The 288,358-nt window shown below is 46.3% G+C and overlaps 1 protein-coding gene across 2 annotated transcripts; it reads right to left on the minus strand.

The window, feature by feature from the left end:
- Positions 1 to 81,607: 81,607 nt before the first annotated feature.
- On the minus strand, positions 81,608 to 208,078 carry RHOBTB1 (Rho related BTB domain containing 1). Of its 2 annotated transcripts, XM_075612966.1 has the most exons (11): positions 207,970 to 208,078; positions 172,216 to 172,324; positions 111,756 to 111,957; positions 110,453 to 110,556; positions 100,000 to 100,185; positions 98,370 to 99,331; positions 96,166 to 96,284; positions 95,531 to 95,681; positions 91,956 to 92,044; positions 87,665 to 87,770; positions 81,608 to 84,748 (listed from the first exon to the last, which is right to left on the minus strand). In XM_075612966.1, exons 3-11 carry the CDS (start codon positions 111,945 to 111,947, stop codon positions 84,579 to 84,581), a joined length of 2,079 nt encoding a protein of 692 aa, XP_075469081.1. In that variant the 5' UTR covers positions 111,948 to 111,957; positions 172,216 to 172,324; positions 207,970 to 208,078; the 3' UTR covers positions 81,608 to 84,578. The 2 variants fall into 2 exon arrangements, with proteins under 2 accessions (XP_075469081.1, XP_075469080.1); XM_075612965.1 differs by lacking the exons at positions 172,216 to 172,324; positions 207,970 to 208,078 and adding an exon at positions 131,330 to 131,947.
- Positions 208,079 to 288,358: the final 80,280 nt, after the last annotated feature.

Below are 288,358 nucleotides of genomic sequence, written 5' to 3' on the forward strand. Positions count from 1 at the left end.
GGTGGAGTGAAAGGCAGGGGGCGGGGGGGGGGTGAAAGGCAGGGGGCTGGGGGGGGGGTGAAAGGCAGGGGGCGGGGGGGGAAAGGCAGGGGGTGAAAGGTGGAGGGATGAAAGACAGGGGGCAGGGGGGTGAAAGGCTGGGGGCAGGGGGTGAAAGGCTGGGGGCGGGGGGGTGAAAGGCAGGGGGGGGTGAAAGGCAGGGGGCGGGGGGGTCAAAGGCAGGGGGTGAAAGGCAGGGGGCGGGTGGTGAAAGGCAGGGGGTGAGGGGGGGTGAAAGGCAGGAGGCGGAGGGTCAAATGGCAAAAGGCAGGGGCCCTAGAACAAAAGTTCCCACGCCAATTGGACGTGAACTTGACCGAGACCTGATCAAAGCTCTTTTAAGACATTGTTTCCGCTTTTGCGGATCTGCGGTCTGGCTGGCTGCCAGCTCGTCTCCTGGAGGTTAGGAATCCCCATTGAAATGCATTACTCCATTCACTTTCAATGGGGAACCGCCGCTCCTCTCGGGCGCCACCTGCAGGTCTTGTGGCTGGTGCATACACTGTAAAGGCACGAACACCAATAATTGTACCCATATACATTTCTATCAAATAGAACACAGTTTGCCCTGAGGCAGGGGAATAAAAATACAGGAATTCCCTCTAACTGTGGGAATAGGATAACCAAGGGACGTACCTTTTGGTTGTGAAGCAGGGGAATATATGTATTATAAGTACATTTCTGGTTAAACCCTCACTTCCCAGACGGTGGAAGGGGGTGCCTAATGGGGTGACCCCTTTAATACTCGCTTGGCACCCCTCCCCCGTCACACTACAGTACTTTCAATTCCCTTGAATGTGCTATTAGCTGTCCTTCCGGCACAGTAGGGGTTTTATGGAACAGCACTGCTTAATAAATATGATCTCTTTGACCTCATCAGTGTTGCAATAAGTATGGTTTGCTCCGTCATTTCCTGCTGCTAATTCAAACTGTGCTGGGAAACACAATGATCCTTAGATATATTAACCAAATCAACGGGTGTTCCAAAGCATTTAAAAGTAGTTTATATACTGTACAGTAGTTAGTTATAATATGGCTATTAATAAGTGCTTTTTGTAAAGTGACATGTATGCATTTGATTTTAAAATGCTGCACTTTCAAAATGCACGTAACTATAATTAAATTGCAAATGATTATTATTATTTAGTACAGGGATTGTAGACATGGGGTAAATTTACCACAGGTGGCATATAAAGACCCATAATATGGTATTCCACACTGTCAGGAATCGGCGTTCTCCTCGCTTCTCACACAAAGCACTCCCTCTCCGCAAGGAGTCCCTGGACACTATAAACAATCCTGCTTTACCGGTCTCCACGGCTCCTCGCCCCTGCCGCCGTCGCGGGATCAGAGACGGCTCTCTTGCTTCTATCTTCACATCTACACAAGGAGACCTTAGTTCTCGATGTCATTCACGCTCCTGGGATACCCATCACCCTTGGTCTTCCGTGGCTACAGCTTAACAATCCTCTCATTGACTGGACTTCCTCCGCTCCCATTTCCTGGAGGCCGAGGTCAGGCGAGACTCCTCCACTGCTAGCCAATACCTCTGCTCCCGAGGTTATTCTACCTTCCGTTTACCATCAGTTCCGGGACGTTTTCAATAAGGTACAATCAGACCTCTTGCCGCCACACAGGACTTACACTGGCGACACACTTTATTCGAGCTCGGCTAGTCCCACGAATTCGGGTATACCCGGGTGTATTGAGGTTTGTGACTGTTTTCTGCCCGAGTGCATTGAGTTATTTTCCGGCAGGGATTGAAGCATTTTATTCCCGTTGGCTGCAATACTGCACACTACATTTATATATACTGCATTACAATTCATGAATTTATGCCATCTGGTAGACACGCGAAGCATTGCAGCCTATTAAATCCTAATCATTATCATTTAACAGATCAGCCGCCCATCAGCCAGGCATGAACCCAGGCTGGGAAGGCAAATGCAACGGGGCTTGTCAGAGGTGAGGAGCGGCGCATTCCAGGTATCTGCCAGGTACATACCGGGTATTTGCTCGAATAAAGTGTGTCGGTGCAGTACGATTGTCCAATCGATTTAGTTCCTGGCTACTCCCTACCCAAGACCAAGACCTACCCCTTGTCGTTACCAGAATCTCACGCTATGGATGAATATATCCAGGAGAATCTCAAGAAAGGCTTTATTCATCACTCCAATTCCCCAGCAGGGGCTGGGTTTTTCTTCGTCAAGAAAAAGGACGGTTCGTTGAGGCCTTGCATCGACTACAGGGGTTTAAACCACATCACTATTAAAAATCGTTACCCCCTTCCCCTTATTACCGAACTGTTCGATAAATTACAGGGGGCCAAGATTTTTTCCAAGTTGGATCTACGTGGTGCCTACAATCTGGTGTGCATCAGGAAGGGGGATGAATGGAAGACGGCCTTCAAGACGCGTAGTGGACACTACGAATATCTGGTAATGCCTTTCGGCTTATGTAATGCTCCCGCTGCCTTCCAGGATTTCATCAACGACGTCTTTCGTAAGGTACTCAATATTTTTATTATTGTATACTTGGATGATAGAGAACACACAAATAATCAGAGATTATAGCAGCCCCCTGTAGTTGCACTCAAGGAAGGTGACATTGAGTGATGTCACTAGAAATATAAGGCAATGTATAGCCTAGTCCTGGTATAGGACACTCTAAAGGGTCACACTATGCAATGGAAAATAACAAAATTTTAATAATCTATAATAAAAACCGACGAAACACCATAAAATTGCAAAAGATTGCAAACATAAAATCCCCAAGTGTGTTGGGTAACAGAACTGAATGAACAGTATATGTATAAAGTAGCTGTCTTATAATAAACGCTATAGTTTAGGCTGCATACTGGATGCTGCAGGTGAGTGTGTACGCAGTATGTAATGGACTGCTGAATTGCACCTTGGGTGGCCTCTGTGGGTAAGCACTAGTGCGTAATAGTAAGCTGATTTGATCATAAACACAGTTTTTACAATCACATAAGTATAGTCCCTCTATGTGCTAAATGGCTGCACACAGAGTCAGCTATACTAGAGTCACAATGAACATATAGTGAAAGCAGAGCCCACGGTTCAAAACATAGGAGCCTGGGTTAGTGTAGTCCCTGCTATAGAGTGCAATAAACCCACAGACGGTAGATAGCCGGCGGTGTATGAATGTCCCCATATACCCGAAGGAGTCTAGGTAGAAACACTAAATATAAGTGTGTACCCGCCCGTAATTGATCTAAATAGTGTTTAGCTCGCTAAAGGAGACTAACGATATGTCCCTGTGCGATCCTGGTGCAGCAGGGGTCACAGTATAGCACCATACAACCTGTGTCTCAAGAATTCTCCTGCAGCCTGCTGCCTAGAAGCTCCGTGTGGCGTGGGGAGCTGCCGTTACTCCAAACAACACATCGCGCATGCGTCAGCGTGATGACGTCATGCCGTAGCCCCGACGTACGTTTCGCGCGTCAGCACGCGCTTTCTCAAGGGGGAGGAGTAGGTAGGTCATACTTGGATGATATCCTGATTTTTTCCAGGACCATATACGCCACACCTCCTACGTCCTTTCCCGTCTCCGTGAACACCATTTGTACGCCAAACTGGAGAAGTGCACCTTTCATACGACTTCTACTCCGTTCCTGGGGTATATCATTTCAGATGAGGGGTTTATGATGGACTCCGGTAAACTTCAAGCGGTCACTGAATGGCCAAGACCCAATTCTCTCAAAGCCATACAACGTTTTTTAGGCTTCGCTAATTATTATCGTAAGTTTATACAGAGTTTTTCCACCATTGTGGCACCCCTTACTGCGCTCACCAAAAAAGGAGCTGATCCTTCTGCTTGGTCATCCGAGGCCATCTCCGCCTTCGAGACACTCAAGGAAGCCTTTATATCCGCACCTATTCTCCGTCATCCCGACATTGAACTTCCCTTTGTACTGGAGGTCGACGCTTCTGATTGCGGCGCTGGTGCCGTTCTGTCTCAGAGACCCACGTCCCAAGATAAGTTACATCCCTGTGCATATTTTTCCAAAAAATTCTCGTCTGCCGAGAGGAACTATGACGTGGGTAACAGGGAACTTCTGGCCGTGAAGATGGCTCTTCAAGAGTGGAGACACCTGCTGGAGGGGTCGAAAGAACCGTTTACTATTCTCACGGACCACAAGAACCTTCTTTAAATAGAGAATGCTCGACGCCTTGGTCCACGACAGGCTCGTTGGGCTCTTTTTTTTTCTCGATTCGATTTTCACCTGTCCTATATCCCCGGGACCAAGAACGTAAAGGCAGACGCTCTCTCTCGAATACATTCTTCTGAGGAGAGGCCAGAGGAATCGTTGGAGACTATCCTTCCACATGAGAGGATTCTCGCCACGTCTACTTTCAAGAATCTTGACAAGATTTTGCACTCCCAGAGACGCATTCCCAAGGACTTAGTCGTTCCCGACAACAAACTCTTTGTACCATCCAAATTTGTTCCAGAAGTCCTGTCTTGGGGTCACTCCTCTAAATCTGCAGGTCATCCAGGTTTTAAGAAGACTACTGTTCTCATTCGTCGGACTTTCTGGTGGCCAAGAATGTCTCGAGATATTCTGGAATTTACCCACGCATGCCCCACATGCGCTCAAAGCAAGACTCGCCGTCAAAAGCCTCAGGGTTTTCTGTTACCCCTTCCAGTTCCCGACCGCCCCTGGTCCCACATTTCTATGGATTTCATCGTGGAGTTGACCAGGTCCAGAGGAATGAACACTATCTTGGTGGTCGTGGACAGGTTCTCGAAGATGTCCCATTTCATTCCACTTAAAGGATTACCCACCTCCCCCGCCCTTGCTGATATCTTTACGGAGCAGATTTTCCGGATTCATGGGATTCCTTCGTCCATTGTTTACGACAGAGGTTCTCAGTTCGTATCCAAATTTTGGAGAGCTTTCACGAAGAGATTGGGCATCTCTTCTTCCTTCTCTTCCGCCTATCATCCTCAGTCCAATGGACAAACGGAGAAAATCAATCAATCCCTGGAGAAGTACCTCAGATGTTTTATATCCGATTTCCAGGATGATTGGGCTCAACTCCTCTCTTGGGCAGAGTATGCCGTCAATTCTGCAAAAAACGAGTCCACCCGGGAGTCTCCCTTCTTTATAAATTATGGGTTCCACCCTCCCTGTCTTCCCATCCCCAACATTTCTTCTGGAGTACCAGCCGTAGATGAACGCATTTCTTCCCTCCAAACCGCATGGTCCAGGATTCAGTCTTCCCTTCTCAACTCCTCCCGCAGATCGAAACGACAGGCCGATCCTTGTCGTCGTTCGGCGCCCAGTTACAAACCAGGGGATTTGGTATGGCTCTCCTCTAGGAATATCCACCTCAAGGTACCATCTCCTAAACTGGCACCTAAGTTCCTGGGTCCCTTCCCTATTTGTGAACAAATCAATCCTGTGGCATTCCGGCTCCAACTACCACCCAGTATGAAGATTCCCAATGTCTTCCATGTGGTCACTCTTAAAACCATTTATCGCCAGTCACTTCTTTCCGGATCAGACTCGTAAACCGGATCCCATTACTGTACAAAATAACGAGGAATACGAAGTTCACTCCCTTTTGGATTCTCGCCTATCCAGGGGTCAGCTTCAGTTCTTGGTGCAGTGGAAGGGCTTTGGCCCTGAAGAGAGATCCTGGGTACCTTCAAAGGACATTCATGCCCCGGCTCTTCTCAAGTCCTTCAGGAAAAAGTTTCCAGAGAAACCGTTCTTGGACCGTCCTGAGGCCGTTCCTGAAGAGGGGGGTACTGTCAGGAATCGGCGTTCTCCTCGCTTCTCACACAAAGCACTCCCTCTCCGCAAGGAGTCCCTGGACACTATAAACAATCCTGCTTTACCGGTCTCCACGGCTCCTCGCCCCTGCCGCCGTCGCGGGATCACTCCCCTCGGCGATTCCTCTGCTCAGCGCCGGTCGCGCCCACGCCTTCCTACACGCACGCCAGCCCCAGACGTTATGTGCATGCATTCTCAGTTTACAGAGCAAACGCCTAACAGAGCACTTTTAACCACTGCTGCTGCAGTGAGGCGTCGTCCCCAAGCATCACACAGTTCAAGGCAAATCAATGATTACACTCAGCTGGGCTGTAACACCTCTCTCCTATCAGGGAGGACTCCTTGCAGTCCTCCAGGCCTGCCCCCTTTTCCCATTGGCCTGCCCAGCTTTATTATGCCTGTGCTTCCAATCACTCGTCGCTCGACATAGTTCTGTATGGAAGCATTTGACTATTCTCTCAGTGACTCCTCAGGTATTGACGCGGATTGGACGACTACCCCCTCTGGCTCTCGACTTTGGCTCTACTTGGACTTCGTGACTTCTGGCATCCCTGATCTTGGCAACGGCAATAACTACTCCTTCTCTACTACCGGTACCGGCAAGTATTGTCTTCACTACTATACCTGGCCTGGCAACAATAACACCACACTCCGGACACGCTCCCTTTGCTGCGGGTGCGTGTATCCCTACGTCCCACCTCAGCACAGAGGACGGGTCTGGTCTGCGGGCAGCACCGGCGTAACACACACTCATGTCGCTTCTAAGCCGTATGTTATTCTGGGAGAGGACAAATTAAAGAGAAAATAAGCACACAATTCACTGTTAAGTACAACAATTAACTTTATCTGAAGATAAATACTGTATGTATAAGTATGATATAATTACAAGTACAGATACTTTGATATTTCTATATATGATAGCACAAGAAGTTTGGTTATATTGTTATAGTGCTACAGAACAAAGTAAGGCTGTTAACTGCTGAATTATAATCTATTTAGTTAGCTGAGTATGGCAGAAAATATATAGCACAACATAACAGTACTGTACATGATGAAGGCATAATCATTTCCTGCCTTAAACATCTTACACTTTAAATTTATACTCGGCCCAGTGCCTTTTTGTTTATTTTGTTATACCATTTTCAGTACTTGCCTCATTATAAAATAATTTTGTAGAATCAACAAATATTGATGTCAAATTATTTCTCACAACCAAAAAAAATGGCTACTCGCAACATTTTTAAAGCCTGTTATATGACTTTGAAATAACTCATACATTCTTTATTCATTCATTTATTTTGGAATGAATGTCTTATAACCCTATAATAAATGATGTATGAGTGTTTTGCATTAAAATACACACTGAAGTATAAAAAGGTCCTTGAAAATAAAATATAATTACTGAGTGTCTTTGCGTTATTGCAATGTAGATTGACAATTGAGAGTGCATTATTAATGTATTTGTATTACAAGAACATATGAAATCAGGTGATGGTCTGCTACTATTTATGAGCAAGTCATGACCCTATCAATGCCCAAAGGGGTCAGCAGCACATTGCAGAGATATGGATAATTTAGATTTATGTAGATGGATTAAATCAACCATCCATGGAAGTGCCAACTCATGAAAGCATTTGAGCATGAAGAGTAAGTAATCTTGACTTGACATTGTTTAAATCAATGAAGCTTGAGCATTCCACTTTCAAGTACCTTACAGTAGCTGGCTCGATTGTTTAAGTCAATTGTAGGCATGGTGATGTGCTGGAAAGAAGTTGGAACTATATTATTTATATAAATGAGAATAATTAAACTAGTCTTAAGTGTTTAAGGAGCGATAAAGGCTAAAAAGGTAAACAAAAAAATAACGTGGGGGCAAGAACCCTTATTTAGTGTGACCACAAAGTGAACAAACAGAAAAATATGGCAATGCGGGAGGATTCCACTAACCGAGACGGCTTCGACTACCCATCTTCTCGGCAGTATCAAAGTTGCATCCTATCTGATGTGTCTGTATTTTTTGTACAGAATGTGAGTACATTACGGTTTCTTGTTTTTATGTTGATAAATTTTATACTGGTCTGCACTGCTGGTTCTCCTTTGTCTTTCTCTGAGACATGCAAGACAAGACTGGATCCCAGATCTGCCAACATTATCCATACACACTGCTGTTTTATATCTGCCAGTCTGTAAGTAGGCTCTCTATATGAGCCAAGGCTCTGAAGCTTTGTTTGCCACTTTGCATATACAGAAGTGCACTATATTATTTCTCTCTTTATTTGGGGTGGAATCCTGACGACCATGCTCCCTCCTAATCCTGGAAGTGCTGTAAAGAGATTGTGTACAATTTCTCCTTGGAGGTTGAGATTTCGTTTTTCACTTCACTTCACTTTCTATATTTATAGATTTTATCACTGGTTCACTATTATATTAATATATTAATTTATTCTTCACCCTATTGTGTTTAAGCGCCTGTTTAGATCACATTGGTGTTATTTGTATATAAGATTGTGTCATCCACCTACATGTGCATTGAAGCTCCCTTACAAGCTGTAGGTAGATCATTGATGAAGACTGAAATGAGTAGGGGCCCGAGAACAGAACCTTGCAGAACACTGCAAGTGATATCCAAGGGATTGGAGTTAGCGCCTGAGATAGACACGTTGGGATCTACCCCACAGGTAGGAGTGAAAACTGTTTAAAGCATGCTCCCCTATTCCAGGGCACTGGAACTTGTTTAACAATATAACATGATCAGCAGTATCAAAAGCCATTGCAAAGTCTAGGACTATTGCACCAGTAAGTTGTCCCAGTTCCATTCCACATTGGAACGACTTGCAAACTTTTAGCAGGGTAGTTACTGTGGAGTGTTTGGGGTGAAAGCCAGATTGGAATTGGCTAGGGAAATTGGTCTTGGTATAGTAATCGCTTAATTGGGAGTGAACACATTTTTCCATGACTTTGGATAGTATTGGGAGAAAAGAGATTTCCCTGTAGTTTGAGACAGTGTTTTTGTCCACACTTTTGAAGATTGGGACAATTCTGGCAGTTTTTCAGGTCTTGGGGATATGGCCTGCAGACAGATACAGTTGATTAAGGAGGTAAGCGGTTTGGCAATGGCTGGGGCACCAAGTCGTAGGAACTTAGATTGCAGTAGCTCAGGTCCACATTGGCTGCTTAGTTTTAATTTGAGGAGCGCTTGAGTAATCTCCTCTTTAGATACTAGGACAAATTGAATATTGTTGGCAGTGTTGGGAGAGGGTGGGGCTATAGGAGTTCTCCTAGATTGAGCTTCATATTTTTAGTTTGGTTTGTGTTTTGCTAATAGCACACCCCACAAAGTATTCATTGAATGCGTTTGCACTGTCAGTGGGATTTGTCAGAGTAGTGTCATCCTTTTTTGATATTAGATGGTGTTTGGTGGCTAGAATGCTGGAATATATTGTTGATGACCTTGCAGAAGTTTGCTGGATTGCTGAATTCTGATGAAGATTTTCAGAGTAGTATTGGGCTTTTGTCTGGCATGTTTGCCTTATTTCTACAGGTATCTGTAGTTATTAAGATCCTTGGTAGTGCCAGTTACTTTGTAGCTTTTCCACTAGACATCCCTAAAATGGTAAAGAGCAAAAAGGTCAGATGTAATCCATGGATGGTGGGCCCCCCGTATTCTTATTCTGCGTAATGCTACATGGATATTACTGCATTTTAAGAACTCTGGAAATAGTCAAGTGCAGATTCGTGGTTAGGCATCAAGTCGATTTTGTACCAAGGGCAGTTGCTAAGATCAGCCAGAAAATGTTCTAGGTTAAAGTTCCAATATGTTCTAGTGAGTAGAACCTTAGGGCAGTCTGATTTTTCTTACAATGTACACATTTGCATGGTCACTGAAAATGTCAGGTAGGATACCAGAGGATTAGATTTTGTAGGGATAGAATCCAGTATAGCAAGGAATGGCTGTGAGATTTTTGGTTCGTCCTGTGGGTTGGGAAATGAGTTGGGTCATGCAATAGATATGCATTCAAATGCATAACACCTGAAAATAAATTTTACAATCTTTCATCAGCATTAAGCAAGTGTTCTGGGGGGTATATGGTCATTCTTTCCAGTTCCCCATAAGTCCTACATCAAGTTCAGGTAGGTGGGTAGGCCTTGTAAACAACTGGATGCTTGACTCAGGGGCTCCTAGGATGGGGGTGCTGGCTGGCTCCTAGGATGGGGGTGCTGGTTAGGGCATCTTTGAGGGTAAAAAAGCAGTCTTGCACTCCGAAGACCAGGTCACAGTGCAGGCGAGCCTTTTCCACGTCAGGCTGATCAGGGACATAAATGTTGTACTATATTGGGGCATGAACTTGTGGTAATACCCATTTGTCCCCAGAAAAGCAAGCACCTGCTTGTGAGTGTGGGGAGCCAGCCACTGGAGGTTGACTTCTTCTTTGGATGGCTCCGGCTTGAGCTGTACTCCGCCCACCTGGTATGCAAAATACTAATCCTCGTTCATGCTGAGGTAACACTTGGTGGTCTTCAAGGTCAATCCTGCCTCGCTGATCTGGTCTAGCACCATGCAAATTACACATCCTACTAAACACCACCAGATCATCTAAGCATGCCTGGGCATTCCCCTGCATACCTTCCAGCAAACCATTTACCGGGCATTGGAAAGTAGCCAGAGCATTGTTTGTCCCATATGGCATTGTGGAGAACTCGTATAAGTCACTAGGGGTGATGAACGTAGAGCTCTCCCTAGCCTTGGGGGCCAGCAGGATCCACAAATAACACCAGCATTGATCCATGGTGGAGATGTTTTTTCCGCCTGCGAGCTCATCCAAACGGGGCATGTGGAAGGCATTGGAATCCGTTTGGGTATTGATCTGCCGGTACTGTACACAGAACTGAGTGGTTCCATCACTCTTAGGCAACATGACTACTGACGATGCCCAGGCACTCTGGAAATGGGAGATTACCCAGAGGGTCAGCATCTATAAGGGATCTGACTGAACATCCAGGAAGTGACATCATCTGGTCCGAAGCTACCACGGCCATCCTGCTTCCACAGCCATCCTGCTTCCAGGCCCTTAATCCCCTTACAGGAAATCAGCCTCTCTTTGGCTCTCATTGCCAGCCTCTGGCCTTAAATACTGTTGGGATGTACCAGGCACAAATCCCAGAAAAACGCTGCACCACAAAAACGCAAAAGGGAGATAGTAAAAAACAATTTAATGTGCCAAAAAGAGAAGGTTACACTGACATTTTTCGCCAACAAATTGCTTTATCTTTATTTGATAAAGCCATTTGTTGGCGAAACATGTCAGTTTAACCTTCTCTATTTTGGCACATTAAATTGTTTTTCACTATCTCCCTTTTGCGTTTTTGTGGTGCAGCGTTTTTCAGGGCTTTGTGCCTGGTAGATCCCGATAGTATTTACCTTCAACGTTTTTTTGCACACAGAAGATGCAGTTACAAGACCCTTTGCCCTGCAGGTGAAGAAACTCCTGTGAATGTGTCTTTGACTAGGGAGTGACCATTATTGTTCATTTAAACTGTGAGTATCATTTCAATTGTTGCTGGACTTACATGCTGGATTTATATGCTGTACTCAAGAGGTGATTCCTATGGGTTTGAATACATTTATGGTCAGATGACCGCAGTTCAATGCTAAATCCTCTATAACTGCATTTCAAACTCACATGGTCAAGACTTGCGTAAGGGTGTTACTCTGCTTCTTGCATGTTACATTACCTTATTGGATTATGGAAAGTGTTCCGGAATTACACTTGTGGATTTCTTTCTTCATAGTGATTCCCATATATTTGAGCCCTGGTTGTTTTCCCCTTTCTAGGGTAATTTATTTTCTGGCCTTAAATACTGCTGCGGCAGACTTTATTCTAACAAATCACTGGTTTGTCCCTGGCTTGTTCCTGGAATGCGACGCTGTTCACCTGGCGCATGCCGCGTTCACCTTGCGTTCCCAGCCACGGGTCATGCCCGGCTGATGCGTTTATTGATAATGGTTCGGATTTTAATAGGCTGCAATGCTTCGCGTGTCCGCCAGATGGCAGAAATTCATGAATTGTAATGCGCCAAATCAGTAATGTGTCGGCTTGCAGGTGTTTCGTTTAAAAAAGATACTGTACCACAGTGTGCCATTGTAACTTGGCCTTGGCCTCGAGACTGAAGGAAGAGTTGCAAAAATGTATCAATTTAGGCTTTTCATATTAAAGAAAGACAAAGACCAGTTTCAGTTACAGTATTCTCCAGAGACCCGCCGCCCGCCATGAGTGTTCAAGTGCAGCCCACTTTCCAAAAACCCGACAGAAGTTACGCGTATTTGATATGGGCCGCAATTAATGCAACAGATGATAAGATGGCAACAGTTGCTCAAATTTAGCAGTATTTTATCGAAAACTATGACTTTTACAAATTTTCGCCAGCTCCTCATACGTGGAAGCGTGCAGTAAGGAAAAGGTTATGTAGCGACCCCTGTTTTCATCGGATTGAGCCACAATTTGTTGGAGGTTATTGGTGTATATCACCGGCATTTTCCTGTATCTATGATCATGAAGGCGGCAAAAGGCGAAGGGTCATGTTAAAACCAACTAAGAAACGACAGTCGCTGCCAATCAATGCACATGCACCAGCACCAGCACCGGCTTCCAATGACGGTCCCACCGTCAGTGACAACCCTGAGCCTGAGTCGGATTTTGCGTGCAGTTTTGATGAAGCTTGCATGTACCTAAGCGATTTCCAGCCTCACCAGCTGACTACAGGTGGACTAGTCCCACTGCAAACTATCGACGTGGATGATGAAGAAAGCTGGACTGGCAGTGGACCGGCACCGGCGCCAGCTGAATGGGAAATTCTATGGTGAGTACTGTATTGTTGCCGTAGTATTTTGGTGGGGCTGGCTGGGTACTTCTTTAGGGGGCTGACCATTACTGTACATTAAAACTTTTCTTTTTGTTTTTCCTCAGAAAAGAAAATGGCTAATGGGGGGATTTCGATGGATAATATTGTACTGTATGCTGATGTTTTACGGCCATACAGTATACTGTGTAATAAACCCGAAAAAATAAAATTATGCATTTATTCTACATGTTCAGTATAGTTTCATTATGTGTCTTCTACAGTATACTGTACAGTGGTATATAGTGCCTAACATCTGGGGGCAAAATGAATTTTATTTCTAGGTGTCCTAGAACAGAAGTTCCCACGCCAATTGTCCGTGAACTTGACCGAGGCCCTAAGTAGTTCCCACGCCAATTGCGCGAATATAATGTAAAATAATCCGTTCTGTGGGTCTGAGCAAGTTGAAATTCGCCTGATCCTCATGCGGAAGGACCCTTGCCATAGTGGCAAAATATCAGCCTTCCACGACCCTCGGAACCGGAGATACCAAAAGACAGTTTAAAAGCACATTATCAAAGTGGCTTTTTTTTCTGCCATGCAAGTCAATGGCAGAAACCTAAACTTTACCATTACCCTGACTCCGTTATGTTGCCACGAGAGGGTTGCAATTTGCCATGCAATCCTGCCGCAACAAGGACTACATGGTGACCGAATCTGAGCCCTCTAGGTTGAACAGAACCGGAGTTGTGGGTTCCAGGTTTCTGCTCATTCTGACTTAGCCGTTTCAAAGCTTTCTCCGCCATTACACTCAATGATAGGACCCTCCTCGCCGGTGTGACCCTTTCTCGCCGCCATTACTGCTCGGACCCTATTGGGGTCAAGTGAGGGGGTTCCTAACATCTATAGGCAAAATTTTATCTCTAGGTGCCCTAGAACAGAAGATCCCACGCCAATTGACCTAGTTCCCACGCCAATTGCGCGCTCATTGCTCTTTTTTTACAATGTTACCGATCTTGCGGCTTTGCGGTCAGGCAGTAAAAAAACAGTGCAGTAAGCATCGACATGTGTTACACTGTCAAAGGAGCAAATGGAAACAATGTGAGACAAATGAACATGTTATTTTATTGGTGGAGTCAGTACAAAAACATTTATTTACAAACACTGTACAATGTTGAAACATTTAAAGTGCACAGCAATTCAAACCATCAACAGGTGTATGGTTTACTGCTACAGTTCAGGGCAACCTTGAAAACCGTGCCTGTTTGCGGCCCTCAGGTACTGGAGTCGTGCATGTCCTGTGTAAAAAAAACTCACAATAATATATACTGCAGCCTTTATTAAATTCTTGTGGCAGATTGAAATCGGAGAAACATTTACAAAACATTTGTATAACGTGGAGATACATGAAAAATGGATGTTTATACTGTATGAATATTAATTTAAAATATATAAACAGTATATATATACAGTATATAGAAAATCTACTGTTTGTTTTTGGTGCACGGGGCACAAGGAGTTAAAGTGACTTCTTTTTATGTACCGTCTTTGGGGGTTGTATTTGGGGGTTTATTCATCAAATTATTATGATGAACTGCCTTTTGAAATTACAGTGCTGTTAACTATTTCAGCCACACACCTCCAGAGTCATTCATTTTCTGCAGTTGCAGTACTTTTGTCATTGTGTTTGTAATCCCTTCCTAGCCAAGCGTCAATCGGCTGAGTCACCCTATCCTACCAACCCCCTCTCTCCACTGGGTCGTTAATCTTCTGCATATTGCCATTGTGTTCTTAATCCGCCCATAGCCGAGCTACAAAGACTCAGTACGCCTGCGTCTAATCACACCATCCCCCTCCCCCAACCCTTAGAGGCCTGTTTTGTTAACGGTAACGCTTTGGAAAATCCCCTCTCGAATTTGAAATGTTAATCTGATGTGCACAGCACTGTGAGAATTGAGAATAAAGTGATATTTCATCACAGAGAAATAAATACAAAGATAAAAATAATCATGAATAATACATACAGTACTGCAGCCTTTATTAAATTCTTCTGGCAGATTGAAATCGGAGAAACATTTACAAAACATTCTTAATCATTGGTGCACTGTAGGGGTGGCTGTCAATGATTATGATTCGCAGGAAAGTGAATAAATATTTATTTTATTTTATCAGGAACCAAAAAATACAAATATAAAAATAATCAGGAATAATACATAATGCAGTCTTTATTAAGTTCTTTTGGCAGCTTGAAATTGGATAACCATTTGGAAAACATTTGTAAAACATGGGGAAACATGAGTAATGCACATTTATAAGAATATTATTTAATACTACAGTATATACAGTACTGTAATGTACTGTATAATATATATACTATATACTGTATAGTAATATTATTTTTTCCGTCTTTCTCTTTTCCTCATTCTGTCTGCAGTACAGTAGTTCATTGAGAGAGGAGAGGTTTTGTGTACATCATTACTGCTGTTTATATACTGTACATTTGACTGTACAAGCAGATTTGACTGTACACAACACCCCCACCTCCCCCTAGGCCACCCTTTTTCCTGAAACGACAAGAAAACCAGAAATTAGTGCAGTTACTGTACTGTACTGTATGTGCGTACTGTACTGTATTATGGCATTGTGTGATGTGTAGAACTACTGTAGGTGGCTGGTGCAGCTTTCTCTGGAAAGAAAAAAATGGAGCAGTTAGTAGGCAGTTACTGTAGTACTGTCAAACTAGTCTACTCTATACTGGAACTACTGTATACTCTGACGTGTTAAATTCTATGTACTGTACTGTAACCTGATGGCTGGTGCTGCTCTCTCTGTAAAGAAAAAAATAACTACTGTACTCTATACTCTTACTATCTGGAAAGAAAAAATCTGTGCCATACTTACCTGTATCATACTGTACTTAGAATACTACAGCACAGTACTACTTTCCTGATCCTTGCCCAATACGCGCGATGACAATGGGCAACACAGTGGCAATATGGTCTATATATTTATTGCAGCGTTCCACGGTGAGTACATCGTTCCAAAAACTCATTATGCCTTTCAACAACTCGTCCTTTTTGGAGGGTTTCGCCACTTTCCGGATATGGTCCTTCAGCTGATGCCAGACCATTTCGATCGGATTGAAGTCTGGCGATCTGTCATTGGAAAGAAAGGACAATTGGTTTAAGAGCTAAAAACAGTGGGGAACAAAAATGGGACACGGTCTACTGCACTTACTCCGCTGGCGTCTTCACCCAGTTGATGCCGCGCTCAAGGATATGCGCCGTTGACGCGGTGTGCTTGGGATCGTTGTCCTGGTAGAAGCAGTGACCATTGGGGAACTCGCGTGTGATGTATTGCACTATCTCGGGCACAATGTTGTCTTGGAAGAAAGCTTTATTCATGATTCCTATAGCAAGAAAATAAAAGTGCTCAAAAAACTGCACAATAGTACAGTACAGTGCATACGGTAAGGCAACACTTTAACACTAGTCAAGTACAGTGCATTAGGCGAGATTATATTTGATAAATTTTACCTTCAAAGATGACAATGCATCCCGGTCCACGCCTAGAGATGGCACCCCACACATGCAGCTTCACAGGGTGTTTTGGCCGCGGCTTCAAAGATATGCGGCCTTTTTTGTGGAACGCAAATCTTGCAAATCTCTCCAGTGACACAGTAGACTCATCAGTGAAGATGCAATCCTGGAAAGTTTCCCTGCTGTCGATCTATGCCTGGGCCTGGAGCACTCTTTTGATTTTGTTTGCGTCCCGTATCATAAGGTACGCTCTGTAATGACAAGGAATAAAAAGTTTTAGCGGCACAGTGCAGTACAGTTTGCTAAACAACACTTTTACCTCCTGTACTGTCCAGTACTAACCTCACACGTCCATATTTCCATCCAATGCTGCGTCTCATCTTCTTTATGCTGCTCTCGGATCCAGTCAGGTTGTGCTTTTCCTTCAGAGTGTTTTTAACCCTTAATGCACTCCTCTCATCATTCTCCTCACTTATTTTGTCCACCAGAAGAGTTGTCTCCCTACAATGTAAAGAAAATATATTGTTTTATTAATATGTTGTAATATACAGTAAATAGAAATATACAAAAAATGTATACTGCTGTACTATAAATATAAATAGAGAAAATATATTTACTGTTGTACTATAAATATAAGTATACAAAATAAATATACTGTTGTAATATAAATATAAATATACATCCTACAGTATATATACCGTTGTAAGATAAATAGAAATATACAAAAAATGTATACTGCTGTACTATAAATATAAATAGACAAAATATATATACTGTTGTACTATAAATATAAATATACAAAATAAATATACTGTTGTAATATAAATATAAATATACATCCTATATATACCATTGTAAGATAAATAGAAATATACAAAAAATGTATACTGCTGTACTATAAATATAAATAGACAAGATATACTGTATATACAGTTGTACTATAAATATAAATATACAAAATAAATATACTGTTGTAATATAAATATAAATATACATCCTATACAGTATATACCGTTGTAAGATAAATAGAAATATACAAAAAATGTATACTGCTGTACTTTACATATAAATAGACAAACTACTGTATGTTGTAATATAAATCAACAGAAATAACAACAGTATTACAGTAGATACAGAACTGTACTGTAGATGTACTGTACTGTATGAACAGTACAGTATATACAGTTTTCTATATTTTTTTTGTTAAGTTTTATAAATATACTTACGCATTAGTTACCCTTGGTGCCCTTTTACGGTCTCTGTTTTTTCTGTGTGCATGATAGCTCACGGTGGTTGCTGGCACAACGAGGCCAGAAGCAGCTCACCAGCGCTGGATATCTGCAATTCGGTGTCCGCTCGTGTACATCTCCTTCATTCGCATGCTGAGATCCTTTGAAATCTTTTTAACAGGCATTGCTGCGAGTAGAAAGAAATACAAACACAAGAATGTATATTCGATGTTTAGTCGATGTGTATTCTATGTGCAGTCAATACACAAAATGGATGGTGTATTTATACGGTAATGACTCACATTAGAGTATGCCCACTTTCAACACCTGTACCTGGTCGCCATGCATAAAAGGTCACACACTTTGCATAGCCCACCACTTGATGATCTTTATCTGAACTTGCCCTTGTCCAGATACTGCATTGTGCCACCTGCTTCCATGGAGCAACCCCGTTTCTATGGATGCAAGAACCCACTCACCTCTGCTTTGCCTGTCAAGCTGAAAAAGCGTAAGGCGGTTGCCGTTTCCACGCCAAGGGCAAAGCGACAGGCTAAGGCCAATAAAGAAAACCTTCTGCTGACCCCAAAGGTTAAGGGTTTTCTTAGACGTAAGCCTCATTATGTCAAGAAGATATACAGTGATGTACTCTCGACACAAAACGATTGGCAGCCAACCCATCGAATCCGCAGACCACTTCCTCCCATATGCTTCGACGACTATGCTGTAGCTGTCACGGAAATCTTCAGCCCGTCTTCTCCACCCCCATCTTCTCCGGTTCCATCTGACGACGCTGCCGCCTCTGAAATCCACGGGTCACTGTCTCCTTTGCGCTTAGACGACTCTGCTTCTCGCCCGGAAATCCAAAGGTCACTTTCTCCATCCCTCTTCGACGACGCTGCCGCTTCGCCTCTACCGGGTATCCACAGGTCACCTCCTCCACTCTCCATCGATGCTGCTTCTGTCCATGGAACCCCCATCTCATCCTCCGTTGCACCCATCCCCCCAGATGTCCAGGCGCCATGCACAAGAAGCAGCTCGTTAGACCGGATGCTGAATGGGATAAGTGTGGATCTCCCTGGGAATTCTATTGTGCTAGCAAAGATAGATCTGCTTCTGGAGACAATGCTAAATGTGGAGCAACGGATGCTACAAATGGAACAACGGATGGATCGACGGATGGAGAAGATAGAGGCTGACATAGCGGGCATACATTATTTGCTCGGTGCTAATACCCCTGTTTCCCCGACGCCGGAGCAGGGGGGTGACATGGATGTGATGAATGAGACCCTTCCATCACCAAGCGCACCCCCTCCACCAGAAGATGTAGTGTACATGTATGCCGTTGAGGAGGACATGACAACCCCGTCAAGACCACGCCAGGAGACAACACGGCGACCACGACTGGAGGAGCTTCCTCCCAGACAACCTACCATCGCCCGTCGCCTCAAGCACACCCGTTCCCAAAAGACCTACACCCGCTCGCATTGAAACGGTGCCCGACATCACCCTGTGCGATCTGCCACCGAAGCTCCAGGAGAAGTATAGGGTGAAGAGTGCTGGTGTACCCCACAAGTATGCCTTGATCATTTTTAAGCACCATGTTCCCTACTCGTTGTACTGCGAGTGGGCCTTCAAAGTGAACTACAATGGGAATCGCGTAAAAAAGGCGCTTCCTGTCAATTTAAGGAAAAACATTGTGGAAGAAATGCGGCGTTTTTATGCAGTTACAGATCGTGTAATGAAAGGCGTTAGAGACTGCATTAATGGCGTTATGCGCCATGCAAGGAATCGGCCATGGCTGGACAATGTGGAGGACTTTCAGTGAGACCATACTGTTGTGCTGAACTGTATTGTACTGTACATGTTTTGACCTTCAGTACCTGCTGTACTTAAACAAAGGAGATGTTGTTGTGTGTTTTTTTACACAGGACATGCACAACTCCAGTCCCTGAGAGCCGCAAACAGGCACGGTTTTCAAGGTTGCCCTGAAAACATGCCCTGTTTGCTGCCCTCTAGGACTGAACTGGTCAGGTCTGACTGACAGTGTTGCGCACCATCCCACTGTACTGTACTGTATACAGTACTGTGTTTCTTTAATAAAGGAGTTGTTACTGTACTTAAAATGCTTCAACATTGTATTTGTAAATAAATGTTTTTGAACTGACTGCACCAATAAAAGAACATGTTGATTTGTCTTACTGTACTGTACATTGTTTCCATTTGCTCCTTTGATAGTACTGTATAACAAAATACAGAGTAACAAATGTCGAGGCTTGCTGCACTGTTTTTTTACTGCCTGATCGCGCAATTGGCGTGGGAACTAGGGCAATTGGCGTGGGAACTAGGGCAATTGGCATGGGAACTTCTGTTCTAGGGCACCTAGAGATAAAATTCATTTTGCCCCTAGATGTTAGGAACACCCTCACTTGACCCCAACAGGGTCCGAGCAGTAATGGAGGCGAGAAAGGGTCACGCCGGCGAGGAGGGTCCTACCATTGAGCGTAATGGCGGAGAAAGCTTTGAAACGGCTAAGTCAGAATGAGCAGAAACCTGGAACCCACAACTCCGGTTCTGTTCAACCTAGAGGGCTCAGATTCGGTCACCATGTAGTCCTTGTTGCGGCAAGATTGCATGGCAAATTGCGACCCTCTCGTGGCAACAGAACGGAGTCAGGGTAATGGTAAAGTTTAGGTTTCTGCCATTGACTTGCATGGCAGAAAAAAAAGCCACTTTGATAATGTGCTTTTAAACTGTCTTTTGGTATCTCCGGTTCCGGGGGTCGTGGAAGGCTGATATTTTGCCACTATGGCAAGGGTCCTTCCGCATGAGGACCAGGCGAATTACAACCCGCTCAGACCCACAGAACGGATTATTTTACATTATATTTATATATTTATATATTTTTATTTAAAAGATATTAAAGAATGTACTGTATTGTATTTAAAACATGTGACTGTAAACCATGTTTACTGACAAATATTTTCACACCCTGATGAAATATCAGTTTATTCTCAATTCTCACAGTGCTGTGCACATCAGATTAACATTTCAAATTCGAGAGGGGATTTTCCAAAGTGTTACCGTTAACAAAACAGGCCTCTAAGGGTTGGGGGAGGGGGATGGCGTGATTAGACGCAGGCGTACTGAGTCTTTGTAGCTCGGCTATGGGCGGATTAAGAACACAATGGCAATATGCAGAAGATTAACGACCCAGTGGAGAGAGGGGGTTGGTAGGATAGGGTGACTCAGCCGATTGACGCTTGGCTAGGGAGGGATTACAAACACAATGACAAAAGTACTGCAACTGCAGAAAATGAATGACTCTGGAGGTGTGTGGCTGAAATAGTTAACAGCACTGTAATTTCAAAAGGCAGTTCATCATAATAATTTGATGAATAAACCCCCTAATACCACCCCCAAAGACAGTACATAAAAAGCAAGTCACTTTAACTCCCTGTGCCCCATGCACCAAAAACAAACAGTAGATTTTCTATATACTGTATATATACTGTTTATAAATTTTAAATTAATATTCATACAGTATAAACGTCCATTTTTCATGTATCTCCATGTTTTACAAATGTTTTGTAAATGTTTCTCCGATTTCAATCTGCCACAAGAATTTAATAAAGGCTGCAGTATATATTATTGTGAGTTTTTTTTACACAGGACATGTACGACTCCAGTCCCTGAGGGCCGCAAACAGGCACGGTTTTCAAGGTTGCCCTGTACTGTAGCAGTAAACCATACACCTGTTGATGGTTTGAATTGCTGTGCACTTTAAACGTTTCAACATTGTACAGGCATACCCCGGTTTAAGGACACTCACTTTAAGTACACTCGCGAGTAAGTACATATCGCTCAATAGGCAAATGGCAGCTCGCGCATGCGCCTGTCAGCACGTCCTGAACAGCAATACCGGCTCAGTACCTGTACCGAAGTTGTGCGCAAGCGGGGAGACTATAGAGCCTGTTACAAATATGTTATTTACATCAGTTATGCACGTATATGACGATTGCAGTACAGTACATGCATCGATAAGTGGAAAAAAGGCAGTGCTTCACTTTAAGTACATTTTCGCTTTACATACATGCTCCGGTTCCATTGCGTATGTTAATGCGGGGTATGCCTGTACAGTGATTGTAAATAAATGTTTTTGTACTGACTCCACCAATAAAATAACATGTTCATTTGTCTCACATTGTTTCCATTTGCTCCTTTGACAGTGTAACACATGTCGATGCTTACTGCACTGTTTTTTTACTGCCTGACCGCAAAGCCGCAAGATCGGCAACATTGTAAAAAAAGAGCAATGAGCGCGCAATTGGCGTGGGAACTAGGACAATTGGCGTGGGAACTTCTGTTCTAGGGCACCTAGAGATAAAATTCATTTTGCCTATAGATGTTAGAAACCCCCTCACTTGACCCCAACAGGGTCCGAGCAGTAATGTCGGCGAGAAAGGGTCACGCCGGCGAGGAGGGTCCTATCATTGAGCGTAATGGCGGAGAAAGCTTTGAAACGGCTAAGTCAGAATGAGCAGAAACCTGGAACCCACAACTCCGGTTCTGTTCAACCTAGAGGGCTCAGGTTCGGTCACCATGTACCGTTAACAAAACAGGCCTCTAAGGGTTGGGGGAGGGGGATGGTGTGATTAGACGCAGGCGTACTGAGTCTTTGTAGCTCGGCTATGGGCGGATTAAGAACACAATGGCAATATGCAGAAGATTAACGACCCAGTGGAGAGAGGGGGTTGGTAGGATAGGGTGACTCAGCCGATTGACGCTTGGCTAGGGAGGGATTACAAACACAATGACAAAAGTACTGCAACTGCAGAAAATGAATGACTCTGGAGGTGTGTGGCTGAAATAGTTAACAGCACTGTAATTTCAAAAGGCAGTTTATCATAATAATTTGATGAATAAACCCCCAAATACAACCCCCAAAGACGGTACATAAAAAGAAGTCACTTTAACTCCTTGTGCCCCGTGCACCAAAAACAAACAGTAGATTTTCTATATACTGTATATATATACTGTTTATATATTTTAAATTAATATTCATACAGTATAAACATCCATTTTTCATGTATCTCCACGTTATACAAATGTTTTGTAAATGTTTCTCCGATTTCAATCTGCCACAAGAATTTAATAAAGGCTGCAGTATATATTATTGTGAGGTTTTTTTACACAGGACATGCACGACTCCAGTACCTGAGGGCCGCAAACAGGCACGGTTTTCAAGGTTGCCCTGAACTGTAGCAGTAAACCATACACCTGTTGATGGTTTGAATTGCTGTGCACTTTAAATGTTTCAACATTGTACAGTGTTTGTAAATAAATGTTTTTGTACTGACTCCACCAATAAAATAACATGTTCATTTGTCTCACATTGTTTCCATTTGCTCCTTTGACAGTGTAACACATGTCGATGCTTACTGCACTGTTTTTTTACTGCCTGACCGCAAAGCCGCAAGATCGGCAACATTGTAAAAAAAGAGCAATGAGCGCGCAATTGGCGTGGGAACTAGGACAATTGGCGTGGGAACTTCTGTTCTAGGGCACCTAGAGATAAAATTCATTTTGCCTATAGATGTTAGAAACCCCCTCACTTGACCCCAACAGGGTCCGAGCAGTAATGTCGGCGAGAAAGGGTCACGCCGGCGAGGAGGGTCCTATCATTGAGCGTAATGGCGGAGAAAGCTTTGAAACGGCTAAGTCAGAATGAGCAGAAACCTGGAACCCACAACTCCGGTTCTGTTCAACCTAGAGGGCTCAGATTCGGTCACCATGTAGTCCTAGTTGCGGCAGGATTGCATGGCAAATTGCGACCCTCTCGTGGCAACAGAACGGAGTCAGGGTAATGGTAAAGTTTAGGTTTCTGCCATTGACTTGCATGACAGAAAAAAAAGCCACTTTGATAATGTGCTTTTAAACTGTCTTTTGGTATCTCCGGTTCCGGGGGTCGTTGAAGGCTGATATTTTGCCACTATGGCAAGGGTCCTTCCGCATGAGGACCAGGCGAATTTCAACCCGCTCAGACCCACAGAACTGAATATTTTACATTATATTCGCGCAATTGGCGTGGGAACTACTTAGGGCCTCGGTCAAGTTCACGGACAATTGGCATGGGAACTTCTGTTCTAGGGCACCTAGAAATAAAATCCATTTTGCCCCCAGATGTTAGGAACCCCCTCACTTCACCCCAACAGGGTCCGAGCATGTACAGTACTGTACTTTAAAATAAATTAAATATGCAATTTTACTATTACTGCGTGCGCACGCACAGACTGTGTACTGAGCGTAGGCTGAACCGCGAAGGTATTAGACTTCAAAGGCAACAGCTCGCAAACGCCCCCATGAATTTTTACGCGGCATTGCAGTATTGCAGACAGCGGGAATAAAATGCTTAAATCACAGGCGCGAAAATAACGCAATACACTCTGGGCGAAAACGATACAAAACCGCACATAACTGGGATAATCTGAAATTCGCGGAGCTAGCCGAGTTAGAATAAAGTGTGTCGCCACTGTTGTTGGCAGTTGCTACTAGCCTCTGCTCGTGCAAAGTACTGGATACCTTGTCCTGTCTGAGCTCTTCCTTGCCTTTGTTTTGCCTGCTGCCTGTCTTGACCTTGGAACTGAATCTGACCACCCCTTGCCTGCCTCTACCTAGGAACCGGACCTGACAACTATTTGCCTGCCGCTTGCCTCGACCTCGGAACCGGAACCAACTACCCTTGCTTGCCACGTGCTTCGACCCCGGAACGTACTTGATTACCTCTGCATCCCAGGTCTCTGATCCCAGGCCAAGGTTGTTGTATTACTCCCTACATCTGCCCTGCGGGTCTGTATCCTGTTTTGCAGTCAGCAACATTACACGTTGCACGAGCCATGCAATGGACCCCGCTGAGGTCGCGAACACCGTTACCTGTCAGGGCCAGCTTCTGGGCACCCATGCCACCCATCTAGCTATGCTGGATCAGAAACTTGATTCAAACTCTGCTACACTGCAGACACCTCAGTACCCCCAGCGTGACCCCATCTATACCCGCGCCTTTAGCTAGTGACGCTGCACCAGTATCATTGGTCCTAAGGGAGCCCCGAATCCCTACTCCAGTCTGCTATGGAGGGCTCCCCTCAGCTTGCAGAGGATTCCTGAACCAGTGCCAGGTGTAGTTCGACACACAATCGTCATCCTTCTCCACCCACCGCTCTCGAGTGGCATATATCTTTTCGCTCTCCATGGATGAAGCATTAGCTTGGATGTCACCTATTTATGAAAAGGGTTCCCCCTTGTTGGACGATTACGTCGCTTTAATGCAAACCTTACCGACAATATTTGATACCCATGGCCGTGCAGCTTCTGCTGAATTTGCACTACTACAGTTAAAACAAGGCTCTCGCACTATGGGACAATATGCTCTCGAGTTTAGGACCCTGGAAGCGGAGACCATTTGGAACGAGCTGGTGTTGAAGTCTGCTTTCCTTCAGGGCAATGAAAAGAGGCTGAAGGATGAATTGATAAGAGGGACCTACCTGCAGATCTGGACGGACTGATCACCCTTTGCATGTCCCTGGACCTTCGGATGTGGGAGAGACATCAGGATCAAGATCATTCACACAGATTCCGGACTCTTCCACTGACCCCACCTATTCAGGCTCCTTCCAATGAAACGCCAAGAGAACCAACGGAACCCATGCAATTGGGCAATTTGCGTTTGACAGAACGGGAGAAGCAGCATCGGCGAACCTTGGGGTTGTACCTCTACTGCAGCGAGAAGGGTCACATGGTACAAACCTGTCCTAAGATGTCGGGAAACGCCCATGCCCAGAGCAAGTATGGGAGTCTTCTCTGGGTATTTGTACCTTCTCCTCATCTCCTTGTTGTTTGATGGTCCCCATCTGCCTATCCAGGCAAGACCATTCTGTTATAACCAAGGCTTTCGTGGACTCTGGGGCCGCTGGTATATTTGTGGATAAGGCCTTTGCTCAATGGATCAAGATCCCTCTCCAGAGGAAGGACATACCCATAGGTATCTCTTCCATTGATGGTAGACCGTTCAGGGGTCGTATCACAAAAGACGGTCCAAAATCAAGGCTACAGTTGATGTTTTGCACCACAAACTCATCCAGCTGGACGTCATCAATTCCCCAGCCATTGATGTGGTTCTAGTAATTGCCTGGCTACATACCCACAATCCCCAGATCGACTGGATTTCGGGTCAGATAATAACTTGGGGATCTGCCTGCCATGGCAAAGGTCTTTCACCCTGTCATCCTGTGTGTACTCTGCAACTGGCAAGGGAGGATTTACCCTGTCTACCGGCCTGTTACTCTGACCTAAAGCGGGTCTTTGACAAGGGGCAGGCTGAAGAATTTCCTGTGCATTGACCACTTGTGGGATCGATCTCCCTCCTTGAATAACTCCTCCTCGGGGACGTACATATCCTCTTTCCAAACCGGAGACCAAGGCGATGAGGACCTACATTGATGAGAACCTGAAGCGAGGATTCATTTGCAAATCCTGTTTTCCTGTTTGTGTAGGCTTTTTCTTTGTGGCAAAGAAGGATGAATCATTGAGACCTTGTATTGATTATCAGGGTTTGAATAAAATTATCGTCAAGAACCGGTATCCTCTTCCTCTGATCACCAAACTCTTTGATCGTCTATGTGGGGCAACAGTTTTTACCAAGACCAATGCAATAGGGGCTTATAACCTTATAAGGATAAGGCAGGGTGATGAGTGAAAAACCGCTTTCAACACACGCGATGGCCACTACGAGTGCAATGCACCCATAGTGTTCCAGTCCTTCGTGAACGAGATTTTCAGAGACATGTTATCTTCGGTTATCTTACAGTATACGTTGATAATATCCTCATCTATTCTAAAACCCTGGAACAACATCATCAGCAGGTGAGGGTGGTCCTTAAATGCCTCCTGGAGAACAATCTCTTTGCTAAATTCGCGAAGTTCGAATTCGATCATCTCTGCCCAGGGCCTAGAAATGGATCCTGCCAAGGATGCTGCTGTTCTGGATTGGCCAGTACCTAAGGGATTAACAGCCATTCAGAGATTCTTGGGTTTCACAAATTATTACAGGCGATTCATTCTGGATTTTTCCAAAATCGTTGCACCCATCACAGCCATGACAAAAAAAACAGGCAGATCACGAGGCTCAGGCTGCTTTTCTGAAGCTCAAGAAACTTTTTTCCTCTGCACCCATCCTGAAACACCCGGATCCTCATCATCCTTTTATCGTCGAAGTGGATGCCTCTGACGTTGGAGCAGATGCAGTCCTGTCACAGAGAAGTGAGTTTCAGGGTCGGTTACATACAGAGGCGGCACATTTTATTTGAGTGCGGCTAGCTCCGCAAGCCTGGGGATGCCCCAGCATGCTAGCCGCACTCCCTCGGCGGCGGTCACGCGTCATCGGGTGCCTGCGCCCCCTGCACGCGCGTCCAGGGCTCCCCGAGGGAGCCCTGGTGTCCCGCGATGTGGGGGACGGCGGCAGGGGGTTCCGGGGGACCCGGCGGACCCGGCGAGCGGAGGGAGAAAGCCCCGATCGGAGGGCGCTCCTCCACGGCTTCGGCGCGCGCCAGGCACATCCCGGCGTGCGCCTGGTTACTGCTGCGGCCGAGACCGGGCAAATGCTCAAATAAACTCGGTCGCAGCAGTACGTGTTCCTTTTTCTCTAAAAAGTTTTCTCCTGCAGAACACAACTACGATGTGGGCAATCATAAACATCTAGCCGTTAAAATAGCTCTGGAGGAATGAAGACACCTTCTTGAGGGAAAAATGTACAAGTGCGCTCTATAATATAACCTAATTTTGAAAGTGACACAATTAGCCACCCATGAAGTTAGACACCTCTGTGATATAAAAAATAACAACAACCTCTATTAGGTGATCGGAGTCTGCAGCTGCTGATATTGGAGTGGCTCGGCACCCCTATAAGATAGTGATAGAGAAGAAAAAACAGCGCAAAAAACGCATATAATGAAGAAAATTCAATACAAATATTTATAGTAATAATTAGTTACCTAACTACAGCTGATCCATCTTGAAGTGCCAGCCGCATACCATCAGAGGGTGTCACCAGTGAGACTGTTCCTGCTGTCCTCGGCGTGCGGTGTCTGGTAACACATGTCTTAGTACATGAAGTGCCTGTTTTTATTCGATCTGATGTACGCAGATATATTACCTAATTACTATAAATATTTGTATTGAATTTACTTCACTATATGCGTTTTTTGCACTGTTTTTTCTTCTCTATCACCTTCTTGAGGGAACCGCGTTGTCAGTCACAATTCTTATGGACCATAAAAACTTGGAATACCTTGAGGGGGCACGCAGGTTAAACACTCGCCAGGCTAGATGGGCACTCTTTTTTAGTCGCTTTAATTACATGATCTCTTACCGCCTGGGTTCTAAGATGCCCTATCACACCAGTTCTCCATGGATGGAACCGATTAGATGGATAAGGGACCCATCATTCCCTCATCTAAGATTGTGTCCGCTATTACGATTCTTCATCGTATTAAAAAAGCCCAGACCAAGGCCCCTGCTGGAATAACCCCATCCAAACTTTTTGTTACCCTCTCCATCGGCAAGAAGTTCTTCGATAGGGACACAAATCCAAACTCGCAGGCCACACAGGGGTTCGGAAAACATGTGAGCTCCTTGAGAGGACCTTTTGGTGGCCAGAATTAAAAACAGAGGTACAGGACTTTGTCTCGGCCTGCAGTGTATGTGCCCGAACTAAGGCTCCTCGAACACTTCCTTGTGGGCTTCTGCAGCCACTGTCTATACCCTCAAGCCCTTGGACACACTTATCTATGGACTTTATCATAGAACTTCCCCCCTCTCAGAGCATGATGACAATTCTTGTTATTGTTGACAGTTTCACGAAACAGGCTCATTTTCTACCCATAAAAAAGCTTCACTCTTCTTCTGAACTGGCAGACATCATTACCAAGGAGGTATTTCGTCTACATGGACTGCCTTTACAGATTGTCTCAGACCAGGGATCCCAGTTCATCTCGAAAATTTGGAAGGCATTTTGGAGGCGATTGGGGATTGACCTTCACTTTTCATCTGCCTATCACCCACAATCCAATGGGCAAACCAAGCGCACCAATCAATCCTTGGAGCAATACCACATATGCTATATTAATGAACACCAGAATGATTGGGCAGAACTCCTACCACTGGCTGAATTTGTCCGCAACAGTCTATCCCACAACTCTCTGGGCTGTTCTCCATTTTTTGCAGCATGGGGTTACCATCCTTGTACCCTTCCCCTTCATTCTCCAGCAACAGGTGTGCCAGCGGCCGATAACTGGGAACAGAATCTGCAAGACCTTTGGAAAGGGATTCAAGCAACCCTTCAATCAGCTACTGAGAGACAAAACAAGTCCGCGAATAAAAATCGGAGGCCATCACACCTATATTCCATCGAGGATAAAGTATGACTCTCAACGCGGAACATCCGCTTACACCAACCTTCAGATAAACTTGGACCACGATTCATTGCTCCCTACTGCATCATTCAGAAGATCAATGAGTACACAGAAGGGGATGTGTATGCCTATGAACCGAACTGGTGTGTAACACAGAGTTTAGGAACGGTTAAGGAGAAGCCATTACCCCCGGGGGCAACACCAAAGATATTGTTTGGGGATTGTACCCACACAAGGCCGTATGAGTATATTAAACTACACCCTCCCATTCCCAGTTACTACACCTAGTAGTGCATTGACTGTGGTACTCGTACCCTTGTGCACTTTTGGGTGTGAGGTAAGTCTGGTTCTATCACCAACCAGTTTTTCATATCATTTGACTGCATTATTTCATCTTTCATCCCTGATGTGCAACCATCTCTACGAGATTGGGAGAGACTTCGAAGAAACTTGATAAGAAGACCGCACAAGAAGTGGAAGAATAACTACGCCATCCCCAGGGAGGAGAAAAGACAAGAAACCTCTGAGGAAATCGCACTCATACAGGGCCGTGTGACTATCTGTCATTGAATTTATCAGCTTCATTATCCCTTGTACACGTAGAATACACTGAAAAGAGTGCATTGACTGAGGTAATATACCCTTGTGCGCCCTCGAAGTGTCAGGTAAGTCTGGCTAATTTTTGACCAGTCTGCCTTTTTGTGTTCATGTTCATTTTCACTTTTTGATCTGCGCTCCCCTTGTGTTTTTGTCTTTACATTTATTTTCTGGGGACGAGGAAAGGTTCCCCATTAAAGGGTCTTGAGCTGCGGAAAATGGACTCTGGAGCACTTATCAATTCTAAGTCTCAAGAGTGGGGTTGTGACAGAGTGAAGTCAACTCCTATCAGTTACGCCTGGGAGACATATGTCTGAGTGCTTCATCCAGCACTCATAAGGGTTAACTCAGGTGGAAGTTAGGAAATCAGAACTCTTTAGCTGACATCTGAGAGCCAGCAAGGTAGATAAGGATCATGTGACTGGCAGTAGCTGCCAGAGAGAGAGAGAGAGAAGCACACTGCTGCGTGAGCCCTTAGCCAGAGGGATTTCACCAAAGACTACTTCAACTAAAGTAAGGATTATTCATTTGTTTACTGACTGCTTAAAGTACCCTTATGGTTTGGTTCTGGTTTAGCCAGCCAGCCTGCTAGATAGGTCTGCTGTGTTATTAGTCAGTTTTTCTCCCAAAGTGGAGCAGGATTTATTTTGTTAAAGGGACAGTGTACCCGCATGTTATGTTACTGTGGAGAAATAAAGCCACTGAACGTTTTTATTTATCCTGAAACTATACGTGTGGACTGTTCCCTGACCTCGGCTACAGGCCGTCCTGCCACAGGTGGTGTCAGAAGTGGGATGTCGGACGGCCCCTGTATCTGAAGGGCCACACAAAAAAAAAAAAAATGGAGAATTTTTTTTCTCAGTTCCTTGAGCAACAGCTCCAGCTAGCAGAGAAGCAAGCAGAGCGACAAGCCCAGCAAGATGAGCGACAAGCCCAGCAAGCTGAGCGACAAGCCCAGCAAGATGAGCAACAGGCCCGGCGAGAGGAAAAGCTACTCCAAATGCTGGTCGAAGGCCCAACCCCAGGCAGACCAGGGATTCCAAATAACCCACCGATGATGCTGCCTAAAATTAAGCCAAACGAATACCCAGAGGCATTTCTCCTCACTTTTGAAAGGGTAGCCACGGCCCACGGCTGGACAGTTGATCGCTGGGTAACGACTCTGGCTCCACTCCTCATAGGGGAATCTCAGGCAGCCTACCAGGCTCTTCCAGCGGACGAGGCCATGGACTATCAGAAACTAAAGGCTGCTATTCTGGATCGCCTAGGCCTCACGCCAGAGACCTACCGACAGCGGTTCCGGACAGTCAAATATACAAACCGAGACAGACCCCGGGTCGTAGCCCACCGCTTAGTAGACTTATGTGCCAGGTGGATACAACCGGAAAAACATGACAAGGCAGAGATCCTTGAACAGTTTGTGCTCGAGCAGTTCATACAGATACTGCCCCCCTCCTCCCGCTCCTGGGTAAAAAGACACGCTGCATTTTCCCTGGATTCAGCGGTCCGCTTGGTGGAAAACTTCCTGGGCGACGACACCCAACAGGATAGCTGGGAACGGCCGGTGCAAACACCAGTTGCTTCCGGTGATACTAGAGGCAGGAGAGCAGACAATCGAGGGGTCTACAACCCACCAGCTCGGGAGATCCAGTCAACCCGATCGGAAGACCCTTTCCCATCTCGGAGGGTTCCTGGTACAAACTCCCGCAGAGACGCCCATCCTGGGTCCGAGGCCACTGGATCACTCAAGGGAGGCCGCCACCCACAGTATTCCCCGAGAACCTGGACTCCTGTCACCCACCCGGTGGAGAGGATAACCCCACCAACCAGAAGGGAGGACCCCATCCAACAGCGGAGAGGTCCAAACACCGAGCCCCGTCGAGAGCTTCCGCGGACGACCGAGTTTGCGGACTCAGGAGATGAGGAAATGGACTGTTCATATGGCAGAACCACTGCCACAGCTTGTCTCCGAGGGGACCACAGTCCGTGGTTAGTCCCAGCATCTCTGGAGGGGACAAAAGTAAACGCCATGCTGGACTCGGGCTCTGGAAAAACCCTGATCCTAGAGGGCCTAATTCGAAGCAATAGACTATCTTATGACTCTCCTTGGAATATCGAGTGTATCCATGGGGATACAAAGAGATACCCGACGGCGAACGTTACACTGCGTATCCAGGATCAAGAGGCTAGCCTACTAGTGGGTGTTGCTCCCTGGCTACCTGCTCCTGTTCTACTTGGCCGAGACTGGCCTTACCTCGAAACATTGTTGGCCCCTACTCCTACGGAGCCTACTTCTCTGGTACCGGAGAAGCCCGGAGACTTGTTCCCTTTTTCCCCAGAGATTTCCCCCCGTAGACACCATGTCCCAAAGACACGTAAACAGAGACGTGCGGAAAAAGAGGACTGGTTAAGAAAGGCTGGGACTTTTGGTAACATTAGTCAGCCCAAAGGACTGCAGGTCATGGCCGGGGATGACCAGGGTGAGGAACAGATAGCTACAGGAGTGTTGCCAGACCTGGATCTTCCTGACTTCCGTCAGAGGCATAGGGAGGACCCAGCTCTGGCTAGACAATATGAGAAGGTGGTACAGGTCAACAACAAGATAATAGATGAACAAGGTGTAAAAGTGTTTCCACATTTTGAACTGTTGAATGACATACTATATCGTGTGAATAAGGTTACACAAACAGGGGAGGTCATTCGACAGATGCTAGTCCCTAAAGGGTTGATTAAAACAGTGTTTACCCTAGCCCATACTCTCCCATGGGGTGGTCATTTGGGCAGAGATAAGACCATGGACCGCATCTCGTCCCGGTTTTACTGGCCAGGCATACATGGTGACATCATGAAACTATGTGAGACATGTCCTGAATGCCAGATAACTAGCCAAAAAGGACAGAAGCCGGCTCCTTTGGTTCCTCTGCCCTTGGTAGCAGTCCCATTCGAGAAAATTGGGGTAGATCTGGTCGGACCTTTAGAACCCTAGGCGAAGGGACATACATTTATACTCGTTGTTGTTGATTATGCCCCCAGGTATCCTGAGGCCTTCCCTCTGAGATCAGCCACTGCTAAACAGGTTGCTCACAGGCTGTTAGAACTGTTTTCTAGGGTAGGACTTCCCCAAGTAATGTTAACTGACCAGGGAACAAATTTCATGGCAAAGTTAATGCAGGATGTCCTGAAGTTATTGGAGGTAAAATCCGTCTGGACCTCGGTCTACCATCCTCAGACTGATGGATTGGTAGAGAGGTTTAACCGTACTTTAAAAACTATGCTTAGGAAGTTTGTGGACACTGAAAAGCGAGCTTGGGATGAACTTCTCCCTTTCCTGTTGTTTGCGGTACGAGAAGTTCCCCAATCATCCACAGGCTTCTCCCCGTTTGAGCTCCTATATGGACGCCAACCTCGGGGTATTCTCGACCTACTGAAGGAATCCTGGGACGAGGAGCCCTCCCCCTCCAAGAATACCCTTCAGTATGTCATAGACCTTAGAAACCGCCTAGACATGATAGGTCGGTTTGCGAAGGAAAACCTCAAATCTGCTCAAGAACGTCAAGAGAGGCAGTACAACCAAAATGCTCGCTTGAGGGTCTTCCAACCTGGGGAACAAGTGATGCTACTACTACCGACATCAGAGAGTAAACTCCTTGCGAAGTGGCAGGGTCCTTTCCAAGTTCTCCGCCGCACCGGGGAGGTGAACTATGAGATCTCTCAACCAGGGTCCAGGAAGGGTAAACAAATCTACCACGTGAACCTCCTGAAACCCTGGAAAACGATGAGATTGCTGTTCATTCACCCTCGGGAAGGAGAGACGGATTTGGGTCCAAAGCTTCCAAAGGGTAGTACGTACACTGACCATCAGGTTCCCATGGGAGAGCAGTTAACAACGCAACAAAGGTCAGACCTACTTGATGTATGTGACCAGTTCCCAGATGTTTTTTCTGAGCTGCCAGGGCAGACTGATTTAGTGTCCCATAGGATTGAGACAGAACCTGGCGTAAAAGTACGGTCCCGTCCCTATAGATTGCCAGAGGGCCGAAAAGACCTGGTAGAGAGGGAGATAATAGACATGTTGGAAATGGGCGTGATCGAGGAGTCCCACAGCGAATGGTGTAGCCCTATCGTGTTGGTCCCTAAACCAGATGGGAAGGTGAGGTTTTGTGTAGATCTGCGAAAGGTAAATGCTGTATCCAGATTTGATGCATATCCAATGCCTAGGGTGGATGAATTGCTTGATTTGTTTGGTAAAGCAGAGTATATCTCCACCCTAGATCTCACGAAAGGATATTGGCAGATACCTCTAGCGGAAGAATCCAAATGCAAAACTGCCTTCGCCACCCCTCTCTGTTTATACCAATTCGTCACTATGCCATTTGGGTTACATGGGGCTCCAGCCACGTTCCAAAGGTTAATGGACAAGGTACTACGACCCCATAGGGCATATGCCGCGGCCTACTTGGATGACATTGTCATCTATAGCAGACACTGGCAGTCTCATATAAAAAGGTTAAGGGCAGTCCTAACGTCCTTAAGAAAAGCAGGGCTCACTGCAAATCCAAAAAAATGTGCCCTGGGTAAATCCACTACAAAGTACTTGGGCTATGCCGTTGGGGGAGGAATAGTAAGGCCACTAGCTAGCAAGGTGGCCGCCATAAAGGAAGTCCCCACCCCACAGACAAAGACACAGGTCCGCTCCCTTTTGGGGTTAGCAGGGTATTACCGGCGGTTTATCCCCAATTTTTCAGAAATATCTGCACCCCTAACAGATCTGACAAAAAAGAGTGCCCCGACCCAAGTTAAATGGTCTTGGGAGTGCCAAGACGCCTTTGACATGCTAAAAAAGTGCCTGTCAGAGGGCCCCGCTCTTCGGAGCCCAGATTTTAAAGAGCCCTTCATCATCCAGACGGATGCCTCAGAGGTAGGACTGGGAGTAGTGCTGTCTCAGCAATTTGATGGTGTTGAACACCCCATACTGTTCATCAGCCGGAAGCTGTTCCCAAGGGAAGTGAGGTATTCCGTCATTGAGAAGGAGTGCCTCACTATAAAATGGGCAATTGAGGCCTTGAGACATTATGTCGCCGGAGTACACTTCACCCTGGTCACTGACCATGCGCCCTTGAAGTGGTTAAACACCATGAAGGACACAAATCCAAGGTTGACCAGGTGGTATATTGCCCTCCAACCCTTCTCTTTTGATATTCAGCATAGACCTGGAAAGGACCATGGAAATGCTGATTTTTTGTCAAGGGAAGGAGTGGAGGGTCGGGCTTCAGCCGTGTGGGACACTAGCCACACACAAACAGGGGAGGTATGTGACAGAGTGAAGTCAACTCCTATCAGTTACGCCTGGGAGACATATGTCTGAGTGCTTCATCCAGCACTCATAAGGGTTAACTCAGGTGGAAGTTAGGAAATCAGAACTCTTTAGCTGACACCTGAGAGCCAGCAAGGTAGATAAGGATCATGTGACTGGCAGTAGCTGCCAGAGAGAGAGAGAGAGAGAGAAGCACACTGCTGCGTGAGCCCTTAGCCAGAGGGATTTCACCAAAGACTACTTTAACTAAAGTAAGGATTATTCATTTGTTTACTGACTGCTTAAAGTACCCTTATGGTTTGGTTCTGGTTTAGCCAGCCAGCCTGCTGTGTTATTAGTCAGTTTTTCTCCCAAAGTGGAGCAGGATTTATTTTGTTAAAGGGACAGTGTACCCGCTTGTTATGTTACTGTGGAGAAATGACCTCGGCTACAGGCCGTCCTGCCACAGGTGTCCTCTTATACGATAATATAAATCCTGTATTTTACATTCATATTTGTGCTTGGGTTCTATTTTTGAAACCCTGAGAGAGAGAGAGCGCCCTAGAATTTTCTTTAATGGAAGATCAATGAGGTCACTTTTCAGCTGGAACTTCCCTCCCCATTAAAAATTCTCACCACGGTCCACGTGTCCCTCCTGAAACCTGTGGTGAAGGATCGCTTTTCTGAGGATCTTCCCGCTCCTAGTCCGGTAAATTTTGAGGGTCAAATTGAATACGAAGTGCGGCAGATACTGTAGGGCCGATGAGTATTCTAAAACAAATCTGGGGCAATCACCAACAAGACCCGGGTACATGCTGGGTACATGCTGGGTGCATGCTGGGTACATGCTGCAACATTTCTGCAGACAGACTAATGGCCCATCGGATTAACAGCGGGGGTCTCTGGCAGTCCCATTCAAACTGAATGGGACTGCCAGGGACCCCTGCTGTGTTAATCCGATGGGTCATTGGTCTCTACAGAAATGTCACTGAAATGTTGCAGCATGTACCCAGCATGTACCTGGATCTTGTTGGTGATCGCCCCAGATTTTCCAAGGCAAGTTTAAGGCAAGTTTTAGAATACTCATCGGTGCACCTGTACTTGACTCCCGTAACTCCAGAGGATTGATTCAATATCTGGTTGATTGGAAGGGGTATGGTCCTGAGGAAAGGAGCTGGGTGAAATCTCAGGATCTTCATGCTCCAGCTCTAGTAAAGGCGTTCCATTGTCGTCAGCCACAAAAACCAGGGCCCGGTTGCCCTGGAGTTTGACGCTGGGGGGGATACTATAAGGGATCTGTCGGAACATTAAGGATGATTGCTTGTAACGCTTGCGCTGCCCACGAGAAAGACAGGACCCTGGTACTGAGGTGAGGAAGTAGTAAATCATGCACCCACAGCAGTGGAAGCGTGCCTGGCAGGCGGATTGTCAAACATAGCCAGGCCTGGGTTGGAGAGAGTGGGTTAGTTGATACTTGCCAAGGTCTTGGAATGGAGAGTTCAGAATAGTCAAGTCCGTGTCTGGGGTTGGAGAGGTCAGAATCGTGGCGGTCCGTATAGCCGTGGTCTGGGTTGGAGATGTCTGCAGAGTTGAGGGTAAGCCGGGGTCAATATCCAGAGGGGTTCCAAAGTCAAACCGGGTTGGTACACAAAGAGTTAATATATAAAAAAAAAGAAGGAAATTTGGCGCCTAATATTACTAAGTGAACATAGTTTTTCTATGTGAACTAAGTGTCCATAAAATAAATTAAAGGAACTCAAAACATAAATAGTCCAATGGCAAAATGTAGCAAACCTCCAATGGGTCTCTTGAAAGTGGTCTCACAGCACATGGAAATTAAAAATAAAGAATATCATAGTGCAACGCCATGCAACAAGAAAAACACATAAATACACGAATAATAACCAAAATAATAGAAAATAGATATAAAATAAATATGAATAAATATTAATACTAAAAAATAACCAATGAATAATAAACCACAATTAATACCAATATATAAACAAACACACGTGGCTATTGAATAGCTAGAAAGACTAATACATTTAATATAAATAAAATAAATAAAACAGGCAAATGCCTTCACAAAGGGAAAGATAGTTTTTCAATGTTCACTTAGTAATATTAGGCGCCGAAATTCCTTTTTTTATGTCATTGATTGTATTGTATTGTATGCCTTTATTTATATAGTGCCATTAATGTACATAGCGCTTCACAGTAGTAATACATTTGGCAATCAAATAAATAACAGATAATATAAATAACAGATCATGGGAATAAGTGCTTTAGACATAAAAGTAACATTAAGGAAGAGGAGTCCCTGCCCTGAGGAGCTTACAGTCTAATTGGTAGGTAGGGAGAACGTACAGAGACAGTAGGAGGGAGTTCTGGTAACTGCGTCTGCAGGGGGCCAAGCTTTATGTATCGTGTTCAGAATATTCACAGTGCTATTCATATGCTTCTTTAAGCAAGTGTGTCTGAAGGTGGGTCTTAAAGGTGGATAGAGAGGGTGCTAGTCGGGTACTGAGGGGAAGGGCATTGCAGAGGTGTTGGGCAGTCAGTGAAAAAGGTTTAAGGCAGGAGAGGGCTTTAGATACAAAGGGGGTAGAAAGAAGACATCCTTGAGAAGAACGCAGAGTCTGGATGGTGCATAACGAGAAATTAGGGATGAGATGTAAGGAGGGGCAGAAGAATGTAAAGCTTTAAAAGTGAGGAGAAGAATGGAGTGTGAGATGCGGGATTTGATCGGAAGCCAGGAGAAGGATTTCATGAGGGGAGATGCTGAGACAGATCTAGGAAAGAGTAGAGTGATTCTGGCAGCAGCATTTAGGATCGATTGTAGGGGAGACAGGTGAGAGGCAGGAAGGCCGGACAGCAGGAGGTTACAGTAATCAAGACGGGAGAGAATGAGGGCCCGAGTCAGCGTTTTAGCAGTCGAGCAACAGAGGAAAGGGCGTATCTTTGTTATATTGCGGAAGAAAACGACAACTTTTAGAAATGTTTTGAATGTGAGGGGCGAATGTGAGAGAGGAGTCGAGTGTGACCCCTAGGCAGCGTGCTTGGGCTACTGGGTAAATGATCGTAGCTCCAACAGTAATGTGGAAGGAGGTAGTAGGGCCAGGTTTGGGAGGAAGTATGAGGAGCTCTGTTTTAGCCATGTTGAGTTGAAGGCGGCGGAGGGCCATCCAGGATGATATAGCAGAGAGACATTCAGAAACTTTGGTTTGTACAGCAGGTGTAAGGTCGGGTGTTGAAAAGTATATTTGTGTGTCGTCAGCATAGAGGTGATATTTAAACCCAAAAGGTGTCATTAGGTCACCTTGAGAGAGTGTGTACAGAGAAAAGAGAAGAGGTCCCAGGACAGAGCCCTGGGGTACCCCCACAGAGAGATCAATAGAGGAGGAGGAGGTGTTAGCAGAAGAGACACTGAAAGTACGATGGGAGAGGTAGGATGAGAACCAGGATAGAGCTTTGTTCCGAATACCAAGAGTATGGAGAATATGAAGGAGAAGAGGGTGGTCCACGGTGTCAGCAGGAAAAGAAGTGAAGATGTGTTGCACTGCCTCAATTTCCAGCTCCCAATAAGTCCGGAAAAAATACAAAGTGAACACTCAGCTGAATAACAGGTCAGGTTTATTGCAAGGTGGTGCAGCAAAGGGACAGCAAAGCCACACGAACGCACCTACGCGTTTCGTGCACGGGGCACTTTATCAAGACCTTGATAAAGTGCCCCGTGCACGAAACGCGTAGGTGCGTTCGTGTGGCTTTGCTGTCCCTTTGCTGCACCACCTTGCAATAAACCTGACCTGTTATTCAGCTGAGTGTTCACTTTGTATTTTTTCCGGACTTATTGGGAGCTGGAAATTGAGGCACTGCAACACATCTTCACTTCTTTTCCTGCTGGCTATCTACCTGGATGAACTGCACGCCCTGGATATCTGGAGGTCCTGCAAGCACTAAGGTAATAGGGCCATAGCGCCCCCACATATATGTATATGTTTACCAGTGCCTCTGTTTATTATATATTGGTTACTAGGGGGGGCTATTATGGTGTTTCATTTGTGTTGGTCACGTGGGCCCCACTAGACACCTAGCCCGCACCTGACAAATTGCCATATTATTCATGGACTTTCCACTGCTATCCAGTATCATTTATATATATCATTGAGGAATTTCGACCAATTTGGATGCATCACCTTTTTCCTGTTTCTTGGTCCACGGTGTCAAATGCTGCAGAGAGGTCGAGTAATATGAGCAGAGTGGAATGACCTCTGTCTTTGGCAGCATGGAGGTCGTCAGTTATTTTAGTGAGGGCTGTTTCCATGGAGTGAGCAGTTCGGAAGCCAGATTGTAAAGGGTCTAGGAGAGAATAGGTGTTGAGAAAATGGAGCAAGCGAGAGAATACAAGACGTTGAAGGAGTTTAGAGGCAAAAGGCAGGAGGGAGACAGGTCGATAGTTAGAAAGACAGGTAGGGTCAAGCTTGCTGTTTTTGAGCAATGGTATGACTGTTGCATGTTTGAAGGAGGATGGAAAGTTTCCAGAGCAGAGGGAGGAGTTAAAAATGTGTGTGAGCGTAGGGATTATAGTAGGAGCAAGAGGTTTTAGGAGATGGGAGGGAATGGGGTCAAGAGGGCAAGTGGTAAAGGGAGAAGAGGCGATCAACAGCGACACATCCTCCTCTGAGAAAGTGGAAAAGAGTCAAGGAAGGCAGGAGGAGAGTTAGGAAGAGGTGTAGGATTGGAGGAAGAAACAGAGGGGATGTTCTGCCGTATGGATTCCACCTTTTCCTTAAAATAGTCAGCAAAGTCCTGAGCGGAGATGGAGGAAGGAGAGGCAGCTGAGGGTGGTTTGAGTAGAGTATCAAAGACAGAGAACAGTCGGCGTGGGTTAGACTTGTGCATGTTGATTAGAGTAGAAAAGTAGGCTTGTTTAGCTTGCGAGAGGGCAGAGTTGAAACAGGATAGCATAAATTTGTAGTGAAGGAAGTCTGCGAGAGTGTGAGACTTCCTCCAGAGGCGTTCAGAGGAACGAGTGGAAGAACGCAGCATGCGCGTGTGGGAATTTAGCCAGGGTCTAGGGTTAGAAGGGACAGAGTTGTAGTTCCTGACCAGGTTTGTCAGGGTCTGTAGCAGAGCTGAGAGAGGAGAGGGAGAAGCGTAAAGTGGACTCAAAGTCAGGTAAGTGAATAGAGCGCAGGTTTCTGCAGAACCGGGGGGTAGATGGAGGTGGAGAAGGAGAGAAGCGAGATAGAGAATGAGATGAGATGATGGTCAGAGAGAGGAAAAGGGGAAATGGAGAAATCGGAGAGAGAGAAGTTTTTAGTGAAAACCAGGTCTAAGTAGTGGCCATCCTTGTGGGTGCTGGCTGCAGTCCACTGTTGAAGGCCAAAAGAAGAGGTTAGAGAAAGAAAGCGGGAAGCCCAAGTGAGAGGGGGTCATCAATGTGGCAATTGAAGTCCCCAAGGAGAAGAACAGGGGAGTCTGAGATTAGATTTGTATCTTTTTTTCAGGCTGCCTATCTTTCACAATTGAAAGTATTCCTTTTGTACGCACTTAATAATATTTCAGCATTAACTCTGTTAAGCACATTTTTCTTTTTTGCACACAAAGAGTTAAACTGCAAAAGAACATAGGACAAGGAGCAAGGCACAACAGACGCAGGAGCTCAAGGCTACAACAAGTTATGCTCAGCAAGGTAGGAAAGGAACTGCAGGGAATTAGTAGCACACAGGAACCAGGAGCAAGGGATGCGTCCTCCACGGAGGCAAGGATTGGCTGCTGGAGACAAGTGGGCTAACAAAGTACTTGCCATGCAGCTGGGGAGCGGTGCAAGTTGTCACATGTGCGCACCGCGCGTGAGAGAAGCACGGCGCATCCGAGGGGGCAGAGCTAAGCTCTGTGGCACTCTAGAAGAGCTGCGCGTGCGCGCGCACTCTGTAAACAGATCGGGGTTGCGCACACGCGCTGGTGCCAGAGAGATGACAGGTAAGGAGGGAGCACGTCGCAAAGGACGTGTTCCCCAATTCCTTACACTGCTGACAGGAAGTGACATCACCTTCTCCGAAGCTACCACAGCCATCTTGCATCCGGGCAATCCCTGCCCTCACAGGAAGCAAGCCTCACTTTGGACCTCATTGCTAGCAGCTGCCTCTGGCCTTCAAGTAGCAGGCAGTTGCTATCCAACGGGTTGCTCGGGTTGCGCGCGCACATACTGACACACTGGCTATTGGCTGTGTAATAGGACGCACTTGTGTGGTCCAGCAGCCTATCCTGTGCCATTCTCCTGATTCCTGGTTGCCTCCCATTGGTGGCAGCTCCTATAAATATGTTCTCAGTGCTCCCAGTCATTGCTGAGCATAACCTCTGTTTGTGTGACGCTGCACTCACTGCCTTGTTCCTGTTTGACTGAACCCTGCTGCCTGACCCTGCCTGGATACTACCCTGTGATACTCTCCTGTACTGACCCTGGCTTTGAATGACTACTCTACGCTCTCCTGCACTGACTCTGGCTTGGCTCCACGACTACTCTACACTCTCCAACCCTGACTCTGGCTACATGCCCCAACGATCCGCTGCTCTATACTCCAAGACCCGGCAAGTACCTCACTAACGCTGTCTTCTGTTATCCTGATCCGGCCTGCACGACTATCCAACATTCTAGACATGCCCTCGCGGTTGTTGCTGGCGTTATATACAATTCCCTACCTCAGCCCCGTGATCGCGCTTCGTTTGTGGTGAGCTACGCGTTACATCCCCCTAGGGAAGAGCACATTGATAGGCCCCAATCTCAGGCTCCCAGACATGTGACCTGCCTTCCTCAGAGGAAAGGAACAACCTCCAAATTTAAGTACAGCCAGAAGGCGGGCATCCCATTGTCCCAGCTACAACAGGATGTACCACCCCTTGCTGTCACTCAATTGCAGTACCCAAGGTGAAGGGGAAAACCCCATATCAACTACTGGTAAGCCTGTATATACCAGAGTTTTCTGCCAGACCATTCGGTAGAATAGTAGCCAGGGGGTACTCTGCTACATATGTTTAGTCAATTATATGTTTTCAATATAATGTATATTTCATCAGTGTGACTAAAATATCAGCAATTATAGACATTATGTCAATATTACAATAATTATATAAGGAGGTATACCTCAGCGAGGTGTTGTTTTTAATTTTTATATTAGTTCATGTTTTAATTTTATTATACTATTGGTCGGGTTTGCTGTTTACCAGGTCTCGTGGGGTGATCCCTTGATCATCGAGACCGAAATACAGTACATCCAGAGCCAAGTTGTTTTTAATACTGTTTATGTATTTCCTCAGCACTCCTGTCCTGACAGGCACATCCTCCACCTGTGATTTCAAACCCACGATGGTATATGCGCCTCTGGTGTGGAGTCATTTGAATTTCTCAGTGCCAATTTGTTGCAGGTCAGGGGCGCTCTGGTATATTTAAGTGCACTGTGTGTGTTAGTTCACTCTTTGATAAAGCACCGGTGGTCAGCTCGAAACACGTAAGAGGTCTTCCCCTCACTGGATTTTATGAGCCAATAAAGTTTTTCTTCCGTGCTTACGGCTATACGGCAGTCCAGGTCTGTTCCTTTTTTCATGGCAGCTGCACCACCAACTACAACATCTCTTCACTGAATCCTTCTCAGTAGGAGGACACCAACGGTCCCTCGTGGTCGGCCAACGGAGTGTTTACATAGCTACAGCATTCATTTGCATATTATTACCTGATCTTTACAACAGATTGAGATGACACTGGGTTTGTTTATTTCATATACAGTAGAGGCAACTCTTATTCTAACAAAAACCAGTGGCAATTCCCCAAAAGACCCAGGTACACCCAGGTACATTCTGAATACATGCCTTAAACTTTCCTTAAACTAGCCCCAGCATTTCTGCATTGATTAATGGCCTATCAGATTAACAGCGGGGGTCCCTGGCAGTCCCATTCAAACTGAATTGGACTGCCAGGGATCCCTGCTGTGTTAATCCTATGGGTCGTTAGTCAATGCAGAAATGCCTTAAACGTGCCTCAAACTAGCCCAGATCATACCCAGCACATACCCAGAATGTAACCTGGCTAGTTTACAGCAAATGTTAGAATAAACGTTGCCTCTACTGTATGTGCAGGCTCACAACACATGCTTTATATAAGGCTAGTGTGTCTTCAGAGTTTAGATAACCCTCCCAAGTCATCCTACATAGTGGTTCTTTCTTCCTATCAGTCAAAGGTACTGACTCCGTGGGACATCAATTCTAGTTACACAGACACATTTTGGGATATTACTTATTTCATTTTCTTTATGAACAAGTGTTTTCATTGATGAACTTTATATTATCACTTCTAGACCAATTTCTTAGAAGCATCACTGTGGTTTTTTTCTTAAATTTCTGGTCTATATAAAATGAAGTCAGATCTGAGTTATTTATGCTCATCCTTACTTCTAGCTAATACAGCTAGCAGATTCTGATTTAACGTCCCTCGGTTGCAGCAAGGACAAAGAAGGAGGACATTTATAAACGTCCTGACTCCTAAGGACCATGCAGGTGACAGTTAAGGATGTTCATTACCGTCATAAGAGATATCTACGGCTGGGTTTATAGTGGAGAGTGGCTGTGATCTCCAGCGCTGATGCTTGCTGATGCTCACCTCTCGCTTTACCAAGCGGCTGCTTTTCATGTTCTTGCCCATCAGACAGAGCGTGTGCTCTGGTAGGCGAGGCTTGTGGGGCAGAGCACCTGTTGGACTGCCAGGGATCCCTGCTGTGTTAATCCTATGGGTCGTTAGTCAATGCAGAAATGCCATATATATATGGACCCCGAATTAAAAAAACAAAATAATGTAAAAAAAAAAAATGTATACACTGCACACACACAGTACACTGCACACACTCACTACACATACTCACAGCACTCACTCACTGCATACACTGCACACACTCACTACACACACTCAGAGCACACACAGCACCAGCACACAGCACTCTCACAGCACACACTTACTGCATATACTGCACACACTTACTGCATACACTGCACACACTCACTGCATACTGCACACACTCACTACACACACTCAGCACTCTCACAGCACACACTCACTGCATGCACTGCATACACACAGCACACTGCACACACTCACTACATACACTCACAGCACTCTCACAGCACACACTCACTGCATGCACTGCACACACACACAGCACTCTCACAGCACACACTCACTTCATACACTGCACACACACAGCACACTGCACACACTCACAGCACACACAGCACCAGCACACAGCACTCACTGCATACACTGCACACACACACTCATAGCACACACAGCACCAGCACACAGCACTCTCACAGCACACACTCACTGTATACACTGCACACACACACTCACAGCAGACACAGCACCAGCACACAGCACTCTCACAGCACACACACACACAGCACAGCACACAGGGAACAATGGCCGCTCTCGGGTGTAAGATAGTTTCTGTGCTGCGCTCTGATTGGAGGCTGTGCGGTCACGTGACCACACCTCCTCTCCAGCAAGCACAGAAACACAGATTTGCCTGTAGCTGGAAGCTGAGCGAGGTTCAGCAAGCATGAGCAAGCAAGCGTAAGCTTTCACTCAGAATGGCACCATAACATATAATGGGTCTCTGAATATATGCTCAGCGCGCCTCAGCAAGCACTACGCCACTATAAACTCAGCCTTAGGGTTAAGCCGGAAGTTTGTTAATGAGTGTCAGGGTCTCCTAGACATCCTGTCTAGCCATAGTTCTTTCCTTGTCCACCGGGTGTGCTGCTGCTTCTATCTGCTCTGGGGTTCCTCTTTTTGTCTGTCTTTTTGTTGCTCCTCTCTCTGTCTCATAGTTCTGCTTCCTGTTAGTACCTTGCCTTTGTTTTGAGTCAGACTCCATGCCTATGCCCGTGCCGCAGCTTCTGTCCTGTACCTGTTCTGTTCCATTCCATGTTGGAGTTCTGTTCCATTAAAGGCCCTTGCTGGTAATCTGGCTTGTCCCTGTTTGTTCACAGATCCCTGGTCTCAGTCCATGCTCCCTTGCCCAGTTCCTGCTCCTGTCTCCGACCCCTGCTTGCCCACGACGATCCGACTTGCTGCTTACCACCGACCTCAGCCCGTTACCCCAACACTCTTGCCTGCTCCCGCTGTTCTGGCTACCGATGTCCTACTCGCCACAGGAGTCTCCCTTTCCTGCCTGTTGCAGCACACCACATCCGCTTGGTTAAAGATCAGTACTTTTGTTTATGTTTTGGGAATTCCAGTTGCGATGTTGAAGGTTTTTTTTTTGGTGCTGCAAAGTTTTCTGCAAGATTTATTGTGTTTATAAAGAAAAACGTTTGTGCTGAGACTAGAACTGTTGCTGTAGAGACCAGTGCACCTTTCTTTGAGGTTTTTTCTTTTGTTGCAGTGCCTGGGTTAACCCATGCAGTACCTGTTGCCACCATTTTAGACTCTGTCTTTCATTCCCTGGACAACGCTTGTCTCTCTCTGCATTTTTGGGTGGGCCACTGCAGATTTACAGACTTGTTTTTTACTTTTTGCTTGGGTTTACCACTGTTGGTTTAGAGGTTCCCATTTCAAAAGACAAAAGTGCTCCCATTATTTTGTTGCTGCATGCTGTGATTTTCCTGCAATCTGTAGTTCTTCCTATGATTGGTTTCAAGGTTTCAGGTTTCCCTGTAGTTTGTTTCTCTGCAACCTATGATATCCATACGCCTGATGTCTAAAGATTCAGATTTAACTGCAGGTTTTCTCTGTCTATGATCTCCCTAGGCTTAATTCTAACGTTTCAGATATAACTACAGGTTTCTCTGTCTATGTTTTTCCTTGCATTTATGATATCCTCTGTTGCTCGACTGCTAAAACCCTGACTCAGGCCCTCATTCTCTCCCGACTGGATTACTGTAACCTCCTGCTGTCCGGCCTTCCTGCCTCTCACCTGTCTCCCCTACAATCGATCCTAAATGCTGCTGCCAGAATCACTCTACTCTTTCCTAGATCTGTCTAGCATCTCCCCTCATGAAATCCCTCTCCTGGCTTTCAATCAAATCCCGCATCTCACACTCCACTCTCCTCCTCACTTTTAAAGCTTTACACTCTTCTGCCCCTCCTTACATCTCAGCCCTAATTTCTCGTTATGCACCATCCAGACTCTTGCGTTCTTCTCAAGGATGTCTTCTTTCTGCCCCCTTTGTATCTAAAGCCCTCTCCCGCCTTAAACCTTTTTCACTGACTGCCCCACACCTCTGGAATGCCCTTCCCTTCAGTACCCGACTAGCACCCTCTCTATCCACCTTTAAGACCCACCTTAAGACACACTTGCTTAAAGAAGCATATGAATAGCACTGTGGATATTCTGAACACATGATACATAAAGCTTGGCCCCCTGCAGACGCACTTACCAGAACTCCCTCCTACTGTCTCTGTACGTTCTCCCTACCTACCAATTAGACTGTAAGCTCCTCAGGGCAGGGACTCCTCTTCCTTAATGTTACTTTTATGTCTGAAGCACTTATTCCCATGATCTGTTATTTATATTATCTGTTATTTATTTGATTACCACATGTACTACTACTGTGAAGCGCTATGTACATTAATGGCGCTATATAAATAAAGACATACAATACAATACAATACTGATGCTAAGGTCTCAAAAGGTCAGCTCTCCTATCTTGTCTCTCTGTGTCTAATATTTCTGTTGTTCATTCTAATGCTTCTGCTTTAAAGACACATTTTCTCTTTACTGGTTTCTTGGGAAGTTTGGTTTCCCTATGTCTGAAAGCTGCAGTTCAGTCTTTTTTTTTTTTTTTAATTAATTTTTTTACTTCAATAGTTTCATGTGTGCAATCTCTAATTACCTAACGAACTGTATAGCTGCAGGTCAATTGGTTCTCCATGTATTGATAGGCAAAATTTGGTGACATAATTAGAGCTGGCATATGTTTTTCTTCCGCTTCTGTCTCTCAGTGGAAGCTCATGAATATTCATGAGTACTCCTGCACTGACATGTGCTAGAGGGAGGGCAGGGTTGACAAAGGGGTGTGCCAGGGCTTGTGACAGGACATGAAGGGGCAGTGCCTTAGCAAATGGCTGTTAAAATAGAATACAAGAAAATTGGTCTTTCAAAGTTGTTTTTTTTAAAACAGAAAATGCTAAAAGTATTTTTTCTTACTACAGAACTGATTTATAAAAAAACCACACATGCAGGATATTGACTGAACTGCAGCTTGAAGCTATGGCTCCCACTTTGAAAACAGTCTTGAGCAATAAATGTGAACACAGTACCACTGATACTTCAGAACTCCTCAAAGCAAGGAAAAAGAAGAAAAGAAAGGAAAAGAAAGTTGCAGAAGGCATTAAGGATGAACCTTTAACCTCAGAGCTGCATTTGATGAAATGCAGCTTAAGGCAACTCACAGACTTATCCCAAGAATAGTTGAAGAAAATAAAGATGTATTTAATCAAGGAAAAGATGCCCTAACTCAGACACTTCAATCTGCATGGAAAGAGATTGATCTTCTCCATGGATGTTAAGATAAAGAGCAAGAAGCCAAAGCTGCACTACAAAACTGTCTATCCTCAGCAATTGCAAAGTGTGTTCTCCTGTAGAAAGAAAAAGATCAGTTGGAGAGGGACAGGGTGATCCTTTCAAGTAAACTGGAGAAGGCATACGCCGATTCTGCCCATGACCAGAGTTTAATTGATCAAGTTTACACAGCGCTGGAAACCTCTCAGAAGGAAGTTCACAGGCTTAATACAGAGCTTAAAGTCTCCCAGGAGGAGATTTGCTACTTTAAAACATAGGTGGAAATCGCTCGGGAGGAGCGTTGCTATTTAAGGACAGAGATACGTTCTGTGTGAGACACCTCAGAAGAGTTAAATAGTAGGTTTGAAACTATAAATCAAATGAGAAAGAACTTCTTTGTCCAAGCCAGTGAAGGACATAAAAGACTCCATGAATTAGAAGAGGCGAAGAGACTATTGATTGAAGAAAAGTCAAGGATGCAATTAACTGGAAAAAGCAGAGGGTGACTTGGAAAAAGAAAAATATCAGTTGGAGAATGACAGAGTGATCTTGTCAAGTAAGCTGGAGAAGGCCTACGCTGATAATGCCCAATACCAGCGTTTCATGGCTCAAGTTGGTGCAGCGCTGGAAGCATCTCAGAAAGAGGTTCACAGGCTTACTACAGAGCTGGAAGCCTCTAAGGAGAAGAGTTGCCACTTCAACACAGAACTATGTTCATTGAGAGAGATCTTCAAAGGGTTAAATAGCAGTTTTGAAACTGTAACCCAAGAGTGCAAGAATCTCTATGTCCAAGTCAGTGAAGGAGATAAACTCCATGAATTAGGAGAGGAGAAGAAACAGTTGGCCAAGAAAAGTTAGACGTGCAGACAGCACTGCAGGATGCAGAGAGAGTGCTGCAAGAAGAACGTGTCTCCCTGGAGCAGCGCACACAAGCAGACAATATGCTACAGAGTCAGCTAGAAGAACTGCATACACATCTGCAGGACACAAAGGAGAAATGGGTGAATGCTGAGGAAAAGCAGCGAGTTCTGCAGGAAGAAAGTTTCCAGACTGCCTACAAAGTAAAAATTCTGCAAGAGTATTTGATTACCCAGTGTCCCCAAAGAACAGCATGAGGAGCTGAAGGCCACACTGAGCATAACCAGAGCCTCGCTGGAGGAGCTTAGAGCCCAGGTAACCCTGTATGAGAGGACGCACAAGGTGGTCCAGAAACTGAAGTAAGAGTTAGAGGAGCAGAGACACTGCTCCATCCCTAACAGCCAGTACACCCAAGAGAAAGAGACCTGGAAAAGGCAAGCTGCTGAGACCCTAGCAAAGGAATTTGCAGAGCTCCAAGACGTGATGAGGGATGCATGGAAGCAAGCTCAAAATTATCACAGTGAAGAGATGAAAGCCCTGAGAGGAGAATTGCACTTAACCAGGGGCCTCTCGCTGAGGAGTGGAAATTGCAGCAATGCCTAAAGATGGAAGAGCTAAAGCTGACAGCTGAATACACATCCCATCAACTCACAGCACTGCATTCGCAGATCGCTGAGTTCAAGACACAGCTTACCAAAAAGGAGGAGAGGGAGGAGGTGTCCGTCCATCAAGTGGCCGGCCTGACACTGCGCTATGAGGTCAAAATGGCTGATGCCTGCAAAGTGTTGGATCACACAGCCCATGAGAAAGCCCGGCTGCAGCTGGAGGTGGACAAGGTCTGGGAGGAGTACCGGCAGCTGCAGGTCAGAAATAAAGAAAAAGAAACACATTTAAGCTTTTCTCTGAGTCAGCAGCTGGGAGATATGGAGTTGCGACTCAACTCCAAAGAAGCTGAACTGACAACTGCATTGAGTGGGAAAAGAAGTGCAGAAGGACAGCTCCAGGAGATGAAAACTCAGATGGCTGGTCTTGAATTCTCATTGGGTGATACCACGAAATGGCAGTCCCAAAGGGAGACCACGGAGAGTGAACTTAGTGTCCCCATTGACTCTTATGGAGACAAACAAACAATGGGGGAGCATGGGATTAGAAAGACATATACAATAATAATGGTGATGAATATTGACAGTAGTTCCAAAGGTGGGGGGCGGGTTGTAAATATAATAATACTTACACGGCCATGTGTAAGAAACCACAATTAGTGATCACCTCCTTGAGGGCGAGCTGTGCCTCTCCCAGCTAGATATAGCTGTATGTAGGGTTAGGGGAAATGATATATAATCTATAAGGCTATACTCACACGGCCCTGTGTGAGCTGGTGTAGAAATTGGTTACTTTGGGGTTAAATTTAACCCGTCCACATCTATTCGTCACGTAATGGGGGTTTTCTCCAGTATCCAGGGCAGCACGAAAATCAGTGCTAACTCCCAGGCATCAGCCAGGCTCTCCCCCCAGGTGTTATGATGTGTGGGGGGGGGGAGGGGTTGGGTGATGAGAAAAACGAGTGAGGCACGGTTCCAGTTAAATATTCACAAGAAATCGCATTTATTAATTAAAACAGCAAAGGGACTCACATACATATAGAATGGACCCCTGGCCTCCTCACGCAGTCCAGGATCGAGTTTGAGCAGCTTTGTGCGCCCTTCCCGCGTCCAGGATGCAGGAAGAAAAACTATCCTGCTGGGCTGCAAACACTGCTCCACGGTCTGACTGCGGAAGCCTCCTTAGGTCAAAATCTTCTGGTGGTTTAGAGCAACGCGTTTCGTCGACACATCGACTTCCTCAAGCTCAAATATGGAGAGTCTGATGCACTCGTACCTGAGGCCCATGTTCCTGATGTCTCTGCCTCTGCATTTGGGTTGGACGCACCCGTTTGGAGGTTCCTTGCGGCACCCGATGTGCTGGTTGCTGGTCCCTGTGCCGTCACGGTAAGGGCAGGTGTTGTGCCCATCGACGGACCACCAGAGGTGGGTCACCCAGAGTTCGCCTTTCATAGGGGCCTCCGGGAGGAACCTCGAGGATCGTCTCGAGAATGCTCTAAAGAGGGGGGAGAAATGTCAGGGTCTCCTAGACATCCTGCCTAGCCATAGTTCTTTCCTTGTCCACCGGGTTTGTTGCTGCTTCTGTCTGCTCTGAGGTTCCTCTGTTTGTCTTCTTGTTGCTCCTCTCTCTGTCTTATAGTTCTGCTTCCTGTTAGTACCTTGCTTTTGTTTTGAGTCAGACTCCATGCCTATGGCGTGCCGCAGCTTGTGTCCTGTACCTGTACCTGTTCTGTTCCGTGTTGGAGTTTTGTTCCATTAAATGCCCTTGCTGGTAATCTGGCTTGTCCCTGTTTGTTCCCTGATCCCTGGTCTCAGTCCCTGCTCCCCTGCCCAGTTCCTGCTCCTGTCTTCCTGTTGCCGACCCCTGCTTGCCCACGATGATCCTGCTTGCCACCTGCCACCGACCCCTGCTTGCCCACAACAATCCGACTTGCTGCTTACCACCGACCTCAGCTCTTTACCCCAACAATCTTGCCTGCTCCCGCTGTTCCGGCTACCGAGGTCCTACCCGCAACAGGAGTTTATTTATTTATAAAATATTTTACCAGGAAGTAATACATTGAGAGTTACCTCTCGTTTTCAAGTATGTCCTGGGCACAGAGTAAAACAAATAATACATGGTTACAAGTACAGTTACATAAATGAATAGGGTATACATTATATACAAGACATTGCGTGCACAGTTAAAGAAAATATATATTATGAGCGTATGAAACAGTTACAGACCAGGTTAAAATGTGAGACAGCCTTAGATTTGAAAGAAATTAAACTGGTGGTGGATGTGAGAGTCTCTGGTAGGTTGTTCCAGTTTTGGGGTGCACGGTAGGAGAAGGAGGAACGTCCGGATACTTTGTTGAGCCTTGGGACCATGAACAGTCTTTTGGAGTCTGATCTCAGGTGATAAGTGCTGCAAGTGGTAGGGGTGAGGAGCTTGTTCAGGTAGCTGGGTAGCTTGCCCTTGAAGAATTTAAAGGCAAGACAGGAAAGGTGAACTTTGCGCCTAGACTCTAGTGTTGACCAATCTAGTTCTTTGAGCATTTCGCAGTGATGTGTGTTGTAGTTGCATTGGAGAACAAAACGACAAATTGAATTGTAGAGGGTGTCAAGTTTGCTAAGGTGGGTTTGAGGAGCCGAGCCATATACTATGTCTCCATAGTCAATAATTGGCATTAGCATCTGCTGTGCGATACGCTTTCTGACCAGGAGACTTAGGGAGGATTTGTTCCTGTAAAGTACCCCTAGTTTGGCGTAGGTCTTGGTTGTCAGGGTATCAATGTGCATCCCGAATGTTAAGTGGGAGTCAAACCATAAGCCCAGGTATTTAAAACTAGTCACAGGGGTTAGGGTGGTGTTAGCGTTGGTTCTAATCAGGAGCTCAGTCACTGGAAGCTTTACAAATTTAGTCTTGGTCCCAAATACCACTGTTACCGTCTTGTCAGTGTTTAAAAACAGTTTGTTTTGAGAAATCCAGTTTTCGAGTCTCAAAAAGTCAGACTGAAGTATGTGTTGAAGGTCAGAGAGGCTATGGCTGTGTGCTTATAGGATTGTGTCATCTGCATACATGTGTATTGAGGCTTCCTTACAAGCTGTGGGAAGATCATTAATGAACACTGAGAAGAGTAGGGGCCCCAGAACAGAGCCTTGCGGGACACCACAGGTGATATCCAGGGGGTTGGAGTTAGAGCCTGAGATGGACACATGTTGGGATCTTCCTGATAGGTAGAACTGAAACCAGTTTAAAGCATGCTTCCCTATTCCAGAGCTCTGGAGTTTGTTAAGCAGGATAGCATGATCAACTGTGTCAAAAGCCTTTGCAAAATCTAGGAATACTGCACCAGTGAGTTGTCCCCGTTCCATTCCACACTGGATTTCATTGCAAACTTTTAGCAGGGTAGTTACGGTGGAGTGTTTGGGACGAAAGCCAGATTGGAATTGGCTAGGGAAATTTGTTTTGGTATAGAAATCGCTTAGTTGGGAGTGGACACATTTTTCCATGACTTTGGATAGAATTGGGAGAAGTGAGATTGGCCTGTAGTTTGAGACAGTGTTTTTGTCCCCACTTTTGAAGATTGGGACAACTCTGGCAGTTTTCCAGGTCTTAGGGATATGGCCTGCAGACAGGATAGAGTTGACTATGGAAGCAATTGGTTTGCAATGGCTGGGGCACCAAGTCGTAGGAACCTAGATTGTAGTAAGTCAGGTCCACATTGGCTGCTTAGTTTTAGTTTGAGGAGCGCTTGTATAATCTCCTCTTCAGATACTGGGCCAAATTGAAAATTGTGGGCAGTGTTGGGAGGGGGTGGGACTATGTGTGTACTCCCAGGATGAGATTCAGATTTGTGGTTTGGGCTGCGTTTCGCTAATAAGTTAGTGGCACACCCCACAAAGTAATCATTGAATGCATGTGCAATGTCAGTGGGGTTTGTCAGAGTAATATCCCCCTTAGTGATATTACTTGGTTGTTGATGGTTAGGAGGCTGGAATATATTGTTGATAACCTTCCAGAAGTTAGCTGGGTTTGATGTATTCTGGTGGAGATTGTCAGAGTAATATTGTGCTTTTGCATACCTTGTTTGCCTTGTGCACACGTTCCGCAGGCATCTGTAGTGATTGAGATCCTTGGTAGTGCCAGTTACTTTGTAGCTTTTGCAATGAGCAATTTTGCAATGAGCTTTAATGCCTAGAAATACTGAACATTGTCTTACAAGGTCAAAGAATTATGGAGAATAGTTTCAATTACATAAAGTTTAATATCTAGAGTCAAAAGTAATTTAGCATCAAGCAACCTGTAAAAAGGAATAATAATACACAACAATGGTTTAAGGTTAGTTTGTTAGATGCTCTCTTCATGGCATTTATAGCTATGAATAACATTCATTTTGTCAGGTGGTTTGACAAAAGTCTCATGTGTCAGGCATGAAGACATTTAAAATGGAAAAAGTGTCAATATTTACAGTTGGGCTGAAAATACACAAGTGACAAATTGTTGGGTAAAAGCAGCATCGTTATTGGCTAGAGCCTTTAATAAATGCCAGATTTAATGCAAGATGCTTCCTAGGAGTATAGAAATTGTATGGCATGTTTTCTCTTTTATTTTCTCCCCTAGAAGGGTGTTCAATACAATTGTAACAGTGAAAGGTATAAAATATATTTTGGGGCATGAAATTGGGTACTTGTCACTAAGGATAATCATTGCATCTCAGCCACCCACCCCAGTGTGCATCTGCATTGCCCCAAAGGCGCATAGCCGAAGGACAGCCAAAGGGTGTGAGCTGTTTGCTGCCGTTCGCTGATGTCTGGTGATGTAAAAGTGGTGTTATAGCTGCTCTATTTCAATCTAAAACTCACAAGCCTTTCATCCCCTGTACCCATTTTTCCAACTCTATCTGTCCGTGATTTGACTGTATAACCCCTGTTCTTTAATGCAACCATGTATTTTTTATAACTCTGTGCCCAGGACACACATGGAAACGAGAGGTAACTCTCAATGTATTACATAGTTACATAGTAGATAAGGTTGAAAAAAGACGTACGTCCATCAAGTTCAACCTACAGTGGCGGCCCGCTTTAGTCTAACACGGCCGCCACCACGGGTAATTTAAAACCCTGTTCAGACGCGGGCTTGTTTTATTTTTTTCGGCGCCGCAGGCGCTTCTATTGTTCAGCGCCATTAGCGCTGATTGGAGAAACGGCTGCGTGCGGCCGTGAGATGCGGCTGGCGCGCAGCCAATCTCGTCGGAGAAAAAAAAAGGTGAGAAAAAATGCGGTTAAGCTTTAGATTAAGCTTGGCCGCAGCAGTATGCTAAATTTAGACAACAGATACTTTATCCTTTATCTATACTTACTTATTGATCCAGAGGAAGGCAAACAAAAAACCCCAGAGTCATATCATCCAATGATATCTCATAAGAGGAAAAATAAATTCCTTCCTGATTCCAAGAATTGGCAATCGGATTAATCCCTGGATCAACATCCTTCCCATGTATACTAATTTGGTATATCCCTGTATACCTTTCCTTTCTAAAAAGATGTCCAACCTTTTTTTTTAACAAATCTATTGTATCTGCCATTACAGTCTCCATGGGTAATGAATCCCACATTGAAACTGAACTTACTGTAAAGAACCCTTTTCTTTGTTGCTGGTGAAATCTCCTTTCCTCCAACCTTAAGGGATGCCCCCGAGTCCTTTGTACTGCCCGTGGGATGAATTGTTCTTTTGAAAGCTCCCTGTATTGTCCCCGGATATATTTATATATAGTTATCATGTCCCCTCTTAGACGCCTCTTTTCTTTTTTTTTGTAACTTAAATTTTATTAGTTTATAATTTTATAATATTATACAATACAATACATTACAAAATACATTATGTCATGGTGATTCTCAGTGTATCTGGAAGTATAACGTTACTAATATCAATGGAATAGAACTTTAATCTGTGGTCAGACTAGTGGGCCTAAAGGGGTATCGAGACACTGCTCGCTTTCCGGGGTCCATATTATGGTGTCAAACCCCCCTTCTAATCGGGGGGGACCAGGTGAAAAAGCTCAGTCACCGATTCATTAACCGCCCGGCCGACTAGTCGGCTGACACACGGCTCATCCAGACGACGTATACATAAACAGGTAGACAACTACATGGGTAGACAAACAAACGTGAAGACCGACAAACAATCAACCATACGGACGGACAAACCGGTAGACAAACATTGATCCAAGAGGAAGGGGGTTGGGATGGATGCTAGTGATCGTGAGTGTGTCTCAGAGTTGTTACGCTGCCTCTCTAGGTATGTTACCTGTTTGAAATATAATCATCCTATGCCGAGCATGGGTGTAGCACACCTCTCCCAAGGAGAACGGACTTGGAAACTATCATAGCCAGATTGATGCCCTTTCTAACCCCGGGATGTCTGTCTGTGCCAACCAAGGCGTCCAGCGTCCATCTGCCATTTACCTGCCCACGTTTCCAGTCTCTCCAAGTCCTTCTGAAGAGAAATTACATGCTGCTCTGATTCTATTACCTTACGCAATTTAGTATCTAAAACCAGAGACAGAACATAAAACACAGACAGAGCTCAGTTTTAGCACATCCAGTGAAACTCATACACGGTACAGTGCCTAAATATATATGTATAAAAATCTATTAAATAAAATGGTCTTTTAGTTTAACATTTTTGGCCAAAATTGTTGTAAGCCCCTGAGCCAACTGCACGGCAGACCACAATTCAGGGGTCCCTAACGCTAATATAAATTTTTAATAACCTGTGTAATAACAGGAAGAATGATTTATAGTAAATCTGTCAATATTAGTTGCAAAGTTCTAAGTCTGATTGAAGCTTTTATTAACCTGTACATTACCAGGAAAAGCACTCTGTATTAGAGTTGTCACAACCATACTGCAAGCACGCAAATTCCCCTGAGTGGAAGATGCTATGGAGTGAGACTTAGAACTTTGCAACTAATATTGACAGATTTACTATAAATCATTCTTCCTGTTATTACACAGGTTATTAAGAATTTATATTAGCGTTAGGGACCCCTGAATTGTGGTCTGCCGTGCAGTTAGCTCAGGGGCTTACAACAATTTTGGCCAAAAATGTTAAACTAAAAGACCATTTTACTTAATAGATTTTTATACATATATATTTAGGCACTATACCGTGTATGAGTTTCACTGGATGTGCTAAAACTGAGCTCTGTCTGTGTTTTATGTTCTGTTTCTGGTTTTAAATATATATTGCCATGCTCAGTAGCACTCCTCTGTGACACTCATATGCTTATATATATGTTGTGGTTATTTGGGGGGTTCAATAGGAGCTTGTTAGGTGTCCAGTATGTTTTACAATTTAGTATCATCAGCAAATATGGAGACTTTGCTCTCAATCCCAACCTCAAGGTCATTAATAAACAAGTTAAAAAGCAGGGGTCCCAGTACCGATCCCTGAGGTACTCCACTCACGACTTTAGCCCAACCTGAAAAGGTTCCATTTATGACAACCCTCTGTTGTCTGTCCATTAACCAGTTTTCAATCCAGTTGCATATATTATTACTGAGTCCAATTTTCTTCATTTTGTACACCAACCTCTTGTGTCAAACCGTATCAAAAGCCTTTGCAAAATCTAAGTAAACCACATCAACTGCATTACCTTGGTCTAAATTACCAATTGGTCAGAAATGGAACTTTTTCAGGTTGGGCTAAAGTCGGGAGTGGAGTACCTCATGGATCGGTACTGGGACCCCTGCTTTTTAACTTGTTTATTAATGACCTTGAGGTTGGCATCAAGAGCAAAGTCTCCATCTTTGCTGATGATACAAAATTGTGTAAGGTAATAGAATCAGAGCAGGATATAATATCTCTTCAGAAGGACTTGGAGAGACTGGAAACGTGGGCAGGTAAATGGCAGATGAGGTTTAATACAGATAAATGTAAGGTTATGTATTTGGGATGCAAGAATAAAAAGGCGAATTACAAATTAAATGGGGATAAATTGGGGGAATCCTTGATGGAGAAGGATTTAGGAGTGCTTGTAGACAGCAGGTAGGTAAGAGGAGGGGAGAAACAAGGACATTGGAGCACAGCAAAAAGACAGGCTGGCGGCAGTGACTGCGTGCAAAAGCTTTATTCCGGCAACATTGCCATTAAAAACAGGACAGGTTCTCTGACGCGTTTCGTCTAAGAGACTTTTTCAAAGAGTGCTATACTGCAGCCAGGGGTGTTCCCTAAATACCCACAGACACCCACGTGATCAATTAGAAATCCCCGCCCCTGGCCGGTAATTTACAGGCCACTGGATAATTATGTAAATTAGAAGGGTGCTGCCCATCAAGTCCAATGGAGGGGAGTTTTAACCATATGGTTCCTGAATACATTTTGGGAAACTAATACTGTAAGGGTAGCAGGTCTATCCTCTGGCTGCCATAGCAAACTGATATGTGGAGAGCATAACATGACATTTAATCTTATTTAAAATATATACATATTAATATACATTAATAGGTAATGCATCATCTGACAATATTAAGCATATTTAGAATGACCATTTAGCTTGCAAGAGATTATCCTAGAGAGCTAGATGTACTTAATTTACCTACTATGCATAAAAATAATAATACAAGACAAAAAACATGTTTAGGACATGTCACAAATCTAAACATTAAAAAATAAAATAAGAACAGCCACACAGAGAGAATAAATAAATTGTCACATCATCCTATTCTAGCCTCTATGTGCCTCGGACTCCCTTAATATGTAACTACATGTAACAATATGACCTGGTAAGCCATCACACTGTGGGACTGCCTCCCGCTATTATGGGTCACTACAGGAATCATTGATCAGAATGAAACACTGCAGAGCATATAAATGTATAGCCATACTCTTTGAAATATATCCATACTCTTTGTAATTAGATACATACCCAGCAGGCACATTCAGAAGAGTGCCGGATACAATAACACTATCTGTGTACTCCCCGACATTTCAGTGTATATGCACGGGGTCCACGGGGCAAAAACCAAGGGGCGCAAGGGGCGACACGGCAAGTTTTCACCGAAGTAAACGCAGACCACTTTAAAACAAGTCTGTCTATAGTTCCAAAACTACAGTGTGCCTGCGCGACCAGCAAAAACACACAGAGCAATATCTCTATATGTATAGTGGGCATTGACCCCATCATTGCCGTAACACCATACATATAATCAGAGCGAGGTAACAACACACTATCAGGGTATATCTATATCCCCACCAAAGCAATACTCACCCAGCTAGCCACACAGAACAGCTAGGGACCCTCCGTCTACTGTGGCTATGTGCATGGCTGATCCTGGCGGTGCATCTACTCGCGGGACCACACACTGCTAGTGGCAACACTAAAGTCCAGAGACATAAAAGAATTAAGCTTAAGGCATAGGGTGTAATACACTCCAGCACCACCAGATGTCACATTTGAGTGGCTAACATCCACTACAGGATATACATTGATTTACCTTGATATACCTTTGAGATATGCTTAACATCTAAGGCACCACAGTGAATTAACATTAGCTATACCTGCTGAAGGGCCCAGAATAATTCCTCTGGCCCTATTTCTGTGACATAACTAGTGTCTTTTAATATAGTAAATACTAGTTTTTATTATTTGCTATTTTTATTGCACAATCACAAATTTGATTAAAACATTTATTATTTTGCTAAACACATTTTTTTCCCCTGACCACATTTATTCCATAACGGTCTGCGGTGCGCCTATAAAGGGATTCTATTCTGTGTACCTCTCTAGATACACTCATTGTCTGACAATACAAGGAGCTTTCAAAAAACTATTCATCCCACGGGCAGTACAAAGGACTCGGGGCCATCCCTTAAGGCTGGAGGAAAGGAGATTTCACCAGCAACAAAGGAAAGGGTTCTTTACAGTAAGGGCAGTTAAAATGTGGAATTCATTACCCATGGAGACTGTGATGGCAGATACAATAGATTTGTTCAAAAAAAGGTTGGACATCATTTTAGATAGGAAAGGTATACAGAGATATACCAAATAAGTATACATGGGAAATATGTTGATCCAGGGATTAATCCGATTGCCAATTCTTGGAGTCAGGAAGGAATTTATTTTTCCCCTTATGAGACATCATTGGATGATATGACTCTGGGGTTTTTTGTTTGCCTTCCTCTGGATCAATAAGTAAGTATACAGAGGCGGCACACTTTATTCTAACTGGGCTAGTGCCGCAAGCCGGGAGGTTTCCCGGCTTGCTCGTTTTTTTCCCTCGGCGTGCCGCGCGTCATCGATGCGCGGTCACGCTTCATCTGGAGCATGCGCGCATGGTGCGCGTGCCCAGGGCTCCCCGAGGGAGCCCTGGGTTCCTCTAATGTGGGGGATGGCGGTGGGGGGCTCCGGGGGACCCGGTGGACCTTGAGAGGGGAGGGGGGTGCCTCGATCGGAGGACCGATCTTCCGAGGCTCCGGCGCGCGCACGGGAAACCTCGGCGCGCACCCGGTATCTGTCGCGGCCGCGACCGGGCAAATGTTAGAATAAACTCGGCCGCGACAGTAGATAGAGGATAAAGTCTCTTTTGTCTAAATTTAGCATAGGTTGAACTTGATGGACGTACGTCTTTTTTCAACCTCATCTACTAGGTAACTACTAGGTAACTACTATGTAACTACTATGTAAATTCCTACTTACCTCCTCAAAGAAACAAATAAGGTTAGTTTGGCATGATCTATCTGTCATAAATCCATGCTGACTTTTACTAATAATTTTGTTTTCCATTAGGTATTCCTGAATATTATCCCGTATTAAACCTTCAAGTAGTTTCCCCACTATTGAAGTCAGGCTTACAGGTCTGTAATTCCCCGGTTGTGATCTATCTCCCTTTTTAAATATAGGCACCACATCTGCTTTACGCCAATCTTGTGGTACTGAGCCTGTGGAAATGGAGTCCTTGAATATTAAATATAATGGGTTTGCTATTACTGAGCTTAACTCCTTGAGAACTCTTGGATGTATGCCATCGGGGCCAGGCGCCTTATTTACTTTAATTTTTTCAAGTCACTTATGAACTTCTTCCTCATTTGACCAATTGGTCATTAATATGGAGGTTGTGGCTTCCTCCTGTGGCGCTACTATTGAACTTGATTCTTCCCTGGTAAACACAGAGGCAAAGAATTTTTTTAATACCTCTGTTTTTTCCTTATCTCCAATAATCTGCCTACCCATCTCACACTGAAAGGGTCCTATATTTACTTTTCTCATTTTTTTGTTATTAAGGTACTTAAAGAACTTTTTAGGGTTGACCTTACTTTCTATTGCAATCCATTTTATCATTATCCATTGTTGCTAATTTGATTGCCCTTTTGCAATTTTTGTTACATTCCTTATAATTCTGATACGATGTCTCCGTCCCTTCTGACTTAAAGAATCTAAACGCCTTAATCTTCTTCTCCATTTCCTCACCTACCTGTTTATTTAGCCACATTGGTTTTGACTTATTTCTTTTATACTTATTACCCAAGGTTATACACTGATAAGTGTGCTTTTCTAACAATGTTTTAAAGACTGCCCATTTATCTTCTACATTTTTCCCTGCAAAAACATCATCCCATTGTATTACTTGTAGATTAGACCTCAGTTTATTAAAATCTGCTTTTCTAAAGTTTAAGGTCTTTGTTGAACCCAAGTAATCTGTTTTTTTGATAATTTATTTCAAATGAGACCATGTTATGATCACTGTTACCCAAATGTTCCAGGACTTGAATATTTGTTATTACTTCTACATTGTTTGATATGACCAAATCCAGAACTGCCCCTCTCCTGGTTGGTTTCTCAATAATTTGGGTCATATAATTGTCTTTAAGCACCACCAAAAACCTGTTTCCTTTTGTTGTAACGCTAACTAAATTATTACTAAATAATTACTTCCTGGTTAAACATTTTTATAAATAAATAAATAATCAAAAGTTCATATTGTTCTGTATTTTACAAGATAAAAGAGGTCCCATTTTAGAATGAATACTGGGTTGTGTTTAGTTGTATGCCTAATGAATTCCGAGGGAAGTGTTATTTAAAACTCTATTTTCATGATTAGAATATTAGAGCTGAAAATGCCTATAACTTATGCACACACTGAGAGGGAACACAAACCAATAGTCACACATGGATTAAGGTTCTGCACATTATTTTCTGAAGTAGATATACTAGATTGATAAATGCAGCATGACGTTTTGTTTTATTTCTATCGCTTTTTGATTTTCTAAAGATGAACCAACAGCCCTATTAGAGACACAGACTGTACACACATGGCTGCGGTTTCCTATTGGCCTACCACGGGACCCACAAGATTTTGCAACCATATTGAATTCCCGAAAGGGGAAGAGAACTCCAGAAACGAAACCGTTAATAGCTTGGTAACCGTCCCCCTATATCTCTTAAAAACATTCTGTATATAATTAGCAAATAGACATTGACAGCTGTATTCCTGTTTTATACTAATGCAAAGATAGTTTAAGATTTAACTGTAAAGAACTCACATTTAGCAGAATAAATATTGTATTTAATGAAGAACTGGAGAAGGTAAGGGTGAAGATTGCATTAACTCGCTCCAATGGGCTTTATATTTCTTCACAGAATTCATAGCACTAATTTGTTGCAGAATACTCATATTTGATCCTACGAGTTATAATCTTCATTCTAAAATTCATTGAACTGCTCAGCTAAGCTACAATTATTTCTCAAAAAAGAGGAATTCTTGGCTGAAACTGCTTTATTAGATAACCATAGATTTCTTGACCTTCATTTTGCAATGGAGTGCTATCAAAGCAGAAATACGTAACAAAAGAGGTCCCCAAATCGGGGCCTATGTGCTAACTTCATATTTTTTCTTTTTATTACCATGGATTACCACAATGGCAATAAAAGGGCAACCGAAAAAAACCAACCACCACCAAATAAAATACATGACATTTAAATTAAAAAATACATTTGCCAAAAAATGCATTAATTGTCAACGTATCTATCTATTCTCTGAAAGGGGCATTGATAAACACATTTCCAGTCAATGGGCATCCTAAAAAAATACACAATTAAATAAAATACAACCAATGTGTTTCTTACCTTTGCCGGGATGAACATTCATCCTACTCATCCGACAGCGGCACCAACTCTTGCCACACAATGCAATGATTCTCAGCAGCTTGATGCAAAGAAGTCCACGCATTTTTAGCAAATGTTTGTTTTTATTAAAATGTCATGTAATTTATTTGATGGTTTTTATTAGGTTGACAATTTATTGCCATTGTGGTAATCCATCCCCATATTGTGGGCATGGTTTACCACAGTGACAATCAATGGGTTTATTGGATTTAAAAAAAAAAATATTGTATTGTTATGCATTTTTTTTTTTAGGTTACCCATTCCTTGCCACTGTGCCTATTTGTGCTCCATTGTGGGCATAGGTTACCACAGTGACAATCAATGGGTTTATTGGCTGCTATGTCATGTATTGTACTGTAATGTCAATGTGATTTTATTGAGTATTTATTTTATTTTGAAAACAAATGGGCAAATGTGCTATTAGCCATATTTGCCTACTAGTGCTTTTGTCCATTTGTATGTGTGGTGATGGGGGTAGTTGCCCAAGGGAGGGTGGTTAGGCCTCACAGGTGGGTAGCAGTGGGGGGTTAACCCCTTAATTACCATAGCGGATACTAACCGCTGATGTGATTAAGGGGTTAGTGGCCAGTAGTTACTTTTTAAAATTTTAATCTTTCTGCCCACAGAGGATGAAGAGGCCGAAGATGAGGATGGCCTTCATCCTGGCAGGGGTAAGAAAAACTTTAATTTGCTAAAAGGTTAGCTGGGTACTGTTTTATTTTGAATGGGCAAATGCGCTATTATCCAGATGTGTTTTGGGGTGGGGTTATTGGGGGAGGGGGGTTAGTAGGGTGCCCATTCCTTGCCATTGGCATTATCTTTGCTCCCATTGAGGGCATAAGTAATCACACTGGCAATCAATGAGTATATTGGATAGTATTGATTGTTGTATTGCATTTTAATGTTTATTAGGGGTAGAGGGGGTGGGTGAAGGTGGTATTTGGCCAGTGGTGGGTGCTTAGGCATACCAGAAGGGTAGCGAGAGGGGTTAACCCCTTCATTGCTGTCACCGGAGACAGGGCAATTTACACCTTTTTAACCGGGATCATTCACTGAGCAAAACAAGGTAATGAAATAAATTCTTCACATAAATTCGCTTACACACTATGATACACAAAATACAGATGAAAAAACATACTTACTGGGGGTCTGGGATAAAAAAACTAGACTTTCCTAGGGGCAAGGAACTCTATATAAGAGTTTTACACTTGCCGGGACTTAGCCCGAAATCTCCTGGTTCCCAAATCGGTGTGAAGTTCCACACGCCACCGCTCCCTTCTCTTCTGAGAAATTGGATGTTTCTTGACCGCGAGCTACCACCGATCCTCTGGAACCAAAATCGGCATCAAATCCCAGCCACGACCACTACATTCGATTTTGAGAACTTGGTCCCAAAAGTCGGACTTAGAATCTGGCAGGCAGGCTTTCCTGGCTTGAAATTGAAGCCAGTTGCTCTGCTATTCCCGCATGAGCAACTTTGAAAAGCCCGCTCACACTCTTACTACCAGGAATCTCAATTCTCATTGGCTCAGACATTCTTCATAGAATTCTGAGTTTCATTCATGAAACTCAGCAGCCAATCATTACGTGGGAACTTTCTCAGCAGCCAATCAGAGCCAAGCTCGAATGAAAAGCCGGTTCAGGGGTGTCACGGGAGACCAGGTTTATTAACACCTTTTTATACCGAGATCATTGATTGAGCAAAACAAGGAGGTAAAATAAATTGTAATTTATTTCACGAAAAGACATACACACAATGTAACACAATTCACAAGGTTAACACACTTACTGGGAATGGGGCTAACGAATAAATCTGTTTCTGGAATGAAATTCACCAAAATGACCTTTTTAGGAGCACTTTCCAGTGACCGGTAGTTACTCACAAAAGTCCTGGAACTGTTTTCGGCATGCAAGGCCAGACGCGACCGCTAAGTTCAAAATCTTTAAAGCCGGCTAGCGTCTATTCAGTCCAGAGCATCTTTGAATTTGCCGCTGTTGGTTTGGCGCTTGGAATCTGCACTCCTGATTGGCTGCAAGCCCTCTTAAGGCTTTCAGGCTCTCATTCATCAACCTCTACAGCCTATCAGATTGTGGGAACTCTCCTGCCAGCCAATCACTGATTTGCCGGTATTGTAAAGCCGGGAGGGCACCTTATCTCAGTCTGTAAAGGGCATGCACCAATCTGGCTGCTCTGCCTCTTTGCATACTGCGCCCACCCACTGCCCAGGCTCCACAGAGTCGGGGATCTGGCAAATGGTGGCCAGATAGCCTTGTGTTAGCCCAGGATGTGGGTACTCAGGCAGAACTGCAGTACCCCTCCTGTTCTAACACCTTGGCATCCTTAAGGCTTTCAAGTACGGACTCTGCAGAGACACAGAGGCACCAAGCTTGGCAGCCATCTGGTCCCTTGGAATCCAGGACTTGGAAATCCCACAGTTCATGTACAGGTTATCAATATATATACCTATTAAAAATATAACCATTTAATAAAATATATTGTGTCCTGTCTTCTGTGCTAAAAGATGTAAGTTCCTATTCTGGTGTCAGGGATGGAGTGAAAGTATAATTCACCTACCCCCACTAGCCTCATTCTTGGCACACATTAGAAAAATTACTGTTAAAACTTTTACACATTATAAACATGCTTAGCTTGGCTATATCCGAGAATCTCACTCAATTCCCGGACACAATTTTTGGGGTATCCCATAACTCTGGAACCCCGATACATAGACACATTCTGTAAAGACTTTCGCCAACAAACCGACCCTGAAACTTACAGCCTAGAAATCTCCCGATCCCAGCACCCCAGTAAAGGCAAAAGACAAATAAATCTTTAATGTTGCAAAAGTGGCCCACAGTCTCAGCAATGCATTTTCGACATCTGGGTCCCAGAGCTGACACTCTAGGACCCCCACACACGGGTCAGGAGTAACCAGGTGGGCTTGACCTTTATTCATGAGCCCGATTAACCCCTTCACCATCACACCTCCCCACTCAAGTTCCAGGCTGTGTTTCGATCGCCTTGTCCGGCGGTTTAACTTGCCTGTCACGTCTTGAGGTTGTTGGTTTGCTGGGACTGTCCTGGCGTGAAAGTCCATCTGCATTTCCATGCTCACTGCCTTTTTTGTGCTGATGGTAAAGTCAAATTCTTGCATGGCATGACACCAACGAAGGAGCTTGCCATTTTCCCCAGACACTCGTTGCAACTAACTCAAGGGGTTGTGATCAGTAATCACAGTAAATGTCCGGCCATACAAATAGGGCTGCAGTTTCCTCAGAGCCCACACAATGGCCAAACTTTCTTTTTCAATTGTGGCATAAGCCACTTCCCTGGGCAGTAACGTTTTGCTCAGGTACACCACAGGATGCTCTCTCCCCTCCTCGACTGAGTACAGCACCGATACTGTAATCGGAGGCATTGGTCTGCACCAAAAATCTTTTTGCATAGTCAGGGGCTACTAGGATGGGTGCGCTGGCTAGTGCTGTCTTGAGTGCCTTAAACGCTGTTTCACAGACAGGAGACCCGACTACCAGAACTGGAAGTCGCTTCTGTGTCAGATCTATCAAGGGTTTAGCCACTGCGCTGTACTGTGGGACAAACTTCCTATAGTAACCTGCGGTGCCTAAAAAAGCCATTACCTGCTTCTTGGTTTTGGGGACTGGCCACTGCACTATAGCCTCAACCTTAGCTGGTTCAGGCTTCAGGTGCCCTCCGCCCACCCTGTGCCCTGGGTACAAAACCTCTGTCATACCTACTAAACACTTGGTGGGTTTCAGTGTGAGCCCTGCTTCCCTAATCCTGCTCAGCACCACTGCTACATGAACTAGGTGACTGTCCCACATCCTGCTAAACACTGGGATGTCGTCCATCTATGCAATTGCGAAACCCTGCATCCCTTCCAGTATTGACCAGGCATAGCCAGGACATTCTTTATCCCAAATTACATCACTAGAAATTTATAGAGGCCACTTGGTGTAATGAATGCTGACGTCTCCCTAGCCTCCTAGGTCAGCGAAATCTGCCAATACCGCTTGCTCAAATCAATGTTGGTCAGATACTTTGCCCCCGCGAGCTCATCTAACAGCTCGTCCATGCAGAGCATTGGATAAGCGTCTGACACCGTTCCCGCATTGAGCAGCCGATAGTCCACACAGAACCAGGTGGTCCCGTCCTTCTCAGGTACGAGGACTACCGGACAAGCCCAAGGGCTCTGGGATGGTACAACTAACCCTAGGGCCAGCATCTCCTCTACCTCCCTCTCTATACTGCCCTTCACTTCTGCTGATACCCGATAGGCATGCTTATGCAGAGGTCTCAGCTCACCGGTGAGCAATGGGTGATCAGTGATGTGTGTTCTGGCTTGTCCGTGAACAGAACCCTATACTGATCTAGCATAGCCCTCAACTGTACCTGCTGCCGCTCACTGAGCTCAGACCCTATCTCTACCTGCTCTACTGTGTCCCCTTCCTAGTCTCCTCTAGGAGATCAGGCAGAGCATTGCTCACCGGGTCCACCATCGTTGGGCTACAGATAGCCAGCACTGATGCCACACTCTTTCAGCATATTGATGTTCTTCCTGTCTCACCTTCTAACTACACAACATAGTTGTACTCATGTGCCAATACTCCCTCAGTACCACTAAATGTCGCCTACTGGTCCAGACCCTATCTAGACTCATTGCCGCCTGCTCTCTATATAAGAGTCCGCGGTGTCATGAGAATCGTTCTGACCCATTGCACGAGTTAGGCTCGGATGCCCGGAGCCTTATGCACTCCAAGCTCGGACCAGACCTCACAGCATCCCTAAACTGTGTCCCTAATTCTGGCCACCCATCCTTAGTCTCTAAATCAGGGGACAGGGAAACATGTAAAGGATTAGGTAAGTCAGCACACTGTCGTGACTCAGCCTGGCTTACCTGCCTGGTCTCCTCAGAGACCCCTGGAACTGTTGGTCTCAATTGCTGGGGGACGGCGAACCTGTCAGGTGCAACTCCTGATGACTAACTCCTGGTAATCGCCACAACAGGAGCCAGCTCTGAAGTAAAAACGCATGTTACATGCCCCAAGTCATTGCTAAAGAGGACCTCAGCATCTAACCCGGTCAATACCCCTACCACCCTCATGCCACGTCCGGCACAACAATCAAGAAAGACCCAGGCAACCTGGATGGACAGCGGTCCTCCATCTGACATGGTCACTTTCATCATGGTGCCCGGGAACAAATCCTCTGGCTGGGCCATATCAGGCCGGACCAAGGGTAGCAGTGGTCTGAGGTGTTTCTGGTGCAACCTGATGTCCCTCTGTCTCCGCTGCTGGTTCCTGGATGACAAGTGCAGATCTCTCTGTGGAGGCTCCCCACGGGGCTTTTCTGACAGTTGTACTTGGCTCCTCTGTGTGTGCCAGTCACACACGGGCGACCGGCCTCACAGATGGAGTGTTGTCACTGATGGGGTCCACTGGACTTTGCACGGTCTGGACAGTCTCGTCTGATGTGACCCACTGTCAGGGTCTCCTAGACATCCTGCTCCTAGCCATAGTTCCTTTCCTTGTCCACCGGGTGTGCTGCTGCTTTCTGTCTGCTCTGGGGTTTGTCTGTCTGTCTCCTCTTGTTGCTCCTGTTCTCTGTGCTTACCGTTCCTGCTTCCTGTTTGGGCCTTTGCTTTGTGCCAGACTCCATGCCTATGCTTCTGCCGCAGCTTGTTCCTGTATCTGTTCCTGTACCAGTCCTGTTCTGTATTGGAGTCCTGTTCATATTAAAGGCCCTTGCTATTTAACTAGATTTCCCCAGTCTGTTTCCTGCTTGCAAGTAACAGACCTGTTCCTGCTTCCCTGCTCAGATCCTGCTCACCTGTCCTGCTCCTGCCTTCCAGTTGCCGAACCTCTACGGGTTGCCCACGACGATCTTGCTTGCTGCCTGCCACCGACACCTGCTTGCCCGCGACGATCCTGCCTGCCACCGACCTCAGCCCGTGACCCTAATAATCTTTGCCTGCTCCCGCTGTTTCGGCCACCAAGGTCCTACCTGCTCATGGAGTCTCCCTTGTGACACCCACTTTGTAACACAGATAACACCTCCTCTCATGCTTGAACTCTGAAGCGTTGGGTGCGCTGCCCTCTGCTGCAGGCTTGTTTGTCCACTGAGGGGTGGTTTTGGCTCCTCTGGCCGTAGTAGCCGTTTCTTTGGTAGCCCTCTTTTTGTGCATCAAAGCTCGACTGGTCACAAATTCATCAGCCATTTTAGCAGCTTCCACATGGGTTCTAGGTTTACGGTCAAAAACCAATGCCCTCACGTCCCAGGGACACTGCTGTAAAAGTTGCTCTTGAAACATCAAGTCCAATAGCGTGTGGAACTTGGTGACACCACAACCCGCCACCCACTGGGTCACATGCAATGCCATGGGGGCCCCGTACCGGACATAAGACTCCCGGTGATACCTTTCGCCCGTCCGGAACATTCCCCGGTATGCTTCTGGGAATAGGGAATACTGTGTTAGCAACATAGCCTTTACATGGCTATAATCATTGTCATCCTCGAGAGGAATAGCCTGCAGAGTCTTTGGCCACACCGGACAATAAGGGGTTTAATCGCAAAACCCTGTCCCGTTGCGGCACTCGGTACCGTCGACATTGAGTGTATGTATTCCCAGTCATGTGTTCCCAGACATAATTGACCCCATTAGCAATCTGTAGTCAGATTGCTGACATCTGTCTGTCACACTGCCTGTCAGTCATTCCAACGTACCAGCCCCTTTGTGGGAGGTGTTTTTACTATAAAAATGATGCTCTGATTAAGTTCCACCATCCACTGAGGAAGTGACGTTCCGTCACGAAACGCGTAGGGAGGAGGAGCTTAGTACTGTGTGGGCCTGTTCAGCCACCGTTGCCGCCCGACGCTGGAGGTGAGACGCCGGTCGCTGACGTCATCATCGGCGAGCCGTGGGAGTTCTCGTGCGCGCCAGCCGGTCGGTTTCACTGCATGTTGCGGACGGCATCCGTGAGTTGTTCAGCTACCACGTACACATTGGTATAAAAAGAAAAACTGGGGCGCTCCCTACCTTATATGGCGTATAAAAATATACCGCCTGTGGGCTAGTGTAAAACCAAGGAAGTGAGTGTATACTAGCCCTTGTCGTAGTTCTGCGGCTGGACCAAGAAGAAGATGAAACCCGGGATCTTCTTATAACGGCAATAGATGTGATGTAGCGGTCAGCGCAAGGTGTTGAACTCAGAAAATAAAAGATAGTAAAATACACAAAATTAATGCATATAATAAATAGACATTGTTGGTCTTGGTGGTTAATAAGATTGGGGAAGGGAGGGGGGGGAGGGGGAGGGAAAGTAATGGAGGGGAGGGAGTGGAAAGCAGATGGTGGTGTAACAATAATAAAATAGTAGAAACAATAATCATATGTTTCAATAACTCACACGGCCTTATGTGAGCCCCTTCCCTCAGTGAATGATGTTGTCAATCTAACAGGGATCAGTCTCGTCTTTCTTTCAATATCTCCCAATGGAGGTAAAGTGTGGATAGCTCCTCTCCCAGGTGCCCATATATCAAGAAATGGGCAGAGCCTGGATTAGTAACAGTTAAAGGTTTATTATAACAAATAAAGATAAAAACTTTGCAGCACTCACACAAAATGGAAAAACAGCCCAGTGTCAGCCGTGGGTCTATCCGGTAGACTCTTTCCTTCCAGTTGAACTCCCTGACGAAGCATTACTTGCGAAACGCGTAGTTCCCTGCCGGAGCTTATTGTGTGAAAGACCCAGGCAGCCGCCGGACTTCCGGAAAGATCCTCCCACACCGGTCCTGCTGTCGGACGCGCTAGCGGGAGTTCAACTGGAAAGAAAGGGTCTACCGGACAGACTCACGGCTGACACTGGGCTGTTTTTTCCGTTTTGTGTGAGTGCTGCAAAGTTTTTATCTTTATTTTTTATAATAAACCTTTAACTGTTACTAATCCAGGCTCTGCCCATTTCTTGATATATGGGCACCTGGGAGAGGAGCTATCCACACTTTGCCTCCATTGGGAGATATTGAAAGAAAGACGAGACTGATCCCTGTTAGATTAACAACATCATTCACTGAGGGAAGGGGCTCACACAAGGCCGTGTGTTTTTCTTCTTATATATCCCACATTGCTGGAGCATTTATATGCAGTGTCCCATTTCCTTAAATTCGTCTCTGAGGGAAGGTCTCACATAAGGCCGTGTGAGTCATTGAAACATATGATTATTGTTTCTACTATTTTATTATTGTTACACCACCATCTGCTTTCCACTCCATCCCCTCCATTACCCTTCCCCTCCCCCTCCCCCCCTTTCCCCAATCTTATCAACCACCAAGACAAACAATGTCTATTTATTATAGGCATTCATTTTGTGTATTTTACTATCTTTTATTTTCTGAGTTCAACACCTTGCGCTGACCGCTACATCACATCTACCATGTACACATTGTAAGTGTGGGTAGTTTTGCTGTTTTTTAAATTAAAGGTGTAGTTTCGTATTTCACTAGGCTGTGTCCTTTTCCCTTTATCACTGGGTGTCGCTGTCATTGGTGTAACCTGTGAATTTTGAGGATCATCTGAAGGGAAATCATCCGGTCAGACCACGTGGGGTCCGTGGAAGATCGAGGTGAAGACACGGCACAAGAACAGATTCTCTCCCCTGTCTGAGCAAGATTCATTTCTTGTGAGTAGGGTCTATTATGTTCTTGTTATATGTCCCTGTTTTAGGTACTGCGCAATTGGTGTGTCCTCTGTTTATTTTTCAGGATTACCCTTGGAGATACCTCACAGGGACCCATTCATCTGTCCAGGACTTCTTTTGGTTATTCCAACAGTCCACTCCAGATTTCGCCCTATACCCAAGGACTATCTTTTGGACTACGATATCGTGTCCACTGTGGAGCTGTTTTAATACAGTGTTTTTTCAGTCAATGGATTCATGTTATAGATTATATATGCCATCTGGCTACTGTTAAAGTGTTTTTCTAGACAGTGAGGGAAGTGTATCTGCTCTCCACTTAGCAATATTGTGGGTTCACATCGTGCCTCCTGATGCACTCGTGCTGTTAACACACTATGGGGGTCATGCACTAAGCAGTGATAAGTGGGTTTTCTGGGTGCTATGCACAAAGCAGTGATAAGTGGGTTTTGTGGGTGCTATGCACAAAGCAGTGATAAGTGCTTTAAAGTGAGATAAATGCCTTTATAGCGTGATACTGCCTGTTGTGAGATTCACAAAGCAGTGATAACAGTGCAGTATCGTGCTATAATGGCATTTTTTCCCACTTAAAAGCACTTATCACTGCTTTGTGAATCTCACAGCAGGCAATATCACGCTATAACGGCTTTTTATCTCACTTAAAAGCACTTATCACTGCTTAGCGCATAACCCCCTATACGTGCACTTATGTTGTGCAAGGGGTGCTAAAGGCGTCCTGTTCTGCTGTGATCCCAGAGCTATTTGTGGCTGCATTAAATTGATATATGTACATTTACTACTCATGTCAGTACAGTTTGGACAGTACACATTATACTAAGTACTATTTGGTGGTGAATCAATAATCCAATGACGCTATTCACACCAACTTATCTCAACTGTCAACACTGTCAATATACTATCTGCGCTATATACTGATCCTGTGGGTTTTTACCCTGGCTGATTGCACCATTCAGTCCCCATTACCCTACCACTATTATTTAGTAGGAGTATTTATTCATATATGAGAGGAGACTCTGGTGCATCTGTTATTTGATTTAATTTCTTTTAAACACCGTTATATACACACTCGGTAACATATGTTTTAAGTAATAAAATAAAGGTTATATCTTAATTAGTGGTGTGAATTTTCGTCGGGGTACAATCACTTTGTACTCTTTATTTCTATGTATCAATTAGACACAATCAGTGTAAACATTTCTCAGACAAGAACCTTTGCTCCCAGACGTACATAGAACCTTTATCTTGGAAAACATTAGATTTATACTATTTCATAATTATTTTAAGTTCTTGGATGTTTTCTTACTTCAAACATGTGGGACAATGATCGGAACAAGGTTTTGCCCCCAGATGTGGGAATTTATTCATGGTTAGCTGGGAGGACAACTTTGTGCGGAAAAACAACCATTTGCCGAACAAATCTGTATTTGAAAATGCTTTATAGATGACGTATTGATCGTCTGTCAGGGAGATCAATCAAATTTTGATGAGTTTATAAAACCCCTAAATTGTAAGAATTTGAATATAAAATTGATAAGTAAATGTGACAACAGGATGGAATTTTTAGATCTATTTTTTTCAAACTGATTCAGACAGTAACATTATTACTAAAACATTTTTGAATGAGGAGGATTGCAATAGTTATCGATTGCCCTCAAGTAACCTTCAAAGAATGGAAGAGAAATATCCGACACTGCCAGTTTCAAAGGATAAAAAAAAGAATTGTAGTAACCAGACAGATTTTGAGTGAATAGTCACTTTTAAAAGAACGTTTCTTAGAGAGGCTATGAAGCAGAAGCCCTTGTTAAAGACATCATGAAAGCCAGGAATTTGAATAGAGAGGATCTTATTAATGCATTAAGTGATTTTAATATACCCTTTGTTACAAAGTTTCATGGAGCTGCAGGAACTATAAAGGGTGTAGTGGAAAAACACTTGCAGATTTTATTATGTGATCCTACTTTGAATCAGTCTACCAACTAGACCGGAAATTGTATACAGGAAAGCAAACTCCGTAAAAAATAAACTAGCACCGAGTGAGATCAGAAGTGATCCGGTTATGGGGGAAAAAAAAAAAAAGAACAGAAAAACGGCTGGAAACAAAACCAAAGAGTTTTCACTGTTCAACTAATATATTTGGAAATAATAATTATAATATAAAAAACCATTTCCTCAAGTTCGATAAGTTTCTCTATCCCACAAAAAGTACGTTGGAAGAATTAAGAATGCTGAAACAACAGGAACATGTGAGAAATATGAAAAAAGAGGTTCATGTTGCAGTGTTGAGACACTTTAAGACACACCATAATCAAAATCTGAGTGGAATGACATTTTGACATATTGAGCACATTACATGGTAGAGTGGATGATAGGGTTAAAAAGTTATCCAAGAGGGAAACCAATTGGATTTGTAAACTAAACACTACTGTATGCATCCAATGGGTCTCAATAAGGGTATTGACATGGTACCATTTATACAAGATTGAAGAGGACCAGTCTGTGAAACCCTTCTTCCCTACTAAGGATATAAATATCCCCTACAAAAATTTTAATGTTTATCAGAAGTTCTTTAGTAAAAAAAACTACAGGTGGAGAATTTTGAAAATGGAATAATGAGGACAAGGTTTAGAAGCGTATAGCTCTATCGGTGTGTGTGTGTGTGTGTGTGTGTGTGTAACGCTCCTGACGAAGCTGTATGCGACAGCGAAACGCGTAGAGCCAACTCATCGAGCTGCAGCTGCTTTTAAGAGAAGACTCCAGACGTTTGAATTCTCCCGCAGATTCTCTCCCAGCGCGTCACAGTCCAGTTCCACCAGATGCGGCTAGACGCGAGAGGGAAGTGACGTCAGACGCCACCGCCGGCGGCACGACTGGCTATAGAGGAGGATCGGGAGAAAACATCACAGCGAGCTCAAGCAATTGATCGCAAAAGATACCTTTATGTGTACAATCTGTTTGTACAAATTGTGAGTACATGTCTTAACCTCTTACCATACATAAACCCAGTTTTTTGCAACCTGCACCATCGGGCTGTTACTGCTTTCTGTTCACATATACCGCACTGGGATTTGAGTATTATCATCTCTGGAACAGTCTACCTGCGTGAGAACCGAATGGGGCTAACGTATACCTAAAAGAAACACCAATTATTTCTTTACCACCTGACTGAGTCAGACAACAGCGAATTATCTTTATTGTTGCTGTAAGTAGGTTCTCCCTTGGAGCCAAGATTCACATCAAGTCAATATTTAATCACAATACTGCACAATTATTGTTTTGTATGTTTTTTCATTCACATGATGTGTCCCTGATTGGATCGCTCCCTTTCCACAACAAACCAAGACTGTGTGTGTGTGTGTGTCCTTTTTTCTTTTTTTTTTACATTTGTAATTGGCAAATCTGTTCCTTTTGTTGGATGTGTCTCCTGAAAAATATGTATTTTGTTTCCTTTAGGAATAAAGCACAGGTACGCTTTTGAGGTCGTGGGTGTTAACTTTGCTCCAACGTGAATTGAAGGTGGTAAGTATATGTTAAATAAAAAATCCCAAACAGCTGAAAGAGTGTGGTGCTCACGGGGGGGGGGGGGGGGGGGATGTAATGTAATAACTAAGAGAAGAATCCCCTGATGCGGCACTTAAACACCCTGTAATAATTACAATTTAAACTTTTATTGATATTAATTTAAAATATAAGTGTTAGTGATTAAGGACAAAAAACAAACAAACCATGATGAAGCCTAAGTGGTGAAACGTACGTCGGGTCACCATCAGCCACTGAGCTGCATACTTGAGTGAACACTTTTGAGGCTTCTTTCCTTGAAGTGTAACTCTGAGAACTACCTAAGCAAGCACCCTTGCTTTGCGTAGTGGTGGGGGGTTACTATACCTATCCACTACACTGGGTTACTAGGTTCCATTATAGGAACTGGTCACTAGGTCACCAATGACCATAGATTATATTATAAAGGGACAGCCATTAATCAATAGATGTGCATATAGGAATTTGCATTTTAGGTAACAGGCCTTTGCATCACAATACACAAGTGGCTTATGACTATTATATTAAGCCAGAATACCAGGAGAAGTGCATATTACTCTATTTAAGGGGAAACATTATTCACCTAAACAACCAAGTTTAGTTATTTCCGCGCTCTCGCATTTACTCTCCGAAATTGATTTATTTGTGTTGTTCATTTGTTTTTTGTCCTTAATCCCTAACACTTATATTTTAAATTAATATCAATAGAAGTTTACATTTTAATTATTACAGGGTATTTAAGTGCTGCATCAGGGGATTCTTCTCTATCTTAGTTATTACATTTCCTTTAGGAATACCCAGATGGATACTGGGAATGATTCTATATATACAGATGCAGCATTATGGTCGTTCGCGCTGCCCTCATGAAATCCTCTATGGGCACGTTTTTAATTCCTGTGCGCGCGCGGAGTGCAAGTAAGGAGAATAATAGCCAGTCATGATTAACACAGCGGGGGTCCCTGCTTCTGAATGGGACTCCCGCTGTAATCCTACCGGGCGGCACCTGTCTGTAAGAGACGCGCAGTGAGTGATACAGAATCAGTTCCTCTCTCTGCGCACCTCTAACAGGCGACCGCACGGCTTTAATTTAATTTTAATAACACAGTATTGAAACAGGGGGTCTCTGGATCTGAACCGCATTAATTTCAGCCTCAGGGACCCCCTGCTTCCCGAGTTACAGGCCCTGGTGTGTCATTTTTTTTTAATGGGTAAAAGCGCTATTAGCTATATTTGGTTGATAGCACTGTTACCCATTCCTGTTGTTTTTATAGGGGATGGGTGAAGGTGGTAGTTACCCCAGGTTGATATTTAGGCCCTGCGGAAGGGTAGCGCGAGGGGTTTACCCCTTAATTACCTTAGCGGTTGTAACCGCTAAGGTAAAGAAGGGGTTAACTTCTACTGCCACCCTCCCGCAGGGCCTAAACACCAACCCTGGGGCAACTAAAAGCTTCACCCACCCCCTGTACCAACAACAAAGCAGTGCCTGCTATTTAACCTTTTCATTACATTTGCAGTTAAGTTAATGAAACTGTCAGCAATTTTTTTTTTTACTGCACAGGATTGATTCTGGAGGCCGGCGGAGACCCGTGCAGACTCCCGGACAACCCTGGGGGACCGTGGACACACCCAGATCTCCAGGAAAACAATAGGAATTGTGCTTGTCTCTGAAATGGGCTCTATAGAGTCAGCAGTGGTTATACCAGGCACTGCAGAGGAGACAGGGAAAGGCAAGCATGTCTGGTGATAATGGTGATTCAGATGATATTGGTCTAAGGCTGCGGCCCTAAAATCTTACTTTCTAGCGCACTCAACTACCCGAAATGCCCCCCCCCCCGCGCACACGTAAATGCAAGGACACCCGGCACTCATGCTTGCAGCGCTCTCCAAGCATGAGCACGCTCAGTGCCAGCGGGGACTCAGCCTAAAAAGGGATGATGATGAATAGTGATGATGGTGGTGCTAGCCAGCGCTGCAGCAGTTTGCAAGGCAACATTATGTCAGTGCTACTACTACTAGCAGTACAAGCAGCCAGATTAACCCGAATGCAAAAACAGCAACCCACAGTTCAGGAAGTGTTTGAAAAGGTGAACAAATTCCACTGCACGCATGACAGAGCTCTGAGGCTGAATGATAATTTAGCCAAAATGCTTGCTATAGACTTGTTGCCTTATATATTTATATAATCTCGGAGGGTTTAAAAGCTTATGCAATGTGCAGAGCCACATTGGACTATCCCAAACAGATCATGTTTCTGTAACAAGGTGCTTCCTGATCTGAACAGCAAAATGGTTCCATCGGTGGTTGAGGCTCTTGCACACTCGGAGGGCAGTAGATAGAGGTGGTGATCATTACGGACCATTAGTTGTGTTGTACTCAATGTAGTAATAATGTTAAGCAGTAAAAGGGGGTGAAAAAAGACAGTCGGCGTCTGCAGCAGCAAGATGTTCCGGAAACATGCTACTACTTTGTGTATGCAGAGTTTTCAAGAAAAGGTGCATACAGTTCTATTATATTAGAAAGATTACCGAATGTGATAGAGTGGTACTGTTGCTAACGGCCAGGGCCTTTGATGTTGGGTTTGTTGCAGTGAATAACGGTTCCAACTTGGTTGGTGGCTTGTTGTGTGTTGATCCATCACCACCAGTGCCGCCACCGCCACCATCATCAATCATGATTATTTCATTGCGAAAATGTGCAAATATGCCATCATATTAGTTATATTTTATTTTGACCTTTTGGTGTGGGCCCGAACAAGCCAGCACCTAATTAACAACCGGTGACGGAAGCCAATTGTGTGAGAGACTTATAGTTAAGCTTTACTGCTGCAGAATTAGCTACGACAATGGACTGATGCTACACTCACTGACTTTACACTGTCACCTCCAGACAGTGGCGTGTTGTGCGTCCATACGGACACCATTCCATTCATCATTTCATTACCAAAGATTGAAAATGGCATTCACCTTGTGAGGGCCCAAACACACCAGACTCAGCAGTACACAACCTGCTTTGACAACCTTTAATCAGTGTACAACTAGATCAACTATACAATCATCTATGTCGGGAATGAGATTAGTTGCCCTAGCACGACTAATTGACAAGTTTGCAACTAGGGCAGCCCAGTAGCCCTTACCCCAACATCTAGGTTGGCAAATTTGGCAGTGCATGACTTGTTGAATGTATTTAGTGTATATACTATAAGCAATAATAACTACTAGTTACTGTTCCATCTCTCAGTAACACTTAGCTTGGAGGGACAAGATCCACAGAACTCTAAGAGGTGATTGCAGAGCTTGAGAGATGCCTAGTGTCCCGTGACCATAAGCATAGGGACTTCCTCGCCAACCTGTGCCTGGCATTAGCTAAGCGGGCTAGTTATAAGACCAGGAAGCAGTGTTTGGAAGAGGGAGTCCCAATAAACATTGTAGTATTGTTCTGCTCTCGTATCCAGGCAAGGTATTCCCACTCCAGGTCCACTGGGAGTTTTAGAGTTTGCCACTCGGGGGGGGGGGGGGGGGGGTAAGGGTGACAAGCGGGGTGTTCTGCTACTCAGTAACCCCTCATTTCAAGTATTTAACTTTTACCTTTACCTCTCTGATTTCGTGCACTTCATATTAAAGTTACAATGCACTTATTGGTTTCTTATATTCTTTATCTGGTTTTCTCTTTTTCCTATTTGGTCTTCAACAACAGGCTAGAACTGGGCCCCGTCTGGCAACCCCGACACTGGCATGACCTGCTTGCACACCTGTTGAAACAACAGGTGGGCTTCAACATTGTTGATGCTTCCAGTCTCCAATTGCTACACAGACCGATCCATGCTATAAGGTATACCGTCACGGGTGCCGACTCGAGTAGGAAGGATTCGGTTAACTGGCAGAAGACAATACGTCACACTTTCATGGACTTTGAAAACAGTGTAAAGGTTTATTAAAACCTGATTGATGTTTCAGTTCCACTTGTGGACCTTAATGAATACGGCCGACAGAAACGCACTCTCCAACATATAGGCAATAGCCTCCAAATCTTCAGTACAATCTGCTTCCACTATACCATTTTTATGATTTATTTATTTTTAACAAGAGATGTCTTGTTTTCTCTTTTGGCAGAAGAATATATTGTGTTTTTCAGTACATAGATATTTTTTTTTCAAGTCCAAAACAATCACTACCATTTTATGGATGGGCTACAAACAGGTTTATTTTAAGACAGCAGACTACAATAGTTTATTGCGATCAGATAGTTTTCAACCAACATAGCAAAATGGGATTACCATATAGTCAATTAAATATAGCTGTATTAGCTACAGGAGGGAGAATTAGAGCTCCAAAGGATGCTGTGCCAGTGGTGCTACCGAGCAGCTGGTTTAGCTCACACTTCTAGCGCTGCTGCCTAGAATAGCAGAGGTTGTGGGTTCTGATACCAGTACACCCTGTCCTCACAAGGTGCTTAAGGCTTATTGTCAATATAATCCTTATGGAAATCCTTTTATGAAGTTTGGGGTGTCATTTAAATATACAGTGCTTTTTCCATTAGCATATCTAAGGGGTGCTCCTTTGTAAGCACAGGTGTCTTCATGTTATTTGGAGGAAGGTTTCAGTGGATACGGTATACAGTGGCGAGAAACCGTTTGTGAACCGCAATGATAATTAATGAAATTCCATGATAACCTTCATGAATCAAAACCAGTCTTTTTTTTGTTAAATATCCAATAGGGTTTATATTAACCAATTCCTTGTCTTTTGAAACAACATGATGTATGAAATAGACAAACCATGAGTAATTAAGAGTCAAGGTATTATATGTGAAAAAGTGAACCCCTGTTTTTCTAAGCTAAAGTAAAGGGGATAATTAGAATCAGGTGTTTAAATAATTAGGTAGATCTTCAGGTGAAAGTTTGAAAGGCCTCACCCTATATAAAGATCAGAAACTCTGTGCATTTGGTCTTCACCATACAGGTGTGTGGAAAGTTGTCATGCCACAATCAAAAGAAATCTCTGAGGACTTCAAAAGCAGTTATTGATAGTCATCGTTCTTGAAAGGGTTAAAAAAAAATAAAAAACTTAAGTATTTGGGTCTCCACCAATCCACTGTCAGACGAATGGAGAATGTTCAAGACCATAGTCACTCTACCCAGGAGCAGCCATTCTACCACAATCTCTCCAAGTACAAACCAGCAAATCCACCAGGAAGTCAAAGAACCCCAGAGTAACAGCCATTTATCTTCAGGCCCTCTCGCCTTGGCTAATGTGAGTGTTCATGACTCAACAATCAAAAAAAAGACTGAACAAGAATGGTGTTCATGGAAGGATAGCCAGGAAACTGCTCTCTTAAAACAAAAAAAACCCATTGCTGCTGTCTGAAGTTCCCCCAAAGAGAACATAGATGATCCACAAGACTTCAGGAACAATGTTATCTGGATAGACGAGTCAAAATTAGAACTTTTTGGTCTCAGTGAGAAACGTTATGTTTGGTTTTCACCAAACACTGCATTCAAACAGAACCTTATATCAACCGTCAAGCATGGTGATGTGTGATGGTTTGGGGCTGCTTTGCTGGACCACTTGCAATCATTGACACAGCCATACATTTAAGAATTTATTAGAAGATTCTAGAGGAGAATGTCAGATAGCTGAAGCAAAAGTGGGCCATGCAGTAAGACAATGATCCTAAACATACAAGCAGATCTACAAAAGAATGGCTGCAAAAGAAATTCCACATTTTAGAATGGCCCAATCAAAGTCCGGTCCTAAACCCCATTGAAATGTTGTGGCAGAAGTGAGCTGTGAAGCGCTATGTACATTAATTGCGCTATAGACAAAGACATATCTACATATACATATACATGCAAGGAAGCCCTCAAATGTCACGGAGTTGAAGCAGTTCAGTAAAGAGGAATGGGCCAAATTCCTCAAAACTTGTGAGAGACTGACCAGCAGTAACAGGAAACTCTTAGTTGAAGGCATTGCTGCTCAAAGGGGTGCCGCCAGGTATTGAATCTAAAAGGTCACACACTTTTTCACACAGGGATATTGAATGTTTAATCATTTGTGGATAAATAAATGTTTTTGTGTAATTTGTCTGATCAGGTTATCATTATCTATTATTAGGACTTTGATAAAGATATAAAAACATTTTAGGTTTGAAATGTGAAAATAGGATTTTCACAGAAGTGGTGAACAAACTTTTTCTCACCATTGTACCAGTGCTTGGGCATCTAGTAAATCATTAAAATGCCATAAACTGAAATGGAGGAGACTCTACTTGTTTGGATTAAAGTGACTGTACCAGTCACAATCAATCTACTCTTTCCCAAATCAGTCTCAGCGTCTCCCCTGCTGAATTCCCTCTCCTGGCTTCCTATCAAATCCCGCATCTCACACTCAATTCTCCTCCTCACTTTTAAAGCTTTACACTCTTCTGCTCCTCCTTACATCTCAGCCCTAATTACTCGCTATGCACCATCCTGACTCTTGCGTTCTGCTCAAGGATGTCTTCTCCCTACCCCCTTTAACCTCTCACTGACTGTCCCACACCTCTGGAATTCTCTTTCCCTCAATACCCGACTAGCACCCTCTATCCACACCTGCTTAACGAAGCATACTAGTAGCTCTGTGGCTAATACTATAGACCTGATACATAAAGCTTGGCCACTTGCAGATGCACTTACCAGAATGCCCTCCTACTGTCTCTGTACGTTCTTCCTACCTACCAATTAGATTGTAAGCTCTTCGGAGCAGGGACTCCTCTTCCTAAAAATTAACATTTGTCTGAAGCACTTATTCCCATGTTCTGTTATTTGTATTTGTTATTTATTTGATTGTCACGTGTATTACTACTGTGAAACGCTATTTACATTAATGGCGCTATATAAATAAAGACATACATACATCAGTCCGATCTCGCCTCTCTAAAAGATGAGCAAGTGCCCTTGACGTAATTGGTACATCATTACGGCCCTGTAAAAGTTTAACAGATGGATACAATTCTGTACATTTGATAGACAAGTAAAATATTTGCTTTTCATTGTACATTTAAACATACTTCACGAGACTCATACATAGCCCCCCAATGTTATACAAATATCTTCGCAATACGTTCTAACCATATCCGTCTATATTTTTTTTCTAATTTAGAGGTATGTACCCTGCTTTTGTGGATCTGAGTTCTCCTGATGCGTGCATTAATAAATATAATTGCTCTTTCTTGACATGCTATTTTTGTGTTTTGTTTGCTTGTTTTTGGGGGCCAAGATTATACCCAAAGATTTAAAATTACTCTAATCTACATTTTTATCCAATTTAGTCATAAACCCCTTACTACATTAGTGCCATAGGAAAATACACAAGGAAAAGATCAAGAAAGGGAAACAATACCACTTTATATTTAAACAAGTTTATTGACATTTTCTTTCATTTTTTGCAAAATAAAAAACATAAAATAACCACAAAGATAAAGGCCATAGACTGTTTTAACCAAATGAACCAGCCACTTGGTAAAGTAAATTGATAAGATTACAACTGGATATTATTGCATATACCCCAGGTGCATTTGTGTGTGTAGTATTTTGGCAAGTTTGCAATCATAGCTTTGGTTGTGTAAAACCGACGATTGTTGCTTACTCCAAAGGGTCACAGTGGACATTATCTTATGAATCGAACTGGTCAGTCTTGCATTTTAACATGTCATGCAATACCTTAAAAGTTATTTTTCATACCTACTTTAAGCTATTTCCCCAGTATCGATTGCCTTTATATCTACCTTTTTAATCCATTATGTAGCGTGCCAATAGGTTGTTGATTATCGTTGCTGGTATTGTTAACAGGAATATGCTGTTGCAGTAGCACCCGTAGCCACAATGCTTAGAAGTGTTAATGGAATTGCCAATAATGAACCCTGTTGAGAACCTGATTAACAGTAAAAGTTATATGGCTTTCAGTAGAAGTCCATCCGGACCTACAACACTGGGGTTTAAATAAACTAGTACGCATAACACCTTTTTAATAGACTGCCTACAGACTCACCGCGTTCACAAGTACAGTACCAAACATGGTCTTTTTATTAGGCGGTGTCCGAGACATTTCGTTATTTAAAAACCAAAGCTCTAAATAACCACTTCCTGTAAAATGTACATGTCATCCCCATTTTGCAACAGTTACAAAACTCTGTGATCTCTCAATGTTCCACCAAGTTCTAAGAAAACGGAATTGATAAAAGATGAAGCATGACCGATTGACCCTGAAAGGTTTTAGGTCTTCCTCCTAAACAAATTTATATGGTACTGATAATCAACACAAACTTCACACACAACCAAATTTAACAGGTGAAGGCAGTAGAGGATATTTCAGAGAAATACCAATACACAGGAAGCAGCTGCACTAAATAACAACGGGGAGGGTTTATATGCACACCCTGCAATTTTGTTTTTAAATGAAATGCATTATCCAAGGAGCTACAGTGTAATGTGGTGTTTAATTTCACCTGAAACAAAATGTGACAAAACCAGTGTTTTAAACATTGCCAGCTTGGAATATGAGAATGTTGAAAAAGTTGACGTTACCTTATAGAGACTAGAGGTGGAAGACTACTGCTTTATCATGAGATAGAATAACATGAGAATACACATTAGGTAATAAAAGGTACTAACACAAACAATTGGTTTTTCTTATAGTCGGGTCCAAAGACAGTTTGCCCTGAATATCCCTGTGAATAAAGCCCTTCTAATGTGTATATGTGTACTTATAGAATCTACTGTAGGCGTTTACATAAATTATTATTATTTTTATATTCAAAACAACACTGTATAAAAATAATTTCCATTGAAGTCGGAAACACGTCACTGCTGGGTTGTTATAGTACATAGTAAAAGGGATGTTTAGCTAAACGGAAATTATCCTAGTTTAATACAAAATCTGCCATTCCAGGGGGCTTTTTTTTTTTTTTTTAAACCTTTTTTATGGAGAGCCAACGATTTTGTATTTCCCATAACAGATATTTCTACAACCATCATAGTTTTAATTGCCAACACATGATCCTGTGTTGGATGAGATAGTTTGGCCTAGATGCACTAATCTCAGCTGTATCAGGTAACATTTACAGGACGGTACCTAAAACAGGAACAGACGTTATGTTTCCTGGGTAAATGCTATATTCACAAAGCTAATGATAAGCAAAAACAACTTCCTTACATCTCATTAGAATAGGATTCACGGTAACGTGGAGTAAAGTTGCATTATCCTCCAATAGTGTGACGTTATGCAGGTCTTTGCGTTACTCTTGCCCAGGCCATGAAAGGGGGCTTTAGCTGGCATGAAGGGAGATCGGAGAGGGACTTAATGCCAGTCAATGCAATGTTATTTAAAATGTGTCTAACTGTGGCGGTACACCCAGACAGACACTGAAACGTACCTATTTCAGGGTCTGAATGGTATCAACGACAAGTTTAGCTATAACTTAAATAATGCAAAATTTAGTATGTGCATTAACCTTAACAGAGTTTAGTTAATAAGGGATGATATGACAACGCCGGATTTGAATTTCATTATCACTAATGTATGTTATAGTTAAGAGCATAGCATTAACAGGAGAAAACATGCCTTAATGTTACATTATTGTCAGCCGTGGATACGGAGCTTAGTGCATCAAAGCCTTCAAAGTGGCCAGCAAGCTGAACATGGAAGAGGTGGCTGCTCAGTATATACACGGTCAGAAGCAGATTTCAATGTTTTGCATTGTTTTTACTTCTGGATCAAAGTAGTTTGCAATCAAACAGTAGAAAACACCTGAATTTGAAGAATTTCAGATTTCTCAAAAAATGTTTTTTTAAGGTAGTAAAAATACACACACAAAGTAGTTGAGCATGATTGTCTAGCTTTCCACTATTAAGGTTAGCTTGACATGATATTTTTGGACATCAAAGTTCCCATCACACTATGGTTCCTACTCAAAGTACATTTTAAACAGAAATGATGGTCTTTGTGCTCTATGAGCATGAGCACTGATTCATGTAATTTTTTATTCTTACTAAAGAAGGTTTTGTCATTTATCTTAGAGGTGAGACTTTGAAGTAGATATCCCTGTAATTAGTGTTATGTATATTGTCTTATACATTTTGTAGCAACAAGTGATCACGAAAACCTTAACTTATGTCTACTTCCCAATGCATTTAAGGTATGCCACAAGCCTTAGAGACTTGCTTGAAGTGAAATTGTGCTTTGATCATAAAAACGATAAATGCACACATGTGGATTCAAATCAGTGCTTGAAACCTAACTACTGCACAGCTTATTTTAACATTAAGACACAATATTAATTTACATGTGTTTTTCAAGTCTTCATTTACATAATTGCTCAGGCAAAGGCCGTTGATGAGCTCCAGAAGCACCACTTGCGTTTTGAACGATGTTTATTAAATACGCCGTCTTCTTTTTCTCTTTCCTTTTTCACCCGTTGATAATGGTCTTCTTCTTTTAAGTACCATACCGGCGGCCAACGATGTCTTTCAAAATATTCCTGATTTTCTGATGAAATAGATCAAATAACATATTAGAGTTAGTTACCAATCACAGGTTGTGATATTAGTAGTGTATAATTGTATCTCTGCTGGAGGGGTTTTGAATGCCAGCATGTGGCAGAGAAGAACAGTATATGATGCACAAAAGCAAGTCATGATTTTAAAGGGACAGGTACTGTAACGTATAAAGCTCAACCCCGTTATAGCGCAGTCCTCGGGGGCCACCCGATCCGACCGCACTATAACCGGGGTCACGCTAATTTAAAAAAAAAATGGCTGCCGTGCGCCCGATGGGGAGGAAGGAGGAGGAAGGGGGGGGGGGGTGGAAAGTTGTGGCCGGCAGCCCTACAAATCCCCCAGCATTCCTACACGTTCCCTCGCACTTCCTCTAGCAGCCTCACTTCCCCCAGCAGCTCCATACCAATCCCCCCCTGCCAGCTCCGATTCCCCCCCCCCCGCAAGCCCTGCTCCGATGCCCCAGCAGCTGACACCAAAGGTAGGGAGGAAGGGGTGGGGGCTGTGAGCGAGCACTCAGTGTGTTGTGAGTGTGTGCAGTGTGTTGCGAGTGTGTGCAGTGTGCTGTGAGTGTGCGTGAAGTGTGCTGTGAGTGTGTGAAGTGTGCGTGCAAAAAAAAAAAAAAAAGGGTTTTTAAAAAATAAAATATTCTGGGTCCACACTCAAACCGCGTTATAATCGGATCCGCATTATAGCGGATCGCACTATAACGGGGTTGAGCTGTACTTGGCTATTAATAGCACAGTGATAAATAATAACTAGGTCACAGAGTCAAGTATTCGTAATTCCACAATAGCCGAAGTCAAACTTCCTTATTTGTTTGGTTTAAGGTTTAATAAAAGCAAACAAATGTAACCAGAACTTTGAGCTTCCGGTAATCATGCCCACTTATAAGCTCCAAACATATTATATCCAACTGAAGACCTCTGCAGTCACAGAATGCCTAGTAAATACTCTTGTCTGCTCTGCATTGCAGTTCAGTTCTGTAGGTAATGACATAGTACAGGGTACGTCTGATAGAGGGGTAGAGGACGGAGGTATCCAAATTAGGACAAGCAAAAGGTCAATGGCTCCTCCACCTTAGAATAAAGATGATGAAAATAATTGTGAGGGTTCTGTTAACACTGTACAAAAGGGGGAAACAAAACCCCCCCAAAAAAGTGTGTAAATATCAAAAGAACATAGTGGTAGGTCCTCAGAGGTCGGTTAATTCTGCATGCACCTCCCTGATGAAGGGGGCCCTGAGCTGGCTCTGAAACGTTGGATACATTTGGATATGGATTAAATACCCTTCTCCCCCCCCCCCCCCTATCTCCCTGCAGTGCTGCGTCTCCTTCCCTTCCCATTTGGTCTTGGTGAAGTATCTTTTTTATACTATTTCTGCACTTGCCAATTGTGAGCCAATTGTTTTGTATGCATGGCATGCTTGCTCGTGTGTGTGTGTGTATTTAATATACATACGAATGTCTGAAACATCATGAACTATAGTATGTTTTTTAGTGATAAAAGTGGTGTATGTGATCTAGTATGGTATATACTGTAATCAGGACTGTATGTGTATACAATAGTAATCAACTTTAAATAATGGATAATTAAAATAAATGAAGGAAGGACATTATTAATGGGGAAATAAAAAATAAATTATAAAGTTATCCATACTATAACAATAATTGCATTAGCTTTAGATAACTCACGTGAGTAATGCGTCTTTTACACGTGTAAATTAACACGAGTTAAAGTTCTATTACTTGCTCTTCACAGCACCCTGCAGCATCTCCCAATGTTGCATATGATCAAATACTAATACGATGCAAGTAAAGCAGAGCTGCTCCTTTATACAAGTAAAGCAGAGCTGCTCCTTTATACAAGTAACGCAGAGCTGTCCATTTGTATTGCTTCATCTTCATCGGGTACTGGCAACTTTGAGACCAACAGGATTGTGATGGGGAAAGGTATATACACCATACTTCTCTTTGAAGATATATGCGGACTGTCATTGTAGATCTTGTGATCAGAACGCCTCTAAACTTCCCATGCTGCCTGCTGCGGACTTGAAGGAAATCTGTTGTAGCCGTGGTACTCGCAGAACAAAGATTGGAAGTGTAAACGCCTCTGGTCTCCGCACCAATCTCAATTCAGGTCAGCCTAGGGACTCCATGGCTGTCACATAAGGGACGCTGCTTACCGATATCACACAACCAACTCACCTTGAGGAAGCCAAGTGTAACATCAGCGAAATGCGCATTCGTGAGTGACGTCTCCTAGGCAGCATGTGAGGTTTAGAGGCGGGCGGTCATCTTCATCAAATAGAGCTACAATTGTGATCTGCATATACCACCGGTTGGTCTTATAGCCGCCAGTAGCCAGTGATAATCAAGCAATACAAACAAAGAGCGCTACTTCACAATAGTAATAAATGCTATAGTGCTTTAGAGATTTTTTCAATTTTCTCTACTACATATCCAAAGTATTTCTTATGAACTCCGGCTGTGCTAGGGAACATGTGGAGAAAGGGAGCTCAGCTATCATGATAAATTGCTTTTTTATATTAATTAATTTCAATATTATGACTTGTAATACATTTAATAAAATACTTTTCATTATATTTTTGTAATATTTACTTTTTCAGGGTTACAGTTTTATAAATAGGTATAGATATATTCTATGAGGGGTCTAGCTAGGTGCTTATAAATTTTAAATAAATGTTGGAGCAGGACATTTCTCCTATTGACATTGATGAGCAACTATAGTTATAAGAAAAGAAACATACTTAAACCATGGTTTAGATTTGATGTCAGGGTACAATAGAGCATTAATGATCTCTGATTTGAAAGTGCAGGGTAGGCTTCTTATATTGCCTCAAGTGGAAAAAAGTAGTATTTAAATGATTAATAAAAATCAGACATACCTGCAGATTTAGCCTTTATGTCCTTACGAAACTTGGAACAAACACTGTTGTAATTAGTGCAGATGTGGTGCAAGCACCAAGCTGCCAACTGATGAGCATTGTGGAACTGCAACAAAATATTTACCACAATCAATCACAGTATGTATACACACACACACACACACACACACACACACACACACACACACACACACACACACACAATTACTTTATACCCAAATTATTGTGTAAAGTCACAGGTGTAGTTAGTGAAGGATCGACATAAAGATTCAGTTACATCAACCCTGTGATTATTAGGTTACATAAATGTGATCTATAAAGGAGAGTAAAACCGCTCATCCGTATATGTATGTATATAAAGAAAAAAACAACAGGTGCTCAGAGGGAAAAATGACATATATAACAGAATAGATCCCAAGAGGATCAAAAAGGCTCCCTCATATACAGAGCACTCAATGTTGGAGTGTAGTAATAAGACTCACAGTGGTCTATCAGATAAATACTGTTGATAGGGCAAAGTAAGCCTATCGTGACCGGAAAAAGCTAGGAAAAATAATAAAGTTTTAATCAAATAATTTCAAATATTCAAGTTAAAAACACATATAAAACATTCAAACATTAAAATAACCCCATTATGAAGTGGTAAGGTAAGCAATATATCAATTATTATCTAGATAGTACATAAGGTTAATTGCTATCCACAAACGTCTAATTTCAAAATATAGATATTCCAAGACACGCAGGTAAGTATCCCTTTAAGCCTTTAAGATAAAGAATCTCAATGGATGTAATTTAAGGCAAGGGGGTATCAGAGATATAATTTGTAAATCTTTGTTACCAAATAGTAAGTCCAGCTCAGATAATAATATATTATAGCTTGTGATATCAGTATTCCCACCGTGGAAAAACCATTTAGAACAGAGTATGTAAAGGGCTCCGCTCTAAAGGAGAGATACAGTGTGTATTATTCTCTATAATCTCAGTATATCACTAGTATAACATGATGTATGCTGCATAGCCATCCAGTATCACTCCTCCCCTTGAAGAAGCGTGTTAGCCCATGCGAAACGATCGTCGGGACGTGATGACGTCATAGGCGACGTCATCAGAAGTGGCAGCGTCTGTGTGTAGAGACAGCAGAGAGATTCCAGCCAGGCTTGTATTCATGACGGAAACCTCTTGAGTTTGATATTGCGTTTGGTATTCCTTGCCCGCTGCGGTTGTGCGCTGCTCTTTTGGATGGCCCTTTTTTTTCCACGGTGGGAATACTGATATCACAAGCTATAATATATTATCTGAGCTGGACTTACTATTTGGTAACAAAGATTTACAAATTATATCTCTGATACCCCCATGCCTTAAATTACATCCATTGAGATTCTTTATCTTAAAGGCTTAAAGGGATACTTACCTGCGTGTCTTGGAATATCTATATTTTGAAATTAGACGTTTGTGGATAGCAATTAACCTTATGTACTATCTAGATAATAATTGATATATTGCTTACCTTACCACTTCATAATGGGGTTATTTTAATGTTTGAATGTTTTATATGTGTTTTTAATTTGAATATATGTGTTTTTAACTTGAATATTTTAAATTATTTGATTAAAACTTTATTATTTTTCCTAGCTTTTTCCGGTCACGATAGGCTTACTTTGCCCTATCAACAGTATTTATCTGATAGACCACTGTGAGTCTTACAACTACACTCCAACATTGAGTGCTCTGTATATGAGGGAGCCCTTTTGATCCTCTTGGGATCTATTCTGTTATATATGTTACATAAATGTGAACCTGATCCTCATATACTATGTTGACGATGAACAAAGCAGGTTTACAGCAAACACTTTGAGCATTCTAAAAGCTTGTTTTCTAGATGTTCTAACGTCCATTTAACTTTTGGTACACATTTTCACAGGGCAGGTAGAAAATGTGGTCTGCGTTACAGGCCAGATACCAATATAACTGGAAATTTAGTCCACTAACAATAGCAGACATACATATTGAATGACATCAGCATATAATATTTAACATTTATTTTTCCCCAAAACGGATCAACACCAGTGGATAATTTAGAGGTTATCACCAGTAAAGGTAATTTAAAAAGTATTATTTTACGCAACGAGCTCCAAGAAGCCTAGTTTCAGAAAGCATATAAAAATAAGTGGGTATTATAAGTAACACTTTTTTTTCTATGTCCTACACATTGAGATCCATAATGCATATCAACTCATATTGTCTCCAAAACACAACTATTCGATTGCAAGCCTCTTAGCCACGTAACCCCCCTTGTAACAGATGACTACTTTGATGTGTGTTTCCCTTATTATTGTTTTTTGCCTGCATGCTAGTGTAGCCTGGAGCTCCCGTGGCTCCTGGAGACCCCCCTCCCCTTGAGCAGCTCGGTCGCGGGTGCCGACAGACCCGACGGCTGCTTCCAAGGGTGGGGGCTGGAGCAGGGAGCAGCGCGGCTTCTCCTGCCTGCGGCCGGTTGCCGGGGACGCGATCGGGCGGTTGCTAAGGCCGCGATCGCGTCTCTAAGGTCCCGGCGGCCGGACAAGCAGGGCGCCGTCATTGAGAACACTGTTGCGCATGCGCAGGGACGCGTAGGCGCAGGGAAAGCCCCCGAGACAGGGATAGCTCGCGCGAGAGCAGGGAGAGCTGAGGGAAGATCGAGGCAGCCCGGGAAAGCTTGCGCAAGCGCAGTGAAGGTAGGGAAAAGCCCGCGAACCCCTAGCCTACCAGGGAAGGCTCTGAGCTGGGACTACATATCCCAAGAGCCTTTGCGAGCCCCATGTGACACCAGGGAGCCAATAGGGCTTAGGAGACCCCGGGGAAAAGAGATAGATTTGGCGGGCTTGCAGCACGTTAGATCAGTCAGGAAGAGTCAGAGACCGGAGCAGCCCAGGGAAAGAGGTAGGGTACAGGAGTCAGGGACTCCCTGTACTAGGCCAGTATCCCCAGGGCCCGAGATAGCTCAGCTCCCCAGTAAGGTGAGTGTTGCCAGGGGCAGCCCTCAGGTTAGGGACCCTGCCACTTACATTAGTGGGAGCTGGGAAAGTAAGGTTACAGAGAGTTGGAGTCCGGGAGCTGTAGGGAAGGAAGGGTGCGGGGAGCGAGTGCAGCTCCTGCCCCATATAGGTACCTACACCCCAGGTAGGCCCCAACTCCCCACTAGCTTAGTGGGTAAGTGCTTAGGGAGGCCCAAGATAGGGACGCTGCCCTTAGCATAGAGTGCTGCCTTGTCAGAGTCACGGCTGTTAGTGCTGTGAGGTGTGACAGGCAGGCACCTTGTTGCGCAGCACGTTGGCTGCAGCCTCCAGTGAGTTACAGCTTGCTGCTGTAGGCGCTGGGACTAGTCAGAAAGTAGTGAGGCTGAAGGGACTTGGGTAGTTAGGGGAGTGGGACAGGCCATAACCCCTGCAGGCCCATAGGAGTTCCCCAAGCCACTACAGGTTGCTGTACTACAGGGACAGGCCCTAGGTTAGGGTTCCTGTCACGTTAGTACCAAGTGTTAGTTAGGGACTCAGCGGACGCTGCGGTCCCGGTGAAGCGGTTCGGACCCACGTTGGGGTCCGCAGAGACTATTCCAGAGTGAAACCGCCCTGGCGGTCCGCGTACAAAGGAGTTCGGTTGGAGGATCAGACGGATTCATCACACGTCTGACCCTTTGCGAAGCCAGTTGCTGATCCGAGTACCGGAGTGCTCGGCAGGTACCATACAGTCATAAGTGCACCAACGGGCCCTTAGTTTAATAGTGACTGCGCAGTCACCCATTGACTCTGTCTGCAAGAGTGCGGGACATTGGGTGGGGTTCTTTGGACACTGGGTGGGATTACCTGGTGTTGGGGAAGCGTCCTGCTGGACGTCGCAGTTAGTGTCTCCTCGTGAGAGGGACACCGGTTATGTGATACCTGTCATGATGTGTTATATTCTGTTCTAACCTAAGTAAATAGTATTAGTTATTATATATCTGTGTATGAGTATTGATTGTAGTGATTGTCCTGCGAGGAACCACTCCCCCTCTGGTGGGAGCCATCGCAGGTGGAGGCGCTGAATTGAGTAAGTGGTTACCCCTAGTATATTGCCCCAGGTTCCCCGTGGCGGAAGCTCAGCCCTCCTGCGAGCCAACAGGTAATGCACCACACCTATGGTAACACTGTATGTTCCTTGCACCCACATCAGATCTGCGATTGGGGGGGGGGGGGGAATACCCGTTACACTTATACTGCAAGGTTATTTGTAAGAAGTTAATGCAAGATACAACAATTAAGTAAATATTACCAACCTGAGCTAGTTCCAAGTAAGTCAGCACTTCTTGGTCAATGTCAACACCATTCGTGGAAGCCTTGGTCAGTTCCTGCACAGCATGCTGTTCTGCAGAACAATGACAATTCCACACTTAATGACACACCTTTTAAATATACAAAAATAGAATGAACTAGCACTCAACATGTCTAATATAATTCAGCTAGAGGTGCTATGATCCTGCATCTATACAAAAAACAAACTGGATCAGCGCTCAGTTAAATCAAGGAAAATAAAGGACTTATGTTTTGCTTTTGGTCTCAACAAGTTTCTTGTTTAATCTATTAAAAAAGCAGCAATACACAAAAAAAAAAAAGGAGCACACGCTGGAAAAGAAAAAAGTTAGACAGACTTATATGTGCACAGTAGAGAAACGTTTCCAGGCCTCCTGGTCCCTTGGGGAGTGCCGATTCAGTTTATTTTTTTTGTATACCTTTTAAATATTGCACATAATGTCAATGTAGGAAACAACGGATTGCCAGCTCCTCTTTCACAGAGGGAGTTTCCTTCTACATTGCAAGTACCTCCCTTAGCGAGAACTATAGGAAAAGCTACCGTTAAAAGTTCCCATATTTTCTGTTAAAACATAGTTCCATACGGTATATAGTTCCATATATAGTCCCATATATAGTCCCACACACACACACCTTTTTGTATGTTATGTTGCTGAATATGTGGGGCTTCTCCTTTACACACATACAAGTTCAAACCCTGTTCTCAATTAAATTACCCTCATCTGTGTGAGAGGGGGAACTTTGCAGCAAACAGTATTGAGATGCACTTACGAGATTAAAACATATAACATAATTATGTTGATTTAAGAGTTTAAAGTTTACATTTTCTCCCAAGATCTTTATATATTGCTAAAAAAAAAAAAATACTTCATCATATACCCTTTAATATTTGTATTGTGCTTTTTGCTGCTAGGTATTTGGAAAATTGTTAATAAAACATGTTCAATTCTGAAAACTAAACAAATGCTAAAGTGTTATACGGTATGACCAAGTGCCTTAACTGTACAGGCAGTGCTCGGTTATCCACCGGAACCCGTTCTGGAAGTAGCGTTGGATAGTGAAACCGTTGTAGAGTGAGTCTCGTGTTAATCAGTGGCGGTGAGCGTTGGATAACGCATTCCGGCGTCGGATAACGCCACATAGGGTTGCATTGTGAAGCGTTGGATATGCCATTCGTTGTAAAGTGAAACGTTGGATAGTGAGGGCTGCCTGTATTGCAATTCTACTACATCTGGGCGACCGCACTTTTCAAAATCCGTATACAGTTAAGGCCCAATGAGCACTGACTTCATCATACTCCGATTAGGAGCCCAAGAAGCAACATTCATATATTCTTACTATAACGCTGAACCAAAGTGGAAATGGCTCTTTAATGTGTAAGCAAGATAACATGTAAGGAAGATGTAGTAATATTGAGTTTGTGAGGATACGAGAAGGAAATATAATGTTCATTATAATAAACCATCACAAACCAAAACAAGTACACTATTAAAGCAACAGACCCCACTGCTTTTCTTTTGGGGGGTACGGGGTGTTATTTATTTTTTAAACCTACATAAACCAGGGTGCTCTTGAAGACTATTCATTTTCCCCTGGTCTCCAGGGATCCCCGAGCTCTCAACTTCTTAAAATCAACCGGGCAGAAATATTTGCTATTTGACTCGATATGGCTTCTGGGATCAGTCCAGCTCTGGCGGCCAATAGGAAGCTGCAATGTAATCAGCAGAGGCCCCGCGGCCATATTTACATGTATGTATCTCACACCAGAACAAAAAACTGCAAGTAACGTGGGAACCGGACAAGTCCCTGAAAGTTAGGGGGGGGGGGGGGAATCCCAAATCTGATTTGGGAATCCCCCCTGGTTCAGGTAGATTAAAAATAAAAGGAAACTGTCTTTTAAAACAAATAAAGCCTCAATAAACTACATACTCCCTAATAATTATGTGTGCATATTAATTATATGCAGTTACTTTAGTCTTTCCTTCATGTGGAACTGCGCTATAAACAGTAAAGTACTTTACCGTTCAAAGTCACCACCAGTACATATCATATAAGTATCATCATTTTCATATATTTCAAGAACCTGTGCATGTAATACCTAGACTAGTATTTCTGTAGCTTTAGGATTTTACATATTACCATACTGTAAATGTATGTTCCAAAATTAAAACAAATTAATAAGCACATTCATTTTTTTAAAAACATATTACCTTGTTTTAGAGCTTTGTAAATGCAGATTGTAAACCCTAAACCATAAAGCACACAGCCTAATTCCAGAGTATTTAAAATACATATTTTATTTGGAGCCAATTAGGAAATCAGATCTAAATACCTAAAATGTTGCAGGAATTTAAGATAAGCCATTTTAATATTAACAACAAAATCCAATAGTTTTCATATATAAGTGTCCCTGAAAATATTACCAATTTTTCAGTGGCATCATAAATAGTTAGAGGATTTGACATTAATATAGCTCTGTATATTTGTAGTTGCTATGGCATTATTTATTTAGCTTCCATTTATTCCTCCAGAATGTAACCTTTATGATATGGTTACCTGCCTTTAGTAGAGTCTGCTGGCTGGATTTCCGGACATTTTAAGTTACTAACCCTGGCAGCCGTAAATCACACAGCACTCCAAGCTATTGCAGTATCATTTCAGAACGAAAGATGAAGCCGTGCACACCAATAAGGGAAGCAAAAAAAAAATGTGTGCAAAATAATCATTTTAGTGACTGGGCACAGTCATAACATCCATAAGTTATAGGACTGTGCCCAGTCATAACATCCATAAGTTATAGGATTGTGCCCAGTCATTAAAATGATTCTTTGGCACTAACTTTTTTCTTTTGTACCATATGCAGTCACCCCGACCAGGTCCTTTGCCTGTTGCACCCAATTCCTTTGTATCTTTATTGTTTGTCCCCATATATTTGCATATGCCCTGATTTCTTTGTGTTTAAGTATAATTTCAGAAGCCTTAAAGGCATTTTGAAGGGCCAAAGAGAGAAACAAACACCATGCGCTGAACTGCTGCAGTTTCACACATTGTATGATGCTGCTGCACATTCTATCAGTCCAGTGTTGTATGTCCGTGTGTGTGCCCGTGTCCCTGTGTGTGTGTGCCCATGTCCCTGTGTATGCCCGTGTCCCTGTGTGTGTATGCCCGTGTCCCTGTGTGTGTGTGTGCCCGTGTCCCTGTGTGTGTGTGTGCCCGTGTCCCTGTGTGTGTGTGTGCCCGTGTCCCTGTGTGTGTGTGCCCGTGTCAGTTTGTCACAGATACACACTGACAATAATGGGTGGGGAGGGGTAGCGGTAACATGTGAGCCCCCCCCCCACCCCCTTCTAACAAAATGCTGGCTTCTGAGTATTTTATATTTTTGGACCCCCATGCTTAGGCTAGCCAATGATCGGAGTTAGTTATGTTCCCTTATACTACTCTGCCACGTCGAAAGTTGTGGAGTACTGCAGGCTCCACTGCTGGTTTAACTTAAGGCCAAGTACATCTGTCAGGTATGTTTCAAGAAGGGGTTTGTTCTTACCAGTAAGGGCAACCAGATGTGGAAGGCAAATTCTGTTTGCCAATGCTATCACCTCAAGAGGGTCCATCTCCACAGTGCAAGATAATTGCCTAGTGTACAGATAATCCAATACCGCCTGCATTGAAGACTTGCTCACATGGGAAAGGACAATCTGCAATGTTTTCAGGAAAATACATTACTTGCATTGAATAAGAGAGTAACTTACAGTAAAATCAAGAACATTTGGAGCCGGCGTTCTGACACATATGATCCATATATACAATTGATGTGAACCACTACTTTCTACTAAACACAGTAAAAAAAAACAAATGACCATAACTAGTGTAGTGGGGTTCATTTGTTTGTGTTTGAGGTAGTTAATGGACACAAGTGATTGTCAGTGGCCATCAGCATTGCTAACATTTGGTAGATATTTAAAAATGTTCGGTATGTCTTAAATAGAAGAAGCTTTTGTCAGCTCAAATACCCAATCATACTTAATATTCATTTATATTAAGAGAAGCTAATTTGTATGTATGGTGTTTAAAACAACCAATGCATTTGTGACTAATATATACAGTATCTATATAGCAACAGTATGTAACCAACATACAGAGGCCTATCATATAAAACAGCCCAACTATGTTAAACTATACCTCGCTATTTGCACTTTCAACAAACGATCCTCCAAACATTGCAGACATCCATTCACAGCTACAGATTAGAAGTGGTTTATGGGCGTTTAAGCTTCCATCATCCAATTTAAAAGTCACATCTGGTATGGAAAAAAAAAAAATAAATTACATAAATGTGATCGAGAAATACACACTATTATAACTCTCAAAGTTTTCTATAATTCATAGCCTTGTCTTCTACCTGGGATCTAAAAAAAAAAAAACGACATACATTTTCTCATATCTAATAATTATACACTTGAATAACATTTTTTTTTATAAAAATCAGCAGTGGATTTTTTGCATGCATAAATTAAAGAGGATTTAGGTACAGGGATGAATATATTTGCTAAACAGCACATTTTTACTATGTACTGTAATTTTAGTTATAGGTATGAATTTTACATGGAGTATTTGTGAAGATTTTCTTAGAACTTTACAGTCGTATATAAAAATCAGTGTCAACATGTGTTAATCATATGCCTTAAGGATCAGCAGGATATACTGGAATGGCACAAAAACAAGAGCACTCAGCCATAAAAATATGAGCTGGTTGTCTCTTCTTTGCAGTAGCTGAATCATTCTAATTTTAGATGAAAGATCTGCAATGTGTTGTATGGATTACCATCTGTTGCACTTCAAGGAGCAATCCATGCCATTTTTTGTATTGCAGGATTGAAGCAGGGGGTCCAAGAGCTGAACCCCATTAATTTCATCTCCGGGGACCCCCTGCTTTCAGAGATACTTACCTCCATCAGGGGTGCTGGTATCTCTCTGCAGCTTGTAGCGCTTGCAGCCCGCGTGGTGCAGGAACTTTGCAAATCTGTCATAATGTGAACTCTGGAGCAGCTACCGGGACCTACTACGGAGGCAAGTATCTCCAGAAGCAGGGGTCCCCAGAGCGGAGATTAATGGGGTTCAGCTCCGGAGACCCCGTGCTTCAACCGTATATTAAAAAAGGCATGGATTGCTTCTTTAGAGCGGCAATCCTACAGCAACTTTAAGCTAAACACATTACATGAAATATTTGCCAATTAAATGTAATACATACAGAACACCTACAAGCTCAAATTGAACCCCCAAAATACCCACAACATATATATAAGCATATAAGTTTCACAGAGGAGTGCTACTGAGCATGGCAATATGTATTTAAAACCAGAGACATAACATAAAACACAGACAAAGCTCAGTGCACATCCAGAAAAACTTATATACGGTACAGTGCCTAAATATACATGTATAAATAACTAATAAATAAAATGGTCTTTTAGTTTAACATTTTGGCCAAATTGTTGTAAGCCCTTGAGCCAAACTGCACGGCAGACCACGTTTCAAGGGTCCCTACACTAATATAAATTCTTAATAACCTGTGCATTGCCAGGAAGAATGATTTATAATAAATCTGTCAATATAAGTTGCAAAAGTTCTAAGTCTGATTGAAGCTTTTATTAACCTGTACATTACCAGGAAAAGCACTCTGTAATAGATTTATATTAGTGTAGGGACCCTTGAAACGTGGTCTGCCGTGAAGTTTGGCTCAAGGGCTTACAAAAATTTGGCCAAAATGTTAAACTAAAAGACCATTTTATTTATTAGTTATTTATACATGTATATTTAGGCACTGTACCGTATATACGTTTTTCTGGATGTGCACTGAGCTTTGTCTGTGTTTTATGTTATGTCTCTGGTTTCAATTAAATGTAATACAATATTATTTCCAAAAATGTAGCATTTTATTAATAACTAAACAATGTAAGCTTTAGAGAAACAATTTTAGAGCAATCTCCTCTCCTAGATTTCCCCCCCCCCCCCCATCTCATCCTCACTGGCACTTCCGCACAAGTGATGACGGGGACATCACACTGGAATGAAATCATTTTCTCTGATTTAAAGGCTACGGTCAATGCAAGAATGTGGAGATGTGGGCTCTCAGAAAGTTAAAGGAAAATAAGATACTCTGAGAAAAGGGATTGCAGCTTCAAGACAGTGTACAGGGATGCTCACAATGCAAGCGTCAGAGCCGTATCTGAGGTAGCTGTAAAGATAAGTTACAGGATTTGCTATTCAAAATGTTATATTATACAGTCTTTAAATAAAATAAATGTTTAAGAGATGGTAAAGTTAAATGAAATTCTAATTTAAAAAAAAAAGGTCTTTTATTTTTAGTGTGTCAATTTACTCACCAGAAAAGGTTACTTTGGAAAGGCATTCTTTAATCCGGTTAGCTTTCCGGACATGGAATGCTTTAGTAATCTCCTGATTCATAAAGGCTTCTTTATTTGTTATATTTTCCACCATCATCCGTAAATCAAAAACTTCCAGGATTTCTGCAATCTGCGCCACGCGCATCAAACCTTTCTCATTTTCATCTAGCTGCCCCGTGTAAAGAAACCGTAAAACAGTTTTAAAAGGCCCATACTGTATAGAGGAATCCATTTGGACTACAGTCATTGGACAAGTCCTGCTTGAGACAGGGTTGACCTTCAGTTTCTGATGCATGCTATGAAAGCCTTTACTCCACAAGGACAGAGCTAGAGAGCCCCTCTCATCCAAGTCAGTTGTTAGTAGGGTATCGTCACTCCTTGACGCCCGAAGACAGGCATTGGACGGTTTCAAGGTAGCTACATCTGTGTCCTCATCTGTATCAAGGCTCAAGGTCCTCATTAGCAAGTCTTTGTTGAGCTTTTCCTTCTTGGAATACCTTTTAACTAGATATTGAGACTCTTCATGTTCCATTAAAAAAAGGTCGTAAAACTTTGAAGAGGAGGTAGCAAGGTAGATCTTGTGAGCAAATATCTGCTTATGGTCCTGAAGGACAAACATGACATCTGCACACAAAGGATTGTCCAGCAAATCGCCAGCATCATTCATGCTGGCTGCAGGCGTTTCGGGTATTTTAATGACTGGCGGAGGTGCTTTCGGAGGGAGGAATGGAGCTTGTAGAAAGGGTTTCTGAACTTTCTTCAGATGAGATTTCCAGAACTGGAGGTGCCTCCTGGAAATCAGAGCGGCTCTGATTGCGTTATCAAATACGTCCTTGATGCCAAACTGATCAAAAACACTTGTTTCATAATATGGAATCCCAAGCTCCTTTGCAACTTCCCTTCCCTTTTCTGGTGGTAGAATGTCCCCTCTTTTTATCGGCCTAAAATGAAAATATATAAATTTTAATTAAATAATAATTTTCAAAAGAAGAAGAATAAAGTGAACAAGACAGTACAAAGCTACAACTTCATTCCCTAAAAATACTTCTCTAAAAATAACTACGATCAATATATCCCCTTTAGCAACATCTAGAGGAAAAACTAAACAACATTTGCATTTTTTTAAAATAAACCTACGAATACATGCATACCCCGCATTAACGTACGCAATGGGACCGGAGCATGTATGTAAAGCGAAAATGTACTTAAAGGGAAGTACTATCTTTTCTCCCACTTATCGATGCTTGTACTGTACTGCAATCATCATATACGTGCATAATTGATGTAAATAACGCATGTGTAACAGGCTCTATAATCTCCCCGCTTGCGCACAGCTTCGGTACACAGCCATCCATGCTACAAATGCAGGGTTTAATATAAGGTATATTAAAATCAGCGTTATATCTATGGCACCATTATGAAGATTATATATAGAAGAAAGCTTTAATTTTTGAGAAAGGTCAATGTAATAAATGTTATTTTTATGCTCTGTGGTATGCTGAATTGATGGAGATATTGAACCACACATGATGTATTATTTTCCTTCAGTATATTGCCGGCTCTTCTAGAATGGAAGGAATTAGATCAGTGCTGCTATAGTACAATTTACCTGGCTAACGGTCGCCGTGCCCGATTGACAGCTTCCAGATCAGCGTAACGCAGGTCCAGCTGGCAGCCAACCAGTATTACAGGAGTCCGGGGGCAGAAATGCTTGATTTCTTGAGCCCACATTGTTTTCACATGGTTTAAGGAGTTGGGATTAGCAATCGAAAAACACAGCACTACAACGTCAGACCTGGAAAAATAAAAATGAGACCATGTTGTATTTCAGATTTACAGGTCAAACATCACACAGAATTGTGAAGACCCGTGAAGCCAGATTCTGGGGAAATCCAAACAATAGGTCAATTATTTTATCCCATAGAGCTGGAGTGGTCTTCAAATGTGAGTTGTGATATCAACTAAACAGAACGCTATAGTTCCTGCTATATCACATAAGGTGGCTGCGGCCAGGTAGGGAGCGGTCGTGCTGGTGCTCGTGCGTTGACGGGCAATTCGTTGCCGGCTAGGTGTGCAGTCACCTGGGGGCGAGGCCACGGCGTCATGGAGCTGGTTCGCCCTCATTGGGCGAACTGCTCACGTGACGCGCTTGCAAGCGGCAAATTCAAAATTTACTTGCTCTAAGCGCCGAGAGGGCGCAGGCGCATGCTCACGCTGGCCACACACATTGCCCGCCCGCTCAGCGCCACCCTGGCCGAGGCCTACACACTACACTTTCAGAGACAGAATACTCAAATTGGTCAGACCATTGTCATGGATTCAATTCATGCGTCTTTCCTCTCACCTCAAACACAAATCTTAGCATATTCTATTCCTACAAAATTAGAGACAAAGAACAGAACATGTAGCTATGCAAGGCCGATATAAATTTAAAATGATGCATCTTTTTACAGATTCCCTGAGTGATGACGTCCAGATTGCCCCAAAGCACAAGATTGCATTAAATAGGAATATGAATAAACTGGCACATACAAATAGTTGTAATACAGTATGAACATTTCTGTCATTACAATTGTGTTGTGTACTGGATATAAACGCAGACATCCTGCTAATGCTGTATTTGCTGTTCATTTTGTAACAGTAAAAACAAGAACTTGTGCCTTAACATATTTATCCTTCATATATTTGCTCTTTTCCTAGGTTTCTTAAGAATGGCAGGGACATCACGCTAGATGCAGAGTTTCTAAAAATAAAAATATGCTAAATGCAACAGCACTGCAGGTTTCTGCTCATTATGATCAAGAAAAGGATTGTCATGCCAAATATAAACTGCAGTATATTTACAGCTTACAGACATGTCACTTATGGGCGACTCTTGAACTGTTGAAGGTGAATTACTCGTCTCCCGTCTTAAAATTGACTTACTGCAGCAGAAAACAATATTAAGTAGGACTGCATTCTTCCAACTAATGAAGAGGTTTATTTGCTAAAGTGTGATGGCCATTATTGACGGTTACCAGTCATTCACATTAATGGATGTTCGCAATCGATAATGCCTATAACACGGTGAACAAACTCCAAAAGGCTTCTTAAAAAGCTCCCCGTCTGAAACCGGATAAAATGTGCATTTAAAGTTGAGTTTAATTGTTAACATTAATAATACAGTGTTAGAATATATATTAATGCACCATCTGCCTTCAGAGCTTGTAATATTTATTTTCAATCTGCCTACCAGTTATGCAAGGCCAATTTACAGTTCCACCTCCCACTGGCTTTTTTTCACCTGTCGAAATTAAAATGTTAAGTATTCCCTTAGTTTGTTTTCTGGAAGATAATTTAATAAAGCACTATGGCTGGATATTAGTAGGAAATGGGAAGTTAACTTGCCTGCAAGTGATTGTTATTGGCCTGCCATCGGCTGGCTGCTACATCACACCCTGTGCTTTATTGCTAAAAATGTGTCTTGTCTGGGGTCCACTCATCTATATCTATAAGTTTCAAATAATGTTTGTGTGTGTATGTCTTCCCCCTGTGTCATTGGCCACGGCGCACCCCCCGCCACCTCCCCTCCCCCCACATTGCAAGGACCATCTCACTTGCAGTTGGAACCTAAGGAGAACAACTTGGCGAACCCACACTCCCCACCCGCCGCTCCTCAGCGCCATCCTCACCTCTCCCCCACCACCAACCCCCCTCCCTCCGGTCACTCCACTCCCACCCGCCGCTCCTCAGCGCCGTCCTCACCTCTCCCCCACCACCAACCCCCCTCCCTCCAGTCACTCCACTCCCACCCGCCGCTCCTCAGCGCCGTCCTCACCTCTCCCCCACCACCAACCCCCCTCCCTCCGGTCACTCCCACCCGCCGCTCCTCAGCGCCGTCCTCACCTCTCCCCCACCACCAACCACCCTCCCTCTGGTCACGCCACTACCGTGCAGGCCTCACCTCTCCCCCACCACCAACCCCCTGCCCTCCGGTCACTCCCACCCGCCGAGGAGCGGCGCTGTCCTCACCTCTCCCCCACCAACCCCCCTCCATCTGGTCACTTCACTCCCACCCGCCGAGGAGCGGCGCCGTCCTCGCCTCTCCCCCACCAACCCCCCTCCCTCCGGTCACTTCACTCCCACCTGTCGCTCCTCGGGGAAGAATACAGGGGAGGGGGCTTTGTGTGTGTGTGGGGGGAGGGGGGACACAGTGTGACGGGGGGCGGACAGTGTGTGTGTGGGGGGGACAGTGTGTGTGTGTGTGTGTGTGGGGGGGGGGGGGACAGTGTGTGTGTGTGGGGTGGGAAGGACGATAGTGTGTGTGTGTGTGGGGGGGGCAGTGTGTGTGTGTGTGTAGAACACTGTAGGGGGGGGGAACGGAGCTGCGCAGGGGGGGGGAACACAAACAGAGAGGGGGGAGTGGAGAAACAGACAGGGGGAGTGGGAAATTGTACTCCCGGGCAACGCCGGGTCTCTCAGCTAGTTTGTAATACACGGCAATACTTTTTACAGGCTGATTACAATCTTTCTTAAAGATCTGACCAGATATACGGTATCTATAAAAAGGTAGCAGCTGTGTGTGTGTGGCAACTGTACCCAGATTCCTAGCCACAGTAATGGACCATTATGCTTCAAATGAGTTCAATCCTTCAAGTCTAAAACCATATGTAGATGGGAAAACTCCTGTACCAGTCCATGGAAGGGAAGTAGCATTGAAGCCATTCAGTTGATAAATGCATAATAAAATAAAGGTAATCAGGAGGCCGCTGCACATGTGCGCCGGAGGCCGCTGCGGAATCCAGCGCCGCCTTCCTTCTCTCCGGTGACTGGTGCGGTTGCAAGCTGGCAACACTGACGTTGCTGGTAGCCTCTTCTGCCAGCAGTGACGTCACTTCCGTCACCATGAAGCCCATTTACTGCCAGGGAACTGTTCTCGTGTGGTAGGTGCGCGCAAAGAACTCTCACTTAAAAAAAGTTCAGCTCTAAAGCTGTAAATATCTCAATTCTGGGCCTTGATCCAAGAAATATAGCAGTATCCGATCACTTTTATTTAAAAAAAAAATATATATATATATATATATATATATATATATATTTCCGTTGCGAGACTTCGCCCACAGGACGAGTACTGATTACACTAGAAAGTGCGCAGTATGGTGCTTAAGCAGAATATAAAGAAATCTTACTTGTCTGTTGGTTAAGTGTACTTCTGATTTTGGACTTGTAAAGAAAGGATTATTTGAACAGAACAACAGAAACTGGATATTTCTTTCATAACTAGTACTACATTAGCAGCGAGCTTCTCCACCAGCCATATTTCAAGAAAGGATAAATTAAAGCTGTACTTTACAAACGGTGTTCCTTGGAAAGTGCGGGTTCCCAGGGGTATACCATCTGCATTTTCAGTAGGTAATCCAGACAGATACAAAAAGTTAAAGCTGTCAGAATCTCACATTAAACAAACTGCTCTGAGCAGGTACCTGTGTATTGAACAGGTTTCTGCTAGGATATATATTATTAATTTATCGCGAATGTATATATACTGTAGTCCGGTCTTTGTTCTTTATTTATACTGTGCTGCTGCACTTCACAAATTGGTGCTATCCAAAAAAATTATAAATCATATTTCCTAGGATTTTACCTTCAACTTTTGATGCACTCTCTGATGTTACAAAGAAGAAGCACTTCTGAAAGCGAGTGTGAGTGTGTATGTCTAAACTATCCTCAGTGTCATATACGTCTTATTCTTATAGTTTTAAGCACAGATAGTTTTTGCAGTATACTTGAAGGATTGAGTTCCTATTAGACCCTTATGATAGGCCGCATTTAATGTGTATTCTGTGACATTATTGTGGGAGAAGGAGCGGCTCAGTGAGTAAAGACATTGACTTGCACTTGGTTTGAAGCAGGGGAACCTGGTTCAATTCCCGGTGTCGGCTCCTTGTGACCTTGGGTAAGTCACTTTATCTCCCTGTGCCTCAGGCACCAAACACATAGATTGTAAGCTCCACGGGGCAGGCACTGTCTGCAAAATGTCTCTGCAAAGCGCTACGTAAAAACTAGTAGCGCTATACAAGAACATGCTATTATTTCTACATGGCGTTTTGGACATGAAGTTGTTGATGTCCAAAAGCCTTGTTATGGGTATCATTACATAGTTACACAGTAGATGAGGTTGAAAAAAGACATGTGTCCATCAAGCTCAACCTACATATACATACATACATACATACATACATACATACATACATACATAATGTAAGAGGCTGGACGCTTCCTTTACAGCAGCAATCCTGCCATGTTTACCCATACCCTCCCTCATTTTCGCTTTTCTTTTGACAAGATGGGAACCGCAGGGTCCTCCAGAGAATAAAAACGCACTTTTTTCAGCTCTGGGGATCCCCCGTCCCGAGATACTTACTGGTGAAGTTACCAGCATTATGTCCTGGTTTTTAAAGGGGATTTAAAAGGCCGTCCAATAGAGAGCCGCAACCAATGACATTGCGGATTCCTACTGATCTACAGGATCTGCAAGATCCGGTGCTCATCTGGTTTCCACTGGAAAGATTTAAACACTAGTAACTTCTCCAGTAAAAGTATCTCAGGAACCAGGGGATCCCGAGAGCAGAAATAGTGTTGTTTATCTCTGGGACAGGGGGTGTGCAAAACAAAAACCCACACGCTAGTAGAGGGGAATGCTTCTTTAAGCGCATCTCAATGACATGCGGCTATGTGGGACTGCGCATTTAAATGTTCCAATGCCCATTTCTATTTTTGTATGTGAGAAAAGACACCTTTATTCAATGAAGAAGTGTGTGGGAGCGCTGTATTTGGCATCTCCATAAGTAGACATTGCATACGTTTGCATAGCATAACATAACATAGCAGATTAATTCACTTTATCACAACAGTATTCACTTGACAGATTTGATGAAAACCTTTATTACACAGATATTGCTCACAATGTGCCAAACCAGACATGCCAGGTGGGTGCTGCTTTTTAGAAGCACTTCAAACAAACCCTCTAAGGTTCAGAGGAGCCAAGAGAACTTGTAACAAGTTCTGCCAATAAATCAGAGTGTAATTATATACTTATGTGGCTTATGCGATTTCCCTGAAGTTCACTGAACTCAGTATGTACGTAGATAATAATGCATTCAGTTTCACAAATCTGCTAAAAAATAACCTTTAAAAAGAGCTTCTCATCATATAATCACTTGACCTTTAACTATCTATGAAAGGTTAACGCTTTATAAAATAATAAGCACTAAATGGTAGCCTATAGCCACGGCTACGCTAGGACTTCTTCTGAATCTGTCCCAACAGCCAAACAAAAGGCTGATCAGACCAGTGTAAATAAATTGAGGACAGAAGAGAACTAAAGCCTGGAGGCGCCATTATTATAAACGTGACCAGCAGAATGTACATCCTATGAAGCTAAATAACGTTCTACCAATGAAAGGAATACTCTCAAATGAATGGTTAGCGTGTAACAGTAAATTGCTTTAAGGGGATTTGCTATAATTTCTTATGTTACCGAGGTAGAGGTTCTATGGAATAACAGAACAATTTATGGAGGAGTTACTTGACATGTGTATTAATTTCCTTGGTGTTGATGGTCTACTTCTGAGAATCAATCAAGCCGCTGCTACTGAGCTGGTGTTAACCTTGTCTGCCTAAGGCTGCGCTTATAGTGCCGGCGACGTCAGGCTGCGGTCACTGGAAAAATCAAATTGAGTCGACTTCCAGCGATCAAGCTGCCGCTCCTCGCTTACTATAAGAGCACGAGACGGCGGCAATGCATTTGTTTTGACGCGACGTTGCGACGCCAGCACTAAAAGCGCATGCGATGGCGGCAATGCACTTGTTTTGAGGCGACGTTGTCGCCGGCCCTATAAGCGCAGCCTAAGAATCCTGGTGTCAAATTTACAAACATTTACTAATCCTCTTTCTACAAAAAGATCCAGGACTGCCTGAGGGTTTGCAACGCAGGACCTTCTGGAATCAAAAAGAACCGATGCACAAGTTACAGGGTATGTGTTGAATAGATATAGGATTGCAAGGCATAATTGCTCTGCTTTTTAAAAGTAAATATTCTCTAATTCGTTGCACTGACTGGAAGCAACAATAGTAGGAACCAGAACTGTTGTAAAGTGAATTTTTGTTAGCCCACTTGTCAACAAATGAAACGCAAAACCGTTTGAATACTATATCCTGCTGCAAAGAACAGTCAAACCGTACTACACTGCTTCACATATGTTTCTGACTATATTTAACCTTAAGTACACAACTTTAAGTAATTAAATCCTCATGTTAGTGTGTATTAGAGGAACATGACCCCTGACGGGGGCAATCTACTGTAATTAGTTTACTTGTATGATTTATTCCAGTCACTAAACACATACAGCAGATACACTAGGCTTCACCAACAGGTAGTGGAGAGAAGATCTTGCAGGAGATCTTAGCCCATCTGCTGTATATCATTTTAAAGTACTAAAAAGAGGGGAGAAAAAAAAAAAAAGGCACATCCTCCATAGTATAGTAAATGTAATAGAACTGTAAAAATCAACAATTCATATGAAGATGCACACGCAAACCATATGAAAAATGTGCTTTGTCAGGTATTCTTCTGGAGCTCACTAGTCGCTACAGATGCAGCGTTATGGTTGGTCGCGCTGCAAGCACAAAATACGCTGCGTCACGGGTTTTTTTTCTTCTTCATCTGTGCGCCCGAAGTGCAAGTAAGGAGACCGGGACATTTAAACACTGCAGAGATACCGGCACCCTGAAATTAATGTGGTTCAGTTCCGGAGACTCCCTGCTACAATGCTGTGTTATTAAAATAAAGGCCGCACGATCGCCTGCTAGAGGCGCGCAGGGAGAGTGACTGATTCTGTCTTCCTCTTACTGTGTGTCTGTGCAGACAGGTGTCGCCCGGTAGGATTCACAGAGTGGGAGTCCCGTTCAGAAGCAGGGACCCCCGCTGTGTTAATCCCGATGGGCCATTACCTTCTGCTATGCACAACGCGCGGGGGATGGTCAACACTTTGTACACTGTGCACCAGTACATGCCCTGCGACCGACCATAGCACTGCATCTGTACGTGTTCCTTCCTCGTGGTGCTGACCAGACTCCTCGCTCTCTCAGTGTGAACTTGTTTGTCATCCTCAAACACTAAGGGCTGGTCCCCGCTGGCTACTGCAGCGCCTGCTGCGGAGGACGCTGCAGGGACGAGAGCCCTCCCCTCAATGGCGTCGGGCCCGCTGCGAGGGGGGGCCGCAGCGCTGTGGCGCAAGTTGCTCCTGCTCTCAATAGAATTGAGAGCAGGACTTGCTACGGAGTGCTAAGCCACGCCCCCCGGCGGTTCAGCCAATGAGGGCGAACCTGCCAGGTGACATCATGGCCGCACCCCCCCACTCCCCCACCACGCCACCCCTGTCCCCCGGTCTTTTGGTTGGCACCACCCTTTGCTGCAGCCGCTGAACACTCAGCCGACGGCCGTTTTGCCAATAAGGCAAGTTAACGCAAGGGGTTTTAGCGGTTAGGATGGGGGTTTTAGGCAAAAGGGTTAGGTTTTTAGGGTATGTGCTTTTAGGGTAGTGTGGGTATTAGGGGTGAAGATTCAGGGTTTTTAGGGTAAGGGGCTTAACTTGGTGGCAAAACGACCGGCAAGCTGCACAGATTGAATAGCTCTGCATATTGCTGGGGCTGTTCTATGCCTGTCATGATTTGATATTTTGCTTTGTATTATGAATGTGTATACATATTTTTATGTGTTAGAATCACGAAGGGCATATAATGTATTTAATGATCACAAATATCTAGAATTCACTAATTATGTTTAATTGTTAAGTACTGTATTATTAGAAATGCATCACTAGATTGAATTACTGTATATCACTATCGCACTTGGGTGTTTTGGGCTGTTATCTTATTTTAAAGTACTGCCTTTAAAACAAACAACCTATAGTCCACGATTTCTTTTTGCCCATTTCAGGGTGATCATTGCATTCGGACACCTCCCCTCCCTCCCCCAGTCCCAAGATATCTGGGGTTTTAAAATGGTGAAGACCAAATGGCTGCAGAGTCTAGCACAAAAAACGACAAATATCTTCGGAATCAGGGGGTAGTCCCTGGAAGTTGGTTCAGATACAACAAGGATGTTTTTATTTACTTTTCTATGGGGATTGTTTATCTGTCTCCGTTATGGGTTAATACACCCAAACCGCGTGTTAACGCTCATTCAAGTCAATAGAAGTTAACGCCCAATCAAAAGGTGTTAAACAGTAACAGAGTTTGATGAATCTGGAGGGGGTTTCACAGCACATTCCAAAAGTTGTTTTTGACATTTTAGAAGTTATGCATGTTCTCAGCCTCAGGTAGTTACAATATGCTTGGGAATCCACCCTGTTGTCGATATTCGTCAGTGGATTTCAGAATTTGAAAAAGAATAAAACAAGTACGGATGACATATTGGACCGCTGTTTTTTTTTTTTTTTTTTTTTTTAATATATAGGAATTATTTTGATGTAATTTTGAATATGTCCTTTAGTATGCTCTATGGTTGAATCAATTGTTGGTTTCTTCCTGGTGTTTTACCAGTCTGGAGATATGCCCCGTCAATTTTTAGGAATGTAAAAAAAATATAACCCATGTACTGATTGTAGGAAGCCACTGTTATGCTATGTATTTTTTACCAAGGAGAAGGAGAGAAAAAACGAAGCACTGATTCCACTGCTAGCTTGAATAAACACAGAGGTGCGTTCCCATAATAAACCAGTTTACTGGATCAAACTAAGACAAACAAACAAGAGCACCTACGCGTTTTGGGCTTGTGGCCCTTTATCAATTCACCTTGATAAAGGGCCACAAGCCCGAAACGCGTAGGTGCTCTGTTTGTCTTAGTTTGATCCAATAAACTTGTTTATTATGGGAACGCACCTCTGTGTTTTTTCAAGCTAGCAGTGGAATCAGTGCTTCGTTTTTTCTCTCCTTCTCCTTGTTAATTTACATCAACGGAGGCACGATACACCCCTGGACAAGTGGATACTGAGGCTCCTCAACCATGTGAGTTTTTATATTCAAATGTGAGCTCATTCCACTTTCCTTTTCCCCAAAAGGCTATAAGGATCACTGTTTATATACCCCATTTTATTGCCATGATGCTGTTCTGACGCTGGACACCGGCAGGTGTGTATTGTCCTTACTTCAGTGCTTGTGGGACTCTACTTCCAGCTTCTCATCTATCGGTGCTTGTGGGAGTATTATATCCTAGCCCTATTCATTGTTTAGTTTGGAGGGGTACACCACCTAAGACTTTGGCTAGTTTCTCTATTTTTGTTCCAGAGCACCATACAACCTTGCTTGTTTATGTATTTTTTACCAACAGAAAATCCCATCACACAAAATTACGATCCAGAATAAAAAAGTACAAATCCATCATCCCTGCACCGTGAGGCTTAAAGGCTCAGTTTAACAAAGTAAAATATATAGGATACGCTTAGCCATGTAACACAATCTGTAGAATTTTTAATAACGTTATAATAATTTAAGATATGTTTAATAGCTTTGCAAGTTCAGGCCCTAAATTACAGAATATAGAGTATCTAGGGCTTTTTAGAGCCTCATACCCAACTGAGGAAAGAAAACAGCTTGCTGTGATGAGTTCTAATTTATAAATTCAATTAGTTATTAGAAAAATGGAAGTGGATGACTAAAAATTGCTGTATCTTAACTTCTCCTAAACAAAAAACTGTCGGATTATGCGAGCATGATGCATACAATTATGGGGACTTGAAGAAAGCATATTACTGCACAGTTATACTACAACTCTATATGGCCAGATTCACCTTTGCATCAGATGACAGAATAGCTCGCCTTGCAGCTAAAGGGACTAGAATAAATGCTAGAGCATTGTATATCAGACATGCAGACTACGTGAAATGGAATATCACATCATCATTTTACCACTGGGCAAGGAATACTATTAATCTTCAAGAACCCACTGTGCTTTGCACAAATATTCCCATATTTTAGCTTATGCTGTACAAGCTATTTAGCACTAAGCAGTATTTGTTTACCTTCCATAAGCAAACCGCCTGTCCTTGTGATGGTCACCAAAGGTGTCCCACAGCCTGAGAGAAACACTCACTTCATCAACAACATCCCGGGAGCGCTCAAGGACCTAAAATGAAAGCAATAAATTCAAAGAGACTGGGTGAGGTTCAATTCTGCAGCAGCTTTCACATTTTACAATATTTATACAAGTAGTGAATTATTTAAAGCAACACTACAGGTTTTGAATCCTAACTCAAAATTAATATGCTCCGGCAATGAAGCAAATATGATAATGTATGCCAATCTAGAGACGCGGTCACAACAAAAAGCAAAAACACATTCCAAAAATTGCCATAGGGCACCCCCATAAAGAAAATAGATCCTTAAAACACACAGTATATGGAGTACATCAATTACTACAACTTCTTATCAAACTATGCATCTTATTTGTCCTATACCGCCACACTTCCAACTCCAATAGCAGAATACTAATTTGTGGAGAAGGACTCTGCTATTGGTTATTAGTGCAGGTCAGAGGACGTGTTGTATACTCAATTGGAGGAACACATCCCTGCAGTATTTGGCAGACATTTCTGTGCTGCAGTAATGAGGCAACTAGAGGTTATAACTATAATGGTCTCAGAATCGTAGGACGCCCTGCTAAGGATTTTGAATCTAGAATTTAGCAATATAATCCAAACAATAGTTATTTCTTCATGAAAATTAAAGTAAAAAGTTTATGTATCCATGCATGACTTTTAAAATCTAATCATACAGGAAATTCAATATATAAAGGGATTGAAAATATAATGCATAGAGTACCAAGCACATAAGCAAACAAGGGGGGGGGGGAGGGAGGCAGAGGGTGAAATCCCTGCATTTAAGGGCTTAATTTTGTATCTGCATTTGACTAATGAAGGAAGACTGCTGTTTTTAAGTTTGTCACATATTACAATTAAACCGGAGGGCTTGTTAAAGGAACCCCTAACTTTGAAAGGGGAAAAAAAGCGCTGTGTTACAACCTGCTCAACCACATTTTGAAAATAATTACATCTCCTGAAATATTGCTGGGGAAAAGACGATTACAGGAACGACATAGCAATGCACATGCTTTCTGTAGCCAATATTCTTCGCCCCCCTCAATGGAGGCACCAAAGTGAGAATTATTACATTGCTACTGTTAAACCCCTTTATTGCACGTGGGGTCAGCAAGACATTGCAGACCTATACACTGCAGAGTTTTTTTGGCAGCAAAGAGGTTCCAATTGTGCATGTGTAGTTTAGTACATTTCTACATTAGGTTATGTTTGATATATAGCGACTTACCTCCTGGCAGACACGGTACTGATCAATTGCCCATACTGTGGGTACATGGGTAGCCAGTAGCTGGTACTGAGTTAAGGTGGTGTTACATGCTCTTGCGCAGATAAGACGCGTCTTCCCCACCGCGTTATCTCCGACCACCACACACTTTATGGTTTCAACATTGGGCCTTTCGTAATCCATATCAGTGTCCATTTATACAGACCTGTAAAGAAGACGGATCAATTCTATTATAGATCTCCAAGAACAACATTACATGATTGCTCCATTCAGATGTCCAATACCCTGAACCACCAAACTCAAAATAAGGCTACAGACTAGAGTGTCTTTGGTCTTTTATACCAAGTGATACTCCCTCCACACGAACTATTGTTTTGACACAGTACACTTGGATGAAGTAAACATGATTACAACCTTGTTTGCACTAAATATAAACCAGCCATTTTAAGGTAAATCTGGATTGTAGTAGGCCTGCTGGAATATTCTTACATTTTATTATCCACTCTACTCTGAGGCAGAGGACACCCAGCTTCACCCATAACAACCTGGCAGGAACCTGCTTTTGCTGTTCACTACAAGCTTTCTTTTAAGCAGTTTTGAAAAAATAAACATTTGAAATATATAAATATAAAAGTAAACACTACCAGAGCAACAAGCATTCACCTTTCTAGAATCAGCTATCAAAACAACTTTCATTACAGAAAATACACTTCTGCAACACAATGCAGGGAAGTGTTTATTTTATCCCTGTAAATCCTCCTTTGTGTTGGAAGTAACCCCCCCCTCCCCCCCTTCTTCTTCTTGACGTGCATAATATTCCTGGGGTTTAGCTGCAGTGTAGTAATTATACCTGTTAATTTTCACCTCCCGCTCCCATAGGAAATCAGGCATTATACCACTTCAGCTATTCTACTTTCTTGTCCGCACATCTATTCTCGGAGCTCGGTAACTAGCACCACGAGAGGTTATGCTAAACATTACAATGCCACGAGGGGAACACTTTGCAGGATTTCCAGAATAGTTGTCGTCTTTTATTTAATTTTCAGAAATTAGATGGTCTGTGTATTAAAGCAGCAATACAGGGTTCACTTTTATTACACGATTGAAGCAGGGGGTCTTCCGAGCAGAACTGTGTTCATTTCAGCTCTGGGGCCCCCCTGCTCCCAAAGATACGCAACTCCATAGGTGCCGTCGGTATCTCTGCAGTCAGAGAAACTGTGTGCCTAACATAATGGCGGCGTTTAAATGTCATGCGGGACAATATGAAGCTGTGACATCATCCGGTACGGCTTCCTATTGGCACGCGTGACCAAGACATTTAAACTGAAAGGAGATACCATCACCCCCCAGGTATCTCTGGAAGGAATGGGTCCTCGGAGCCGAAATTAACGGTTCCGCTCTGGAGACCCTCTGCTTCAATCCTGTAATAAAAAATAAAATAAACAAAGAAACCCGTATTACTGCATTAAGTTGTAAAAACGGCATTACGCTACCATCTCTAGAAGAGGCATTATGAGCACACATCAAGCAAGCGTTAACGTTACACTGTGTTGTAACGCGTCATTTAAAGCCACACGCTGTGCTGATCGCCTTTTTTTTTGCATTTTGGGGGGGTGGATGTTTTTATTTTATTTTTAAATCTCATTCATTCAGGAGATTTTTGGTGCCCATTGTAGTCGTGGTAACCAGACACGCTAGAGATTAAGAAAACAATGATTTCAACCCAAAATTGTAACAAAAAGAGCAGGAAATGCTCGAGGGCAAAATAAATAAATAAAAGTGTTGAACCAGTTATAAACTCCAATAGGTCTTTGCAGGAGATTCCCGCTTTAAGAGAAGGTTACAACCAGTAGGAGTTACACAACAGGAGAGAGAATGAGAAAAGGAGGGAATGAGAGATTTCTGCCAGTGTGGTCAGCGTAACAGACTTGATTAACAAGTTTCTTATACTTGACAGTAGGAACAACAAATATTTCAGGCCTGTCAAAGGCAAATTACCAGTGCTTGATTAATGTCCCTTCACCCTGCAGGGTGATCTCCTAGACCAGGGGTGCGCAATTTTTCCGACTGCTCGCGCCCCCCCCCCCTCCCTCACCTTGTCTCTGGCTCTTGGCGTCAAATGATGCCGCAGGGTCACGTGACATCACGTTGCCAGGCAACGTGGCGGCATGTGAACCCCGCTGCGTCTTTTGATGCCGCATTGTCGAAGACAAGGTAAGTGAAGTTACAGAGGCCTCACACGAGCCCCCGGCATTCATTTAAATGCGTTGGGGGAAGAGCGCTGGGCATCTGCAACCGCCCGCGCCCCCCAAGTTTGCGCACCCCTGTTCTAGACTGTTATGGTTTTTTTTTTAAATAACCACCCCATGTTTGTGTATTTTTGTATGTCATATTAAATAGAGTATATTATGTTATGCTAATATGATTTCCCCCTGTCATTCTTTATTCTGTACCCCAATTTTGAAAATTCAATAAAAAAAAAAACTTTGTGATAAAAAATAAATAAATCCCATAAAAAAATAAAAATAAAAAAAGGAAACTAAACCAGAAATGTGAAAGTTTGACCTATTTTAATTGAACATCTGTAGTGTTTGTATGATTTTACCATTAATATCCCCATTTCATTCTCTCATTAGTAATACTAGGAAGATCAGATACTTGGTTTGAGAGCTGCAGCTCTCTCAGAGCGACTTATAACGATGTCTGGGGAACTCACAGCAGGTTCCAGAGACACCGCTGAACAAAAAGGACCTCCTGGGACCACCTACTCTATTAATGTCTTTATCCCTACCTTTGTACCAACCCAATGGGCACTCTAATGAACAGCATATACAGTACATGTGCAAACCAGCAGTCTGCGATCTGTCACAAGCTGCATAATAACTTTTTTGCCTTCTTTTTCATTCTGTGATAATCTAAACAATTTTAGATTCTTGTGGGAATGGAAAAAATAAAATATAGATTTCCATGACTTGCAGCCTCACAAGTTCATTATTGAGTTCTAAAGAGACATTTTAAACAAAACAGGATGTTCAGTACTTGTGCTTTTTAGAGCAAGGCTTTCCGAATATTCCTACTTCGATTTATTAAACAATAAAGGTCAAATATTTTCATTCCTAGACAGAGAGCAGCAATAATTTGAGTGGCCACATTTATTGAGCTGTACCAATGATATACTTTTTCTTTAAGCTACAAACCTATTGAAGAATCTCACAAATAAATACAGTACCTACCTTGAATAGCAAGTGAATAGTTTTTGTTTTGTTTTTGTATTTTTAAATAACATGTTGTGGGCATACCACACATATCCCATGAGAATGACCGTTCTGGTATAAAATGTTGTGGCATTTCGCAATGTGCAATACCTTTACCACTCAATTTTATGAAGTCTCCGTTATTTTCTGAATAATAGTGTGATCGTGTGTATTCGCACGGTGGCCAGCTGAACAGGCTGTGTCTGTATAAGGCACTATAGATTTAATTGCAGAAACATTTTCCTATACTTATCCCATTTTAGCCCTGCCCAACATCCGGCAACATTCATTGTGTACCTCAAGTGTAGCTGACCTAGTTTATTTTGTTCAGTGCTAACATTTTTTTCCCTTTCCCTTATCAATGACATCATCGGTCAAAGGATTTGTGCCTATCGTTTGTTCCTACAATTTCAAGAACAGACAGGCTCAGAGTGGATCCAATCAATAAGAATCGGATAGAAGAGAAACAGCAAGAACAAACCGATGAGACCATTTTCATTCTGCAGGAGCCCTCTACTTGAGCTTGATGAATTGAAGTGTTTTACTTTGATGGGCTTTGGATTCCATTAGGCTGCAATTTATGCTTAAAGAGGCACAGGAAGGAAAAAAAACGTAACTCCTTCCTTAAATTTGAGCATGGTGTATTACATAATGATGCAGTGTTTCTCTATCTAACAATAGCCTTTCAATATCACACAGCAGAACTCAAGCAGCCAAAGTCCACAAACAATTGCACTGCCTAAAATGTTCATTTAAAGAAAGTGATTATAGGAAACTTCTTCCCCACAAAGAGGGGACATTTTTCATGTGAGATTAAGGAGGCTTCAAAGAATTGGAACTAACAAATAGAATTGAGCAAGTGACACAGTCAGTCATACACACTACTGCCTTGTGTGGGGGGTGGGGGGCTGGAGAAGACATGTTAACCTCAGCACAATCTCATGGCAGCAAAAATGGTATCAATTTACTTTTCTGGATGCAAATTACATACTTAACATAAAGTAGATGGAAAATAATGTCAGACAGGAAATAATGTTTTATTTATTTTATATTTTTAAAACTGCAAAATGGCGAGGCTTGTGATTTTATAATAGCTGCTTAATAGCTCACGAAAGTTTCATCAAGATCATGAAAAGTTTGGAAAATTGCAGCTTTCCTTAGGCTGCGCTTATAGTGACAGCGATGTGACGTCGCGTCAAAACAAATGCACTGTCGCCGTCGCTTACAGTGGACGCGACGGAGCGACGGCGCTACCAAAAATCTGGTAGTCGGAAGAATTGATTTTTGGAGAGATGGCCTCCTTACAGCCAATCAGGGAGCTTCTCCGTCCCTCTGCCTTCCCCCTTGCTGACGTCACTGGCCTTGTAAAATAACAAGCTCATATGTGGGAAGTTTTCTTCACAGAAATTCAAGCAAATTTGCTCAAAAGGCAAAAATGTTCAGCAAACTTTCTTTTGAAGTTCAGCAAATAAGAATAGAATTTATGAGCATATACACGTCTCCGACAGGTCCACAAACTTGCCTATCCCCATTATTTGAGCATGCAATGCTTTCACTGCAGCCAGGAATACTGGGTAATGACATGCAAATGAGCACTCGCAGTGTGCGTTTTGCCTCTTATCCATTTAAATACGGATCCCTATAAACGTATTCCTGCCGTATTAGGCTCGTATTATAACAAGCGTGTGCGCGCGCATGATGCTGCGCGTGGATGTGGCGTGGCCATGACGTCAAACGGGCAGGCCTCCCTGTGATTGGCTCGAAAATACAAATGTCTTTGTATTTCCACCAAGCTGCCGCGCCAACGCTGCCTGCCGTGCGCGTCGGCAGTGGATACCCTGTCATAGGCAGACAGGTATCTTTCACTGCCGCGCCCGCGCTTACAATAATACATGCCTTACACAGCTTTATCAGCATAGCGTGGGTTAAAGAAGTGCTCAGCCAGTAAACCTACTCACGGACATCTGTTTTGACCTTTTAGGTCTCATCATTGTGAGGATGGTTACCGGCCTTGCAATGTGAAGTTAGTAGTGACTACAACCAGACCCAAAATAAGATACAGGGCCACAACCCTGCCTTTCCCCTTTATCTCCGAGATTACAATGCTTCCACTGCAGCCAAGGATTCTGGGTAATGCCATGCAAACAAGAACACACAGGGGCTTATGCAGAGAGGTACGGAAAGGTATAATTAGCCAGGTTTGCGCCAAAATGTTCTGCTTTGTAAGAGATAGTGGCGAGAATTTGGCGGGGCTATTCAAATTCGCATGAACGCGCCAATCGGAGCTACTATATGGCGCGTTTTGTTGAAATTTTGCCCGCCAACAAAAGTTGGCTGTAGTGTGGGCTATTACCGCGCGGCTCAGAATGGCGAGTTTCACGCCAAGTGAAACTCGCCTTATTAGCTATTTCCTGCACTCCGCGCTACCGGAGTTCCCTGCATACCATCACAATATATTCCAATCCTGTGGCGAATTTAATAAGTAACTCTCTGCATAAGCCCCACAGTGTGAAGTTAATAAATAAATAAATAAATAAATAAATACAGTTTTTGCTTTTACAAACATTTCTGGGATTTGCTCAGTTTAGCCAAGCTGTGGAAAGTCATCAATTTTGGCGAATCACAAGAACGTTGGAGACTTTCGTGTCTTTTTCTACATTGTGTCAAACAACTTACCCCATTTCCCAACGTGAGGCTCACCAACTAACGTAATTTTCTGCGCTCGATTAGAAGTTTAATGGAAAAGGCACTATGGGGTCACAGTTCCGCAGCACCAAACACTACTCACACCTTACTAATATTATGTAAGCTGCTGTATATTGATTGAACAATTCCACCTATGTACTCACTTTACACTGCCTTAGGCAAATATTTAAATTAGATTAAAAATAGTTAAGATTGACAGCACACATATGCGGTTACATATAGAGCAAAGAGCAATTACCAAATACTGTATAGTTTAACATTAATTATGCAGAGAAATATTAACTTGTTAAAGTGTTTGCTCAGGCAGCAAACTGATATGTAAACGTAAATACAAAATTACTAATGTGAAGCGAGAACACTTTTCAAAAAAAATACTATGAAATAATTATATGCAGATGACACACTTTTTCCTTTTATACCATGGTCTTGTGCTGTGATAATACATTTTGAAAATTGTATTTTTAAAAGTTGAAAGCTGCATTATTCTGTATTCTAAATTCCCTCAATAAAACGTTTGTGACACACATTGTGGGGGGTTGTGACACACATTGTGGGGGGTTGTGACACACATTGTGGGGGGTTGTGACACACATTGTGGGGGTGGGGGTTGTGACACATTGTGGGGGGGGGGGTGTGACACAGGAGGGAGTAACTGCAATTGGCTGAGATCATCAATTAAAGCAGAAATACTACATTCTTCCTGTTTCCACCCCCCTTTCTTTTATATGTAAAGCATGTGACAATGTATAATTCTACATCCTTACCTAAGCTGGCAATCGTTTGGTGCACCTGTTATAAATCTGTAAAAATGCTGATTGTGTGCCTAACTAAATGGCCGCCTTCTAACTTTGTGCTGCAGTCTGTGAAATACTGCAGCTGATATGTAACATTATATTACGAAGTGTAACATTATCGTTACAGCTTTCAGAGTAAGGCAGTCTGCTTTTTGGAATAGAGCAACAGATCTGGTTGTGATACTTAGTCGCCAAAGGGCAAAACTAAAAAAAAAGGTGTGTGAGAGAGCCCGTTTCAAAAGAGGAAGTGGATATGACTTTCTAAATGTTTTCTGTAGCAACCAAAAGGATGATAAGTACATAAAAAAGTGGCATTAGAAGTTTAAAAATAAATGCAGACAGTATGATCTAAACCGATTAAAGTAGCACACTGTTTTTTTCATGTCTGTTCTTGGTGCTACAAGTCTGATATCTATGCAGCATGGCACAGTAGGTAAAAAAGGAAAACACCTGAAAACAGCTTTCAACTTGATACGTATGAAAAAGTGGCCAGTTACAACTACAAGTATGCATTTCTCCCCCCCCCCCTCAAATAAAAATTCCACAAATTTACTGAATTATAATCAATTGTAGTTTGAAAATATGTCACTACACAGATGTGGCCACAGTTCCTGTTTCTGATGCCACGATCGCTTGTGGCCCCCACCACAGTCATGTGCGATCGCGGCCCCACAAACAGTAAGGGGCCCTGGGAGATTCACTGTGCATGGCCCATGCTTCTGAATGAGAACCCGCAGTGATAATCCTTTTGGGCCATTTGACTGGAGAGAATACGGATCTCCACTTTTCAGATTAGCTGCACATTTGTCTCCCCGTCTGCAGCCGTGTCCCTGCAGCGCTGGAGGTAAGATGCAGGGCTGTGCAGCATTTCCTTTCTCCTGGGTGATGTTGATACCTGAATATGGGACTCTATATCATGAGGGAGATGCTATATGACCATATTCTTGTAATCTAGATCATCAATGGGGCTGGACAGGACAACATGTATCTGGGATCAAGAGAGTTATAGGATACCCCAAAAACCTATCCGGGAATAAAGTGAGATTCTCGGGTATGTTAAAGCACATTGCTCCGGTCCAGCCCCTTGATATAGATGACCGAATATGATCGTATAGCCTCCCCTCATGATGTGGAGCCCCATATTCGGACATCTATGTCAGGGGGAAGGAAATACTATACAGCCCTCCATCTTAATGTCAGCGCTGCAGGGACACGGCTGCAGATGGGGAGACGGACGCACAGCTCATCTATATAAAAAAAAAGGCGAGTATCGGTTCTCTCCAAGCAGATGGCCCATCAAGCAGGGGATTACCGCTGTGGGGTCCCATGAAGAAGCATGAAACCCTGCAGGGTTAATCCTCCAGGGCCACAAACCTCACTGTTTTCAGGGCCGCGGATGGGCTGGGAATTTCACCATGTTTGTCCGCAGCCCCGAAAACAGCAAGTCTGGTTACAGCCTCTTTAGTTAATATGCCCTCTCCCAGAATCCCCTCTATTAATTTGCTCCCCATCCCAATGAAGGGCCGTCACTAGAATTGCATATTCATCTTATTCCACCATGCTGTTCTATCCCAGAGGGCAGGAATTTGCAGAAGGGCTCTTTCCTAATTAGAAAATTGTCATGAGATGTTTTAGGAGGTCCTGCTGAAATGCCCTTTGAGATGAGAAAACATTTTTTTCCCCCTTTATGAGCAGAAGAGGCGAGTGTTAAGTGTTAAACCAATGAGGGCGAACCAGCTCCGTGAAGTCACCGGCCCGCCCCCTGACGGCGCGCTGTCTAAGGCCAGGGAAAGCACCCGCTTTCCCTGAGCCTCAGCACGCCAGCGGGGTGTCTGTGTGTGTGGTATGAACACATACGGGTTCCCCAGTGACACACAAACACACAGACCACTTCAAAGTGACACACACACACACACACACACACTGACAGCTACCAAGTGACACACACACAGTGATACCCGTCTCCCAAGCGCACTTGCTGTCTCCTCTGCCAGGACAGCAAAAAGCTCCTGGTAGAGAGCGCGGCAGCGAGCAGCAGCACCAAAGTGTTTACTATGTCCCAGGCCTAAGGTGACGGAGGGTCAGTAAGTCCTGAAACTAATCTAATGTGGAGAGATGTTAGGTGGAAATAAATCTGTATCAAGCCCCAGCGCAGAGTAAATGGAGAACTTCAGTACAGTATTAGGTGATACCTTTATTATGTGCACTAACAACTGATATTATAAAGGTCCACAAACAGGATGCAAAAAAATTACCATAACAACAATCTTTATGCTATTATTGATGCCTCAGCATCATGTATCAATTTCTACCTTCTTGCTATTAATTATTATTATTTTCCTTTAAACAGCTGTAGGGGTGTGTTAGGTACCTTATGCTGTTGTAGTGTGTGCTCTGAGAGAGTGGTGTAAAGTTTTGAGGCGGCCCGGCAGTATAGGGCGCCGCCATGTTTATTGCGCAACATTCAGAGGGCATTGGCAGAGCAGAGGTCACGCATGCGCAATGCAAGCGTGCGAAAGATGGGCCAGTAAGGGAAAGGCTCTAGCGCAGTCACCTGATGTCCGGGAGCCAGTGAGAGGGCTGGGATCGGGGGAGGAGGAAAGGGAGAGACCACGTTAGGCAGGGGGGAACCGGAGGGCGAAGGAAGAGGTAGTGTGGGTGCAGGGGGTCCGTGACCCGCCTGCATAGGACAGATCTTCCCCGCAGGCCCTTCTTATCCCTGAGCCACCATAGAGTGAGTTGCTGCAGGGACGCCCTATAGTGGTAGCGTTATTCCTTTACTGAGTAACAGTTAGGGACAAGATGCGGAGTTGCGGTTGCTGCAGTCATCTGGGACCAGGTTGCTGAGCATCGTGACATCAGGAAGCAAAGCGTTGGATCGACGGATCCTTTTTGAAGCTGTTGCCGGTCACTGCAGTGACAGGAAGGTATTTACAACAAGTGCACCAACACCGGTCAACAGGCGCTGATCCCGCCTTAGGGAACACTCTTTGGGGACACTAAGGGAGTGGCCAAAGGACTGAGCCTAATATACATTATAACACATGGACACGGTGTGGGGCACGCGGTGACGGGACAGAGACATTACTCCTTAGCACAGTGGCCGAGCCACTAGAGTATAGTACCAGTTAATGAGTGTGTATTGCATATAAAGTATAAGGGTTATTCTGTGCGTTCAGTAAACCAGTTCAAAGCATGTGTGTCGTTATGTTTCTTGCCCAAGGGAATCTTACATGATGGGGATCCTGGGTAAGTGGAGGCGCTGCCGTTAGTATAAAGTGTTACCCCAGGCTCCCAGCTAGCGGAGGCTCAGATCTTCGGGAGCCACAGGTGTGTGCAGTACCCGTAGTCTCTTTGGAGCGTCAGAAAAAAGGGCTACACAGCCATGCAGAAACCACCGAGGCTAAGCAAATTTTACCTGCCAACAAGAGACATTTAATGTAAAACAAATATAATCACTGCGCTTCTCCATGTAAAGAGCATGCAGCTAGTGAAGGAAATGGCCATACAAATGTGCAAAACAGAAAGTGAATCCCTGCGCTTCTCCCATAGGGATAGCAATCAATGGGGAATATATATATATATATATGTACTAGCTGCATGCTCTTTACATGGAGAAGCGCAGTGATTATATTTGTTTTACATTATTTGTTGGGCCGATTTTAATCCTTTGCAGCACGCTCCTAGAGGGCAACACTACTATGGTGTAATTGAATATATTTAGCCAATCACCTGCAACTGTTTATTGAGCAGTTTGTGGCAGGCCAGCCCCTCCTCTTCTAGGTATATAATCTCCTAGCAAGGTCCCCTTATTTCACTTCACTTACATGTGAGTATCTGTACTGGTATATACCAGTTTTTAATTGCACTAGGTTATACAAGCATATGCTTTGATATTTTAACCCCTTCTGGGCTTATTTCACATAACACTAGTATGCATTTAGCGTAGGGACCTGCTAAAGAGACTTACCTTGACGTGGTTAGCAGGCTTGGCATTATTTGATCAAAGGATGTATACCAAAAGTCTCCTTTTTACACCATACATATATATATATATATTCCCCATTGATTGCTATCCCTATGGGAGAAGCGCAGGGATTCACTTTCTGTTTTGAACAAGAGACATTTAACATTTGATATTGCTGGGCCTAGGTAATAAAGTGTCCCCGTAGTTTTGCCAAGAGAGAGATAGTAGTAAAAATCAAGTAATGGAATGAGATGGTAAAGCCAAAGAAGATGGCAGCAGAAATAAAATGTTAAACCCTGATGATTACATTTGAGTAGCTTACAAATGTTGATTAGTAAAGAGATGAAAATACTCTGGACATTCCTTATGAGCGGATAATGTACTAACCTGATATATCTTAAATATTATATTGTTGTCTGTAACTTGCTTGTAAAGTCCCTATTGCGTCTCTAATATGGACAATGGGGTTTCAGAAACAATGAAATTAGGCCACGTCTGCTTTTCACATTTTGGGGCTTTCAAGGCGTATTAAGATGTTTTAAAAAAAAATAAAAAATAAAAAAAAGTGAGGTGGGGAACAGTTTTTATTTTATTCTTGTGATTGAATTACTAGTCAAGTTCAACCTCTGGACCTGGCATTTGTAAAGCCTTACTGGATAAAGTCTGCTCTCTGAACAGGAGGCGAAATGTAGCTGTACAGGTGTTCATCTCAAACATACAATATACAAACATGGCTCAAACCCAGCACTGGTATCAGATTTCGGACGTTCACTTTGAGTGATCGTGATTAAAGTCTCTTGAAATTCTTATATCTTAAATTATACACGTAACGTTACCATAGGTATTCATCTCTACTATGGAGATTTCCAAGATGACCAGAGCCCAAATATGTGCTCCAGAGGTGGCTGTATAAATGCTTTCTACCTACTTCAAAAGTGCTTTGGAAATGAAAATAGCTTTATAAATGTGAAGGGGTTAATCATGCTCACTAATAAAGGTCTAGCCCACTTGGTTACCCCTCATCCGAGTTTTGAAGTCCTAGAGTGTCAGCTCTTGGACCTGACTGTCGTATATACATTGCTGTGACTGTGTGCAAATTATGCGACAATAAAGATTTTTTTATGTTTGTTCCTGCACCAAGGTGCTAGGACCAGGAGATTTCTAGGCGGCAAGTTTCAGGGTGGGTTTGTCGGAGAAAGTCTTTACAGAATGTGGCTATGTATTGGGGCCCAGAGTTATAGGATACCCCAAAATCCTATCCAGGAATCAAGTGAGATTCTCGGGTATGTTAAAGCACATTGCTCCGGTCAACCTCTAATCCTGGGAACGTTATTGCGGCTCACCACCAGGGTTCCTGCTTCAGCACAGACAGGACAGGTAAATGGGACATGAGGAGTTAATGAATCCCTGCAACCTACACGGGGTCTCTAGTATAAAGGGGGGTTGCCCAGATAAGTTATAAAGCTATAAGGGCTAGTATTGTGTGTAAAACATTAAAACATTAAAGTTAGTTTCTATAGTGTGGCCAGGTATATGGTTAATAGGATGAGGGAATATATTCATCTTATTCTATACCTGACACCAGAGAGAGAAACTTCTACACAAAACATCAGACACAGGTGAAAGTATATTTTATTAAAGGTTTACATTAATACGTATATATGCTGTAACCTGTGAATGAACTGTGGGGTAAATATGAAAGTCCCAAAGGTTTATATTTTATTTACAATAATGTTCAGAGGGGGTCATACAGTATGGATAAAAATCCATTTGCATGGGAGACAGCGTGATTACTCCGCCCTCTAAGCTTCAAAAGCAATCCAGGATATGAAAGTGTTAAACCATTTGTTAGCAGGAGGGGTAAATGAAGAGCCATCCTGGAATGTTGTCACCTGGCCCAAACTTTCGGGTATTGAGCCTGCGGGGGGCTTAGAATATTAAGTGAGCAGGATGGCGATCTGCACACATGCCCTCTTACTTTTCTGAAACCATAGGTGCCAGCTTTCACAAACCTGGCAAAGAGTGTAATTGGTCAGCGATGAAATTCCCACGCCAGGGGTTGATGGGACTGCCTGTCCCAAAGTGTATATAAGGCAGCTAGCCACCATCCCAGAGGTGTGATTCAATGTGTGTTCCAAGAATGCCAAGCTCTGAGTAAGGCCCGTAATATAGTGGGCGCGCGCGCTCAGCCGTGTGCGTACGCGGCACTTATAGTTGGCTGTGGATAGCCAGCCGTCCTATACTAGGGCCGCGCGCGCGAACGGCAGTGATTGTGGAGCCAGGCAATCGGGGGGGAAGGCTGCGAAAGGAACATTTTCACGCTACTACCACCGCTGTAATGTATGTATGTATGTGCACAATATTAATAAATAAATGTATTCTTACACAACGTGTCTTTTTTGTTTAATTAAAAAATATATATAATAAATTAATAACACACAATACACACACACACACACACACACACACACACACACACACACACACACACTTTAGAACAAGCCTAAGTCATCCAAGTTTCTCAGAGGCTAAGTGTCCATTTACAAGTCTCCAGCAGGAAGAGGCTACTTGAAGGCAAAGCTGCCCGGATTACTTTGCTGTTTGTTTTGCAACGATTACGAGGGTAAACTTGGTCACAAGCCCCTGCAACTAGGAAAGGGTTGTTTTGTGTTACCCCAGATTTCCAAAGTAAGTGTATTTTTAGTGTAAATTGTATGTTTGTCATTTCCTGAAATAAATTACAATTTATTTTACCTCCTTGTTTTGCTCAATCATATGATCCCGGTATAAATGTGATGATAAACCTGGTCTCCCGTGGCAAAATACAAGATATATTTAGCGGTTTAAAGCAGCAATACTACATTCCCCCTTTCTTATTTTAATACGTAAAGCATGTGACAATTCTACATTCTTACCTAAACGTGTAATCATTTGGTGCTCTTATTATAAATCTGTAAAAATCCTGAGTGTGTGCCTAACAAAATACCCACCTTCTAAAGCCTTGATTATACCAGCTGCGGTCGGGTGCTCGCGCTCCCTCGTCACGTTTCAGGACGATGCACACACCCGAAACCTGCACTGCAGGTGGCATCGAGAGGCGTGGCGGTGGCGTGGCCATGATGTCACGTGAGCGGTTCGCTCTCATAGGCTGAACCGCTCACGTGACGCGGCCGTTGCTCGGGAAAATACATTTCTACTATCTGCTCAAAATTTGTACGCTTGGACACCTTGTTCGCGCGTGCGATCGCGAGCAGTATGTGTGCGCGCATTGAAAATCATTCATTTGTTTTGGCGCCACGCACCACCGGTGTAAGAATGGCCTAACCTTTTGCTACAGTGTGAAATGCTGCAGCTGCAATGTAACATTATATTACCAAGTGTAGTACATTATTGTTACAGGTTTCAGAGTAATAAACAGTCTGCTGTTTGGAACACAGCAACAGATCTGTTTGTGATACTTTGTTGCCAAATGGCAGAGCTTTAAAAAAAAAAAAAAAAAGTGTGTGTGTCGGAGCCTGTTTCAAAAGAGGAAGTGGATATGACTTTCTAAATGGTAATAGTAAAATGCTGTAGCAACTAAAGAATGATTAGTACATTTAAAAAAAAATGTAAATGGCATTAGGAGTTTAAAAAAAAATATGCAGACAGTATTTAAGTAATAATCCCCTCAGAACAGGGCATTACTGGCCAATAATGCCCTGGCTGGAAGAGTTGAAGGCCCGAGGCGAAGCCGAGGGACTTTAACCAGCCAGGGCATTATTGGCCAGTAATGCCCTGTTCTGAGGGGATTATTACTATTATAGGCTAAATGTAGGCTTATTTCATAAATAATAAACACTTTTTTATAGTTAAATATATTTTTTTATTAAAATAAAATGGTAAATACATGAAACCACCTCTATATACGTTTACACTGCAAATATCTATATCACACACTGCCGCCCCTCTGTGTACACACACACACACACACACACACACACAACACAGCACCTCCTCTACACCTCTACACACACAGCAGCTCCACACACACACACACTACACCCATAAACACTGCTGCTGACACACACACACAGTAGCTCTATACACAAACAAACTACTGCTACACATACAATAGCACAACACACACACACACACACACACACACACACATTGCAGCCACAATAAAAAAATGCAGCCACTTACTAAACTTTGCACTCTCCCCCCCCCACCTCTACACACAACACAGCACCGCTACACACACACAAACTGCTGCTACACGCACATGCTACACCCATAAACACTGCTGCTGACACACACAACAGCCCAGCACAGCACAGCCCACATACAAATTGCAGCCACAAAGAAACTGCAGGCAGCCACTTACTTCTTTGCAGTCTCTCCCCCCCCCCCCCCATTCAACTGAATCTGCTCAGAAAATCTCAGTCAGATCAGGAGGGGGAGGAGTCAATCTGTGGCTGATACTTCCTGACCAATCCCCTGCCTTGTCTCAGAGCTGTTACTTCCTTCTAACCAATCCCCTGCCCCAACTGTTCTGAAAGCTGATTGGCTGGAAATAAACACATTGAAAACGGCACTTTGCAAACTGCTAAAATTCCGGGCATTACTGATTGGATAATGCCCGGAATTTTAACCAATTGGGGAGCAGGGCTTTCAATAATGCCCTGAATTTTCCTGCTTTAGCCTAAATATCTATTATAGGCTAAAGCTGGTAAAATCCAGGCATTATTGAAAGCCCTGCTCTCTGATTGGTTAAAATTCCAGCATTATCCTATCAGTAATGGCCCGGAATGTTTGGCCCCCTGCCAACTTTTTCAGCCAATCAGCTTTCAGTTCTCATTCACACAGAATGAGATCAGCTCTTAGACAGGGGAGGTGATTGGACAGGAGGCAGCAGCAAGGCACAGACTCCTCACCTTCCCTGCCTGCAGAGAGCTCTGCACAGGAGAGTGAGGGGTAAAGTTGTGTGTTTTGTGGGTGTAGAGGGGGGCTGTGTTTTTGTTGATGTAGAGGTGGCAGAGTCTGTTTTGTTGGTTTGTGTGTCTCTGCAGTGTGTGTTTTGTGGGTACAGAGGGGGGGCTGCAGGGTGTGTTTTGTGGGTGGAGGAGGGGTGCAGAGTGTTGTGTGTGTGTAGTGTGTGGGTTTACAGGGGGCGTAGAGGGAGGCTGCTGGTGTGTTTTGTGGATATAGAGGTGGCAACAGTCTGTTTTGTTGGTGTGTGTGTGTGTCTGCAGTGTGCGTTATGGGTGTAAAGGGGGCTGCAGTGTGTGTGTCTGTGGGTGGAGGAGAGCTGCAGAGTGTGTTTTGGTGTGTGTGTGTCTGCAGTTTTGTGGCTTTACAGGGGGCAGCAGTGTGTTTGTGGGTGTAGAGGAGGGGGGCTGTAGTGTGTAGGGGGACTGCAGAGTGTGTTTGTTTGTATATAGTGGGGTGGCTACAGTGTATGTATATATGGAGGGGGCTGTGTGTATGTACAATATCCTTTTAATAAACTTGCAGTAAGAGCATAAGAATGTAGACAATCATGCTGATAAAAATCAATGACTACAAAAGTGTCTCTTTATGAAAAATTTAAAAAATGTTAAAAAAATTAGCCTACATTTCTATTTCTATATATATTTTTTAAAACGTTTTATGTGCCTGTCCCTATGGGCAATCTCATTGGTCCGTCGATCTGTCACTCAGCCTCTGGCCAATCAGATTGCTCCGTGGCCTGCCCCCCTCTCATTGGCTTGCTTGCTTGCTTCTGTGGCCTCGACCGGCCCTCCTCCTCCTCCTCGCACCGCCGCCCGGCCACTCTCTTCTCCCTCTCCCTCCTGTTCGCTGTCTCCCGCTGAGTCCCCTGCCCCCGGGTATCACCCCCACCAGGTATTGCCCCCCCTGCTCCCGGGTGTCACTCCCCCCCTATTGCCCCGTGTCGGTCCCCCCTCCCTTTCCCTCGGGCCTTCAACTCTTCCAGCCAGGGCATTATGGGCAAATAATGCCCAGTTCTTCAGGGATTATTACTTAAATACTACACAACTGATTTAGATCTAGATTCTTACCTAAACTAGCAATCATTTGGTGCTCCTATTATAAATAATATATTTACACACATACCCTTTTACATCACTAACATTCAGGGACCATTTAACACCTTAAGTCATAAATCACATACTGAACAGGAGGGAGGGATAGGCTTCAGTCACAGATGACATTCCAGGATGCACTGTTTAAGTTAAACCTTTCTTGCTTTATCCAATGTAACACCGCTGGAAGAAGAGGAGATCAGTGTATCTCGAAAGCTCGCACAAATAAAAGCATTTCGTTAGCCACAGAACGGTATCGTCTATTCGTTTTTGATAGACGATAGATATAGAATTTTTCAAATTTTGTTGCTTTAAAAAAATCCAAATAATACTTAATAATTGAGACAATTCTCTAATTAAGATTGTGAGTTGCAAATCAGTCAGCTCTTTGTCATTTTATATACCACGTCATTTTTCTTGGGTTTTTATTTTTAACTAAAGTCACTCTGTATATTGCTTTAGAGTAACTCATTGAAAGTACGGATTTAATGTAAGGAAATGGAGGTAGATGGGGAGGCTCAACAATGTGCCTTCAGTGCCCCTGTCCACTGAGCCAGTGTGGACAGAGTGAACAGCAGAAGGAAGAGAGACACTTCAAAGACCACCTGGAGTGTATCAGCCCCTCCCCCTGCATGTCTGGTACTGTGTGCTATGCTGCTGTTTTCATTTCTACCAAGGAATCTCTGTGACATAATACCTGAGTTGCCCCAAAGATGCTATCCTTTGGCAGAAGCCAAAGGGTGTCACCATTTGAGTATTGGGGTGAGTAATGTATTTCAGATGCATATTGAAGCATTTCCATTTTCACACATTATCCTGCTCTCAAAGCTCTACCTCTGCATAATCCCACTTCTTCCCTTCAATTAACAAGCAGCTATCAGAAACACACAGACCTTCTAATCCCACTGTACCCAATGTGGCCACTTACCCTTCCTTATAGATTGTAAGCTCCTTGGGGCAAACAATGTGTGTTTGTTATTTATGTTTTCTCATCCTCCAACCCTATTGCACAGCGCTACTGTGTGTGGTGTGTGTGTGTGATACACACACACGCGTGCACACACACACACACACACACACACACACACACACACGCAAATAACAAACATCCTCCTAGTATTTAAAATGGTTATATGATAGGTTTGTGCTTCAAACCCCTCATGACTGCTTACTGCTGTTGTCACAGCAACACACAACATACTCCATAGACACAACAGAACAAAATCCCCTAACCCAGCACTTGCTTTGTAAACTATAGTGCTAGTGTTGATTACAGACAATGCCAGTTTATACTCTGCATCACCCAAACACACGCACCTTTGTTTGGCAAAATCGCAGGGAGTTAACATTTCCTTTCACAATGTAAAAGTGCCTAATTAAAATGTTCAATAATAATTAAGGAACACAGCCTCATTACATCCGCCTTGCTGCTTTATTTCCTGGCAGCACAGAGCGCCTCTCCCTGTTAAATGCTGCACCGTTATTTCAACTTCAAACACCATCACCAGCATCGCCAGCCTGCCACCCACCAACCAGCATCGCCAGCCTGCCACCCACCAACCAGCATCGCCAGCCTGCCACCCACCAACCAGCATCGCCAGCCTGCCACCCACCAACCAGCATCGCCAGCCTGCCACCCACCCACCAACCAGCATCGCCAGCCTGGCACCCACCAACCAGCATCGCCAGCCTGGCACCCACCCAACAACCAGCATCGCCAGCCTGGCACCCACCCACCAACCAGCATCGCCAGCCTGCCACCCACCCACCAACCAGCATCGCCAGCCTGCCACCCACCCACCAACCAGCATCGCCAGCCTGCCACCCACCAGCATCGCCAGCCTGCCACCCACCCACCAACCAGCATCGCCAGCCTGCCACCCACCCACCAACCAGCATCGCCAGCCTGCCACCCACCAACCAGCATCGCCAGCCTGCCACCCACCAACCAGCATCGCCAGCCTGCCACCCACCCACCAACCAGCATCGCCAGCCTGAAGCATCGCCAGCCTGCCACCCACCAACCAGCATCGCCAGCCTGCCACCCACCAGCATCGCCAGCCTGCCACCCACCAACCAGCATCGCCAGCCTGCCACCCACCAACCATCACCAAGCTGCAACCAACCATCACTAGCATCGCCAGCCTGCCATCCACCAACCATCACCAGCCTGCCATCAACCAACCCTCACCAGGCTGCAACCAACCATCGCCAGTGTGCTATCCACCAGCCATCGTGCCATCAACCAACCATCACCAGGCTGCAACCAACCATCGCCAGTGTGCTATCCACCAGTCATCGCGCCATCAACCAACCATCACCAGGCTGCAACCAACCATCGCCAGTGTGCTATCCACCAGCCATCGCGCCATCAACCAACCATCACAAGGCTGCAACCAACCATCGCCAGTGTGCCATCCACAAGCCATCGCGCCATCAACTAACCATCGCCAGCGTGCAACCAACCATCGCCAGCGTGCCATCCACCATAACGCCATCAACCAACCATCGCCAGCGTTCCATCCACCAACCATCACGCCATCAACCAACCATCACGCCATCAACCATCGCCAGCGTGCCATCCACCAACCATCACGCCATCAACCAACCATCGCGCCATCCAACACCAGCGGTTATTGTGCCACGGAATACATGCAGATAACACATGACAGATGCAGATATGCAATGCCAGAGCATGCAAGCACACCTCCCGAGCACCCAGGGTACTGGAAATAAAGACATCCGCAGGCCGGTAATGGGAAGTTTAGTGCAAATGATCAGAAGATGCACCTACCTGGTGTGCACCTTCCTCGGTGCTTCTTTCCGCTGGAGCGCAATGCTCGCTATCGCTCTCTGACGCACGTGTGCAAGGCTATGTGTCACGTGTGCCGTGTACGTGCAAGGCTATGTGTCACATGTTCCGTGTACATGCAAGGCTATGTGTCACATGTTCCGTGTACGTGCAACACTATGTGTCACGTGTGCCGTGTACGTGCAGGGCTATGTGTCACGTGTGCTGTGTATGTGCAGGGCTATGTGTCACGTGTGCCGTGTATGTGCAGGGCTATGTGTCACGTGTGCTGTGTATGTGCAGAGCTATGTGTCACTTGTGCAGTGTATGTGCAGGGCTATGTGTCACGTGTGCCGTGTATGTGCAGGGCTATGTGTCACGTGTGCCGTGTATGTGCAGGGCTATGTGTCACGTGTGCCGTGTATGTGCAGGGCTATGTGTCACGTGTGCCGTGTATGTGCAGGGCTATGTGTCACGTGTGCCGTGTATGTGCAGGGCTATGTGTCACGGCTTTGCAGCACACCATGGCACAGTCTCACTGTCTTCTCTCCGTGGTGACAGTCCCTTCTTCCTCTGTGTATGTCAGCAGGCGAGTTGCACCCTCCCCGGTATCTCCTCCCTCTTATTATTATTATTCCCCCGCCTCCTGTGACTCGGAGCAGCGCGAGATCCAGCTGCAGAGGCAGCGGCTCGCGCCGTGACGTCAGCAGCCCGCGAGTCTATTTATATCCGCGTGATTGGATTTCATTCATGAAAAACAACTGAGCGTCGGGCAGCTCGCGCACGCGCCCGGTTTCTCCTCCCCCCCCTCCGCGCGCGTGCCCAGACAAATACGGGGGGGGGGGAGGAGAAAGGATTATTTACATAACAATGTATTTATATTAGAACATTCCAAAACAATGTCAATCTGATCAAAACAGCTATAAGAATGACAGAGTTCCCATCAGCCGAAGGAAAACCCCACAAAACAGCGCAGAGCTAGGGAGAAAGGCAGCTCAGGGCTCCACACGACACATCAGTCTCCATCACAAGGATCCTCTCACAGGGGGCGCGGTACTTCCTTGCGGGGAGATTTAAATAAAAAAATACACAAGGGTCAGAACAAATTACTAGCCATAAAGGCAATATGGCAGATAGCGCTTGTGTGTATACTCGCAGTGTAAGGCTGCGGCCACGGTGGCGCTGAGCGTGCAGGCGCTCGTGCGCAGCGGCGCAAGCAAGCGACAAATTTGCTTGGTTGGCAAGCAGGTAAGCGCTGCGCATGCTCAGGCGTGCGCTCACGCTGGCCACACACTTTGGCGCAATGTGTTTCTTCGCGGCCAGCGTGAGCGCGCCCGCTCAGCCCCACCCTGGACAAGGCCTTAGGCCAGGTCCATTGTGCCTTCACCCGTGCGGAGGCGCACGCGGCCGTGACGTCATCCGCTTCAAGCGGGTGTGTTTTTTGCCCATGGTATGCCGTCCATGAGCGTGTCCAGGGGCGCGCCAGGGCGAGCTGCTCACGTGACCGGCTTGTCACGCCGAGAAATCAGTTTGAGCTGATTTCTTGCGCAACGCACGCCGCAGGGATGTGAACACTGCCTTAAGGCAGTCTGTTTGCTCAGCGTGCGGACGCGTCCGCACAATCTGCGCTACCATGGCCCCAGCCAGTGTGTTTGTTACAATGTCCTCCTGTGGCTGCAGCCTCATGCTGTACTCCCTGCAGCCTCATGCTGTACTCCCTGCAGCCTCATGCTGTACTCCCTGCAGGGTGTTTGTCACAACGTCCTCCTGTGGCTGCAGCCTCATGCTGTACTCCCTGCAGGGTGTTTGTCACAATGTCCTCCTGTGGCTGCAGCCTCATGCTGTACTCCCTGCAGCCTCATGCTGTACTCCCTGCAGGGTGTTTGTCACAATGTCCTCCTGTGGCTGCAGCCTCATGCTGTACTCTCTGCAGCCTCATGCTGTACTCCCTGCAGCCTCATGCTGTACTCTCTGCAGCCTCATGCTGTACTCCCTGCAGCCTCATGCTGTACTCCCTGCAGGGTGCTTACGTGATGACATGACTGTATCACAGACCTACGGAGAGTCAGAGGGGACCTCACGTTGCCATAGAGATTGAATACACAGCTCTCTAGCTGCTGGAAAGCATAGCTGCAGTCTGCATGTGTGACTGCAGAGGATGCAGGGAAGGAGCAGCCGCTGCTTTCTCTGGCTGGAATAGCGTTCATTCACAAGTTGTCAGCACAGTTTGTTCCGGGTCTCTTCTACGGCCCCGAGACCCAACCAACACCTCTATTCCCTGGGTTAGATCAGCAGCTGCCTTCTATAGGTACAGCTGTCTAAGGCCCCGCTCACACAGCACACTACATGACGTGCGCGCGCGTTCGTCACAGATGCCAGGCGGCCAATGGTTGTGTTCAGTATTGAAACTACCTTTGGCTGCAAAGTACGGCGTCAACACTGCTGCAGTCGCGGGTGTCATTTCAATCTGATCTCCGGCTGCAGCAGCGTGACGTCAGTTTCAGCAGCCAATCAATGTCCAGACGTTTACATTGTTTGGCTGCTGAAATTGAGACTCGGCAGTGAAGACGGGGGGGTGGGGGGGTCTCCGGAGCGGAGAGCAGCCCAGCGCAGCCTCGGATGGAATCATGTATACACATGACTTGTCAGTACGCCAGATTGCTGCTTTATTATATCCTCCCGTGCTAAAGGGTGCTCCAGCATAGTGCTGAGGGAAAAAAAAAACATCCATTTGCTCTGCGCCCGTGACACTGCGCCGCTGCCGCCATCCCTCCCCCACCCTGCAAGCCCTTTCGAATCATTCCGTCTGCTGGGGATGATCATACATCGCCCAGCAGACGGAGGCGCGCACGCGCAGCGTCACGAAGCCCCCTGTGTGAACGCGGCATTAGGCCTCGGCCATGTTAACCGCTTGCTGGCGGAAGCGTGCTGAGGCGCGCTCCCGCTCAGCACTGTGCCCCTACAGCCGCAATTAGAGCGGCTTTAGTAGGGGCTCACCTGCGCTTCCGCGCACTTGCGGAAGCGCAGGTCTTAGGGGAATTTAAAATTCCCCCGCTTGCCGGCGCGACAGGCCGGTCACAAGAGCGGTTTGCCCAATGAGGGCGAACCAGCTCTGTGACGTCACTGGCCCGCCCCCAGCCAGTGACGCGCCCGCCCCCTGACAACATTTTGGTGCCTAAATCGCCCCTTCAAGCCCGTTCTCCCAGACCTTTAGAGCCTATAGAACTTTCCTTATGCACCTCCATCCAAAAAAACCTCTTGTCTAAATCAGGCATTAATGTTGAGATATGTTGCCTGTGGGAACGGGCTTGAAGAAAGGGCGATTTAGGCCCCAAACATAGCCCCCCTTGTTTATATCACCTTATCCTTTACGTTTGTTTTGTGTAGTTTTCTCCTTCCTCTTTTTTCCCTTGCCTTTTTTCCACCCCCCTGTGTTTTTCCCACGAATCCTCCTCTCCCGCGGTTTTTGATTGTATATAGCTTTGTTTTGTGAGATGTACTCTCATTGCCTTTATTAGGGGCAACTCTGTATTGCATCAATTTTCAATATAGTCTTTAAATTCTATACTGACTGACTATTGTCTGATTACTTTTTTGGGTGCTGAGAACCACCGTATATGTTTGTGAAGCGCTTTGCGTCCCATTGGGAGAAAAGCACTGTTTAAATAAAGTTATTATTATTACTGTACGTGGCATTTTCTGATCTAAACCTATTATGGAAATACACTTTTTTTCTTTTTTTCACTTCTATTTTTACTTTATATTTTGGGGAGTGCTGGGAATCCTTTCTTTTTGACTACTATACCAGGACTTATAGGGAAAGCCCATTATTCCTGTGCACCTAACCACTTCATGTGTCATCTATGCTATATATCAGTGTAGTGCTGCCTGTCCCTCTGCAGATACTGATGTGTGTTACGTGCTGCTCGCACTACACCTCCCAAAGCCCTATAGATACACTAGAGGAAATACAGTAGGGCCCAGGTCTATTTGTTTATTGCAAAGAATGACATCCATTCAGTCACACTTTGGATTTTACACATTCTTTCGGTCGTTTTGTTGTTTCCCGTTGAATATTATAGTGTTTTTACAACAGTGGAGTAAACATTGCCTTTTCCAGTCATGTGAACATGACACAATACAACTGTGTACTTATTAAACCCATTAGGTGTTGTTTAAGCTGTTACAGAAACGATTGAGGATAGTACAATTCTAGTGCCAAGTAATAAAGGTGTAATGATTCAAACATGCAAGAACATAACAAAAAGTTAAATAAAACATGTTAGACAACAGTGGCTGGGGCTCATCTGATGCGTGAAATTAGAGAGACTGAATAGCAATGAAATTCCAAATACCGACCAAATGATGGTGGTTTAACCAGGGGAGAACCCATAAGAAACCACATTACTAGTTTGCAAATGTGTAATGAACTTTCTCAGATGTAGTCTTTTTAGATATTGATGCAAGGATAGTCCACCCTGAAAAGGTCAGGACACACTTCACAGTGGTATAATACTTATGGAACCTGCATATACTTGGTGATATACTGTACTTCAATTTGCAGTTCAACCCCGTTATGACGCGATCCGTTACCACGCGAATCCGCTTATAACGAGATGCAAGCATGACTCCCAGTTTTCGTATTTATGAATACTTTACGACACGATTATTGGTATCTTAAATACTTTATTGCACAATGCATACAATTGTACATTATTTCCAACGCGATCCGCTTATAACGCGGTGTGATTCTTTGGACCCCAAGCACAGCGTTATAATGCTTCGTCCAGGGTGGTGCTGAGCGGGCACGCGCGCTCACGCTGGACACGTTGCGACAATGCACGTGACCTGCGTGAGCGGGCGCGCCTGCTCGGTGCTTATCCGCTTGCCGAGCAAGCGCGTCACGTGAGCGGTTCGCCCAATGAGGGCGAACCAGCTCCGTGACGTCGTGGCCGCGTCTCCAGACGCGCGCGCACCTAGCCAGCCAGGAATCGCCCAGCCGAGCAGGGCGCAGTGCTGGAGCGCCAGTGCGCCCCTACCCACCCTGGCCAAGGCCTAAGGGGGTTGAGCTGTATATATATTTTACATGTAGTGCCAAGGTTTTAGTAAATGTGCTGGTGCTGAAAGGAGTTGTATGGAATATTAGTGCTTAGTAGAAATAGGCCATTATGTATAACTTATATATTATGTTTACTATATATATATATATATATATATATATATATATATATTCTTGCATAAAAGGCTTGTTACGGTCTCCTAATTCGGTCAAAATGTGTATTACACAATCACGCTCACTTCCAACCAAAGGGTTGCCACTCTTACATTTTTATAATACAGACCGCCGGAATTCAGTATGAATTCAGAGCTTAATGGTATCTCCAGCTTGACCGCTATATTCTTTCGTTTTTATCAGCTGTTGGCGTGCAGGGAAAGACGCGCACTGAATTGACCAGAAGCAGCGGGAGAAGAAGTAACGCCATGGGGCGGGTGTCATGGTATTATGAGGTGACCAGGCAGTGCACTAACTTTAATATTTTAATAACTTAGTAAGGCGACATCTATCAGAAAATTTAACTACACTGTATTACACTCAAGTAGAAATCTTTTTCGTTTATATTATTTATTTCATTACAGTCATTTTCAGTTCAGGCATTTGACGTAAAAACACTAAAATACGGGACAATTAGGCATTTCGACAGACCTTTCAGGGACAACAGGACAAGTCAATGAAATAAGAGACAATCTCGTATATATGGAACATTTTGCAATCCTATTATAGTTTTCCCTGAGATGAGTATTCCTATATATCTTGCTTCTCATGGGCTCATATTCAATTTGCTGTGAAGCCATTGCTTGGGAAGATTTAGGATCCATTCATTTAAATTGGGCTTAAATCTTCCAAAGCAAAGGGAAGACTACTTCACAGCATATTGATCAGGGGCCATTGATAACACTCTGTTCCCCAGGTAAAATCACGAGAAGCAATAGTGAATAGAATACCAATAAACATGCTGCAGTGTACACGTGTGTCCCTATTTAACAATCAGAACCTTTCTTCCATTGCGAAATTCCTGCAGGACCAGTACTTGGCCTTCTGACCTCCATATTGTTAGGAGAACCTGCAATGCGATAGTGGATTTCTCTACCCAATTAGTTATTAGTGGAGATAGCCGAGCAGTGATTGGTGTGTAATAGTGTATTCTAAGAAGACTATTTTGAATGCTGTGTCAATCCTCTTTTCTTGTGGGGTAGGCAGAATTTTATAGCTGTCTTGCAGTTCATTTTGGGATAAGGGGGTGGGACAGAAACATGAACGTCTGTTTTGAGTCAATGGGAATTTTACCGGCATGAACATTCAGTATCTCTTTAAATCAGGCTGTGCTATCAAGCATTTTCAGAAGTGATTCATTTTTATTTCCACAGGAAATCACACTGAAACTATTTATCTCAATGCATTGGTGCATTTTAATCCTGTCATTCAGTCAGTTTCAAGACATCACTCACCTGAGATTTGGAAAGTGAACAGTTTGTAACATTATACAGTTCTGGATAAAACAAAGCATAAATAAGTGGGGATTAAGGTAGAACCAAAGGCAGAACACGCTACTGTATGTAATGTAAAGCCTCCCCGTAGCAATGTGCATACTGTTACACATGTTTGATATATAGGCAACATAACACGCTACTGTATGTAATGTAAAGCCTCCCCGTAGCAATGTGCATACTGTTACACATGTTTCATATGTAGGCAACATAACACGCTACTGTATGTAATGTAAAGCCTCCCCGTAGCAATGTGCATACTGTTACACATGTTTCATATGTAGGCAACATAACACGCTACTGTATGTAATGTAAAGCCTCCCCGTAGCAATGTGCATACTGTTACACATGTTTCATATATAGGCAACATAACACGCTACTGTATGCAATGTAAAGCCTCCCCGTAGCAATGTGCATACTGTTACACATGTTTCATATATAGGCAACATAACACGCTACTGTATGTAATGTAAAGCCTCCCCGTAGCAATGTGCATACTGTTACACATGTTTCATATATAGGCAACATAACACGCTACTGTATGTAATGTAAAACCTCCCCGTAGCAATGTGCATACTGTTACACATGTTTCATATATAGGCAACATAACACGCTACTGTATGTAATGTAAAGCCTCCCCGTAGCAATGTGCATACTGTTACACATGTTTCATATGTAGGCAACAAAACATGGCTGATCTAGTGTTAAAAAAAAGTGATGCACTTGTTTTATTTTACAGTACAATAGGGGGGCTCAGCTCCCGTCCTTAAGACCCCCCTACAGGACAGGTTTTCAGGATGTCCAAGCTTCAGCACAGTTGGCTCAATCAGAGGCTAAGTCAAAGACTGAGCCTCTAATTGAGTCACCTGTGCTGAAGCAGGGATATTCTGAAAATCTGACCTGTTGGGGGGTTTTGAGGGCGGGAGTTGAGCCCCCGCAGTACAACACAAAAGACAAGTTTTAAAGGTGCAGTCCCACTTAGTCAATTTCTTTATTTTATTATTTTTTTTGTAATAATTACCGTAATATTTTCTTTTACAGATATGTATCGTGCACTTAATTTTACACGTAGTGCTGGCCACTATGATTTTGCAAATCTTGCTTTATCTCCTATCACTGAATTGCTGCTTCAGTTTTTTCCTCAGTTTGGACAAAAACCGAAACTTGCCCCTATACTGGGCCTATTTGTATGCCTTTGACATGATTGGCTGGTGAAAGCCGCCAATCAATTGATACAAACATCTGGTTTATCATTAGACCAATCAGAACAGAATGGTGATACCATGACATTAACTGATTTAAAATTAGAAAAGTAAAAGAAAAAAAAATAGTTTTCACACTTATAAATGTCAAAGTTCAATCCTTTTTTTTTTTTGTTTGTTTGTTTCTATATTAGATCTAGGACCTGCACATTTGGTCATGCCTTGTATGTGACTCGAAGGCTTATACGCTTTGGCCAAAGGGTTAACAAATTACCCTTTCTCAGATATATAGGTATTTCACTGTATATTTTTCTCACATTGGATGTTGCTCTGGACTTCTTTGTTTCTTGTTATATTAGATCTGTTGAAACATTGACCCCAGAACTGCACTAACTTTGCCTTGATACACAGGATATACAAACATGTTGTTTGACAAGCTATTGCATAACAAAATACACACCTGCTTTCTAGTTGCCCAACCTATATATCCATCTATCTATAGATGGGGCAGCTCACCAGATTGATTTCTGGATATAAATGCCAATCTGGGTCTTACCTCTTCCCCCAGGTTGCTTAAATAATGCATTCTTATCAAATTAAAGTCTCTGGGTGTCTGTAAGCAACAAGTTTCCCGGCCAGAGGAAGGATAAAATGCCACACAGCAGCATTTCTCAGAATAATAGTGCTTGCGAGATGAATATTTCAGTGTTTCTTTTTATTAAGCGCGTCCATGATTTGGATTTTAACATGGTATTTAATGATATCAATAATGATTGTAATTGGGAGAAGTTCATGGATTCTTGAAAATAACTAATAATAAAGATTTTTTCGATCAAGCCTAACTTGTATTTACTATGTAAATGAACCTGTGTCCATCTTCCCCCAGCATCTTATATAGATACGGTTAGGTGCTACAGATTCCAAAACTTTTCTGCGGTATACAACATTTGCATTTTTTTGTTTGTTTTTATTCAACTCTTAATGCCATTTTAATGAGTTTTAAAGCAACCTGGGATTCCTATAGCAGGTTTTAACCCACCTCCCAAACAGTGAAGGATTTTTGCAACACGTTCCTATTTGGGATAATTTGTTGCAAATGTTCCCAGAAGTTTGAGCTGTAAACTGCAACAATAGATAATGTTGCCTTAGTACTTTAAGGATACACTTATCAGATACCCCCGCTACAGCTAGTGATGTAGGGAATGGTGCTTAGAGGGGCAAAAATAGTAGTAACACTAAAGATGGACAGAACCCCTATATAGCACTCTCTTCCTATGTGAGATGGTGGGTAAATTAAAACGTATTTATTCAAGAACTCGTTAAAACAATGGGGTTTAAAACATTTATTAAATAGTACCAAGTGTTCAATAAACTCTTGGGGTGGTTTACTCCAGAAGAGTGTTATATGGATGTTAAAGTCCAGTGTTAGTGAATTCACTGGCCCTAGTGATCCTCATATTTAGTGGTTATCTAGGGATTGGTTTGGAGTGGAAATGAAAGTAGTGACCATATATGTAGTGCCACAGTATTGAGTACTTTTTGGTGCACCTTTATCAGGGACCTTCTACTGTGCTGCTGTGATGTGCAGCCAGTATGGTGATGATGGTTGTGTGTTACAATCCTAGGTAGCTGTGCACCAAAACTTGATCACTAGCGCCAATTAAAGAATAATTGTGCGTGAGCGCTGGAGAATAAAATATTATATTGTGTGAACCTGGGATCTGAAGTATGCAGATCTTAAGTTAACACTAGTACTCGAAGGGTTAATACTGATGAAATATGGGCACTGCAGAAACTCCTATATTTGTTAGATAAGGAGTGTCTGCTAAGTATTACACCTTGTAGGATTTAAATGCAGGTTAGTAGTATAGAGCCTGATCCTAGATGGTGTTATACTGCTCCATATGTGGTATGGAACTGGCACTCCAGATGTTAATAGCTGGATCGGACACTGGTTGCTTACAAGGTAAACAAAATCCTATAACTTAATGTTGTGGTAGGATGTTAGCAAGATAGTAGTCCCTGGTAGTATAGGTAATATTAATGAGCCAGATAGATGTAATCATTCCCTATATTGTTGACTCACAAGACCGTCAGGTCTGTTGTGAGCCCGTAGCTGTGCAGGAGCCGAGCCACGCTGACTCTCATAATCAGATGGAGTCAGTGTAAGAGAACGAGGGCTCGGCGCGTGCACGTGACTGCGTGGTGCTGTGCCGACGAGCGCGTTTCGCGAGTAGATTTCTCAACGCCAGTATGCGGGGGTTGTCCCATGTGTCAGTAAAGTATTCCCAGGAACCCTTGTTGAAAAACACTGGTAGGCCAGGTCCCCAGTGGCCGTTGCTGCGCTGCGTGCTGCGGCGTGCACACCTCACACCACAGCACAGCCCTCTATGGTGCAGGCCCCAGTGGCATGTGTGGGCGCGCAAAGCGCTGTGACGCGTACGCTGGCAGGGAAGACAGGCAGCCAATGGAAGGGCAGATCTGCACCGTCAAGGCTGCGTCCCCCCCCCCCAATGAATCCCATAGCTCCCCTACAGACCGCCGATCACGGCTTTTATCTGTGCATGCGCCACCAAGACGCCAGGCACGCGTGCAGCAGTTAATACTGCCTTAGGCTATGGCCCTAGTGTTGGCTGCCGCACGCGCTCCTGGCGTCCTGGTGGCGTGTGCACAGCGGAAAGCTGCAATCGGCGGTCTGTAGGGAGTGTTGGGTGGCGTGGGGGCGTGGCCAAAACGGGGGGGGGGGGGAACGGGACGCGGCACTGCCAGCCCTGCAGACTGTTTGGAATAGTTGAAATGCTTTGACACTGGACTAGATAGCAGAGGAGGCAGTTTACAGCGTAGTTCATATGCAACTATACATTTTGAAGCTGTCTCAGTTGCTGTGGCACTATAAGTTGTGTCTCCCCCCCTCCCCTTCGCTGCCATTGGCTCCCTGCATACCATGTGACCGCGTTGCCGCAAGGGAAGATAAAAGTATTGTCTTCCCTGCTGGCTGACGCACCATCTCGCTGCGTGAGTCACGGCAACAGAAACCACCGGGGCCTGCCTGAAATAGAGGCGAGTGTCCGGTGTGCGGCGCTCACGCAGTGACCACCGGGGCCTGCCTGAAATAGAGGCGAGTGTCTGGTGTGCGGCGCTCACGCAGTGACCACCGGGGCCTGCCTGAAATAGAGGCGAGTGTCTGGTGTGCGGCGCTCACGCAGTGACCACCGGGGACTCAGCCTTAGATCTCATCTCGCCCGTTCCAATGTGTTTCTTATTTTTTAAATTCAATTCTTCATTCAGGAGATTTCAAATATGAAGTGACCAGGAGGTTAAAAACAATGCTCTGGCAAGTGCACATTACAGTGCAAATGCTGCCATGCGAATCTCAGAGGCTAAAGATTAGGAACATCGTGATTTCTAGCACTAAACAAAGCAGCACATGCTAAGGGGACAAAATACTAATATTATATGAGTTCAATTCATATAGGCTTCTGCGGGTGGGGTTACTGCTTTAACTGATGTACATTTCTGAACTAGAACAGTTTTCAATCCATTGTGAAGCTATTAAGTGGTTATTTATTAAGCTGAACATGGGGCTTTAATAGCCGTAGGCAAGGCTGTAAGGGAGTCCTTGAAGCTTCTAGTTGGAAACACCAGTCAATACTGTTATCTTAGGCTAAGCATGTTTTTGTTTAACAAATTGACTTAAAATATTGATAGCCAGAGTTAGCTTTGATTGTAAAAGTGTGTCAGTGCTCAAGTCACCAACTGGTCAGCAATAATCCAACACAGAATCTATTTAGTTCAGGCCTAAGAAAGGTGGATAATAAAGTCATTTTAGGTCTTCCTATTCATGTAAATGATATGTAGCCTGGTTCCCCGGTCCTCCGTTCTCCCTTCTCTTACCTCCGATGTCGCGGGGCTGTTGTGGGTGGCGGTGGGCTCGCCGGTGGCTCCCTGTGCGGGGCGCCGCCATGTTGGAAGTGTGAGGCCGTAGGTGCAGCGTATATGTGGCGGCCATTGCGGGGTTTCACATGCTAAGAGTAGGCAGCGCAAGAGACAGCCCATAGAGAGATGCTCCGCGGGGACAACAAGCCCCATAGTGCATAGGGGCATGTGAGCACATGGTGCAAGCCAGCCAATAGGGCTGTATGATATCCCTGCCAGAGATAGATACATTCTTGCGCGCTGGGGATCTCAAGGTAGTCGGAGCTGGGACACAGACAGGGGAGGAGGTATGTGTGCAGGGGTCTGTGACCCTCTGCACTAGGCCAGATTTCCCCCTAGGCCCCAGCTAGGCCCCGACTCACAATCATAGTTTGGGACCCTTCCCCATTAGCTATTGGAGTAGTTAGGGAAACAGCTGCTAAGCAAGACATCCCTGGAGGACACTCCAGCGGGACACCACCCCACGCAGAGGAGGACTCATTACGGATGACATCGCTGGATCGGCGGATCCCCATCTGTCCTCCAGTCAGCGCACCCGAGTGTTGGAGCACCCGGCAGGTACCTTTTTCATCAAGTGCACCAACCATTGCTACACTTTCCATAGTGGGCTGCGCGGTCTCACACATTGGGGTCAGTTGTGGGACTTTTGGGACACGGTGTGGGCTACACAGTGGTGGATCATGGCCGTGCGGGGCTGAAGGGTAGCTGTACCATTAGCAATCAGTATAGAGCAGTTAAGAGATATATGTTGCTGAGTAAAGGTATTGTTATTTTACCCTGTGTGTTAGTCTTGTTAATTGGTCCTGCGAGGGGCTCCTCCCTCTACGCTGGGATACCTCTCAGGTGGAGGTGCTGCACCAATACCGTCATTATTGCACCTCAGGCTCTCCGTGGCAGAGGCTCAGGGTCTCTGTGAGCTAACAGGTAAAGGCAGCACCAGTAGCCATCTTGTTTAGGGGGAAACAGGGCTACATATACATAGTCTGGTAAGGGTTTACCTATCAAACTATTGTTGCTATCCAATTACATTACAGCAGCAGTTAGTGCTGCACATTATTGTCTTTTACTTATAAATGTTTAATCTTATTTATAACTTGTAGATACTAATTATCATTTTAGTATCTGGCAAATCAACATAATTGATTCAAGCACCAAGTGTAGGCATTGCTATACCTGTGTTCACTCACCCTACCTCCTACACCCTTATTGACCTAGATACACCAATTTGCAAGGGCAACCTGCATACCAGACCCTTAGGGATAATTGATCTAATACAACTCAATTATATCATTTTATTCCATGATCCAGAGCACCATATGCACTCGATATCGGATCCTAGTGTGTTTAATTTGTCTGTTATTTTAATCTCCATTATTTTAATATTTATGATCATTAAAGATTAATTTTATTATTACACATCAATCATTCAGAACAGGGAATATGAGTGCTAATAGTTGGGTCCCTTTCTCTCTTTGATATGTGCCAGCATAGAAGTTTCACTTCAAAAGTTTAATGACGAGTAGCCCACCCCCAGCAGCATCGTGGTGTCATGATGTTACAATGGCATGTGATGTCACGTTGCCATGGCTAAGCTTCGTGATAAGATGTCGTGACGACATTTGACGTCGGTGACCATGGCAATGGTAAATTCAATCTGTACCCCTTCAGTCTATATCTGTGTTTCCCCAAGAGCTACTCCCCTCTGCACAGGACCCGCGTGCTAAGGGCTAACATCTGCATTTGCTTTCTGCTATTTTAATATTGCGCTATGGGGTTGCGCTCTCTCTTTTTATCTCTTCAGCTTCTGTCATAGAATTTGGTTATATCCTTGCGAGAGCAGCCGTATAACCCCACCGCAGGGATGTGACTCTATCATACTCTTTTTATTGGAAGGATTATCTGGGACTGGTTGATTCATGTTACATGTTATGTTTGTATGTTTGTCCTTTCTCTGCTATATTGTATTGGTTTATATCTCTCTAGGGCCAAGATTCACTAGAGGGTGCTAAGCTTTAGAATACAGTACCTTGTCGCAATGTGTTTGATCGCGCTGAGCACGAGCTTCACCCTGGACGACGGCCTTAGAATACCGAACCTTAACTTCCATTCAAGAAAAAAGGCTTTTCGACGTGCCAAAGCTTAGCACCGTTTAGTGCATCTGGGCTAAATATGGTATCATTGCACTCACTCTCGCTACATGTAAGAAAGGGAAAATACCTTTTAAAAAAATCAACCGAAGGTCAATCCCTCCTAGGACAAAAGTGATGAAATCCAGTGACATGCTTAAGGGGTCTCACCTGGCTAACGGCTAAAACATTTTTACCCAAATATGACACTTTATTTTTGTAAAGTTAGACTTGGGAAGGAGCACTAGGCCACGCCCCGGCTGTTCAGCCAATGAGAGCAAACCTGCCGGGTGATGTCACGGCTGCGCCCCCATCACGGCCCCCCTGTCTTTCCCCCTGCAGCTCTCTGCAGACCGGGGAATTCGGCTGCACGCCCAACTGCCTCGCAGATGCGCAGCGCAGGCAGCGGGGGCCGCAGCCTAAGGCTGCGCGGATAGTTCCAGCAACGGCGATGCAACGGCACGCCAAAACAAATGCATTGCCGCTTACAGTAAGCGCGACACGATAGAGCGATCGCTGCAAGTCACTTAAATTAGATTTTTCCAGCGACCGTAGCCTGACTGTCGCGTCGCCGTCACTATAAGCGCAGCCTAAGGGTAAAGAAAACATTTGATTGACAAACACTTCCCCATTCAGAGGCCCCCTAAGAAATTCAACTGTCCGACTGTATGGCCCCTTTAACTGAATGACTGGAAAAGTGTAGTGTTTCTTTCAATGCAGTGAAACAAACACAGCAACAGGTGTGGCAAACCTTCTGGCCATAATCTGCATAGCTCACTTTACATTGATCCATGATAAAGTGCCATTGGAACCTGAAACTAGTTGGATTAGTGGGTTCATGGTGCCCATTTGTATTATGCTTTGTTTTTGTAAAGTATACCATCATTTTTTTACATTTTAAATAAAATATTGTTCATTCTTTCTTAAAGTTATCTATTTTTTTGGACACTGCTTTTTTAAAATTCATTTGATTTTACTAAACTGAATTTTAGCAGATTATTTCTAGCAGCTAATGATTCAATGAGAAATATCTAAATTGAATATAAGAGCCTTAGCATCGTCAGAAGGGTGACAGCCACACAATGACAGCATGTTAATCTCAGCCATCTTCTTTGTTGCAGTGGAAATGTTGTTTAGACACGTTTTGACTCTTAGCTTACATTCTCTTGCGAAATAGTTGTCTGACTCAGGGAAAATCAAGGTGCACATGACAAAAGGCAGGTTTTAAGAGCAGGAAAACAAATATTTGCAGATCCACTTATATGGCACGTAACCGCTCGTTTCCTTATATGGACACTGCCCATAATATCATCATCTCACTGCTTTAACCTTTGAAAAAACAACAACAAATATTTAGCTACGTGTGTCTGTAAGAAGATTTCCGAACAGCCTTTCATTGACTTTCCAAATATCACTCATCTGAAGTCGGGGAGGTCCAACGTGTCACATCATAAAATTATGGAAAATTAACAAACCATAAATCAGTGAGGATTAATGAAGGAAAATAGACAAATGTGGAATAACGTCTGTAGAAGAAATGTCTACAAAACCTTTTTTGTTTAGTTTCAGGGTCAACAGTTACTGTACACAACTGCTTATATATTATGTTACTTAGAAAGAGCGGCAAGAAGAGGAGAGAGTGGCGGGGATACTTTTAAAAGATTAAGACAGAAAGTTTTGGGATCTATAACCTTTAAACGTTACCCTCATGTGGCCTTAGATTTAGCTGTCTTTCTTGGACAGTTTAGTTCTTTGAGTTTGCTGAATTCTCAACTATTTCAGCTTCTTTCAATACTTTTATTGTTTTTATATCGTTTTAGCTCTCATCGATGTCCTTAACATAATCCTTTATAATTAAAATATTCCATTACTTTTTTGTCATATTTTTTGCCTTTTTTTTTTGTATGAGACAGAGAGAGAGACCAACCCCATAGCGCAATATAAAATTTATTGGGGAAGGGATAAACAGGGGAATGAAGTGCACTTACAAAACAAAGTAAAAACGAACGTTTGTGCATATATATCACCGCCAACGGGGATGAAGAACCGTCTCAGGACTGCATACACAGCTCTCCGACTGCAGACTGCCCGTCGCAAGGGTAACAAAGTTACCCGGCATCACGTCATTAAGTGGCGACACGGTCGTGGCCGGATCGTGTAGCGGATACCATTCTGGCCGGTAGCAGAGAAATTGTCCATCCACATCGGGGCATCCCCTACCTTGCGACGGGCAGTCTGCAGTCGGAGAGCTGTGTATGCAGTCCTGAGACGGTTCTTCATCCCCGTTGGCGGTGATATATATGCACAAACGCTCATTTTTACTTTATGTTTTGTAAGTGCGCTTCATTCCCCTGTTTATCCCTTCTCCAATAATTTTCAGATTGCGCTATGGGGTTGCGCTCTCTCTTTTTATCTTTTCAGCTTCTACTATAGGATTTGGTTTTATCCTTGTGAGAGCAGCAGTATAACCCCACCGCAGGGATGTGACTATCATCCTCTTTTTATTGGAAGGATTATCTGGGACTGGTTGATTCATGTTACAATACATATTATGTTTGTCTTGTATGTCCTTTCTCTGCTATATTGTATGCTTCTGTCATTAACCTTTTGTGTGCCTCATCTCAGCTAGCATCAGTTTGTCCACATGCATTGTTTATTATTTTCAATGAATTCTTTTTGAGGATTAGCGCTACTATATTTGTCATATATATATATCTTATATATTGTATAGTATATATGTAGGCCCAGATCCACAAAAGTGCATTTCAGCACTAGCATGCCTTTATTCCCATTCATTTGAATGGTAGGAAAGGCATGCTGGAGATTAGCACCCTTTTGTGGATCTGGACTATGGTCTTTTATGTAAATTTCTTTGGTTTTTATACATATATAATATTTTTTTATGCCTTTTACAAATAGATCTGTTGTTCACTAGAGATGCAGCATTATGGTCGTTCGCGCTGCCCTCACGATATCCACTATGGGCACATTTTTATTCCTCTGTGCGCACGGAGTGCAAGTAAGTAGTAGTAATGAGACTAATGGCCGATTGATTAACACAGCGGGGGTCCCTGCGTCTGAATGGGACTCCCACTCTGTGAATCCTACCGGCCCGCACCTGTCTGTAAGAGACTCGTAGTGAGAGGGAGACAGAATCAGTCACTCTCCCTGCGCGAAAACCGTGATGGGTCTCAAAAGCCTTATCAGGAAGGAGTGGCTCAGCACCCCCAAGAAACTAGAGAATCAGAGACAAAAACAACAGTGCAAAAACGCCAAGAGTGAAGTATATCAAAAGCAATTTTATAAAAATAAGGGTATATAATCTGCGTACATTAAAGCAATAGGACGAGTGCAATGTGTGTGTATAACACGAGGTTACAAAACAGCAAACACCGGAACTGCAGACAGGTACGGATCCCTCTGGTAAGTGCTCCCGGGTGGTCTCCAAATGTTGTCTCAACCCCTCAGAGTGGTGGCAAGTGGCACAATTAGTCCATCTCAGGGTACACGTCTCGTCAGAAACAACTCCCTGCCGCAGATGGTAATCCGTTCACCGGATGTGAAGCAGGTAAACCTCTCTTGGGTGCAGCAAACACACCATGTGTATGGTATAATGATGACAGGATGACAAGTCTATGGTGCACGCATATAGCAGGATCATAGTCCATACAGGTTTAAAGGCAGAATACCAGTAGATGATTATCCCTAGAGAACACACTACAGGTGAAAGGTGACTGACAGTGCCATCTCCCCTCTAACTTAGGTGATATACTTCACTATTGGCGTTTTTGCGCTGTTGTTTTTGTCTCTGATTCACAGAGGAATTGACTGTGACCCTGGTGGGATTCCCACCCAGCACCAACCAAGCTCCAGTCTGCAGGGATCCAGGCTTCTTGTTCCCAGAGGAATTTGCCTACAAGCAGCGGGGACCACAAAGCCCCACACCACAGAGAAGCCTGCACAGAAACAGGGCAGAAGTGGACCTCAGAGACTTCCTGAGAGCTGCAGGAGTGCAACACCTGCACCTGACATTTGTCTGGAGAAACCGGAGATGCTGGACCAGCAGACGCACATAAGGACTTTTTATAATGCTCCCAGATATTGCTTTGTATGATTTGGAGCTGGTAGCTGGCCTAGCTAGCCAGCCAGGTAGCCAGGGCCTGTCCGATCTAGTAAGTCTCCCAAGGTGGAGTAGGCTTTCTTTTTATTCTTTGCGTTTTTCCTTAAAAAGGGATGGTGTGACCAATGTTTTGTTGTATTTGTGGAGAAATAAACCCCCAAAGGGTTTGAAACCTCCTAAAATGCATTGTGTTGCCTCCTAACAGAACTCAGCTACAGGGCCACTCTGTTATAGATTGACATAGGAATGGCAGTAAAAATTCGAGTCCAAGTGTGACGCCCCCTCTGATGTCACCGAGCCACGACCTATGAGGCTCACCATGTGGGAGCCCTAACTGATGGAGATGCCGGGAGGTACACCATGGGAGACGTCCAGGGAGACTGTCAGATGCGTGGACAGAGTGGAGAGTTCGGAGTCCAGACCAAAAGGACTTGAGTGATTTAAAGACGTTATTCTTGTGAGTGCAACTTCATAGACTTCTACTAACACTAATAATATGTTTTTTAATTGAATGATATTATTAATTTTAGTAACATCCTTTACTTTCCTCTATTTTGGGGCACTTCTATCACATTATACAGTATGTACACACACGTGTTGAAAAAGACATATGTCCATCGAGTTCAACCTGTTACATTTAGACATCAGATTTGTTATTTGTGATTACAGTATAATGATCCAGAGGAAGGCAAACACAATAACCCCAGTAAAATAAACTGTATAAAGAACTGAAAAGTACATAGAATTTTCAGCCAAATCCATGCACCATATAGTTCACTCAAATTTCGGTGCCTATGGCAACAAGGACCTGGCATTAGGATTTGAAGTTGGTTTACCAGCTTTGTCAGTGACTTTACGACTAAACTACTTATTCTCCCTTTTCTCTCATACAGTGATTTGTTTTAAAAATCCCTTCTTTATTTCCTGTTCAAAGAAATGCTACTGGAATATCTACCCCTTTCATCCTGATTACATGCAACATATTCTATTTTTGAGAAGTATTGATGTGTTCATTTTTCCAGTCACTGATAAAATGTCCGCCTTTCAACACGGCCACAATAACTGCAATTTTGGCATTTCTGCAGCATTCTTTATCCCCTTCTTGTGAGTGAATAAGCAACAAGCTTTTAACAATAGCATGAATTGACAGTGATTAGGTTGAAGAAAAAAGAGTAAAGGCAATTTGAAAAAGAGAATCGTTTTTCTCCTGTTCTGCTCCTTCCTGTCTCTGTCGTCAGTCGTCATTGATCTTTATTTTTCATAGTGCTTGGACATTCTATAAGCTATTGATCATTTGTGCTGCATTACCATCAAGATCCTTTTCTGTTTAGTTCACCTGAGCCTTGCTCAGTAATTAAACAGAGTAGAATTTTGTCTTTAGCGACGTTCAGAATATTTGATATGGTACTACTGAAAGTTCAAGCCCCATGAAAAGGCAACATTTTAAAACCACATTCCTTGTTCTTTTGTACACCACCGCACCCCCCCTAAAAAAATGTGACAGGCTTAGGATAGTTGAACCATGCTGTTTTTGGCTCCCGAGACCCCCTGGTTGTTGAGATATTTATATATAAAGTTACTGGCATTACTTATATTTAAACACCCCCCACCCTATGACGCAAGCCAATAGGAAGCCTCAATGGATCACATTGTGGGTTCATGTATTGGTCCGCATGATGTGGAAGATTTAATCCACCATTTTGTTTACCATGAATGGGACTAACAGCTAGTACCTTCACTTGTAAGCAGAAAGTGATCTCCCAAGGGGAGAGAAAACAGCGATGCACTGCGGTCCAATGGAAGGAAATGGATAACGGAGGATGGATCACTAAAAAAAAATCCTTGCTCTATTAAAACAACAGCAACATGAGACAAGCAGGAGCCTTGGAAGAAACCTCTAACAGGTTTCTCGCATCCGTGCGCTTTGTCAAAGAGCACTGATGTGCAAAACATTTTTTTAGAGGTTGTTTTCCTGACCTGAAAACCCATCCCTTATGTGAGATTTCCCAGGAAATTTCCGTGAGTTATCCGCGATTTAACCTGGGTCTGGTGAGACCTGAAGGCGGGCAGAAATTCGATATGTGGCATTATATGCAATACCAGCCAGAATCTCAAGTCGGTGATCGCGAGTTAGTGTGTCCCCTCCTGTCTAGCTGTAGGAAAAACATGCTGACAAGGGCTAGGCTGTATGTGTAATGAATGGTGCATGTTGACAAGGACTAGGTTGAGTGACACTCACTGTACTGCATGTTACATGCTGCCGATCTAGAAAACCTTAGTACTTTATGCACAGTACTACTGTAAGTGTATAAAATGTGCTGCTAAAGAGTAAAAACGTCTTAAAACAATGAAACCAGAAACTTTATAAAACAAAATGTATTTTTTATTATATGAAAACATTCTCAGTACATTTTTAGTTGATTATTGTGAAATTAATGAAACAAGTGCTCGTCACCAAGTGTTCCAGGGAAGTCACCTTGTATGCCTTATAAAGGCGTTTATGTTGTCTTTCACAGCTCAGAAAAGAACCAGGGGCATAATGAAATGCCTTTTTATTTCGTCTGTAATATTTCCGCTCAAATTCGAAGCCAGCGCTTTCTTGCCCTTATTGCCATCATAATCAACCACCTTAAACCACGGAAGATACAGCTCTTAACTGACATGGTGTTTCATAATGAGAAGGGCTAGTATGGTCACTTTTTCAGTGCTTCTCATAGTATTTTTTTCCCTGTATGATCTGCAGGAGGTCTGTTAGCGTTATGCCTGGGATCGTGCCCGGATTGAGTTGCATTTGAAGTTGTACTCTCCTGGGTCCTGCGAGTCATGCAGCAGGTGTGTTTAATTCACTGGGCTAGGATAGATGGTCTGAATGGCTTCGCATTTGCACCAGTACACCTCTGGAAGCAGCAGGTGTTGGTGGAAAAGGTGTGCTTCTGTCAGTGGGTGATGGTAGAGTGTCTGGTAGGATGCTTTCCTCTGGTGGTGTGTGTTGTCTTGGTGGCGTGCAGGCCAATTCCGGTGAAGAAGGTGCAGGTGGTGGATGGCGTTCCTCCAGATCACCCTCCTGCTCCTGCATCAGACATACTGGGGGCGGGACAGAAACAAAATAATAGAGACCAGCAATGTCATTGTCAATGTTGCCCATGCCTCTCTCCATCACCTCCATTCTCTCCAAAATTTGATCCAACTTTGCCTCATTCTTTCCCTATATTGCTGTGTGCGTGTTGTGTAGTCCCTTAAAGATTCCAGTATGCTCCCTACGGAACTCGGGCTCACAAAAGGTGGGAGGGTGGAATTGTGTTCTCTCTCTTAGAGGCTGGGTGATCAGAGGGGGACATCGGTGAGACAGGGGAAGTGTTGCTCTGCTTCAGTTGTCAGAGGGTCTGGTTGTGCATCAGTGCAGCAGGGGACGTCTGCAGTGGTGGGATTCTGCCGGTTCGCACCGGTTCTCCTAGAACCGGTGCAACCAGCCCTACCTTCCCCCACAGAACTCCGCACTGTGTCCTGCTGCTGCTGCTAAGCTGTGCAGGACCCCATGCAGAGAAGCACTCAGCCGTAGCTCTGCCTCTAACACTTCCTACATCTTCACGGCACCAGGTCAGGGGGGGTGGTCAGGTGGGGGTGGTCAGGTGGGGGGGTCAAGGAGGTGGTCAGGTGGGGGGGTCAAGTGGGTGGGTATGGAAGCCCAGAGCATGCACAAGCTGTGGAACCCTGGTGTCACTCCAGCAAGCCTTGAAGGAGAGATCCAGAGCAACAGAAAAAAAAAAAGGAGAACAGCGCACTGCCAGGGAGTCAGGTGGTGAAAAGCAAAATCCTATTTATTCAGCACAAAGGCAATAAAAACATCACCCCAGGAGGGGAACAAAATCCTCCTACGCGTTTCGGACGGGTAGGTCCTTTATCAAGGAGTATAAAGCCTGGAGCAACCTAGATGGCTTATATACACCTCTCATAATCTTAACCAATCAAGGATAATTGATAATCGACACACCCCTCTATTGCGCATGCGCGTGACGTCATGCGGGGCGCCACTGCGTCCGTCAGAATGCCGACAAGTGAAAACGCCCCCTCTCTCCACCAGCGCACGCCCTCCAGAGAGCTGTACTTAATCATATCTCCCCAGTGTCCTGACAGTTCGCCGTGAGTCCCCGCCCCCTAAGACACACCTCCCGGCGGCTGATTGTTCCGTGCGCCGCACCTCAGCCAATAGATGTCCCGACTAGAGAATGCTCCACACTGACCTGTGATAAGTTTCCCAGCGGTTGGAGCACCCATCTCCCCCTTACCTATACATTGAAGAAGGAGAGAACCTGCCTGCTGCTGCTCCATTGTGTTTCTGACTACAAGGTAAGTGAAGCATCCCTCCCCCACTGGGTCCCTCTGGTCTCTCTGCCCCCCCCCCCTGGTCTCTCTCTCTCTGCCCCCATGGTCTCTCTCTGCCCTCCCTGGTCTCTCTGCCCCCCCCTGGTCTCTCTCTGCCCCCCCCCTGGTCTCTCTCTGCCCCCCCCCTGGTTTCTCTCTCACCCCCCCCTGGTCTCTCTCTGACCCCCCCCCCCCCTGTCTCTCTCTGCCCTGGACAAAAGAAACAGTATAATGACAATCACAGCGATATGGAAATATTTTAACAAAGGCAAATAAATAATTTATTTCAATCAAATATTGTTGGTTTTAATTTTTCACTATAAAAGGTGTGGCCCCCGTCTCTCTCCCCCCTCCGTCTCTCCCTTTCCCCCCCCGTTTCTCTCCCTCTCCCCCCCCCCCGTTTCTCTCCCTCTTCCCCCTGTCTCTCTCCCTCTTCCCCCGTCTCTCTCCCTCTTCCCCCGTCTCTCTCCCTCTTCCCCCGTCTCTCTCCATCTTCCCCCCCGTCTCTCTCCCTCTCCCCCGTCTCTCTCCATCTTCCCCCCTCGTCTCTCTCTCTTCCCCCCTCGTCTCTCTCTCTTCCCCCCTCGTCTCTCTCTCTTCCCCCCTCGTCTCTCTCTCTTCCCCCCTCGTCTCTCTCTCTTCCCCCCTCGTCTCTCTCTCTTCCCCCCTCGTCTCTCTCTCTTCCCCCCTCGTCTCTCTCTCTTCCCCCCTCGTCTCTCTCTCTTCCCCCCTCGTCTCTCTCTCTTCCCCCCATCTCTTTCCCTTTCCCCCACCTCTATCTCTTCCCCCCTTATTTCTCTTCCCCCCCTTGTTTCTCTTCCCCCCCTTGTTTCTCTTCCCCCCCTTGTTTCTCTTCCCCCCCTTGTTTCTCTTCCCCCCCTTGTTTTTCTTCTCCCCCCCTTGTTTCTCTTCCCCCATCCCAATACCGGCTTCCCCCCGTGAGAGAGAACCTGTTGCTAAAAATTTTGAATCCCACCACTGGACGTCTGGTTTGGCTTCTGTTGTCAGACGGTTGTCTGCTTGTGCATCAGTGCGGCAGAGGACGTCTTGTTCGTGTTCTGTTGTCTGAGGGCAGGAAACGTCTGGTTCGGCTTCTGTTGTCAGGTGGAAGTCTGGCTGTGCATAGGTGGTGCTGGGACCTTCTTGTTCATCTTCAGCTTGGGTAGACCAAGGGTCATCTGATTCGACAAAGTTCGCTTGAACCTATTCAATGTCCTTATATATGACGGTTCCAATTTTCTTCCTGCAAAAGCCCGGTGCAGGATGCTTTGCCTTGGTAACTTTTAGTGCCTTTTCTTTAGGCACCGTAGGCTATCTGGCCATCTTTGCCTTTGGCACACAGACAGCTGCTGCATTTCTCTTTCTATTCTGATGGACAGCAGCAGTTATCCGCTTGTTGCATGTGTAGAATTGGGACTGATCCATGTCAGAAGATTAAGCACAATACAGTATCTGGACAGAAAGCAGTTGTTTCAGAGACAGATCAGCCATTGTGGAGGAGATCTATTTTGGTTGACCTTTTATGCACTGTATCCCCGATTCAATGGTATGTGTGTTAAAAGAGGGTGTAAACATTAACGTTACATGACAAATGCTGTACATACTGTACGTTCACTGTGCTTCGTTTAATTTCTTTTCAAAAGCAGCAATGCCCAGAACAGTTATTTCAAAGGAGATGCACATTAGAATACGGCAGATGTACCTGAAAGGACAACAGATAAGCCATATCCAAGCCTGGTTAAATAGCTCGGGCCTCGGCCTCACTCATACCTGTGTCTGCTATCATGCCCATGCAAAGACTAAAGTTATAAAGAGGATAAGCTGGGTCAGAACAGAGTAAGTACTGTACTATAGATAGTCTAAGTGTATATTATTGAATGAGAATATTATTGTTTCTGTTCCCTCCTTTCTCCCTCATCCCGCTCCCTTGTTTCTTGTAACAAATTTGGGGACAATTATGTAGAAATAAAAAAAGGTTTATCCATTGTCATATTTAACTTCATTCGTGTGACAAATACGTATGCACACTTGTAATCGTTCACATTTTGGTACGATTGTAGGGTGGCAAAGCAGCTTGTGGATGAGATCAGCAATTCAAATGATGAACGTTGTGCTACCGCAGTTAAAGAAGTTCTGCAGCAGGATCATAACCTGACAATGTCCGAGTCCAGCATCAGGAGAATGAGACGTACATTGTGCTGGAAGTACAGACGTGTCAAGTAAAGTGTTGTGCTGCATTATTGAATAATGGAAGAGTGTGAAAGGAAGTGATGCTCAAAATATAGATATGTGGTCTGATCTAGGAAAATAATCCACCCAAGCATGGCGAACTGGAACCAGTTATAAGATATAACAATCCATAAGAGTAAATATATCCAGGGGATAACCAGAGCTAGCGGTGTCCACTTGACTACCGCATCAATGGTCAAGGTATATTAACCCCACAATATTCCCAACATAGGGTCAAGGATAGATGTAAAGGGCCAAGGCCTGTTACCTGCCTGTAGGGATGTCCAGAGAAAATCCACAGTATCCAAGGTACCATAAGCGTGCAATCCTGCAGGTTAATCAGCAAGCAGAGTAGGTGAACGAAGGAGCACAGCAGAACATGCCATCCATGACAATAAATGAATTCAGGGCAACTCCAAGTAAAAAGCAAGGAATTTAATTAATCAATCCACAATGGTGAAGAGAGCGCTAACGCACCAACGCGTTTCATCCCGTAGGGACTTTATCAAGGTGTGATTAGACAGTAATACATTGCAATCTTTATACCCACTTGATTCACACCAAAACCTGCCGGTGTCACGTCGTAACCGCGCGTCCGGGGTACTTTGCGTCACAGCGCTACACCGCAAAGAAGCCAGAATGATCCGGCGCTCGGCGATGGCAGTATATTGCTGGATCAGTCTTGCACCTGCTGGAGATTTACAGCACTCTACTTAGACTAACTAACTTAACACATTCACTGTGCCATTTGGCGGACAGGAGCTGAATTTCAAACAAACAAATCTGGAATCTGTCTGGCATATCCTGTTTAATTCAGGTATGAATTAACACGAAGAGGTGTCTCCAGTTGTCTACAACTAAACGGGATGTATATTGATTACATCTCCAAAACAAAATGATTGATATCCGGACTTTAGTTAAGGAAAACTGAACATACAGACAGGCTATATCTTTACATATGAGCAATATATGACCTATAACTCATTCATCCTCAAAACAACCATACAAAACGGACATACTACCAATGTGTTTTCCAATTTTATATATATAACTCCTTTTTCTATATACATCCTATTATATGACTTATATCATTATGGATGCTTTTTTGCACACTCTGGAGCCTTGAAGTAGGGAGCTTCAGTTTCCGTTTTTTCTTTTCCTTTACTTGTAAGCATCTGAAGAACCAGACTGAAAAAATGTTTGGATGTGTGTTTGCATCCTCACCTCATTGGCCTGCGGGATGGACTGACGTCATGGCCACGCCTACGCAGGGCGTGATAGTCACACCACCCTCACACCGCGTGCCCCTCTTGGCCTCACTGTCCATTTTGTGAATGCCAGACCTCACAGTTACTCCTACTCCTGCCAGGACCCCACACTCACTGCTACTCCACAGCCTCCCTCACTGTCTCCCCGTTCCCCCCGCGCCGCCATACTTCCACTCACACCACCACCTCACTACACACACCGCGCCTTACAGCCCCCGCACCACTGTCCTCCCCCCTCCCTTCAGCTGCGCCTGACACGGCCGCCGCTGCTCGCCTCACCCTCCTGCTGCTGACTGCCAGGGGCACCGCCGCTTGCCTCACCGCTCTGGCGCCAAAATCCTCCCACCTCCCTTCAGCTGCGCCTGCAATGGCCGCCGCCGCTCACCTCACCACGCCTCACAGCCCCCGCGCTGCCATCCTCCCCCCTCCGTTCAGCTGCGGCTGCCTGCCAGGGGTGCTGCCGCTCAACTCACCGCCCTCTCCCTTCCCCGGCTCCTATCTGCAGCCTCCGCTTCAGGTATGGGGGACAGCAGGGGGAGAGATGCAGGGGGATGGAGAAATGCAGGGGGGGAGAGATAACACACCCAGTCACTCACCCACCGAGTCACTCACCCACCCACACAGTTACCCAAGTCACCCACTCTCTCACCCACCCAGTCAGTCACCCACCCAGTCAGTCACTCACCCACCCAGTCACTCACCCACCCAGTCAGTCACTCACCCAGTCACTCACTCACCCAGTCACTCACCCACCCACCCAGTCACTCACCCACCCAGTCACTCACCCACCCAGTCACTCACCCACCCAGTCACTCACCCACCCAGTCACTCGAGTCACTCACCCACCCAGTCAGTCACTCACCCACCCAGTCAGTCACTCACCCACCCAGTCAGTCACTCACCCACCCAGTCAGTCACTCACCCAGTCACTCACTCACCCACCCAGTCAGTCACTCACCCACCCAGTCAGTCACTCACCCAGTCACTCACCCACCCAGTCACTCACCCACCCAGTCACTCACTCACCCAGTCACTCACTCACCCAGTCACTCACTCACCCAGTCACTCACCCACTCACCCAGTCACTCACCCACCCAGTCACTCACCCACCCAGTCACTCGAGTCACTCAAGTCACTCACTCACCCACCCACTCACCCAGTCACTCACCACCCATTCACTCACCCACCCAGTCACTCACCCAGTCACTCACTCACCCAGTCACTCACTCACCCAGTCACCCACCCAGTCACTCACTCAACCAGTCACTCACCCACCAAGTCACTCACCCACCAAGTCACTCACCCACCCAGTCACTCACCCACCCAGTCACTCACCCACCCAGTCACTCACCCACCCAGTCACTCACCCATCCACCCAGTCACTAACCCACCCACCCACTGACCAACCCACCCACTCAACCCACTAAAGTCACTAAACTAAAGTCACTAACCCACCCAGTCACTAACCAACCAACCCACTAACCCACCCACCCAGTCACTAACCAACCCACCCAACCACTAACCCACCCAGTCACTTCACTAACCCACCCAGTCACTTACCCACCCACTGAGCTCTGAAGGGGGGGGGGTATTGGACATGTGAAGGGGGGGAAACGGAGCTGTGAAGGGGGGGAACAGAGGTGTGAAGGGGAGGGGCAGAGCTGTAACACGGGGGGCCGCATTCATGTGCGGGCCCAGATTGCTGTCAACTGGGGAGAAACAGACCAGGGGAGAAAGGGGAAGGGGGGCTGGGAGAGAGAGGGCAATGGAGAGTGAGGGGGAGGGCAATGGGGAGAGAGCGAGGGCAATGGGGTGAGAGAGAGGGCAATGGGGAGAGAGAGGGGGGAGCGGAGAGAGAGAGGGGGAGAGGAGGTAGGGGGTGAGCTGAGAGAGAGAGGGAACGGGAAAATTCAATGCCGGGCAACGCCGGGTATATCAGCTAGTGCTTTATAAAGGGGCATAATTATGTTTACTTCCCTTCCATCCATTGCCCGTTTAATGCAAGATAAGATCTTGTTTGCCTTTGCAGCTACTGCATGACATTGGGCACTATTGCTAAGCCTGCTGTCTACAAGCACTCCTAAATCCTTCTCCATCAAGGATTCCCCCAATGTATGACCATTTAATTTGTAAATTTATTGTTTATTCTTGCGTCCCAAATGCATAACCTTACATTTATCTGTATTAAATCTCATCTGCCATTTACCTGCCCACGTTTCCAGTCTCTCCAAGTCCTTCTGGAGAGAAATTACATCCTGCTCTGATTCTATTACCTTACAGAATTTAGTATCATCAGCAAAGATGGAGACTTTGCTCTCAATGCCAACCTCAAGGTCATTAATAAACAAGTTACAAAGCAGGGGTCCCAGTACCGATCCCTGAGGTACTGTAGTGCCCACGGTTATTCTAACACAAACCAGTGGCAATCGCCAAAAAGACCCAGGTACACCCAGGTACATGCTGGATACATGCCTTAAACTAGACCCAGCATTTCTGCATTGATTAATGGCCCATCAGATTAACAGTGGGGGTCCCTGGCAGTCCCATTCAAACTGAATGGGACTGCCAGGGACCCCTGCTGTGTTAATCCTGTGGGTCATTAGTCAATGCAGAAATGCCTTAAACTTGCCTTAAACTAGCCAGGTTACACCCAGCACATACCCAGCATGTAACCGGGCTAGTTTAAGGCAAGCTTTAGAATACTTGTTGTCTCCACTCCACTCACGACTTTAGCCCAACCTTAAAAAGTTCCATTTATGACAACCCTCTGTTGTCTGTCCTTCAACCAGTTTTCAATCCAGGTGCAAATATTTTTACAGAGTCCAATTTACTTTATTTTGTACACCAACCTCTTGTGTGGAACCGTATCAAAAGCCTTTGCAAAATCTTAGTAGACCACATCAACTGCATTACCCTGGTCTAAAGTCCTACTTACCTCCTCAAAGAAACAAATAAGGTTAGTTTGGCATGACCTATCCTTCATAAATCCATGCTGACTATTACTAATAATTTTGTTTTCCATTAGGTATTCCTGAATATTATCCCGCATTAAACCTTCAAGTAGCTTCCCCACTATTGATGTCAGGCTTACAGGTCTATAATTCCCCGGTTGTGATCTAGCTCCTTTTTAAATCTTGTGGTACTGAGCCTGTGGAGTCCTTGAATATTAAATGCAATGGTTTGGCTATTTCTAAACTTAACTCCTTAAGAACTCTTGGATGTATGCCATCAGTGCCTGGTGCTTTATTTACTTTAATTTTATCAAGCCGCCTATGAACACCTTCCTCAGTTAACCAATTATTCGGCACTACTATTGCAATTGATTCTTCCCTGATAAATTTAGAGGCAAATCATTTGTTTAATACCTCTACTTTTTCCTTATCTCCAATAATCTGCCTGCCCATCTCACACTGAAAGAGTCCTATATTTTATTTTCTAATGTATTTATTATTAAAGTACTTAAAGAACTTTTTAGGGTTGATCTTACTTTTGCCATAACTAATCACAAATGTTGTGTTAAAGGTAGTAAAACCACAAACATGACATTCTGACTTAAGATTTTAGATATGTATAAAAAAGTTTAAATTATATTTCAAGTATATAAAAATATGACGCATGTGACTATCATGAACTCTTTAGAGATGCCCCTCAATGTCTAGTATGAGATGAAGAGCTGAGCACAAGGTCAATGTAGTAGAGATCTTTAATGAATCTCTTTGAAGAGCAGCGGCATCACAGAGCAGGTTCACACATTGCCCATCATATCCTGGTGATTGCAGTTATTTAGAAAGAATATTATTTGGTGAGATTTCAGCCTTTTGTAGCTGACAACTCATAAAAATGAATAATAGATAAGCTACATTGGAAGGAAAAGGCCGTGTTCTGTCGTGGCTTCGTGGTGACTTGCTAAACCACAAGAGTGAGCACTAAGCAATTGCAAATGTCAATGCAAAAGCCACCGCCGGAATGCAAATAGTCCTTCTTACACAGTGTACATCTACAGACAATGTAACATGTTTCTGTTTTATTTTTATTATTAGAGGCCCTGTTGTTCTTTTTATGTTAAAGAAGATATAGTATAGTAAAGGATCTTTAGTACATTTGTTCATTCATTTGCACTCTCAATTAAGCACTTTAAACCGTTTCCAAAAGACTGTGACCCTCATTAGCCTTAAGGTTTTGGGCCTAAACTCAAAGTGTGTAATGTCATATGTAAGAAGGTTTTTAATGCAGTACAATTGTATTTATCCCTTTTTCAAACAATATACATGTTATACACACAGTGTGTGTACACCCACTGTTGTGCAGAATAAGATGTGCATTGTACCGAGTCCGCTGACTGATAAAATAGAGGCTTTTATGTATGTTATAAAAACCATGCAGTTACCTACAGTAACCCTATATCATACTTCTGCCACAATCCAAACCACCAGTCAAAGCAAAAGTGGGCAGCTGTGATGTTAGCAGCTATCACACTTGAATGCTGATGTCTGCATCTCCCCCCCCCCCCCCCCTGCAGTGAACAGGAGAATATCGCTTCAGAGATATAACTGTTCACTGATAATAATAGAGCTGTGAAATGAACCTATATGTCTCAATGCAGAACGACTCTTCTCTTCCTATGCCAGAAATAGCACAATTAAACCACATTTAAAACATTCACTTCAGAGAAGTCTCTCTGTTTTCTAATTAACGTACTGTGAATGTCTGGAAATGTTTGTGTATATGGAGGGGGCAAATCAGTATGATCGCCAGAGAATGCTTGCAATGCAGACAACGCTTTGCATAGACTAGGGACACAAATGTACATCTTACTCAGTGATATAAATGGCCAAAACTGCAGAACATCTTGATAATTGTTCTCTTTCTCTCCATAAACTAATTGAGCTAGAGAGACCGGGCCATATACTAAGCAATCTACGCTATAAGGCCCTTACTGCTGCTGGAAGACACATTAGAGCCCATTCAAGTTAATTGTGTTGTGTGGCTGAAGATTGCTTAGTAAATTTGGGTCACTATACACAATTGCACTTGCCTACAATTCTAACAGAAAGATGTGTGTCACTGAGTTTATATGCACCAAACAAAGTAGAGTCTATAATATTATATTTATTTATAGTTTACTAAGCAAAGTATAATTGAGCAATGTTTCTTATGCCTTAAAGCTGAGGATCATAATTGGAATAATTTTGACCACCATTGTGTAACAGCTCCATCTATGGCAGGGATCTCCAAATGGTCCTGGTCCTGGTCCAATTGCTCCCCTCCTGCCCTGCCTGTCCCTCAGGCGGGCCTGGAAGTAACTTCTGCCTGTGTGGTCAGCCAATATGTGCAACACTGCAGCTTCAGTGTGGAGGTGACTGTGTGTGGGGGGTATTGAGTGTTTTGGGGGGTGATTGGGTGTGTGGGATTAAAAGTGTGGGGTGATTGATTGTATATAGAGTAGATTGAGTAATACAAAAGGTACACAGAAACCCTCCCAATAGCAATAGGAGTTTAAAAAAAAAAAGAGAGAGAAAGAACTTTGGTGCAAACTAACCCATCAATGCCCTAATGTTCCAAATTGAGGCCTATAGTTGTGTAATGTAGAAAAAATATGGAGGCAGGCAAGTAATTATGCAAAATTGCAAAGGTTTACTGCATAGTCGTAGGCAGATCTAAACTAACGTTTAAGGGACATAGCTCCTTCCTCAGACTGAAGCCACCCCGTGTGATACGGGTGGCTTTTGTCTGAGGAAGGGCATATGTCCCCTGTGACGTTAGTTTCAATGTGAGGACAGGGGATTTGCGAGTGAAGAGGGAGGTGATTGTGTGTGTGTGTTGGGGGAGGGGGGAGGAGGGGTAGAGATTGAGTGTGAGGAGGAGGAGGGGTTGGATGTGAGGAGGGGGAGTTGAGTGATAGGGAGGGGGTGGACTGTGAGGAGTAGGGGGTTGGAGTGTGAGGACAAGGGGGTTGACTGTGAGGGAGAAGGTGGATTGAATGTGGGGAGGGGGGATTGAGTGTGAGGAGGGGGAGCTGGAGTGTGAGGGAGGGGATTGAGTCTGAGGTGAGGGGGGATTGAGTTAGTGGGAGGGGGGGTTGAGTTAGGGGGTGGGAGTGTAAGGAGAGTGGGGTTGAACTGAAAGGGAGGGAGCGGATTGAGTGAACGTTATTGATTGTAATTATTTTATTTATACATACGTGGTATATTTAAAATGTCAGCCCTAGTATTAACCGCTCCTCCAGTTTAATGTTTTTTTGTTGCTGGTCTTCTTAAAGCAAAATGTTGGAGAATGCGGCTCTAGGGCAGGGGTGCGCAAAGATTCGACCCTGCACCCCCCTACCTGCTCACCTCCCGGCTCGTGACCCCCTTCCTGTTCAGCTCTAGCATCAAATGACATTGCGGGGTCAGATCGCCGAAGACCAGGTAAGAGAAGCTGCAGAGGCGTCATGCGGTCCCCCGGCATTTCATTTAAATGCCTTGGGGGAGAGCGCACCCCCCCTGCAAAACCTCCCGCCTGCCCTGGGGGGCGCCCCACTCACTTTGCACACCCCTGCTCTAGGGGGTACTCATTTTTTTAAATCTAGATTTTAAACATTGCTGTATTACGGTTTATGAACTATCTGGGAAGCGTTCACCATTGCAGTACATGTTTCATCGAGAGTTACTGACCCAACTGAGTGAACCAGTTAGCATTAAGATTTGCAATGGTGGAACTGTGTAATAAGAGATGGGAGCTCAGGCTGACCATGTGGGAGACTTGGTGATAAGTGGCCTTGTGTGTGAATTTTACAAGCCTTTGCATTTTGGGAGTATGGTTATTAACCCCATTCACTGCCTGATGGGGCTGCATGACATTAAAATACATTACTACTGTAGCAGTTACAGTTATGGTAAAAAATAATCACCATCTATAGAAATTCAACAAGGTCAAATTAACTGGGTGAGCAAAAAGTTATCCCACTGTATTATGCACGTTTTGGGAAGGACACAGACATGTGTCTGACTTCCTAGTGTTATGCATGATCAGCATAGATGTTATTTGTATTATTTGTTATTTATATGATTGACACGTGGATTACTGCTGTGAAGCGCTATGTACATTAATGGCGCTATAAAAATAAAGACATACATACATACATTTTAAACAATAGCATCAATTTAATGCAGGGGTTCCCAAGTTCAGTCCTGGAGGGTCAGGCCACGCCAGGTTTTTCAGGGCAATACATTAATAATGACTAGGCTATTTGGCTAGGTATGGGGTATTTGGAGATATTTAGCAAATCTGGCCTGTTCGTAGCCCTTGATAACTGAGCTTGATATTAGCCCATATTACCAAGAAGTCTTCTGCTATAAAACACATTGCGGCACTGGAAAACACCACATTGATTTAAAATGACAGAGGGTATCTTATGGCAGGAGTCCTTAGCAAACATGGCCCTTATTGTCTAGGTGAATGTTAACAGTAGGAGTATTAGAAACATTTTATTGCAGTGCCAAGTTCTGTAAATGCAGCGTTTCTTGCATGGCCCTTTATCATTTCTCCTTTAAATAAATGTTTGCAAGTATATGTCTGCCAAGTAACTTCAAGTCAACAGTGTGATAATTATCCAGGCTTGGATTTCTTCAGATCTATGCCAAGTTGCTAACAGATCAGCAAATGGGAATACCAAGGCAAGTCTGGATTATTGTAATATTGTTGACCTGGGGTTAGTTGGCAGATATCATCTCCTCAGCAATCTGATTATCCAGCAATATTTAAATGAACCCAAAGACTGTTACAAAAAAGAAATATACAACGTATTATACAAATGTAGCCATGCCAATGTAGCGCACTTTTCCCTGGAAGATGTGTGGCTACGGTGTGTGTAGTGCGGTGTGTGTAGTGCGGTGTGTGTAGTGCGGTGTGTGTAGTGCGGTGCAATACCTGTGGCTCTCAGGAGGCCTGAGCCTCCGCAGCTGGGAACCTGGGGTATTCTGTGAGCAGGGAATCTCTGCAGCCATATTGGCTGATGCGCGCCATGTGCCGTGCAGCCCTATTGCCTTCTGGGGGCTGTAGTTCCCCCACATCGTTCCTCGTGTAATGGCCGCTGGGTGCTCTGACTAGTGCGCATGCGCAAGGCTCTGCTATTGGCCGCCGCACTCTGGAATTCACTGCACACGCGCAAGCGTACTGCGCCTTGCACGTGCACATTCAAGATGCCGGCGCCCTGTGTTGGAAGCTGCCGCAGACCTCCGGCGACGCGGTCGCCTCTCCTCCTGCCCGCACACCCCCTGCAGCCCTCCCCGCAATCTCCCCAGCCTCCGCTGCCGGTCGCAGCCGTAGCGAAGGTAAGGGATGAACGGGTAACCCAGCGGGGACCGGGCTATACCAGCCCTGGCTACTTGTCTGCCATGTCAGTTTTAGTAAGTCCAAAGCATTGTCAGGCATAATCCTGTTTTTTCCCCACCCTCAGGCAGCCTCTCTGCGGGATAGGGGTGGATGTGGAACTTGGTCTGTGTGCAGCCAATCCGGGTGCAGACCTTGTGCCCCTCCCCCTTCTCCTCTGTGCTAGAGGGGAAGCCATTCCACATTATCTCAAGGGAGTGAGACGTGCCCTCAGCCCCTCAGTTGGCTGAATAGAATACCAAGCAGGCCTTGGAAGGCCTCCATTCGGCAAAAAGGCCTAGGCACCATCTAGAAGCTTGGAGAGAAAGAAGACTACATCTGCTGTACAACATCCTGCGGTGGAGGAACAAAGAATCCCCTTTGTATTATATGCCCCTGCCTAAGTCTCAGTCTATTGGGTAGGGGTATGAGTGATATGTTTCATAGTGGGGACTGTCTCCAGTCAAACTAGGGCCTGCTGTGAATGGAGGCGCTTGCACTGGAAAAGAACCCAGCCCGATGACATCCAAAAGCCTGTCCTGTTCCCCACAACATCGCAGAAGCTCAGCATCTCCTGGAACAACAGGTACTATGCACCATGACACCAGTAGCAAAGGCCAGATCTCCCAGAGGGATCATTGTTCAGGCTCAATGAGTCAAGTTTTACTTTTTGGGAACTTGATGCTTGCGGCCCAAGTAGACTACAAATATATATATTTATATATAAAGGATACGCATTTATTGTCACATATAAAGTGTCTGTGGAGTTACAGTAATACAGGAGTTACAGTAATGCTGGAGTTACAGTAATACTGGAGTTGGAATTGGAGGTGAAGAATACATGAAGATCTGCTCTCTGCACAACAACAACAACTGTGAGAACGTGACTTTCTAAATGCTCTGAAAATGTGTACGCTTCCTATCCACCTATACCTGGGAAGCCTCTCCCCCCGCAGCTCACTATGCCCTCCCTACTGCTTTTGTACGCTTCCTATCCTTCTATACCTGGGACGTCTCTCCCCCCGCAGCTCACTATGCCCTCCCTACTGCTTTTGTACGCTTCCTATCCTCCTATACCTGGGAAGTCTCTCCCCCCGCAGCTCACTATGCCCTCCCTACTGCTTTTTCTGTTTGCTGTTTCCTCACTCCTTTGTAAACGTATCTGTTCTCTCAAATTTCCCCACTCCCCTCATCTTTCCTCCCCTCCACCTATGCATGTGCCCATACACTGCCCCATTATTTATACACCTCTCTCCCAACAACGTCTTTGCTCCTCAATAAAAAGCACCCCTACAAATCCTCTATTCACACCCTCTTTCTACTCCTTCCTGCTGCTGGGGATATCACTCCTAATCCTGTACCCAGACATACACACACCTGCTCTCACCCACGCCTCCCTTCCATCTCTTCACCTGCTAATTGTGTTAACCCATCTAATTTAATCCTGACCAACCATAAACTCTTCTCACAAATCAAGCATCCCAATAGCGTGCACTCTTGGCTATTGTCCCACACCCACAGTCCCTCCTACCACCCATTGTGCCCAAGCCCTGCCATCTACAGCACTTATTCCCTCACCTGCTGTCTCTGTAAGGATGAGTCCCCGCTAGCACTGAGTGGGCGACACTTGCCGCGGTTATTTACATATACATTGGAAAAAAAAGCGAGAAAGCGCCCGATCCATGTGTAAAATCCAAATACAAAGTTTTAATATAAATGACAAGACAAATGCACACTCACAATTTGTCAATGCAAATAAAGCATTGTATGGGTAAACCCATGCGCCAACGTATAGCCTGCTCGCCGACCGCTTGCTCCGTTACGTCAGACCTCACTGCTGCCGGTGTGTCACGGTAGATCGTTCCTCCGGCAACTCAAATGAACAGTCTGTAGTTCCTGACAAGTTTTTTGTTGTATTACGTATTGCGTGCGGCTCAGGGAATGTTTTCCCCTTTCTGGCAATTGGCGTATGAGCTAGTCCACCACCATAGCTCAGTAAAACCTCAGTAAAATGTGTGTGTGTGGGATTGTGTGTGTGATTGTGTGTGTGTGATTGTGTGTGTGTGTTATTTGTGTGCAGGGCCGCCAACAGGGGGGACTGCCGGTTCTGGCATCCTGGGTGCCGTGGGTCAGGGGGCCCAGCCGCCCAGGCCCCCTGCGTGGCCTGGCCAGTTCATTAAAAAAAAACCCGCTGCACTCCAGGGACAGACAGGTTCCTGCAGCGGGGCAGGGCCGGCGACAACTGGGAAATCTCCTCACTATCACATTTATACCCTCTCATCACTTTGAGGATTGTGCATTAAGTTAAGCACTTTTTTGTTTATTCACTGCACCTTTTTGGGGAATTCTGCCCTATTTCCCTGAATTCTGTGTCCTCCCTTCACCTTCCTTTGAGGAGGAACGTATGTCTGTTTGCCCCTTTTCCCCGTCCCTCCTTTCCATTCTGTTGACCATGGACGGATTTCCATTTTGTGCAGATTTGGAATTGTTTGCCTTATACTCTGTGGGGGGCTTTTGAGATCCATTGGACCTTGTTCTGTTCTTATCCCAAGCTGATTGTGGTGCCTGAGGCACAGGCAGATAATGTAACTTGCCCAAGGTCACAATGGGAGATGACACTGGGTTTCAAATCAGGTCAAACCTGCTTCAAATGCAGTGACATTACTACTGACCTACTTCTTCAGCTCCAGTCTTTGTTTCAGTAAACAATTGCAAATGTAAACTTGAGAGAAATTTGCATTTACTGACAACACAATGGTAGTACAAGTAAAAGGAAAACTGGACAGTCAATCTACAAAACATACCTTATTCATGGCTCTTTCCCCTTGCTGCCAGGTCAGTGTATTTGTGGTTTTATGGAAAATAAATTGGACTGAGACAACTACTTACATTGGCAAATAATGTATATCACATATTCTGTCACCAATTGCTTTAGGCAGAATAACAATAAGAAGACAAAGATTAAATAAGATAGATTTGATTATAACACTTGTATAATCAATTATAGATACTGTTCTGCTTTACAAATTAGGGAAGTAGTTGTTCCATCACAGAATCACCATTCATCAGTATGTAGTAAACACAAAAAACAAAAGTAGTTGATTCTACGAAACTAGTTGGATGTAACACTCTATTGCCTTATATCTGCTTACATTGGCCTTTGTCTATGTATTGGCCTGTCCTGTTTTTATTTCATCCTGTGTGCTGTTTTGGACACTTGTGAGAGACTTTGTAAGACTGTTCAAACTTCCCTATTGAATCCACCACTGCTGTGTAGACAGTGACGTCATTACACAGCGTCCCGCGACGGAGCGGCATCGTGGCACGCTGAGGGCACCCCAGCAAGCTGCGTTTTAACCTCTGTGCAGAGGATACACCTGCCGAGGTACAGGAGCAGCTTCATATCGGCCAGGAAGCAGGAGCGATTTCACCGAGCCCCAGTACCAGCTGCTGAACCTGGCTGCATGAAGGGAAATCCCCTTGGGAGTGAAAAGACTGACGTCCTGCCCCAGAATCAACTGAGCTGCAGCAGCAGAGGGAAGCAAGCACCCGATTCTACAGTTAACAGCTGCCGAGTGGTAAACAGTGTGATACACACTACATGCCTTTTACCAACTTTTTTCATGTACGCAGATATATTACCCCCTTTTTAATTCTATAATATATTGTTGAATTTGCTTCACTATTTGGCGTTGTGCGCTGTTTTCTTTTGTTTCCATTCTATCAGTATGTAGTGTTGCACATTGATGATCACACCAACAAAGTAGTCCTCATCACTGCCCTACTGGACAGGGCACGTCACTTGGGTAGATAATGGGCGTTCTTTGTTAAACTCACTTGAATGAGAGTTCCTTTGTGGTAGTGCCCCAAATGACACTAAGGCATTTACTGAATAAAACCCAATGTCTTTTGGAAATCCCTCCTAGAAAATAATTGAGTACTCTGTTTTCCAATTAAAATGAGTTACAGGGAATGCACACATGGACATATTGAGCATGGTCAAAAAGTACAACATGTTGTAATGTTAATTTGTTTGCATAGGTGAATATTAAAATGTATACGTTGGCTTTGTTAGTATTTGTTTTATGTAAAGTACCCCATCTTGAATGGGATTGCATTATTAGGCCTAGGGGCAGGCTGTAAATATTCAGACTCAACAATCAAAAATCTTATGCATGACAAATATTATAGATACTTTTGTAGATGAGCTTCAGATACATAGGATTTATTTTACAAAGGATTCACCAATGTGAGCTTAATATGTTCTGTACATATACTGCTGCCTTTTTAGTAAGACCCTTGTTGCCATGTACACATGAGAAGAATGAGTGATGTTTTTTGATATAGAGCTCTGACAGTGAGCCAGATGTACACCTGGAAAGGTCTATATCCTCAGTGTGACTTTGTGCTGCTGCTGCTGCTGCTTCATTCAGCTGTTCTGGATCAGCCCTCACTGACACACCCTGTCGCTTCCTACTGAAGGCCTGCCCTTTCCTCCTGTCCTTTGCTGGATCAACTTGTTTATTTGGTTACTGTGACTCCTTGTATTCTGCTACCAGAGACCTGCCTGCTTTGATGTCTGCCTGCCTGCCTGATGACTCTACCTGCTTGCCCTAACCTGGGCCTGCCTGACCACTCTACCTGCCTGCTTCCTGCCTTGACACATACAGTCTGACCCTGCACCTTCCTGATACTTCTCACCGTGTACTACTACTGTCTAGCTTCAGCCACTGGAATCTACCTTGCTACACAGAGCCCACAGTGACGGGCCTGGCAAGTTCACATATATGAATGCAGTCAAAATTGTTTGTGTCTACTATTTTTGGGAACATTTTTACACATTCATGGCACACAAAAGGGGTGCATACTTTAATTTGTTTTATAACATGTAATTTCCACATGTGAGCTACCAATAACTTCCAAACACTGCCTCTAACTCCACACCCCAGCATCATTTTTTCTTGGTGAAAAATTGCTGCACATATAACACATCAAATTGAGTTTAGTACTTTGATTGGGGCATCAAAATACATTAATTTGTTAGGCCGCGCTTATAGTGCCGGCGACGTGACGTCGCCCGAAACCAAATACATTGCCGCCTCGTGCGCTTACAGTGCACGTGACGGCGACGTCGCGAAAATCTGAAGCCGGCAAAATTTGATTTTTCAAGGGTTGTCACGTGACGGCCCTTGAACAAATCAAATAGCCGGAATCCCGCGACCCCGCCACCCGGCGAAACATAACTTTTGCAGGTGGCGACGGGTGACGTCACCCGCCATGTCGCCGTCGCCAACGACGGCCCTATAGGCACGGCCTTAGTCTTCTGTGTGTCACTTTTACGATAACGTTGCTTTTAGCAACACTTTGTTCCTAATCCCACAGATGTTTCCAATTTACTGTTAGTATCCACCGACAAGCTTTTTAGCCTTACAGTTTTCTGTATTATTGTGTCAGGTTAAAGCAGTAATACTGCTTCCCCCTTTTTTTCTTTATTTGTATATGTAAAGCAGGTGGTAATGTATAATTCTACATTTTTACCTAAAATGGCAATTGTTTGCTGCTCCTGCTATAGATCTGTAAAAATCCTGATTGTGTGCCTAACATAATGGCAGCCATTCAGTTTCAATCAATCCTTGAGACAGTGTAACTCAGCAGCTGCAATGTATCTTTATATTACTAAGCCAACATTATCTATTACAGTTTACAGCTCAAACTGCTGGGAACATTGGCAACAAATTATTACAAACAGGGAAGTGTTGCAACGATCTAGTACTGCTTGGGAGGTGGGCGAAAACCTGATATAGAAATCAAAGTATGCTTTAAAACTCTTAAAAACCATAAATGCACAAACAATTATACGCTAAGGATCCAACAATCCAGTGTTTCCTATAAGATTATATGGTATTGTATTGATATATTGCAAATATTTGGTGTTGATTTTTTCCCCTGTCTCAACAGAATGTTAATGCAAATTGATATGATTGATTTGGACTGTACTCACTGCACCCCCAACCACCAACTCCCCATTTTACTTTCCTGTACCCCTCCCAAAGATTTCCGTTTCCCCTCCAACCCCTGCGAAACTTACATAACTTGAAATATTAAAATGAGGATTTCGTTAAAAGAAAATACTACCTACAGTAGGTGGGAAGCAGGTGGTCTTTGCTGAGCCACGTTATTTCAGCTTTGGGACTCCCAGCTTCCCGAGATACTTACAGGAGAACCTCATGCCGGGATGTCCTTCATGTTTAAAGGATGATGTCACATCTTCCTACTGGCTCCAATGCCGCAGGAGATTGGAGCTGCCATATTGCGTGCCTTGCCGGGCTGCAGAGGTAAGTATCCTGGGAAACAGGGGGTACCCCGAGATGAAATTACCGCAGTCCAGCTCCGGAGACCACATGTTTCCCACCTAATAACAATAATAATCCCTAGGTGGAAATGCATCGTTAATATATTTCCTTTCCAAAAGTTATGGTCATTAGTCTGCAAGCAAATAGAAAACCTACAAAATTACAGGAAAGTTAACATATTACCACAAATATAACTTTACAGCCTTATTTTCCTTTAACTACCATGGATGGTTTGAAGATCATAGTACATTTTCCTCAAACCAGGCAGTATACATCAGCTACAAAATGTTGTCTCTGGATTTGAGTTGAGTTGGTCTCTCTGCATTAGAGAGGCTAACTCTGTGATGGCCCTGTGACACCCAAAGAGTTATACAAATGCGTATTATCTGTGTACTTACCCCAGCAAAGCAGAAATCGATATACAAATCCATACTTAAGGAAGCTGGAAAATCTGCTTGAGAAATGGAAATGTATTCAGATGATTTTCTTATTTTGTACCTTTGGTAACTGGAAAAAAAAAAAGAAGTTATTTCAGTATTAGATATTTTAAGAGTAATGTTCACAACAAAATAAAAAGCAAAATGAGGGAAAATGATGTAAAGTACAGAACATCGTGTAGTCATAAGGCGTTCGGATATGAACAAGGAAATCCATGTACAGTACAAAACGCGTAACATTAGAAGAGTCTATGATGTAATCTGTGGAACTTTCCTTATGTAACTCCTCCTTTTTACAGACAGCGGGAGAAAAGGCAGACACAGTATATGATGCAGACACAGTATATGGATGGTCCAATAGGTTTACTGCATCCTTAATAACTTGGCCAACCTGTGATTCTCAGCAGAGGAACAACACATACAACTTACAATGAAATACAGTGCCCGATAATGCTGTGCAGGTGTAAGTCAGTGTTAGTGGTGCATTAGTCACCCACTCCTGGGTATATTGGCTTTATGATGGTACCGGCACACTGTGGGAGCTCTTTGTGTACTAACTGTTGCAAGCCTTTACTTTGTAAAGGGTGCTTCGGTACTGCTGGGCTTTGTAGCCATTGAGTCCAGACTAACTAGCTGCCACATGCACACTCTGCAATCCTCGACCGAACATGATAGGCCCACACAGATCTCCCTCAACATGGCCACCCCCCCTTCTAAAGGGTCCTCTCCCACTTAGTCCCAGCTCTTCCACAGCCGTTACCATTGGCTGCTATATGTCTATAGCACATTGGAGAGGAACCTGTGGGCAGTGCAAGTGTGTTACACTTAAAAGAGCTGTTGTTTGGCCTATAGTTTATATTCTGGGCTGGCTTCGATCACAACTCATTATGTTTCAGTTATTTCCCTTTCTATAGTATTAACAACAAAAGCAATCATAGAAACTCGGTAATTTAACTCAGGGGTGCGCAAACGGGGTTGGGGGTGAGATTTTTTAGGGGAGCAAAGTGATTATAGAGGCCCCGCACTCTACCCCAAGGCATTTAAATTAAATGCCGGAGGACCATGCAAGGACTCTGTAACTCACTTACCGTGATTCAGCCAGCTTCGGCAACGCGTTACCATGGCAACGCAGTGTCAAATGACCCCGTGGTGTAATTTGACGCCCATCGCTATGGCAACGCGGAATCACGCTACGTGACATCTCATGACCCCCCGGCGTCATTTGACACCGGCACACAGGTAAGGTGGGCGTGAGCACTGCGGGAGAGCAGGCACGGGGAGCAGCACCAGAAGTTTGCGCACTCCTGATTTAACGCAAAGTTAAGAGGAGTGGTACTTTTTTTTATGTCTGTGACACAACTTATGTATTGCATTGCTTTAGTCACATAGAAATGTGTGGCAAAACACACCAACAGGAAAGTGCTTCATTTGCCTTAAAAGGATCAGTGTAATAGTATTAGGTTTTGCAGAATACCATTACATCGAAATCTGTGCTTCACAATATAAGAAATTAAAAGGTCTAATTTAAAGAAAACAATTCCATTTCCTTTTTTATATTAATGTACAGTATGTGCATTTTTTTTATTACTTAAATGTTTTATTGAGCATTTTTTTATACATACAAAATAAGGTAAACAAAACATACAACACAAAAAGGGGGATACAATAATACAAATAACTGGTTGTGGAACAATAAAGGAGGGGGAGATCAGGGAGGGGGGAAGGGGTAGCATTTGTAACAATATAGCACTGTACACAACAATTTAAATACCACATGTATCACTCTGTTCCAAGTATTCTAATCTATATATGGGGATATACCTGCATGGCGAAACCAAGGAGCCCAAATATCAGAGAATTGTGAGGTAGAGCCGTTCAGATAGGCTGAGAATTTTTCCATATAGACTATATGCCACATTTTGTTATTTATTTGGTTGAAGGATGGGGGGGGGGGGGCAGGTTGTTTCCAATTTTTGGCAATTGTTCACCGTGTAGCGTTTAAAATTTGGGATATTACTCTAGCTTTTTTTTGGGGAGATATCGGCCATTGGTTTTCCTAGCAATATATATACTGGGTCGTGTGGGACAGTGATTTCTAGGATCTTGTGTATTAAGGTGAACACTTCCGTCAATGTTTGTTGGATTTTGGGACATGACCAGAATATATGCAGAATATTCCCCACTTCACCACAACCACGCCAGCACAGAGGGGAAACACCTGGGAGAAAAGAGTGCAGCCTGGCATGAGTCATATACCATCTGAATATTAACATGTAAATATTCTCCTTTATCACAACGCATGATTAATTTTTGGAAGCAGCTTCCCAGATGTCTTTCCAGATATCGAGATCTATACAGACGTTTTCCCAGGATACCATACAGTTATCGGGGGTTTGGTTGCTCTTGATAGAGGATAAACTGTGATATATTATGGAGATGATGCCCTTTGTGTGGGGCTGGTGTAGACACCAGTCCTCATACAAAGTTAAAGCCTGGGGTTGACTTGGTTTGTAGACTGATTGAATATAATGCCTAACCTGCAGAAATCTGAAGAATTCGGAGGAGAGGATATCGTGGTTTGTTTGTAGCGAAGCGAATGGGGGGACTTTCCCTTGGGTGAGGATATCCTTAACTCTTGTGAGTCCTTTTTGAACCCAGGTATGGGAGTGCGGGTTTCTTGTGTAAAAAGGAAGGGAGGGGTCAGAGAATAGGGGTTGCATGAGGGAAGGAGTATCGGTTAGTTGGAACCTGGATTTGAGGGAATCCCAGAGATTACATGCAAAGGATATCACCGGGTTCTGGTAAATCTCGGTTGTTCTAGACACGAGGTGGGCAACCCTGTCGCCAATCGCCACAAGTGGCAAATTGGCCATGAAAGTGTGGCGAATTTAAGTTTGCCAGCTCCCACAGTAAAATAAACTTTTCCCTCACGGCGTGTGCTGGTTTTCCGCTTTCTGAATGAGTCACTGACGCAACACAGCCGTCCAATACCCCGCTCTGACTTCAGCTGCAGTCTAGACCCGACCTTGAACTGTTATTTTTTATGGGAGCTAAAATTTGTAGTGACGCAAATAAACGAACAGCATGGTGTGGCGATTTTCACTTCTCATTCGCCACACCTGTGGCTACATTGAAAAATAGGTTGCTCACCTCTGGTCTAGACTTTTTATTGAGCCAGAGAAGATTCTTTATTTTACATGGGGAACAAATCAAATCAGTATGTGCATTTTTAATTGTAATTGTTCTCTTATGCATTCAATCAAGGGCCATTTCTTAAAAGCGTTCCTTCTAATGCAAGCGGCCCCTTAAAAGAAGAAACAAAGTTATTTTATTGTAACACTTGTTTTTGTTTGAGATTTAGCTGATCAAATGTTCTCTTGAGCGATGGCCTCTTGATTTCTCTCTGCTCGTTTAATTTCCTGGATCCTCTTAGCTTTGGCAGGTGCTCTTTCTCAGATGTCTAAAAGTCTATTGACTTTTGGAACATGAAAGCGGAGCATTTTTTTGTCAAAAAGTGATTGACAGAATACATTTAAGCTTAAAGTGCAATCATTTTTTAAATATCAAGGTTTTTGCTGCCTAACCATTAACTAAGCATAACATGATTTCAAAGGAGAAATCATTGCTGAGTATGTTCTTTTTGTGCCTTGATTTTCTGGGTGTATGACACAAATATTTTAGAGGGATTGCTGTTTTTAATAAGAACATGTGTGGGCAAATGCCCTTTGCTATCACCTTCTGATGTCCCAACGCTATAAATTGGAGTCAACACCAGACTCGGTATGAAATACTTTAGCAATGCAAGCAGTATTATAAGGACACTGGACATCCCCCCACCATTTCAAAGGCTAAGAATTAGAAGTTATACGAATTAATCCATCTTGACAATTATGACACAGGAAGTATAATACTGAAGCGCATAGAGATGACTTGTTCTACAAGAAAACTGCCCACATATATACAAATATATTCCGGGACAATACAAGGAGCTTTCAAAATAACTATTCATCCCAAGGGCAGTACAAAGGACTCGGGGGCCTCCCTTAAGGTTGGAGGAAAGGAGATTTCACCAGCGAAAAAGGAAAGGGTGCTTTATAGTAAGGGCTGTTAAACTGTGGAATTCATTACCCATGGAGACTGTGATGGCAGATACAATAGATTTGTTCAAAAAAAGGTTGGACATATTTTTAGAAAGGAAATGTATACAGGGATATACCAAATAAGTATACATGGGAAGGATGTTGATCCAGGGATTAATCCGATTGCTAATTCTTGGAGTCAGGAAGGAATTTATTTTTCCCCTTATGAGAAATCATTGGATGATGTGACTCTGGGGTTTTGTTTGCCTTCCTCTGGATCAATAAGTATAGATATATGATCAAATATCTGTTGTCTAAATTTAGCATAAGTTGAACTTGATGGACGGAAGTCTTTTTTTTTCAACCTTATCTACTATGTAACTATATAACTCCTTCCCTGTTATTCTTTGTGACAATAAACAAAGTGGCTGTGTTGCAAAAAAAGTTAGCAGAAATGTATCTGCTAGTTGAAAAAAAAAGCATCATATCAGTAATGGTGCATCCAGCAGGGGGCTAGTCTGCGTGTGCTCACAGCCAGGTAACACAATCATATAGCAGTAATGGTGTATCCAGCAGGGGGCTAGTCTGCGTGTGCTCACAGCCAGGTAACACAATCATATAGCAGTAATGGTGTATCCAGCAGGGGGCTAGTCTGCGTGTGCTCACAGCCAGGTAACACAATCATATAGCAGTAATGGTGTATCCAGCAGGGGGCTAGTCTGCGTGTGCACACAGCCAGGTAACACAATCATATAGCAGTAATGGTGTATCCAGCAGGGGGCTAGTCTGCGTGTGCACACAGCCAGGTAACACAATCATATAGCAGTAATGGTGTATCCAGCAGGGGGCTAGTCTGCGTGTGCACACAGCCAGGTAACACAATCATATAGCAGTAATGGTGTATCCAGCAGGGGGACTAGTCTGCGTGTGCACACAGCCGGGTAACACAATCATATAGCAGTAATGGTGTATCCAGCAGGGGGCTAGTCTGCGTGTGCACACAGCCAGGTAACAATCATATAGCAGTAATGGTGTATCCAGCAGGGGGCTAGTCTGCGTGTGCACACAGCCAGGTAACAATCATATAGCAGTAATGGTGTATCCAGCAGGGGGACTAGTCTGCGTGTGCACACAGCCAGGTAACAATCATATAGCAGTAATGGTGTATCCAGCAGGGGGCTAGTCTGCGTGTGCACACAGCCAGGTAACAATCATATAGCAGTAATGGTGTATCCAGCAGGGGGCTAGTCTGCGTGTGCACACAGCCAGGTAACACAATCATATAGCAGTAATGGTGTATCCAGCAGGGGGCTAGTCTGCGTGTGCACACAGCCAGGTAACAATCATATAGCAGTAATGGTGTATCCAGCAGGGGGCTAGTCTGCGTGTGCACACAGCCAGGTAACACAATCATATAGCAGTAATGGTGTATCCAGCAGGGGGCTAGTCTGCGTGTGCACACAGCCAGGTAACACAATCATATAGCAGTAATGGTGTATCCAGCAGGGGGCTAGTCTGCGTGTGCACACAGCCAGGTAACACAATCATATAGCAGTAATGGTGTATCCAGCAGGGGGCTAGTCTGCGTGTGCACACAGCCAGGTAACACAATCATATAGCAGTAATGGTGCATCCAGCAGGGGGCTAGTCTGCGTGTGCACACAGCCAGGTAACACAATCATATAGCAGTAATGGTGTATCCAGCAGGGGGCTAGTCTGCGTGTGCTCACAGCCAGGTAACAATCATATAGCAGTAATGGTGTATCCAGCAGGGGGCTAGTCTGCGTGTGCACACAGCCAGGTAACACAATCATATAGCAGTAATGGTGTATCCAGCAGGGGGCTAATCTGCGTGTGCACACAGCCAGGTAACAATCATATAGCAGTAATGGTGTATCCAGCAGGGGGCTAGTCTGCGTGTGCACACAGCCAGGTAACACAATCATATAGCAGTAATGGTGTATCCAGCAGGGGGCTAGTCTGCGTGTGCACACAGCCAGGTAACAATCATATAGCAGTAATGGTGTATCCAACAGGGGGCTAGTCTGCGTGTGCACACAGCCAGGTAACACAATCATATAGCAGTAATGGTGTATCCAGCAGGGGGCTAGTCTGCGTGTGCACACAGCCAGGTAACACAATCATATAGCAGTAATGGTGTATCCAGCAGGGGGCTAGTCTGCGTGTGCACACAGCCAGGTAACACAATCATATAGCAGTAATGGTGTATCCAGCAGGGGGCTAGTCTACGTGTGCACACAGCCGGGTAACACAATCATATAGCAGTAATGGTGTATCCAGCAGGGGGCTAGTCTACGTGTGCACACAGCCAGGTAACACAATCATATAGCAGTAATGGTGTATCCAGCAGGGGGCTAGTCTACGTGTGCACACAGCCAGGTAACACAATCATATAGCAGTAATGGTGTATCCAGCAGGGGGCTAGTCTGCGTGTGCACACAGCCAGGTAACACAATCATATAGCAGTAATGGTGTATTCAGCAGGGGGCTAGTCTGCGTGTGCACACAGCCGGGTAACAATCATATAGCAGTAATGGTGTATCCAGCAGGGGGCTAGTCTGCGTGTGCACACAGCCAGGTAACACAATCATATAGCAGTAATGGTGTATCCAGCAGGGGGCTAGTCTGCGTGTGCACACAGCCGGGTAACAATCATATAGCAGTAATGGTGTATCCAGCAGGGGGCTAGTCTGCGTGTGCACACAGCCGGGTAACACAATCATATAGCAGTAATGGTGTATCCAGCAGGGGGCTAGTCTGCGTGTGCACACAGCCAGGTAACACAATCATATAGCAGTAATGGTGTATCCAGCAGGGGGCTAGTCTGCGTGTGCACACAGCCAGGTAACACAATCATATAGCAGTAATGGTGTATCCAGCAGGGGGCTAGTCTACGTGTGCACACAGCCGGGTAACACAATCATATAGCAGTAATGGTGTATCCAGCAGGGGGCTAGTCTGCGTGTGCACACAGCCAGGTAACACAATCATATAGCAGTAATGGTGTATCCAGCAGGGGGCTAGTCTACGTGTGCACACAGCCGGGTAACACAATCATATAGCAGTAATGGTGTATCCAGCAGGGGGCTAGTCTACGTGTGCACACAGCCAGGTAACACAATCATATAGCAGTAATGGTGTATCCAGCAGGGGGCTAGTCTACGTGTGCACACAGCCAGGTAACACAATCATATAGCAGTAATGGTGTATCCAGCAGGGGGCTAGTCTGCGTGTGCACACAGCCAGGTAACACAATCATATAGCAGTAATGGTGTATTCAGCAGGGGGCTAGTCTGCGTGTGCACACAGCCGGGTAACAATCATATAGCAGTAATGGTGTATCCAGCAGGGGGCTAGTCTGCGTGTGCACACAGCCAGGTAACACAATCATATAGCAGTAATGGTGTATCCAGCAGGGGGCTAGTCTGCGTGTGCACACAGCCGGGTAACAATCATATAGCAGTAATGGTGTATCCAGCAGGGGGCTAGTCTGCGTGTGCACACAGCCGGGTAACACAATCATATAGCAGTAATGGTGTATCCAGCAGGGGGCTAGTCTGCGTGTGCACACAGCCAGGTAACACAATCATATAGCAGTAATGGTGTATCCAGCAGGGGGCTAGTCTGCGTGTGCACACAGCCGGGTAACACAATCATATAGCAGTAATGGTGTATCCAGCAGGGGGCTAGTCTGCGTGTGCACACAGCCAGGTAACACAATCATATAGCAGTAATGGTGTATCCAGCAGGGGGCTAGTCTGCGTGTGCACACAGCCAGGTAACACAATCATATAGCAGTAATGGTGTATCCAGCAGGGGGCTAGTCTGCGTGTGCACACAGCCAGGTAACACAATCATATAGCAGTAATGGTGTATCCAGCAGGGGGCTAGTCTGCGTGTGCACACAGCCGGGTAACACAATCATATAGCAGTAATGGTGTATCCAACATGGGGCTAGTCTGCGTGTGCACACAGCCAGGTAACACAATCATATAGCAGTAATGGTGTATCCAGCCAGGTAACACAATCATATAGCAGTAATGGTGTATCCAGCAGGGGGCTAGTCTGCGTGTGCACACAGCCAGGTAACAATCATATAGCAGTAATGGTGTATCCAGCAGGGGGCTAGTCTGCGTGTGCACACAGCCAGGTAACACAATCATATAGCAGTAATGGTGTATCCAGCAGGGGGCTAGTCTGCGTGTGCACACAGCCAGGTAACACAATCATATAGCAGTAATGGTGTATCCAGCAGGGGGCTAGTCTGCGTGTGCTCACAGCCAGGTAACACAATCATATAGCAGTAATGGTGTATCCAGCAGGGGGCTAGTCTACGTGTGCACACAGCCAGGTAACACAATCATATAGCAGTAATGGTGTATCCAGCAGGGGGCTAGTCTGCGTGTGCACACAGCCAGGTAACACAATCATATAGCAGTAATGGTGTATCCAGCAGGGGGCTAGTCTGCGTGTGCTCACAGCCAGGTAACACAATCATATAGCAGTAATGGTGTATCCAGCAGGGGGCTAGTCTACGTGTGCACACAGCCAGGTAACACAATCATATAGCAGTAATGGTGTATCCAGCAGGGGGCTAGTCTACGTGTGCACACAGCCAGGTAACACAATCATATAGCAGTAATGGTGTATCCAGCAGGGGGCTAGTCTACGTGTGCACACAGCCGGGTAACACAATCATATAGCAGTAATGGTGTATCCAGCAGGGGGACTAGTCTGCGTGTGCACACAGCCGGGTAACACAATCATATAGCAGTAATGGTGTATCCAACATGGGGCTAGTCTGCGTGTGCACACAGCCGGGTAACACAATCATATAGCAGTAATGGTGTATCCAGCAGGGGGCTAGTCTGCGTGTGCACACAGCCGCGTAACACAATCATATAGCAGTAATGGTGCATCCAGCAGGGGGCTAGTCTGCGTGTGCACACAGCCAGGTAACACAATCATATAGCAGTAATGGTGCATCCAGCAGGGGGCTAGTCTGCGTGTGCACACAGCCAGGTAACACAATCATATAGCAGTAATGGTGTATCCAGCAGGGGGCTAGTCTGCGTGTGCACACAGCCAGGTAACACAATCATATAGCAGTAATGGTGTATCCAGCAGGGGACTAGTCTGCGTGTGCACACAGCCAGGTAACACAATAATATAGCAGTAATGGTGTATCCAGCAGGGGGCTAGTCTGCGTGTGCACACAGCCAGGTAACACAATCATATAGCAGTAATGGTGTATCCAGCAGGGGACTAGTCTGCGTGTGCTCACAGCCAGGTAACACAATCATATAGCAGTAATGGTGTATCCAGCAGGGGGCTAGTCTGCATGTGCTCACAGCCAGGTAACACAATCATATAGCAGTAATGGTGTATCCAGCAGGGGGCTAGTCTGCGTGTGCACACAGCCAGGTAACAATCATATAGCAGTAATGGTGTATCCAGCAGGGGGCTAGTCTACGTGTGCACACAGCCAGGTAACACAATCATATAGCAGTAATGGTGTATCCAGCAGGGGGCTAGTCTGCGTGTGCACACAGCCAGGTAACAATCATATAGCAGTAATGGTGTATCCAGCAGGGGGCTAGTCTGCGTGTGCTCACAGCCAGGTAACACAATCATATAGCAGTAATGGTGTATCCAGCAGGGGGCTAGTCTGCGTGTGCACACAGCCAGGTAACACAATCACATAGCAGTAATGGTGTATCCAGCAGGGGGCTAGTCTACGTGTGCACACAGCCAGGTAACACAATCATATAGCAGTAATGGTGTATCCAGCAGGGGGCTAGTCTGCGTGTGCACACAGCCAGGTAACAATCATATAGCAGTAATGGTGTATCCAGCAGGGGGCTAGTCTACGTGTGCACACAGCCAGGTAACACAATCATATAGCAGTAATGGTGTATCCAGCAGGGGGCTAGTCTGCGTGTGCACACAGCCAGGTAACAATCATATAGCAGTAATGATGTATCCAGCAGGGGGCTAGTCTACGTGTGCACACAGCCAGGTAACAATCATATAGCAGTAATGGTGTATCCAGCAGGGGGCTAGTCTGCGTGTGCACACAGCCAGGTAACACAATCATATAGCAGTAATGGTGTATCCAGCAGGGGGCTAGTCTGCGTGTGCACACAGCCGGGTAACACAATCATATAGCAGTAATGGTGTATCCAGCAGGGGGCTAGTCTGCGTGTGCACACAGCCAGGTAACACAATCATATAGCAGTAATGGTGTATCCAGCAGGGGGCTAGTCTGCGTGTGCACACAGCCAGGTAACACAATCATATAGCAGTAATGGTGTATCCAGCAGGGGGCTAGTCTGCGTGTGCACACAGCCAGGTAACAATCATATAGCAGTAATGGTGCATCCAGCAGGGGGCTAGTCTGCGTGTGCACACAGCCGGGTAACACAATCATATAGCAGTAATGGTGTATCCAGCAGGGGGCTAATCTGCATGTGCTCACAGCCAGGTAACACAATCATATAGCAGTAATGGTGTATCCAGCAGGGGGCTAGTCTGCGTGTGCACACAGCCAGGTAACACAATCATATAGCAGTAATGGTGTATCCAGCAGGGGGCTAGTCTGCGTGTGCACACAGCCAGGTAACACAATCATATAGCAGTAATGGTGTATCCAGCAGGGGGCTAGTCTGCGTGTGCACACAGCCAGGTAACACAATCATATAGCAGTAATGGTGTATCCAGCAGGGGGCTAGTCTGCGTGTGCACACAGCCAGGTAACACAATCATATAGCAGTAATGGTGTATCCAGCAGGGGGCTAGTCTGCGTGTGCACACAGCCAGGTAACACAATCATATAGCAGTAATGGTGTATTCAGCAGGGGGCTAGTCTGCGTGTGCACACAGCCAGGTAACACAATCATATAGCAGTAATGGTGTATCCAGCAGGGGGCTAGTCTGCGTGTGCACACAGCCGGGTAACACAATCATATAGCAGTAATGGTGTATCCAGCAGGGGGCTAGTCTGCGTGTGCTCACAGCCAGGTAACAATCATATAGCAGTAATGGTGTATCCAGCAGGGGGCTAGTCTGCGTGTGCACACAGCCAGGTAACACAATCATATAGCAGTAATGGTGTATCCAGCAGGGGGCTAATCTGCGTGTGCACACAGCCAGGTAACAATCATATAGCAGTAATGGTGTATCCAGCAGGGGGCTAGTCTGCGTGTGCACACAGCCAGGTAACACAATCATATAGCAGTAATGGTGTATCCAGCAGGGGGCTAGTCTGCGTGTGCACACAGCCAGGTAACAATCATATAGCAGTAATGGTGTATCCAACAGGGGGCTAGTCTGCGTGTGCACACAGCCAGGTAACACAATCATATAGCAGTAATGGTGTATCCAGCAGGGGGCTAGTCTGCGTGTGCACACAGCCAGGTAACACAATCATATAGCAGTAATGGTGTATCCAGCAGGGGGCTAGTCTGCGTGTGCACACAGCCAGGTAACACAATCATATAGCAGTAATGGTGTATCCAGCAGGGGGCTAGTCTACGTGTGCACACAGCCGGGTAACACAATCATATAGCAGTAATGGTGTATCCAGCAGGGGGCTAGTCTACGTGTGCACACAGCCAGGTAACACAATCATATAGCAGTAATGGTGTATCCAGCAGGGGGCTAGTCTACGTGTGCACACAGCCAGGTAACACAATCATATAGCAGTAATGGTGTATCCAGCAGGGGGCTAGTCTGCGTGTGCACACAGCCAGGTAACACAATCATATAGCAGTAATGGTGTATTCAGCAGGGGGCTAGTCTGCGTGTGCACACAGCCGGGTAACAATCATATAGCAGTAATGGTGTATCCAGCAGGGGGCTAGTCTGCGTGTGCACACAGCCAGGTAACACAATCATATAGCAGTAATGGTGTATCCAGCAGGGGGCTAGTCTGCGTGTGCACACAGCCGGGTAACAATCATATAGCAGTAATGGTGTATCCAGCAGGGGGCTAGTCTGCGTGTGCACACAGCCGGGTAACACAATCATATAGCAGTAATGGTGTATCCAGCAGGGGGCTAGTCTGCGTGTGCACACAGCCAGGTAACACAATCATATAGCAGTAATGGTGTATCCAGCAGGGGGCTAGTCTGCGTGTGCACACAGCCAGGTAACACAATCATATAGCAGTAATGGTGTATCCAGCAGGGGGCTAGTCTACGTGTGCACACAGCCGGGTAACACAATCATATAGCAGTAATGGTGTATCCAGCAGGGGGCTAGTCTGCGTGTGCACACAGCCAGGTAACACAATCATATAGCAGTAATGGTGTATCCAGCAGGGGGCTAGTCTGCGTGTGCACACAGCCGGGTAACAATCATATAGCAGTAATGGTGTATCCAGCAGGGGGCTAGTCTGCGTGTGCACACAGCCGGGTAACACAATCATATAGCAGTAATGGTGTATCCAGCAGGGGGCTAGTCTGCGTGTGCACACAGCCAGGTAACACAATCATATAGCAGTAATGGTGTATCCAGCAGGGGGCTAGTCTGCGTGTGCACACAGCCGGGTAACACAATCATATAGCAGTAATGGTGTATCCAGCAGGGGGCTAGTCTGCGTGTGCACACAGCCAGGTAACACAATCATATAGCAGTAATGGTGTATCCAGCAGGGGGCTAGTCTGCGTGTGCACACAGCCAGGTAACACAATCATATAGCAGTAATGGTGTATCCAGCAGGGGGCTAGTCTGCGTGTGCACACAGCCAGGTAACACAATCATATAGCAGTAATGGTGTATCCAGCAGGGGGCTAGTCTGCGTGTGCACACAGCCGGGTAACACAATCATATAGCAGTAATGGTGTATCCAACATGGGGCTAGTCTGCGTGTGCACACAGCCAGGTAACACAATCATATAGCAGTAATGGTGTATCCAGCCAGGTAACACAATCATATAGCAGTAATGGTGTATCCAGCAGGGGGCTAGTCTGCGTGTGCACACAGCCAGGTAACAATCATATAGCAGTAATGGTGTATCCAGCAGGGGGCTAGTCTGCGTGTGCACACAGCCAGGTAACACAATCATATAGCAGTAATGGTGTATCCAGCAGGGGGCTAGTCTGCGTGTGCACACAGCCAGGTAACACAATCATATAGCAGTAATGGTGTATCCAGCAGGGGGCTAGTCTGCGTGTGCTCACAGCCAGGTAACACAATCATATAGCAGTAATGGTGTATCCAGCAGGGGGCTAGTCTACGTGTGCACACAGCCAGGTAACACAATCATATAGCAGTAATGGTGTATCCAGCAGGGGGCTAGTCTGCGTGTGCACACAGCCAGGTAACACAATCATATAGCAGTAATGGTGTATCCAGCAGGGGGCTAGTCTGCGTGTGCTCACAGCCAGGTAACACAATCATATAGCAGTAATGGTGTATCCAGCAGGGGGCTAGTCTACGTGTGCACACAGCCAGGTAACACAATCATATAGCAGTAATGGTGTATCCAGCAGGGGGCTAGTCTACGTGTGCACACAGCCAGGTAACACAATCATATAGCAGTAATGGTGTATCCAGCAGGGGGCTAGTCTACGTGTGCACACAGCCGGGTAACACAATCATATAGCAGTAATGGTGTATCCAGCAGGGGGACTAGTCTGCGTGTGCACACAGCCGGGTAACACAATCATATAGCAGTAATGGTGTATCCAACATGGGGCTAGTCTGCGTGTGCACACAGCCGGGTAACACAATCATATAGCAGTAATGGTGTATCCAGCAGGGGGCTAGTCTGCGTGTGCACACAGCCGCGTAACACAATCATATAGCAGTAATGGTGCATCCAGCAGGGGGCTAGTCTGCGTGTGCACACAGCCAGGTAACACAATCATATAGCAGTAATGGTGCATCCAGCAGGGGGCTAGTCTGCGTGTGCACACAGCCAGGTAACACAATCATATAGCAGTAATGGTGTATCCAGCAGGGGGCTAGTCTGCGTGTGCACACAGCCAGGTAACACAATCATATAGCAGTAATGGTGTATCCAGCAGGGGACTAGTCTGCGTGTGCACACAGCCAGGTAACACAATAATATAGCAGTAATGGTGTATCCAGCAGGGGGCTAGTCTGCGTGTGCACACAGCCAGGTAACACAATCATATAGCAGTAATGGTGTATCCAGCAGGGGACTAGTCTGCGTGTGCTCACAGCCAGGTAACACAATCATATAGCAGTAATGGTGTATCCAGCAGGGGGCTAGTCTGCATGTGCTCACAGCCAGGTAACACAATCATATAGCAGTAATGGTGTATCCAGCAGGGGGCTAGTCTGCGTGTGCACACAGCCAGGTAACAATCATATAGCAGTAATGGTGTATCCAGCAGGGGGCTAGTCTACGTGTGCACACAGCCAGGTAACACAATCATATAGCAGTAATGGTGTATCCAGCAGGGGGCTAGTCTGCGTGTGCACACAGCCAGGTAACAATCATATAGCAGTAATGGTGTATCCAGCAGGGGGCTAGTCTGCGTGTGCTCACAGCCAGGTAACACAATCATATAGCAGTAATGGTGTATCCAGCAGGGGGCTAGTCTGCGTGTGCACACAGCCAGGTAACACAATCACATAGCAGTAATGGTGTATCCAGCAGGGGGCTAGTCTACACTGGCGACACACTTTATTCGAGCTTGGCTAGTCCCACGAATTCGGGTATACCCGGGTGTATTGAGGTTTGTGACTGTTTTCTGCCCGAGTGCATTGAGTTATTTTCCAAGCAGGGATTGAAGCATTTTATTCCCGCTGGCTGCAATACTGCACAGTATATATATATAAACTGCATTACAATTCATGAATTTATGCCATCTGGTAGACACGCGAAGCATTGCAGCCTATTAAATCCTAATCATTATCATTTAACAGATCAGCCGCCCATCAGCCAGGCATGAACCCAGGCTGGGAAGGCAAATGCAACGGGGCATGTCAGAGGTTAGGAGCGGCGCATTCCAGGTATCTGCCAGGTACATACCGGGTATTTGCTCGAATAAAGTGTGTCGGTGCAGTACGTGTGCACACAGCCAGGTAACACAATCATATAGCAGTAATGGTGTATCCAGCAGGGGGCTAGTCTGCGTGTGCACACAGCCAGGTAACAATCATATAGCAGTAATGGTGTATCCAGCAGGGGGCTAGTCTACGTGTGCACACAGCCAGGTAACACAATCATATAGCAGTAATGGTGTATCCAGCAGGGGGCTAGTCTGCGTGTGCACACAGCCAGGTAACAATCATATAGCAGTAATGGTGTATCCAGCAGGGGGCTAGTCTACGTGTGCACACAGCCAGGTAACAATCATATAGCAGTAATGGTGTATCCAGCAGGGGGCTAGTCTGCGTGTGCACACAGCCAGGTAACACAATCATATAGCAGTAATGGTGTATCCAGCAGGGGGCTAGTCTGCGTGTGCACACAGCCGGGTAACACAATCATATAGCAGTAATGGTGTATCCAGCAGGGGGCTAGTCTGCGTGTGCACACAGCCAGGTAACACAATCATATAGCAGTAATGGTGTATCCAGCAGGGGGCTAGTCTGCGTGTGCACACAGCCAGGTAACACAATCATATAGCAGTAATGGTGTATCCAGCAGGGGGCTAGTCTGCGTGTGCACACAGCCAGGTAACAATCATATAGCAGTAATGGTGCATCCAGCAGGGGGCTAGTCTGCGTGTGCACACAGCCGGGTAACACAATCATATAGCAGTAATGGTGTATCCAGCAGGGGGCTAATCTGCATGTGCTCACAGCCAGGTAACACAATCATATAGCAGTAATGGTGTATCCAGCAGGGGGCTAGTCTGCGTGTGCACACAGCCAGGTAACACAATCATATAGCAGTAATGGTGTATCCAGCAGGGGGCTAGTCTGCGTGTGCACACAGCCAGGTAACACAATCATATAGCAGTAATGGTGTATCCAGCAGGGGGCTAGTCTGCGTGTGCACACAGCCAGGTAACACAATCATATAGCAGTAATGGTGTATCCAGCAGGGGGCTAGTCTGCGTGTGCACACAGCCAGGTAACACAATCATATAGCAGTAATGGTGTATCCAGCAGGGGGCTAGTCTGCGTGTGCACACAGCCAGGTAACACAATCATATAGCAGTAATGGTGTATCCAGCAGGGGGCTAGTCTGCGTGTGCACACAGCCAGGTAACACAATCATATAGCAGTAATGGTGTATCCAGCAGGGGGCTAGTCTGCGTGTGCACACAGCCGGGTAACACAATCATATAGCAGTAATGGTGTATCCAGCAGGGGGCTAGTCTGCGTGTGCACACAGCCAGGTAACAATCATATAGCAGTAATGGTGCATCCAGCAGGGGGCTAGTCTGCGTGTGCACACAGCCGGGTAACACAATCATATAGCAGTAATGGTGTATCCAGCAGGGGGCTAATCTGCATGTGCTCACAGCCAGGTAACACAATCATATAGCAGTAATGGTGTATTCAGCAGGGGGCTAGTCTGCGTGTGCACACAGCCAGGTAACACAATCATATAGCAGTAATGGTGTATCCAGCAGGGGGCTAGTCTGCGTGTGCACACAGCCGGGTAACACAATCATATAGCAGTAATGGTGTATCCAGCAGGGGGCTAGTCTGCGTGTGCACACAGCCAGGTAACAATCATATAGCAGTAATGGTGTATCCAGCAGGGGGCTAGTCTGCGTGTGCACACAACCAGGTAACACAATCATATAGCAGATTAGGAGCATAGCACACTGGAAAAATGGTCAAATCCTACAAATATATTCTGGAAAATCAAAATCACATGTTGGTGCCATAATAGCCCCTAGCACTTATATGTGACAATAGGCACAATAAAGTTGTATGATTTTTATATTTTCTTGGTGTGCTCTGCACCTATTATTCCGGATGAAACAGATGCCAGAACTTTAACTAAATAATGCACTTCAGCATCACTGATATTACCATTTTCATCAACAATATCACAATTCAAGTATGTATTCCTCCTGACTGGAGAAGAAAGTAAGGGTTTCTTAATGATATTAGTTTAGATTTCACATTGTATAAGTTCTATTGCACATATACATGTTTTAAATAATCACCCTGCATTTAGCTGTAGTGTATTGATTGGTCTGTTATAACAGATATACTAACTTTAAAAGACTGAAATCAGTGAGATTGAGCCCCAAAACTGTCATTCAATGGAAAAGTTCTGAATTTTATGAGCTTGACTCCACTAAAGCCCAGGGTACTGCTGATGCTAAAAAATAAGTGCGACTGACTTTAAATCCACGAGGGTTTCTCAAGAAGAAAATAAAGTCCATCATAACATTTGCAAATGTTGACACACAGTCGGCTATAACAGGGTGTGGGGTGTTTAACTACAGTGCTCACACCTGGGTTTGGCAGTAATGAGAAAGCATAAATGACTACCTTTATCTGCCAACCATTAATAAGTCACATATCTAGGTTGCCTAGTTCCACTAATGAAATTCAATGTTTGTGGTTTAACCTCTGTAGCGAGGCTTGAAACACGTTATTTTGCATTGAAATAAAGTTAAGCCAGTGGCCTCTGAAGAGATTCCCGGTCAACAGCCATTGTAGCATAGTTAACCTCCTGTTTTACTTTACACTGTTGTGTACACAGTAAGTACTATGTAAAAACAGATGACATAATATAGAATTTGTTTTCTAGATTTTTACCTATATTCTACACACAACAAAGGTGTCACACCTCAAAATGATTGCTAAACATTAGCACAGGAAGCTAAACTCTCTTCTCTTCCATAAGCAGAAACTTGTATTTCTACTTGGAAACGTATTATGGTATTCTATTATTATAATACTTATTCAAAATGGAATATGAAGTTTGTGATGAAAAAAGGGGATTAGAGGTAGACTACTACGATGTACATATATACAATAACTTGCAGGTCAACACTATAGTGCATAGTTTATTAGTGCGTTTGTCATTTTTCATATGCTTTAAAAACATATATTATCACACATATTGATAACTTCACATACACTACTACTGACTGAACAGAGCCTCGCAGGCAAGGGTTCACTGCTTATTGGATATATATATATATATATATATATATATATATATGTAACACTGCTCCCCCCCCCCCCTCCTCTCCCCTCTGGGAGATCTGGCCTTGTTACTGGTGTCATGGTGCTTCATACCTATTCGGTTCCCTGGAGATGCTGAGGGTCCGCGTTGGTATGACGAAACAGGACAGGCTTTTGAATGTCTTCAAGCTGCAGTATTCTCTGGTGCTTGCGACTCCATTCACAGCAGGCTCCAGCGTGGCCGGAGACAGTCCTCCCTGTGAAAGTCATCATTCATACCCCTACCCAATAGACTGTAGACTCAGGATATATGAACAGGATCCTCTTTATTGCAGATAGCATCCACTGCAGATGGTATTACAGTGAATGCATTATATTCTAGCACAGGTCCCAGACCTCTGGATGGTGCCTGGCCTCTTCTCAGAATTGAGGCCTCCCAGGCCTGCTTGTTATTCTCTTCAGCCCCCCTGAGGACATGTCTCACTCCCTTGAGGGAGAGACTCAAACTGCTATAATATGGAGCTGCTTCCTCCCTAGTGCAGAGGGGGAGGGCACAAGGTCTGCACCCGGATTGGCTGCACACAGACCAAGTTCCACCTCCACCCTTGTCACTCAGGGGGGCTGCCAGAGGGTGGGGGAAACCCAAGATGATAGCCTGCCACAGCCTGCAGCTATCAGGACTTACATGACAGGGAGGGGCAGAAAGATAGCCAATACCAGCCATGGCTACACTCTCCCCTAGGTGAAAAACCCCATGTCTCACTGGGATCCAATTTGGGGCACCATTCATCAACCTGGAGCCTGAAATACAACACAAGGTTACATATCAAATGGTATAGACCAGGGGAGCGCAAACTTTTTTTTTTATAACTTGTATTTTATTATACATAAATGCATGATATACATAAAAAAAAGACCGCAAACGTTTTAAGCTGCGCCCCCTTGTCAGGCCTCACCCGGTCTCGAGCCCCCTCTCCTACCTTCCACATGCATCAAACGATATGTGACCCGCTGGCAACCTCACGTCACATGACCCCACGGCGTCATTTGCCACCGCGTTGCCATGGAGACGCGTCTGAAACAAGCTAAGTTTCCTTGTTGCATAGGCCTCGCGCAATCCCCCGGCATTAAATGCCCGGGGGGAGAGCACAGGGCCTCTGCAACGGCCCGTGACCCCCCAGACAAAACTCCCGCCCCCCCTGGGGGGCACGGCCCCCAGTTTGCGCACCACTAGTATAGACATTAACCATTGTCAGAATATAGCAGACATTACTACAGGGCCATCCACTGATTACAGTGATGAAACAAACAATATTCTCCCAGCATGAAGAACAATAAGATCCCTATTTCATAAGCACCGGCCCATCGAAATCCTTGTCCCATACTCAAATCCTTTGGCCCATACAAAAATGTATTTTAGGAGGACCAGGCCTCTGGCGGAGTTCTCCCCGATCCTTATAGATACTCTGTCCCACTACCCATTCCCTCATGATGGTACAGGTTCGGGACTCATCTATAAATACTTGTTGAGTAGTTTTAGATTTCAGATGGTGCAGTACCGCCTGTTTTAACCATTTGTCCCTATTGGCCTCGAGTTAATCCATAATGGGTACTGGTACATAGGGGAACTCGTACCACTACTGACGGTATCTGAGTATTATAGCCCAGTCAGCTCTGCTAAATTTTAACAATTTTCTGTCAGTACCTCGGCCTGGCAAAACCCAAAATTGAGGTTCCCTAGGGTCCACCTCTTGGTACAGTGTTCCCTTAGGTGTTACTACACCCAGCCTGATTTGCACCACCCTCACAGCAATGCTCCACCACAGGACCGTCAACCAGAAGGAACCTAGTCCTATTTATACTGGCGGTGTATCCCTGAAACATAGGGTCCCACCACTTGAGGCGTTACCAGGACAGATGTTCTGGGGTTTGGCTCTGAGAGTACACTCCAGACATTGCTGACTGCTGAGATAATGATGACTCTCTAAAGGACTTAAAGGATCCAGGGGATTTAGCCACAGGTATTCAGCTTGAAGCTGGTATTTCCCCCTCTGAGTCATCAGACCAACCATCCATTCCCCCCAAATCCCAGTCTCTTAGATCAGTGGATAGACTAGGGGACACATTATCACTGGGGTAATGGGACAACACATAGATGGGGTTGGCAGGGGCAGCACTAGCACCCACAGCACGGGCAGATGTAATGGGGGTGGTCATGATACTGTCCTGAACAGGGGTGGCCTTGGAAGGTACGAGGCTGGTGAATGCCAGTGAATGGGGCCTAACAGTGTCCATGGCCATTCTATGTGGTGCGGGTTTACCACGGACCCAGGAGGCGGTATTGGGGTGGCATCAGGGGACCCGAAGATCCGGTGACCCCTTCCTGTACACCGGGCCAAGTATAAGTGAGAGGTGGCAGGGGACAGCAAAGCACTCACCACTGGTTCTGGCCGAGGTTCCGTATCTTTAGCAGGCGACATCTTGGTGACATCATTGCTGTTGGAAGATCTCGCATGGTCCCCAGACTGGCATAGGCCCGGCGCCAAGGATGACGTCACGTCCGGCAATGCAGGAAGTGCATCACCACTCTGCACACCGAACAATGCCCCCCCCCCCATGCGCCTCATCCATGTAGGCCGCAACAGGATTCGGGCAAAAGTAAGAAGTTAGAGCCTCACCCATCCGCAGGTAGGGGATGTCCTCTGGCTCCACCGTATTCACCGCAGACTTGTCCTACCTTGCTCCAGCGTCTTCCTCGGGAATGGAGCACCTCCAGGGCTCCGGATGCACCACAACCTGTCGGAGGGACGCCTCGGGATCCGGAATCCTACCCCAGGTTACCGGTAGGGGATGGTCTCTCCACAGGTGGGCTGCGCGCATAATCTCCTGAGAAGGGTAAGGACATTTCACCAGGGAGTGACGTCGGGGCACCCAGCACTCCCTGGCGGCTATTGGCACAGAGCTTCCCTGCTCCCGCGCCGCCAGGGGAAGTGCACCCAACACCCCTGAGGGAATCCACTCATCTTCCCGGTCATCAGGTACGGGTTGTACAGGTTCCAGTCCTGGAACCACGAGGACATCTTGGTTGGCACCGCAGTTGGTACAGACTCTAGCACCGGACCACGTGGGCATCCGGGCGCAATGGCTAGAGCACACAGGCCCACGATATCAACCGTGGTAAGGGAAACTGTAGGGGACACACCGGTTGGTGTGGAGGCCCAGTCGATTAGCAGGAAAGCGGTGGCTGGACCAGGGCTTTCAGGCCCCATGAAGTAGGCCCCGCAGTGTTGACACTGTGCAGTGGAGCTAGCATTGCCTCCGGGGAGCCGGCATCGCGGGCAGATACACCACAGGTGGTGCTATCCATGGATGGTAATTACCAGATAGCCCCCTGGTAGTTGAATCTCTAGCGCAGACATAACCTCTTTAGAAGATGAGGTAGTATAGGCAGAGGGTTGTACTGTGGATCTGTTCTCTAGCTCAGCTCCATGGAACTGAGGTGGGGCAGTCACTGTTTAGCTCCTCCTACACCAGGAACAGCCTTCAATTGGTCTTTTGCGGTGCCCTCTCCCCTAGGTGGAATATAGAGCAGGGGCAGGACAGATCAAGGTGTGACTCGGCTCTGGCTGAGCCAGTCACAGTGGTGGGTGGGGCTTGACCTTGCCGCCGAAAGCTTGCAATATGCTTTGCAGAAAGGCTTGCAACTCTGCAACAAGCCCACGCGGTCTCGTTTTTCTGGTGGGAACGCCATTTTGAGTACATAGTACCATGCGGTGAGCCCAAGTGCAAGAGCCACCATTTTGAGTAACAGGCAAACAGTCCATGAGGGGAGAAAAGGTACATAGGGTCCCTGGCGACGCCTCAGGGGCCCTTCCGTAGTATATTTTTGGGCAGCTAGAAGTGTATACACTCCCTGGATTTCCCATCATGGTGCGCCCCAACCACTGTTCTGAGTTAGACGAAGGGTACACGGTCCCTAGATTTCCCATCAGGTTAAGTCCCAACAAGTACAATTATTGGGCAGCTAGAAGGGTACCCAATCAGCCCTGTGCCTGGATTTCCCTTCAGCGTGCGCCTCACCTTTCTCTGGGTGCTTATGAAAGGTGTCCATGCTCCTGGAGTAGCTTCAGAGTGCGCCCCAACAGTCTCTTTTTTTCCGGTAAGGGTCAAGGTAACCCCTCCCAGGTGCTGCCTCAGAGAGAGGTTCCCCCCTTCCTTAGTGTAGAAAATGGGTGCCCAGGGTCCCAGGTGAAGCATCAGAGGCCCGGCCCCTGCTTCTTCTGTGCTGCACTGCCCTGAAAAACTGCCCTGGTCTGCATCTCAGCAGCGTCTCAAATTGTGGCGCTGCTTCAATCCCCCTCCCCCACCCCCCGGGAGATTTGGCCTTGCTACCGGTGTCATGGTGCTTCATACCTGTTCCAGGAGATGCTGAGGGTCCGCGTTGGTATGGGGAAACAGGACAGGCTTTTGGATGTCTTCAAGCTGTGTTCTTCTCTGGTGCTTGCGCCTCCATTCACAGCAGGCTCCAGCATGGCTGGAGACAGTCCCACCCCCTGTGAAAGTCATCATTCATACGCCTACCCAAATAGACTGTAGACTCAGACAGGGGTATATGAAACAGGATCCTCTTTATTGCAGATAGCATCCACTGCAGACGGTATTACAGTGAATGCATTATATTCTAGCACAGGTCCCAGACCTCTGGATGGTGCCTGGCCTCTTCTCAGAATTGAGGCCTCCCAGGCCTGCTTGTTATTCTCTTCAGCCCCCCTGAGGGGACTGAGGACATGTCTCACTCCCTTGAGGGAGAGACTTGGACTGCTATAATATGGAGCTGCTTCCTCCCTAGTGCAGAGGGGGAGGGCAGAAGGTCTGCACCCGGATTGGCTGCACACAGACCATGTTCCTCCTCCACCCATGTCACTCAGGAAGGCTGCCTGAGGGTGGGGGAAACCCAAGATGATAGCCTGCCACATATATCCAGTTTGACTAATACCAAGAGCAGTTTGTCCTGTGACACTGGGCACCCAAATATAAAAATATGTGGGGTGAAATGCAACCAGAACTACAGAAGGAGGCCCCTCAAAAGTGACAAGAGCGGCTGCAGTCTATTGCAAGAAAAATAAAGATAAAACACTGACTCCCTGCGCTCCCGTATTCGTACAGAGTTTACCTACACTAAGGTTACTCTGCAGGTTCAAGAGTTCACCTCCCAGTGGGCCTTAAGGGGAGAGCTCTGCTCGGTATCCCTCCGTTTTCTTTGGAGCTCCACCAGTAGCTCTTTTAGTGCACTTGGTTTTTATTTACAGGTGCACTGGCTTTTTTTTGTTTTCTCTTGTTTGCTTAGTGCATCCAGAAGTAACCAACCAGATGTTGGTTGTCAGATTTTACAGTCTGCAAAATAGACTACTACTGCTTAGTTGTAGGAATACTAACAGAACTGTAAAGAAAGAGCAGTAATAGCTTAAAGCTGCATTGCGCACTGCTTAGCAAGTGTCAGTAAAGCTGCTCACTATGCAGATTTAAGAAGAAATGAAAAAGCTTGCATGTCTGTTTCACTGAAACATTCTTGTGGTTTATTTATCAATTTAACAAATCAATACAAAAATAAAAACACAGCATTTTGGGATTCCTAACCTGTTTGTCAGCATCATTAACGGACTAGTAACATACTATCGTGGTGTGCAGAAAAATCCAAACTATGATATGTGTATAAAAAAAATGTGTCTTCTAACAAAATCAAATGTACCTTAATTCCTGCTCACATCAGTATTTTTAAGATGGGGGATGTGTAAGGGAATAAAAGAGACCCGCTTTTACTATTGGGTTCTGCTGTTCACTTCGCAGTTACAAATAGAGGGCTTTCTCAGTTCATCATTCCGCAAGACAAACAGGGACCTACTGTAAATGTAAGACTAGTGTGTGTCACATTCCTGTGTGTATCTTCTACGGTATCTGCTTTGGAAGTTCTGTAATGGAGCACAGTAATCGGTACGTGTAAAGGCTAAAGGTCTCATAGTAAGTGGGAATGCACATTTATTAATCATTTTTTGCGAAGTTCCGCAGGGTGCAAAAATGGTAAACATACAAGTTCAAGATTCATTTATAAAAAGTAACATCTGCAGTCTACGTATTAAGGCAAAAAAAAACAAAAACAGCACATTTCACACGGCATTTGAACTTCCTACTTGTGGATACTGATTTATCAAGCACATCAAATCCAATGTTGTTTATTTATTTATAAAATGTTATACCAGGAAGTAATACATTGAGAGTTACCTCTCACTTTCAAGTATGTCCTGGGCAAAGAGTTAACAATTTGGTAACAATCCGCCAGGGTGATGAGTTGAAGACGGCCTTCAATACTCGGGATGGCCATTATGAGTACCCTGTTATGCCATTTGACCTTTGCAACGCTCCTGCCATTTTCAAGGATTTCGTTAACGAACTTTTCAGAGATCTTCTCAACCAATATGTCATAGTCTATATGGACGACATACTGATTTTTTCCAAGTACCTCCAGGAACATTCGGGTCATGTCAGCAAGTACTTCTACGCCTACGTGAAAACCACCTGTTTGCCAAACTGGAAAAGTGTCAGTTCCATCAAGCCACCACCTTTTTGGGGTACATCATCTCTGACACTAGCCTTGCCATGGATCCAGCCAAGGTGGAAGCGGTCCTGGATTGGCCTCGTCCCACAATGTTAAAAGCCGTAGAACGCTTCCTAGGCTTTGCCAATTACTACTGCAGATTCATCCAGAATTTCTCTTCTGCAGTAGCACCCATTACTGTCCTGACAAAAAAAGGTGCGTATCCAACTTCATGGTCTTTGGTGGTCATTCAAGCCTTTGACCACCTGAAAACCACCTTCGCTTTGACACCCATCCTCATACATCTGGACCCCAACCTGCCTTTCACCTCAGAAGTAGATGCATCCAACGTCGGGGCCTTAGCTATTCTGTCACAGAGGAAGACTTCCCACAGACTACATCCGTGCGCATTTTTTTCTAAAAAGTTTTCTCCTGCCGAGCAGAATTATGACGTAGGTAACCGGGACCTCCTAGCCATCAGTTGACTTTAGAAGAGTGTAGACACCTCCTAGAGGACATGGAGAACCCAATTACCATTTTGACTGACTACAAAGTTCTGCTCTACTTCGAAGGCGCTCGGCGCCTAGGGGCTCATCAGGATCGATAGTCACTTTTTTTTCCCGTTTCAATTTTATTATCTCATACTTACTGGGCTCATAGAATGTGAAGGCTGATGCCCTCTACCGTCAGTTTTTGGTGGAAGACAAGATCGAGGACAGACAGGAGACCATACTCCCCTCTAAATGCGTACTTTCCACCAACACTTTCGATACCTTGGAGAATATTGTACAAGATCAGTCTCACATCACTGAGGGTCTCGAAGTCCCAGAGGGTCGCTTCTTTACTGCACCGGCCTATCGAGGGAAGGAACTGGAATGGGATAATTTTTCCAAATCCTCAGGACATCCAGGTACTAGGAGAACTACTGACTTCTTGGAGCGGACCTTTTGGTGGACCGGTATGCAGAAGGATATCAAGGAATTAGTCACTGCGTGCCCTACATGCTCGTAATAAGAATCCCTGGAACAAACTTTCAGGTCTTCCAACTCTTCCCATCCTGGACCATCTAAGTACCCACCTTTCCATGGACTTCATAGTAGAATTACCCAGTTCCAAAGGGAGGAACACCATCTTGGTAGTGGTGGACCGCTTCTCCAAGGAAACTCACTTTATTCCGCTGAAGGGTCTTCCCAATGCTTCCAAACTGGCAGAGGTATTTATTAAGGACATTTTTCATCTCCACGGGGTACTACAGGTCATAGTTTCCGATCGGGGTTCACAATTAATTTCAAAGTTTTGGTGCTCATTCTCTCAGCAATTATGGATCTCACTTAATTTCTCCTCGGGTTACCACCCCCAGACCAACGGTCAGACGGAGCAGACCAACCAGTCGCTAGAGCAGTTCATTCGATGTTTTGTCTCGAACACCCAGGATGACTGGAATGAGCATTTTCCCTGGGCCGAGCTCGCGTACAATAATCTTCGCAGTGAATCTACTATGGAGTCGCCCTTCTTCATCAACTATGGTTTTCACCCGTCTCTTCTTCCCATCTCTACACCCAGATCTCAGGTGCTGGCAGCAGACAACAGAGTACGTTGGCTGCAGAACTCTTGGAAGAGGATTCAAGGGAATCTTAGGAGGGCAACTTCCAGACAAAAGATTCAAGCAGACTGCTATTGACGGAAGATCCCAGAACACAGCCCTGGACAAAAGGTGTGGCTATCTTCAAAAAATATTAGTTTCAAGGTTCCTACACTTAAATTGGCACCGAGGTTCATCGGTCCTTTCACCACCATGGAAAAAGTCAATCCGTTAGTATACCGCTTACGCTTCCCCCTCGTCCATGAGAATTCCGTCGGTGTTCCACACCTCATTGTTGAAACTTCATGTACATCCTCAGTCTTCCATCCCACCCGCACCTCATGAACCTCTTCTCGTGAAGGGGCAACAAAAATTCGAGGTACAGTCTGTGCTGGACTCCAGGATGTCTATGGGAGGTCTGCAGTATATGGTTCACTGGAGGGATTACGTACCTGAAGAACGATCCTGGATACCTTGGCATCTTCTACATGCTCCCAAACTCGTCCGGGCCTTTCATTCTAAATACCCTCACAAGCCATCCTTGAGACTCCCGGAGGTCGCTCCTGAGGAGGTGGGGGGGTACTGTAAGTATCCGTGATCTGCGGCGCGCTCAGCGCAGTGGCCACCTACTCCAACCCGCGATAGGGTGCTCTGTTTCCTTCTCCTCCAGTGACACGTCCCATGGTGCTGCTAGTGCTTGGAAAGCATACGCATGTGCCGAATCGGGTCCTGGCTTCTTTCATTACTCCACAGCTGTTGGTAACTCCTACTCTGCCTATCACAGCGAGGGATACTGGTGAGCCTTTCCTTGCAGCCTCTCTATTGGCCCAGGGCACTATATATGCTCAGACAGCCCCTTGTAAAGATGGCTGATCATAAAACTTCAATCCATGCGAAGTGCTTACTGCAATTCCTGCCTCCTTGCTTTGTACCTGTGTCTCCTGTTCCTAGCTCCATCTTCTCTGACCATGGCTTCTTCTGGACTCCGTACTTCTCTACTCCTAACCCCGACCACGGCAAAGTACCTACGACGATCCGCACCTCTCCAATCCCGACCTCGGCAAGTACCTTCTACTACTTTGACCTCTATAACCCCGACCCGGCTACCCACTACCAATCTACACTCTGGACGCTCTCTCGTGGCTGGAGGTTGGTGTTTTTTCAATCCCCACATCAGCCCTGCGGTCAGGTCCTGTTTGTGGCGACCACTCCGTTACGCTGCTGCTGCTGCTGCTGGTTTTGCTGTTGAAGTTGGATTCGGTGGTGAAGACATCAAAAAGTAAGAAAAAGATGGATTTTGTTTTTTTAATGTTGTATTTTTTTTAAGATCCCCATTGCTTGGCATAGTGGCATCTCATGCCCACAGGACATGGGTGTGCCACCATGCCATTCAATGGGGTTTTTGGCCTTTTTATTTTTGAGGAAAAGCAATGTTGGTTTTATTTTATGCATGTTTTTATTTTTTGCATGTTGCCCATTGGATGGCATAGTGGCAGCTCAGGCCCAGAGGGCATGGGAGTGCCAGCATGCCAGTCAATTTTTTGGTGGCATTTTTAAGATTAAAATTGAATGTCTGTTTTATTAGTGGCTTGTTTTTAAGATTGGCAGGATGAATGTTGTTGGCTGGCATAGTGGCAACTCATGCCCACTGGGCATGGAATTGCCACCATGCCAGACAAATTTTTTTTATTTGGTGTTGCTATTGATGTCCATGGAGGACAAGGATGGTCATGAGGATGAGGACAGTTTAATTTACTTTATGCTGCTGATTTACTGTATGTTTTATTTTAAATGGGCAAATGCACTATTATCCATATCTGGATAATAGTAATTTTGCCAGTTACTGTATTGTATGTGTTAGGTTTTTTTTGAGGGTAAAGGGGGTGGGTTGTGTATTGGTACAGTAGGTACCCATATAAGGAAGAGAGTACCTCGCTCAAGCTAAAGTTGGTGATGTCTGCTACTAGGGAGATAGTCAGACTATACAAAAAGACTGATGGGACGAGTTGAAGAGTCACGGTCCAAAGAGAGAGATCCCTTTTGTGGTGCACTACTGACCAAATTAATTTATATATAATATTAATTGTGGTTTTTAATGGTCTTGATGAAAATGCGAAAAAAACATTCTAAAATCAAAGTTTAATGACACATTTAGTAATAATATTACACTATATGTGTCATTAAACTTTGATTTTAGAACATTTATTACCCCTTTCACTCACCTTCACTCACCTCCTCTGTCCCAAATAAACCTGGTAGTCTGCCTTAACCCCTTCATTGCATTAGCAGTTCGCTGCTAAGGTGATGAAGCTGCTTACATTTTTTTTATAGTGTGCTTGAGCAGGGGGTCTCCAGAGCTGAACAAAATTGATTTCAGCCTCGGGGACCCCCTACTTCCTGAGATACAGGCCCCGTTATGGGGTGCCGGTATCTCCCTGCTTTGTTTAGATCCCACGGTCACGTGACCCACAGGATTTTAACATGGCGGGGATACCGGCACCCCATAACGGGGCTTGTATCTCGGGAATTAAGGGGTAAATAAAAACCCAGCGATAGCCTGTGAGAGGCGTGCAGTTACAGTGACTGATTCAGCCTATCTCTTACTGCACGTTTTTTTACATACCGGTAAACCCCGGTAGGATTAACACAGCAGGGTCCCCAGCATTATGGCTGCAGTGGACCATCTCGGACCACCACGCGGCATAGTGCAGGATTTACCCAGGTAAATGATCGAATAATGGCCGCTGCTTCTGTATTTTACCGTGTAAGGAACATTGAGATGTAATTCTCATTTGCAACTATATCTTGGTATGCAAAACAGAAGCAAACAACATTCTCATATCCATATAATTAATATCCAAGGGTCCATGTGGTCGTGATCATAATAATCATGATCAGATATTTGAATGCACTTTTTAGCTTGCTTTAATATGTTATGACTTTTTGCATTTGTGATTTTTTTTCACATTGTGTAAACACAATTGTATCTGTAAAGTATCGCGAACATAACACTTGCTTTGAATTGTGCTATTTCACTTTCACTTTTATGGGGTTTTAATTACTTTACAGCAATTTAAGGGAAACAGAAGTACAACCTATAGCTATCGTGAGAGCCCAGTCATACATTTTTCACCAAACGCGTAAGCTTTTGGATGATAGGAGAGTTTTACAGGTTAAGTGACCACATCAAATAATAGTGGCAAGTATACAGTAGCAGAATGAGCACATGGCATAGAGGTAGCCATGGCAGGAAGAAAAGTCATGACAAATTCTAAATCTCTTGGCCCATATCTACAGAGCAATGTTAACTGAGGGCTCATAACGCATTTGTAACAGGGGCAGAGCGGTTGGGTGTCGTGTCGGCCAGGTAGTAGTTAATCCTTGTCTGGAGCAAGGCAGGGCTACTAACAAGCCCACCTGAGTACAGCAATGGTTTAAAATGCAGGAAACAGAAATGTTTGTCTCTCTCCTACATGCCCTTGCTACTTAGGGACACCAGGACGTGCAGACCGCATGCATATGTCTTTGATACAGAGGGACACCAGGACATCCTGTCGGTCCCTGCGAGTCTTTGATACAGAGGGACACCAGGACATCCTGTCTGTCCCTGCGAGTCTTTGATACAGAGGGAAGCCAGGACATCCCGTCTGTCCCTGCGAGTCTTTGATACAGAGGGACACCAGGACATCCAGTCTGTAGCTGCGAGTCTTTGATACAGAGGGACACCAGGACATCCCATCTGTCTCTGCGAGTCTTTGATACAGAGGGACACCAGGACATCCAGTCTGTACCTGCGAGTCTTTGATACAGAGGGACACCAGGACATCCCATCTGTCCCTGCGAGTCTTTGATACAGAGGGACACCAGGACATCCAGTCTGTACCTGCGAGTCTTTGATACAGAGGGACACCAGGATATCCCATCTGTCCCTGCGAGTCTTTGATACAGAGGGACACCAGGACATCCAGTCTGTACCTGCGAGTCTTTGATACAGAGGGACACAAGGACATCCAGTCTGTACCTGCGAGTCTTTGATACAGAGGGACACCAGGACATTCCGTCTGTCCCTGCGAGTCTTTGATACAGAGGGAAGCCAGGACATCCCGTCTGTACCTGCGAGTCTTTGATACAGAGGGACACCAGGACATCCCGTCTGTTCCTGCGAGTCTTTGCTACAGAGGGACACCAGGACATCCTGTCTGTACCTGCGAGTCTTTGATACAGAGGGAAACCAGGACATCCCGTCTGTCCCTGCGAGACTTTGATACAGAGGGACACCAGGACATCCCATCTGTCCCTGCGAGTCTTTGATACAGAGGGACACCAGGACATCCTGTCTGTCCCTGCGAGTCTTTGATACAGAGGGACACCAGGACATCCTGTCTGTACCTGCGAGACTTTGATACCGAGAGACACCAGGACATCCCGTCTGTACCTGCGAGACTTTGATACAGAGGGACACCAGGACATCCCATCTGTACCTGCGAGTCTTTGATACAGAGGGACACCAGGACATCCCGTCTGTACCTGCGAGTCTTTGATACAGAGGGACACCAGGACATCCCATCTGTCCCTGCGAGTCTTTGATACAGAGGGACACCAGGACATCCTGTCTGTCCCTGTGAGTCTTTGATACAGAGGGACACCAGGACATCCTGTCTGTCCCTGTGAGTCTTTGATACAGAGGGACACCAGGACATCCCGTCTGTCCCTGTGAGTCTTTGATACAGAGGGACACCAGGACATCCTGTCTGTCCCTGTGAGTCTTTGATACAGAGGGACACCAGGATATCCCGTCTGTCCCTGCGAGTCTTTGATACAGAGGGACACCAGGACATCCAGTCTGTACTTGTGGGTCTTTGATACAGAGGGACTTTGGTCACTGAAAACCCTGAACTTTATGCTTCTGAACTCTGACCTCAGGAACACTGGACTTTGGGCAGGGATGGCTGAGCCTTGCAGACCACAGGTGTGTGTTCTTTATACATAGGGATTCCAGGTACCTGCACAGACGTCTACAGACGCATATAGACTTTCATCCGCTACTGAAAACTGTTCTGTGTGTTGCTGTATTTTTTTTGCTAGGAAAAAACTCTATTTTTGTTGTTAAAGCGTTGAGGCGAAATAAAGTCTACATTTATTTTCGAAAAGCAGTCTCCTTGTTTAAACCTCTGCACACTTCTCCTACAGTATTTATTAAAATTAGTAAGTGACGTCATGTTCCCTGAGGTTAAAGTGAATCTACAAACATAATTATATGCTTAAACATCCGTTAGTGATCTCATTACCATAGTCTGAATGCCATGGTAAGTTAGGACTGCCTTGCATTAGATTCAAATAACATGGCTCTGGTAACATGTTCAATCTCTGCATTAGCCATACAGGAACTCTGTGGACAGGCGTAAAAGCGAACACCCCTTTCGCATATTATTAGCACCAACGGCCGGTGTAGTCAACGCAAGGCTCGTTAGCGCTGAAAACAGCATTTAATGAGACATTCACCTTTTTACAATTTTTACATTATACAAATGACGCATCTGTTGAAAAGAAAGATAAATATTTAAAAAAAATTAGAACTGACAATGCGTTGCAAACGGCAGCAAATGGAGAATTTAATCTGAAAAAACTTGTGTGAAAATGTAGCAACCAAAGCTGAAACTAGTTTGTCACTGTCATGTACATGGCTGCAGGAAATGGTTGTCACCTTTAGGTTTCATTGCTTACATTACGTGTGCCAAGGAATAGGACTTTTAGAAATCTGTTGTTTCTGGAGTTCAAATGTAGGACAGGAAACAGCCTTTTATTAAACCCTCAACAGGTAGTTTTCCTACAGGCACATCTTAGAGATAATCATTGCAGAAATGTCCTACTTGGCTTTGCTTCAAGCCCTGCAAGATGGGATAATTACAAGTAGAGATGTAACTGACACCTGGTGTCCTATATTGAAGAAGGAACTTGTGTAACTTTTTAGGTTTACTTGTATTCATTGTTCTTAGACTATTGTAACGGAAACCTTTTAACATGATTTGATTTCTCATTAGCCTCCTTTATTTGACATTGGGGTCACATTTAGTAAGCCGTATTTTACCATAAGATGACAGCTGGTGCTATAAGATGCCTCACAACCCATTCAAATCAATGGGCTGTAAGATGTCTTCCTGCGTCGGATTGTGTCTTCTGGCAGAGGACCGCTTAGTAAATATGGGCCTGGATCTTATGCTCTGAAGCAGCATTCTCATTGATTAAGATGATTTAATCTCCATTGATGTTGCATAAGGGCCCCTTGTGTGTTGATCTTGGGGAGGAATGGCTTTTCTGTTAGTACTGTAGTTCTAAAAATTCTAATGGAAACCTTTCATCATAAATGTGCCATAGTGATGCATCTTTTAGGCATATGAACCTAAAGTTGAGGTGCATCAGAACCAAGTGTTTGGTTCTGATGTGTTTGCAGAAAATGAAGCAATAGTATACGTCAATACTGATGCCACAATACTACACACTATAAAATGTTGTATGTTGCCATAGTGTTAGACTTAATTTGCATAATATACTCTAATTCTTTACTATCAGAAGTACAATGCCTTGGCTAACCCTTGGAAGACGAAACATTAATTTATTATTACTGCACTACATCTATATTATCTGAATGAAAGCCTATGAAGCCAGTTAGGTTTTTCAGTTATGTAATGATAACCATACAGTCTAGTCAATAGAAAAGAGTAGTCTGACTAGCATCTATTGTAGTTGCAATAAAATGAAAACATTCAGCCATTTTTATTTATAATTTATTTATTTATAAAATGTTTTACCAGGGGGTACGTAATACATTGAGAGTTACTTCTAGTTTTCAAGTAGTTCCTGGGCATAGAATTAAAGTTCTTAAGAAAGTCCAAGTTCTCAGAAGAGAAGGGAGTGGTGGCGTGTGGAATTTCATGCTGATTTGGGAACCAGGGGTTTTCGAGCCAAGTCCTGGTCAGGGTAAAACTCTAATTTAGAGTTCTCTGCACCTAAGAAAGTCTAGTTTTCGACCCCAGTCCCCAGTAAGTGTGTCTTTTTGTCTGTATTTTGTGTATCATTGTGTGGAAGCAAATTTATGCCAAATAAATTACAATTTATTTAATTACCCTGTTTTGCTCAATGAATGACCCCGGTAAAAAAGGTGTAAATTGCCTGGTCTCCTGTGACATATTTATTTAACCCTAGGGTTAGTCCACAATTTAAGTTTCTTGGTTTTGAAAAATTGTCAAGCCTAAACATTAAAAACATAACAACAATATATTAATATTAAAGAATAAACAATACATACTGCTTATGTTAGGTCAAAGTTATGGCCGAAAAGGAATGTCCTTGGACTGGGTAAGTGAGAATGCAAATTTAAGTGGCTAATGTGCCAAAGTGCAATATTTAAACACACATATTGGGAAATATTTGAAACACAGTCTACGCAGCATTTTAATTTTAGCCTCACTGGTGGAGACTACTACAGTATGGTAGTGTAAGGGTTAAGGGCCCTGGAGGGTTAGCTGTGTGGGATCATACAGGGTAACTCCCATCACTTGATACAGGGTAAAATATAAATGAAGATGGTTACATACTGTACTTCAAAAAGTGGGAAACTTCTTCATGATACAGAGATGCCAATAAAAAAAACTTTCATAATGAATACCCCAAAATACAGCTGTTGAATTTGTAACCTTGCTCTACTGCCCTTTAACCCACAACAAACATCAACATAAGGTGTTAACATTTTCTTTTGTGATAACACTGTGTGTGAGTGCAATGGGATTTTAAACTTGCTAAAACCAACCAACCAAATTGGTTTCTGGTGGGCATACTTTTAAATAAGGTAAGTAAAGTCCCCATCTCTCTTCCCTCCATGACAATATTTACCAATCTAACAGGGACAGGGTGGTGTACAGGGCATGTATAGTATACACTTGATTGAAAAACAATCCCCCCAATGTACGGTTGTCACAAATTACATTTAGCTCAACCTCTGCAGTGCTAGTCATCCATTCATTGCTTGTTTGTTTGTTTTTTTTACCACTAACCTCAGTGTTGTCCTTTCATTGTACCTTTGCGATTGTTTGTATTTTTGTATTGCTGTGCATTTATTCAGTATTTGGTTCCTTACATTTGCATACAGTAACACCATTAGGATGTGCTGTGATAATTGCTTAATCAGAGGGTAGATACTTCCACTGCCCAACCCTGATTATATATGCTGCATCTATGAACGCCCACTAATCTGTCTAGGATTGCAGTTTTGACGGTATTGGTATTACTAATATCTAAATGACAGATTGGGCTGGAAGGGTTTAACTTTGCAAAAGGGTGGATCAAAACCATGACTAACAAACACAAATTCCGCATGGCAGTATGACACAGCAGTTTAAGAGATAGAAGTTGCCAGTTCAGATTAAATATAAGAAGTCAAACAAGTGTGCGCAGATAGTGTAGGCTCTCCTGTATTAATCAATAGTGGTGGGATTCTGGGGCAACAATCCATTCCGTATGTATAAAAAAACCAATCCCATTGAAAAAAAATAGGATTTGTTCTATAATACATCGGGACTCTGGGGCAATGTTTTTGTCCCAGAATTGCACCACTTTTATACATATGCCTATAGAAAATAAAGTGTGTAATGGATACATTGTTCAAAAGTTATAAACTATATACAAAAACACAAAGAATCAGGAAAAATATTAAGGTTATTACCACTAATATCTCTTGCCCCCCTTCCCCACTTCCTCCCCATATCTTTTTTTTTTGTTTTTCTTACTATTAGTATTGTTAAAGTTACTCATATTACAGTATTTGTTAAGTATATTATTGTTGATTTGATTATGTTGGGGTTTTTTCGTATCCCCCCCCACATTTCCCCCTTTTTTCTTCTGTACCCACTCCCTATTTTTATGTTATTCAAAAAACAAATAAAAATTATTTGAAAAAAAAAAAAGAAAGAAAATAAAGTGTTTGTCTATTTACAATATTTGATTTTGTCTAACAGTAAGCTGAATTAATCAGTGCCAGACTAACGCCAAGTAACGACTTACTTTTCAACACATGTTAAACCGCACCTCCCTCATACCAGCTGCTTCCTAGATCCTTAAATCTTCCTCAAATTGATTTATTTGTGACCCCCCGTCCTATGCACCAATGACACAAATAGATATTCTCTTTTTATAAAATGATGTCTTATTTTATCATATGGTTCTGCCAACAATAGATTCACACGTAATTATTTAGGTTCTGGAAATCTTTTCAATTATTATGATATATACAGTATATATATTATATCTCTATACCTGTGAAAAAGATTGATTACCTTTTGCACCCATACATGTGAATGTACAATACCTGTTGTGAAAAAAACAAGGTGTAGAGATCAGTTCGGGAACAGCAGTTCTATTCATCCCCTGGTTCATGTGTACAGCTGCACGGATATTCCTCACCTATACAGACTTTTGCCCTGTCCAGGCCATGCCCACACAGACAGTCACACCCACCACACTCCTACAGTACCTTGTGCAACATCTTTGTAAACACAAGCAGCTCAGTATAGCTTACCCATCCTTCCCATGGCAGACTTTATGATTGAATACGTGACTAGGTGATCTTGTTTTTGTTCTGCCCTTGTGCGACCCCTCCCATCCCAACAAGTATTTATATGTCATTTGAAGGGAAAATCTCAGAGTGTTTTAATGGCAGCGACATATTTAACCCTTTGGTGGCCTATGGATGTACATGGTACGTAATGAAGCCTGACACACCAGTGGCTACTCCCTATTGACTAATGTCACTGTTATTCATTAAAATGCATTAATGCTGATCAGGCACCATTCTTCAATTACAGTCACTAGTAGTTTTCCATCGACACTAATGAACAACACTGACTGTGTTCAACAAGAGTTTGACCAGCCAGAGCCCCCTCTCTCCACATCTCTGATAAGGACAGGTTAGTCTCAGGGTACAGGCATCTCTTGATTGATGAATACTCCTATCTCTAAGAAAAGAGAGGCGTAATTCCTTTCCAAAGAAATGAAAGCTACCAAATCCTTGCCTTTGGCACAGTTCAATTTAATTGCACCTTTTACTCCGGGTCAGCAGTTTACTGATGATCCAGTCTTGGCATTTTTCACATTTTACTCCACTGTACCAATGTAACTAACAGACTTGCCAATGAGAATACAAGACCAGGACTGGGTCATTAATACACTGTTAATGGGGTTTAGTTGTGATGTATGCTTTGGTCATAAAACAGCACTATTAATATACACGAAAAGTTAAGGTAACGTAGCACAGAACAAAACTTTCAACGCGTGCGATCCAAACCCAGAACCCATTTGTAAGCCCGTGCTCTGCAATGTGTTGCTGACCCGTGGCTTGTAACCTATTCAGGGTGGTTTTTAAAAATAAATGTTCAAGTACAAAATGACTGTATATATTTTGGTGCCCTAAAGAGCAGGGGTACGCAAACTGGGGGGCGCAAGATTTTCCAGGGGGGGCACGGTGGTTGCAGAGGCCCCGTGCTCTTCCCCATGGCGTATAAAATAAATGCCAGGGGACCGCGTGAGGCCTCTGCAACTTCCCTTACCTTGTCTTTGGCGATGCGCCAGTGCAAAGTGGCGTCAAATGACGCCGTGGGGTCATGTGATGTCACACGCCGAAGACGACGTAAAGAGGGGGCGCAAGCCGGGAGGGGGAGAAGGCAGGGGGCGCTGACCGAAAGGTTTGTTATTTTTCTGTGTAACACAATTGATTTCCAGCATTAAATTGCTTATATGTTCTAGATTTATTTCCTTTTGTAAAAAAATGGCTTTTGAGTGAAAATCTATTTGGAAACGTACTGATGTACAAGAGTACGTTGTATTATTGCAATGTAATAACAACCATTGAGACGACATATAAAGGGATTAGGTAGGCACCTGGGGTAAGTATAGACACATATGATATGGTAAGCCTAGTGAGACATCCCACAGTACTCACAATAATGGCTAATGTTCCTGAAGGTGGTACTTCAAAAGGCAATATAAAGGGCTTCTGATAAGTATTAAATTCAAAGCCAGTACCTTTAAATCTGAGTGTGTGCCTGTTGTGCTCCTAGAATCCCTGCCAGTGCCGGCGTGCCAATTGATAAAGCGCTGGGGAGCATGAAACATGTGGGTGCGCACATTTGTTTTTTCTATGAGACTTCAATAAACTACGTTTTTTACGGCACCATCGAGTGATCTTTGGCCTGGTTCAGTGCTCCGTTCAACACCACCACATTTCTGTAACACAGGGTAAATTAAGTCCTTTTTTTCCTTTTGACTTTTTAAAATTTGAGAAACGTAGTTAACTTTCTTACATTGTACACTTACACTTACATTTAAACTAACGACCAGGCTGGGTTAAAGGCCCTCGGCTTTATATGGGCCCTTCAATTTAGCCAGCCAGGGCAATATTTACCAGTTCCTAATTATATACATGACTTCAAAAATTCTGGGATTATCTGGCACCTAACCAAGTCAGAGAGCAGGGATTTCGGAAATGGACGGGGGGGAGGAGATTTGAGGAGGCTGGGAGACGAGAGGGAGGTTCGAACTGAGGAAAGAGGGAAGGAGGTCTGATGAACTAGGGGGGCGAGAGGGGGGTCTGATGAACCAGGGGGATGGAGGGACATGCATCCAGCCTCCTCCAGTGAGGTGGTGATCTGTCACAGATAGCACGGAACATGCATCCAGCCCCCTCCAGTGAGGTGACGATCCGTCACAGATAGCACGTAACATGCATCCAGCCTCCTCCAGTGTGGTGATCTGTCACAGATAGCACAGAACATGCATCAAGCTTCCTCCAGTGAGGTGGTGATCTGTCACAGATAGCACGGAAGATGCATCCAGCTTCCTGTAGTGAGGTGGTCTGTCACAGATAGCACAGAACATGCATCCAGCTTCCTCCAGTGAGGTGGTCTGTCACAGATAGCATGGAACATGCATCCAGCCTCCTCCAGTGAGGTGGTGATCCGTCACAGATAGCACGGAACATGCATCCAGCCTCCTCCAGTGAGGTGATCTGTCACAGATAGCACAGAACATGCATCCAGCTTCCTCCAGTGAGGTGGTGATCTGTCACAGATAGCACGGAACATGCATCCAGCCTCCTCCAGTGAGGTGGTCTGTCACAGATAGCACAGAACATGCATCCAGCCTCCACCAGTGAGGTGGTGATCTGTCACAGATAGCACGGAACATGCATCCAGCTTCCTCCAGTGAGGTGGTCTGTCACAGATAGCACAGAACATGCATCCAGCCTCCTCCAGTGAGGTGGTGATCTGTCACAGATAGCACTGAACATGCATCCAGCCTCCTCCAGTGAGGTGATTTGTCACAGATAGCACAGAACATTCATCCAGCCTCCTCCAGTGAGGTGGTGATCCGTCACAGATAGCACGGAACATGCATCCAGTCTCCTCCAGTGAGGTGGTGATCTGTCACAGATAGCACGAAACATGCATCCAGCCTCCTCCAGTGAGGTGATTTGTCACAGATAGCACAGAACATTCATTCAGCCTCCTCCAGTGAGGTGGTGATCCGTCACAGATAGCACGGAACATGCATCCAGCCTCCTCCAGTGAGGTGGTGATCCGTCACAGATAGCACGGAACATGCATCCAGCTTCCTCCAGTGAGGTGGTCTGTCACAGATAGCACGGAACATGCATCCAGCCTCCTACAGTGAGATGGTGATCTGTCACATATAGCACAGAACATGCATCCAGCTTCCTCCAGTGAAGTGGTCTGTCACAGATAGCACGGAACATGCATCCAGCCTCCTCCAGTGAGATGGTGATCTGTCACAGATAGCACAGAATATGCATCCAGCCTCCTCCAGTGAGGTGGTGATCCATCACAGATAGCATGGAACATGCATCCAGCCTCCTCCAGTGAGGTGATCTGTCACAGATAGCACAGAACATGCATCCAGCGTCCTCCAGTGAGGTGGTGATCTGTCACAGATAGCACGGAACATGCATCCAGCCTCCTCCAGTGAGGTGGTCTGTCACAGATATCACAGAACATACATCCAGCTTCCTCCAGTGAGGTGGTGATCTGTCACAGATAGCACGGAACATGCATCCAGCCTCCTCCAGTGAGGTGGTGATCTGTCACAGATAGCACGGAACATGCATCCAGCCTCCTCCAGTGAGATGGTGATCTGTCACAGATAGCACAGAACATGCATCCAGCCTCCTCCAGTGAGGTGGTGATCCATCACAGATAGCACGGAACATGCATCCAGCCTCCTCCAGTGAGGTGATCTGTCACAGATAGCACAGAACATGCACCCAGCTTCCTCCAGTGCGATGGTGATCTGTCACAGATAGCACAGAACATGCATCCAGCTTCCTCCAGTGAGGTGGTCTGTCACAGATAGCACGGAACATGCATCCAGCCTCCTCCAGTGAGGTGGTGATCCATCACAGATAGCACGGAACTTGCATCCAGCCTCCTCCAGTGAGGTGGTGATCTGTCACAGATAGCACAGAACATGCACCCAGCTTCCTCCAGTGCAGTGGTGATCTGTCACAGATAGCACAGAACATGCATCCAGCCTCCTCCAGTGAGGTGATCTGTCACAGATAGCACAGAACATGCATCCAGCTTCCTCCAGTGAGATGGTGATCTGTCACAGATAGCACAGAACATGCATCCAGCTTCCTCCAGTGAGGTGGTGATCTGTCACAGATAGCACGAAACATGCATCCAGCCTCCTCCAGTGAGGTGGTGATCTGTCACAGATAGCACGGAACATGCATCCAGCCTCCTCCAGTGAGGTGGTGATCTGTCACAGATAGCACGGAACATGCATCCAGCCTCCTCCAGTGAGGTGGTGATCTGTCACAGATAGCACGGAACATGCATCCAGCCTCCTCCAGTGAGGTGATGATCTGTCACAGATAGCACGGAACATGCATCCAGCCTCCTCCAGTGAGATGGTGATCTGTCACAGATAGCACGGAACATGCATCCAGCCTCCTCCAGTGAGGTGGTGATCCATCACAGATAGCACGGAACATGCATCGAGCCTCTTCCAGTGAGGTGATCTGTCACAGATAGCACAGAACATGCATCCAGCTTCCTCCAGTGCGGTGGTGATCTGTCACAGATAGCACGGAACATGCATCCAGCCTCTTCCAGTGAGGTGATCTGTCGCAGATAGCACAGAACATGCATCCAACTTCCTCAAGTGAGAAGGTGATCTGTCACAGATAGCACAGAACATGCATCCAGCCTCCTCCAGTGAGGTGATCTGTCACAGATAGCACAGAACATGCATCCAGCCTCCTCCAGTGAGGTGGTGATCTGTCACAGATAGCACAGAACATGCATCCAGCCTCCTCCAGTGAGGTGGTGATATGTCACAGATAGCACGGAACATGCATCCAGCCTCCTCCAGTGAGGTGGTGATCTGTCACAGATAGCACAGAACATGCACCCAGCTTCCTCCAGTGCAGTGGTGATCTGTCACAGATAGCACGGAACATGCATCCAGCCTCCTCCAGTGAGGTGGTGATCCATCACAGATAGCACGGAACATGCATCGAGCCTCTTCCAGTGAGGTGATCTGTCACAGATAGCACAGAACATGCATCCAGCTTCCTCCAGTGCGGTGGTGATCTGTCACAGATAGCACGGAACATGCATCCAGCCTCTTCCAGTGAGGTGATCTGTCGCAGATAGCACAGAACATGCATCCAACTTCCTCAAGTGAGAAGGTGATCTGTCACAGATAGCACAGAACATGCATCCAGCCTCCTCCAGTGAGGTGATCTGTCACAGATAGCACAGAACATGCATCCAGCCTCCTCCAGTGAGGTGGTGATCTGTCACAGATAGCACGGAACATGCATCCAGCCTCCTCCAGTGAGGTGGTGATCTGTCACAGATAGCACAGAACATGCACCCAGCTTCCTCCAGTGCAGTAGTGATCTGTCACAGATAGCACGGAACATGCATCCAGCCTCCTCCAGTGAGGTGGTGATCCATCACAGATAGCACGGAACATGCATCGAGCCTCCTCCAGTGAGGTGATCTGTCACAGATAGCACAGAACATGCATCCAGCTTCCTCCAGTGCGGTGGTGATCTGTCACAGATAGCACGGAACATGCATCCAGCCTCTTCCAGTGAGGTGATCTGTCGCAGATAGCACAGAACATGCATCCAACTTCCTCAAGTGAGAAGGTGATCTGTCACAGATAGCACAGAACATGCATCCAGCCTCCTCCAGTGAGGTGATCTGTCACAGATAGCACAGAACATGCATCCAGCCTCCTCCAGTGAGGTGGTGATCTGTCACAGATAGCACAGAACATACATCCAGCCTCCTCCAGTGAGGTGGTGATCTGTCACAGATAGCACGGAACATGCATCCAGCCTCCTCCAGTGAGGTGGTGATCTGTTACAGATAGCACGGAACATGCATCCAGCCTCCTCCAGTGAGATGGTGATCTGTCACAGATAACACGGAACATGCATCCAGCCTCCTCCAGTGAGGTGGTGATCTGTCACAGATAGCACAGAACATGCATCCAGCCTCCTCCAGTGAGGTGGTGATCTGTCACAGATAGCACGGAACATGCATCCAGCCTCCTCCAGTGAGGTGGTGATCTGTCACAGATAGCACGGAACATGCATCCAGCCTCCTCCAGTGAGATGGTGATCTGTCACAGATAACACGGAACATGCATCCAGCTTCCTCCAGTGAGGTGGTGATCTGTCACAGATAGCACGGAACATGAATCCAGCCTCCTCCAGTGAGGTGGTGATCTGTCACAGAAAGCACGGAACATGCATCCAGCTTCCTCCAGTGAGGTGGTGATCTATCACAGATAGCACAGAACATGCATCCAGCCTCCTCCAGTGAGGTGGTGATCTGTCACAGATAGCACAGAACATGCATCCAGCTTCCTCCAGTGAGGTGGTGATCTGTCACAGATAGCACGGAACATGCACCCAGCCTCTTCCAGTGAGGTGGTGATCTGTCACAGATAGCACGGAACATGCATCCAGCCTCCTCCAGTGAGGTGATTTTGTCACAGATAGCACAGAACATGCATCCAGCCTCCTCCAGTGAGGTGGCGACCTGTCACAGATAGCACAGAACATGCATCCAGCCTCCTCCAGTGAGGTGGTGATCCATCACAGATAGCACGGAACATGCATCCAGCCTCCTCCAGTGAGGTGATCTGTCACAGATAGCACAGAACATGCATCCAGCCTCCTCCAGTGAGGTGATCTGTCACAGATAGCACAGAACATGCATCCAGCTTCCTCCAGTGAGGTGGTGATCTGTCACAGATAGCACGGAACATGCATCCAGCCTCCTCCAGTGAGGTGGTGATCTGTCACAGATAGCACGGAACATGCATCCAGCCTCTTCCAGTGAGGTGGTGATCTGTCACAGATAGCACGGAACATGCATCCAGCCTCCTCCAGTGAGGTGGTGATCCATCACAGATAGCACGGAACATGCATATAGCTTCCTCCAGTGAGGTGGTGATCCATCACAGATAGCACGGAACATGCATACAGCCTCCTCCAGTAAGATGGTGATCTGTCACAGATAGCACGGAACATGCATCCAGCCTCTTCCAGTGAGGTGGTGATCCGTCACAGATAGCACGGAACATGCATCCAGCCTCCTCCAGTGAGGTGATCTGTCACAGATAGCACAGAACATGCATCCAGCCTCCTCCAGTGAGGTGGGGATCCGTCACAGATAGCACGGAACATGCATCCAGCCTCCTCCAGTGAGGTGGTGATCCATCACAGATAGCACGGAACATGCATCCAGCTTCCTCCAGTGAGGTGGTCTGTCACAGATAGCACGGAACATGCATCCAGCCTTCTCCTAGTGAGATGGTGATCTGTCACAGATAGCACGGAACATGCATCCAGCCTCCTCCAGTGAGGTGGTGATCCATCACAGATAGCACGGAACATGCATCGAGCCTCCTCCAGTGAGGTGATCTGTCACAGATAGCACAGAACATGCATCCAGCTTCCTCCAGTGCGGTGGTGATCTGTCACAGATAGCACGGAACATGCATCCAGCCTCTTCCAGTGAGGTGATCTGTCGCAGATAGCACAGAACATGCATCCAACTTCCTCAAGTGAGAAGGTGATCTGTCACAGATAGCACAGAACATGCATCCAGCCTCCTCCAGTGAGGTGATCTGTCACAGATAGCACAGAACATGCATCCAGCCTCCTCCAGTGAGGTGGTGATCTGTCACAGATAGCACAGAACATGCATCCAGCCTCCTCCAGTGAGGTGGTGATCTGTCACAGATAGCACGGAACATGCATCCAGCCTCCTCCAGTGAGGTGGTGATCTGTCACAGAAAGCACAGAACATGCATCCAGCTTCCTCCAGTGCAGTGGTGATCTGTCACAGATAGCACGGAACATGCATCCAGCCTCCTCCAGTGAGGTGGTGATCCATCACAGATAGCACGGAACATGCATCGAGCCTCCTCCAGTGAGGTGATCTGTCACAGATAGCACAGAACATGCATCCAGCTTCCTCCAGTGCGGTGGTGATCTGTCACAGATAGCACGGAACATGCATCCAGCCTCTTCCAGTGAGGTGATCTGTCGCAGATAGCACAGAACATGCATCCAACTTCCTCAAGTGAGAAGGTGATCTGTCACAGATAGCACAGAACATGCATCCAGCCTCCTCCAGTGAGGTGATCTGTCACAGATAGCACAGAACATGCATCCAGCCTCCTCCAGTGAGGTGGTGATCTGTCACAGATAGCACAGAACATGCATCCAGCCTCCTCCAGTGAGGTGGTGATCTGTCACAGATAGCACGGAACATGCATCCAGCCTCCTCCAGTGAGGTGGTGATCTGTCACAGATAGCACGGAACATGCATCCAGCCTCCTCCAGTGAGATGGTGATCTGTCACAGATAGCACGGAACATGCATCCAGCCTCCTCCAGTGAGATGGTGATCTGTCACAGATAACACGGAACATGCATCCAGCTTCCTCCAGTGAGGTGGTGATCTGTCACAGATAGCACGGAACATGAATCCAGCCTCCTCCAGTGAGGTGGTGATCTGTCACAGAAAGCACGGAACATGCATCCAGCTTCCTCCAGTGAGGTGGTGATCCATCACAGATAGCACAGAACATGCATCCAGCCTCCTCCAGTGAGGTGATCTGTCACAGATAGCACAGAACATGCATCCAGCTTCCTCCAGTGAGGTGGTGATCTGTCACAGATAGCACGGAACATGCACCCAGCCTCTTCCAGTGAGGTGGTGATCTGTCACAGATAGCACGGAACATGCATCCAGCCTCCTCCAGTGAGGTGATTTTGTCACAGATAGCACAGAACATGCATCCAGCCTCCTCCAGTGAGGTGGCGATCTGTCACAGATAGCACAGAACATGCATCCAGCCTCCTCCAGTGAGGTGGTGATCCATCACAGATAGCACGGAACATGCATCCAGCCTCCTCCAGTGAGGTGATCTGTCACAGATAGCACGGAACATGCATCCAGCCTCCTCCAGTGAGGTGATCTGTCACAGATAGCACAGAACATGCATCCAGCCTCCTCCAGTGAGGTGATCTGTCACAGATAGCACAGAACATGCATCCAGCTTCCTCCAGTGAGGTGGTGATCTGTCACAGATAGCACGGAACATGCATCCAGCCTCCTCCAGTGAGGTGGTCTGTCACAGATATCACAGAACATGCATCCAGCTTCCTCCAGTGAGGTGGTGATCCATCACAGATAGCACGGAACATGCATCGAGCCTCCTCCAGTGAGGTGATCTGTCACAGATAGCACAGAACATGCATCCAGCTTCCTCCAGTGCGGTGGTGATCTGTCACAGATAGCACGGAACATGCATCCAGCCTCTTCCAGTGAGGTGATCTGTCGCAGATAGCACAGAACATGCATCCAACTTCCTCAAGTGAGAAGGTGATCTGTCACAGATAGCACAGAACATGCATCCAGCCTCCTCCAGTGAGGTGATCTGTCACAGATAGCACAGAACATGCATCCAGCCTCCTCCAGTGAGGTGGTGATCTGTCACAGATAGCACAGAACATGCATCCAGCCTCCTCCAGTGAGGTGGTGATCTGTCACAGATAGCACGGAACATGCATCCAGCCTCTTCCAGTGAGGTGATCTGTCGCAGATAGCACAGAACATGCATCCAACTTCCTCAAGTGAGAAGGTGATCTGTCACAGATAGCACAGAACATGCATCGAGCCTCCTCCAGTGAGGTGATCTGTCACAGATAGCACAGAACATGCATCCAGCTTCCTCCAGTGCGGTGGTGATCTGTCACAGATAGCACGGAACATGCATCCAGCCTCTTCCAGTGAGGTGATCTGTCGCAGATAGCACAGAACATGCATCCAACTTCCTCAAGTGAGAAGGTGATCTGTCACAGATAGCACGGAACATGCATCGAGCCTCCTCCAGTGAGGTGATCTGTCACAGATAGCACAGAACATGCATCCAGCTTCCTCCAGTGCGGTGGTGATCTGTCACAGATAGCACGGAACATGCATCCAGCCTCTTCCAGTGAGGTGATCTGTCGCAGATAGCACAGAACATGCATCCAACTTCCTCAAGTGAGAAGGTGATCTGTCACAGATAGCACAGAACATGCATCCAGCCTCCTCCAGTGAGGTGGTGATCTGTCACAGATAGCACAGAACATGCATCCAGCCTCCTCCAGTGAGGTGGTGATCTGTCACAGATAGCACGGAACATGCATCCAGCCTCCTCCAGTGAGGTGGTGATCTGTCACAGATAGCACGGAACATGCATCCAGCCTCCTCCAGTGAGATGGTGATCTGTCACAGATAACACGGAACATGCATCCAGCCTCCTCCAGTGAGGTGGTGATCTGTCACAGATAGCACAGAACATGCATCCAGCCTCCTCCAGTGAGGTGGTGATCTGTCACAGATAGCACGGAACATGCATCCAGCCTCCTCCAGTGAGGTGGTGATCTGTCACAGATAGCACGGAACATGCATCCAGCCTCCTCCAGTGAGATGTGAATCTGTCACAGATAACACGGAACATGCATCCAGCTTCCTCCAGTGAGGTGGTGATCTGTCACAGATAGCACGGAACATGAATCCAGCCTCCTCCAGTGAGGTGGTGATCTGTCACAGAAAGCACGGAACATGCATCCAGCTTCCTCCAGTGAGGTGGTGATCTATCACAGATAGCACAGAACATGCATCCAGCCTCCTCCAGTGAGGTGGTGATCTGTCACAGATAGCACAGAACATGCATCCAGCTTCCTCCAGTGAGGTGGTGATCTGTCACAGATAGCACGGAACATGCACCCAGCCTCTTCCAGTGAGGTGGTGATCTGTCACAGATAGCACGGAACATGCATCCAGCCTCCTCCTGTGAGGTGATTTTGTCACAGATAGCACAGAACATGCATCCAGCCTCCTCCAGTGAGGTGGCGACCTGTCACAGATAGCACAGAACATGCATCCAGCCTCCTCCAGTGAGGTGGTGATCCATCACAGATAGCACGGAACATGCATCCAGCCTCCTCCAGTGAAGTGATCTGTCACAGATAGCACAGAACATGCATCCAGCCTCCTCCAGTGAGGTGATCTGTCACAGATAGCACAGAACATGCATCCAGCTTCCTCCAGTGAGGTGGTGATCTGTCACAGATAGCACGGAACATGCATCCAGCCTCCTCCAGTGAGGTGGTGATCTGTCACAGATAGCACGGAACATGCATCCAGCCTCTTCCAGTGAGGTGGTGATCTGTCACAGATAGCACGGAACATGCATCCAGCCTCCTCCAGTGAGGTGGTGATCCATCACAGATAGCACGGAACATGCATACAGCTTCCTCCAGTGAGGTGGTGATCCGTCACAGATAGCACGGAACATGCATACAGCCTCCTCCAGTAAGATGGTGATCTGTCACAGATAGCACGGAACATGCATCCAGCCTCTTCCAGTGAGGTGGTGATCCGTCACAGATAGCACGGAACATGCATCCAGCCTCCTCCAGTGAGGTGATCTGTCACAGATAGCACAGAACATGCATCCAGCCTCCTCCAGTGAGGTGGGGATCCGTCACAGATAGCACGGAACATGCATCCAGCCTCCTCCAGTGAGGTGATCTGTCACAGATAGCACAGAACATGCATCCAGCTTCCTCCAGTGAGGTGGTCTGTCACAGATAGCACGGAACATGCATCCAGCCTTCTCCTAGTGAGATGGTGATCTGTCACAGATAGCACGGAACATGCATCCAGCCTCCTCCAGTGAGGTGGTGATCCATCACAGATAGCACGGAACATGCATCGAGCCTCCTCCAGTGAGGTGATCTGTCACAGATAGCACAGAACATGCATCCAGCTTCCTCCAGTGCGGTGGTGATCTGTCACAGATAGCACGGAACATGCATCCAGCCTCTTCCAGTGAGGTGATCTGTCGCAGATAGCACAGAACATGCATCCAACTTCCTCAAGTGAGAAGGTGATCTGTCACAGATAGCACAGAACATGCATCCAGCCTCCTCCAGTGAGGTGATCTGTCACAGATAGCACAGAACATGCATCCAGCCTCCTCCAGTGAGGTGGTGATCTGTCACAGATAGCACAGAACATGCATCCAGCCTCCTCCAGTGAGGTGGTGATCTGTCACAGATAGCACGGAACATGCATCCAGCCTCCTCCAGTGAGGTGGTGATCTGTCACAGAAAGCACAGAACATGCATCCAGCTTCCTCCAGTGCAGTGGTGATCTGTCACAGATAGCACGGAACATGCATCCAGCCTCCTCCAGTGAGGTGGTGATCCATCACAGATAGCACGGAACATGCATCCAGCCTCCTCCAGTGAGGTGATCTGTCACAGATAGCACAGAACATGCATCCAGCTTCCTCCAGTGCGGTGGTGATCTGTCACAGATAGCACGGAACATGCATCCAGCCTCTTCCAGTGAGGTGATCTGTCGCAGATAGCACAGAACATGCATCCAACTTCCTCAAGTGAGAAGGTGATCTGTCACAGATAGCACAGAACATGCATCCAGCCTCCTCCAGTGAGGTGATCTGTCACAGATAGCACAGAACATGCATCCAGCCTCCTCCAGTGAGGTGGTGATCTGTCACAGATAGCACAGAACATGCATCCAGCCTCCTCCAGTGAGGTGGTGATCTGTCACAGATAGCACGGAACATGCATCCAGCCTCCTCCAGTGAGGTGGTGATCTGTCACAGATAGCACGGAACATGCATCCAGCCTCCTCCAGTGAGATGGTGATCTGTCACAGATAGCACGGAACATGCATCCAGCCTCCTCCAGTGAGATTGTGATCTGTCACAGATAACACGGAACATGCATCCAGCTTCCTCCAGTGAGGTGGTGATCTGTCACAGATAGCACGGAACATGAATCCAGCCTCCTCCAGTGAGGTGGTGATCTGTCACAGAAAGCACGGAACATGCATCCAGCTTCCTCCAGTGAGGTGGTGATCCATCACAGATAGCACAGAACATGCATCCAGCCTCCTCCAGTGAGGTGATCTGTCACAGATAGCACAGAACATGCATCCAGCTTCCTCCAGTGAGGTGGTGATCTGTCACAGATAGCACGGAACATGCACCCAGCCTCTTCCAGTGAGGTGGTGATCTGTCACAGATAGCACGGAACATGCATCCAGCCTCCTCCAGTGAGGTGATTTTGTCACAGATAGCACAGAACATGCATCCAGCCTCCTCCAGTGAGGTGGCGATCTGTCACAGATAGCACAGAACATGCATCCAGCCTCCTCCAGTGAGGTGGTGATCCATCACAGATAGCACGGAACATGCATCCAGCCTCCTCCAGTGAGGTGATCTGTCACAGATAGCACGGAACATGCATCCAGCCTCCTCCAGTGAGGTGATCTGTCACAGATAGCACAGAACATGCATCCAGCCTCCTCCAGTGAGGTGATCTGTCACAGATAGCACAGAACATGCATCCAGCTTCCTCCAGTGAGGTGGTGATCTGTCACAGATAGCACGGAACATGCATCCAGCCTCCTCCAGTGAGGTGGTCTGTCACAGATATCACAGAACATGCATCCAGCTTCCTCCAGTGAGGTGGTGATCCATCACAGATAGCACGGAACATGCATCGAGCCTCCTCCAGTGAGGTGATCTGTCACAGATAGCACAGAACATGCATCCAGCTTCCTCCAGTGCGGTGGTGATCTGTCACAGATAGCACGGAACATGCATCCAGCCTCTTCCAGTGAGGTGATCTGTCGCAGATAGCACAGAACATGCATCCAACTTCCTCAAGTGAGAAGGTGATCTGTCACAGATAGCACAGAACATGCATCCAGCCTCCTCCAGTGAGGTGATCTGTCACAGATAGCACAGAACATGCATCCAGCCTCCTCCAGTGAGGTGGTGATCTGTCACAGATAGCACAGAACATGCATCCAGCCTCCTCCAGTGAGGTGGTGATCTGTCACAGATAGCACGGAACATGCATCCAGCCTCCTCCAGTGAGGTGGTGATCTGTCACAGATAGCACAGAACATGCATCCAGCTTCCTCCAGTGCAGTGGTGATCTGTCACAGATAGCACGGAACATGCATCCAGCCTCCTCCAGTGAGGTGGTGATCCATCACAGATAGCACGGAACATGCATCGAGCCTCCTCCAGTGAGGTGATCTGTCACAGATAGCACAGAACATGCATCCAGCTTCCTCCAGTGCGGTGGTGATCTGTCACAGATAGCACGGAACATGCATCCAGCCTCTTCCAGTGAGGTGATCTGTCGCAGATAGCACAGAACATGCATCCAACTTCCTCAAGTGAGAAGGTGATCTGTCACAGATAGCACAGAACATGCATCCAGCCTCCTCCAGTGAGGTGATCTGTCACAGATAGCACAGAACATGCATCCAGCCTCCTCCAGTGAGGTGGTGATCTGTCACAGATAGCACAGAACATGCATCCAGCCTCCTCCAGTGAGGTGGTGATCTGTCACAGATAGCACGGAACATGCATCCAGCCTCCTCCAGTGAGGTGGTGATCTGTCACAGATAGCACGGAACATGCATCCAGCCTCCTCCAGTGAGATGGTGATCTGTCACAGATAACACGGAACATGCATCCAGCTTCCTCCAGTGAGGTGGTGATCTGTCACAGATAGCACGGAACATGAATCCAGCCTCCTCCAGTGAGGTGGTGATCTGTCACAGAAAGCACGGAACATGCATCCAGCTTCCTCCAGTGAGGTGGTGATCCATCACAGATAGCACAGAACATGCATCCAGCCTCCTCCAGTGAGGTGATCTGTCACAGATAGCACAGAACATGCATCCAGCTTCCTCCAGTGAGGTGGTGATCTGTCACAGATAGCACGGAACATGCACCCAGCCTCTTCCAGTGAGGTGGTGATCTGTCACAGATAGCACGGAACATGCATCCAGCCTCCTCCAGTGAGGTGATTTTGTCACAGATAGCACAGAACATGCATCCAGCCTCCTCCAGTGAGGTGGCGATCTGTCACAGATAGCACAGAACATGCATCCAGCCTCCTCCAGTGAGGTGGTGATCCATCACAGATAGCACGGAACATGCATCCAGCCTCCTCCAGTGAGGTGATCTGTCACAGATAGCACGGAACATGCATCCAGCCTCCTCCAGTGAGGTGATCTGTCACAGATAGCACAGAACATGCATCCAGCCTCCTCCAGTGAGGTGATCTGTCACAGATAGCACAGAACATGCATCCAGCTTCCTCCAGTGAGGGGGTGATCTGTCACAGATAGCACGGAACATGCATCCAGCCTCCTCCAGTGAGGTGGTCTGTCACAGATATCACAGAACATGCATCCAGCTTCCTCCAGTGAGGTGGTGATCTGTCACAGATAGCACGGAACATGCATCCAGCCTCCTCCAGTGAGGTGGTGATCTGTCACAGATAGCACGGAACATGCATCCAGCCTCCTCCAGTGAGATGGTGATCTGTCACAGATAGCACAGAACATGCATCCAGCCTCCTCCAGTGAGGTGGTGATCCATCACAGATAGCACGGAACATGCATCCAGCCTCCTCCAGTGAGGTGATCTGTCACAGATAGCACAGAACATGCACCCAGCTTCCTCCAGTGCGATGGTGATCTGTCACAGATAGCACAGAACATGCATCCAGCTTCCTCCAGTGAGGTGGTCTGTCACAGATAGCACGGAACATGCATCCAGCCTCCTCCAGTGAGGTGGTGATCCATCACAGATAGCACGGAACTTGCATCCAGCCTCCTCCAGTGAGGTGGTGATCTGTCACAGATAGCACAGAACATGCACCCAGCTTCCTCCAGTGCGGTGGTGATCTGTCACAGATAGCACAGAACATGCATCCAGCCTCCTCCAGTGAGGTGATCTGTCACAGATAGCACAGAACATGCATCCAGCTTCCTCCAGTGAGATTGTGATCTGTCACAGATAGCACAGAACATGCATCCAGCTTCCTCCAGTGAGGTGGCGATCTGTCACAGATAGCACGAAACATGCATCCAGCCTCCTCCAGTGAGGTGGTGATCTGTCACAGATAGCACGGAACATGCATCCAGCCTCCTCCAGTAAGATGGTGATCTGTCACAGATAGCACGGAACATGCATCCAGCCTCCTCCAGTGAGGTGGTGATCCGTCACAGATAGCACGGAACATGCATCCAGCCTCCTCCAGTGAGGTGATCTGTCACAGATAGCACAGAACATGCATCTAGCTTCTTCCAGTGAGGTGGTGATCTGTCACAGATAGCACGGAACATGCATCCAGCCTCCTCCAGTGAGGTGATCTGTCACAGATAGCACAGAACATGCATCCAGCCTCCTCCCGTGAGGTGGGGATCCGTCACAGATAGCACGGAACATGCATCCAGCCTCCTCCAGTGAGGTGGTCTGTCACAGATAGCACAGAACATGCATCCAGCTTCCTCCAGTGAGGTGGTCTGTCACAGATAGCACGGAACATGCATCCAGCCTTCTCCTAGTGAGATGGTGATCTGTCACAGATAGCACGGAACATGCATCCAGCCTCCTCCAGTGAGGTGGTGATCCATCACAGATAGCACGGAACATGCATCGAGCCTCCTCCAGTGAGGTGATCTGTCACAGATAGCACAGAACATGCATCCAGCTTCCTCCAGTGCGGTGGTGATCTGTCACAGATAGCACGGAACATGCATTCAGCCTCCTCCAGTGAGGTGATCTGTCGCAGATAGCACGGAACATGCATCCAACTTCCTCAAGTGAGAAGGTGATCTGTCACAGATAGCACAGAACATGCATCCAGCCTCCTCCAGTGAGGTGATCTGTCACAGATAGCACAGAACTTGCATCCAGCCTCCTCCAGTGAGGTGGTGATCTGTCACAGATAGCACAGAACATGCATCAAGCCTCCTCCAGTGAGGTGGTGATCTGTCACAGATAGCACGGAACATGCATCCAGCCTCCTCCAGTGAGGTGGTGATCTGTCACAGATAGCACGGAACATGCATCCAGCCTCCTCCAGTGAGATGGTGATCTGTCACAGATAACAGGGAACATGCATCCAGCTTCCTCCAGTGAGGTGGTGATCCGTCACAGATAGCACGGAACATGAATCCAGCCTCCTCCAGTGAGGTGGTGATCTGTCACAGATAGCACAGAACATGCATCCAGCTTCCTCCAGTGAGGTGGTGATCTGTCACAGATAGCACGGAACATGCACCCAGCCTCTTCCAGTGAGGTGGTGATCTGTCACAGATAGCACGGAACATGCATCCAGCCTCCTCCAGTGAGGTGATTTTGTCACAGATAGCACAGAACATGCATCCAGCCTCCTCCAGTGAGGTGGCGATCTGTCACAGATAGAACAGAACATGCATCCAGCCTCCTCCAGTGAGGTGGTGATCCATCACAGATAGCACGGAACATGCATCCAGCCTCCTCCAGTGAGGTGATCTGTCACAGATAGCACAGAACATGCATCCAGCCTCCTCCAGTGAGGTGATCTGTCACAGATAGCACAGAACATGCATCCAGCTTCCTCCAGTGAGGTGGTGATCTGTCACAGATAGCACGGAACATGCATCCAGCCTCCTCCAGTGAGGTGGTGATCTGTCACAGATAGCACGGAACATGCATCCAGCCTCTTCCAGTGAGGTGGTGATCTGTCACAGATAGCACGGAACATGCATCCAGCCTCCTCCAGTGAGGTGGTGATCCATCACAGATAGCACGGAACATGCATACAGCTTCCTCCAGTGAGGTGGTGATCCGTCACAGATAGCACGGAACATGCATACAGCCTCCTCCAGTAAGATGGTGATCTGTCACAGATAGCACGGAACATGCATCCAGCCTCTTCCAGTGAGGTTGTGATCCGTCACAGATAGCACGGAACATGCATCCAGCCTCCTCCAGTGAGGTGATCTGTCACAGATAGCACAGAACATGCATCCAGCCTCCTCCAGTGAGGTGGGGATCCGTCACAGATAGCACGGAACATGCATCCAGCCTCCTCCAGTGAGGTGGTCTGTCACAGATAGCACAGAACATGCATCCAGCTTCCTCCAGTGAGGTGGTCTGTCACAGATAGCACGGAACATGCATCCAGCCTTCTCCTAGTGAGATGGTGATCTGTCACAGATAGCACGGAACATGCATCCAGCCTCCTCCAGTGAGGTGGTGATCCATCACAGATAGCACGGAACATGCATCGAGCCTCCTCCAGTGAGGTGATCTGTCACAGATAGCACAGAACATGCATCCAGCTTCCTCCAGTGAGGTGGTCTGTCACAGATAGCACGGAACATGCATCCAGCCTTCTCCTAGTGAGATGGTGATCTGTCACAGATAGCACGGAACATGCATCCAGCCTCCTCCAGTGAGGTGGTGATCCATCACAGATAGCACGGAACATGCATCCAGCCTCTTCCAGTGAGGTTGTGATCCGTCACAGATAGCACGGAACATGCATCCAGCCTCCTCCAGTGAGGTGATCTGTCACAGATAGCACAGAACATGCATCCAGCCTCCTCCAGTGAGGTGGGGATCCGTCACAGATAGCACGGAACATGCATCCAGCCTCCTCCAGTGAGGTGGTCTGTCACAGATAGCACAGAACATGCATCCAGCTTCCTCCAGTGAGGTGGTCTGTCACAGATAGCACGGAACATGCATCCAGCCTTCTCCTAGTGAGATGGTGATCTGTCACAGATAGCACGGAACATGCATCCAGCCTCCTCCAGTGAGGTGGTGATCCATCACAGATAGCACGGAACATGCATCGAGCCTCCTCCAGTGAGGTGATCTGTCACAGATAGCACAGAACATGCATCCAGCTTCCTCCAGTGCGGTGGTGATCTGTCACAGATAGCACGGAACATGCATCCAGCCTCTTCCAGTGAGGTGATCTGTCGCAGATAGCACAGAACATGCATCCAACTTCCTCAAGTGAGAAGGTGATCTGTCACAGATAGCACAGAACATGCATCCAGCCTCCTCCAGTGAGGTGATCTGTCACAGATAGCACAGAACATGCATCCAGCCTCCTCCAGTGAGGTGGTGATCTGTCACAGATAGCACAGAACATGCATCCAGCCTCCTCCAGTGAGGTGGTGATCTGTCACAGATAGCACGGAACATGCATCCAGCCTCCTCCAGTGAGGTGGTGATCTGTCACAGATAGCACAGAACATGCATCCAGCTTCCTCCAGTGCAGTGGTGATCTGTCACAGATAGCACGGAACATGCATCCAGCCTCCTCCAGTGAGGTGGTGATCCATCACAGATAGCACGGAACATGCATCGAGCCTCCTCCAGTGAGGTGATCTGTCACAGATAGCACAGAACATGCATCCAGCTTCCTCCAGTGCGGTGGTGATCTGTCACAGATAGCACGGAACATGCATCCAGCCTCTTCCAGTGAGGTGATCTGTCGCAGATAGCACAGAACATGCATCCAACTTCCTCAAGTGAGAAGGTGATCTGTCACAGATAGCACAGAACATGCATCCAGCCTCCTCCAGTGAGGTGATCTGTCACAGATAGCACAGAACATGCATCCAGCCTCCTCCAGTGAGGTGGTGATCTGTCACAGATAGCACAGAACATGCATCCAGCCTCCTCCAGTGAGGTGGTGATCTGTCACAGATAGCACGGAACATGCATCCAGCCTCCTCCAGTGAGGTGGTGATCTGTCACAGATAGCACGGAACATGCATCCAGCCTCCTCCAGTGAGATGGTGATCTGTCACAGATAACACGGAACATGCATCCAGCTTCCTCCAGTGAGGTGGTGATCTGTCACAGATAGCACGGAACATGAATCCAGCCTCCTCCAGTGAGGTGGTGATCTGTCACAGAAAGCACGGAACATGCATCCAGCTTCCTCCAGTGAGGTGGTGATCCATCACAGATAGCACAGAACATGCATCCAGCCTCCTCCAGTGAGGTGATCTGTCACAGATAGCACAGAACATGCATCCAGCTTTCTCCAGTGAGGTGGTGATCTGTCACAGATAGCACGGAACATGCACCCAGCCTCTTCCAGTGAGGTGGTGATCTGTCACAGATAGCACGGAACATGCATCCAGCCTCCTCCAGTGAGGTGATTTTGTCACAGATAGTACAGAACATGCATCCAGCCTCCTCCAGTGAGGTGGCGATCTGTCACAGATAGCACAGAACATGCATCCAGCCTCCTCCAGTGAGGTGGTGATCCATCACAGATAGCACGGAACATGCATCCAGCCTCCTCCAGTGAGGTGATCTGTCACAGATAGCACGGAACATGCATCCAGCCTCCTCCAGTGAGGTGATCTGTCACAGATAGCACAGAACATGCATCCAGCCTCCTCCAGTGAGGTGATCTGTCACAGATAGCACAGAACATGCATCCAGCTTCCTCCAGTGAGGTGGTGATCTGTCACAGATAGCACGGAACATGCATCCAGCCTCCTCCAGTGAGGTGGTCTGTCACAGATATCACAGAACATGCATCCAGCTTCCTCCAGTGAGGTGGTGATCTGTCACAGAGAGCACGGAACATGCATCCAGCCTCCTCCAGTGAGGTGGTGATCTGTCACAGATAGCACGGAACATGCATCCAGCCTCCTCCAGTGAGATGGTGATCTGTCACAGATAGCACAGAACATGCATCCAGCCTCCTCCAGTGAGGTGGTGATCCATCACAGATTGCACGGAACATGCATCCAGCCTCCTCCAGTGAGGTGATCTGTCACAGATAGCACAGAACATGCACCCAGCTTCCTCCAGTGCGATGGTGATCTGTCACAGATAGCACAGAACATGCATCCAGCTTCCTCCAGTGAGGTGGTCTGTCACAGACAGCACGGAACATGCATCCAGCCTCCTCCAGTGAGGTGGTGATCCATCACAGATAGCACGGAACTTGCATCCAGCCTCCTCCAGTGAGGTGGTGATCTGTCACAGATAGCACAGAACATGCACCCAGCTTCCTCCAGTGCGGTGGTGATCTGTCACAGATAGCACAGAACATGCATCCAGCCTCCTCCAGTGAGTTGATCTGTCACAGATAGCACAGAACATGCATCCAGCTTCCTCCAGTGAGATTGTGATCTGTCACAGATAGCACAGAACATGCATCCAGCTTCCTCCAGTGAGGTGGTGATCTGTCACAGATAGCACGAAACATGCATCCAGCCTCCTCCAGTGAGGTGGTGATCTGTCACAGATAGCACGGAACATGCATCCAGCCTCCTCCAGTAAGATGGTGATCTGTCACAGATAGCACGGAACATGCATCCAGCCTCCTCCAGTGAGGTGGTGATCCGTCACAGATAGCACGGAACATGCATCCAGCCTCCTCCAGTGAGGTGATCTGTCACAGATAGCACAGAACATGCATCTAGCTTCTTCCAGTGAGGTGGTGATCTGTCACAGATAGCACGGAACATGCATCCAGCCTCCTCCAGTGAGGTGATCTGTCACAGATAGCACAGAACATGCATCCAGCCTCCTCCAGTGAGGTGGGGATCCGTCACAGATAGCACGGAACATGCATCCAGCCTCCTCCAGTGAGGTGGTCTGTCACAGATAGCACAGAACATGCATCCAGCTTCCTCCAGTGAGGTGGTCTGTCACAGATAGCACGGAACATGCATCCAGCCTTCTCCTAGTGAGATGGTGATCTGTCACAGATAGCACGGAACATGCATCCAGCCTCCTCCAGTGAGGTGGTGATCCATCACAGATAGCACGGAACATGCATCGAGCCTCCTCCAGTGAGGTGATCTGTCACAGATAGCACAGAACATGCATCCAGCTTCCTCCAGTGCGGTGGTGATCTGTCACAGATAGCACGGAACATGCATCCAGCCTCCTCCAGTGAGGTGATCTGTCGCAGATAGCACAGAACATGCATCCGACTTCCTCAAGTGAGAAGGTGATCTGTCACAGATAGCACAGAACATGCATCCAGCCTCCTCCAGTGAGGTGATCTGTCACAGATAGCACAGAACATGCATCCAGCCTCCTCCAGTGAGGTGGTGATCTGTCACAGATAGCACGGAACATGCATCCAGCCTCTTCCAGTGAGGTGGTGATCTGTCACAGATAGCACGGAACATGCATCCAGCCTCCTCCAGTGAGGTGGTGATCCATCACAGATAGCACGGAACATGCATACAGCTTCCTCCAGTGAGGTGGTGATCCGTCACAGATAGCACGGAACATGCATACAGCCTCCTCCAGTAAGATGGTGATCTGTCACAGATAGCACGGAACATGCATCCAGCCTCTTCCAGTGAGGTGGTGATCCGTCACAGATAGCACGGAACATGCATCCAGCCTCCTCCAGTGAGGTGATCTGTCACAGATAGCACAGAACATGCATCCAGCCTCCTCCAGTGAGGTGGGGATCCGTCACAGATAGCACGGAACATGCATCCAGCCTCCTCCAGTGAGGTGGTCTGTCACAGATAGCACAGAACATGCATCCAGCTTCCTCCAGTGAGGTGGTCTGTCACAGATAGCACGGAACATGCATCCAGCCTTCTCCTAGTGAGATGGTGATCTGTCACAGATAGCACGGAACATGCATCCAGCCTCCTCCAGTGAGGTGGTGATCCATCACAGATAGCACGGAACATGCATCGAGCCTCCTCCAGTGAGGTGATCTGTCACAGATAGCACAGAACATGCATCCAACTTCCTCAAGTGAGAAGGTGATCTGTCACAGATAGCACAGAACATGCATCCAGCCTCCTCCAGTGAGGTGATCTGTCACAGATAGCACAGAACATGCATCCAGCCTCCTCCAGTGAGGTGGTGATCTGTCACAGATAGCACAGAACATGCATCCAGCCTCCTCCAGTGAGGTGGTGATCTGTCACAGATAGCACGGAACATGCATCCAGCCTCCTCCAGTGAGGTGGTGATCTGTCACAGATAGCACAGAACATGCATCCAGCTTCCTCCAGTGCAGTGGTGATCTGTCACAGATAGCACGGAACATGCATCCAGCCTCCTCCAGTGAGGTGGTGATCCATCACAGATAGCACGGAACATGCATCGAGCCTCCTCCAGTGAGGTGATCTGTCACAGATAGCACAGAACATGCATCCAGCTTCCTCCAGTGCGGTGGTGATCTGTCACAGATAGCACGGAACATGCATCCAGCCTCTTCCAGTGAGGTGATCTGTCGCAGATAGCACAGAACATGCATCCAACTTCCTCAAGTGAGAAGGTGATCTGTCACAGATAGCACAGAACATGCATCCAGCCTCCTCCAGTGAGGTGATCTGTCACAGATAGCACAGAACATGCATCCAGCCTCCTCCAGTGAGGTGGTGATCTGTCACAGATAGCACAGAACATGCATCCAGCCTCCTCCAGTGAGGTGGTGATCTGTCACAGATAGCACGGAACATGCATCCAGCCTCCTCCAGTGAGGTGGTGATCTGTCACAGATAGCACGGAACATGCATCCAGCCTCCTCCAGTGAGATGGTGATCTGTCACAGATAACACGGAACATGCATCCAGCTTCCTCCAGTGAGGTGGTGATCTGTCACAGATAGCACGGAACATAAATCCAGCCTCCTCCAGTGAGGTGGTGATCTGTCACAGAAAGCACGGAACATGCATCCAGCTTCCTCCAGTGAGGTGGTGATCCATCACAGATAGCACAGAACATGCATCCAGCCTCCTCCAGTGAGGTGATCTGTCACAGATAGCACAGAACATGCATCCAGCTTTCTCCAGTGAGGTGGTGATCTGTCACAGATAGCACGGAACATGCACCCAGCCTCTTCCAGTGAGGTGGTGATCTGTCACAGATAGCACGGAACATGCATCCAGCCTCCTCCAGTGAGGTGATTTTGTCACAGATAGCACAGAACATGCATCCAGCCTCCTCCAGTGAGGTGGCGATCTGTCACAGATAGCACAGAACATGCATCCAGCCTCCTCCAGTGAGGTGGTGATCCATCACAGATAGCACGGAACATGCATCCAGCCTCCTCCAGTGAGGTGATCTGTCACAGATAGCACGGAACATGCATCCAGCCTCCTCCAGTGAGGTGATCTGTCACAGATAGCACAGAACATGCATCCAGCCTCCTCCAGTGAGGTGATCTGTCACAGATAGCACAGAACATGCATCCAGCTTCCTCCAGTGAGGTGGTGATCTGTCACAGATAGCACGGAACATGCATCCAGCCTCCTCCAGTGAGGTGGTCTGTCACAGATATCACAGAACATGCATCCAGCTTCCTCCAGTGAGGTGGTGATCTGTCACAGATAGCACGGAACATGCATCCAGCCTCCTCCAGTGAGGTGGTGATCTGTCACAGATAGCACGGAACATGCATCCAGCCTCCTCCAGTGAGATGGTGATCTGTCACAGATAGCACAGAACATGCATCCAGCCTCCTCCAGTGAGGTGGTGATCCATCACAGATAGCACGGAACATGCATCCAGCCTCCTCCAGTGAGGTGATCTGTCACAGATAGCACAGAACATGCACCCAGCTTCCTCCAGTGCGATGGTGATCTGTCACAGATAGCACAGAACATGCATCCAGCTTCCTCCAGTGAGGTGGTCTGTCACAGACAGCACGGAACATGCATCCAGCCTCCTCCAGTGAGGTGGTGATCCATCACAGATAGCACGGAACTTGCATCCAGCCTCCTCCAGTGAGGTGGTGATCTGTCACAGATAGCACAGAACATGCACCCAGCTTCCTCCAGTGCGGTGGTGATCTGTCACAGATAGCACAGAACATGCATCCAGCCTCCTCCAGTGAGGTGATCTGTCACAGATAGCACAGAACATGCATCCAGCTTCCTCCAGTGAGATTGTGATCTGTCACAGATAGCACAGAACATGCATCCAGCTTCCTCCAGTGAGGTGGTGATCTGTCACAGATAGCACGAAACATGCATCCAGCCTCCTCCAGTGAGGTGGTGATCTGTCACAGATAGCACGGAACATGCATCCAGCCTCCTCCAGTAAGATGGTGATCTGTCACAGATAGCACGGAACATGCATCCAGCCTCCTCCAGTGAGGTGGTGATCCGTCACAGATAGCACGGAACATGCATCCAGCCTCCTCCAATGAGGTGATCTGTCACAGATAGCACAGAACATGCATCTAGCTTCTTCCAGTGAGGTGGTGATCTGTCACAGATAGCACGGAACATGCATCCAGCCTCCTCCAGTGAGGTGATCTGTCACAGATAGCACAGAACATGCATCCAGCCTCCTCCAGTGAGGTGGGGATCCGTCACAGATAGCACGGAACATGCATCCAGCCTCCTCCAGTGAGGTGGTCTGTCACAGATAGCACAGAACATGCATCCAGCATCCTCCAGTGAGGTGGTCTGTCACAGATAGCACGGAACATGCATCCAGCCTTCTCCTAGTGAGATGGTGATCTGTCACAGATAGCACGGAACATGCATCCAGCCTCCTCCAGTGAGGTGGTGATCCATCACAGATAGCACGGAACATGCATCGAGCCTCCTCCAGTGAGGTGATCTGTCACAGATAGCACAGAACATGCATCCAGCTTCCTCCAGTGCGGTGGTGATCTGTCACAGATAGCACGGAACATGCATCCAGCCTCCTCCAGTGAGGTGATCTGTCGCAGATAACACAGAACATGCATCCGACTTCCTCAAGTGAGAAGGTGATCTGTCACAGATAGCACAGAACATGCATCCAGCCTCCTCCAGTGAGGTGATCTGTCACAGATAGCACAGAACATGCATCCAGCCTCCTCCAGTGAGGTGGTGATCTGTCACAGATAGCACAGAACATGCATCAAGCCTCCTCCAGTGAGGTGGTGATCTGTCACAGATAGCACGGAACATGCATCCAGCCTCCTCCAGTGAGGTGGTGATCTGTCACAGATAGCACGGAACATGCATCCAGCCTCCTCCAGTGAGATGGTGATCTGTCACAGATAACAGGGAACATGCATCCAGCTTCCTCCAGTGAGGTGGTGATCTGTCACAGATAGCACGGAACATGAATCCAGCCTCCTCCAGTGAGGTGGTGATCTGTCACAGAAAGCACGGAACATGCATCCAGCTTCCTCCAGTGAGGTGGTGATCCATCACAGATAGCACAGAACATGCATCCAGCCTCCTCCAGTGAGGTGATCTGTCACAGATAGCACAGAACATGCATCCAGCTTCCTCCAGTGAGGTGGTGATCTGTCACAGATAGCACGGAACATGCACCCAGCCTCTTCCAGTGAGGTGGTGATCTGTCACAGATAGCACGGAACATGCATCCAGCCTCCTCCAGTGAGGTGATTCTGTCACAGATAGCACAGAACATGCATCCAGCCTCCTCCAGTGAGGTGGCGATCTGTCACAGATAGCACAGAACATGCATCCAGCCTCCTCCAGTGAGGTGGTGATCCATCACAGATAGCACGGAACATGCATCCAGCCTCCTCCAGTGAGGTGATCTGTCACAGATAGCACAGAACATGCATCCAGCCTCCTCCAGTGAGGTGATCTGTCACAGATAGCACAGAACATGCATCCAGCTTCCTCCAGTGACGTGGTGATCTGTCACAGATAGCACGGAACATGCATCCAGCCTCCTCCAGTGAGGTGGTGATCTGTCACAGATAGCACGGAACATGCATCCAGCCTCTTCCAGTGAGGTGGTGATCTGTCACAGATAGCACGGAACATGCATCCAGCCTCCTCCAGTGAGGTGGTGATCCGTCACAGATAGCACGGAACATGCATACAGCTTCCTCCAGTGAGGTGGTGATCCGTCACAGATAGCACGGAACATGCATACAGCCTCCTCCAGTAAGATGGTGATCTGTCACAGATAGCACGGAACATGCATCCAGCCTCCTCCAGTGAGGTGGGGATCCGTCACAGATAGCACGGAACATGCATCCAGCCTCCTCCAGTGAGGTGATCTGTCACAGATAGCACAGAACATGCATCCAGCTTCCTCCAGTGCGGTGGTGATCTGTCACAGATAGCACGGAACATGCATCCAGCCTCTTCCAGTGAGGTGATCTGTCGCAGATAGCACAGAACATGCATCCAACTTCCTCAAGTGAGAAGGTGATCTGTCACAGATAGCACAGAACATGCATCCAGCCTCCTCCAGTGAGGTGATCTGTCACAGATAGCACAGAACATGCATCCAGCCTCCTCCAGTGAGGTGGTGATCTGTCACAGACAGCACAGAACATGCATCCAGCCTCCTCCAGTGAGGTGGTGATCTGTCACAGATAGCACGGAACATGCATCCAGCCTCCTCCAGTGAGGTGGTGATCTGTCACAGATAGCACGGAACATGCATCCAGCCTCCTCCAGTGAGATGGTGATCTGTCACAGATAACACGGAACTTGCATCCAGCTTCCTCCAGTGAGGTGGTGATCTGTCACAGATAGCACGGAACATGAATCCAGCCTCCTCCAGTGAGGTGGTGATCTGTCACAGAAAGCACGGAACATGCATCCAGCTTCCTCCAGTGAGGTGGTGATCCATCACAGATAGCACAGAACATGCATCCAGCCTCCTCCAGTGAGGTGATCTGTCACAGATAGCACAGAACATGCATCCAGCTTCCTCCAGTGAGGTGGTGATCTGTCACAGATAGCACGGAACATGCACCCAGCCTCTTCCAGTGAGGTGGTGATCTGTCACAGATAGCACGGAACATGCATCCAGCCTCCTCCAGTGAGGTGATTTTGTCACAGATAGCACAGAACATGCATCCAGCCTCCTCCAGTGAGGTGGCGATCTGTCACAGATAGCACAGAACATGCATCCAGCCTCCTCCAGTGAGGTGGTGATCCATCACAGATAGCATGGAACATGCATCCAGCCTCCTCCAGTGAGGTGATCTGTCACAGATAGCACGGAACATGCATCCAGCCTCCTCCAGTGAGGTGATCTGTCACAGATAGCACAGAACATGCATCCAGCCTCCTCCAGTGAGGTGATCTGTCACAGATAGCACAGAACATGCATCCAGCTTCCTCCAGTGAGGTGGTGATCTGTCACAGATAGCACGGAACATGCATCCAGCCTCCTCCAGTGAGGTGGTCTGTCACAGATATCACGGAACATGCATCCAGCCTCCTCCAGTGAGGTGGTGATCTGTCACAGATAGCACGGAACATGCATCCAGCCTCCTCCAGTGAGATGGTGATCTGTCACAGATAGCACAGAACATGCATCCAGCCTCCTCCAGTGAGGTGGTGATCCATCACAGATAGCACGGAACATGCATCCAGCCTCCTCCAGTGAGGTGATCTGTCACAGATAGCACAGAACATGCACCCAGCTTCCTCCAGTGCGATGGTGATCTGTCACAGATAGCACAGAACATGCATCCAGCTTCCTCCAGTGAGGTGGTCTGTCACAGATTGCACGGAACATGCATCCAGCCTCCTCCAGTGAGGTGGTGATCCATCACAGATAGCACGGAACTTGCATCCAGCCTCCTCCAGTGAGGTGGTGATCTGTCACAGATAGCACAGAACATGCACCCAGCTTCCTCCAGTGCGCTGGTGATCTGTCACAGATAGCACAGAACATGCATCCAGCCTCCTCCAGTGAGGTGATCTGTCACAGATAGCACAGAACATGCATCCAGCTTCCTCCAGTGAGATGGTGATCTGTCACAGATAGCACAGAACATGCATCCAGCTTCCTCCAGTGAGGTAGTGATCTGTCACAGATAGCACGAAACATGCATCCAGCCTCCTCCAGTGAGGTGGTGATCTGTCACAGATAGCACGGAACATGCATCCAGCCTCCTCCAGTAAGATGGTGATCTGTCACAGATAGCACTGAACATGCATCCAGCCTCCTCCAGTGAGGTGGTGATCCGTCACAGATAGCACGGAACATGCATCCAGCCTCCTCCAGTGAGGTGATCTGTCACAGATAGCACAGAACATGCATCTAGCTTCCTGCAGTGAGGTGGTGATCTGTCACAGATAGCACGGAACATGCATCCAGCCTCCTCCAGTGAGGTGATCTGTCACAGATAGCACAGAACATGCATCCAGCCTCCTCCAGTGAGATGGTGATCTGTCACAGATAACACGGAACATGCATCCAGCTTCCTCCAGTGAGGTGGTGATCTGTCACAGATAGCACAGAACATGCATCCAGCCTCCTCCAGTGAGGTGGTGATCTGTCACAGATAGCACGGAACATGCATCCAGCCTCCTCCAGTGAGGTGGTGATCTGTCACAGATAGCACGGAACATGCATCCAGCCTCCTCCAGTGAGATGGTGATCTGTCACAGATAACACGGAACATGCATCCAGCTTCCTCCAGTGAGGTGGTGATCTGTCACAGATAGCACGGAACATGAATCCAGCCTCCTCCAGTGAGGTGGTGATCTGTCACAGAAAGCACGGAACATGCATCCAGCTTCCTCCAGTGAGGTGGTGATCTATCACAGATAGCACAGAACATGCATCCAGCCTCCTCCAGTGAGGTGGTGATCTGTCACAGATAGCACAGAACATGCATCCAGCTTCCTCCAGTGAGGTGGTGATCTGTCACAGATAGCACGGAACATGCACCCAGCCTCTTCCAGTGAGGTGGTGATCTGTCACAGATAGCACGGAACATGCATCCAGCCTCCTCCAGTGAGGTGATTTTGTCACAGATAGCACAGAACATGCATCCAGCCTCCTCCAGTGAGGTGGCGATCTGTCACAGATAGCACAGAACATGCATCCAGCCTCCTCCAGTGAGGTGGTGATCCATCACAGATAGCACGGAACATGCATCCAGCCTCCTCCAGTGAGGTGATCTGTCACAGATAGCACAGAACATGCATCCAGCCTCCTCCAGTGAGGTGATCTGTCACAGATAGCACAGAACATGCATCCAGCTTCCTCCAGTGAGGTGGTGATCTGTCACAGATAGCACGGAACATGCATCCAGCCTCCTCCAGTGAGGTGGTGATCTGTCACAGATAGCACGGAACATGCATCCAGCCTCTTCCAGTGAGGTGGTGATCTGTCACAGATAGCACGGAACATGCATCCAGCCTCCTCCAGTGAGGTGGTGATCCATCACAGATAGCACGGAACATGCATACAGCTTCCTCCAGTGAGGTGGTGATCCGTCACAGATAGCACGGAACATGCATACAGCCTCCTCCAGTAAGATGGTGATCTGTCACAGATAGCACGGAACATGCATCCAGCCTCTTCCAGTGAGGTGGTGATCCGTCACAGATAGCACGGAACATGCATCCAGCCTCCTCCAGTGAGGTGATCTGTCACAGATAGCACAGAACATGCATCCAGCCTCCTCCAGTGAGGTGGGGATCCGTCACAGATAGCACGGAACATGCATCCAGCCTCCTCCAGTGAGGTGGTCTGTCACAGATAGCACAGAACATGCATCCAGCTTCCTCCAGTGAGGTGGTCTGTCACAGATAGCACGGAACATGCATACAGCCTTCTCCTAGTGAGATGGTGATCTGTCACAGATAGCACGGAACATGCATCCAGCCTCCTCCAGTGAGGTGGTGATCCATCACAGATAGCACGGAACATGCATCGAGCCTCCTCCAGTGAGGTGATCTGTCACAGATAGCACAGAACATGCATCCAGCTTCCTCCAGTGCGGTGGTGATCTGTCACAGATAGCACGGAACATGCATCCAGCCTCTTCCAGTGAGGTGATCTGTCGCAGATAGCACAGAACATGCATCCAACTTCCTCAAGTGAGAAGGTGATCTGTCACAGATAGCACAGAACATGCATCCAGCCTCCTCCAGTGAGGTGATCTGTCACAGATAGCACAGAACATGCATCCAGCCTCCTCCAGTGAGGTGGTGATCTGTCACAGATAGCACAGAACATGCATCCAGCCTCCTCCAGTGAGGTGGTGTTCTGTCACAGATAGCACGGAACATGCATCCAGCCTCCTCCAGTGAGGTGGTGATCTGTCACAGATAGCACAGAACATGCATCCAGCTTCCTCCAGTGCAGTGGTGATCTGTCACAGATAGCACGGAACATGCATCCAGCCTCCTCCAGTGAGGTGGTGATCCATCACAGATAGCACGGAACATGCATCGAGCCTCCTCCAGTGAGGTGATCTGTCACAGATAGCACAGAACATGCATCCATCTTCCTCCAGTGAGGTGGTGATCTGTCACAGATAGCACGGAACATGCATCCAGCCTCTTCCAGTGAGGTGATCTGTCGCAGATAGCACAGAACATGCATCCAACTTCCTCAAGTGAGAAGGTGATCTGTCACAGATAGCACAGAACATGCATCCAGCCTCCTCCAGTGAGGTGGTGATCTGTCACAGATAGCACGGAACATGCATCCAGCCTCCTCCAGTGAGGTGGTGATCTGTCACAGATAGCACGGAACATGCATCCAGCCTCCTCCAGTGAGATGGTGATCTGTCACAGATAACACGGAACATGCATCCAGCTTCCTCCAGTGAGGTGGTGATCTGTCACAAATAGCACGGAACATGAATCCAGCCTCCTCCAGTGAGGTGGTGATCTGTCACAGAAAGCACGGAACATGCATCCAGCTTCCTCCAGTGAGGTGGTGATCCATCACAGATAGCACAGAACATGCATCCAGCCTCCTCCAGTGAGGTGATCTGTCACAGATAGCACAGAACATGCATCCAGCTTCCTCCAGTGAGGTGGTGATCTGTCACAGATAGCACGGAACATGCACCCAGCCTCTTCCAGTGAGGTGGTGATCTGTCACAGATAGCACGGAACATGCATCCAGCCTCCTCCAGTGAGTTGATTTTGTCACAGATAGCACAGAACATGCATCCAGCCTCCTCCAGTGAAGTGGCGATCTGTCACAGATAGCACAGAACATGCAACCAGCCTCCTCCAGTGAGGTGGTGATCCATCACAGATAGCACGGAACATGCATCCAGCCTCCTCCAGTGAGGTGATCTGTCACAGATAGCACGGAACATGCATCCAGCCTCCTCCAGTGAGGTGATCTGTCACAGAAAGCACAGAACATGCATCCAGCCTCCTCCAGTGAGGTGATCTGTCACAGATAGCACAGAACATGCATCCAGCTTCCTCCAGTGAGGTGGTGATCTGTCAAAGATAGCACGGAACATGCATCCAGCCTCCTCCAGTGAGGTGGTCTGTCACAGATATCACAGAACATGCATCCAGCTTCCTCCAGTGAGGTGGTGATCTGTCACAGATAGCACGGAACATGCATCCAGCATCCTCCAGTGAGGTGGTGATCTGTCACAGATAGCACGGAACATGCATCCAGCCTCCTCCAGTGAGATGGTGATCTGTCACAGATAGCACAGAACATGCATCCAGCCTCCTCCAGTGAGGTGGTGATCCCTCACAGATAGCACGGAACATGCATCCAGCCTCCTCCAGTGAGGTGATCTGTCACAGATAGCACAGAACATGCACCCAGCTTCCTCCAGTGCGATGGTGATCTGTCACAGATAGCACAGAACATGCATCCAGCTTCCTCCAGTGAGGTGGTCTGTCACAGATAGCACGGAACATGCATCCAGCCTCCTCCAGTGAGATGGTGATCTGTCACAGATAACACGGAACTTGCATCCAGCTTCCTCCAGTGAGGTGGTGATCTGTCACAGATAGCACGGAACATGAATCCAGCCTCCTCCAGTGAGGTGGTGATCTGTCACAGAAAGCACGGAACATGCATCCAGCTTCCTCCAGTGAGGTGGTGATCCATCACAGATAGCACAGAACATGCATCCAGCCTCCTCCAGTGAGGTGATCTGTCACAGATAGCACAGAACATGCATCCAGCTTCCTCCAGTGAGGTGGTGATCTGTCACAGATAGCACGGAACATGCACCCAGCCTCTTCCAGTGAGGTGGTGATCTGTCACAGATAGCACGGAACATGCATCCAGCCTCCTCCAGTGAGGTGATTTTGTCACAGATAGCACAGAACATGCATCCAGCCTCCTCCAGTGAGGTGGCGATCTGTCACAGATAGCACAGAACATGCATCCAGCCTCCTCCAGTGAGGTGGTGATCCATCACAGATAGCATGGAACATGCATCCAGCCTCCTCCAGTGAGGTGATCTGTCACAGATAGCACGGAACATGCATCCAGCCTCCTCCAGTGAGGTGATCTGTCACAGATAGCACAGAACATGCATCCAGCCTCCTCCAGTGAGGTGATCTGTCACAGATAGCACAGAACATGCATCCAGCTTCCTCCAGTGAGGTGGTGATCTGTCACAGATAGCACGGAACATGCATCCAGCCTCCTCCAGTGAGGTGGTCTGTCACAGATATCACGGAACATGCATCCAGCCTCCTCCAGTGAGGTGGTGATCTGTCACAGATAGCACGGAACATGCATCCAGCCTCCTCCAGTGAGATGGTGATCTGTCACAGATAGCACAGAACATGCATCCAGCCTCCTCCAGTGAGGTGGTGATCCATCACAGATAGCACGGAACATGCATCCAGCCTCCTCCAGTGAGGTGATCTATCACAGATAGCACAGAACATGCACCCAGCTTCCTCCAGTGCGATGGTGATCTGTCACAGATAGCACAGAACATGCATCCAGCTTCCTCCAGTGAGGTGGTCTGTCACAGATTGCACGGAACATGCATCCAGCCTCCTCCAGTGAGGTGGTGATCCATCACAGATAGCACGGAACTTGCATCCAGCCTCCTCCAGTGAGGTGGTGATCTGTCACAGATAGCACAGAACATGCACCCAGCCTCTTCCAGTGAGGTGGTGATCTGTCACAGATAGCACGGAACATGCATCCAGCCTCCTCCAGTGAGTTGATTTTGTCACAGATAGCACAGAACATGCATCCAGCCTCCTCCAGTGAGGTGGCGATCTGTCACAGATAGCACAGAACATGCATCCAGCCTCCTCCAGTGAGGTGGTGATCCATCACAGATAGCACGGAACATGCATCCAGCCTCCTCCAGTGAGGTGATCTGTCACAGATAGCACGGAACATGCATCCAGCCTCCTCCAGTGAGGTGATCTGTCACAGAAAGCACAGAACATGCATCCAGCCTCCTCCAGTGAGGTGATCTGTCACAGATAGCACAGAACATGCATCCAGCTTCCTCCAGTGAGGTGGTGATCTGTCAAAGATAGCACGGAACATGCATCCAGCCTCCTCCAGTGAGGTGGTCTGTCACAGATATCACAGAACATGCATCCAGCTTCCTCCAGTGAGGTGGTGATCTGTCACAGATAGCACGGAACATGCATCCAGCATCCTCCAGTGAGGTGGTGATCTGTCACAGATAGCACGGAACATGCATCCAGCCTCCTCCAGTGAGATGGTGATCTGTCACAGATAGCACAGAACATGCATCCAGCCTCCTCCAGTGAGGTGGTGATCCCTCACAGATAGCACGGAACATGCATCCAGCCTCCTCCAGTGAGGTGATCTGTCACAGATAGCACAGAACATGCACCCAGCTTCCTCCAGTGCGATGGTGATCTGTCACAGATAGCACAGAACATGCATCCAGCTTCCTCCAGTGAGGTGGTCTGTCACAGATAGCACGGAACATGCATCCAGCCTCCTCCAGTGAGATGGTGATCTGTCACAGATAACACGGAACTTGCATCCAGCTTCCTCCAGTGAGGTGGTGATCTGTCACAGATAGCACGGAACATGAATCCAGCCTCCTCCAGTGAGGTGGTGATCTGTCACAGAAAGCACGGAACATGCATCCAGCTTCCTCCAGTGAGGTGGTGATCCATCACAGATAGCACAGAACATGCATCCAGCCTCCTCCAGTGAGGTGATCTGTCACAGATAGCACAGAACATGCATCCAGCTTCCTCCAGTGAGGTGGTGATCTGTCACAGATAGCACGGAACATGCACCCAGCCTCTTCCAGTGAGGTGGTGATCTGTCACAGATAGCACGGAACATGCATCCAGCCTCCTCCAGTGAGGTGATTTTGTCACAGATAGCACAGAACATGCATCCAGCCTCCTCCAGTGAGGTGGCGATCTGTCACAGATAGCACAGAACATGCATCCAGCCTCCTCCAGTGAGGTGGTGATCCATCACAGATAGCATGGAACATGCATCCAGCCTCCTCCAGTGAGGTGATCTGTCACAGATAGCACGGAACATGCATCCAGCCTCCTCCAGTGAGGTGATCTGTCACAGATAGCACAGAACATGCATCCAGCCTCCTCCAGTGAGGTGATCTGTCACAGATAGCACAGAACATGCATCCAGCTTCCTCCAGTGAGGTGGTGATCTGTCACAGATAGCACGGAACATGCATCCAGCCTCCTCCAGTGAGGTGGTCTGTCACAGATATCACGGAACATGCATCCAGCCTCCTCCAGTGAGGTGGTGATCTGTCACAGATAGCACGGAACATGCATCCAGCCTCCTCCAGTGAGATGGTGATCTGTCACAGATAGCACAGAACATGCATCCAGCCTCCTCCAGTGAGGTGGTGATCCATCACAGATAGCACGGAACATGCATCCAGCCTCCTCCAGTGAGGTGATCTATCACAGATAGCACAGAACATGCACCCAGCTTCCTCCAGTGCGATGGTGATCTGTCACAGATAGCACAGAACATGCATCCAGCTTCCTCCAGTGAGGTGGTCTGTCACAGATTGCACGGAACATGCATCCAGCCTCCTCCAGTGAGGTGGTGATCCATCACAGATAGCACGGAACTTGCATCCAGCCTCCTCCAGTGAGGTGGTGATCTGTCACAGATAGCACAGAACATGCACCCAGCTTCCTCCAGTGCGCTGGTGATCTGTCACAGATAGCACAGAACATGCATCCAGCCTCCTCCAGTGAGGTGATCTGTCACAGATAGCACAGAACATGCATCCAGCTTCCTCCAGTGAGATGGTGATCTGTCACAGATAGCACAGAACATGCATCCAGCTTCCTCCAGTGAGGTAGTGATCTGTCACAGATAGCACGAAACATGCATCCAGCCTCCTCCAGTGAGGTGGTGATCTGTCACAGATAGCACGGAACATGCATCCAGCCTCCTCCAGTAAGATGGTGATCTGTCACAGATAGCACTGAACATGCATCCAGCCTCCTCCAGTGAGGTGGTGATCCGTCACAGATAGCACGGAACATGCATCCAGCCTCCTCCAGTGAGGTGATCTGTCACAGATAGCACAGAACATGCATCTAGCTTCCTGCAGTGAGGTGGTGATCTGTCACAGATAGCACGGAACATGCATCCAGCCTCCTCCAGTGAGGTGATCTGTCACAGATAGCACAGAACATGCATCCAGCCTCCTCCAGTGAGATGGTGATCTGTCACAGATAACACGGAACATGCATCCAGCTTCCTCCAGTGAGGTGGTGATCTGTCACAGATAGCACAGAACATGCATCCAGCCTCCTCCAGTGAGGTGGTGATCTGTCACAGATAGCACGGAACATGCATCCAGCCTCCTCCAGTGAGGTGGTGATCTGTCACAGATAGCACGGAACATGCATCCAGCCTCCTCCAGTGAGATGGTGATCTGTCACAGATAACACGGAACATGCATCCAGCTTCCTCCAGTGAGGTGGTGATCTGTCACAGATAGCACGGAACATGAATCCAGCCTCCTCCAGTGAGGTGGTGATCTGTCACAGAAAGCACGGAACATGCATCCAGCTTCCTCCAGTGAGGTGGTGATCTATCACAGATAGCACAGAACATGCATCCAGCCTCCTCCAGTGAGGTGGTGATCTGTCACAGATAGCACAGAACATGCATCCAGCTTCCTCCAGTGAGGTGGTGATCTGTCACAGATAGCACGGAACATGCACCCAGCCTCTTCCAGTGAGGTGGTGATCTGTCACAGATAGCACGGAACATGCATCCAGCCTCCTCCAGTGAGGTGATTTTGTCACAGATAGCACAGAACATGCATCCAGACTCCTCCAGTGAGGTGGCGATCTGTCACAGATAGCACAGAACATGCATCCAGCCTCCTCCAGTGAGGTGGTGATCCATCACAGATAGCACGGAACATGCATCCAGCCTCCTCCAGTGAGGTGATCTGTCACAGATAGCACAGAACATGCATCCAGCCTCCTCCAGTGAGGTGATCTGTCACAGATAGCACAGAACATGCATCCAGCTTCCTCCAGTGAGGTGGTGATCTGTCACAGATAGCACGGAACATGCATCCAGCCTCCTCCAGTGAGGTGGTGATCTGTCACAGATAGCACGGAACATGCATCCAGCCTCTTCCAGTGAGGTGGTGATCTGTCACAGATAGCACGGAACATGCATCCAGCCTCCTCCAGTGAGGTGGTGATCCATCACAGATAGCACGGAACATGCATACAGCTTCCTCCAGTGAGGTGGTGATCCGTCACAGATAGCACGGAACATGCATACAGCCTCCTCCAGTAAGATGGTGATCTGTCACAGATAGCACGGAACATGCATCCAGCCTCTTCCAGTGAGGTGGTGATCCGTCACAGATAGCACGGAACATGCATCCAGCCTCCTCCAGTGAGGTGATCTGTCACAGATAGCACAGAACATGCATCCAGCCTCCTCCAGTGAGGTGGGGATCCGTCACAGATAGCACGGAACATGCATCCAGCCTCCTCCAGTGAGGTGGTCTTTCACAGATAGCACAGAACATGCATCCAGCTTCCTCCAGTGAGGTGGTCTGTCACAGATAGCACGGAACATGCATCCAGCCTTCTCCTAGTGAGATGGTGATCTGTCACAGATAGCACGGAACATGCATCCAGCCTCCTCCAGTGAGGTGGTGATCCATCACAGATAGCACGGAACATGCATCGAGCCTCCTCCAGTGAGGTGATCTGTCACAGATAGCACAGAACATGCATCCAGCTTCCTCCAGTGCGGTGGTGATCTGTCACAGATAGCACGGAACATGCATCCAGCCTCTTCCAGTGAGGTGATCTGTCGCAGATAGCACAGAACATGCATCCAACTTCCTCAAGTGAGAAGGTGATCTGTCACAGATAGCACAGAACATGCATCCAGCCTCCTCCAGTGAGGTGATCTGTCACAGATAGCACAGAACATGCATCCAGCCTCCTCCAGTGAGGTGGTGATCTGTCACAGATAGCACAGAACATGCATCCAGCCTCCTCCAGTGAGGTGGTGTTCTGTCACAGATAGCACGGAACATGCATCCAGCCTCCTCCAGTGAGGTGGTGATCTGTCACAGATAGCACAGAACATGCATCCAGCTTCCTCCAGTGCAGTGGTGATCTGTCACAGATAGCACGGAACATGCATCCAGCCTCCTCCAGTGAGGTGGTGATCCATCACAGATAGCACGGAACATGCATCGAGCCTCCTCCAGTGAGGTGATCTGTCACAGATAGCACAGAACATGCATCCATCTTCCTCCAGTGCGGTGGTGATCTGTCACAGATAGCACGGAACATGCATCCAGCCTCTTCCAGTGAGGTGATCTGTCGCAGATAGCACAGAACATGCATCCAACTTCCTCAAGTGAGAAGGTGATCTGTCACAGATAGCACAGAACATGCATCCAGCCTCCTCCAGTGAGGTGGTGATCTGTCACAGATAGCACGGAACATGCATCCAGCCTCCTCCAGTGAGGTGGTGATCTGTCACAGATAGCACGGAACATGCATCCAGCCTCCTCCAGTGAGATGGTGATCTGTCACAGATAACACGGAACATGCATCCAGCTTCCTCCAGTGAGGTGGTGATCTGTCACAGATAGCACGGAACATGAATCCAGCCTCCTCCAGTGAGGTGGTGATCTGTCACAGAAAGCACGGAACATGCATCCAGCTTCCTCCAGTGAGGTGGTGATCCATCACAGATAGCACAGAACATGCATCCAGCCTCCTCCAGTGAGGTGATCTGTCACAGATAGCACAGAACATGCATCCAGCTTCCTCCAGTGAGGTGGTGATCTGTCACAGATAGCACGGAACATGCACCCAGCCTCTTCCAGTGAGGTGGTGATCTGTCACAGATAGCACGGAACATGCATCCAGCCTCCTCTAGTGAGTTGATTTTGTCACAGATAGCACAGAACATGCATCCAGCCTCCTCCAGTGAGGTGGCGATCTGTCACAGATAGCACAGAACATGCATCCAGCCTCCTCCAGTGAGGTGGTGATCCATCACAGATAGCACGGAACATGCATCCAGCCTCCTCCAGTGAGGTGATCTGTCACAGATAGCACGGAACATGCATCCAGCCTCCTCCAGTGAGGTGATCTGTCACAGAAAGCACAGAACATGCATCCAGCCTCCTCCAGTGAGGTGATCTGTCACAGATAGCACAGAACATGCATCCAGCTTCCTCCAGTGAGGTGGTGATCTGTCAAAGATAGCACGGAACATGCATCCAGCCTCCTCCAGTGAGGTGGTCTGTCACAGATATCACAGAACATGCATCCAGCTTCCTCCAGTGAGGTGGTGATCTGTCACAGATAGCACGGAACATGCATCCAGCATCCTCCAGTGAGGTGGTGATCTGTCACAGATAGCACGGAACATGCATCCAGCCTCCTCCAGTGAGATGGTGATCTGTCACAGATAGCACAGAACATGCATCCAGCCTCCTCCAGTGAGGTGGTGATCCCTCACAGATAGCACGGAACATGCATCCAGCCTCCTCCAGTGAGGTGATCTGTCACAGATAGCACAGAACATGCACCCAGCTTCCTCCAGTGCGATGGTGATCTGTCACAGATAGCACAGAACATGCATCCAGCTTCCTCCAGTGAGGTGGTCTGTCACAGATAGCACGGAACATGCATCCAGCCTCCTCCAGTGAGGTGGTGATCCATCACAGATAGCACGGAACTTGCATCCAGCCTCCTCCAGTGAGGTGGTGATCTGTCACAGATAGCACAGAACATGCACCCAGCTTCCTCCAGTGCGGTGGTGATCTGTCACAGATAGCACAGAACATGCATCCAGCCTCCTCCAGTGAGGTGATCTGTCACAGATAGCACAGAACATGCATCCAGCTTCCTCCAGTGAGGTGGTGATCTGTCACAGATAGCACGGAACATGCACCCAGCCTCTTCCAGTGAGGTGGTGATCTGTCACAGATAGCACGGAACATGCATCCAGCCTCCTCCAGTGAGGTGGTGATCTGTCACAGATAGCACGGAACATGCATCCAGCCTCCTCCAGTGAGATGGTGATCTGTCACAGATAACACGGAACATGCATCCAGCTTCCTCCAGTGAGGTGGTGATCTGTCACAGATAGCACGGAACATGAATCCAGCCTCCTCCAGTGAGGTGGTGATCTGTCACAGAAAGCACGGAACATGCATCCAGCTTCCTCCAGTGAGGTGGTGATCCATCACAGATAGCACAGAACATGCATCCAGCCTCCTCCAGTGAGGTGATCTGTCACAGATAGCACAGAACATGCATCCAGCTTCCTCCAGTGAGGTGGTGATCTGTCACAGATAGCACGGAACATGCACCCAGCCTCTTCCAGTGAGGTGGTGATCTGTCACAGATAGCACGGAACATGCATCCAGCCTCCTCTAGTGAGTTGATTTTGTCACAGATAGCACAGAACATGCATCCAGCCTCCTCCAGTGAGGTGGCGATCTGTCACAGATAGCACAGAACATGCATCCAGCCTCCTCCAGTGAGGTGGTGATCCATCACAGATAGCACGGAACATGCATCCAGCCTCCTCCAGTGAGGTGATCTGTCACAGATAGCACGGAACATGCATCCAGCCTCCTCCAGTGAGGTGATCTGTCACAGAAAGCACAGAACATGCATCCAGCCTCCTCCAGTGAGGTGATCTGTCACAGATAGCACAGAACATGCATCCAGCTTCCTCCAGTGAGGTGGTGATCTGTCAAAGATAGCACGGAACATGCATCCAGCCTCCTCCAGTGAGGTGGTCTGTCACAGATATCACAGAACATGCATCCAGCTTCCTCCAGTGAGGTGGTGATCTGTCACAGATAGCACGGAACATGCATCCAGCATCCTCCAGTGAGGTGGTGATCTGTCACAGATAGCACGGAACATGCATCCAGCCTCCTCCAGTGAGATGGTGATCTGTCACAGATAGCACAGAACATGCATCCAGCCTCCTCCAGTGAGGTGGTGATCCCTCACAGATAGCACGGAACATGCATCCAGCCTCCTCCAGTGAGGTGATCTGTCACAGATAGCACAGAACATGCACCCAGCTTCCTCCAGTGCGATGGTGATCTGTCACAGATAGCACAGAACATGCATCCAGCTTCCTCCAGTGAGGTGGTCTGTCACAGATAGCACGGAACATGCATCCAGCCTCCTCCAGTGAGGTGGTGATCCATCACAGATAGCACGGAACTTGCATCCAGCCTCCTCCAGTGAGGTGGTGATCTGTCACAGATAGCACAGAACATGCACCCAGCTTCCTCCAGTGCGGTGGTGATCTGTCACAGATAGCACAGAACATGCATCCAGCCTCCTCCAGTGAGGTGATCTGTCACAGATAGCACAGAACATGCATCCAGCTTCCTCCAGTGAGGTGGTGATCTGTCACAGATAGCACGAAACATGCATCCAGCCTCCTCCAGTGAGGTGGTGATCTGTCACAGATAGCACGGAACATGCATCCAGCCTCCTCCAGTAAGATGGTGATCTGTCACAGATAGCACGGAACATGCATCCAGCCTCCTCCAGTGAGGTGGTGATCCGTCACAAATAGCACGGAACATGCATCCAGCCTCCTCCAGTGAGGTGATCTGTCACAGATAGCACAGAACATGCATCTAGCTTCCTCCAGTGAGGTGGTGATCTGTCACAGATAGCACGGAACATGCATCCAGCCTCCTCCAGTGAGGTGATCTGTCACAGATAGCACAGTACATGCATCCAGCCTCCTCCAGTGAGGTGGGGATCCGTCACAGATAGCACGGAACATGCATCCAGCCTCCTCCAGTGAGGTGGTCTGTCACAGATAGCACAGAACATGCATCCAGCTTCCTCCAGTGAGGTGGTCTGTCACAGATAGCACGGAACATGCATCCAGCCTTCTCCTAGTGAGATGGTGATCTGTCACAGATAGCACGGAACATGCATCCAGCCTCCTCCAGTGAGGTGGTGATCCATCACAGATAGCACGGAACATGCATCGAGCCTCCTCCAGTGAGTTGATCTGTCACAGATAGCACAGAACATGCATCCAGCTTCCTCCAGTGCGGTGGTGATCTGTCACAGATAGCACGGAACATGCATCCAGCCTCCTCCAGTGAGGTGATCTGTCGCAGATAGCACAGAACATGCATCCAACTTCCTCAAGTGAGAAGGAGATCTGTCACAGATAGCACAGAACATGCATCCAGCCTCCTCCAGTGAGGTGATCTGTCACAGATAGCACAGAACATGCATCCAGCCTCCTCCAGTGAGGTGGTGATCTGTCACAGATAGCACAGAACATGCATCAAGCCTCCACCAGTGAGGTGGTGATCTGTCACAGATAGCACGGAACATGCATCCAGCCTCCTCCAGTGAGGTGGTGATCTGTCACAGATAGCACGGAACATGCATCCAGCCTCCTCCAGTGAGATGGTGATCTGTCACAGATAACAGGGAACATGCATCCAGCTTCCTCCAGTGAGGTGGTGATCTGTCACAGATAGCACGGAACATGAATCCAGCCTCCTCCAGTGAGGTGGTGATCTGTCACAGAAAGCACGGAACATGCATCCAGCTTCCTCCAGTGAGGTGGTGATCCATCACAGATAGCACAGAACATGCATCCAGCCTCCTCCAGTGAGGTGATCTGTCACAGATAGCACAGAACATGCATCCAGCTTCCTCCAGTGAGGTGGTGATCTGTCACAGATAGCACGGAACATGCACCCAGCCTCTTCCAGTGAGGTGGTGATCTGTCACAGATAGCACGGAACATGCATCCAGCCTCCTCCAGTGAGGTGATTTTGTCACAGATAGCACAGAACATGCATCCAGCCTCCTCCAGTGAGGTGGCGATCTGTCACAGATAGCACAGAACATGCATCCAGCCTCCTCCAGTGAGGTGGTGATCCATCACAGATAGCACGGAACATGCATCCAGCCTCCTCCAGTGAGGTGATCTGTCACAGATAGCACAGAACATGCATCCAGCCTCCTCCAGTGAGGTGATCTGTCACAGATAGCACAGAACATGCATCCAGCTTCCTCCAGTGAGGTGGTGATCTGTCACAGATAGCACGGAACATGCATCCAGCCTCCTCCAGTGAGGTGGTGATCTGTCACAGATAGCACGGAACATGCATCCAGCCTCTTCCAGTGAGGTGGTGATCTGTCACAGATAGCACGGAACATGCATCCAGCCTCCTCCAGTGAGGTGGTGATCCATCACAGATAGCACGGAACATGCATACAGCTTCCTCCAGTGAGGTGGTGATCCGTCACAGATAGCACGGAACATGCATACAGCCTCCTCCAGTAAGATGGTGATCTGTCACAGATAGCACGGAACATGCATCCAGCCTCTTCCAGTGAGGTGGTGATCCGTCACAGATAGCACGGAACATGCATCCAGCCTCCTCCAGTGAGGTGATCTGTCACAGATAGCACAGAACATGCATCTAGCTTCCTCCAGTGAGGTGGTGATCTGTCACAGATAGCACGGAACATGCATCCAGCCTCCTCCAGTGAGGTGATCTGTCACAGATAGCACAGAACATGCATCCAGCCTCCTCCAGTGAGGTGGGGATCCGTCACAGATAGCACGGAACATGCATCCAGCCTCCTCCAGTGAGGTGATCTGTCACAGATAGCACAGAACATGCATCCAGCTTCCTCCAGTGCGGTGATGATCTGTCACAGATAGCACGGAACATGCATCCAGCCTCATCCAGTGAGGTGATCTGTCGCAGATAGCACAGAACATGCATCCAACTTCCTCAAGTGAGAAGGTGATCTGTCACAGATAGCACAGAACATGCATCCAGCCTCCTCCAGTGAGGTGATCTGTCACAGATAGCACAGAACATGCATCCAGCCTCCTCCAGTGAGGTGGTGATCTGTCACAGATAGCACAGAACATGCATCCAGCCTCCTCCAGTGAGGTGGTGATCTGTCACAGATAGCACGGAACATGCATCCAGCCTCCTCCAGTGAGGTGGTGATCTGTCACAGATAGCACGGAACATGCATCCAGCCTCCTCCAGTGAGATGGTGATCTGTCACAGATAACACGGAACTTGCATCCAGCTTCCTCCAGTGAGGTGGTGATCTGTCACAGATAGCACGGAACATGAATCCAGCCTCCTCCAGTGAGGTGGTGATCTGTCACAGAAAGCACGGAACATGCATCCAGCTTCCTCCAGTGAGGTGGTGATCCATCACAGATAGCACAGAACATGCATCCAGCCTCCTCCAGTGAGATGATCTGTCACAGATAGCACAGAACATGCATCCAGCTTCCTCCAGTGAGGTGGTGATCTGTCACAGATAGCACGGAACATGCACCCAGCCTCTTCCAGTGAGGTGGTGATCTGTCACAGATAGCACGGAACATGCATCCAGCCTCCTCCAGTGAGGTGATTTTGTCACAGATAGCACAGAACATGCATCCAGCCTCCTCCAGTGAGGTGGCGATCTGTCACAGATAGTACAGAACATGCATCCAGCCTCCTCCAGTGAGGTGGTGATCCATCACAGATAGCATGGAACATGCATCCAGCCTCCTCCAGTGAGGTGATCTGTCACAGATAGCATGGAACATGCATCCAGCCTCCTCCAGTGAGGTGATCTGTCACAGATAGCACAGAACATGCATCCAGCCTCCTCCAGTGAGGTGATCTGTCACAGATAGCACAGAACATGCATCCAGCTTCCTCCAGTGAGGTGGTGATCTGTCACAGATAGCACGGAACATGCATCCAGCCTCCTCCAGTGAGGTGGTCTGTCACAGATATCACGGAACATGCATCCAGCCTCCTCCAGTGAGGTGGTGATCTGTCACAGATAGCACGGAACATGCATCCAGCCTCCTCCAGTGAGATGGTGATCTGTCACAGATAGCACAGAACATGCATCCAGCCTCTTCCAGTGAGGTGGTGATCCATCACAGATAGCACGGAACATGCATCCAGCCTCCTCCAGTGAGGTGATCTGTCACAGATAGCACAGAACATGCACCCAGCTTCCTCCAGTGCGATGGTGATCTGTCACAGATAGCACAGAACATGCATCCAGCTTCCTCCAGTGAGGTGGTCTGTCACAGATAGCACGGAACATGCATCCAGCCTCCTCCAGTGAGGTGGTGATCCATCACAGATAGCACGGAACTTGCATCCAGCCTCCTCCAGTGAGGTGGTGATCTGTCACAGATAGCACAGAACATGCACCCAGCTTCCTCCAGTGCGGTGGTGATCTGTCACAGATAGCACAGAACATGCATCCAGCTTCCTCCAGTGAGATGGTGATCTGTCACAGATAGCACAGAACATGCATCCAGCTTCCTCCAGTGAGGTAGTGATCTGTCACAGATAGCACGAAACATGCATCCAGCCTCCTCCAGTGAGGTGGTGATCTGTCACAGATAGCACGGAACATGCATCCAGCCTCCTCCAGTAAGATGGTGATCTGTCACAGATAGCACGGAACATGCATCCAGCCTACTCCAGTGAGGTGGTGATCCGTCACAGATAGCACGGAACATGCATCCAGCCTCCTCCAGTGAGGTGATCTGTCACAGATAGCACAGAACATGCATCTAGCTTCCTGCAGTGAGGTGGTGTTCTGTCACAGATAGCACGGAACATGCATCCAGCCTCCTCCAGTGAGGTGATCTGTCACAGATAGCACAGAACATGCATCCAGCCTCCTCCAGTGAGGTGGGGATCCGTCACAGATAGCACGGAACATGCATCCAGCCTCCTCCAGTGAGGTGGTCTGTCACAGATAGCACAGAACATGCATCCAGCTTCCTCCAGTGAGGTGGTCTGTCACAGATAGCACAGAACATGCATCCAGCTTCCTCCAGTGCGGTGGTGATCTGTCACAGATAGCACGGAACATGCATCCAGCCTCCTCCAGTGAGGTGATCTGTCGCAGATAGCACAGAACATGCATCCAACTTCCTCAAGTGAGAAGGTGATCTGTCACAGATAGCACAGGACATGCATCCAGCCTCCTCCAGTGAGGTGTTGATCCATCACAGATAGAACGGAACATGCATCGAGCCTCCTCCAGTGAGGTGATCTGTCACAGATAGCACGGAACATGCATCCAGCCTCCTCCAGTGAGGTGTTGATCCATCACAGATAGCACGGAACATGCATCGAGCCTCCTCCAGTGAGGTGATCTGTCACAGATAGCACAGAACATGCATCCAGCTTCCTCCAGTGCGGTGGTGATCTGTCACAGATAGCACGGAACATGCATCCAGCCTCCTCCAGTGAGGTGATCTGTCACAGATAGCACAGAACATGCATCTAGCTTCCTCCAGTGAGGTGGTGATCTGTCACAGATAGCACGGAACATGCATCCAGCCTCCTCCAGTGAGGTGATCTGTCACAGATAGCACAGAACATGCATCCAGCCTCCTCCAGTGAGGTGGGGATCCGTCACAGATAGCACGGAACATGCATCCAGCCTCCTCCAGTGAGGTGGTCTGTCACAGATAGCACAGAACATGCATCCAGCTTCCTCCAGTGAGGTGGTCTGTCACAGATAGCACGGAACATGCATCCAGCCTTCTCCTAGTGAGATGGTGATCTGTCACAGATAGCACGGAACATGCATCCAGCCTCCTCCAGTGAGGTGGTGATCCATCACAGATAGCACGGAACATGCATCGAGCCTCCTCCGGTGAGGTGATCTGTCACAGATAGCACAGAACATGCATCCAGCTTCCTCCAGTGCGGTGGTGATCTGTCACAGATAGCACGGAACATGCATCCAGCCTCTTCCAGTGAGGTGATCTGTCGCAGATAGCACAGAACATGCATCCAACTTCCTCAAGTGAGAAGGTGATCTGTCACAGATAGCACAGAACATGCATCCAGCCTCCTCCAGTGAGGTGATCTGTCACAGATAGCACAGAACATGCATCCAGCCTCCTCCAGTGAGGTGGTGATCTGTCACAGATAGCACAGAACATGCATCCAGCCTCCTCCAGTGAGGTGGTGATCTGTCACAGATAGCACGGAACATGCATCCAGCCTCCTCCAGTGAGGTGGTGATCTGTCACAGATAGCACAGAACATGCATCCAGCTTCCTCCAGTGCAGTGGTGATCTGTCACAGATAGCACGGAACATGCATCCAGCCTCCTCCAGTGAGGTGGTGATCCATCACAGATAGCACGGAACATGTATCGAGCCTCCTCCAGTGAGGTGATCTGTCACAGATAGCACAGAACATGCATCCAGCTTCCTCCAGTGCGGTGGTGATCTGTCACAGATAGCACGGAACATGCATCCAGCCTCTTCCAGTGAGGTGATCTGTCGCAGATAGCACAGAACATGCATCCAACTTCCTCAAGTGAGAAGGTGATCTGTCACAGATAGCACAGAACATGCATCCAGCCTCCTCCAGTGAGGTGATCTGTCACAGATAGCACAGAACATGCATCCAGCCTCCTCCAGTGAGGTGGTGATCTGTCACAGATAGCACAGAACATGCATCCAGCCTCCTCCAGTGAGGTGGTGATCTGTCACAGATAGCACGGAACATGCATCAAGCCTCCTCCAGTGAGGTGGTGATCTGTCACAGATAGCACGGAACATGCATCCAGCCTCCTCCAGTGAGATGGTGATCTGTCACAGATAACACGGAACATGCATCCAGCTTCCTCCAGTGAGGTGGTGATCTGTCACAGATAGCACGGAACATGAATCCAGCCTCCTCCAGTGAGGTGGTGATCTGTCACAGAAAGCACGGAACATGCATCCAGCTTCCTCCAGTGAGGTGGTGATCCATCACAGATAGCACAGAACATGCATCCAGCTTCCTCCAGTGAGGTGATCTGTCACAGATAGCACAGAACATGCATCCAGCTTCCTCCAGTGAGGTGGTGATCTGTCACAGATGCACGGAACATGCACCCAGCCTCTTCCAGTGAGGTGGTGATCTGTCACAGATAGCACGGAACATGCATCCAGCCTCCTCCAGTGAGGTGATTTTGTCACAGATAGCACAGAACATGCATCCAGCCTCCTCCAGTGAGGTGGCGATCTGTCACAGATAGCACAGAACATGCATCCAGCCTCCTCCAGTGAGGTGGTGATCCATCACAGATAGCACGGAACATGCATCCAGCCTCCTCTAGTGAGGTGATCTGTCACAGATAGCACGGAACATGCATCCAGCCTCCTCCAGTGAGGTGATCTGTCACAGATAGCACAGAACATGCATCCAGCCTCCTCCAGTGAGGTGATCTGTCACAGATAGCACAGAACATGCATCCAGCTTCCTCCAGTGAGGTGGTGATCTGTCACAGATAGCACGGAACATGCATCCAGCCTCCTCCAGTGAGGTGGTCTGTCACAGATATCACAGAACATGCATCCAGCTTCCTCCAGTGAGGTGGTGATCTGTCACAGATAGCACGGAACATGCATCCAGCCTCCTCCAGTGAGGTGGTGATCTGTCACAGATAGCACGGAACATGCATCCAGCCTCCTCCAGTGAGATGGTGATCTGTCACAGATAGCACAGAACATGCATCCAGCCTCCTCCAGTGAGGTGGTGATCCATCACAGATAGCACGGAACATGCATCCAGCCTCCTCCAGTGAGGTGATCTGTCACAGATAGCACAGAACATGCATCCAGCTTCCTCCAGTGCGGTGGTGATCTGTCACAGATAGCACGGAACATGCATCCAGCCTCTTCCAGTGAGGTGATCTGTCGCAGATAGCACAGAACATGCATCCAACTTCCTCAAGTGAGAAGGTGATATGTCACAGATAGCACAGAACATGCATCCAGCCTCCTCCAGTGAGATGTTGATCCATCACAGATAGCACGGAACATGCATCCAGCCTTCTCCTAGTGAGATTGTGATCTGTCACAGATAGCACGGAACATGCATCCAGCCTCCTCCAGTGAGGTGTTGATCCATCACAGATAGCACGGAACATGCATCGAGCCTCCTCCAGTGAGGTGATCTGTCACAGATAGCACAGAACATGCATCCAGCTTCCTCCAGTGCGGTGGTGATCCATCACAGATAGCACGGAACATGCATCCAGCCTCCTCCAGTGAGGTGATCTGTCGCAGATAGCACAGAACATGCATCCAACTTCCTCAAGTGAGAAGGTGATCTGTCACAGATAGCACAGAACATGCATCCAGCCTCCTCCAGTGAGGTGATCTGTCACAGATAGCACAGAACATGCATCCAGCCTCCTCCAGTGAGGTGGTGATCTGTCACAGATAGCACAGAACATGCATCCAGCCTCCTCCAGTGAGGTGGTGATCTGTCACAGATAGCACGGAACATGCATCCAGCCTCCTCCAGTGAGGTGGTGATCTGTCACAGATAGCACGGAACATGCATCCAGCCTCCTCCAGTGAGGTGATCTGTCACAGATAGCACAGAACATGCATCCAGCTTCCTCCAGTGAGGTGGTGATCTGTCACAGATAGCACGGAACATGCACCCAGCCTCTTCCAGTGAGGTGGTGATCTGTCACAGATTGCACGGAACATGCATCCAGCCTCCTCCAGTGAGGTGATTTTGTCACAGATAGCACAGAACATGCATCCAGCCTCCTCCAGTGAGGTGGCGATCTGTCACAGATAGCACAGAACATGCATCCAGCCTCCTCCAGTGAGGTGGTGATCCATCACAGATAGCACGGAACATGCATCCAGCCTCCTCCAGTGAGGTGATCTGTCACAGATAGCACAGAACATGCATCCAGCCTCCTCCAGTGAGGTGATCTGTCACAGATAGCACAGAACATGCATCCAGCTTCCTCCAGTGAGGTGGTGATCTGTCACAGATAGCACGGAACATGCATCCAGCCTCCTCCAGTGAGGTGGTGATCTGTCACAGATAGCACGGAACATGCATCCAGCCTCTTCCAGTGAGGTGGTGATCTGTCACAGATAGCACGGAACATGCATCCAGCCTCCTCCAGTGAGGTGGTGATCCATCACAGATAGCACGGAACATGCAAACAGCTTCCTCCAGTGAGGTGGTGATCCGTCACAGATAGCACGGAACATGCATACAGCCTCCTCCAGTAAGATGGTGATCTGTCACAGATAGCACGGAACATGCATCCAGCCTCTTCCAGTGAGGTGGTGATCCGTCACAGATAGCACGGAACATGCATCCAGCCTCCTCCAGTGAGGTGATCTGTCACAGATAGCACAGAACATGCATCTAGCTTCCTCCAGTGAGGTGGTGATCTGTCACAGATAGCACGGAACATGCATCCAGCCTCCTCCAGTGAAGTGATCTGTCACAGATAGCACAGAACATGCATCCAGCCTCCTCCAGTGAGGTGGGGATCCGTCACAGATAGCACGGAACATGCATCCAGCCTCCTCCAGTGAGGTGGTCTGTCACAGATAGCACAGAACATGCATCCAGCTTCCTCCAGTGAGGTGGTCTGTCACAGATAGCACGGAACATGCATCCAGCCTTCTCCTAGTGAGATGGTGATCTGTCACAGATAGCACGGAACATGCATCCAGCCTCCTCCAGTGAGGTGGTGATCCATCACAGATAGCACGGAACATGCATCGAGCCTCCTCCAGTGAGGTGATCTGTCACAGATAGCACAGAACATGCATCCAGCTTCCTCCAGTGCGGTTGTGATCTGTCACAGATAGCACGGAACATGCATCCAGCCTCCTCCAGTGAGGTGGTGATCCATCACAGATAGCACGGAACATGCATCGAGCCTCCTCCAGTGAGGTGATCTGTCACAGATAGCACGGAACATGCATCCAGCCTCCTCCAGTGAGGTGATCTGTCACAGATAGCACAGAACATGCATCCAGCCTCCTCCAGTGAGGTGGTGATCTGTCACAGATAGCACGGAACATGCATCCAGCCTCCTCCAGTGAGGTGGTGATCTGTCACAGATAGCACGGAACATGCATCCAGCCTCCTCCAGTGAGGTGGTGATCCATCACAGATAGCACGGAACATGCATACAGCCTCCTCCAGTGAGGTGGTGATCTGTCACAGATAGCACAGAACATGCATCCAGCCTCCTCCAGTGAGGTGGTGATCTGTCACAGATAGCACGGAACATGCATCCAGCCTCCTCCAGTGAGGTGGTGATCCATCACAGATAGCATGGAACATGCAAACAGCTTCCTCCAGTGAGGTGGTGATCCGTCACAGATAGCACGGAACATGCATACAGCCTCCTCCAGTAAGATGGTGATCTGTCACAGATAGCACGGAACATGCACCCAGCCTCTTCCAGTGAGGTGGTGATCCGTCACAGATAGCACGGAACATGCATCCAGCCTCCTCCAGTGAGGTGATCTGTCACAGATAGCACAGAACATGCATCTAGCTTCCTCCAGTGAGGTGGTGATCTGTCACAGATAGCACGGAACATGCATCCAGCCTCCTCCAGTGAAGTGATCTGTCACAGATAGCACAGAACATGCATCCAGCCTCCTCCAGTGAGGTGGGGATCCGTCACAGATAGCACGGAACATGCATCCAGCCTCCTCCAGTGAGGTGGTCTGTCACAGATAGCACAGAACATGCATCCAGCTTCCTCCAGTGAGGTGGTCTGTCACAGATAGCACGGAACATGCATCCAGCCTTCTCCTAGTGAGATGGTGATCTGTCACAGATAGCACGGAACATGCATCCAGCCTCCTCCAGTGAGGTGGTGATCCATCACAGATAGCACGGAACATGCATCGAGCCTCCTCCAGTGAGGTGATCTGTCACAGATAGCACAGAACATGCATCCAGCTTCCTCCAGTGCGGTTGTGATCTGTCACAGATAGCACGGAACATGCATCCAGCCTCCTCCAGTGAGGTGATCTGTCACAGATAGCACAGAACATGCATCCAGCCTCCTCCAGTGAGGTGGTGATCTGTCACAGATAGCACGGAACATGCATCGAGCCTCCTCCAGTGAGGTGGTGATCTGTCACAGATAGCACGGAACATGCATCCAGCCTCCTCCAGTGAGGTGGTCTGTCACAGATAGCACGGAACATGCATCGAGCCTCCTCCAGTGAGGTGATCTGTCACAGATAGCACAGAACATGCATCGAGCCTCCTCCAGTGAGGTGGTGATCTGTCACAGATAGCACGGAACATGCATCCAGCCTCCTCCAGTGAGGTGGTGATCCATCACAGATAGCACGTAACATGCATCCAGCTTCCTCCAGTGCGGTTGTGATCTGTCACAGATAGCACGGAACATGCATCCAGCCTCCTCCAGTGAGGTGATCTGTCACAGATAGCACGGAACATGCATCCAGCCTCCTCCAGTGAGGTGGTCTGTCACAGATAGCACGGAACATGCATCGAGCCTCCTCCAGTGAGGTGATCTGTCACAGATAGCACAGAACATGCATCGAGCCTCCTCCAGTGAGGTGGTGATCTGTCACAGATAGCACAGAACATGCATCCAGCTTCCTCCAGTGAGGTGGTGATCTGTCACAGATAGCACGGAACATGCATCCAGCCTCCTCCAGTGAGGTGGTGATCTGTCACAGATAGCACAGAACATGCATCCAGCCTCCTCCGGTGAGATGATCTGTCACAGATAGCACGGAACATGCATCCAGCCTCCTCCAGTGAGGTGATCTGTCACAGATGGTTTCTCATTTTCCCACAGAAAAAAAGATAACTGGTATAAAGTAGAAAACTGTACACAGAGCCAGGGAAAGAGCATCCATGTGGAAATGTATTGGCACCACACATCCCTCGCCCCCCCCCCCCCCCGCACTGCCAGTACCGCTGCCGCCGCATTCTCCGCTGACAACCACAGGGCAGGATACCAGCCTCTTCTACCGCCTAAGGTAGGCTGAGGGATGCTGGGGGAGATATATGTAGTGGGGTAGTGGGGGTCTTTTAAAAAATTTACTGGGGTAGTGGGGGTCTTTTAAAAATGATCTTGAACCAAGAACATTTTTCGCCTGCGGTGCATTTCTTTCTTTTTTTTATTTTTTTCATGTGCTGCGCTAAAAATATTTAAGGGGTTCCATTCTGTTTTACAAAATATAAAAGGGTTCCAGGACTAAATTTATTTGGGAAACACTGACCTAGAGGGACAGAGGTCTGATTACAAACCTAGCCGGGTAGGTGGGCGGAGGTGCGGCTGGGAAGGCCGGAGATTGAGAGAATGGCCCATTGTTCATTTCTGTTTCATTTTAATAATGGAGAATATAATAGTTCTCCCCTCAGGACATTGCCTGGCCATGAATGCCCGGGTGGGGATTTAGGGCAAGGTGATGCCCTGTCCTGTGGAGATTACATAAATAATGCCCTGGTTTGAGGAGTTGAAGGGCCAATGGGAAGCTGAGGTGCTCAAACCCAGCCAGGGAAATATTGACCAGTAATGTTTGCAGTAATGTACATAATTATGTAGACAGTACAGTTACACGTAAGGTTTGTTATATAGTGGCCACGTGCGCTATGCCGTGCGCGCGCGGCACTTATAATTAGCTGAGGTTAGTCAGCTCTTCTATACAATGGCCGCGCACGGCAGTGAGTGTGCATCCGGCCGGCAGCAGCGAAGACAGGGAATAGAATAATTTTGCGCCGCTACCGACGCTGAAACGTATGTATATGTGTGTGTGTGTGTATATATGTATGCATGTGTATGTATGTGTGTGTGTGTGTATATATGTATGCATGTGTATGTATGTGTGTGTATATATGTGTGTATGTATGTGTGTGTGTGTGTATATATGTATGCATGTGTATGTATGTGTGTGTATATATGTGTGTTTGTATGTGTGTGTGTGTGTATATATGTATGCATGTGTATGTATGTGTGTGTATATATGTGTGTATGTATGTGTGTGTGTGTGTATATATGTATGCATGTGTATGTATGTGTGTGTATATATGTGTGTATGTATGTGTGTGTGTGTGTATATATGTATGCATGTGTATGTATGTGTGTGTATATATGTGTGTATGTATGTGTGTGTGTGTGTATATATGTATGCATGTGTATGTATGTGTGTGTATATATGTGTGTATGTATGTGTGTGTGTGTGTATATATGTATGCATGTGTATGTATGTGTGTGTATATATGTGTGTATGTATGTGTGTGTGTGTGTATATATGTATGCATGTGTATGTATGTGTGTGTATATATGTGTGTATGTATGTGTGTGTGTGTGTATATATGTATGCATGTGTATGTATGTGTGTGTATATATGTGTGTATGTATGTGTGTGTGTGTGTATATATGTATGCATGTGTATGTATGTGTGTGTATATATGTGTGTATGTATGTGTGTGTGTGTGTATATATGTATGCATGTGTATGTATGTGTGTGTATATATGTGTGTATGTATGTGTGTGTGTGTGTATATATGTATGCATGTGTATGTATGTGTGTGTATATATGTGTGTATGTATGTGTGTGTGTGTGTATATATGTATGCATGTGTATGTATGTGTGTGTATATATGTGTGTATGTATGTGTGTGTCTGCACAATGTTAATAAATATTTAATTTTTACCATGTTTTTTTTTAAAATAAATAATAAATTACATACTGTACACACACACACACACACACACACATATATACACACACATACACACACATATATACACACACATATACACACACACACACACACACACACACACACACACACATATACACACACATACAGACACATAGTCATACACTCGCGCACAGTATACACACAAAACGTGTGTGGCACGTGCACAGGCGCGCGTACGGCCGCACACAGTATATAACAGTCCTAATCCTACCTAAGTCACTTCTAATCAACCCGAACATGGATGTGTGCACTACATTGTAAGGACTTACAAGAAAGGATGGGTTAATAGAATATTATTAGAATTTGACTATTCCCTTGGGCTCTTGGCAACAGTTGGCTGTTCTTGCGGTTTCTAAGAATTCAAACAGAAATCCATTGACAAAAGTAGTATTTCATCAAATTTGAATCAGGACCAAACTAAATACTTGCTTCCAATTAAATAGAGGTAAAATGTTGTTTTAATATACTTCCACACTTGTTGATTTTATAATCCCTCTCAAATAATAATTGTTGCATGTTTCATCCCTAGTATATTTTCTAGCTAACATTTAAAAACCATTTATAATGGTACCATATTGTATTACTAACTACTGTATATACATAGATAATTAGATGTTGAATACAGTTTAAATTGAAGTTAAGTTCGGTGTAACATGGTGCTCAAACCACAAATGTGCTCGGAAAAACTTTTCAGGACTGTAAGTCATTTAATGTCTGAATGGCTTTTAGGTTATCCATAGATTCAAGTCCATATGTCTGTATGCTAAGCAGGAATAAGCGCCCAATGGTATCCCATACGTTTCCACAGTATGCAGCGCAAAAGAACAGCCTCCCTTCAGCGGACACATGAAGTCAAGAAATGAGAGGGGCAACTGTTATAAATGTACTCCTTCATCAATTGTAAATCTACAGTTATCATTTATTTGTTAACATGTGGTTGTGGCCAACAGTATGGTACAACCAGTGCCGTCTTAACGCATGGGCACGCTGGGCAGTTGCCCGGGGGCCCCACGAGCGTAGGGGCCCCCTGCTAATCTATGTACAGACCAGAATTTATCACAAATTTTCTGATCACCCGCCTCAACATTCAAATCTCCCGCTAACTCGGTAGAAGGAGAAAAATTACGACTTGTAGCGGAGAGTTGGCAGGGCCCAGTGCGCTGCTTTGCCCGGGGGCCTATAATGCTGTTAAGACGGCCCTGGGTACGACCACAAGATGCCTAAAGATCAGGATTATGGAACATCTCCACCTGATTATGAAAAAGGATATAAATCACCCTGTTTCTAAACATTTTTCCAACTGTGCTAGGGGTAATGTTGAGAACTTTACATTACAAGGAATTGAACAAATTTCCTCCCTACCCAGAGGGGGTATAGAATAAAGGTGTTTGACCAATGTGAGGCCTTCTGGATTTATACTTTAAAAACAAGGTTACCATTGGGCCTCAATTCTGATTGGGATTTGGGTCACTTTCGGTAATGGATATGTTTTCTGACTGTGAGGATTGGACCCCGGCTCTGCCCCCGTGATGTGTCCCAGTAACAAGATGGGTGATGCACGTCACGCTACCAGGCTGGGGATACCGCACACACCGCACGCAGGCTCTGCCCCATGACGTTACAGGTGATGAGCATCGCACGTGAGTTATACGCAGGCGTCGCACGGTCCTCCGAAGTCTTGCACTCCGCAATTATGCTACGCCTGCTCTTTTCCCCACCCCTGCCTATCGGTGGACTGAATACATCTGAGGCGGTGGTTCCCATTCATTACCTTGCAGACTTGTGCTAACCTGCTATTGGTTACCAGCCCTATTTATGCTCACCAAATCCTCCTCCAATTTGGCTGAGCATAAACCTCTGTTTATGTGACGAAGTGCTTGCCCCAAAAGCACCCTGCTGCCTTGCTCTTACCTTGCCTGTACTTATCTTGTTTATCTTGTTCCTGTTTTGACCTTGGCTTGTATCTCGATCTCCGCACTCTCTGACCCCTGACTTCGCTCGCAATTGGACTTCTACCTTTTCTGACCCCTGACCCCGGTTATGCACTACGACCATCCGACTTCTCCAACCCCAGACCATGGCGAGTATCACCACCATTCTAACCTCTTCTACCCTGACCCGGCTACACGACTACGATTCTGCAATCCGGACGCGGTTACGCGGTTGTAGTTTGGTGTATTCTGACATCCAGCCTCGCGATCCCCCATGTTTGTGGTGAGCACCCGTTACAGTAACATTCCTTCTTCCACCCTCTCCTCCCCCCCTTTTTTCCCCTCTCCCCCGTCCCCTTTTCCCCTTCACTCCACCCCCTCCCTCCACAAACAAAAATGATTAAATTATATTATTCTAACCTTTACAGTGGAGACACCAGGTCACAATCAGTTCCATATATTGTATATATTATACAGAATACAATAGCCTATGATTATGATTGTTATTATTATTTTTAATTTTATTATTGTGGCTTTATCTCTTAACTTTATATTCATTTTCTGTCTTCTTTTTTTTAGGAAGACTACATGATGTGTTAAGTGAATTATGATTATTATCTTTACTCTGTTGTACTTTATACTGTATATATTTACATATATATTTTTTATTTCTGCCTTTTATCACCATATAGGCATAGTTTCTCCCCATATCTAGTTGATGATCAATGAATTAATTAAAATGATCAAGATATATATGCTGCATATGTACAGTAATATATGATTTTTCGAACTGGTATGTTATACTCTAAAGGGATTTATACTGCCTATTATATTGACTGGTTAACATTAATATCTAAAATAACAGTTGTTAGAGTCATTAGTATAGTATAGTATAGTATAGTATAGTATAGGAGTACATGTATAGATATGTTTATCACATACATATAATTCTACCATTATGGTTATTTATCTTGCTCCATATATGTTTCCATTTCCTTATATACACATGACATATGTTTATATATGTATATATATATGTATATAAAGGAAAATTCAGTAGCGCCACTTGTGAAACAAAAATTGTATAAAATAATATGAATTAAACCGTGCAAATATTGTGTATAATATAGAGCAAATTATCAATCTAGCAATACAAAAAATGTGAATTTTTTTTACAAATATGTGAAAAAATACATAAAATATATATATATATATATATATATATATATATATATATATATATATATATATAAAAAAACGTGCAAATATATATAAAAAAACAGGGAAGAAAAGGGACAAAAAAATGGAAGAAAGTCCAACCCTTGGTACAAGTCCAGTGGAAATACAATGGTGATTGGAAATGCTGCTCAGGGATCCACGGCTGCTCTCAGAAGGAATGACCAATTCCAAAAGGAAGACTATAGAAAGAGAAGAACAGAGAGCGTTCGTCCCATAGTGTAAAACAGTACATTTAATCAATAAAAAAGAGGACAAGGGGATTAAGAACACTCACAAAGGTACAAGATAAAAAGGCAATTTGTGATATATAATCACCACCAACAAGGCCACACCGTCCTGGAACACATCAGATGGTAGATTGTCCCTCCGGTTCACATCCAGCAGTGGTCGGGTGCTTTGAAACAATGTCTCTCGGCGTCAGTGCAATTTAGAGATTTTTCAGCCTCGGATCAGCTCCATGTGCTCTCCGGCCGTAAAGCATGCACTGCGTGATGACGTAGTGTCGTGATAACGTGCCCTGACGCGTTTCGTCACGACAGTGACTTTCTCAAAGGGAATGACAAATAGGGGGAGGGCTCGGTATTTAAGGGCTCATCTAATCAAAGAGGAGTGGCACCGGAGCAGCCAAAGGCCAATCGTCAGTGCCCAAACATAAAACCACGGCACTAGCGATGGGCCAATGAGAACCACCGTGTCAAACCTGCCAGTATAATAACTGATATACATTAATGTATATAAACAAAGCTTCTGCCTTCTGCCTTTCTCTCTCACTTTGAATCCTGGCTCTCTTTCTTCCTCTCCTCAGACTCCCCTGTTCTTCTACTTGGGGACTTCAATTGCCACATTGATGACCCCTCTCTCCCTTGGGCTTCCCGCTTTCTTTCTCTAACCTCTTCTTTTGGCATTCAACAGTGGACTGCAGCCAGCACCCACAAGGATGGCCACTACTTAGACCTGGTTTTCACTAAGAACTTCTCTCTCTCCGATTTCTCCATTTCCTCTTTTCCTCTCTCTGACCATTATCTCATCTCATTCTCTCTATCTCGCTTCTCCCCTTCTCCACCTCCATCTACACCCCGGTTCTGCAGAAACCTGCGCTCTATTCACTTACCTGACTTTGAGTTCACTTTACGCTCCTCCCTCTCCTCTCTCAGCTCTGCTACAGACCGCGACAACCTGGTCAGGAACTACAACTCTGCCTTGTCCTCCTCTCTTGATCTACATGCCCACTTTCTCTCTGCCGCACTCGCCCTTCTAACCCTAGACCCTGGCTAAATTCCCACACACGCATGCTGCGTTCCTCCACTCGTTCCTCTGAACGTCACACTCTCGCAGACTTCCTTCACTACAAATTTATGCTATCCTGTTTCAACTCTGCCCTCTTGCAAGCCAAACAAGCCTACTTTTCTGCACTAATCAACATGCACAAGTCTAACCCACGCCCACTGTTCTCTGTCTTTGATACTCTACTCAAACCACCCTCAGCTGCCTCTCCTTCCTCCATCTCCGCTCAGGACTTTGCTGACTATTTTAAGGATAAGGTGGAATCCATACGTCAGAACATCACCTCTGTTTCTTCTTCCCATCCTACACCTCTTCCTAACTCTCCTCCTGCCTTCCTTGACTCTTTTTCCACTGTCTCAGAGGAGGATGTGTCGCTGTTGATCGCCTCTTCTCCCTCTACCACTTGCCCTCTTGACCCCATTCCCTCCCATCTCCTAAAACCTCTTGCTCCTACTATAATCCCTACGCTCACACACATTTTTAACTCCTCCCTCTGCTCTGGAACCTTTCCATCCTCCTTCAAACATGCAACAGTCATACCATTACTCAAAAACAGCAAGCTTGACCCTACCTGTCTTTCTAACTATCGACCTGTCTCCCTCCTGCCTTTTGCCTCTAAACTCCTTGAACGTCTTGTATTCTCTCGCTTGCTCCATTTTCTCAACACCTATTCTCTCCTAGACCCTCTACAATCTGGCTTCCGCACTGCTCACTCCACGGAACAGCCCTCACTAAAATAACTGACGACCTCCATGCTGCCAAAGACAGAGGTCATTACACTCATATTACTCGACCTCTCTGCAGCATTTGATACTGTGGATCACCCTCTTCTCCTTCACATTCTCCATACTCTTGGTATTCGGAACAAAGCTCTATCCTGGATCTCATCCTACCTCTCCCATCGTACTTTCAGTGTCTCTTCTGCTAACACCTCCTCCTCCTCTATTGATCTCTCTGTGGGGGTACCCCAGGGCTCTCTTTTCTCTGTACACACTCTCTCTAGGTGACCTAATAACATCTTTTGGGTTTAAATATCACCTATATGCTGACGACACACAAATATACTTTTCAACACCCGACCTTACACCTGCTATACAGACCAAAGTTTCTGAATGTCTCTCTGCTATATCATCCTGGATGGCCCTCCGTCGCCTTAAACTCAACATGGCTAAAACAGAGCTCCTCATACTTCCTCCCAAACCTGGCCCTACTACCTCCTTCCACATTACTGTTGGAACTATGATCATTCACCCAGTAGCCCAAGCACGCTTCCTAGGGGTCACACTCGACTCCTCTCTCACATTCGCCCCTCACATTCAAAACATTTCTAAAACTTGTCGCTTTTTCCTCCGCAATATAACAAAGATACGCCCTTTCCTCTGTTGCTCGACTGCTAAAACTCTGACTCAGGCCTCATTCTCTCCCGACTTGATTACTGTAACCTCCTGCTGTCCGGCCTTCCTGCCTCTCACCTGTCTCCCCTACAATCTATCTTAAACGCTGCTGCCAGAATCACTCTACTCTTTCCTAGATCTTTCTCAGCATCTCCCCTCCTGAAATCCCTCTCCTGGCTTCCAATCAAATCCCGCATCTCACACTCCATTCTTCTCCTCACTTTTAAAGCTTTACACTCTTCTGCCCCTCCTTACATCTCAGCCCTAATTTCTCGCTATGCACCATCCAGACTCTTGCGTTCTGCTCAAGGATGTCTTCTTTCTACCCCCTTTTTATCTAAAGCCCTCTCCCGCCTTTTAACCTTTTTCACTGACTGACCCACACCTCTGGACTGCCCTTCCCCTCAGTACCCGACTAGCACCCTCTCTATCCACCTTTAAGACCCACCTTAAGACACACTTGCTTAAAGAAGCATATGAATAGCACTGTGGATATTCTGAACACATGATACATAAAGCTTGGCCCCCTGCAGACGCACTTACCAGAACTCCCTCCTACTGTCTCTGTACGTTCTCCCTACCTACCAATTAAATTGTAAGCTCCTCGGGGCAGGGACTCCTCTTCCTTAATGTTATGTTTAATGTCTAAAGCACTTATTCCCATGATCTGTTATTTATATTATCTGTTATTTATTCGATTACCACATGTATTACTACTGTGAAGCGCTATGTACATTAATGGCGCTATATAAATAAAGATATACAATACAATACAATACAAAGCGATTACACATATAATTAACCATATTAAAACCACATAACAAGGAAAGTGTATGTGGGTAATTAGTAGACCACATACATTCACATCCAATATATATACTTTTGCCTTGGTCTAGTTAGGTTTTAATTATTAGATAATTGGTCCTTTTATTTAGATTTTGATTAATTATTATTTATTAATTATAAAATAATTTTCAAATTTTTCCATTCTGGTTTACATCCGTCTATATACATAATTATATTATTTTGGTATAGTTCATTTGTATTAATGGAGTTTATTCTAGATGGCTGTTTGTTGTTTTTTCCTTTATTTTTATTTTTATCATGTAGTGTATCAATGAGAGACTTGGGACTTATACTAATATATCACTGTATATACATGGATGTTATTTTATTGGTCTATATAGAATGATTTGTTGCCATATAAGGGTCACCTTTTGCTAATGCTTTAATCATTTATGTAACATGTTCAACAGGAGTCCATCTGCTGATGTCAGCGTTTATACATGAATCATGATGTTTTATTGCTGTGAGTTCTTATCATTGTTTATCATATAATTTCTTTTATATGTTTTTTAATTTATACAATTCCTCATGTGCATGTATGTGGTCTACTAATTACCCACATACACTTTCCTTGTTATGTGGTTTTAATATGGTTAATTATATGTGTAGTCGCTTTGTTTATATACATTAATGTATATCAGTTATTATACTGGCAGGTTTGACACGGTGGTTCTCATTGGCCCATCGCCAGTGCCGTGGTTTTATGTTTGGGCACTGACGATTGGCCTTTGGCTGCTCCGGTGCCACTCCTCTTTGATTAGATGAGCCTATAAATACCGAGCCCTCCCCCTAGTTGTCATTCCCTTTGAGAAAGTCACTGTCGTGACGAAATGCGTCAGGGCACGTTATCACGACACTACGTCATCACGCAGTGCACGCTTTACGGCCGGAGAGCGCATGGAGCTGATCTGAGGCTGAAAAATCTCTAAATTGCAGAGACATTGTTTCAAAGCACCCGACCACTGCTGGATGTGAACCGGAGGGACAATCTACCATCTGATGTGTTCCAGGACGGCATGGCCTTGTTGGTGGTGATTATATATCACAAATTGCCTTTTTATCTTTTACCTTTGTGAATGTTCTTAGTCCCCTTGTCCTCTTTTTTATTGATTAAATGTACTGTTTTACACTATGGGACGTGCGCTCTCTGTTCTTCTCTCTCTATATATATGTATGTATATATATATATATATATATATATATATATATATATATATATATATATATATTATTCCCATTGTATTCTAGTGTATGATTCTAGTAATTAATAGTGGAACACATCTGTCAGGTTCTTTTCTTTTTTTTATTACTGAATGGGACACTTTTATGGGATGTTCTAAGTGTTTGATACATACATATATATGTGGAACGAGTGCTCGCCACAAACTGGACTGAACTGCGAGGCCGAAGTGGGGATATAGAAATACTGACCTGGAGCCGCAAAGTCGCATCCGGAATGCAGATTCGTAGTCGGGGGTATTCGGGTCGGGGTTGGAGAAGTGAGGAGCATAAATAGACTCGCCGTGGTCGGAGGTAGGAGAGGGTATGGATCGTTGGGGTCACTAGCCATGGTCAAGGGTTGGAGAGAGTATGGATCATTGGGGTCACTAGCCATGGTCGAGGGTTTGGAGAGAGTATGGATCGTTGGGGTCACTAGCCGTGGTCGAGGGTTGGAGAGAGGCGGTTGGTCACAGACAGGAGCCAGGGTTCAGGTGAAGAACTGCAAGACAAGGTACCGCAAAGTAAAGCAGAACAAAGCACAACAAGGCAAGGCTGGACAAGGCAAACCAGTGTGCTTGCGACCAGCAGGATGTCACAAGTAATATACTATTATGCTCAGCCGATTTGCAGAGGCAATCGCTGCACCTATAAATGAGGAACAGCCAATTGCTGAAGATCTACACAGCAGAAGCATTTACTAGAATCGGAGCCCTGATTCGTTGCTGGGCGGGGTCTGCCCAGCAGGTACTGATGGAGAACCAGCAGCAGCAAGGTCTGGATCAAACTCTGGAGCGGAGCCCGCGTCTGATCCTCACAATGCGTTAGCACATTCCTTTATGTATGTAACCCGGTTTCCCCTACCCAATCTCACATAGGGTCTCCTAAGGGAAATATCACTCTGGTTACATCTCTCTTGTTGGTGCATACCTGCTGGTAACAGGGGGCCCTGAATCTCCCGCGATGACATGGGGGATAACAGGACAGGCTTCTGCGGCTGTGCCCGAATTCTCCTTACTGGTGCAGCGCCTCCATCTAGTGCAGCTCCCAGTAGTATGGGGTGAAGTATCTGCAAAAGAGTTATATTCCCCTCCTCCCAATATACTCCATTGGAGGTATAGATAAAAGCAGATGGTTTTTATTGGTCCTTCTTGATTCAGCACAGTCTATGTCATAGCACACAGCACTCAGAGGTTGTCACCTTCAGGATGTTCCTGGACACCACTCCTAGTCAGGGCCCTAGGAGCTGTCCTTGCTCTTCTCTTACTCCCTTGTGGAGTAAGAGGAATATCTTTCACCTCTCCCAGGGGGAGGGCCACAAGCATGCCAGAGCCCTGGCAGCTTGCTGGAATAGACTATCCTCTCTCAAACAGAAAAAATATTGAGGTATGGTCCCTCAATTAACTAGTGCTACAGAGCATTTAACCTACTCATAAAGATAAGGTACTGCAAACAGGATCACATGATGTCCTGAATGAATGTATGGAGCTGTAGACATTAACCCCTAGATTGAACACGGTCTGGCAAGGATGAAGAGAGTTGTCTGGGGGAAGTCCTGAGACCCTCCCAGACCTCTCATGGAATCCAGCAACTGAATGAGCCAGTGAACCTGGGGGAGCTCCCAATCAAGTAATAAAGTACTCACATATGTCCATGTGTGTCTGGGTCTGTGTGCTCCTTTGCTGAGTGCAGACAAGACAAAATCACCTTTTACCGAGGGGGAGAGGTGAATCAGCGGGCACTAAGGTGCAGAAAAGGCTGCGGAGGCTGGACTGAGCTAAAAAAAAGTTCTTTATTCAAACAGGGATAAAAACAAGAGGAGGGGAGACATACCCCTGCGGTAACAGGTGATTTCGTCTTATCCTCTCTCAAAGATGGAGAGGAACTCACTCGATCAGGAAGTGGCAGTACATTTAGTACAGATCCAGTAGACCCACCCCTGTGCCTCTGATTGACACAAAGCCTGAGTACTACCTTCTCTGACTCACTGAACTACAGTGTGTGGGGAAAACCCATATTTACTCCTGGCAGACCTGCCCTTACAGGTATTACTGTACAGGAGGAGGACAGAATAATAGCCCAAACCTCCCAGGGCTATATGTATATTTTACTCTGACAATGTTATGTTATGTTTTGAATTGTTTTATTTACTCACTCGTTACACTCTAGTTGCCTGTGTGTTTTTAATATTCTGCTTTCTTTATTATTTTTATTTTCATTTTTCTCTGCGAGTGTGTTTTTTTGCTCGTTGAGCTCAATAAAGTTTTGCCCTTCTCATTGGGGTCAGCTGGATTTTTTTTTTAATTATTTAATTATAAAAATGTTTTACCAGTTAGTAATACATTGAGAGTTACCTCTCATTTTCAAGAATGTTCTGGGCACAGAGTTATAAAAATACATGATTATATTAAAAGAGCAGGGTTAAACAGTCAATTCACAGACATTTCATGGACAGATAAAGTTGGAAAATTGGATACAGGGGATAAAGGGATTATGAGTTTCAGATTGAGCAGCTTTAACATCACTTTAACATCACCAAACAGTAGCGAACGGCAGCAAACGGCTCACACCCTTTGGCTGTGCCAAAGGTTGTCCGCCTTTGGGGCAACGCAGATGTACACTGGGGTGGTTGATTTTCAATGTAGCTGTGAAAAAAAAGTTATTTATGTCCTCTTGGCTCATTAACAATCCAGTGGGTGGGGTTGACGTTCCACAAAGTACAAGCAAATGTTAACCCTTAGAACGCTGGTGCTGTGCAGAGGGGAGCAGCTCTTGGGGAGCCCCATCAGGCTGTCCGCCTTTGGGGCAATGCAGATGCAGCCAATAGGGAGTGACGCTTCGTGAGCATGGCATCATGGCATCTTAGTCATGGGTCGCGAGCCAATTACGTCACTCCCGCGCGAATGGTATGTATATAAATGTTATTCTTACCTGTTAACCTCACACCTTGATAAAGTGCTTGTGCGCGAAACGCGTAGGTGCATTTTTTATCCTGTTGGTATCCATGTGAGCTAATAAATTCTTTCCTTTACCATCTTAATCGCATACATCATTGTGAAATTCTCCAATAGTTAACTTTATGTGAAAACAATTTATCTGCTCTTTATAACTCAGCTGTTATCACTGAAATTTGACATTGCTACTGTATTCTTTCCTCTGTTAGGTATGAGCCCCTAACTTGCCCCTCCCCCCCAAATCTACAGCTGCTAAATTTGACAGTGGACTCAACTGGGACATGTTTACATTAGCCAGTAACATACTGGAGCAAAGTATCAGAAGTGTGATTTGTAGCAGGGCACAGACAGGTGACAGCCAAACTTGGTAAAAAGGAAAAAAAAAAAATCCAAGGCAAACTCCAAATAAACAGATCAGTTTATTACAGACTCAGGGGTTTGCATATTATTTATATAATTGTTTTTACATTCGTATATTTGTTTAATACATGTATTTGTCTTTGTTTCTGTTTTTCAATGATTTTATGATTATAGTTTGTTTCATTGTAAAGCCATACCACCTGATCCGCTGGGCCAATGAGGATGCACGATGCACGATGCGTCGGAGTGACTCTCCTTGCAGACGCGCGCCGATGACATCATTCTCTGCATCACGGTGGAACAGGAAGGTATGTATAAAAATGCAAGCAGTTTATTCTTCCTTACACCTTGATAAAGTGCTCTGGCATGAAACGCGTAGGTACGTTCATTTAGTCCTATTGTTGTTGAGCCTGCAATTAACTGATCTGTTTATTATGAGTTTGCCTTGGATTTTATTCCTTTTTACCAAGTTTGTCTGTCACCTGGCTGTGCTCTGCTACAAATCACACTTCTGGATCTTCACAAACAACAGACTGCACGCTGTGGATGCTATCTGGATGCTCATGGAAGTTGTCAGGTAACGGGCCCTAGTGCCCTGATATATATCCTGTCAGCAGATTCAATTTGCTTTATATATATTGCCTTATGATTGGGTGTACACTGGTGTGTCTTTATTAGTGGTGGTCAGGTGGACACCACTAGGCACATATCCCACTCAGGCTATATTAGCAATTTACTATCCATATTGGACATACAAAAAAACAATATTTGTGGTGAATTTTACAAGGCTTTACTTTTCTATTTGTGGTTTGTGTAAATCAAATAAACTAGGGCATTTAGTAGATTTAAATAAAGGTAGTAGATATGGTATATTAGATAACATAACATTGTTTTTTTTAGCTTCACCTTTGAATTTACATTTGCAAAACTGTTAAGCATATTTGAAATTCTAAAACACACCTTCAGAAATGGTAGCAAAGCAGTCAATTGACTATCTTCCCTCACACTGAAAGTCCAATACATATGACTGAAAGGGACTGCACCTTTTATAGCAACAAAACCATCTAGCATTTGACATTTTCTAGTTCGGCCATTGTATTTTATACAAACTAAAATCCGTCTGGCCACAGGGTAATTTATTTCTAAGTACACATTTTTGTGTTCAAGAATAGAAGAAACAAAAATACCCTGAAGAGGTCTCAAAACAATAAAAGGCCATTGTTCAGAAACCCCTTCTATGTTATATAATCAGGAAGCAATTCCATCGCCAAAGGCCCAAGGCATTATTTTAATTTCTAAGGGACATTATGTTACATGGAGCTCATAGATACCCATGCAGTGGTTAAGCATAAATGTGGATAGAAACGGAATTTTACATATTCCCATATTTTAAAAACAATGGGGCATATTCTAGCAGCTGCAAGGTTGTCCTTGTCAAACTGCGCGATTTGCCAGTCATAAGTTGCAGAATAAAATTTGACAACTAGCTGCATTCTATGTTACAAATCGTATAATTTAAACCACGCATGTAAAAAATGACAAACCCGTGCAGTGTAACAGCCAATCCACGCGGGTTGTACTTTTGTTTTGAAGCAGAGTGAACATAACCTTGTGCGAACACATCACACCCATGACACTAAGCGGCCATTTTAGATCACTTGCGTCAGTGTTGTAGGGAGGTCAAGGAGAGAGACTGTGCTAGGAGTTTGGTGATAGATATTTGTAGTGATTTGAAGGCAAATTTTGAGTGAGTTGTCTTCTGTCCTATTATAACTTTCTAATTTTCATGTCATGTCAGTGAGTTTTCTTGTAGTGTCTTTGTTTTTAATTTTTTCCCACTTCAGTAGAGGCTGCGAGAACCGGGGCAGCTATAGGGCTCTGGGAGGAGAGAGCAGAGGGGCAGGAATAGTGAGCAGCGTGCTTTCCGAGGCTCTGTGAGGAGAGTGCAGAGGGACAGGAATAGTGAGCAGCGTGCTTTCCGAGGCTCTGGGAGGAGAGTGCAGAGGGACAGGAATAGTGAGCTGCGTGCTTTCTGAGGCTCTGGGAGGAGAGTGCAGAGGGGCAGGAATAGTGAGCAGCGTACTTTCCGAGGCTCTGAGAGGAGAGTGCAAAGGGACAGGAATAGTGAGCAGCGTGCTTTCCGAGGCTCTGAGAGGAGAGTGCAGAGGGGCAGGAATAGTGAGCAGCGTGCTTTCCGAGGCTCTGGGAGGAGAGTGCAGAGAGGCAGGAATAGTCAGCAGCGTGCTTTCCGAGGCTTTGGGAGGAGAGAGCAAAGGGACAGGAATAGTGAGCAGCGTGCTTTCCGAGACTCTGGGAGAAGAGTGCAAAGGGACAGGAATAGTGAGCTGCGTGCTTTCCGAGGCTCTGGGAGGAGAGTGCAGAGGGGCAGGAATAGTGAGCAGCGTGCTTTCCGAGGCTCTGGGAGGAGAGTGCAAAGGGACAGGAATAGTAAGCAGCGTGCTTTCCGAGGCTCTGGGAGGAGAGTGCAAAGGGAGAGGAATAGTGAGCAGCGTGCTTTCCGAGGCACTGGGAGGAGAGTGCAGAGAGGCAGGAATAGTGGGCAGCGTGCTTTCCTAGGCTCTGGGAGGAGAGTGCAGAGGGGCAGGAATAGTGAGCAGCGTGCTTTCCGAGGCTCTGGGAGGAGAGTGCAAAGGGACAGGAATAGTGAGCAGCGTGCATTCGGAGGCTCTGGGAGGAGAGAGCAAAGGGACAGGAATAGTGAGCAGCGTGCTTTCCGAGGCCCTGGGAGGAGAGTGCAGAGGGACAGGAATAGTGAGCAGCGTGCTTTGCGAGGCTCTGGGAGGAGAGTGCAAAGGGACAGGAATAGTGAGCAGCGTGCTTTCGGAGGCTCTCGGAGGAGAGTGCAAAGGGACAGGAATAGTGAGCAGCGTGCTTTCTGAGGCTCTGGGAGGAGAGTGCAAAGGGGCAGGAATAGTGAGCAGCGTGCTTTCCGAGGCTCTGGGAGGATAGTGCAGAGGGCAGGAATAGTGAGCAGCGTGCTTTCCGAGGCTCTGGGAAGCGAGTGCAGAGGGCAGGAATAGTGAGCTGCATGCTTTCGGAGGCTCTGGGAGGAGAGTGCAAATGGACAGGAATAGTGAGCAGCGTGCTTTCGGAGGCTCTGGGAGGAGAGTGCAAAGGGACAGGAATAGTGAGCAGTGTGCTTTCCAAGGCTCTGGGAGGAGAGTGCAAAGGGGCAGGAATAGTGAGCAGCGTGCTTTCCGAGGCTCTGGGAGGAGAGTGCAGAGGGCAGGAATAGTGAGCAGCGTTCTTTCGGAGGCTCTGGGAGGAGAGTGCAAAGGGACAGGAATAGAGAGCAGCATGCTTTCCGAGGCTCTGGGAGGAGAGTGCAAAGGGACAGGAATAGGGAGCAGCGTGCTTTCATAGGCTCTGGGAGGAGAGTGCAAAGGGACAGGAATAGTGAGCAGCGTGCTTTCCGAGGCTCTGGGAGGAGAGTGCAGAGGGGCAGGAATAGTGAGCAGCGTGCTTTCCAAGGCTCTGGGAGGAGAGTGCAAAGGGACAGGATTAGTGAGCAGTGTGCTTTCGGAGGCTCTGGGAGGAGAGAGCAGAGGGCAGGAATAGTGAGCAGCGTGCTTTCTGAGGCTCTGGGAGGAGAGTGCAGAGGGGCAGGAATAGTGAGCAGTGTGCTTTCCGAGGCTCTGGGAGGAGAGTGCAGTGGGCAGGAATAGTGAGTTGCGTGCTTTCCGAGGCTCTGGGAGGAGAGTGCAGAGGGGCAGGAATAGTGAGCAGCGTGCTTTCCGAGGCTCTGGGAGGAGTGTGCAGAGGGCAGGAATAGTGAGCAGCGTGCTTTCTGAGGCTCTGGGAGGAGAGTGCAGAGGGGCAGGAATAGTGAGCAGTGTGCTTTCCGAGGCTCTGGGAGGAGAGTGCAGTGGGCAGGAATAGTGAGCTGCGTGCTTTACGAGGCTCTGGGAGGAGAGTGCACAGGGGCAGGAATAGTGAGCAGCATGCTTTCCGAGGCTCTGGGAGGAGAGTGCAAAGGGCAGGAATAGTGAGGTGTGTGCTTTCCGAGGCTCTTGGAGGAGAGTGCAAAGGGACAGGAATAGTGAGCAGCGTGCTTTCCGAGGCTCTGGGAGGAGAGTGCAGAGGGGCAGGAATAGTGAGCAGCATGATTTCCGAGGCTCTGGGAGGAGAGTGCAAAGGGCAGGAATAGTGAGGTGTGTGCTTTCCGAGGCTCTGGGAGGAGAGTGCAGAGGGACAGCAATAGTGAGCTGCGTGTTTTCCGAGGCTCTGGGAGGAGAGTGCAGAGGGGCAGGAATAGTGAGCAGCGTGCTTTCCGAGGCTCTGGGGGAGAGTGCAGAGGGACAGGAATAGTGAGCTGCGTGCTTTCTGAGGCTCTGGGAGGAGAGTGCAAAGGGACAGGAATAGTGAGCAGCGTGCATTCGGAGGCTCTGGGAGGAGAGTGCAAAGGGCAGGAATAGTGAGCAACGTGCTTTCGGAGGCTCTGGGAGGAGAGTGCAGAGGGGCAGGAATAGTGAGCAGCGTGCTTTCCGAGGCTCTGGGAGGAGAGTGCAAAGGGACAGGATTAGTGAGCAGTGTGCTTTCGGAGGCTCTGGGAGGAGAATGCAGAGGGGCAGGAATAGTGAGCAGCGTGCTTTCTGAGGCTCTGGGAGGAGAGTGCTGAGGGGCAGGAATAGTGAGCAGTGTGCTTTCCGAGGCTCTGGGAGGAGAGTGCAGTGGGCATGAATAGTGAGTTGCGTGCTTTCCGAGGCTCTGGGAGGAGAGTGCAGAGGGGCAGGAATAGTGAGCAGCGTGCTTTCCGAGGCTCTGGGAGGAGAGTGCAGAGGGCAGGAATAGTGAGCAGCGTGCTTTCCGAGGCTCTGGGAGGAGAGTGGAGAGGGGCAGGAATAGTGAGCAGCGTGCTTTCCGAGGCTCTGGGAGGAGAGTGCAAAGGGCAGGAATAGTGAGGTGTGTGCTTTCCGAGGCTCTGGGAGGAGAGTGCAAAGGGACAGGAATAGTGAGCAGCTTGCTTTCCGAGGCTCTGGGAGGAGAGTGCAAAGGGACAGGAATAGTGAGCAGCGTGCTCTCCGAGGCTCTGGGAGGAGAGTGCAAAGGGACAGGAATAGTGAGCAGCATGCTTTCCGGGGCTCTGGGAGGAGAGTGCAGAGGGGCAGGAATAGTGAGCAGCGTGCTTTCCGAGGCTCTGGGGGAGAGTGCAGAGGGACAGGAATAGTGAGCAGCGTGCTTTCCGAGGCTCTGGAAGGAGAGTGCAAAGGGCAGGAATAGTGAGCAGCGTGCTTTCCGAGGCTCTGGGAGGAGAGTGCAGATGGCAGGAATAGTGAGCAGCGTGCTTTCCGAGGCTCTGGGAGGAGAGTGCAGAGGGGCAGGAATAGTGAGGTGTGTGCTTTCCGAGGCTCTGGGAGAAGAGTGCAAAGGGACAGGAATAGTGAGCAGCTTGCTTTCCAGGGCTCTGGGAGGAGAGTGCAGAGGGGCAGGAATAGTGAGCAGCGTACTTTCCGAGGCTCTGGGAGGAGAGTGCAGTGGGCAGGAATAGTGAGTTGCGTGCTTTCCGAGGCTCTGGGAGGAGAGTGCAGAGGGCAGGAATAGTGAGCTGCATGCTTTCCGAGGCTCTGGGAGGAGAGTGCAGAGGGGCAGGAATAGTGAGCAGCGTGCTTTCCGAGGCTCTGGGATGAGAGTGCAGAGGGCAGGAATAGTGAGCAGCGTGCTTTCCGAGGCTCTGGGAGGAGAGTGCAGAGGGGCAGGAATAGAGAGCAGCGTGCTTTCCGAGGCTCTGGGAGGAGAGTGCAGAGGGGCAGGAATAGTGAGCAGCATGATTTCCGAGGCTCTGGGAGGAGAGTGCAAAGGGCAGGAATAGTGAGGTGTGTGCTTTCCGAGGCTCTGGGAGGAGAGTGCAGAGGGACAGCAATAGTGAGCTGCGTGTTTTCCGAGGCTCTGGGAGGAGAGTGCAGAGGGGCAGGAATAGTGAGCAGCGTGCTTTCCGAGGCTCTGGGGGAGAGTGCAGAGGGACAGGAATAGTGAGCTGCGTGCTTTCTGAGGCTCTGGGAGGAGAGTGCAGAGGGGCAGGAATAGTGAGCAGCATGCTTTCTGAGGCTCTGGGAGGAGAGTGCAAATGGACAGGAATAGTTAGCAGCGTGCTTTCCGAGGCTCTGGGAGGAGAGTGCAAAGGGACAGGAATAGTGAGCAGCGTGCATTCGGAGGCTCTGGGAGGAGAGTGCAAAGGGCAGGAATAGTGAGCAACGTGCTTTCGGAGGCTCTGGGAGGAGAGTGCAGAGGGGCAGGAATAGTGAGCAGCGTGCTTTCCGAGGCTCTGGGAGGAGAGTGCAAAGGGACAGGATTAGTGAGCAGTGTGCTTTCGGAGGCTCTGGGAGGAGAATGCAGAGGGGCAGGAATAGTGAGCAGCGTGCTTTCTGAGGCTCTGGGAGGAGAGTGCTGAGGGGCAGGAATAGTGAGCAGTGTGCTTTCCGAGGCTCTGGGAGGAGAGTGCAGTGGGCATGAATAGTGAGTTGCGTGCTTTCCGAGGCTCTGGGAGGAGAGTGCAGAGGGGCAGGAATAGTGAGCAGCGTGCTTTCCGAGGCTCTGGGAGGAGAGTGCAGAGGGCAGGAATAGTGAGCAGCGTGCTTTCCGAGGCTCTGGGAGGAGAGTGGAGAGGGGCAGGAATAGTGAGCAGCGTGCTTTCCGAGGCTCTGGGAGGAGAGTGCAAAGGGCAGGAATAGTGAGGTGTGTGCTTTCCGAGGCTCTGGGAGGAGAGTGCAAAGGGACAGGAATAGTGAGCAGCTTGCTTTCCGAGGCTCTGGGAGGAGAGTGCAAAGGGACAGGAATAGTGAGCAGCGTGCTCTCCGAGGCTCTGGGAGGAGAGTGCAAAGGGACAGGAATAGTGAGCAGCATGCTTTCCGGGGCTCTGACAGGAGAGTGCAGAGGGGCAGGAATAGTGAGCAGCGTGCTTTCCGAGGCTCTGGGGGAGAGTGCAGAGGGACAGGAATAGTGAGCAGCGTGCTTTCCGAGGCTCTGGAAGGAGAGTGCAAAGGGCAGGAATAGTGAGCAGCGTGCTTTCCGAGGCTCTGGGAGGAGAGTGCAGATGGCAGGAATAGTGAGCAGCGTGCTTTCCGAGGCTCTGGGAGGAGAGTGCAGAGGGGCAGGAATAGTGAGCAGCGTGCTTTCCGAGGCTCTGGGGGAGAGTGCAGAGGGACAGGAATAGTGAGCTGCGTGCTTTCTGAGGCTCTGGGAGGAGAGTGCAGAGGGGCAGGAATAGTGAGCAGCATGCTTTCTGAGGCTCTGGGAGGAGAGTGCAAATGGACAGGAATAGTTAGCAGCGTGCTTTCCGAGGCTCTGGGAGGAGAGTGCAAAGGGACAGGAATAGTGAGCAGCGTGCATTCGGAGGCTCTGGGAGGAGAGTGCAAAGGGCAGGAATAGTGAGCAACGTGCTTTCGGAGGCTCTGGGAGGAGAGTGCAGAGGGGCAGGAATAGTGAGCAGCGTGCTTTCCGAGGCTCTGGGAGGAGAGTGCAAAGGGACAGGATTAGTGAGCAGTGTGCTTTCGGAGGCTCTGGGAGGAGAATGCAGAGGGGCAGGAATAGTGAGCAGCGTGCTTTCTGAGGCTCTGGGAGGAGAGTGCTGAGGGGCAGGAATAGTGAGCAGTGTGCTTTCCGAGGCTCTGGGAGGAGAGTGCAGTGGGCATGAATAGTGAGTTGCGTGCTTTCCGAGGCTCTGGGAGGAGAGTGCAGAGGGGCAGGAATAGTGAGCAGCGTGCTTTCCGAGGCTCTGGGAGGAGAGTGCAGAGGGCAGGAATAGTGAGCAGCGTGCTTTCCGAGGCTCTGGGAGGAGAGTGGAGAGGGGCAGGAATAGTGAGCAGCGTGCTTTCCGAGGCTCTGGGAGGAGAGTGCAAAGGGCAGGAATAGTGAGGTGTGTGCTTTCCGAGGCTCTGGGAGGAGAGTGCAAAGGGACAGGAATAGTGAGCAGCTTGCTTTCCGAGGCTCTGGGAGGAGAGTGCAAAGGGACAGGAATAGTGAGCAGCGTGCTCTCCGAGGCTCTGGGAGGAGAGTGCAAAGGGACAGGAATAGTGAGCAGCATGCTTTCCGGGGCTCTGACAGGAGAGTGCAGAGGGGCAGGAATAGTGAGCAGCGTGCTTTCCGAGGCTCTGGGGGAGAGTGCAGAGGGACAGGAATAGTGAGCAGCGTGCTTTCCGAGGCTCTGGAAGGAGAGTGCAAAGGGCAGGAATAGTGAGCAGCGTGCTTTCCGAGGCTCTGGGAGGAGAGTGCAGATGGCAGGAATAGTGAGCAGCGTGCTTTCCGAGGCTCTGGGAGGAGAGTGCAGAGGGGCAGGAATAGTGAGGTGTGTGCTTTCCGAGGCTCTGGGAGAAGAGTGCAAAGGGACAGGAATAGTGAGCAGCTTGCTTTCCAGGGCTCTGGGAGGAGAGTGCAGAGGGGCAGGAATAGTGAGCAGCGTACTTTCCGAGGCTCTGGGAGGAGAGTGCAGTGGGCAGGAATAGTGAGTTGCGTGCTTTCCGAGGCTCTGGGAGGAGAGTGCAGAGGGCAGGAATAGTGAGCTGCATGCTTTCCGAGGCTCTGGGAGGAGAGTGCAGAGGGGCAGGAATAGAGAGCAGCGTGCTTTCCGAGGCTCTGGGAGGAGAGTGCAAAGGGCAGGAATAGTGAGGTGTGTGCTTTCCGAGGCTCTGGGAGGAGAGTGCAAAGGGACAGGAATAGTGAGCAGCGTGCTTTCCGAGGCTCTGGGAGGAGAGTGCAAAGAGACAGGAATAGGGAGCAGCGTGCTTTCCGAGGCTCTGGGAGGAGAGTGCAAAGGGACAGGAATAGTGAGCAGCATGCTTTCCGGGGCTCTGGGAGGAGAGTGCAGAGGGGCAGGAATAGTGAGCAGCGTACTTTCCGAGACTCTGGGAGGAGAGTACAGAGGGGCAGGAATAGTGAGCAGCGTGCTTTCCGAGGCTCTGGGAGGAGAGTGCAAAGGGACAGGATTAGTGAGCAGTGTGCTTTCCGAGGCTCTGGGAGGAGAGTGCAAAGGGGCAGGAATAGTGAGCAGCGTGCTTTCCGAGGCTCTGGGAGGAGAGTGCAGAGGGCAGGAATAGTGAGCTGCATGCTTTCGGAGGCTCTGGGAGGATAGTGCAAAGGGCAGGAATAGTGAGCAACGTGCTTTCGTAGGCTCTGGGAGGAGAGTGCAGAGGGGCAGGAATAGTGAGAAGCATGCTTTGCGAGGCTCTGGGAGGAGAGTGCAGAGGGCAGGAATAGTGAGCTGCGTGCTTTCCGAGGCTCTGATGTTGAGGCTCTGTCTGTTGCTTCACCTCCTGTGACATGTAGGTGACCTGTATCCATGGGTGCGTAACATCCGATTTACAGCCAAGGAAAATGAGGTCCTGGTTTATCATGTGGTAAGACATTACGAATGTCTGCCTGGTTACTTCTTTGGTATGGACACCATTAATAGAAGTACACTGCAAAAATTAAGGTTGACCAATTAAATATTTTTTGAAGTGAAACTTCCTTAGTGGCACCTCATTCGTGATGGGGCAAAAAAGAATTGTGGAGACAGAAATGAAACGGATGTGACGTCAGTGCTGGCAGTTGAGGCCGGGCTGTGTTCTGGCTCAGCCCGACCCCAACACTGACATCACACCCGCTCCACAAATCAGATGTGGCGGCGGCGGCGATAGCCACCGGCGCCGCTCCTAATCACCCCCCCACCCAGCCCCACACCCCCCACACACCGTGACATATGCGGCGGCGATAGCCGGCGCTCCTAACGGCCGCTGCCATGCCGCACAGCCTCTCTCCTCCCTACCTCCGCTTTCCTGCGTCCCGCTGACTCAGCGCCGCCGGGGTCGAGAAGAAGAGCCCAGGGATCATGGAGGGTATCCGCCGCCGCAGCTCCTAACGAGCTCTGCTCCCCCCACCCGCTGACATGCGGCGGCGGCAGCCCTCAAAATTTAATTGCCGCCACTCCTGCTGACCTCCCCCGGCCGAGGCATGGAACGGGGGGGGGGGGGGGGTAGAGTGAGCTGCGTTCCCCACAGCACCATCAGAAGGGGATCGCTGCAGAGCTCCCCTCGAAGCCAGCTCCCGCTGACGATGACGCGCTGCCCCCCTTCCCCGCCGACACTGCCTCTGCCCACGCAGCACTTCCGGAGGGGGGGGGGCCTTTATTAGGTATCTGCCCGGTGCCCTGTGCGGCCGCGTCTCGCCGGGGGGTGGGGGGGGGGGGTGGTGTGAGGAGAGTCTCAGGCAGAGCCGCCGCGGGTCCGCAGCTCTGCCTGTCTGTGAGGGGGGGGGGGGGTGTGAGGGGAGGAGGAGAGTCTCAGGCAGAGCCGCCGCGGGTCCGCAGCTCTGCCTGACTGTGAGGGGGGGGGGGGGGGGAGGAGAGTCTCAGGCAGAGCCGACGCGGGTCCGCAGCTCTGCCTGCCTTTGAGGGGGGGGGAGTCAGGAGAGAGGGGGCAGGACACAGAAAGAGAGACACACATACAGTGACAGACACACACACATACATATATACACACACAGACACACACACTGACTGACACACATACACACACACACTGACTGACACACATACACACACACTGACTGACACACATGCACACACACTGACACATACACACACACTGACTGACACACACACACACACACACACACACTGACTGACACATACACACACACACTGACTGTGAATAGGTTAGGGGGATGTGTGAGGTGCAGGGGGGCTGTGCATACGTCACACGGTCACACGCACGCACATGGTCACACACACACGCACATGGTCACGCACACACGCACAGTCACACGCACACACACACAGTCACACGCACACACACACAGTCAGTCGCGCACACAGTCAGTCGCGCGCACAGTCAGTCGCGCGCACAGTCAGTCGCGCGCACAGTCAGTCACGCGCACAGTCAGTCGCGCGCAGTCAGTCGCGCGCACAGTCAGTCGCGCGCACAGTCAGTCGCGTGCACACGCACTGTCACGTGCACCGTGCACTGTCACGCGTACACGCACTGTCACGCGCACAGTCACACACAGTCACACAGTAACACGCACAGTCACACGCACAGTCACACAGTCACACGCACAGTCACACAGTCACACGCACACACACAGTCACGCACACGAGGAATTCACGCTTAGTGCAAATACAAGGGATGTGTACGCATGTTCTAAGTCAAATTTATTTGCGTTTTGTCAATGAAATTGTATTTTGATTTTTAATTAAAACATCACCAATACAAATACAATTTCTGTGACAAAAGTCAAAGAAGTTTCACTTACTATGCGCGTGCACAGCACACACAGCTTTTTTTTTTCACATTTGACATAAATGTTAACACTTCCATTTATCTGTAGCTTAGGAGTGAGCAAACATATTTTACACCTCAGAGACATTTCACATTTTCGAAGGTCACACCTCACTATATATACATACTAAAGGGGGCAGGGTGTCGTGATTCCCTCCTGCAGTACTACTCATAGACCTGTAGGGGTGCACATGAGTAAAGTTCAGGTCCAAAACTGGTAAGACCTAAAACAGTCCATGAGGCCAGCTGCCATCTTAGTTTGGGTATAAAACTCCACCCATACTGTTAATTCTTTGCTTGTTATTTTTTTGTACAGGTCAGGAGTCAAGTCATTCTGTTTCCTAGTGCTGCGTCTTCCCTTGTTCCTTTTTATTCAGGCTCCTAGTTCTGTAGGTAATCAGTGGCCTTCTTGTTTTTTGTCTTGCATTCCCTTTGCACTATTTGCCTCCTGTTTATTATTTGTCCCTTGCTAATATTGTTCTTTGCATGAAGCACTGCAATTCTTGCAGCTAACCTTGGTTTGTCCTGTTATTTCCCTTAGTTCTCCTGTCTTTTGTGCATGTCCATGTTACCTTTGGGGGTTCGATACATCTACACACTCTCTTCCTTTTTATTGTTACTGTGCTAGTAGTTGGCATACACTTTATTCAGGTGATAGCACTGTGCTTTATGGGTATTAATGTTCACTTGTTTTTATTGCTTGTACTCTATTTCCCTGCACTTGGTTCTCTTTGTAAGGGCTCTCACCCCTATATGACACTGCAGGGTCCCATGGCAACCAGCTGCCCTATCCACAGCAGACACGGTAAGTCATCTGCCTGGGGCCTGCCCCCTCCGGAACGTCTGACGTAATCGCGTCACGTCGTGAGGGCACGCTGTCACCTGGGGTGCTTCGGATGCCAGGAGAAGGGCTGCCCCCTACATGGCTTGTACTCCTAGGACTACCATGTGCAGCCATGAGGGAGGGAGTCTACTGCTGGTGCCCCTCCCCCCTGGTGACACATGACGTCATCACGCCACGTCGCGCAGACATCCTGACATCACACTGTGGGCGTCAACTTCCTGGAGAATGGCAGCAGCTGTCATGGAGGGGTGAGTACCCATTAGGTATATATAGTGGTATTTGTTGATGTACTCTGTAGCCCTCTCCTTGATAAAGGCATAGAGATTCTGCCGATACGTTGGATATTTTTGTGGCACATTAAATAGTTTTGTATAAGCCCGTGTACCTGCTTCCCTTCTCTTTACTGTATTTCCCTGGGATGTCTGGACCTCCCTGGACCCAGTGCATCGGCAGATAAGTACCCCCCTCCAGCACCATATTGCAGTGTGCATATATGCCTCTCTATGACTCGATACATCTTAATACAGGGGGAACATGTAACCCCCCTCTTGTTGGTGTCCGTGTATGTGCCACAGATACTTGCACTATATGAAAGACACATACAGACATACATGTTTGAATTGTTACAGAAAGCCTTTCTACTGCATAAACATTTCACTCCCAAAACCAAAAGTAACCTACAGTAACATCTCAACATTTGTGTTCCTATCTGTAGCCAGGATCAAAAGCTCAGAGTAGACCAGAATGAAAAGTTTCACGCAGCTGCCCCGAGAAATCGAAAAAAAAGGTTCTCGGACATAGAGGACGGTTCACCAAAAGATGGGCAGCAGTCGCAGGCTTCTCCAACTGTGCTGTTTCAGAAGTGGCACCTCCACCAACATGTAGAGGCAGGAATTCAGGAAGGAACTGGCATTGCTTTAAGCGACGTTGCCAAAGCCGCTATCTCTGCATTCTTATTGAGGACTCCCTCTGTAATCACAGAGAGCTTATGGCCTTGGGCCGCAGTATAGTTACCTCCCTGATCAGCCACACCAATCAGCTGGTTTGTGTCATGCAGCAGGTTATCGAGGTGATGCAGCCTTTCGTCCAAATACTGGCACCATCCATGGTGGTGGCCAGTGCTGAGTCTGGCCAATCAGCCAACCCCCTTCCATGTTGGCCTCACTTTGACATACCAGCCTAGCTAGTCAGCATGTAGGTACTCCTGTAGGGCATTGGTGTGGCACTGTGCCAATCAATTGGGTTCTTGGCATTTTGTTTAATGGAAATTGAATGAGTTTTTATTTGCTGCTGGGTTTTTTTGTTTTGCAGTTTGCCCATTGACTGTAATAGTGTCAAACTATGCCCATACGGCATTGGTGTTGCACTGTGCCAATCAATTGGTTTATTGGCATTTTGTTTAATGAAAATTGAATGTCTTTTTTATTTTATGATGTTTTTGAAGTGAAACTTCCTTAGTGGCACCTCATTCGTGATGGGGCAAAAAAGAATTGTGGAGACAGAAATGAAACGGATGTGACGTCAGTGCTGGCAGTTGAGGCCGGGCTGTGTTCTGGCTCAGCCCGACCCCAACACTGACATCACACCTGCTCCACAAATCAGATGTGGCGGCGGCGATAGCCGCCGGCGCCGCTCCTAATCACCCCCCCACCCAGCCCCACACCCCCCACACACCGTGACATATGCGGCGGCGATAGCCGCCGCTCCTAACGGCCGCTGCCATGCCGCGCAGCCTCTCTCCTCCCTACCTCCGCTTTCCTGTGTCCCGCTGACTGAGCACCGCCGGGGTCGAGAAGAAGAGCCCAGGGATCATGGAGGGTATCCGCCGCCGCAGCTCCTAATGAGCTCTGCTCCCCCCACCCGCTGACATGCGGCGGCGGCAGCCCTCAAAATTTAATTGCCGCCACTCCTGCTGACCTCCCCCGGCCGAGGCATGGAACGGGGGGGGGGGGGGTAGAGTGAGCTGCGTTCCCCACAGCACCATCAGAAGGGGATCGCTGCAGCGCTCCCCTCGAAGCCAGCTCCCGCTGACGATGACGCGCTGCCCCCCTTCCCCGCCGACACTGCCTCTGCCCACGCAGCACTTCCGGAGGGGGGGGGCCTTTATTAGGTATCTGCCCGGTGCCCGGTGCGGCCGCGTCTCGCCGGGGGGTGGG

This window comes from Ascaphus truei, chromosome 8 (assembly GCF_040206685.1).
Source record: "Ascaphus truei isolate aAscTru1 chromosome 8, aAscTru1.hap1, whole genome shotgun sequence".
Classification (NCBI taxonomy): domain Eukaryota; kingdom Metazoa; phylum Chordata; class Amphibia; order Anura; family Ascaphidae; genus Ascaphus; species Ascaphus truei.

Excerpts from the sequence above, each read along its gene's own strand:
- RHOBTB1 (XM_075612966.1), bottom strand. The coding sequence starts at position 111,947 with ATGGACACTGATATGGATTACGAAAGGCCCAATGTTGAAACCATAAAG. Across the intron at positions 96,285-98,369 it reads TTCCAAAGTAACCTTTTCTG|ATGTGACTTTTAAATTGGAT; the intron begins GTGAGTAAATTG and ends TTTCCATACCAG. Across the intron at positions 84,749-87,664 it reads CATAAAGGCTAAATCTGCAG|AAAATCAGGAATATTTTGAA; the intron begins GTATGTCTGATT and ends CTATTTCATCAG.